This window comes from Ascidiella aspersa, chromosome 4, assembly GCF_963924565.1.
Source record: "Ascidiella aspersa chromosome 4, kaAscAspe10.2, whole genome shotgun sequence".
In the NCBI taxonomy this organism is placed as follows: domain Eukaryota; kingdom Metazoa; phylum Chordata; class Ascidiacea; order Phlebobranchia; family Ascidiidae; genus Ascidiella; species Ascidiella aspersa.
In genome coordinates, this window is record NC_139450.1 from 29,064,182 (window position 1) to 29,352,539 (window position 288,358).

At 36.2% G+C, this 288,358-nt stretch overlaps 13 protein-coding genes, 1 long non-coding RNA gene and 2 pseudogenes across 17 annotated transcripts; 12 read left to right on the forward strand and 4 right to left on the reverse strand.

Annotated features, from left to right (window-relative positions):
* Positions 1-326: 326 nt before the first annotated feature.
* Positions 327-34,827, forward strand: LOC146157354 (DNA-directed RNA polymerase I subunit RPA1-like). The gene is made up of 36 exons (XM_083386349.1): positions 327-444; positions 1,558-1,759; positions 2,382-2,531; positions 2,767-2,884; positions 3,083-3,194; positions 3,369-3,445; positions 3,675-3,819; positions 4,267-4,314; positions 4,774-4,840; positions 5,577-5,696; positions 6,710-6,896; positions 7,814-8,004; positions 9,499-9,660; positions 10,025-10,166; positions 10,800-10,965; positions 11,435-11,555; positions 13,597-13,752; positions 14,672-14,855; positions 15,924-16,052; positions 18,975-19,169; positions 19,959-20,121; positions 20,906-21,013; positions 22,771-22,930; positions 23,580-23,777; positions 24,804-25,030; positions 25,714-25,881; positions 26,875-27,004; positions 27,870-28,024; positions 28,859-28,976; positions 29,545-29,626; positions 30,066-30,167; positions 31,311-31,483; positions 31,907-32,107; positions 33,015-33,132; positions 33,907-34,071; positions 34,701-34,827. The coding sequence occupies exons 1-36, from the start codon at positions 368-370 to the stop codon at positions 34,808-34,810; spliced, it is 5,127 nt and encodes a 1,708-aa protein (XP_083242475.1). The 5' UTR covers positions 327-367; the 3' UTR covers positions 34,811-34,827.
* A 5,860-nt stretch (positions 34,828-40,687) lies between these two features.
* Positions 40,688-43,992, forward strand: LOC146157355 (uncharacterized). 2 transcript variants are annotated; one of them, XR_014494811.1, is made up of 6 exons: positions 40,688-40,960; positions 41,745-41,856; positions 42,217-42,337; positions 42,718-42,861; positions 43,597-43,767; positions 43,798-43,992. XR_014494811.1 is itself a non-coding variant. In XM_083388303.1 (5 exons), the coding sequence occupies exons 1-5, from the start codon at positions 40,738-40,740 to the stop codon at positions 43,675-43,677; spliced, it is 681 nt and encodes a 226-aa protein (XP_083244429.1). In that variant the 5' UTR covers positions 40,688-40,737; the 3' UTR covers positions 43,678-43,992. The 2 variants fall into 2 exon arrangements, 1 of the variants encoding a protein (XP_083244429.1); XM_083388303.1 differs by having other exon boundaries at positions 43,597-43,992.
* A 6,007-nt stretch (positions 43,993-49,999) lies between these two features.
* Positions 50,000-51,345, forward strand: LOC146157356 (uncharacterized). Its single transcript, XM_083388542.1, has 3 exons — positions 50,000-50,169; positions 50,636-50,776; positions 51,115-51,345. The coding sequence occupies exons 1-3, from the start codon at positions 50,054-50,056 to the stop codon at positions 51,272-51,274; spliced, it is 417 nt and encodes a 138-aa protein (XP_083244668.1). The 5' UTR covers positions 50,000-50,053; the 3' UTR covers positions 51,275-51,345.
* Positions 51,346-52,786: 1,441 nt separating this feature from the next.
* On the forward strand, positions 52,787-66,880 carry LOC146157357 (uncharacterized). Its single transcript, XM_083388184.1, has 19 exons — positions 52,787-52,883; positions 53,679-53,749; positions 54,722-54,872; positions 55,673-55,934; positions 56,555-56,633; positions 57,152-57,247; positions 57,683-57,772; positions 58,620-58,751; positions 59,771-59,915; positions 60,034-60,128; positions 60,421-60,434; positions 60,728-60,885; positions 61,860-62,017; positions 62,762-62,813; positions 63,181-63,305; positions 64,065-64,218; positions 65,129-65,280; positions 65,888-65,971; positions 66,710-66,880. The coding sequence occupies exons 1-19, from the start codon at positions 52,787-52,789 to the stop codon at positions 66,878-66,880; spliced, it is 2,286 nt and encodes a 761-aa protein (XP_083244310.1).
* Positions 66,881-78,148: 11,268 nt separating this feature from the next.
* Positions 78,149-82,186, forward strand: LOC146157358 (uncharacterized). Its single transcript, XM_083387481.1, has 3 exons — positions 78,149-78,432; positions 79,722-79,828; positions 81,328-82,186. The coding sequence occupies exons 1-3, from the start codon at positions 78,294-78,296 to the stop codon at positions 81,508-81,510; spliced, it is 429 nt and encodes a 142-aa protein (XP_083243607.1). The 5' UTR covers positions 78,149-78,293; the 3' UTR covers positions 81,511-82,186.
* LOC146157359 (uncharacterized) lies at positions 82,093-104,610 on the reverse strand. The gene is made up of 24 exons (XM_083388185.1): positions 104,095-104,610; positions 103,478-103,593; positions 102,824-102,980; positions 102,097-102,276; positions 101,275-101,393; positions 99,977-100,337; positions 99,147-99,507; positions 98,744-98,830; positions 96,717-97,843; positions 95,334-95,602; positions 94,661-94,733; positions 93,924-93,977; positions 93,295-93,457; positions 92,910-93,022; positions 92,111-92,171; positions 90,903-91,070; positions 90,495-90,536; positions 89,597-89,840; positions 88,887-88,985; positions 88,218-88,478; positions 86,822-87,025; positions 85,385-85,463; positions 84,354-84,487; positions 82,093-82,744 (listed from the first exon to the last, which is right to left on the reverse strand). The coding sequence occupies exons 1-24, from the start codon at positions 104,608-104,610 to the stop codon at positions 82,741-82,743; spliced, it is 4,992 nt and encodes a 1,663-aa protein (XP_083244311.1). The 3' UTR covers positions 82,093-82,740.
* A 1,467-nt stretch (positions 104,611-106,077) lies between these two features.
* LOC146157360 (vacuolar protein sorting-associated protein 41 homolog) lies at positions 106,078-125,674 on the reverse strand. The gene is made up of 24 exons (XM_083386861.1): positions 125,557-125,674; positions 125,325-125,426; positions 124,389-124,472; positions 123,794-123,934; positions 123,222-123,407; positions 122,268-122,432; positions 121,577-121,637; positions 121,296-121,403; positions 120,364-120,516; positions 119,603-119,769; positions 117,730-117,840; positions 117,233-117,358; positions 116,552-116,679; positions 115,890-115,998; positions 115,335-115,412; positions 114,064-114,114; positions 113,748-113,863; positions 111,543-111,619; positions 111,028-111,168; positions 110,017-110,138; positions 108,892-109,006; positions 108,293-108,340; positions 107,860-107,945; positions 106,078-106,376 (listed from the first exon to the last, which is right to left on the reverse strand). Exons 1-24 carry the CDS (start codon positions 125,596-125,598, stop codon positions 106,335-106,337), a joined length of 2,559 nt encoding a protein of 852 aa, XP_083242987.1. The 5' UTR covers positions 125,599-125,674; the 3' UTR covers positions 106,078-106,334.
* A 6,301-nt stretch (positions 125,675-131,975) lies between these two features.
* LOC146157361 (lethal(3)malignant brain tumor-like protein 4) lies at positions 131,976-141,349 on the forward strand. 2 transcript variants are annotated; one of them, XM_083386524.1, is made up of 6 exons: positions 131,976-132,046; positions 135,934-136,030; positions 136,530-136,682; positions 136,996-137,184; positions 137,748-137,850; positions 139,011-141,349. In XM_083386524.1, exons 2-6 carry the CDS (start codon positions 135,953-135,955, stop codon positions 141,170-141,172), a joined length of 2,685 nt encoding a protein of 894 aa, XP_083242650.1. In that variant the 5' UTR covers positions 131,976-132,046; positions 135,934-135,952; the 3' UTR covers positions 141,173-141,349. The 2 variants fall into 2 exon arrangements, with proteins under 2 accessions (XP_083242650.1, XP_083242651.1); XM_083386525.1 differs by lacking the exons at positions 131,976-132,046; positions 135,934-136,030 and having other exon boundaries at positions 136,554-136,682; positions 136,947-137,184.
* Positions 141,350-143,748: 2,399 nt separating this feature from the next.
* LOC146157362 (lethal(3)malignant brain tumor-like protein 4) lies at positions 143,749-156,790 on the reverse strand. Its single transcript, XM_083388186.1, has 6 exons — positions 156,707-156,790; positions 150,417-150,548; positions 149,081-149,224; positions 148,423-148,611; positions 147,996-148,080; positions 143,749-146,054 (listed from the first exon to the last, which is right to left on the reverse strand). Exons 1-6 carry the CDS (start codon positions 156,788-156,790, stop codon positions 143,899-143,901), a joined length of 2,790 nt encoding a protein of 929 aa, XP_083244312.1. The 3' UTR covers positions 143,749-143,898.
* Positions 156,791-165,446: 8,656 nt separating this feature from the next.
* On the forward strand, positions 165,447-179,465 carry LOC146157363 (microcephalin-like). The gene is made up of 21 exons (XM_083388187.1): positions 165,447-165,550; positions 166,351-166,552; positions 167,196-167,320; positions 167,584-167,656; positions 168,005-168,152; positions 168,452-168,510; positions 169,687-169,879; positions 171,121-171,186; positions 171,255-171,350; positions 171,676-171,712; positions 172,137-172,453; positions 173,006-173,079; positions 173,781-173,901; positions 174,709-174,850; positions 175,494-175,606; positions 176,336-176,458; positions 176,539-176,656; positions 177,608-177,773; positions 178,210-178,401; positions 178,847-178,979; positions 179,413-179,465. Exons 1-21 carry the CDS (start codon positions 165,447-165,449, stop codon positions 179,463-179,465), a joined length of 2,655 nt encoding a protein of 884 aa, XP_083244313.1.
* A 6,826-nt stretch (positions 179,466-186,291) lies between these two features.
* On the reverse strand, positions 186,292-194,021 carry LOC146157364 (protein phosphatase 1 regulatory subunit 42-like). Its single transcript, XM_083388445.1, has 8 exons — positions 193,730-194,021; positions 192,321-192,487; positions 191,295-191,433; positions 191,029-191,115; positions 190,620-190,767; positions 190,401-190,520; positions 188,156-188,432; positions 186,292-186,991 (listed from the first exon to the last, which is right to left on the reverse strand). Exons 1-8 carry the CDS (start codon positions 193,859-193,861, stop codon positions 186,517-186,519), a joined length of 1,545 nt encoding a protein of 514 aa, XP_083244571.1. The 5' UTR covers positions 193,862-194,021; the 3' UTR covers positions 186,292-186,516.
* A 760-nt stretch (positions 194,022-194,781) lies between these two features.
* On the forward strand, positions 194,782-213,570 carry LOC146157365 (apoptosis-resistant E3 ubiquitin protein ligase 1-like). The gene is made up of 19 exons (XM_083388444.1): positions 194,782-194,912; positions 196,254-196,362; positions 196,632-196,725; positions 197,187-197,295; positions 197,364-197,489; positions 198,241-198,425; positions 199,226-199,397; positions 200,017-200,120; positions 200,527-200,670; positions 200,959-201,036; positions 201,442-201,580; positions 203,152-203,276; positions 204,753-204,968; positions 205,495-205,674; positions 207,016-207,144; positions 209,276-209,405; positions 210,531-210,667; positions 211,796-211,974; positions 212,437-213,570. Exons 1-19 carry the CDS (start codon positions 194,909-194,911, stop codon positions 212,537-212,539), a joined length of 2,463 nt encoding a protein of 820 aa, XP_083244570.1. The 5' UTR covers positions 194,782-194,908; the 3' UTR covers positions 212,540-213,570.
* Positions 213,349-217,891, forward strand: LOC146157366 (putative 4-coumarate--CoA ligase 1; annotated as a pseudogene).
* Positions 217,892-246,226: 28,335 nt separating this feature from the next.
* LOC146157367 (putative 4-coumarate--CoA ligase 1) lies at positions 246,227-250,612 on the forward strand (annotated as a pseudogene). The gene is made up of 11 exons (XR_014494796.1): positions 246,227-246,358; positions 246,649-246,856; positions 246,970-247,130; positions 247,305-247,450; positions 247,608-247,770; positions 247,861-248,029; positions 248,277-248,375; positions 248,566-248,637; positions 248,935-249,090; positions 249,313-249,475; positions 250,138-250,612. The product of XR_014494796.1 is annotated as a putative 4-coumarate--CoA ligase 1 (transcript).
* Positions 250,613-252,334: 1,722 nt separating this feature from the next.
* On the forward strand, positions 252,335-258,114 carry LOC146157368 (integrin beta-1-binding protein 1-like). The gene is made up of 6 exons (XM_083388315.1): positions 252,335-252,453; positions 252,589-252,694; positions 254,146-254,276; positions 254,656-254,748; positions 256,607-256,762; positions 257,655-258,114. The coding sequence occupies exons 1-6, from the start codon at positions 252,379-252,381 to the stop codon at positions 257,742-257,744; spliced, it is 651 nt and encodes a 216-aa protein (XP_083244441.1). The 5' UTR covers positions 252,335-252,378; the 3' UTR covers positions 257,745-258,114.
* Positions 258,115-265,431: 7,317 nt separating this feature from the next.
* LOC146157369 (uncharacterized) lies at positions 265,432-266,083 on the forward strand. The gene is made up of 3 exons (XR_014494771.1): positions 265,432-265,469; positions 265,620-265,683; positions 266,047-266,083. It is a non-coding gene; the product is annotated as an uncharacterized LOC146157369 (long non-coding RNA).
* The last annotated feature ends 22,275 nt before the right edge of the window (positions 266,084-288,358 follow it).

The following is a 288,358-nucleotide window of genomic DNA, read 5'->3' on the forward strand; positions in this document are numbered from 1 at the left end:
ATTTCGGATGAGTTTAAAATAAAACACACGAAAACGTCTCCGAAGGAAAATATTTTTTGTCAACAACTTTAAAGTTTAACAAACATACATTAGTCAGTTTTTATTTTTAAAGCTACATTTATTCAGCAATTTATAAAACGTGTTATTTTCCAGTAAATTTACTTTATGCTCGACTAAGTCGACTATATATAAGAGTTTGTTACTTTTCCTCATGGGATAAAACTAAAAATTAGTTAAAAATCCCCTAATAACATTTTCTTTAAAGTATCTTTCAGAAAATGTGATTGTCTAATTTAAGGTTACTACAAGGATTTAATGTGTCGCACATAAAACTTAAAGTTAAAAGGCAAGACACAAACCAATCACTATGCTTCGGCGAATGGGAGAAACCGAAAACACAATATCTTCCATGCGATTTACTTGTTTCAATGCAGACGAAATAAGGTATTAAAATGAAGTTAACTTATTGTAGTTTTCTAAATCATGTGGTTGTTCGTTACTAATCACTGCAATTCATTATTGGCGTGTATTGTGTAATAATTATCAAGAATTTCAAACAACGAATAGAATGCTGGGCGCTCTTTTACTTATGTACGTGAAAGTTAATAAAAAAAAAAACTTTCTTCAAATGCCGCATCCCACAACGCATATTGTTTGGGTTAGGGTGCGGGTTAGCGTTTGGTTGAGGGTGGGTCAAGTTATTATTAATAATAAACATAATATTACTTGGCTCACCCAAACGCTAACCCAAACAATATGCGTTGTGGTATGCGGTATTATTTTGTTTGGTTTTTGCGTAACTTTTCACGTACATAAGTAAAATAGCGCCGAATGCTGTGATTTTAATGTTCTTTTTGGCCTTACTGCATTCCTTAAACAGTGCGGCCATCAATAATTCATTCCAAAATAAATTTTGTTGAAAGCCTATGCTAAGGTTATTTAATATATCTCCAAAAAAGGCGTTTCATGGGATATCACTATGCCACTAACATGTAGCGCTACGCCCGATTGGAAGTTCCTTTCCGTCAAATATCTTTGGCATGGAATGCTTGCCCTAACCCCTCCAGATTGCATTCCATAATTTGTGGCCACAAAAAAGATTTACACCAACATTTTTTTGGCTAGAATCCTACGCAATACTAAGACAATACATATACGCCACATACAGCTATTTTTATTTTGTTAATTTACTAAGCTAGCGATATTTTATGCAAATTAATGTCCTTGCCATGGATTTGAACAAGCATTACATGTCAAAGAACTTTAGCGGGAAGGCACTAGAATGCAATCAGGCCGCCAATGATGTCATTTGGCGTGAAATATTGCTGACCTCGTAAATTAAAAAAATACCTTTTTTAGTATGTATAATTGCAAAATTTAGATGTGTATCTTTGGCAGCCACAAATTGTAGAATGCAGTTGGTTAGTAACTTCATGGATGTTTTTTTGACAAGGAAATTGGAATGCAATCTGGAGAATTGTCCAAAACTCTTTTTTTTAATAATGCATTAAAATTGGTGGCTATGCAAATTATAAGAAATTTTGTATTTTTTTTTAGAAATTTGAGCGTGAAGGAAGTGACAAACCCCCACACCCTCGATGCCGCATACAACCCAATGGAAGGGGGTTTATATGACCCTGCTTTCGGGGCAACGAAAGATGAATTCTGCACCACTTGTCAGCAGGGCTCCGTTCAGTGTCCTGGCCACATGGGGCATATTGAACTGCCATTACCTGTTTACCACCCTTTGTTTTTCAAGGTATTTACCTTCTAATAACATAAGTTGTCAATATTTCCCCTATAATAGGTTTTTTCCCTTTGTTTTCAAGTTATTTAATCTTCTAATAACATAAGCTTGTTTATAGTTTTGTATATAATAGATGTCCCCTTTTGTTTTCCAAGGTATTAAACCTTATAATAACATAAGCCTGTTGATATTTCCTATATAATAGGTATCACTATTGTTTTTCAAGGTATATATTTGACCTTTTAATGGCATAAACTTGTTGATAGTTCTATATATATATTAGGCATTTTTCAACTTGCACTGCAATTTGTAAAAAAAACAAAACCATAAAAAACTCCTTGTGCCCGTAAAATACTCCAACAAGATAAATAACAAGGCAAGGAAATAGTTAAAAGTCATATAATAGTTGATAGTTGAATTAAAAGTGTATTTTTGCATATTTTCACTTTTCACATGGATGCTTATTTGTATTACTTTATGCACAGCATAATTTTTCTAAATTACACACACTTGAAAAGCTTCTTCGCGGCTCTGTTTTTTGCAATTGTTTAGATTATTTACTCTTTTGTATGTTATATTCAGCTAGAAGATGAATTCCAATGTTATCACATTTATCATTTATTTGTGATTGCAGACATTGTACTATCTACTGAGAGGTTCATGCATGCAGTGCCAGAAGTTGCTCATACCAAGACACAAACTGGTTTTGCTTGCATTTCAAATCGATGCAGTGCGAAGCGGAATGACTCAGACTGTGTTCGATCTCAAAGACGCAGCTAATGATGTAATGTGTGCTCATTTTTGTAAACCCCAATAAAAATAAACAAAAATATCAATAAACAAAAATAAACAATAATTAGAAAAGTATTGAAGTTTTTAAAACCAATTGATGTTATTTGGTTAAAATTTATTATAAACCTTACATATATATTATCTGAAAAATTAAATAGATAGGTGAGCAAGTTTTCAACTTTTTCATGTTTAGTGTTTGACTAATTTGTTTTATTGCAAAATTTTAGATTAAAGGTTTGAGTGATCTGACAAACAACACAGACGACACAATTACATCACTGGAGCTACAAGATCATTTGCAAGATGTTTTAAAGCAGCACTATGACAAATTTTTAAAAGAAAGTGGTACTGCCAATGTTTTAATTTCTCACATGTAGTGATATTGCTGTGTAAATAAATTCTTTATTCGTTTTAGTAATGTTTGTAAATTCTTTCGACTTTTGAATGTATGTTCTCGAGGGCCTGCATATTTTAAATTGTAAAAATAATTTATTTAAAGTTCAAAACATAAGCTTCGTGGTTTAAAACTTTGAAACAATTTAGAAAAAGTTGAGCACCTTGCTTGGTCTCGGAATGTTGAATCTCTACATCTTGAACTTATTTCTGAATTTGTTCGACTTCTTGCAAAAAATGTTTCAAGGTGCCCTCACTGCAGGTAAGTCCATAACACTTTTTTACTTTTTCTATATGTATAGCTCATATTTATTATTAATACTTGATATACTTTGTTTAGTAGTGTACTATTTTGTAAGACATTTCTGGTGGCTACATTGCTAACAATTAAAGCTGATTTGCACTTACTTAAGCGAATATTTATGATTCATTTTAGTGCATCAGTTGTGAATATACGAACTGAACACAGCAGCAAGATTTACGTGGTTGAACCAAAGGAGAAAACAGGAAAAGGCATGTTAAAAATTCTTGATTTGAGCCTAAATATACTACTGAAAATAGTTTGATATGATTTCCTTCTAATAATAATTTAAAACCCTTTCTTTTTAAAATTGTTTAGAAAACTTTTACCATTTAATTTAAATTGTTTAGAAACTTTTACCATTAACTTGACCCTCTTTTGGTAGATGTGACCGGCCATGTGATATTTTGTTGAAGAATTGTGTTTATTTTTTAGTGACAGAAACCTCTCAGGTTTTCTTGACACCCTCCGATATCCACCAGCACCTTGAAAAGTTGTGGGAAAATGAAAAGAACATTCTTTCCCGGGTTTATGTCGCTATGGGAGATGCAGACCCCAAGCAACCTACAGAACAGTCTGATGGCAAGTAGCAAAAATAAAAATAATACAAATGCCTAATTCCAACATTTAATTGCTTTAGTCTAATATCATAGCAGTGATTGATAACTGTTGTTTTGCATTGAAGATACATGAATGTGATGTGCTTTGACATCTTCATAAACATATTAGGCAAAATAAATAAAAGTCACAATTTAAAAAAAAATACACTTTGACCCTGTGTATAGTGTTCATGGTGCGTTGTCGATTTTGGTACTGCCTGGTTTTTAGTGTTAATTAAAATGATCCAGACTGTTAACGAAGGATGCCTCACTGTGCCCGAAATGCCTTGGTATTTTATTTCCTCTTGGCCAACTTACGACATACACTGTTTGAGTTGCGTTTCACTTGTACGCTTTGTTGCTAGTAATGTGGAACAACAAAATTAATTTGTTCATTTCTCAGGCGACACGGAACCTGCAAAGCCTTCCTCTAGCGCAGTTGACGTTTTGCTGCTCAACCTTCTGCCCGTTCCACCGTCGAGGTAAAAAAACTCACTCGAAAACAGTGCGGCTTAGAAACACGCAGATTAATTGCCGCATGTCGCAAAAAGCGAGGTGCGAATATACGCATAAAATTTACGAGTACAAAGAAAGCCATCGCAAACTTACCGAAACTGTCGATCCATGATGCAAACGGGGCAGGCTAGAAAAACAACTAGCCTGCGATGAGTTTCGAACTTACGACCTCCGGTCAAACCGGGACCGTCGCTCTACCAACTGAGCTGCACAGGCTCAGAGAGGAGCATGTCGAGAAACAACAAATGCACATATGTGTGTTCAACTGTTCATTTTTCGTTCAAGTTTTTACGAGTTAATTTAACGCGACAGGTGTCTGGTTTCGCATTTGTCCAAATCACATTCTTTCAAAGACAACCATATGCTCTTTTTGTTCACATTGTTCATAGAATACCTAACATCCAGTTGCCGAACTGTTTTTTCAGATTTAGGCCAATGGCAAGCATGAACGACAAGTACTTTGAAAGTCCTCAGACAACTGCCTACTCTAAGGTAAGTAAATACACCGGGAGGCCATTTTCCCAACAAAATTTCAAGCGGAATGTAAATTCGCTAAAAAATTGTTGAAAAGGTTTCTGCTATAATCGCGAGCGGATTTCCGCCAACTTTCCGTAACTTTGAAGAGTTCTGATGTTTGTTTAATCATTTGTTCTCTGATTGCTTGAAGTGTCCTCAATGGATAGAAAAATTATTTAAAACGATTTGCAATTTTCTCTAGATATACGTTTCGTATTTTCATTTGTTCGGTTTTCTTAAAAATCAACTTGTTTCACTTTATCCTGGTCAATGCAAACAAAATATTTTTATGGTGGTTCGCGTTCAAAAAGTTTAGGAACCCCTGCAGCTGCATTAGTGTGATGCAAAATTCGCCTATGTGTAGCGTTATGGACAGTAGGACTTCTAATAGTCAAAACACGTTTTATATTGGATTTATGCATAGGTACTAATACTACTACATGTAAAAGTAGAAATTAATTAAGGTTGTAGGTTATGCGTTAAAATTATTGTTTTAGTATATATTTCCTAAGGTGTTTAATGGACCTTTGTTACAATAAACGTCATCTGATGTTGTCTCTTCAGAAACTGATTTCTATCTATCTGTTTGTTTATTCGTTTTAAATAGGTTCTAATACTCCGTTAGAAAGCAATAGTGTGGGTAATTTACAAAAATTCCCAAATTTTTATTATAAAACTTTTTTTACTTCAACCGCTCTATGCTTGCGTTCAGATCCTCAAGGATTGCGTAATTCTTCGCGCGCTTCTCCGCAAACTGAACAAAGGTGAGACGGACGCGACTTTCGAGGAAGAAGAAGAAGACGTGACGCAAATGGGAAGACTCAAGATCAGGGTAAACGCACTGAAAATAACCTCCCACTGTCAGCCGTGCCTGAGGCTTACGCAGCGTAATATAATCCTGCTTTGGCCATAACAGCTATAATTTACTGCATAGGGGTTATTGAACTAGACAAGGTATAGTACTTGTAAACCAACACTTTTCAAGGAGTAAAAAACATGGCTAAGAGTTAGGTCACATTGTGCGAGTGTTCCAATATCACAATAGGCATTACAACGTCATAATGTCCAAAGGTTGCGATATATAACAAAGCCTTTAAATAAAAGTAGCAAACGTTTCGAAAGAGTCATTTTTCTTTTTAAACATTGCATTGCACACCAAAATGTGTTGAACTGCGCGGAAAACAATCTCCCGCTGTAAACAGTGCTTGTGCACATAAATATGAATAATTGTGCAATTGTAAGTGGATTTTATATCAAAAACCGATTGAGGTTCTACGAGGTGTAAAAAGCTTAATGCAATACTTTTCACTACAAAATTAGCGGCGCTTTCTAAATTACTATTTAATTGGCTGTTAACGTTAAACGAGGTTTACTGCCAGTCCTTTTTCAATTAACATGTTTGGTGATTGCTTTAAGTGTGAAAATGAATGGAACTAAAGTACACCGAATGCCATCGCAGACTTACCGAATCTGTCGACCAATGATGCAAGCAAGGCAGGCTAGAAAAGCAATAACCTCCAGTGAGGTTCGAACTCACAACCACCGGCAATACCGCGGACCGTTGCTCTACCAACTGGGCTACATGGGCTCAGAGACGACCCTGAACACGATCTTTATAGTCAGACTCATCAAATGAAAAACAAATGTTATTCCGTATTGTGTTTTATGTATACATAAAGTTCGGGGCTGTTAAGCCCCCCGAAACATGCCCCTTTTCTTCCAACTCGCATATAAAAAAGTGCTCAAAAAAAAAATATATATATAATATAAAAAAAAACGAAAAAAATGCCAGTGGTTAATTTCATATCGTCACCCCACCCTTTAAACGTTTGTTGTCCCGCGCAGATGACTGAAAAGAACGTTGACCTTCTTTCAAGCATTCCGGGTAAGACCCTGGGCGAGAAACTGGAGAACGCGTGGCTCCGACTTCAGCAACACGTCAACTCCCTCTTTGACGCCGACCTCGATCGACTGGCCATGGCCGGCACCGTCAAGACGCCCGGCTTTAAACAGCTGCTCGAGAAAAAAGACGGTCAGCGATTCTTTACTGATTTTTTATGAATTTTGCGTCTCTCTTTATTTAATTATTTATGCGTGGAAGACGGATTTATTTATGTGCGTCGTGTTTTTTTGTGTTTTTTTACCTGGCTGGTGGGAATTGAAAAGTTGCTACCATTAAAGCCGTGATCGTTTTTTAAGCGGATTGCATAACTTTAACATTTTTTTTTTTGTAATAAAACTACGTTTTTTTTGTTTTTTTTTGTAATAAAACTACGTTTATGTCCGAGACGATTTTTATACAATCTCTATGGCCGCTTTTTAAATTTTTATTAGGGTTAAAAAGTCTGCTGTTTTGCTTAAACATTGTTTTATTAGGGCAACAAAATAGAAGTGCATTGAATGTTTGTTTTTGGTTTATAAACCTTGTTGTTTTGAAACAATGTAACCCATTGGATCTGACAATGTGAGGAGATAATAATATCTGGTTTGTAATACCGCAATTTTACAGTTTAGATATGAAACGGAGCCATAATGCCGATATTACTGTTTTGGAGCCATACCGATACCCGATTTTTTACAATTTTGTCAACCGATACCGATTTTTTATATACCTTTTTATTTGATTTAGAGGAAGAATTATATCATATTTTCGTACTAAAATATCGGCCAAAGTATCGATCTACATTTACCGATACCGATATGTCGGTAGAAGCCAAATATCGGCCGATATTACCAGTAAACGGAAATTTTGGTCTATCTCTACCTCTGATGTAATCCATTTTCAAACTTTGCGACCGAAATATATGTGTGTTGCTGCAACATGCCAGTAGTGACGTCACACCCCAGTCCAGACTCAGTATTTTCCAAGATTTAGTATTACGTCACAATCAAAACTCAAATATGACGTCACACTTTTACTGACCTTCGACCTTTTCACCCGTCTCTCAGGTTTGTTCCGAAAGAACATCATGGGCAAGCGAGTGAACTTCGCCGCGCGTTCGGTAATTTCCCCTGACCCCTACATCGCCACCAACGAGGTGGGGGTTCCCCTGGTGTTCGCCACCCGACTCACCTACCCCGCCCCTGTTACACCCTGGAATGTGAAGCTGCTGCGAAAAGCAGTCATCAATGGACCGAAGGTAGGTCTCGGAGCTCATTTGTTGTTTAAATGTTCAATTTTGTTGTTCAAAGGTATTTTTAATTTAAATTGTTTTTTTAATTTAGTGTATACATTTCGTTTTATTCAACATTGCTAATTTGTTGTTTAAATGTTTTTTAAGATTTTTTTTAGTTTACCAACCCTTTTCAGTTCGCGACCCACTTTTAATGCAAGTTTTATTGTGCGACCAACATTGAGATATGACCAAACGAATAAAGCTACACAAAATCTCAATTTTTTCTACTGGCGTACGTACTGAAAATATGCGACACATCTCATCTATTTGTTTTACTTTGTTGCATAAATGTTACGTGATAATGCAATCGTTTTGCCGATCTAATAGAAAACTGTAACATTTAGAAATGCTTCGCGAGCCACTGGTTGGGAAGCACTGGTTTAGTGTGTACATTAAGTGTTATTAAAGCAACTTTAAATGGTATATTTTAGCAAGTTTGAGTTTTAATCATATGCGAAGCACAGTACGATACGAAGAAGTTTTTCTCCTTAAAACATTAAAAAAAAACATTGCACCCCTGCTTTTAGGTCCGTCACACAGGATTTATGAAAGCGTATTTTTTTAGGCGGAATGCATGGTTAAACATTTTATAGAAAGTTACAAAAAATGCCTTGCTGAGCACGTGAATAAGTTTACATTTCATAACCCAAGATATTTAATTTTCTTTTACTATATTTTGCACAAAATCGTTCATTCGTTTTCTAAAGATATTTGACCCTTAAGCTTTTAATTAACGTATGTATATCCCGACCCGGTTAGATTTGCCTGTATGCGAGATTAAGTTTATTAGACTGACAATCAAGTAATTTTAATAGTCATCTATAAGATTACATTAGTTTTTATTGATAGGTCTCCAAATCTTTAAAATTAAGAATGATCAGGTTTTTCGAGTCGAATGGATCTTCCAAAAAAAATTAATTAATTATTTTTTGCATTAACTTATTCGATTTTCTGGGTAATTCTTCGGCCGACATAGCCGCCAAGTCGCCACCATTCTGTCATACTGGTTATCTGTAACATTACATTAATTTTATAGATTGGTCTCCAAATCTTTAAACTTAAGGGCATTTAGGCCTCTTTTTTACTTAAAAGTGCGGAGTCCGCCGAAATAACATTTTAGCATTCTTTAATTGTCCAATAAAAGATGCACACAAATTTGTGTGTACACGACTGCGATATAGGCCTTCTGAAGCTGCTGTGTAAACGACCAACGATTATGGCTTACGTATCATTAGTAAGCCGAAAGCCAGCGCAGACTCACCGAATCTGTCGATCAATGATGCAAGCAAGGCAGGATAGAAAAACAACTAGCCTACAGTGAGGTTCGAACTCACGACCTCCGGCCATACCCGAACCGTCGCTCTACCAACTGAGACTGAGCTACACTGGCTCAGAGGGAAGCTAGTCGACAAAAATTGTCTGCTTAATTTCCCCCCACTTAGCCCGCTTTTATCCCAGGTTCACCCCGGTGCCACCCATGTGGTTTCTGGCAACCGGACAATCCTCCTTCATCCAACCAACGTCGGACAGAGGGAGGCGGTTGCTAGGCAACTGCTCGGATCCGACGACTTCAACAAGGGAACGTTCGAAGAGCCCAAAGTGGTGATGCGACACATACAGGTTAATATCATCGTTTGTGTTACTTTTGACTTATTGTGTGTATTTGTTCTGATTTTAACTAGCCCTTTCTTTGTTTTTTGATTCTATTTCTTGTGAATTCTTTAAACAAAACTTAGATTTCGTTAAATATTGAAATGGATAACTCTTCTACTTTTTAACAATTCGGCCCTTTTACGAATTTGTGTACGCCATCATAAAAGCTTAGTTTGTAAGTGCTTTTTATCCTTTATTGCCTTAGGATGGTGTTTTTTTAAGTCAGTATTTTATGTTAATGTTTTCACGGAATTGGGCCAAATCACACACATATTTTGCTTCTTTTTAAAACCTGTTATATATAATTTATCGAGGCTCTTATTGCCCTTAGACTGGTGACGTGATGCTAGTGAACCGGCAACCGACCCTCCACAAAGGCTCCATAATGGCACACAAGGTTCGTGTGCTACCGGGCGAGAAGACGCTTCGTCTGCATTACGCCAACTGCAAATCGTACAACGCAGACTTCGACGGTAAGCGTTTCTGAATGTTTCAGCCCCGTGGTACTAGGCGTTTTCTGACTGCGTTTACCTGGTGACATTTCACAGCCCAGCTGCATGGTTTCAAAACAAACTGTTTTGCTCAGATTTAGTTAACTCTAATAAATTAAAAGAATAAGTAAAAAAAAAACTTTTTAAATCGTGAGGTCTAAAACGCGGACATGATTTGTGGCCCCTTTTCAAGCCCACGTCACTTGTTTAATCCTGCATCGATGAAGATGAAGTATTTGGATTTTTCTGGTTGTTCGCTATTTCTATGTTAATAAATTCCCGTTGTCAAGATTAAAAGAAGCCAGCAAACTACTGTCGAAGGATAGACGCAACCAATCATGGAATTTCACAAAATAGTCTACGTGGGCAAAATAATTATGACCCCGTATGAGAAACCCTTTTCTAACCTGTGTTTATAGTTGATTTGAAACGAAATGGATTATTTTTTGTCGAATCAAGAAGAAATAGCAATGGGTTGAACCGTAGAAACTAACACCAATTTTCGATTGCTACAGACTGAAATACTAATTTTTATGTATAACTTAAACCAATAACGCAAAAAAAAAAACGCTCCGGCGCAAAGGTCGAAATAAGCAATACCTTACCTCTGCGCAGGGGACGAAATGAACGCCCACTTACCTCAAAGCGAGGCTGGGCGATCGGAGGCTTACCAGCTCATGCTCACCGACAAGCAGTATCTCAGCGGCAAGGACGGAAAACCGCTGAGCTGCCTCATCCAGGACCACATGGTGGCAGGCGTGAGCCTGTCGCTGCGAGGAAGGTTGGTGACGTCATGTTTTTTGGCTCGCTTGCTACTGAAGCACCCGCGAAAGTTCTCGGCGCTTGGATTTTATCAGTCAAACACTTGACTAATAAGGCACAAGCCAAGCACATGAACCAAATGTCGGAATCTGCACGTCTTGTACTTGGTGGAATTGTTACTGCAACAACACACTACACACTATCAGTAGAGTAAAACTGTCTTAACGTTACAGCTATGATAAAAACGCAACAAAAATGTCAATTTCAACTTATTCTGCGTTCGAAATTAGAATTATATCTCCCTTCACGTTGATAAATGTTATGGGGCTTCGCATTCTGCTTTTAAGCATCTATGTTTTTGCGGAAAGCATCTCTACTTTTAAATATGATTCTCTAGCACGGAGGGCAATCATTATTTTGTTAGTTCTCTTCTGAAGAAATTTTTGTGCCGCGGCAGTTAAATTTGTTTTTTTATTTTTTTCTTAAAGGTTCTTCACTCGCGAAGCCTACCAGCAACTTCTCTACAACGCTCTGCTGGGAATTCCCCGCAAGATTAAGCAGATGAAGCCCGCGCTGCTGAAACCGCAAGTCATGTGGTCAGGAAAGCAGGTTGGATTCTAGAGTCTGTGCTTTCGAACCTACTTCGTTAAAACGGATTGCGCGCCCGCCACCTGCAATATACGACAACCACGTTTATTTATCAGCTTTATACACTTGTTAACGCAAAACAAATTGTATCTATTTAACTTGTTGAATACTCACTAAACTGTTATCTCTGATTTGCCTATTTGGATTGAGGCATTTATTTTACGTCATACTGAAATGCACGATTAGAGAAATTTTCGAACTTAGTAAATTTTACCAAAGTTTATTGCTGATTGTGCCCTACATATTTAAAAACTTTTTTAAACGACCAATTTGATTAAGATTCAATTGTATTTTTAATGTTTCGTTCAAACCTATTTTCTTTTCGTTGAGATATTGCTTATAATAATCGGACAAATTTACCAATTTTAACAAATTTTTTTTTTTTTTTTTTTATGTCAATGACTTAAAATTTGCCTTGCTATAATAAGGACTAGGCTTGACTTGAGCAACTGATGACTTGGACTGGGACTTGACTTGTTCTTTTTGCGAAAGACTTTTTACTTGACTCAAGTTATTTTTAAATGACTTTTTTACAACAATGCCATACGACGTATACGCCATATCAAAATACAAGATTGAAGCCGAATTTTCGATCTGGTTATAGCTTGACCATGATTTATCGCGAATTGTGCTCTATAAATGATTACGTTGTATTAACATGTGAAATGTGTTGTGTTTTATTGGGTCCAGTTTGACACGATTCTTCAACTCGACCTGGAACAAAAAACATGTATTTTGGCTCTTAACCACACTTTGAACTTATTTTTGCTCTTTTAACCACACTCAATCCTCTTTTTTCCCTCTTAAACACACTTTATCCTCTTTTTTGCTCTTAACCAGATGTTATACTCTTTTTTGTTCTTAAACACACTTTATCCTCTTTTTTGCTCTTAACCAGATGTTATACTCTTTTTTGTTCTTAAACACACTTTATCCTCTTTTTTTGCTCTTAACCAGATGTTATACTCTTTTTTGTTCTCAAACACACTTTATCCTCTTTTTTGCTCTTAACCAGATGTTATACTCTTTTTTGTTCTTCAACACACTTTATCCTCTTTTTTGCTCTTAACCAGATGTCATACTCTTTTTTGTTCTTAAACACACTTTATCCTCTTTTTTGCTCTTAACCAGATGTTATACTCTTTTTTGTTCTTAAACACACTTTATCCTCTTTTTTGCTCTTAACCAGATGTTATACTCTTTTTTGTTCTTAAACACACTTTATCCTCTTTTTTGCTCTTAACCAGATGTTATACTCTTTTTTGTTCTTAAACACACTTTATCCTCTTTTTTGCTCTTAAACACACTTTATCCTCTTTTTTTCCTCTTAAACACACTTTATCCTCTTTTTTGCTCTTAAACACACTTTATCCTCTTTTTTTCCTCTTAAACACACTTTATCCTCTTTTATGCTCTTAACCACATTTTATACTCTTTTTTGTTCCTAAACACACTTTATCCTCTTTTTTGCTCTTAACCAGATGTTATACTCTTTTTTGTTCTCAAACACACTTTATCCTCTTTTTTGCTCTTAACCAGATGTTATACTCTTTTTTGTTCTTAAACACACTTTATCCTCTTTTTTGCTCTTAACCAGATGTCATACTCTTTTTTGTTCTTAAACACACTTTATCCTCTTTTTTGCTCTTAACCAGATGTTATACTCTTTTTTGTTCTTAAACACACTTTATCCTCTTTTTTGCTCTTAACCAGATGTTATACTCTTTTTTGTTCTTAAACACACTTTATCCTCTTTTTTGCTCTTAACCAGATGTTATACTCTTTTTTGTTCTTAAACATACTTTATCCTCTTTTTTGCTCTTAAACACACTTTATCCTCTTTTTTTCCTCTTAAACACACTTTATCCTCTTTTTTGCTCTTAAACACACTTTATCCTCTTTTTTTCCTCTTAAACACACTTTATCCTCTTTTATGTTCTTAACCGCATTTTATACTCTTTTTAACCTTTTTTTTAACCACGCTCTATTTTTTTTCCTTCAGCTGATGAGCAGTGTCCTGATCAACATCATTCCCGGTGGTCTTCCCAACATCAACTACACCGGGAAGTCGAAGATCGGACAGAAGGAGTGGAAAAAAGGCGGCGAGAGGACCCCAGTGGTCGGGATCCTTGATACACTGGAGATGTGCGAATCGCAGGCGAGTGCATTGCTGGCTGCTGAATAGTTTTTAACGTTGACACCTTATCAACACCGCTGTACCTGTTAAACACCTGAACGTGGTAATTAATGCTTCGACTATAGAAACTGCAAATTATAATAATTGCGTCCCTCCTTTTATAAGTGATGCTTGATTTACTTCTCAGTCACATTAACTGAAGATAATACAAGCTCGGTTTGAGACGTTTTAATCAAGATGGTGTCCATTTCCTCGACCTTTTTGACTTTGCAATTCGTTATCAAGCTATATAGTTTTCCCTTTGCTAAAAATGGTCGAAAGGGATAATACTCATTTAGAAACTATAACCTCGCACCGCTTATACAACACCTTCAATGCATATTTACACTATAGATAATATAATTCTTGTTGTACATAGATTTAGTATATTCTAAGTATTAAGGATGTCTGATAAGAGGATCGGAGCCGAAACACGATGACAAATGTAGTATTGTTACTCTTCGATACCGGTACTACAGTGCTATTGGTGAAAGATTCGATACTAATTGATGATATAGGAACTTCAGTCATGACTGGACATCACTGTAGATTAACTGCGAGATTTTAGGAGGCCCCAGTAATCGACATTAAGCGATACTTCTCAACTGCAACTGTTGCCACTGTCCCTGGCGGGCTTTTGGGCAAACATTCACCTGAACTTTGCCGAAATCGAACAGGAGAAGTGTAAAAACGAACTAAAAACGATACGTATGTCATCTGGTTCACTGGTAAAATTATATCCGGATATCAGATAGCGAATAAAAACCCTCGGTTAATCGGTTAACCGCTATCTGGATAGTACAACCCTAGTCCGCGCCATTGTTATTTGTGGGCAACCTTAGGCACCAAATATAACAGCAAAATTACTTATCAGTTTATTGGTTGTTTCCCCTCATTTCAGGTGATCATAAGCAACGGCGAGCTGTTGTGTGGAGTGCTGGACAAAGCGCACTACGGTGCCACTGAACACGGCCTCGTGCATTCAGTGTACGAGTTGTACGGCGGCGAAGTCAGCGGGAAACTTCTCACCTGCTTTTCCCGGCTCTTCACCGCCTTTCTGCAGCAGTACAAGGGCTTCACGTTGGGTGAGTGTTTGGTTTTAAACCAAAACAAACGCGTTTCGAGCTATTGTGACGTCACAATCGCCTGACGTTCCCGACCCGCCGGTTTATTAAAACTCTAGTACTAATTTCTTCAGGGTTGTCACAATGTTTTTGAAACTTCAGGTGTCGTTGATTGTCTTTGAGTTGGTTTGTTATTGCAAAAGTATTTTAATAGTTTAATATACGCGCAGCTTAAGTGCTCAACTCTTAACAAAATTATTGCGTCGACCATGGTATTTATGCTGTTTTATTTCTAAATTTTGCAATGAATATGTGAAAATAGAAATCTCCTTGACCCTTGCAGGATAAATGTCGACCTTAATTCCTGATCAGTAACACTTCAAAATACTCCAGTACAGCTAGCAATTTAGGTCAGACACAATAGCAGATCTTAATAGAAATATATATATTTCGCCAATCAAGGCATCGTCAGAATATCTGAATAAAAACAAACGCAACAGTATAAGAATGCCTGATATTGTGTCTGACCTAAATTGATAGCTGTGCTAGAGTTTTTGAATTGTTTTTAAATTATATTAAAAACTTGTCGAGCGACCAAATTTTTGGGTTTTAAACCTATAATTTTTTAGTTTTGCGTGTTTGAATGTCTTTGAAATTATTTTATAAAAATGTGTGGCAACCCTGTTTTGTCAGCCTTACATGGACTTCAAATTTAGAAAGGTTTGAAAGTACACAAGTAAATTTTAAACTATAGTGACATCACAATCGTCTACTGCCTGACAATTTAAAGGTCTTGAAAAACACAAGGGATTTAATACTTAATGTTGAATTGAATGAATTTAAACGAAAAATACATAATGGTCTCTATCGTGACATATAACTGGAATTTTACCATTGCCTCTAGTTTTGTGTAAAAACTTTTACCAATCATTTCACCACTATTACAAATCTACATTTTTTTAAAACTTACCCAGTTATATTGTCCCGTGCCCTTAATTTTCATTCACTTAAAAAAGTCGTCATATATACTTCAACCATTGCGCGAACAGTTTACCTGAATACGTCGATTACATCTGCCGTCGCTTTCAGGCGTCGAAGATATCCTTGTGACGTCACCGGCTGACGCAGGCCGCACACACGTCATCGAAGCGACGAAAAATGACGGGATGAGAACTGTGGCCAGGACGCTTAACGTCAAGGACAGGAGTAATGAAAAAGGTAAAATTTATGACACATTTATCGATTTTTGATTTAAATTCATAAGAAAGAGATATTTTAACTATAGTCTGAGAAAGGTAATGATTGATGACACATTCATCGCTTTTTAATTTCAATTTATAAAAATCATATTTTAACTAGTGTTTTGCCGTGAGAAGCGAAATATTTCCTAATTTTTTACTAGTCGGATTTGAAATCTCGAATTTTCTCAAGATTTGGTCGTTTTAATTTATAGGTTTATAACAGAGCATTTTCACCAGCTTATCTTGTCATTATTTTTATGTTGCTATATAATCAATATTTTGGCTTGGCTAACAAAAAACATTACAACCGCTACTTTTAAATGGAGCCAAACACTTAGTTATTCCACCATTACCAAGTAATAATACAGCAGTCCGGTGCGATACAATTCTTTTAATAATATTATTGTTGTCAAAATAAAAATAAGGTAATCCAGGCATGAAAATCACACGTTTTAGCCAAGTGATACGTCACTATAGTTTCAAGTGATACGTCACTATAGTTTCAAGTGATACGTAACTATAGTTTCAAGTGATACGTCACTATAGTTTCAAGTGATACGTCACTATAGTTTCAAGTGATACGTCACTATAGTTTCAAGTGATACGTCACTATAGTTTCAAGTGATACGTCACTATAGTTTCAAGTGATACGTCACTATAGTTTCAAGTGATACGTCACTATAGTTTCAAGTGATACGTCACTATAGTTTCAAGTGATACGTCACTATAGTTTCAAGTGATACGTCACTATAGTTTCAAGTGATACGTCACTATAGTTTCAAGTGATACGTCACTATAGTTTCAAGTGATACGTCACTATAGTTTCAAGTGATACGTCACTATAGTTTCAAGTGATACGTCACTATAGTTTCAAGTGATACGTTCACTATAGTTTCAAGTGATACGTCACTATAGTTTCAAGTGATACGTCACTAATAGTTTCAAGTGATACGTCCTATAGTTTCAAGTGATACGTCACTATAGTTTCAAGTGATACGTCACTATAGTTTTCAAGTGATACGTCACTTATAGTTTCAAGTGATACGTCACTATAGTTTCAAAGTGATACGTCACTATAGTTTCAAGTGATACGTCACTATAGTTTCAAGTGATACGTCACTATAGTTTCAAGTGATACGTCACTATAGTTCAAGTGATACGTCACTATAGTTTCAAGTGATACGTCACTATAGTTTCAAGTGATACGTAACTATAGTTTCAAGTGATACGTCACTATAGTTTCAAGTGGTACGTCACTATAGTTTCAAGTGATACGTCACTATAGTTTCAAGTGATACGTCACTATAGTTTCAAGTGATACGTCACTATAGTTTCAAGTGATACGTCACTATAGTTTCAAGTGATACGTCACTATAGTTTCAAGTGATACGTCACTATAGTTTCAAGTGATACGTCACTATAGTTTAAGTGATACGTCACTATAGTTTCAAGTGATACGTCACTATAGTTTCAAGTGATACGTCACTATAGTTTCAAGTGATACGTCACTATAGTTTCAAGTGATACGTAACTATAGTTTCAAGTGATACGTCACTATAGTTTCAAGTGATACGTCACTATAGTTTCAAGTGATACGTCACTATAGTTTCAAGTGATACGTCACTATAGTTTCAAGTGATACGTCACTATAGTTTCAAGTGATACGTCACTATAGTTTCAAGTGATACGTCACTATAGTTTCAAGTGATACGTCACTATAGTTTCAAGTGATACGTCACTATAGTTTCAAGTGATACGTCACTATAGTTTCAAGTGATACGTCACTATAGTTTCAAGTGATACGTCACTATAGTTTCAAGTGATACGTCACTATAGTTTCAAGTGATACGTCACTATAGTTTCAAGTGATACGTCACTATAGTTTCAAGTGATACGTCACTATAGTTTCAAGTGATACGTCACTATAGTTTCAAGTGATACGTCACTATAGTTTCAAGTGATACGTCACTATAGTTTCAAGTGATACGTCACTATAGTTTCAAGTGATACGTCACTATAGTTTCAAGTGATACGTCACTATAGTTTCAAGTGATACGTCACTATAGTTTCAAGTGATACGTCACTATAGTTTCAAGTGATACGTCACTATAGTTTCAAGTGATACGTCACTATAGTTTCAAGTGATACGTCACTATAGTTTCAAGTGATACGTCACTATAGTTTCAAGTGATACGTAACTATAGTTTCAAGTGATACGTCACTATAGTTTCAAGTGATACGTCACTATAGTTTCAAGTGATACGTCACTATAGTTTCAAGTGATACGTCACTATAGTTTCAAGTGATACGTCACTATAGTTTCAAGTGATACGTCACTATAGTTTCAAGTGATACGTCACTATAGTTTCAAGTGATACGTCACTATAGTTTCAAGTGATACGTCCCTATAGTTTCAAGTGATACGTCACTATAGTTTCAAGTGATACGTCACTATAGTTTCAAGTGATACGTCACTATAGTTTCAAGTGATACGTCACTATAGTTTCAAGTGATACGTCACTATAGTTTCAAGTGATACGTCACTATAGTTTCAAGTGATACGTCACGAAAGTAAGGAATAAACTAGTCACATCGGAAGTGAGCGTAGTATTCTATTATTAACGGACACGTCTTTTGTAAAAAAAAATAATTCCGTTGGATCTCTATTTGTTGCTAAAATTTCTAACTGAGTTAAAAAGCTACATCGAATCCAACCTAGCACAAGTACAAATATTAGGACCTGGTATGGGGCTTCGGCTTTAAACCAATATGATAGGACACTCCTACTGTTGAATATTGTGGTTATCGATTTCCCAGTTTTTCTCCTAGTCAACAAAAACACACACAAAAATTGGCCTTTTCGAGAAGTTTTCTTTTAAACCGCCCTTTTCACTTTCAGAGATCACCGATGCATTGTGGGACGCTCACGTGACGTCACGCCTGAGCACGCGCCGCGGTGAAGACAAGATGGCGGCGGTCGATCACGCCATGAAGTCCGTGAGCAACTCCGTGAACGACGAGATTGCTAAGTGGTGCACGGGCAACGGGCTGCTCAAGACCTTTCCCGAAAACAACCTGCAGCTCATGGTCAAATGTAAGCTAAATGCCTTTGGCGGCTATTTTCTTAGATTATAGTGCTAAATTTAGCCAATGTTTCGCTATAATGTCTATAAAAGTGGTTCTTAACTAACGAGAGGTATGCTCCAAAATGATTCGTAACCGTTTGACACTTGAAGATTGGTGAAAAATGCAAAAATCCTTTCACGGACCCCGGAAATCAGAATATCGAAGACACGACTCTTTACTGAGACAACTGACAAGACATTAATAAACACCTCTTACAAGAAGTAGAATATTATACAGGATTCTTATGTAAACTCGGACATTTTAGGACAAATAATAATTATTTTGGTACAAATTTATCGACACTTAATATACAAACTACCTACACACTAACTGTCAACTGATTTTCTATACTGTTAAAACTCAATACGAAGCATCTGCTACGACTTTAACTTATCAGTTCATAAATTAAAAGATGTTGCGCGGACCCCTTTAAACATCCTCACGGGGAAACCACGGGAATGCAGACGCCATTTTGAAAACCATTGCATAATATAATTGAATCTATGCATATGCAATGCATACATTTATTTGTATACCTAGTCAGACATATACGAATACTAAAAACTATTTGTTCTGGTAAATGAGTAAATGCTTTTCGTGTAATAAAGTTAGCTGGGATTTTACTTTGTAAGTCACATAAAAACAGGCTATATTTTTTTTATATTAACCAAAAACCTGACACAGAATACTATTAACCTAAAGCTTTACGAATAGTTGCACATTATTAAAATACTTACCAAGGGCTTTTTTTAAATAGCTGGAGCGAAGGGTGGCGCGGTGAACTGCATGCAGATCTCCTGTCTTCTCGGCCAGATCGAGTTGGAGGGGCGCAGACCCCCCCTGATGCCCTCCGGTCGTTCGCTCCCTAGCTTCAAGCCCTACGACACTTCGCTCAGGGCGGGAGGCTTCATATCGCAGAGGTGGGGAATAAAACGAGATCTACTTTATATTTTAAGTGGTGGTTCCTAACCAGGATCCATTTGTAATGCACAAGAGCGCCTAGATTTCGAAATCTTTAAGAATCGGATTTTTGCCATCTTTGTACGCCCTTGTAAGATTAGGGCACATTATCAAATTATATTTTCCCACATGTTTTGTTGTTGCAGTTTCGTTTATAGTGACATTACAGTAAAGAATTAACGAAATTTTTATTAGGGGTTTCACAGTATTTTAAATTTTTTCCGTAGTTGCCGTAAACCATAAATGGTTGGGAACCACTGAGCGAGAAATGGGGGCCTACTACTGGGATTTCATTGCGTCTCTAAAAGACGCATGACTTAATATTTTAAACTATGGAACGTTCTGAAATGTCGTATATAAAAGCAGTTCAAAAGCTTTTCAATTCTTTTCTGAAAACTTCAAGAATAATCTGAGTTTTTCTTGTAAGTCAGAAAAAAACATTTGCAGGACGAAAATTCCAATTATCCAATTTCCATTTGACGGTGTTTGCATAAATATTAAACTAGCAAATCTGTAAAACGAGTTATGTTTTGAAAGTTTTTAAGTAAAAACTGAAAACCTTCAATTTAGCGACGCTGAAAAGTGCTATACCCGAACCTACATTGTTTTTGGTCTATACATACTGTTTTATCCTTTACAAAATTTAATACATTATGAAATCGCCCTACTTGCCTAAACAGAGTGCAAAAAACACGCAACGCACGCGATATTCCTGCCAATAATGCATTCCTTTCTTATCTTCAGGTTCTTGACGGGAATTCGTCCACAGGAGTACTTCTTCCACTGTATGGCAGGTCGTGAGGGTTTGATCGATACAGCTGTCAAGACCAGTAGATCGGGTTACCTTCAGAGGTAGGTTGTCAGTTTTACAACCCAAAAGTTCGGCCGAATAGCTAGTATTTGCCTTATTACTCGTCATGTGGTCTATTAGCCTAATTTTCGCGCCGTCATTTATCAACTTCAACTCGTTGTTGTAAACTTATCTTCAAGCAACCACCAATGGGGAGAAGAATCTTGTTGCACACAAGTGCACAGAGTTATATAATTTAATAACAAGTAACTTATTATTATTAACATGAAGCATCCTTAATTCGAATGAATACATGCAGTTAATGATAAGCAAAAATAAATATAAGTAGGAACATACAACAAAGGCTAACACCTGATAACATAAGTACAGCACCAACTAAATAACATAAGGACAGCACTAACATAAATGGCAAGCATGCTGCAACATGTACAAAATCACTCATGCATATAAAATCAGTCATGCATAAGAATCAGTCAAGCATGAAATAAAAGTAAATGACAAATAAAATACAATTAAGGGGAATTAAAGTTAACCGTTGTTATTTCTATATCGATTGTAATTAAGAAAATATGTAGGTGTATTTTTGTAAACCGATGTGCGCTTTTTGCTGCTTCCTAGAAAAGGTTTAGTCGCTAATTCGTACTTCTGAGTTATAAACTCCGTTTTTTACAGTGTATTAGGTTTTATTTTAAGCGTACTGAAATTTGCTAAACTGTTTAGCCCAGGGCTACTCAACTATTCTTAGCAAAGGTCCGTTATAACTCTCATGAAATAATTTAGAGTCATTCAAAATGGAATACGGTATAATTTACATATGTCCTTCGCTTCAACTGAGAATTCTGTAATGTCCATTACTAGAAAGGGGTTTTCAACGAACAAAAGCAATTGTTTGCCAAGAAATAATCATCAAATCGCATTGCTACGTAAATACTAAGACAGATAAGGTCCGGATTCAACAATGAAAAGGTCCGCATTCGGACCGCGGTCCGCCAGTTGAGTATAGCGGTGGTTTAGCCCCTCACAAATATGTGTACTCGTTCGTACTGTATAAAATGCGTGACGTCATCGTTTGTCAGTAGAACTTCAGAAGTGCACGATCACAGAATATACACAATGCGCATATCAATGCTTCAGCTGTTTCCATCCTTATTGTTTAATAGCGGAAATGTTTAACCATCGATCTGCGGCAACCCGAATTTTAAGCGTATACCTATAACAGCGGGGCACTGGGAACTCATTTCTCTTTACTCAACTTTTGGTAAGCGAACACAACATAAGAAATTAGCATTAACAAGTTCGAATGGTATATTCCGTGTCGTCTTTTTGTTTCGCTAACTTAATTTTTTTCAATTAAGAAATCTTTCGCATACAGATTCAATTTCAATAAACCAACCATATATAACTACTCAAGTCGGCGACCCTTTTTTGATCTCGACCCATAGGTTGAGAAACACTGTGGACTAAAATATATAGATATTATTTTAGGAACAAGGAACACCTTGTCCCGATAGATCATTCCATTTTCGGGGCGATACCAAAACGGTACGAAATAAAACAATAGTAAAACCAATAAAATAAGCAGTAAGTCGAACCGGAACTTAACCGGAACTTTATGAACCGGTTTTGGATCAAGTTTTTTCGAACCGTAACCGAACCTGAACCGTTTTTTGTAAGATTTTAAGGAGCCGAACCGGGACTGAACCGGAAAAGTCAATCGGTTCGACTTCCTGAAAATACGTCATGTAAACGGCAAAGAAACAAAACGAAAGCGGCCCTAAATCGTTTTTTTTTCATCCAGGTGCCTGATCAAGCATCTGGAAGGCCTGGTGCTGTCCTACGACATGACGGTGCGAGACAGCGACGGTAGCGTTGTGCAGTTTCTCTACGGGGAAGACGGAATTGACGTTGCCAAGTCTTCCTACCTTCAGCAGGGAGACTTTGTTGTCAACAATTTCAAGGCAAGTTTTACTTGTTTTTCTTTTGTTTGTTTTCAGTTAGATTTATTATCTTTGACCCTTATAATGAAACACATGGGTTAACGTAAACAAGCCTGTCAGTTTTACAGAAGTTTTTTTAAGCAGTAGTGACACCTGGTTTTTAACTTATACGCTGCTTGTTTCTGTTTGTTAGTTAAAACCGCAAATAATTTCTGGTTTTACGTAGAGTTTTAGTTTTTATACCCAAAGCCTTTGCTTATAGTCTTTTCACATGCCGACAAATTTTTAATTTTGTGAAAAATCATAATCTTCGTGACCCCTATTTTTTTAATTTGAGATCAAGTGATATTAGCGGATTTCCGGTTTTCTTGGAACTACGGGATAACTCCACAGTGTCCCCATTTGAAGTTTTGCAAAAACTAATAATTCAACGCAATAAAAGTCGCCAAAATGAATATCAAACGCCCATACAGAAGTAGGTATCATTTTGAACGCTTCGAATAACTCTTTATTCATAGATGTTGAAAATGAATAAGGAGTTATTCGAAATGTTCAAAATGCTACCTATACTTCTTTATGGCGTTTGATATTCATATTAGGTCTTAAACTACAACCTCCAACCATTTCGCTCCAAAACTTACGCCTCACTTCCTATCCTGACCACTTGCAGGCGATCGAGAGCCAGCTCCCGTCTCTCGCGGACATCTCTTCCCTGGTGGACGTGTCCTCCGCTCCCAAGAAGATGCGCAAGTTTGATCGGGCGCGCAAGAAGCGAGACAAGACGCTCCGCAAGAGCGGAGGAGTTGCTCCGCGTTCCTCCCCCTTCCTCAAGTTCTCCGAGAAGTGTGAAGGCGGAGATAAGGCGAAGGTAGGAGACTCTTGTGCAGAAAACTGTAAGAAAAAAGTAGGACGATACAAATACGCAGTGTGATGTTGCGTGCGACAGTGCTTTCTTAAAACCCCTAACATTTCACCCCTTTTGGTTGCTTCACCCCTGCAAATATTTTTTCACCCTGAGGTGAACCATTCACCTGTTTAAGAAACACTGGCCTACGACAAAATAAGGCCTAAATTTGGCGGCGTCGCTGATATCGACTGAATTTTGTTAACTTCTTGAGATATTTTGGAGCTGTGCTATGACAAAGCTCTTCTATTTCTTCTTAGTCTTACTACAAGTTTGACAAAACGTTGATGTGGCATTGAATAAACTCTTAGAGTTAATAAAGATTAATTCAAACATTCACGCAATGTTACCATCTTTTGTATGGCAGCAATATTTCTTCCACATTTTGTATTTATTAAGTACATTGGTTTGAATATGTTAGTATCCGGTGAATCTAAACTTCCCGAAAAAAGAAGTAAAATCGTCAGTAAAAGGCCAAAGCTCAAAATATATTGAAACCAATGCCACAATAAAACTAAATAGGTCTAAACTCGTCGGAATAAGACGATAACTAAGTTATTCGGAATTAGATCTAAATATTTTAGATCCGGATTAGTTTTAGATAGATAACACTTATAACCAAATAAAGGAGTATTGGGTATTTAGGCATGGGGGTGTTGGGTGATTTGCAAAAATGGTGTTCTATAATTATTTCTTACTCATGAAAACAAACTAGAAGCAGAAAAAGTTACTAAAAACAGGTGTTTTTATATATTTTGCCATTTTTTTTCCTTCGGGTAGCAAAAATCGGGTGTGTTTGGTATTGATTACTGATTAGGCATTTTATTTATATTGTTTTTCCGGGCCGCATCAGTTTTTGAAAAATTATCGGCACTCGTTTTTCCTCGTTTCATAAAAGTCAATCTGTAGAAATATCTCTATAGCTAAAACCCTATAATTGACGCAAAAAGCTACACAAAACGTTTTTCAATTTTGACCTTTCGTCCGCAGCTCTTCGCTGATTGGCGCTCGTTGAGCCGTGACGAGCGCGCCAAGCACGTGAAGAAGTGGTCACGCTTGAAACTTCCCGATCCGGTCCAGTGCACACTGCAGCCGGACAGGTATTTCGGATCCACGTCGGAGCGTTTTTACGATGACACCAAAGCCTACCTGGCCAGCAACGATCGACAACTGCCAGCCTCCGAGTCGAAAAAGAACAAGCTACCTTCCATTGAACGGTTTGTGGCAGCCTTGTTGGAGACTTTGTTTTCAGGGAAATGGCATTAGTAGTCTTATCTTACATTGTCTTACCTTAACTTTTTGCGGAAGCGACGACATTTCTTGACTTTAGCGGACATAAATGTGTAGAGCATTCGGGTTTTAATTGACATTTGTTTGTCGCCTCGATGTTGATGGAGTTAAATTATTCAACCTAGTTAATGATAGAAGATCAATGCTGTGGGCGAAACTGATAATGTTGCTAGGAAAGGTATTGGAAAATTTTTACTGACCCAAAAACTTGAGCGGAAAGGGTGTACTGGCATTTGACAAATTTTTTCTTTAATATAACTTTAATAATTTTGAGGAAATGATTATTAATTTTAATCAAAATTTGAATTATAATCGAAATTTTAAGTTTATGTTCCTCTAAAAGCCCATGTTAATTGAAAATATGTACATTAAATTGTCACCTAATAATGTCAATCATTTTGTTACTGGAAACCGTTTTTTATCACCAAATAGTTGCAACTAGTTGATCGCCTAATCAACTTAAATTATTACAATATGATAGTCGCGCGAATTGTTTACCAACTTGCTTAAAACTTACAGTCTCGACAAACACCATTTTATCACTTCAAACCAGTTTATCACCTACTAATACGCTTAATAAATTTGCACTAAATTGCTGCTTTTCATACAGACTCGACAAGTTGCTTAAACTGCGCTACCAGCGCTCTCTGCTGCATCCTGGCGAGGGCGTGGGCCTCCTGGCCGCCCAGAGCATCGGCGAACCTTCGACCCAGATGACCTTGAACACGTTCCACTTCGCTGGGCGTGGCGAGATGAACGTCACGCTTGGAATCCCACGGTAAGAAGAATAGAGAACTTCTCGTCACATGGAAGTGATGGTTGCTTTTGCCTAGGGATGTCCGATATTGTCGAATCGGAGACGAAACCCGGGATTCAATATTAGCTGGTAGTTTCGGTGCCGACCCGATCTAAACCTGACATCGGCGTTTTAACCACGATTTTTAAAGGAATTTGTAGCGGCCGTTACTATTTTATCTACCAATTTATTTTGTCTCCTGTAGTTATAGTAGTTAAAAGGCCATTTCCGTCCAATAAAACACTTGAAAACAACGTTCAGCCATGATTTGCGTTCGAAAACGATCGTTTCTGCCTAAAAAATAAATTCCTAGGATAATAAGGGAATACTCGAACGAATCTAGAAACTTGAAAACCTTTGATTTATCATTTTTGCTTGTTTAAATATAGCAACAACGTCAGTCAGTATCGGATTTGGTCGCTAACTTTGTGTATTATGGCTTTATTGTTTGGTATCTGTATCGAAAGAAAAAACGATGTACCAGATATTCCTACTTCAGGCGATGGTTTATCACATGTCAACCTGTCATGAAGTATAGACAAAATTATAGTGTTGATGATCATAAGATTTCCTAATATTATTTTAGAAATTCCTGATTTGGAAATTATTTCAAAATGCCTGTTGCAACTTTTCCGTTCTATCCCTGAAAAATAAACTACTTTGTTTTAGGAAGCTTTTCTTAACTTTACCTGTAAGTATCAGTGTTGTAATGACTTAATCCAATGACTTGTCACTGTTTTAAAATGACTTGACTTTATCGAAGTCTTTCGGGCAAAATAACTAAACTTCACTTAAAGACTGCTGGACAAATTATCTGACTTGGACAAAAGTTGTTTTTTAAATGACTCTACTGCGACTTGATTCTTTTCGAAATGACTTGTTATTGACTTGACTTAATGAACTATGCTTTGTTGCGTATCTCAGTGTTGAAATATCAATGCAACGTTGTTACAACACACTTTTATTTTCACCCAGATTGCGTGAGATCCTGATGGTGGCGAGCAAACAGATAAAGACGCCCCAGATCACTGTGCCAGTTGTTTGTGGAATGGAAAGGAAAGCCAAGAAGCTTTGCAAAGCGCTCACCAAAGTCATGCTAAGTCAGGTGAGACCGAGAAGTTGTTGTACACAAAAGGAATACATTTGATTTACAGAAATTGACTTGACTTTTCCACAAATAACTTGACTTGGTCCTGTAGTTGTGTCAAATAATAACTTAAGTTCAAATCAAGCGTTTTTATTGATTTTTTTGATTAAAAGTGGCTTATTTATATACATTTTTGCATGTAAAACAGTTTTCTTGCTATATATTACGTTTTTTTTTTTTTTTTTTGGTGGGGCTCAAATCTTGCTCATATCGGACAAGTTTGCCAATGTTTGATACTGGACAATTCAGGGACGATAAAAAATTACGGGAAGGTTAAAGGCACGCGAAGCCAAGTTGTAGTTCCGGCCCCGATCCAATATCAAACTTGGTAAATAGTAAGTTAACAATCAAAGGTATCCAATATCCCTTACGCTAAATCGAATTGTGGCAGTTTTTTATTTGATGTGGCGTAATTTAGTAGCGGATCAGACTGCCATTACGTTTTAGAACCAAGTCCCTTTCTCAGGTTTGCTTCTACATTATCTCCACTTCCAGTGGAAATCCTTCTTTGCCACTAAAAAATATTCTTTTGATGACATTAACTAAATACAATCTTGGCATTATGAAATATATATAATTATATATGTTATATTTATTTTTAAGCTTTTTAGTTTTCCTCCTGCTTTTTCTTGAAAACGATTACGTAGAGTAACGCCAGATTATGTCGAAAATATATACATTTCCTTTCGGGGTCTTTCAAAATCTAAAAATGTTCTTCCTTCGAATTGAATAGTGGCTCATCGACGAAAAAACGAATTATCTAGTCCGTTTTTTCACAAAGGCATAGACAATTATCTCAGTTTTTCCTCGTGATCTTTCCCAGGTCCTCCACAAAGCCTCTCTGGAGGAGCGACTCGTTGTCGGGAAGACGGAGCGTCGCCGGAAGTGCGTCATCGAGATGCGAGTGCTCCCGGAGAAGCAGCTCCTCAAGGACTTCGCACTCTCGCGCGACCACGTGTTGCGTCACATTGAGAAGAGGTGACGAGTCGCGAGCGATTATGTGACGTCAACTTTTTTTCTTTCATAGGTTTTATTTTCGAGTAAAGCTTTGCTTTGCCTTTAGTGTATTGGATAAAGATGTTCACAATGGCGATTTTGATAGGGTTTGATTTACAATATATTCTCTCTATAAAAATACAAAACCATAAAACAGTTGCTAAAATAGATAGACATATCTTTCTTTTTTAAACGTTTCGGCAAAAACTCCTGATTCATCATTGTAATTTTTGTACTTCTTAATTCTAATTACAGCCGACTATTCCCCCTAAGTTTCGAACTCATGACCTCGATTATTCCGCGACGCCAAAACTGTGTTTGGCGTCATGCAATTCAGTGTCCAACTAAAGCATAATTGTCACATCATTTATGAATAATTATCGTTGTGGAGTAGAACTTAACACACGATTAACCCTTTCGTAACTTTTGTCCATAGAAAAAATTACATATAGTTGAAACGTGTACTGTATAATTGTATTGAAAAAATATACAATTGAAGAAGTGTAATTTTTCATAGGTTATTTGCTCAAACTCCTGTTAAGCATCAATAAATTTAGTTAAACCTCTAATGGTAAGCTACTATTTTTTGAAAAAAAATTCTTTTAATTTAGAAATCGCAAGTTATGGCTGAAATCTCTACATTGATTTGATATCAAATCAGCACCGATGGCACCTTAAGTATCGCCGGGTATATTACCACTTGACATCGAATATCGGTCCCGATCCAATATTATCGAACACCCTTATTACAAACACAAAAAAATACATCTTTTGCTGACATAAGGTTACAAAAATTTCTGTTTCCTTTGTTATCAGATTCCTTCGTTCGCTGTTCTTCGCAATAACCAAGCGACTGCTACAAGCAGACGACGGCCTAATCATCGAACAGCGAGCGGATAGGGGGTCACGTGACAGCCACCCGAATGACGAACAGGTAAATAGAAGTTGAATTAATTACAAATATAGTAGAATTCGATATTCTGGACTCGTTTTTCTATATTTCAAACCTACTGTTCTAGAATTCCTTGGGGTTCTACTTTAAACATATCTAGTTTTTGGCTAAAAGAGGTTTTTATTTTAATACATTGTGTTAAACCTACGGCCCTTAACGTAGAAGTGTTGGTATGATTTTACTGTTTTAGGGTTGGTATTAAATTAAAATTCGCTATAGCGATTCAGATGAGTGTTTACCAATCAGCACTCGCCTGGACGAAATAACGCTCACCAAACCAAGTCGGCTAGCCTATAGTTTTCAGATGTCAATCAGTAAATCCAAAAACTATAGGTTTTGTTGTCACACCTACTGCACTTGATATGAGGGAATTTAAAAAAAAGGGCAAAGAGAGCGAATTAAAAAAAAATGAGCAAAAAGAGCGAATTAAAAAAAGCGTTTTATTGCTGTTTTTACCCAGCGTTTTTACTGTCATATTGAAGAGAATCGATTGTTTAATTTCCACTTGGTATCAATTTTGGAAAATATCCCTAACAATTTCTATCTGAAGGATGAATCTGCTCCAGTGGAAGATGTTCCTGAGGAGGACGAAGTTCCGAAGAACGACGAGATGGATTACGAGGATCAGGACAGTAAGTCAATCCACTATATTTGTCTGGTGACCAACATTGCGTTTTTCGTATTTTATTTTTATTTACTTTACTTTTTTTTTTAGTTACTGGATGTGGTAAAAAAATGGGCCCACCTACTTTAAAAAAAATTTTTTTTCAAAACATCACACGTTTTTTTAAATTTATAAATTTGATAACTGCTGTTTTTTGTTTTTATTATTTTATATTTTTTTGTTTACTTTTCTATGTATTTGTTTCCCTGTTCCAGGAGCTGAAGATACCGTTTTAGGCAAAATATACATTCCGAAATCTTGTATTTTACTCAAGTTTTTAAACTTTGAGCCAGGGTTGCCACAAACTCTTTAAATCTAGTTTTTGAAAACTCATCATTTTCAAACGTCTTTGAATAGTCGAATATATTTTCGAATACTAAATGTCATGTTTGACCGTGATCGCGCAGATGTGGAGGAAGAAATGGAAACTCCTGATATCAACGAGACGATCGAACCGACAGCAGAAAATGAAAACTCGAACGAAACTCTTACGCAAGACGACCATTTTGGTATATTTTGATATTCGAAACATTCAAATTGTTACCTACTTCTGTATGCGCTTTGATATTTATACAACAGCTTATATTCCACACAGAAGTAGGTATCTTTTTTTAGCTTATATTCCACACAGAAGTAGGTAGCATTTTTTGGCTTATATTCCACACAGAAGTAGGTAGCATTTTTTTGGCTTATATTCCATACAGAAGTAGGTAGCATTTTTTTAGCTTATATTCCACACAGAAGTAGGTAGCATTTTTTAGCATATATTCCACACATAAGTAGGTAGCATTTTTTGGCTTATATTCCACACAGAAGTAGGTAGCATTTTTTTAGCTTATATTCCACACAGAAGTAGGTAGCATTTTTTAGCATATATTCCACACATAAGTAGGTAGCATTTTTTGGCTTATATTCCACACAGAAGTAGGTAGCATTTTTTGGCTTATATTCCACACAGAAGTAGGTAGCATTTTTTGGCTTATATTCCATACAGAAGTAGGTAGCATTTTTTAGCATATATTCCACACATAAGTAGGTAGCATTTTTTAGCATATATTCCACACATAAGTAGGTAGCATTTTTTGGCTTATATTCCACACAGAAGTAGGTAGCATTTTTTGGCTTATATTCCATACAGAAGTAGGTATCTTTTTTTGGCTTATATTCCATACAGAAGTAGGTAGCATTTTTTGGCTTATATTCCATACAGACGTTCTGTTTGGGTTTGATATTCTTAGTACAGCTTGTATTCTTTCACGTTTAAATTTCGATCTAATCTGGCTTAAATGTGCATTCACGTTGGATCGACAGGCGACCGATTTTCTACCGAGTTGTGCTTTTATGTGCAAATTTCCTTTAGAGTATTTGAATATTTAATTTAAAAATGAGACAAACGCCATCAAACTTAATTTTGAGCAAAGAAACGTACATTTCTTCACGTTATTTTTTTCAGGGATACATGTATTTCTTTACAGATACATTACTTTTCCTCACGAATACATAAATTTTCTTTACTGAAACATAGATTTTACTTAGCGATCTTTGTTTCTCAAGCTTCGTAGGCCGCAAGCTAAATGCCCTAAGGCTAAACGCTATCGACTTCAGCAACGTGAAGCTCTGCCATCCGCGATTTTCAAGCTTCCGGGCTTTAGTTTCAGGAGCAGAAGATGTGGACACGGAAGAGGAGGAGAAGATGGCATCCGGAGAGCGAGGAGTGGATCACGCCGACGCCGAGATGCGAATCCGATCCGTGAAGAACCTGGGCGTCGGACAGGTCACCGTCGAAGACTATCAGTTCGACGTCTACGCAAGCGCCTGGTGCAAGGTTGGTGAAGTTCCGAGGGTACATGCTTCGAACCCTACTCAAGTGACACTTGCGATAAAATTGCTTTTAGAGGCAGCATTGAACACCTTGTACATATACCTCAAAGAAAATTATTTTGTTGAAAAAGTAAATGTTTAGGAAACCTGACTTGGCCGGTAAGAATTTCATACAACTTAGCGTCACTTTAGTTAAAAAATTTCTAAAAATTTCTCATCTTGCGAATGTTTTAATGAAAGAAATAAAAATTGTAAGATCTATTTTTTCCGCCCGGAGCGAACATTTGAGATTACAATACTCATAAAATACCGTTTTCTTTAAATGCTTTCCATTATTTTTTAACTCGACCATGTTAAAGTTGCAAAAAATACGAGTCTTATTTCTTGACTCAGTATCAGCGCCAATAAAAAAATCGTGACGTCACAGGTGACGCTGCTGATGCCTCTGACGTCAGCTCGCATCGATCTGGTGTCGCTGACGCGCGACCAGGCCGAGGCGACGCCGGTGCGCAAGGTCGAGGGGATTTCCCGGTGCATCTTGGCGCCGGTGCAGGGACCCAAGGCCGGCGGGCGGATGAATATGGTGGCGGAGGGAGTGAACTTCTACAAGATGCACGAGAACGAAGAGGTAGCTGTTGAAAATGTTAATTTACTCTTGTGAGACGTAAGAATTTCAAAGTCCATACCGAAGTAGGTATCATTTTGTGAACATTTTAAATAAATCCTATAATAATGACTAGACATTGTAAACTTTAAGATAATGGTTGGAGGTTGTAGTAAGACGTAGTAAGAATGTCGAAGCCCATACAGAAGTAGGTATCGTTTTGAACGTTTCGAATAAATCTTTATTCATTTTCAACATCTATAAAGATTTATACGAAACTAGGTTTTGCATCATGCAGATGTTACATTTTTTATACAATGTTTGAAACGACATTTATGTAATATGATGAATTGTTTTTCGACTTTTCAGAAAAATATTTTTACTGTAACTGGGCTACTCAGCGTTATCAAGGTTCATACCCAGAACTCGATTGTGTGTGTATTTTTATTTGCAATAATTCAATTCGTGAAATACTCTTTGCCATTTGTTATATACAACTTCACGACTGTTTTCAAGGTCTATTTTGTTAAAAAAAGAAATACCTGCTGCATTTAAAACTTGTCCAGATTTCAATGAAACATGAACACACATAAGTGCATGTTGACCACTGAGATCTGGCCCTTCTGAAGCTGCTTTTTGACCAACGATTACGGCTTACGTATCATTAGTGGCTTTCGGTGTACTTGTCCAGATTTGTAAGAACCACTTCTGGACAGGAATATTAAAATGAAAGATACACACACACATATGTGTTCAACAACTGTGATCTAACCCTTCTGAACACCGAAAAGCCATCGCAGACTAACCGAATCTGTCGGTCAATGATACAAGCAAGGCAGGCTAGAACAACAACTAGCTTGTAGTGAGGTTCGAACTCACGACCTCAGAGCGTATCAACTGAGCTACCAAAACCTTAAAATGTTGTTCTCAGATGCTCGAAGTAGACCGTATGTACTGCAACTGCATTCACTCGGTGGCCAACACATTCGGCATTGAGGCGGCGAGAAGGGTAGTCGTCAACGAAATCGCAAACGTTTTCGGAGCTTACGGTTCGTACAAAAATATTTATAATCCGTTTTGTTCGACTGACGCAATTGCTACTTTTGCGTGCAACGTCGTGTTACTTTATTGTTACATTCAAGTGATTTGTAGTAAACAGCCAAGGTAAAATCAAAATTTCCAATCGAAAAATATAGTCAACTATTTTTTTTATATTTCGACCGGCATAATAGTAAATTGGTATACTTAAAAATGTTCGTATAGAGAATATAATAAAAATGTTATGTTTTGTTTGTTTGTTTGATAAAAATAAATATAAAAATATAAATTAGTTATTGTTTTTTTAATATTGCTTTTTTAAAAAGACGATTACTTTTTTTCTATGTTAAATATAAATTTAATAATGCATTTTTTGCTGTGAACTGCTTGGGTTAAATAGTTTGTTGATTTAAAAAGGTAATTGTGACTGGCCCCTGGAGCCAACTAAAATAAATGTGATAAACAATATGAAAAATACTGCCCGCCTTAAGCACGTCGCTTCTTACAATGACGATCGCGTACATAATAATATTTTTTCCTATGTTAAATATAAATGCAACTATGTTTAATTTGATTGTGACCTGTTTGAGTAAAATAGTTCTTCTCTCCAATTTAAAAAGGTAAAAATTATATATAATACCGGGCCTTACAAAGATATATTCAGTCGATTGTTCCCTTTACACCATGTAGTCCATCTGGCCCTTTTATGACGCCCGCGTATATCACCCACCGCCACTTATGACGTAACCATCGTCAATGACGTCACCTCTTACGTTATCGTGCAGGAATCGAGGTGAACCCGCGTCACCTGAGCCTGGTGGCGGACTATATGTGCTATGAGGGATCGTACAAGCCTTTCAACCGAGTGGCGATCGAGTCGTGTACTTCGCCCTTGCAACAGATGAGCTTCGAAAGCACAATGAAGTTTCTCACCAACGCCGCATTGAGAGGTTGGAATGGGCGAGCTGGGGCTACTGGATTGTTATATAGCTCATTTGAAAAACTTTTATGATTCGTCCGATTGACTGAATTTTAGGGGGCAACATTACCCTGTTTTCGAACTTGAAATTGTAAGAAAAGCTAAAGTGTTTTTGTTCAATTACATTTTGATAATGAAGCCCACTTTTTCGGATTGATGGCCTTGGTATTAGTTTTTGGGGTTAACTTTGCAAAGTAAGTCTTGATTAAATGGGTTTACCCGGATAATGATTAAGGTTAGACTACCAATGAATTAGTTAAACTGACGCCTTGGAGTTTTAATAGACTTGCTATTTTATTTAAACAACATGACTTCGACTTTAGCTGTAAAACCCCATAACAGCTACGAGAGTCTTATGACATATTAATGCTTTTGCCACGCTTTTTTGCTGCAATATAAACTGGAAATAAACAGCAAGACTGAAATCTAGGAATGGAATAACTATAAAACACAATATGCCTATTTTGCAACCATTTAATTTCGGAAAAATTCAGATTGTCACCCAATCTACCGTTGCCCTGTTTTCATAACCTTGGCGAATGTCGTTTATTAGGTGCCAATCAATTATTCTAAAGTGACATGAGAACTCTATTGTTTCAGGTACGACCGACCACGTGAGGTCGCCCTCCGCCTGCATAGTAACGGGACAGGTTGCTAAGGGAGGAACCGGACACTTTACCCTCCATTATAACTTGGCCAAGTTCCTTTAGAAAGCCTTTTTTCTGCCTTTTATTTTTCGCGATTTTTTTTTGTATGCTGAACCGTAGCATCGACTTCACGTATTGCGTTCGGCTATTTTACACGAAGTGGTGGTGGAGGTGAATAAATAAGTTGCTGCTCCGTGTTTGATATTGGTGGGAATATTCTGGAACAGTCGAAGCAAAGTTCTAGTTTGGTTTTACCATCAAGATCATCCCATTGACAGAATAATAAAAATTATTATCCCATTCATCATCTCAAGATCATCCCATTGGCGTTTTATAACAAAAATACAGCTGTACTTTTAATGAAGACCGAAAGCCATAGCAGACGCACCGAATCTGTCGATCAATGATGCAATCAGAGCAGGCTAGAAAAACAACCAGTCTGTAAGAAGGTTCGAACTCGCGACCTCCGGTCATACCGGGACCGTCGCTCTACCAACTGAGCTACACAGGCCCAGAGAGGAGCGAAATTTAACCGCCCGCAGAGATCTTCCTGAGTTTGGTTTAGTCCCGCTACTAGAAAAAGTCACCCCTGAACTATAGTATGATAAAACATTATAATAGCTTTTTGTTAATATAGCTTCAAACTACTATTAACTAACGTCTTAAACTGACGTGATAGGCGAGTCGGGATCTCTTCCTGTTTAAAGGTTAAGGAAATACGGCCCACATCCAAACGGTTACAAAACAACCAAAGATAAATAATACAACAGGCATGACTGGCGGACTGACTGTACATCTTTTTATATAACTGGGTTTATTTTACGTGAGACATTATTGCAATCATTAAAGTTGGTGCTATTGATCAAAAACAGGAAATTATGAAAGGAAAATCAAATAGATATCATATCTGGCTAGATATCTATGAAAGAAGTACGTAAGGCATTGCATTCAAGAAGAAATTCCCGTACCCAAAAACTTGCTTGAAGAAAATAAACGAACTGTGTGATGTTCCTAAGGATAGTTCCTTGTGTCCTCACTTTATATGACGTATGAGCTCTTCTCTTAAAAATATTTTCACGCCCCTCTAAATGTTGAAGCTATGGAAGCGCGTCGCCAGCACGCCACTTATAAAAGGTTTTAAACCACTGTCCTAGATCAAATGCTAGTTGTAAGTTTAAGGTTGCTGAGTTAGCACAGGTGTTTGTAACACGAATCTGTATCAGGGTGGCCGTAAGAACCCGAAGTATTTCTTGTTTATAAACCATGATTCTTGTTTTAGAGCATAAAATAGACGAAACTTGTCTTTCAAAATCACCTAAGCCAGTGCTCTTCAACCTCTAAAATTTCCATCCGCACTTTTTTATATCGGAAAATATCCATCCGCACGAAACAAGCACAGTAAGTATGCAACCTTTAGGTTTGTTTGTGAAATAACAATAAGAGAATTTGTGTATTAAAACTGTATAACTAAGTCTTGACCGATATAAAATAGATAGCTTAAGCTACAGTGAACTACTGAGACTATATTACTGTACCTGCAACGCATAAGTGGGGGCAGCAGCTTATTTAATTTCTGTATTACACACAATAAAAATACTAACATTCACCATTTTAATCCGCACATTCGTCCACACTAAAATGTTTTTCAACCGCACAAGTGCCTACCATCCCACGGGTTGAAAAGCACTGACCTAAGCAACTCTCAATGTAATTGTTTGTGGTCTGCCGCACTTAAACACATAAAACGAAAGTGGATTAAACATAGGCCTTATTGCCAGGGTTTCGAAGTCGGAGACGGACTCGGAACCCGGGCCTGGCTTTTGTTTTTCTGGAGTCCGACTCAGGACACAAGTTAGACTATGTAAGCAACCCGAGTCCCGAGTCCGACTTGCGCATGCGCGTTACCAAATTTTTTAACTGATAAGGCAGAAAACTGTAAGTTGTAAAAGAGTAATGGCAAATGGTGGAATATTTTTCAACCTTGTATTGTGGGCTGATGAATTATATAACACCCCCATGACTCTGAGTGGATTTTTGAATATCCACCATATTTTAGTTACCGGTATGTACATGGGTGAACTGCAGGCTGTAGAGTCAGAGTCGGACTCGGGACTCGACGAAATCGCACATTAAGCCGGAGTCGGACTCGGCTTTTTTTTAACCGACTGCGCAGACCTGCTTATAAAACAGCAAAGGTGTTAACAATAAAAATTAGAACTGCAATTTTTCAGTGCTGCTGCGTCAAAGTTATCCGTTATCTTTATGGTTCTGTAATGCTTGTCCCTTAACGTAGAGACGACTTTGTTTTTCTCCATTTTTAAAAATACAATTATTTTCTTATTTAGTTAATTTCGCACTATATAAACCTATAATGACACAGAAAAAGTTTTTCCATAGTTTCTAGACAGTATTTTCAATGCTTAATACTTTCGGATAAAAAAAACAATGCGTACCGCTAAACAAAATAGCTATATTTTGTTAAATAATTTATATATAGGCTACACACTTGTTTTTTGTAAAACAACATAAAAAAAAATTGTGAAGAAAAGACGGTTTATTTGCTGCTTCCTGGTTGAAACCACAATAAGATACTTGCAAAAGTCCATGGCAGTAATTATTTTAGTTTTTTTTTTAATTAATTATGATGCCATGGAAAATGGCTTTAGGCCTACTATACTTAGCATCAAAGGCCTCGAACCTGAATTGATTAGAAGGCCCAGTCACCATGTTACTAAATCAAATCAAACAACGTTAAAAGTAAAAACAATGGTTGCTGACTCTATGTGCAGTTTATGTTGAACATTATCGTGTGACATTTTATTGATTTCCGATCATGACGCTTGTTTATCCTCCGCTGGTAGCCTATCTCGTGATCACGTGCACATTAATTTAATGTTTCGTTCAACAACAAAAAGCATAGTCGCTTCAATAACCAACTATTCTACTTAAAAGTTTGTGCAGTAGGCTATACAGGCTAGATTTAAGCAAAACCAGCTAACTCAGCTCTTTCACCATTTTGCAATGAATTCCTTCATGCAAGTAGCAATGTTGGTGATGAATATGCATTATAGTTTATCATTCGAAGAAGATTAAAACACAATTTGGGTTAAGATTGTGTACGCCTCACCCTGTTGTAATTTATCGGCTATTGATATGCAGGTCATCACTGCTCATTATTAGATGGTTAATATTAATTACATTTTGTAAAGTTTATTAAGTGAGAAGCAGTGTTGTAACGACTTAAGTCATTGACTTGACTTAAGTGCACTTAAGAAGAAAAGGATTTGTGAGTGGGTTTGTTTAGGATTTTTCGGTAACGGTTTTTAATGGAAAATCACTGTGTCTTTAATTTTTCAAAAAAAAAATTGAATAAAATAATGTAAAAAACACTTAACATTTTTGTTGCATTTCCTAATAAGAAACAATGCAAAACTCTTTGAATACAAATTCAACCTATAGTGCTCCATAACAATATTAGCCTAGACTTGCGGTACACTAACACAGCAAAAAAAAAACTTCGACGGCACGCCACAAAATATATGTACTTCGTGAGTAAATATCCGAAGTAGTCCATAGCAAAAGGGACGTTGAATAATGAAAAGCCCTGAAGGTGCCAAAAACAGCCTATATTTTTTATTTATGCACTTTTAAGACCCTCGGATAAGAGGGCTGCTAAGATTTGCGACTTCTTGCTCTAATTTGTGCATCTCGAAGTGAATAACGGCTTTTGGAAACAAACAAGCCATTAAAGAAAAGAAGAAAAAACGTTTTTTGCGATAATGAGGCGCTACAGGGATATTACTTTTATTATTAAAAGGCGCATGAGGTATTTTATGCATCATTGATACTTCTAGTAAATCTGTCGCAGAAGTGCAAACAGATCTAGATGTTCTGACTTTACAGGCTGTATCCCCTGCTAGATTTAATGGATAGGTATCATAGAAATTATGTACGTGGTAAGGTACTGATACATTATGATTACAAGATATTTTTAAATAGCATTCGAAAAACAAAACCGGATAACGTGCTTTGGACTTTTTAGCTAGTTTTTTGTTCCAAACAGCAGCCAAGAGTATTTTTAGCAATGTGAATCAATGAGATTATAATAATGACAAAATATGTAAAATATTCAACAGTGATATTTCGTAGGTTTCAAGCGTAAGGGCGCTGTCTCCCTTTCTGCTTTAGTAATGGTTTATTATTGTATAGGGTTATAACTCCTATATTGAATAACATCGTTCCTGGTAATTTTGCTAGTTATGAAAATGTGCCACAGAAAATTATAAAAAAGGTTTCCCTAAAACCGAAATGTTGCAAGGCTTTTCTTCTCAACCTTTCGAATCAGTAACACCTGAAACTCATTATGTGTCATTTTAATTAGAAAAACACATTATTGCAAATTAGATAGGATGCAGTATTTGTAAAGCAGTTATTTTTCTTGCGAAAACACTAATTCCATGTAAGGTCATATTTTTTTTTCATTTGTCGGTATATTTTTTTTATTTTTATAACTGTGCCAAACCCAGGCTGTGAAGATTTTCTGAACTAATGCAAGGTGAGGTTTAGCTCAATATATTAGAAACAAAAGAATTGTTACAGCAAATAGCGACAAGGACTTGGTCATGTCAAACAGTTAACTTCAACTGATATTTCCTATGAATCATTTCAGTTTTTTTAGTGTTAGATTACACGACCAAACTAAAAGGTTAAAATTTATTCCGAACGATTAAATTGTAATTAAAGCTACATTACAGTGGCTGTAGGAGTGTTCGGATGAGTTAGTTACAGTTAGCCATACCTTTGGCAAGCGTTTTTCCTATTTTTAAACAACAAGATACGTTCTTCGCAATTGAATGATATTGGATAAAATGCATTGGGCTGGGGTTCACCGGCTAAGGTACAGTGAACTCCCTAGGATTTAAAACAGCACACCTACGTTGTTTTCTGTTGAATGATATTGGATAAAATACATTGGGCTGGGTTTTAACGGCTGAGTTACAGTGAAAACAACCTGACCGTTGCTTTTTTAAACAGCACTCATACGTTCTTGGCGCATGAATGGTTTTAGATAGAAATACATAGAAGGGGATTCAACGTAACAATTTGGTAGTCATTGTAGAGTTAGTTAGGCCAACGTGAAGTCTGGAAGTTTTAGCAAAATGTCAAGGTTAACTTGTCAATTGCTTCACTCGTTAATAATACTATAAAAGTAGTTAGCACAGATAACTCATTACTTTAAAACAATTGACTTGTATAGGTGTATCTACGACCAAAGCTGATCTGTGCATATATTACCGTTTGTTTAGGGCAGTGATTTCAAAAATGTGTGCCACGACATTCTAGTTTGCCTCGAGAGATTGTCAAGTGTGCCGCGAAATTTTTGTAATTTTGGAAAAAAAAGTTATTTGTATTACCCAATAGGCATACACGCAAGCATTTTAGACTTAAATACGCACTATCCAATACAAATTAATAATATTGAGATATTTAAATATAGTTTGTCGTATGTTAAGGGCGATTGTAAAATTAATCTGTTGTTGTTCCGTTAAAAATGTGCCGCGGACGATTTTGTTTTTTTAGTGTGCCGCGAGGTAACGAAGTTTGGGAACCACTGGTTTAGGGTGTTGTGATTTATGTTTGCTAAAAGCATAGATTTTATATATATCAAATGTAAAATAAATTCCGCAAACTGGCGACAAACCCATTCAGATTTTGTTGTGTTTCGAGAAAGGGCGTACTCAAAAAAAAAAAAAAATAAAAAAAATAAAAAAAAAAAAATAAAAAAAAAGAAAGAAAGGGCGTACTCAAAAAAAAGAAAGGGCGTACTAAAAAAAAAAAAAAAAAAAAATAAATAAATAAAAAAAAAATAAAAAAAAGAAAGGGCGTACTCCAAACAAAATACAATCCTAATTTGACTTTGACTGCTGTTTTTTTAGATTAGAAAAGGTATTCTTTTTGGCCTTGAAACCTAGAGAGCAATACAGTGTGCCATGGATGTTCACACCGATTCGGACCGCATGCTGCTTACCGACATGTTCCAAAGTCTGACGTCATCTACTGAGGGCAACCTTGAGGTGTACGAACAGCACGCGACCCACTATGACGTGGCGTTTGCCGCCAACGGCTGCACGCTGGCCAATCAGCTGGCCGCGTTTTGCCTCCAAAACTGCAATGGCAGCGGAGAAGAATTACAGGCTTTGGACGTTTGCTCAGGTAAAAAAATCAGGCGATGTTATGATTACCACTGCTGCTTACCGGTTATTCCCTTATTTCTAATGTGGTGTAGCAGAGTGTTGTGCAGCAGATATATATGTTTTTTTGTATTCTATTCGTTTCCGATACCAAATGATGTCACTGCTATGGTCAAATCAACATAATGAATAAACCTAAACAGTCCATTGCAGCCTTTAAATCTCAGTTGTTAACACGCATAGGTGTGTGCATGTTTCAATAAATAAAACCGGTTCTATAGCCAAAATTTGTACCCACTCTGGGAAACCTAGTTAATTTGTTATTGTTTAGATGTTTTTTTGCTAATTAAAACCTTTAAAAGGTAGTACAAACCTAACTAGATGGCAAACCATGACTACAATTAACTGGTTATCCGAACGACACCGACTCTATCTTCGTATAGGATGAGTAGCAATACCACAAATATGTATTACCTTTGAGGTCAAGCAGTCTTAGCGAAATGGCTGACCGTTCAGAACAGGTTTTATTTATTATTCTGAAGAGCCATTGCATTGGACAACTATATTAACTAGAACATAAAGCAAGTATATTTGGCTTCGTTATACTAGGGATGTCCCATATTTGACATTTTCTCCTATAGGCCTACCGATACCCGATATTTTGAACAAAAGTATTGCGATCTGATTCGATACTAAATGACGATATTACTATGCCCAAACAAGCGAAATAGATGAAATTAAACCGTTAAAATGTAGTATTTACAGGCTTTTTTTAAACATTTAGGAATCCTGATTGCAATTAACAGGAACCGGTTTGTCTGGAATTGGTCTTCGCGCCGCGGGATGGAAGGGTGCCATCGATGGTCTGGACGGATGCCAAGCGATGATTGACGTCGCAAAAAGCAAGGATGTTTACCGGTCAGTTTTTTCCTGCTCGTAAACTCGTACCATTGCTACTTTAAGATCAATCAGCTTTTCTTGTGTGGTTACGATTACGCCATCTCAAACCCCCCAGTAAGATTTATTTATCGCTATTTTAATGTCTTTATACTTTTCTTTTTCTTTTTGGAAGATGGTTATAAAGTTGACTGAGTGGTGTTTGGTACCATGGAGGAACGATTTAAAAACTTAATAGGTATTCTTGACTGATCATCTCCTAATGTTCAAACATTGGCCTGATGTGTAAACTTGTTTTTTTTTGCACATGCGCCATTCGTAATTAAAATCGTTTGGTTTTGTAAACGAAACGGTTTGAAAAGGAAAGCAATTTTTCCGCAGAAAGATTTACTTTCATCAAATCTTCAAAGATTCTCCGATGCCCGTGACATCATCCAGCTATGACGTAATCATGTGTTCTGGTGGACTGAGCTTCGGTCATTTGCCATATGACTGCTTGACTGTAAGTTGATAACAGTCCTCACCTTAAAAATCGTCAAAAGTTAAATTTAATCTTGTTGCAATCATCAAACAATAATTTAGCTTATTATCGAAGTACAACTGTGTTGTTAAAAAGGGTTTTAAAAAAAGCTTGCTTCAGTGTTGCTTTATATACGCTAAACTGATTTGATTTTGTCGTCATTTTTTTACCAGCTAAACGACCCTTTATTTTGGATTTTCGTGGCGTGGAGGACCGCATGTTGCCCTACTTGGTAGCAGAGCTTAATAGTGCCATTTACAAAAGTAAACGCTAAACATAAAACACAATTCCATAGAGAACGTACTTTTAACAAGAAATGAAGTAAGCTCGGTGGCATTTTCACATTGGACGCTTCATTGCAGGACATTGTCGACCTTGTAAAACCCGGGGGTATTTTCGTGTTCAACACGGGTAAGTTTCGTGGTACTGACCCGAATGGACTTAACGACGACGCAGTGACGAACCAAATGAAGTCGTTGAGCAACAAATGCAAACTGGTAGATCAGGTATGAAAGCTGGCAAAAAACGACTGATGAAATTTTGGACTAGAACGGGCGTTGTGCTGCTGATAAAAGGCGAATAAATAGAAAAACTGGCGGGTAAAAAAAACTGCATAGACAGAACAGTGAAAAAACGTATCGACTGGCGACTGGTGAGTGAAGAAACGTTTGCCCTAAGAGCGATGTATTTTGACGGTTCGTCTTACCTATTTTCGCTTCAGTGTGAAGTTGCTTCGAGTTTTCTTATTTGCCACACATTCAGTTTTTGTACTTTTCTCGCTTGTCGGATAGTCCAACAGTTGTTTTCAGAGTTGTTGCAGCTTATTCAAACGTAATCAGTTTAAAAGCCTTCCTAGCGATAATAAAGAGGGCAATTTAAAAAAAACACAATGTTTTATTCCAACAACTGCGCATTATTCTTATCAAATTTCGACTGGGTTGGCCTGGCGTACCTTATCAAACACTTAGCCTAATGTAGATGTTGGCAGCAACTGAACGATGCAGTTTGGACAAAAGTCTCGTGTTTTACTCGGGTTTTTTATGTGGGCCTATTTATTTAACTTTTTTATACGTATTTCATAGGCTTATAATCACCTTCGCTATGTTAAAATAAATAAACGCATTTTGTTATTTATACCAGAAATATTTTTGTGAAGCAATACACCATTCTCGATCACTGACCATTCTCTCTTCCGTTCAAATTTATTATTTGTTTTCGATGTATATTCTTGTACGTTGCAGAAAGTCACTCAAACCTGGTCTTCCGACATCAAATTCCACATGGTCGATCACGTGATATTGCACTGTTACAAGAAGACCTAAAAGACAACGATTGCTGATATTTTAGGAGCACATTATGGCACCTAACTATAGTACAAGTAGAAATTAACCACCATCAAAATAGATATCATGATGGGCATAGTTTATTGCCAATAATGAAAAAACGACCGAAGAGTTTGCCATTAAGATAAGTCTATCATCAAATTTCTCTGTTTTTATTTATTTTTATAAATACAGCTTTTCGGTTCATTTGCAATAGGAAATAGTTTTCCTTAAACTTTCAAATTTAATTTTTCGTGACGTTTCTATGCACACAAGTTTCTATGCATCATAAATTATTTGCAAAATAAACCTTATATCTGTTTATAAATGTGGAAAATACTTGTATCTTGTGTTGCACTCTAAAATTTGTCTTCATATGTTTGTGCAAATAAATTCTGGAAAAATTTCGTGGTCGCTTTAGTGTGTAATCCTTATTTCTCGCGTTTTATGCACCGTTCTTGTTAAGGAACTTGACTTTATTTACAAGGAAAGAAAAATCCATTGGCGATTCGCAAATTTGATTAGACCAGCAGGTTTTTAGTACCTTTAGCAAATTCAATGTGTAGCTGTATTTTGCAAAGCAGCATTTCATATCAAACGAAATTGTTCTCTTATTCCGGGTAGATTCGCAAATAAAAACGTGGCAAACTGACTGTGCGATTGGCACGTTCTACTTGATGTGCCAAAAATTCTACTCAGAGTTTTTCCGTCGCAGGCCAAAAAAGCCAGCCACATATTTTTGCGGGCAGTAGATAGAACACCCATAAGGTGTACGGCAAATTCGCTTGCGTATTCCACACAATTAAACACTTTCCGTACCGTCGTCGCCGCCCGATTGATTGCTTTTTGACGGGCCCAAGGCAAACAATAGGTTTACGCGAAGAGTCGTAAATTTGCGGCCCCGGCATTTCCTGTCAGGCCCTTCAGACGCGATCCATCTGTCCTGGTAAACAGCAGTTAGCAGCTTTTCGGCTCGTTTTACTGCTTGGCAAACAACCAAGAACATTGGCGCAAAGGGCTGATGCAAATTCGATGGCCCTTAGGTAAACGAGGCCTTGCTATATTAATCCTTCTGTTCTGGCGTCTTGGATATTGAATTTTAAATTACGTTTTTTGCGAAAAACAAATCTATACGCTTGCCTATACGACGGTGGGTTTAAAACAGGGTTCTTAAACTTTTTTAAAGGCATACCCCTAAAAATTATTTTTGGGGTCCATTTATTTAAATTTTATATTACGTACTCCGTTTTTTAAGAATATATTTAGATTTCAACTATAGGCTTCAAGGACCCTCAAAAACTGGTCCGCTGACCCCTAAGGGGTGAAATATGTGTGGCTTAATTTTGTCTTCAGTCCATATATATAGATATTAAAAAAATAAAAACTTAACCCCAATCAAGATCTCTCCGTTTTTATTACTCACCGAAATTGGCCATTATCATTTCGATGCACGCTACAGTTGTACAATATTATAATAAATAAATTACAGGTGCGATTCTTTTTGTTAACAAATCGTGATCGCCGTATATAAAATCTATTATAAAATATGGAAATAAATGGGCAAATTAGCTCTTTGCTGTCGCATTCGAACCTAATGCTACGGGTATATATATTTTAAAATCGAAATTACGCATATTTTTGAATATGGTGAAAAACGACACGCGAAAAAAATAATTCCATTTAATATTGAATATTTAAATAAAAATAGGCTTATGGAGTAACAGCTATTCTCCAGTTGTTAACTTACTTTTTTTTTATAAATTTCTTTTTAAGGTAGAATCGCTGCGTTGAATCGCAAATGATGGCTGAAATCTCTACATTGATTGTGTACCCGATCGGCACCTATACCACCTTATAGTATCGGACAAGTGTCGATAAAATCGCTTTATATCGGGAATGGCTCCGAGCTGATAATATCGAGCATCCCTATAAGTTGCAAGGTTTGCAGACACTCGAAAGTTCGTATATGCTGCCAACATGATGACCGAAATAATGCCAACATAACGGCCCAAACTTGTTTCGTTAAACAGAATTTTTAAAGTTTTTAATCTTGGATCTTTAAAGCGCGTAATTGTAATGTATACCGAATTACACAGCATTTTATTTTCCATTTTTGTGCAATTTAATATTGGATTTACATCAGGTTTTTCAAAAATAAAATATAAAGTGTTACATTGTATAAAGACTGCCACTTTTTATTGATAAAATTTAAAGCTATTTTATGGGTGTGAAATAATCGTTTACATTTCCACGTAAACGGAATTTGTTTCTCACAACAAACCGTTGTAAAACACGCTGCTGTAAGGTGGTGGTAATTTTTATCAAAAACAAGGAAAAACACAGATCGAAGATGTTCAACACAACTAAAACACGTCACAGCTTTGAATCAGGCAAATTGTCGTTGCCAATCGACCGGCATTTCTTGCTAGGGCGGAAACATGGGATCAACATGAGCTTCACAGCAGCTTTAACGATACACGTAAGCCGGATTTATTCTGGGATAAATGCAAATACGATGATATCATGGCAGCGAATCAGCCCAGGACCCCTCCAAAGTAACTATATATAAATAACAGTAGAACAAGTCAAACACAGCCTACGGTTTCTGCGCTCATCGAAATGAATATAAAAAAAACAGAGCGATAAACAATCGACGTTCGCGCTTCCGTCGCGACAACAAACCAGGCACGCGTGACATCACGAATGACGCAACCGGTCGGCCGTAATTTTTCGCGAGCGTTTTTGCTTTTTGCGTGAATACGTCCGCCGTTATATTGGATCCCGTTTTTTTTTTACTTGTTTGAACGTGTTTTATGGCCGAGGCGACATATGGCATTATTTTTGACAACGGTTGACGCACAGCATCGAGCCGATAACGGCGTCGACATCACGTGACCATAATTTTAGGTAGTTTTTTTAACGATGAGAGAAATGGCTTTAAACTAAGAATGTTGTCGCGCGGGGCGCGATAATTTTTGACTAAACAGTGAAGATTTAACATTTAATTAACATTTGCCGGGAGTTTTCTTTTGTATTGAAAGCATAAGAATACCAAAAAAGAACATTGCAAAATTGAGATTTTTTATTATCTTTCTAAATCTGTATTTTTGTTATTTTTAAAAAACAAAAATTGTCAGGCAAAATGATTTGATAACACAATTTTAGTTAATTGTTTCTGGTTACGTTTTAATCAAAGGTATAAATTACATTTTTTCCGAGAAGATTAAATTAATAAAATGTCCAAAGGTTTGTCCGTAGAAGTAAAACAGTTGTCTGAACAAAAAATCAACTAAAACAACTAGTAAGCTGAAACACTGTAGGCATGCAGACAAATACATAAAACAAAAAAGAAATTTATGGCATTTAACTATATTGGCTTGGGGTGTAGTATAAGTGCAAAGATATAATCAGTGTGTAATGATAAAAGTGTGGTGTTCATTTATTCCTTGCGCCGCAACATTTGAGACAACTGCTCAGGCCGAGCGTTGCCCAGAAGAATCAATTCCAAGGTTGTCTTAATGAGGCATGTGCTATGTTGAGTTCGATTAAATAGTACGAGACTCGGGATAGTAAACCTAGCGTGTATTTAGAACCATCTTGCAAATAAGCACTTGAAATTGAAACTGGAAATTAAATTCCATAATAAGTTGGGCGTATTTTTTAATTTTGTTTATTGAGAACTTGTGAGCCCTGATGTTTACCGTGAGTCGGTAAAGTTGCTTTGTTGGATCGAGGAATTTTCAACGACAGATAAACAGTTCAAAAAACTTTTTTTCGGTGATAGTTCAGTCGCAAAGTGATCTCGGAAACGGCCCGCGGTAACCCGACCGAGGTGCTATACTTCATCAATTTTCTTTATTTTTTATTTATGAATAGAATGACGAAAATGCACAAGGAAAACAAATTACAATAGGAAATCTTTTAGGCAGCTGACGACCATTTACTTTTATACTTTCACTTTTTAAAGCCGAATGTTTCTCGAAAGTTTGCACAGAAGATATCACTGCGAAAAATCGTAACATAGTCGGGGCACTTTCGGCAAACTATACGTCATCAAGAAGCGCCGGAACAGAGGATTGCGCAAGACGAAAATTCTATCGACGGCAGATGGCGTTTCGTCGACGACCTGCGCAGAAATCGGGCCCAAAATAAACCAGCGCCGAGAAAAAGCCATAAATCGCCAGCGCTTCCGCCCCTCGCAGATGCCCGCCGGTTCTGGGGCGATTAAAAAGCAATTGGGGCTTGTGGTGTACCTAGGGGGGGAGGGGGGCTTGGTTCAAGGAAAAAGCTGCGCGCCGTTCCTCGTATAAATATAGTGGAGAGACGGTCAAAAAGGCACAAGACGTTTAGCTACGAGTTGAGATCAGAAACGCCAAGAATGAATAGAAGGGAAAACTCTTTAGAAGACAGGTTAAGTGTTCGCAACTGTATGGGTTCGTAAGGCGCGGCCAGATCAAAACATTTTTTTCATAAGTTAACGCTATAATTGGTAGGATGGGGTATTTTTGTCATCACATCTTGTTATTTGTATAATTTACGTGATTTTGTAACGAGAAAAGTAAATCATGTTGATAACGAAAATAAAAGTATCGATAAAACTGTTTGCTTAAAAGGGAATATTTTTTATTATACATTGTATCTTTTTATAAAATTTACTAAGTTGTAACACTAAATATGTTGATTAGTATTGCCGCTTTCGACTTTTTGGTTCCATCAAAAGAAAACGGACGTGCTTTGCCGGGCGTCATTTTCGTGTAAATATCTCCCAAAAAGGCCCATTTTAATTAGGCTTTATTTGTCGGTTGCGGTAATGCCAACGACAGAAATATTCGCAAACTGCAAGCAACCACTCTCCAACTGTATTTCATGTCAGTGAACATGTATACAGACACTTTTGTAGATACAAATATATATGTGAGTGTGTAAATACAACGAGCTGGATGAATAAATAATCTATGTCTTGACGAAGCAGTTCTATTGCACTTCGCAGGTCACAGGGCGGGCTATTAGAGGTAGGGCAGAATAATGAAGATGTTGGAAAAAAAGAGACGATGTGCCTCGGTTTGTGTTAGATAGGTTCGACACCCAGCCCTTTGTGCGAATGGCGTCACTTTTGCTTGTACAGTTCGGGTCGCGCCGTCCTTTTAAAGACTTTGGTGTTTAGGTGCCGCTGCATTACGGCTGACAGCTCGACGCGATAAGCGATCGCGAGTAACTTCCAATTAAGCAAATTGAAACGGTCGTTTCTGCCGCCTGTCGCACCAAGGAGCAGTCCTGAAAAAAAACGAGCCAAAACGGAGCTATTTAAGTCGGATTAAAAGTATTTTCGCTTATCCGTTCGGTTGTTGGGAATTATTGGATAGTGTCAACTTCGGCGTTCAGGGTAGAATAGCTTTGGAACTTGGCACAAAGTCGGTAGTCCAGTTAACACATTTTGAACAGTTTAACAGCGAGTGTGCCGCTAGGTTGTAAAATCACGAGCTGTAACTTTTACACGAAATTTGAAAAAATGGGGATCAGCAAATTTGACAGTCGCACTGGCTAACCATGTATTTGGGCAATTCAATTCTAGTTTTTTTTCCCTTTCGAGATCGCAAGTCATGCTATTTCAAACAAAACTTCAGATGGTACCTACATATATATTTGATTGTCAGGATGCAACTATATAAAGTTGTAAAGAGGGTATTTTATGATTTAAAAATATCACTTTTAAAGCGAAGGAGGTCATGGTCCACATGAAAAAAAATTATGTTACTATTCTTTAATGAGAGCAACATTCTTACCCGAAGAAAGACACGTGTATAAAAAAATCTATTTCTGTTTGTAAAACTAAACGGCAGATAATAATTGAAAAGGGTTGCGTTTTTTCAGGCAAGTTCTGGTTACACTGAAAAGGCAACAAGATTCAAGTAAAAATAACACGAAAAATTAGGACTCATATGTATTTAAACATGTATATAAAAAATTGCTTTATAATGAGATTCTTCTATTTAAATCACAAACGATAAAAAGTTGACGCCTGGGCAATAACGCTTTGTGTCTAATTATAAATCGGACACTGATTTAAGGATTACGCTATTTTTTTAAGTGTGCATCTTGAAATACCATGTATTTGTCTTTTGGGAACACCAACGAAACTTTTAAAACAATTCCAAACACACCAAGACGCGGAAATGGAAATATACGAATTCTAATGTAAAGCATTTTAAAAACAAAAAACTGTTGCTTTCGCTTTTTTGCTGTTATAAAATGCTTGCCTTCATCTGTGTTTTGTTATTTAAATATAAAATCAATTCTCATTGTTTTACAGCAATTAGTAACAAACACCAACAACTAACCATTTTCTATACAAAAACGAAAAAAAAACATCTGTAATATGAACTTCATGATTTTCGTCGCCCTATTTTTGGTCTGCATGACCTTTGTACATCCGGGCCACACAGCGCCAATGGACCGTGAACTTTCAGAAAATGACCAAGTTCGACTGCTCAGGTAAGACCCCTAGTGGAAGTTGTTGTGAAATTTTTACTACAATTTACTTTGGGAAGAATATCTTTTGTAACATAAGTAATTAGACCCCTTCTAGTTTCCTTTGAGATTTTACAATAAATTGACTTGATTACAGGTCCCATCCAATGACTTTAAAAAGACAAATAAAAACATAATCAACTTTGCAGAAAAGTGTTTCTGTACACAGAAACGTATAATCTACTGCGAGACAATATTTTGCTAGTTGAAAAGAAATATAGTAGGTATATACCGTGATTTAGTAAATTAACTGAAGTCTACTTACGAGGCTATTTCTTTACAGTTGACAAAAAATGCTAAATTTTAACAGGCATTCTGGCAAAAAAAAGTGTGCTCTATTGACGGTTTTTCCATTCTGGACCTAATTCCCAAACACTTTAACCACCAAAACACAAAGACACATCTATAAGCTAAAATTTTGTTGCTACAGTGAACTAGCATCGTTGGAACAACCTGATGGAATTGGGCTGCCTGAAAAGCGCTACTCTCACGCCTCCTTTACTAATTGGAAGACAAAGAACCTTGACAGTGCAGCTATGAAGAACCTGATGAACTACTTTGTCGGCAAAAGGTGAACCGAGAACTTTAAAGCTGCATTTGTTACCACTGACTGTTTGCGATTTTTCTTTTTATTTAACCTAACAAATGTGGTAAACAGTATAAAACCATATTGTACTACCTAATTAGGCGACCTAGGCTTCAAAACGCGTCATTTTATAATGTGTATCTAAAGATCTGCAATACGTTTCTGTTTCACTCCTTACAAAAAGTTAAACCCCTTCGACAAAATTCAAATTCCACAACCGATTTTCACGATATCCAAAAACAGATTTCCACAGTGTTTAAGCAAAAATAAATAAACCCTAACTAAAAACAATCAACTCACACCAATTTATATTTTATCAAAAGAGTGCCAAACAAGAGATCCGACTCCGCCGCCTCGGACAGTGATCTCTTGCCCGACTCTTCCGCCGCGGATCTTTCTGCCTACATTCTGTTCCTGGGAAAAATCGACAACAGTGTACTTTCCAAGGTCATGGGCGACGGCCAAGCGGACGAAATGGACTAGCGAAATCAACAGCCTTGCTGAATATTATGTACATGCATAACTTATACGTACAGTTGCACACGCTTGCTGATTTTGGCGCATGTAGATAGGCGATTTTCCAGTTCTGCGTTATTTTACTTTTCGCTTTGTTGTAAATAAATTGCCTTGCTGAATTTACGCTAAGCGGCGTTTACTGAACTAAACAACGCTGTAAACGTTTTTAAGTATCTGTTACATTGTAGGTAGAGGGAATATAGCTGGCACCTATTAAAACAACCTCCAGTAGCCCCGATTAAAACTTATTTTCCTAACAAGTTTAGCTGGTATTCTGCAACGTAAAAAAAAAAAAGTACTGTCAATTTATAGTTTGTTACGTCATAATAAATCCTTTAGATAAAAAGAGTTCTGATAAAAAATTCAACAAAAACTAATGGTACAATGGTAATTAACTTCTAGTATTAATTGCAAAAATCCTGAAAGTAAAAAAACACACTTTTTTTGTTTCGTTTTAAATATGCTAACCGATAGTTCGTTAAGTAGCTATCTAACTAAATTATAAATTAGCGAGAAATCAACATAGACTACCATTTGGCTTTAAATCAATTTCGAAAACTTTTATTTTAAATGAATCGTCAACAAAGCATAACAATACAAATAAGAGTCGTTGGATATAGCATAGTACAAAATTTGCCAGTTTTACTGAAGTGTTAAACTATATGATCGTGATTGTAGACAAACTGTGTTTGAATTCAACTTTAAGTCCAGGTTTGTTTTTCGATTTCTATATTGCTTTTAATTTACTTGGGTTTTATAGAAGCAAGCGTAGTTTTGCAAAAATGGTACACAGCTCCAAATGGTTCACAGCTTCATAATGGTTTAGAAATATGTTTGCAATCAAAAAATGGTTAGAAACCACTGCTATTTAAAAAAATCATTAAGCAAACGAATGATAGCCAACCAATGCATAAAAAAGACAATTATTTGCAAATTATGTTTTTTGTGTGACGTAATAGAAACTCTTTAGGTTAATTGATGACGATTGCTTTCAATATCTAACATAGTTGCGTTGTATAAAATTGCAAAATGATAAAATGATGTAAAGAAAACCAACGGAATACAAATTCTAGGTATGGGCAATGTTTTGTGATTAAATAATGCCTAAAGCCAATCAGACAGAAAAAAAACGGGGAAAAGAGCTAAAAAAGAAAATTTCCATCGTTGACAGTAAATCTTACGATGGTTTTGCGAGACGAAGCATTTCGAAATCTCGGTAAGTTTTAAATAAAGATAAACAGCGGTGCAGCAGAATGTTAAGAGAAGAAATGCTCCTCAATGATATTGCAAGAATTTAGGGACTTAGCCTACAACAATTAAAAAATAGCTGAATAGCATTTTGATATTATTGACTTGATTTAATCATTTGGCGATTATAATCAAGTAGTTTCAAAATGAATATGTCTTTTTTTTTAATAAAGCAAACAAATAAGGGTAATTTTCCCCTTTACTATCAATAAATCTTTAAAATATGCCTTTATGCCGCTCTGTAGCAACACTTCTAGTTCGAGAGAAAAAGTTGGGGCAAAGTATGTCAGCAGGTCAACCGAAGTAAGTTTGGAAAGTTTGGTTACAGGTTAGTAATAATAAAAACGTTTAAGGAAAGTCGAAATATCGTGTTTTTTGTTAGGATACCAGATAGAATGGCCGTCCGATTCGAAATGTGTTATTAATATGTTCAAACAGAAAAAAAACAAAGGTGTACAATTATAGCATGAAAAGGCAAAGTTTTCCTTATAGAAGCAAATTGTTTTTTACCGTCATTGTATCGGACTAGCAACTATACCACTTGACTTGGGGTATTGGCCTCTATCCGATAGAATGCTAATGTGTAACTACGGCTGCCAGAGAATACTAACAGTTAAAACAGTTAATTTGGCTATGCGTTTATACTGCGATGTTTTGAAGACCTACATCATGGTCGCCTCTAGGGTTACTAAAACCGTATACCAATTGCACGATGTCACGACTAATAAATAGTATCCATCATGAAAGAGCCTTAAGGCAGTTGGGTGCCGACGTTACTGGCAAAAAAATAAGACCACATTCAGCCGCCTAAGGGGGAATCCAATCAACGCAATAACGACTTAGACTTCAAGGGTCTAGTAAAGCTAGATAAATAGTTAAAGTGCGTAAACCGTATATTTTTTTAAAATTGTCAGAAAAGTCATAAATGTGAAACCACCAAATGTTAAAAATTGTACGATACTGGCAGACTGACAGACAAAAAAGTTTTTTGTTTCTTAAATTGTTCTTTTAATTAAATAACAAAAAAAATGATGCTATTTTAATTCCTAACTTGAATTAAATGTATAACTTATGGGTATATCCACCAGCCCAAACTCACCAAATGGCTTTTTTTATCTCGCAGATGCCGTCATATCTGCGTTGGATGAACTTGCGGAAACGAAACCGACAAGACAGCGCAAAAATTCTAAAAAGGTGCCAAAAGAATATTTTTGTAACTTTAATATCACGACAGTTCTATATATAGCAGCTATCTGGCAAGACAAACGGTTTTGCCGGCGACGAACCAATGCTGACAACGCAGTTTGATATAGTGCCTGTTACCTACAGTTATAATGAAATCAGTACATTCATGTGAGATTCGAACTTGCGACTTCATCCAATCGACCTTCTCTGTGTCGTTTTGGCTTTAGTAGTGACCTAATACATGTGAGAGACAACCGCTTCTTTTGTTAAAAAAGTTCATCAAATGTAACTCTACTACTGCCCCCTAAATAGAATTTATTTTATTAGCAGTAAACTTTTAAATGTGCGAAATAAAATTGTGTTGATGTTCATAAACATTACCGACATTATTAGCATTATAAAACTTGGACATAAGGTTACTTCAGAAGTGGCATTTGCCAACAATAAAGTTTGACATATTAGTACTGCTGTAATGACATAAGTGAGACACTTTTTTAAATGACCTAACTTGATTTAAGTCTAGCTTAATAATCCAACCTATTTGTTTTTATAAACTGGATTTTTTTAATTCAATTTTTACACAGAAAACAATTCGCTTGTAATGGTTTTATTTGTTGTATTTGTTTTGTGAAAAAAGCTTTGTTAACAACGAAAAGAAGAATTAAAAAATTGTAGCGGTATAATATGTATTTTTATTTTTACCTGACTTGGACGGGGCCTTGACTTGAGCAAGCAATAACTATAGTACAAGACTTGATTTATCTTTTGTTGAAAATGACTTGACCTGGACTTAAGTCATTTTAAAATACCTGGTTTTGAAAACTGTGCGTCATGAAAACGCCAGAAATCTTTCATACGACTAAAAGTAAACCTTCAGCAGCTAAAAATACTTTTTTAAGCGTTGCTAGAACTTTTGTATAGGCAACACCGCACAGCGTACAGTTCTCGTCCCCTGATACAAACCTCCGCTCTTTTTTCCAGGCGTCGTCCCGTCCGGGCACCTCCACGTCAAGAGAGCAGCGCGAGGTCAAGCCGATAAAAAGCCAAACGTTTGAGCTCACTCCGCAACCCAAGCTGACCCGGAGTCATGTGAAAACCTGCTACTCCACTTCTTCGTTCGACAAGACAGCAGGTACGACTAAAGGGTTGTCTGATAATATCGGATCAGGACCGATACCCCGTGGCGCATGTAGAATCGGTGCACGTCCGATACTCGAATGTGGATCGGTGAGACTTTGATACAAAGTTAATTTTAGCCTTGCAGCAATGATTTTCGGTCTAATTAGGCTTTTTCCTATTAGTGCATTTTTTTAGAGAATGGCATATAATTAAAGGTTTTCAAGAACCAAATCATTTTTTTTCCTTTAATTTTTTTTACCTGGGAAAAAACGGTTTACACATTTAAATTTACTTAATTTGGCGTGTTTGACCATAAAATGACGTCATTTGATATCGGATGTGATCGACAGCATTTTCGGCCTGAAATAGCAAGTATCGCTATCGGAAGAAAATAAGTATCGGCCACGTTCAGGTACGACTGACAAAGTCGGCCGCACATTGACACACTTGTGGTGAAGTTGACACAAATACGGACAATTACATGACCGGGATCAATATTACAAAGTTTAAATGTTTTTTCTAAACATTTCGCAAATCCGGTTTTCGTTATGTTTTTTAGCAATGTTGCCTGCTAAGAAGGCCAGTGTATGCATACAATTATTTTGAAATGGTTGCCGATAAGAGTCTGTATGGGCAAAGTTCAAAACCCTGGTACATGTTTTAAACCTAAAAAAAAAACAGAAAACCTTTCTGGCATTTAGTTACACAAAGCATCGTTGTGAAACTTATGCAACAGCTTTTAGCCAATTTACGGCTGATCTGAAACCAACTGTAGGCCTATGACTATTTAAACGCCCGTTTTTTTTTGCGCAGCGGAGTTTCTGTCTGACGAAAAATACCTGGAGGCCGTGTCCCGGCGTCCGTCACGCATAGACAGCCAAAGCAACTCCAAACCAACATTGGCGTGGCAAAAAAATGATAAAACTGTCAAGATTTTTGATAAGAGCAAAGCAGCAGCCATCAAGAGAACGGGCTCGCTGAGCGAACAGCGCCGCCCGGCGGTGATCAAGCCGAAGCTGCTGCGCCGCACGACGTCGCTAAAGGGTGGCATCGTAGTGAAGGGAAATCAAATAAAGTAAGGCGGATTGGCAAATTACTAGATAGCAACAGATGTTATCGCAACCGAGGGCACTATAAGCACCTGTTTTAAAGTAAAACAACTATTTTAAACTTTAAAAAAAACTTAAAAATAGTGGTTTCCACCCTTTTTGTCCTGTGCACCCTTTAAGGCGATATTCACATCTAATTCCACCCTACAGATTCGGTTTGCTAAAATATAGTTTACATTAATATTGTAATGTAATTCTTAGAACAAAAATTAAATTCTCGATTATCAGCTCTATAACCTCTAATATTCCTCTTTGTGCCTCTTTGTACTATATATCATAAACTTCGCTTAAAACTATTTTATTCAAAATATAAGATTCAATGCTTTTACCAGTGATTGTAGATTTCTGCATTGCTGCTTTATATCACTTATACGAGAACTTTCTTTTTCTCAGCTCATATGTGGAAAATGTAAAAATAACACTTATAGCACAGACAACCAGTAAGAGATTAATACTGTGACACAAATTTCCCCCCGCAAATGACAAAATTCCCCCCTGGCTGGGAACCCTGGTCTAAAGCGTGATACTTAAAAGCGTGCTATGTTTTCTCTCAAATACAAGTAGTTAAAGGTCGCACTTTTTTTAGAAAAGAACAAAAGTCAGTACAGATCAGATCACCCGAACGAAGCGAGTCGATCGCGCAACTGGAAGAAATAATGTTTTTGGTGAGATTTAGCAGCGGCCTTTAGCAGCGGCCTATGCAGGGATTTTGTTGTGGGGTAGCATAAAAATGTTTAGGAAATGTCATTACAACGGTGTACGTCATAACCTGACGTCGTAAAACTGTCCACCTTAAGAAACATCAAACGCTAAGAAATGCATTTAGTGAGTTGACACAGTTTTCATTTTATACTGCCATTCTACATCAAAAGGATTGATATAAAATAAAATCGCAAAAAAAACAAAACGCTTTCCTCGACCCGCTGCTGATGATTAGAACAAGTTCTTTGAGATTTTGTACACACATTAGAAGCCAATGTTGTAATGAAGTCTTTTGGTAAAAATGAATTGACTTGACTTAAGTCTTTCCGACTAATTACTTGGCTTAACTCAAGTCTTTTTGACAAATGTGTTTTCAAATGTGTTTTCCATAGGCATTTTTGTTATGAAATTGATCTATTTGTCCTAAATCTTGGACATAAAATAAATTGCCTGCTAACCAATAACCATAATTACATTTTAGCCTGCTGAAGAAGAATTAGCCCAAAAGCTGCGCAGTACGCCATCTAGGGAGCAAATCGAGGAACACATCACCCCCGGTAACCGGGCACCGCCCCTCGTAAGTCAAGTTAAAAGCAAATAAAACAACAACAATTAGTTTTAAATTTTAACGTATGAATGAGTTGGATTTAAACAAAATACATGTAATGTTTTTTAGTACATAAATGTCACTTTTTATAGGATTAAGCGTTTGATTCCCTGCTGGATTTCTCAGTGACTTCCTGGTGAATTACCGGTGGGGTACATATGTCCCCAAGCGTCTGGCGCCTATATGAGGCTGCTTCTTCTTTAAATACAAAGTTCTACTAAAATTTGAATTGTTTTCCGTGTAAAGCAAGGTATATTATTTTAATGTAATAGAAAATGTGATTAAACATGGAGGAGGGGCGCCAAATCTATAGTTTGTCCCCGGGCGCAAAATACTCTGGCTACGCCTTTGTCGGTAAGTTACATATTTTGGCACTTTTCCAATAATTTGATACAATTTTCCAAGAATGCCATTGCGGCAAACTTCGATCAACTAACGAATGCCGAACAAGAGGCCGCATCGCCGGTTCGAACTGCAAGCGAGATAAACGCTCAGGTACAAATGAGTTTTTTTTTAGAAAACACTACATACGCGCCTGAAAATGAACATTTTACACACTAGGGCGACCGATTTTTATTTTTTTGATTTGTGTAAACCTTACACTAAATATGCTGTTATGTCGAACTACTTCGGTTGTACGAGCAAAGCCTTTTTAAAATCAGTCGTGCAATTAGGCCAAATTGACTGTGAATATTTTATATCCCCTCTAGTTTCCATACTTTGTTTCAGGGGTTACTGTTTTTTCAAAGAAGATTGGTAAGATTTAAAAAGGTCAAAGACAGTGATAGAACTGATTATCGCAGTCATTTTGCTCATCAAAGTTGTCTTTGTGCAATATAAAGCAAGATTTGGGGGCAGAAATCAGGATTGTTTAGGTACATCTTTCAACTAAACTTTCGTTAGCAGAAAGGCGGATGGGAACCACTGCACTAAGCGACAAAGAACTAATAACGTAAAAAACGGTCGGAAAGTAAAAGAGTCGCTTTTTAAGTCGCCACTAGGTTATCAACTCTTTCACAAGGGCGGGTTGCACTATTGAAAAAGTGTCCAAACCACATGTTTTTTAGCCACGCAACTGCGAGAAATCGCTGACAACTGCCATAGTTTCCAAGGGGTAGTTTTGCGTGTTTAATCAACTTTTCGAAATTTATAATAGATTTTACACGAAAACTTTTCAATCTGGCCTAGAAAAAGCCTTGGTGCAGGTGACCTATGTTGAAAAGTTTAGCTTGCGTTTCCAAGTAGCTACAGTCGAAGCCTTGCATTATAAGAAAATCTCTGTGAAATTCATTTAGGTGGGCAAACTTATTTACAAGTAGCGACTTACAACTCATTTCCACAGCTCAAGGGCCAGTCGAAGTTCATGCCTTCCCTCAGCGAATCCCAGCTGGCCGCTTTCCGTCGTCTCTTCTCGCGTTTCGATCAAACCCACAGCGGCGGCATCAGTCCGGCCGAGCTCTACAAGGCTGTCGTGGTGGGTATATGAGCTTGGGCCAGTGTTTATATGTCAATATATTTTTTTTGCTCATCAATGGTCAGGTGAAATTAAATTGTTTTGTGTGCAAAACTTGCCATAGTAGCTCAACTTTATAATAAAAAGTTGAATGAAAACATTTAATTTAAACCTAAGTTATTTGACCCAATGACTTAGTCTATTTTATTTATTTGAAAACAGTGACTTAGGTGCACAACCCTGGATAGGAAGGGGACACACAATAAGACCTAAAAGCAACAATACCTAAAGCAGAAAAATCTACAAAACTATATAGTATTAAGACCTACGACATAATACAGCCAAATACGCACTAATATCCAGTACAGCATAAGATCAAAATCGTCTGAATAAGACCTAAATCTGTCGGAGTAAGGCCTAAATTAATCGGAATAAGGCCTAAATTTATCGGAATTAGTTCTAAATTCATCGGAACAAGGCCTAAATTTATAGAAATTAGTCCTAAATTCATCGGAATAAGGCCTAAATTAATTGGAATAAGGCTAAATTCATTGGAAGGAGGCCTAAATATAATGACACCCGAACCGCTGGGTAGAGGGTATGGTCGATCGGGGGCCATCGGCTGTTATGGTGACAAGGTTTGGACGCCTTAGTCTGACCGGTGCCGTCAAGGCGCCGCTGTTTCGGCACCATATTTATGGTCCTGTTTTGGGGTTATTGGTGGGTAATGGGGTTAGTTAGAAAATGGGTTAGTGTTGAAATTATTAGGAGTGTTAAGTGTTGTACTTGAGGGTGGGGTTTGGGGTTAGTTAAAGTGTTGTTTAGGACTAATTCTGACCTTTTAGGTCTTATTCTTATTCCGACGGATTTAGGGCTTATTCTGATTTAGACGGTACTAATTCCATTAGGTATTAGTCCTATTTGGGCCTTATTCGAAATGTGTTTTATTCTGACGTTTGTGTTGTTCTTATGTCGGTCTTATGGCTGGAGTCCGATAGGAATACTTCTGTGAAGCTGTACATGTTTGTTTCATTCCACAGGAAATGCTACCGGGAAGGGAAGTGACGTTGGAAGAAGTGACGTCACTGCTCAAGGAGTTTGATATAAAGGAGACGGGCGAAATCGAGTTTGACGAGTTCCTCTTTGCCATGATTCACCCTAAAAACTACTTGAAACTTATGAATGGCGAGTCATTTCAATTAAATTTACTTAAAATTTTTAATATTTTGCATTACATCTTTCTTTTTTCTGAATGGGTTTAAATTGTACTCGATAACTAATCTCTGTTTATCTGTGTGCCCAGATGACGACAGGGAACAACTTGGTAAGGAAATCAAGATTTGGGAGAAAATGATTAACCGCAAGATGTCGCAACCGAGCCGAGAGCAATCCAAGAAAGTGGACGAGGTTGACAGGTAAAAAAAAAGAGGTTGACAGGTATTATTCAGATCGAATAACATTTTTAACACATTAAAACAAGATAAATTAGTCGTTTACTTTTGGTTATTGCAGTGTTATCATAGTGTCTCCAAGCTAATTATTTGAAACACTGTAATTCCTAAAGTCGAAATCTTAACTTTTTCAAAGCGTTCTTTAAAAAAAATTACATAAAAGGCAAGAATTTTAGAAGAATATAACTTATTTTTCGTATAAATATGTCCAAGTCAAATCTTTTTCAATAAATCACAAGTCGAGTCCAGTCAAGTCATATTTATAGCAAATCAACTTCAAGTCAAGTCCTTGTCATAAAAAGTAAACGATAAACAACTAAAATGGGTAAATCAAGCACGATAACGAGCAAAAACTCAACTAGAAAATCACAAAACAACCCAACGTATAACAAGGAAATTGTTTTATGCAGAAAATTAAGTTAAATATCCGAATTTTAGAAAAACAATGCTTAATCTTAGTACCTTATTTTAACCAAAGCCGTCATAAACCTCGCGGAATTTTACCTTGTTAAATTAAGACCATTCGTTTTTATTAAAAAACAAAAGTTCAAGAAAACCACTTCGTTTCAGCGGCAACGGGCGAAACATCTTCTTCACGATCCTTAAAACCGCGACGAAGAAAGAGTCGATGAAGGAAATACGTCACTTCTACGTCAACCGAATAAAGAAGCTCAACGATCACGTGATACACGACTGGTCGGCAGGTTTGGCCGGCTGCAGTTTTACTTGAAAATATACCGAACACAGCATGTTCCCGATACTAAGTGACAGGGTGGCGGGTCGGACTCGGGAATCTGGACTCGACGGAGTCGAGTTGTTTCGTTGGAGTCGCACTCGGACTCGGCACTCGGGACTCGAGTAAGACCACGTAAAACTACCCTATAGTCCCCAGTCCGACATGCGCAGTGCGAGATTCTCAAACTTTTAATGCCGCCCACTGCAAATTGTTAAGGAGGAATAGCATTGTCCACCTTAATTTAGTTACGTGAATGGGTGAAACAAAGGCTGTAGAGTCGCAGCGGTATTCGAAACTTTACGAAATCGCACATTTGGCAGGAGTCGAACTCGGGACTCGGGAGTCGGATTAATTTTACCCGATTTCTCAGTCCTGCTAAGTGGTAGTATCCACGGTACCATCCGATTTGGTGGCAAAATTATGTTGCGCATTTTATAGTAATGGTTTGCAATCTAGTGTAGCGTTTTGAACCAAATTCTTTAGAGTTTAGACCAGTGTTTCTCAACCGGGGTGCCATTTCTAATGCCCAAGGGTGCCGAGATATATTTAAGAATATTTGAGAATCTAATATTTGCTCAACTTTAACTCTTTGCAAAGGATTAGAGTGCAATAAATCCGATTAAAACTTCATACTTTGTGCAGTGTTGATGTGTGTTGTTCCAGTTCCGTTTATTGTAACATTCTAGTGTTTTACCTACGGAAAAATCTTGTAGGGGTGCCCCAATTTATTTACTATTTCTGAGGGGTGCCGCAAGCCATAAAAGGTTGAGAACCACTGGTTTAGAGTTTAGACCATTAAAATGTGCATTGTGCAAAAACTCGGATCGCGAATCCCTGTAAGGGCCTCAATCGACGCTTTCGACATCTCCGCCATATTCAGCCGCTAAATCGGCGGCGCCTAAACGTACACAATCCTTATTTACCACGTTGCACTTCCTGCAGGCCAGCGCTGCATCGGGCTCTCCTATCACGAGATGACGAAGCGATACGAGCACATCAGTCGTGAGCTTACAGACGAGAAGTCGCCCTTTGCCAAGCGCCAGGAATACAAGGACTCGCCTTACGCCCAGCCGCTGCGCTGGGGCTTCGACGAGGAAAAGGTTCGCACTTTAGGGATGGCCGATAGCATATGGGGACCGATACATGATGTCATGTGTTGGTATAGACACTGGGGCGATACTATCGTGGTATCGGTGCTATTTCGAAACCAAATGACGACATTCTTATAGCCAAACAGGTAAAATATAAAATTGGAATGTTAGGAGTTGGTTTTGCACGTTTATGGTCACGATTTGTTTAAGCGTTAAAACCTTCAGTTAACACCATTTCCTAACCTACTATTTTAATAAACTTACAAGATGAACCGCCATTTTAGTTTTCAAATCGTAGTTAAAATGCCTATATTAATTTGGTATCTGGTCGACACCAATAACACCTTTATAGTATCGGACAAATACGAAACTAACACTTAGCATTGGGTGTCGGCTTACTGGCAACTTAGCCGTAGTCGACCTGGGTAACTCATATTGCGCACTGTTTACAGTAAAACATACTATTAAAAGTAAAATATAAACAAAAGAGGCACATAAATTAGACGTAAAACCAGCCGCGTGTTGGTTACATCGCCCTAAAGAATCTGGAGAGGAATGAAATAAAATTGTTTATGGGCATACAAAGGCAACAAACGGAACCTAAAAGAGAAATACGATTTATTTACAAGATATAGCGTTTTTTTTTCAATGCTATTAAATACACCGAAGTAAGAACAAAAATACCTGCCTTATAAAAAAAACATAGCTATCTCATGAAACAACTTGTTTTAACGCCGTTACTTACTTTTTTAGGAATTTTCCAGTGGAAAGCGACACAGTAGGTCCGTAAGCAGAAAATCGATCGGTAAGTTTTGTAAGTATTACACGCAGAAGAGCAAACTTTACAAAAACTTAATTTTAACGCTGAAACTTGTTGTTTTTTATTAAAAAGTAGAACTCAATTCTCAATCTTTTCTGTCGTAAGAAATGATCCAAGAAGTATTCACGTTACTAATCACGTTACAAAGACATCATTTTTTAAACGAGAATGATTCTTTAACATTTTATTGTCATACCAAAGTTTTAAAGTACATTACAATTATATTAAATATTTTTAGCGATTTGTAACATGGCTTGCGTTCTACAAATTTACTGGCTAGAATTAAAGCTCTACTAAAGGTTTTAATATTTGCAATTTATTATGATATATGTTTTCTTTTGGGTTTTGACAGCTCGTGTAAAATCTGCTGGTCGTCAGCGCTCTGTCGCCCCCAGCGACGAGAAGGGCACAAAACCGCAAGGTGGCGTGGAGAGATTGTACAACCAAACGCCGGAAACAACAGAAATCCAATTTGCGGTATGGTTAGAGTGAAATGTTCTTTGTGCATAAAATTGGCAATTTCTACCATGTTTCCATTTCCCTGTAAGAGAAAGGGCAAAGTTCAACTACTGTCAGAAGGGTACTCTATTAAACGATGTATAAATATTGTGTTGGCTACTTAGACTGTGAAAAAAACAGCACAATCAGGCCGTATACTACAAACTTACCTGTTAACCACACAAAATTACTGCTAATAGGTTGCAAACCATACACTGCTGACCTGTTATTTTATTCCGTGGCAAATATTGCATAAGTGTATAGGTAGAAGGTGTTTGCATCTACATGTAAATTGGCCAATTGATTTTCGTCATCCAAAAATTTATTTCCCCTATATATATGTATTTAAGTGAAGCTATTTTCGGAAAACAAACGCCAATTGCTGGACCAGACTGCAGGATAAGTGAGTTATTAGATAAACTCGTAAAATACTCCTAAACTAAGAGAAAACGTCCTAAACTTTTGACGTTTGTTTCCCGCTAGCAGTTATTTTTCGGAGATATTTAAGGTCATCGATAATGATATGCAAAGCCAAAAAGGTCGAGTAGATCAACACCATCTTGATTATTAAGACGTTTCGATACGAGCTTGTATCATCTTCAGTTAATCTGACTCAGAAGTATTTTTCTATTGACATTATTAGGCCACATTTTACGCGAATGTCTCACTTTAAACTTGGCGCGAGCGGCCGAGACCCGAAACCCGAAAAGCAACCATCTTTTGTGACGTCACAAACAGGACGAGCAGGAGGACTTGCGTAGGATGCGGTTCGCTCAGAGACGAGCAGGAACAAAAAGGGTGACGGCAAGTAGAAAGGTCCACGAGGAGCTGCAGAGGACTTACTCGACTCCGGCCAAGAAGGTCGACAAGGTTGTCACAGTTGCCAGGAGAGGTGGGTAAACGTTTTTAGAAGGGTATCTCTTTTTAAGGGGTTGATAGTTTTCGAGGAGGTTTTTTATAGGGGGGAGTAGTTTTTTTTTTAAGTTGGACAACATTCTAGGAGTTTGACGTTTTACAGAGAAATGGTTAATTTTAAAGGATAGACAATTTTTTTTAAGGAAGGACCATTCTTTTTAAAGTGGTCAATTTTTTTTAAAGTAGGTCAATTTTATTTAAAAGTGAGCTTCTTTGCCACAAGGGTAAATTTTCTAACAGCTAATTGTACTTAGCTTAATAATGAGTGTTATAGTCAAAATAGGCTAGCAAACCAAATCATCTTTATGAAGACTATCAACATCAGGTAGTGCGACTAAAATATATGCAAATCTCACTTATAAAATGTGGAACATCAACAGCGCTTTACCTGTTCGACAACTAACGGTGCAAATTTATGCTCCAAGTCTAAACGATTAGGAATTAAAAATGACAAGAATTGTGTTCCACCTTTTCTAAGTAAGGCTTAAATGTATTTCAGTCACATTATAGCTGATAATAATGATACAAGTGCGTATCGAAACGTCTTCATCAAGATTATGCGGATTTACCCGACCTTTTTGGCTTTTTTTGACATACATTATTATTATCAAGCTACATTGCAGATTCGTTCATAGTGTGCCTATATTTATACTCAGATTTTTAAAAAAGTTTGTCATCCCGTGTCTCAACCTAAATTTGGATATAGTCGCCTCACCGCCAACGGTAGCCAAGCTATAGGCAAACAGCATCAGATTTTTATTAGGTTGTTTTCAAAGGATAATAAATTTACTCGAATTTGGAATTAAAGTGTTTTTACCTACCTATAGTTAAATTTACAACTTTCCGTATTGCTTGGAAATTTTACTGAACTTGAATCGATTTTTAAGCCGCTTCGGCCAAGAAAAGGAACGCTCCCCTGCGTCGACCCCGGATATCCGAGTTCGTTGTGACCCCCAAGGTGGTTCCCCTGCCAAAGTACCCTCTGCAACTTTATCCCCAGACTTTCGACTACGACGACCTGCCAGAAATAAGGCAGAAGGTAAAACATAAGTAGTAAATACCGGCTTAATATATGCTGTGTCGTAATGAAAAGGCTCTGCACTTCGCCAGTTCATAGCACAAAACAGGGCTGCACAAAGTCGGTTAAAAAAAACGAAATTCAACTCTACCAAAAATGAGCCCGAGTCCCGAGTCCGACCCCGACTAAATGTGCGTTTCGTCGAGTCCCGAGTCTGACTTCGACTCTCTGGCCCGCATTTTTTCAGCAATCTACTCACAGAGGTGTATTATGGTCCATCCACCGACAATCCATGGTTGGAAAATATTCCATTATATTTCACCTTTACAATTTACAGTTTGTAACCTTATCAGTTTTGCAATTTTGTACTGCCCAAGCGCACGTTGGACTCGATTCGTCATACATGGTGTTTCGCGATTCCGACACCAGCAAAGCAACTCCGTCCAGTCTCTAGTCCGGTTATGATTTCGCAGCAGAGACAAAAAAATATAATATTGGCAGTATTACCCATTACCTTGAAATTTTAAATATATGCTAATTTACGGCTGAAAAAGCTAACTTGTGTTTACCCTGGCTCTTTAAAAGTAAAATCCTGTTAATAACAGTGTTATGCTGGTTACTTGCTTAGGCAGCAGTTATATTGGAAGATTATTACTGCGACTTGAAGAAAGTGGCGGCGACGAATTCAAGAGCGATTTACAAACAGCTTCAGGTAAGCGTTTGGTGGCGCTGTTGAGTCAAATGTAAAATAAACTGTTGTCGCTGAATAAAGTGGTTGGCACCTTTGTCGTTTACGTCTCTCACGCAATAGTTTCGTTTACGGATAAATTGTAATTTCATGACAAAACAGTTGGTACCTTTTTCGCTAAACCTCTTTAGCGTATTTACAACATTCAGTTCTGCTGGAAACTTATTACATGAAACCCCTGAATCGTGGTGACGAAGCACCTCACATTAATACGAATGTACAACACCGGTTATTGACCCGAATATTTTAGTAACCCTATGCAGCTTATCTTGACGATCGAGTGTTACTTTGCAATACAAACGCATTTCAAAGAAGCGCATTGAAATTGAAGTTCGCCGCTTGCCCAATAACATTTGATAGACTCTTGATTGTAATTAGACGAAGGCAGGAAGGATTGCTTTCCGCATACCCACTACCCAGTCGTATAATAGACGTTATCCGTGGTTGTTTTCATAATTCACTACCCATGTGTAAAGAGGGTATGACCAAAAAAAAAAAATGTAAATGTTTTGGAAACCATTTCAGTTCCCGCGGTGCAAAATATTAGTAAAAACATGACGTAACGGCATATTTAGCAGTTACCGCGTTAAAATTTTACAAAAAAAGTCGTGACATGTGTAAAAATCACGTATTTGGAACAAATAAATCTTTTGTAATGAATATTAAACTAACACATACAGTTTTCGTAACCATTTTTTAAAGGTGGAACAAATGCGCTCGGTGAGCAGAAAGCATTTCAAGAATTCCTACCTGGCTTATTCCGGCGATTACGAACCCTTCGTCGTGTCGCCATGGATACCCTTCCCCACCCCGTCGCCATGGATACCGTACCCCCCGTTGGGCAAAAGCCAACCCAAGCAGACGTGGACGTGATGACGTCACTGGCCGTTTTACGTGTCATTTTTAATAAATGGATTTTTAGTCTGCGGCGATTTGGCATGGAAGTGACATTATTGGGCAGATTTGTATGGCGTTTTAAAGGAGTAATATATTTTACAATATACTGTGAAAGAAACAAATCTGCAAAAGAGCAGCGCACAACGCAACTTTTGCCCACACGGGTGACACGAAGCTTCGCTGCCATTTTGGCCGTTCGTTGTGACGTATGGCTCTCAAACAGGTGAAACACGATACGTCGCCGTAAAACGAGGTGAAACACGAAACGGCCAATGTATTGCCGTCAATCTTGCGAAACCACTAAACTCAGTGAAGACAGCAGTGAGCCCCAGCAGTGAGCCAGGGTCGGAAAGTTTCCCCCGCGCAGTAGCACTTTCAGCCGCGGTCACAGCCGCGCATTTTATAGAAAATGTGTTCAGCCGCGCAAATCTGACTCGAGCAAACGCGCAAAACTACAGCCGCGCAAACTTCTGTATGAAACTAAACAAGCACAAAAAAATTGCCAGGCCGCATACTGAAGTTGCATAACATTTTTTAACGCTAGTTTATAAGAGGTATATAATATAATGCATCATATAGAATCTCCTGCGAAACGCTGAAAACGCACAGTTCGGCGTTTTGATCACGCATCAGTGGACAACGGTCATGTGTATAGTGACGTCAAATTAAGCAATATCGAGTAATATTGCATATTAAATGCTACAATATCAAACTTTTTAAATATTTAGCTGCGCCCGCACACCAACCAAAAATTTCGCAAAAGTATTCTATGAGTTTAATATAATTTTCGCAATTTACAACTTTCGGTAGCCTGATGGTTTATTTTCAGCCGCGCAAGTTCAAGTCGAAATTTTATTTTCAGCCGCGCATTTTTTCAGCTGCAAAACATCTCCCCCGCGCAATATCCAAAGTTTCCAATCTGGGCAGTGGGCACACAAAGAGCCTGATAAAAAAGGTGTCCGGGGTCTCAATATTTACTTAAACCATATATTTACTATTTGTCTTAAACCTAGCAATCTCTTAATTGTATCAGTATACGTTACACGAAACCAAGTACAATTTTTTTGTTAAATGTATTTGACTTTGTATTATGTTTTAGACTGGTTTTAGGATTTTTGCAAAGTAAATGCATTTACTTGATTTCCTCATTTGAAACTGCTTGATTTCCTCATTTAAAAATATATTAATACAATCGTGAGTAGGCCTATAACTAACCTGCTCAAATTATAATTCTTACCAACCTAAACTAGACAAACGACAGAACTTATCGTGCCCTCCGAAACTGTAGGCTAACGTTGCGTGGGCTTATTAGATTTTCTTCATACAAAGGTTTTGCCCTTGGTGCGAATTTACTATGTCTTAAAATATGGTAATTCTATCGTAACACTTATTCATCTTAAAAATTTTACAAAATACATACACATATGATATTTAGGCATCGTTGGAACTTTTACGTGGTTTATTGCTTGAGCTGTTTGGCCAATGGCTCCGACACTTGTTGGCCAAAATTATTCTATTACATTTACATGCCATAATACAGGGGTGGGCAACCAATCGGAGATCAAGATCCGCATTTGTAACTTGGTTAACCGCTAAGAGCCACACCATACATACGGTCGAAATGAATGGCCTATCAGTCTATCACTCCATTTTCTATTAACTCCCACAAATTTTTTCTATTAACTTCCTAAAAAATTAGATTTCGCTCGAACAATTTTGCGCACATTCGACCGAGAACAGTAGGTTTCTAAACATCTTTTGTTTTATTATGTCACGTTATGACCTAACTTTGTGAAGTCGTCTCGTAAAACTTTAATTGTCCACTCTGCCGAAAAATCTTGGCCCTCGCATTTTGGGGAGAGTCAAGCTTCCAGTTATATTTTCACACAAAGCTGAATTTGTTAGAAAACTTGTGTCTTAGTTAGAATAAGGCCCATTCTTAGAAGATTAACATTGATGTGCCTTAAATATACAGCTGTGAGAGTGTAAGTGTATTAAGTGCATTGAATGCACAAACAAACGAACTCGTAAAGTTTTGATATTTTATGCTTTACATTTATTTTCAACGAGTAATTGGTTGTACAGCATAGAACTTATGAAACAACAATTGTATAATAAGAAACAGGTTTGTAAACAACTATTTTAAAATGACAAATAACCCAGTAAAGATATTTAAAAAAAATAAAGTTCTATTTTTTTTGAGTAAGTCAAGTCCCAATCAAGACATTGAACTAAAAATGAAATATTAAACTATAATAAAATTGGTAAACTCGTCCGATTATTATGAGCAAGAACTCGACTAAAATAACAAAAACGCTATATACAGCATGAAAATTGTTTGCGTGCAAACATTAAAGTAAATAGCCCAAATTTTATTTAAAAATATTTCATGAAAATACCTAATTTCAACCCAAGCTATTTAAAAATAATGATTAAATCATAGTCGAGGCATTTGTCGAAATAACTTAAAGTGAAGTATTTTTGGTCTGAAGACCTAAGTCAAGTCAAGTTATTTGTAAACAGTGTAAAGTGCACTTAAGGAAAACAAATGACTTAAATAATTAAAAAAACTGATAAAAATGTAATAAAATTGAACTTCGGATTTATAAATACAGTCGCAATACGATTATGTTTTCATAATACATTCAACAGTTATCCGATATCCGATGTTGGATGTCGGATAATTCCTCGGTAATCATCCAGAAAAACTCTGCAAACTCTTCTGGCGAAACCTTCCCCATTTTCCAATTCCATTGCGACAAAAAATACGCGACCTCCTTGCATCTCAAAGAACCTCAAAGAGGGCTGAATCATGATGTTAATGGTACGCATACTGAAACATATAACTCAATAAGTATAGTATTACATTTGCAAGTAAGGTTTTAGCAAAACAAGCGAATCATTTAGTTTTTTGACTTTTTTTTTCAAAAGAAAGGTAGCAAGCACGCAATAAATAAAGTGAATCGTTTAAATACTGTTGCACTGAATATGTTAAAAGTGAAAATCACCTTGACCCTTGCAAGATAAATGTCGACTTTAATTCCTGATCAGTAACAGCAGAATAATCTAGCAAAGTTAGCAATTCAGGTCCGACACATTAACCAGATCTTAAAAGATATATATATATTTCGCCAACCAAGGCATCTTCAGTATATCTGAATAAAAACAAACGCAACAGTATAAGAAAGAGTCAGAAACATTAAAGAGTAAATAAAACAAAGTAAAATAACTAAAATATAAAAGCTATTAAATAGTAGTGACATCCAATGTGTACAACCCCTGTACAGAAACAATAAGAACAGGTCGAGAGAAACGGGGCATTGCAAAACAACGGCGGTATAGCATGGCTGCGTGTGGCTATGTGTGACGTTGAGCTCGCGTTGTGTTTGCCGAAGGGGCCACACAAACTCAACGTCCCTGTTTTGTTCCCCGTTTTCTCTCGACCCGTTCTTATTGTTTCTGTACAGGGGTTGTAATCATTGGACGTCACTACTATTTAATAGCTTTTATATTTTAGTTATTTTACTTTGTATTATTTAATCTTTAATGTTTCTGACTCTTTCTTATACTGTTGCGTTTGTTTTTATTCAGATATACTGACGATCTGGTTAATGTGTCTGACCTGAAGTGCTAGCTTTGCTAGATTATTTTGCTGTTGTCGTTTAAATACTATAGGTAGATTAAAACTATAACCACGCCTTTATAAAGTGTAAGCGCCGTGAATGGTAAAAAAGCGCCGTAAATAGTAAAATATAAAAGTCTGTACCTTCCAACCAGTCTCATTGAAACGAAAAAGACTTGGTCGCCTCGCCTTTCCATCAAAGTTGACATTGGTTGTGCCATAACTTGTTAGTAGCGGCTAATAGAAACACCTGATAAAATTTAAACTGTTACAAAAAAAAACATTTTTTAACATTTTATAAGCCTGCGGATTCTTTAATCTTAACTTTTTTTAAATAATTTCTAAGGTGTGGTCTGCAAAATGCACTTGTTGCTACTTTGCACAACCGCAAGCTATGCTGACGAGAGTTGCTATCTGCTCGTCCAATTGCGAAGAACAGGCCATTTTTATAGTCTGAAATGGGAGAGTCCCTTAAAATCCCCTCTTTCCCATTCCCATTTCCGAAACTATTTAATGTACAACATTCATTTGCACACTTTTATAGATGAAATCCTTGCCGTTGCTCGGGTTAAATAGGGTTTTACAAATTTAATACTATGTCGTTATAAATGATAAAAAGTTGGAAACGCAAATTTTAACTGGATTTTGTGTGCTTAGGAAAGTATACTGGCGCTGCCCAGGTTAAAAAGTTTTTTAACAGTTTATTGCTATGTTGTTTCAAATATGGTATGATAACAAAATAGAATGGTTTGCAAAATCCTACTGGCTTTGCATAGTTAATAAAGTATTAGAAGCGTTGTGGCCACATAATCAATGTAACACATGTCCGTGTAGGTTTTCTGAAGTTTAACATGTAACCGTAAACTTTATATGTAATCACCTATATTCCTATGTAATCTCCTTTTCTTAAACCAACAGCACGGATATAACGTAACATCATATTTAGAGTGTTAAATCGGTCGCTTGGTGTGCAATCGAAATAAACACTTGAGTACATACCCGTGTAAAATGAAATTAGTGACGAAGCTGAAACCCGTCGCCAAATCGAAGTACTGCAACTTGTCCGATACTTGGATGCCATCGATGCCGATCCGATACAAAACTTAGCAATTTCAGTCACACTTTGCGTTTAAACGAAGCAATTTATACTTTAAATTAATTATTAACTTATTCAAATCGTTAGGGTAACAATTAAATGAAACTGAACTTTTTACCTCTAATGCAAAATTTGCCTTGAAAACCTAAAAATAATTACTATTGAACGTTTCAGTTTCACTTATTTTAATTGTTTGAGCACGGCAACAATGTCATTCGGTTTCAGATCGGAACGCGATACCTTTATTGAAATATCGGGTATCGGTATCGGAATACCATGTCCAGTATCAGACATTTCTAAATGGCATAATATTTCTTACATTTTCTGCTGTCGTAAACATTGCACGACGTGACGCATAACAATTTTGCAGTTTTACTTTTACCTTTAAACTTTTGGAACAGCATTAATTTAATCTTTGGTAGAGTGTGCATGGTGGTGCATAGGCAAGATAAGCTGATTTTCAGGTGTTTCTGTTGGTCAAAAAATTGTTAAAAAAGGAAAAAGTCACGCTTTATAAGGTCATGCACGCATTGCATGGCAATCTGTATGTTTGCCTATTTTAACTTGTCCATGCAAAAGTTCTGCGAATCTATATTTGCTTTATCATGCGTCTTTACCTGTCATCGAGTTTTAAAAATGTTATTAAAACTATGCAAAATTCGGAAAAATTAATTCTAATACTACCACCACCAAAACGCTAACCCCAACCTTAACCTAAATCAATAAATAATCCGGCGCTAGATTGTAATTTTGATTGCCTTTGCTGATAAGTATAAGAATATAGTTCGGGTATCCTGTTCAACAGATCCTAACATGCCCAGATAACACACAAGTAAACAAATTGTTATTGTTTTTGTTGATTTTCATGCATATTATTAACCTTCGCAAAAATTAGTTTGTTGCATGAAGTGTTCCGTGACTCGAAAATGGTTAAAAAAACACTGACTTACTTCGTCAAAGTCGTCTCAGGACAAGTTACACTGTACACTGTTCACGCGTAAACATACAATAGAGTGAAATATAAACAAAAGGGACGCACAAAACTGGACATAAACCCTGCCGCGGGTTATATATTCACCTTCGCCCTAAACCCAAAGAGCCTCGAGATGAAATGAAATAAAATTATGAAATTTTGCATACAAAGGTAACGAACTAAACCTAATAGAGAAATACGATTTGTTTACAAGGTGTCGCGGAATATATTTTTTTTCAATGCTGTTGAATACATAAGAGTTAGAACAAATATACCTGCCTTATAAAAACATACCTATCGCATGAAACAACTTGTTCTAACGCCGTTACTTACGTTTTAGGGGAAAGCGCCACAGTAGGTCCAGAAGCAGAAAGTCGATCGGTAAGTTTTGTAAGTGTTACACGCCGAAGAGCAAACTTTGCAAAAACTTAATTTGAACACAGAAAACACTTTATTTAAAAAAGAGTATTCTATTCTCAATATTTTCTGTCATAAGAAATGATCCAAGAAGTAATCACGTTACAAGGTCATCATTTGACTCTCCCCAAAATGCGAGGCTTAAGAATCTTTTGGTAGGGTAGACATAAAAGTTTTACGAGACGACTTCACAAAGTTAGGTCATAACGAGACATAATAAAACAAAAGATGTTGGGAAACCTGCTGTTCTCGGTCGAAATACAATCAAAATAATCCGGCCCGTTGCCTATTTTAATTAAAAAGACGTTTCGTTGTTTTTGCGCTAATTTAGACACACGTCTGCTAAAATAATTGAGGTTTTAAAAAGTGTTCACTATGTTGACATTTTTAGGAAAATTTACACAAGGCTGCAAGACACTTAAGTAAACTCAAGCGAGCCTTTTAATTAGTTTGGTTGTAACATATATATAAGCCCCTCTTATACTTATACGATGGTATTTGGTTTCACGATGGTATTGGTATCGTATTCTTCCCACAGCTTTCCTTAAAACACTAAACCACACAGTGCACATACATTCAAACATAAAACGCTGTATTGGTGCCCTTTTTGTATATTGAATACGTAATGTTTGTGCGCCTCATACAATATAAAACGTCACAGTCGGCAAAATATGATAGTTTGGTTAATACTTTGTTATGAGGCAGAGATGGCAATTTTTTTACTACACACCGCAATTTTTTACGGTCCCACTTTTCTTTCTACAAATACCGGAGTGTGTTTTTAGAAATACCGAAATGTTGCTACAAATACAGAAGTGCTGTACTGCTGCGCATTTGGCAAAAACCTGAAATTCAAAACGCATAATAAGACTAATACTTTTTATTTAAAGGTGGAACAAATGCGGTCGGTAAGCCGGAAGCATTTCAAGAACTCCTACCTGGCTTATTCCGGCGATTACGAACCCTTCGTCGTGTCGCCATGGATACCCTTCCCCACCCCGTCGCCATGGATACCGTACACCCCGCTGGGCAAAAGCCAACCGAAGCAGACAGGGACGTGATGACGTCACTGGCTGTATTACTCGACATTTTTAATAAAACGCTTTTTGGTCTGCGGTGATTTGGCCGGGATGTGATATTATTGGGCAGATTTGTATGGCGTTTAAAAGGAGTAATATATTTTACAATATGCGGTGAAAGAAACAAATCTGCAAAAGCAAAGCCGGAGGGCACAAGCAACTTTTGCCCACACAGGTGAAACGAAGCGTCGCTGCAAAACGCCTGTTGTTGCGTCAGTTTAAGCGCCTGAGTGTCACTCGGGCTGGCGCATACTTTCAACAAGCGCCTTTTTTCGCCGTCGCACTTCCTAGATTGTGAGGGCGCGTTAAACTTGTGAAGGCTGCTGTCTTGGCCCTCGCATTTTTGGCATTTACTTAATTTCCTCATTTGAAACTGCTTGATTTCCTCATTTAAAAATATATCAATACTAGCGTGAGTAGGCCAATAACTAACCTACACAAATTATAATTCTTACAAACCTAAACTAGACAAACGACAGAACTTATCGTGCCCTCCGAAACTGTAGGCTAACGTTGCGTGGGCTTATTAGATTTTCTTCATACAAAGGTTTTGCCCTTGATGCGAATTTACTATGTCTTAAAATATGGAAATTCTATCGTAACACTTATTCATCTTGAAAATTTTACAAAATACATACACATATGATATTTTAGGCATCGCTGGAACTTTTTACGTGGTTTATTGCTTGAGCTGTTTGGCCAATGGCTCCGACACTTGTTGGCCAAAATTATTCTATTACATTTACAAGCCATAATACAGGGGTGGGCAACCAATCAGAGACCAAGATCCGCATTTGTAACTTGGTTAACCGCTAAGAGCCACACCATACATACGGTCGAAATGAATGGCCTATCAGTCTATCACTCCATTTTCTATTAACTCCCACAAATTTTTTCTATTAACTTCCTAAAAAATTAGATTTCGCTCGAACAATTTTGCGCACATTCGACCGAGAACAGTAGGTTTCTAAACATCTTTTGTTTTATTATGTCACGTTATGACCTAACTTTGTGAAGTCGTCTCGTAAAACTTTAATTGTCCACTCTGCCGAAAAATCTTGGCCCTCGCATTTTGGGGAGAGTCCAGCTTCCAGTTATATTTTCACACAAAGCTGAATTTGTTAGAAAACTTGTGTCTTAGTTAGAACAAGGCCCATTCTTAGAAGATTAACATTGATGTGCCTTAAATATACAGCTGTGAGAGTGTAAGTGTAGTAAGAGTATTGTATGCACAAACAAACGAACTCGTAAAGTTTTAATATTTTATACTTTACATTTATTTTTAACGAGTAATTGATTGTACAGCATAGAACATATGAAACAACAATTGCATAATAAGAAACAGGTTTGTAAACAAATCATGTGAAAATGACTAATGACGCAGTGAAGCTATTTAAAAAAATAAAGTTCAAGTCAAGTCTTTTTGAATAAATTTTAAGTCAAGTCCCAATCAAGACATTGAACTAAAAATAAAATATTAAACTATAATAAAATTTTTAAACTCGTCCGATTATTATGAGCAAGAACTCGACTAAAATAACAAAAACGCTATATACAGCATGAAAATTGTTTGCGTGCAAAAATTAAGATAAATAGCCCAAATTTTATTTAAAAATATTTCATGAAAATACCTAATTTCAACCCAAGCTATTTAAAAATAATGATTAAATCATAGTCGAGGCATTTGTCGAAATTACTTAAGTGAAGTATTTTTGGTCTGAAGACCTAAGTCAAGTCAAGTTATTTGTAAACAGTGTAAAGTGCACTTAAGGAAAGCAATTGACTTAATTCATTACAAAACTGATAAAAATGTAACAAAATTGAACTTCGGATTTATAAATACAGTCGCAATACGATTATGTTTTCCTAATACATTCAACAGTTAGACGATATCCGATATTGGATGTCGGATAATCCCTCGGTAATCATCCAGAAAAACTCTGCAAACTCTTCTGGCGAAACCTTCCCCATTTTCCAATTCCATTGCGAAAAAAAATACTCGACCTCCTTGCATCTCAAAGAACCTCAAAGGAGGCTGAATCATGATGTTAATGATACGCACACTGAAACATATAACATAATGAGTGTTACATTTAAGTAACGTTCCAAACACATTAGGTTTTTTGCCCATTTTCATAAAATAAATGCATAGTAAGCACGCAATACATAAAGTCAATTGTTTAAGAACTAGTTAAATTTAAACTATAAACACGCCTTTATAAAGTCGTAAGCGATGTAGCCGTGAATGGTGAAATACAAAAGTCTGTACCTTCCAGCCATCCTCATTGTAACAAAGACTTGGTCGCCTCGCCACTCCATCAAAGTTGAGATTGGTTGAGCCATAACTTGTTAGTGGCGACTAATAGAAACACTTAAGAAATCTAAACTGTAACAAGTAAATTGAATTTTTTTAACATTATATAAGCCTGCGAATCCTTTTATCTTTAGAAATTTGTTCGAAATTAGGTTTACACAAAATTAGATTATTTAAATAATTTCTAAGGTACGGTCTGCACAATGTACTTGTTGCTATTTTTACAATCGCAAGTTCTAAAGACGAGACTTGCTATCAGCTCGTCCGATAGAGTTCTATAAAGCGAGAGCCATTGCTGAAACCTTTTTTTCACAATTCTCTCGATCGTCTGATATGGGAGAGCCCCCCTTAAAAATCCCCTACCCTATTCCCAAGTTGATCACACTGCGTATCTACTACTGTCGCTGCTCACTGGCGACACACAACGGCGTGTATTTCTGAAAAAAATACGCAACTATTTTACGTACAACATTTCGTTTGTACACTTCTATAGACGAAATCCTTGCCGTTGCTCGGGTTAAATAGGGTTTTTACAAGTTCAATACTGTGTCGGTTATAAATGATAAAAAATTCGAAATGTTTGCAAATTCTACCTGGATTTTGTGTGCTTAGGAAAGTATACTGGCGCTGCCCAAGTTAAAAGGTTTTTTAACAGTTTATTGCTATGTTGTTTCAAATATGGTATGATAACAAAATAGAATGGTTTGCAAAATCCTACTGGCTTTGCATAGTTTATAAAGTATTAGAAGCGTTGTGGCCACATAATCAATGTAACACATGTCCGTGTAGGTTTTCTGAAGTTTAACATGTAACCGTAAACTTTATACGGATAGTCTCCTATTCCTATGTAATCTTCTTTTCTTAAAGCAACAGCACAGATATAACATAACATCTTCTTTAGAGTGCTAAATCGGTCGCTTGGTGTGCAATCGAAATAAACACTTGAGTACATACCCGTGTAAAATGACATTAGCGACGAAGCTGAAACCCGTCGCCAAATCGAAGTACTGCAACTTGTCCGATACTTGGATGCCATCGATGACGATCCGATACAAAACCAACTTATCAATTTCAGTCACAGTTTGCGTTTAGACGAAACAATTTCTACTTTAAATTAATTATTAACTTATTAAAATAGCTAGTTTAACAATTAAATGCAACTGGACTTTTTACCTCTGAGGCAAATTTGGCCTTGAAAACCTAAAAATAATTACTATTGAACGTTTCAGTTTCACTTATTTTAATTGTTTAAGCACGGCAACAATGTCATTCGGTTTCAGATCGGAAAGCGATACCTTTATCGAAATATCGGGTATCGGTATCGGAATACCATGTCCAGTATCAGACATTTCTAAATGGCATAATATTTGTTACATTTTCTACTGTCATAAACATTGCACGACGTGACGCATAACAATTTTGCAGTTTTACTTTTAACTTTAAACTTTTGGAACAGTATTAATTTAATCTTTGGTAGAGTGTGCATGGGAAAGATAAGTTGATTTTTTCAAGTGTTTCTGTTGGTCAAAAATTGTATAAAAAAAGTCACGCTTTATAAGGTCATGCACGTATTGCACGGCAATCTGTATGTTTTGCCTATTTTAACATGTCCATGCAAAAGTTCTGCGAATCTATATAAAACGACGAATGCCTCTCACATAAACATATTATAATGTGTTTACGGAATTGGTAATTTCCCCAGAAAACTTCATGCAAGTTCGTTTGTCGTTTGTCAACAAAGTTACAACTACTAAGAACGTAAAAACTTTGGTTTGTGTAAATATTGTGTAAAAAAACACCAGTTTGTTAAAATAAACAAAGTTTTTTGAGCAAATAAATCCTCGCGTATTTATTATACTGCGCCAAATAAATTAGCTTTTTGACAAAAATGTTCAAAAAACGCAAGGGAAACAGTGACGCGGTATTACCAATTCGACCGTCGCCACCGACTGACGAAGAAATTGCTCAAGACATACTAAATGCAGATGACAGTGATGTTGTCTTTACCACTGTCCTTAAAGAAGAAGGTGAGTTCTAGTGGAACCTAATTAAATTATGCAAAACTCGGAAAATTAAATCTAATAACTACCACCACCCCAACGCTAACCCTAACCCAGTGGTTTTCAACCAGGGTGCCATTTCTAATGCTTAAGGGTGCCGAGAGATATTTCATAATTAATCTTTAAGAAACTGATTTGTGCTCAACTCTTACAACTTTTTTTCAAACTCTTACAACTTTTTGTAAGATTTTAAATCAAAATATAACATCCTACGCTGTGTAAAGTTGATGTGTGTTGTTCCAGATCCATTTATTGTGACATTCTAGCGAATTACCTACGGAAATATTTTGTAGCTGTGCCACAAGCCATAAAATGTTGATAACCACTACCCTAACCTAAATCAATATATATTCACGTAAATTGATGCAAGCATAAAAGAGGGATTCAAGTTAAAAAGTCGCTTCCAAATACTATAAGGTAGACCGGTGGTTTCAACCTGGGGGTAGCGAAGGTTATCTTGTTGGTCTCCCTGCACTGTTTGTCAAGTGAAAAATTTACCTTTACTCCTCTTTTCAACCAATTAAAGAACAAGAGGGGGTTGCGTAGGTTTTTGAACTCTGACAAGGGGGTTACAACAACAAAAAAGTTTTGAACCACTTCTATAGACCAATGATAGCAATATTGACTTTGAAATCCATATAAAAGTTGTAAACTTATTCCTAATATACTCAGCATACGACTATGTGGTTAATCGTTTATACTGACATTTAAATGTTTATTGTAATTGTTCAGCATAGATTGATTTTGTCCTATTTCATTTACTTAATAAATGATTGGTGTGGTATAACAGTTTTTTTAATTTTATGCAAACAACAAACATCCAGCTATTCCTATTTTTATTTACTTAATCTAAAGGGATTTAAACAAAAAACCTTATAGTAGACAATAGACATTTGTATTGTAAAATATGTAAAGAGCGAAGACTAGCAAACAGTTAGTATTAAACCAGCGCCAAAAGTACAATTTTATATTATGTTGCTGACGGTGCATATTTTGTGTGCCTAATATATTTTCCACTTTTGCCTAAAATTAATTAAACTAAGTTAAAAACTAAAAAAAATTAGGCTTGGAATCCTACTACATTTTTATCTGATATTGCTAACAATATCTTAATTTGGAGCTCGTTAGGGTGGGTCAAGTATTGGTATTATAGTTATTCTCCCAATTTGAGTTTTGACAACTTGTTTTGTTACTGTGACAAAGAAGTGGTGAGATTCTAGACCAGCACCGAAAAATACTGATTTTTATTTATACAGATGAGTTCTACGATGCAGCAGAAGGGGCAGATTTGTGGGATGATGATCTAGAATTTGTTGATGCAGTTGAAGAAACAGAGGAAAACATTCAACAAAAATTTGAAAAGGTAATATTTAATAAGATGATTTTTAAAAGAATTTCAAATGCACTTCTGTAGCCCTGTGTAAAAATGTGCTTTTATGTTGGTCTATAAATAGTATGGCTCACTGTAAGATGCACTCTTTTATTTAAACCTTAAAATCAATCTTTCTTTCTCACATACTAAGCATTTAAGGCCTGGAGGTCTAAACCGGTCATGTTCAAATGGAGGATCGCGATCCGGTTCCTGATCTTTTCAGTCTTTTGTGCGGATCTTCTAATGTAGTCTTGTAAACATAAACATTCTACAGTGTCTTACATGAATACCTATTGTCAGTGTTGATGAATTTTGTAAAATATCAAGCATAGAACGAGACTCCCAAATGCTAATCTTTGTATGGTTTGAGGATATCAGTTAGCGACAGAAAGCCCCAATTCAATGCTATCGTAAGACCTCAAGTCTAAAACAGGGGTCGGCAACCCACGGCCCGGATGCGCTTGCCCATGTAATTCATTCAGTCAGCCGCCTCTTTGACAAACTAGATACGAGTCCATTTCAAATACCTTTTGACTATTTTAACTAAAAAAAGACCCCTGGTCCAAACCAACTCATAATTTTTCTCACTGAAACAATCTTGGTGTTATAGCACACTTCACTTTTGACTCTTGCAAAGTTATCAATATTTTGTAGGGTACATTTACATAAAAAAGCACCATAAAAATTAAAGCATGTATAATATGTTTACTATTCGCATTTGGTGGATCATAATGTTGTCAGGTTTGGCTGTGGTGGATCATGGCAGAAATCATTTGAACACCCCTGGTCTAAACTGTTTAACTTTTGTTGCTTATATTTACTTTAATCGCACATTCTTGCCAAATTTTGAAAAAATCTGTCAGAAATGTGAACGATTAAATGACTAATTTGAACCACTTGACTAATGTTTCTGTATATATAATGCACAAAAATTGGGGGTTTGCAAAACTGTCCTAAACAAATTATTATTGTCCGTATTAGTTTTTGTCAGGTGGACATTTTTACTGACAAAAGATAGTTAGGAGTAAAAATACAAAATTATATTTTTTCAGTTATGTAAAATGTAGCATATTATGTATATTTGCATATATCATGCTGAGCCAGATAAAGATTGGGGTACAAAAAATAAATTGACATCTTGCTCCTAAAACCTAACTAGTTTTTGACGATGTTTGAAAAAATGGTTCAAAAGATGCTTGCTTGCTTAACATTAACCACTTTATGCTACCTAAATCTTCTCCTATATTGGATTTAAAATTAATTTTGTCACACTCTCACCACATTCTCAAACCATTCATATTTTTTCTGCTTTACGTAATAAGAATATCAAAGCCCATACCGAAGTTTGAACATTTCTTTGAAAATAAATAAAGACCTATTCGAAACGTTCAAAATGATACCTATACTTCTGTATGGGCTTTGATATTCTTATTATTACGTCTTTCTACAACCTCCAACCATTATGCTCCAAAGTTTATTTTCTGCTTTAGATTTGCACTTTTCTGCAAATGAACAAGACCCTGATTGCCAAACAAGATCTCATGAGAGTGGCTTGCACTAACCTCCAGGTGACATGTGAGGAAATAAATGACGAAGCTACCAAACTTGAGATGAAATTAAAAGACAAGAAAGAGGCGGTTGAACTTAAAGAAGTGCCGTCAGAACATTTGTGACTGTGTGTAGAATATGCAATAATGCTTAACAAATACTATTTAATGAATGTTGGTGAAAGACTTTGCTATGGAGCACCTGATCAGCGCAAATTTTGGGAGATATTGACTGTTTGTTTCTTTACATAAGCCGAGCTAAGTCAAAAGAGAAAGTAAAAATTTTAAAATATATGTATTCTTTCTATTGCCTCCGGTCAGCCTGTTAAGAAGCACTGGTTTAGGGAAAAGAGTGAAATGAGGCTATTTACCATGTATTTTTCTTAATAACCTGTTATTTATGTTATTGTGCCCTCAGTGTGACAGGGGTCTTCTTATTCAGCAATGTAGGTTATTTTATGGTAAACAAATGTGAGCTAATCCTTTTAACAACAAAAATGTTTTTAAAGCAAATATCAACATAATGTGTGTTGTGTTGCATATATTGCCCTTGTAACAAGCGACGTGAAACTTTCGACTTTGTTCAGAATTTAGCAATCTCATGAGTCTGGCTAGTATTAGTTTTAAGTTTCAACTTTACAATATACTGTTAGTATTAGATAAAACGCTAGTTTTTAATATTTATTAACAAGATACAAGATTGTTTGGAGATATTTGTTGCATTAAATCGTCGGTTTAGTTATCCACGTTGCGTTTTCTGTTTACCGAACACAGAAATGTGCAATACAAACTTTGTTTATTGTGTTAATTAGCAGCTAATATACAGTGCACAAACAACACATAATGTATGGCAGTCAGCTGATTACAATCAATTTATAACATTTATAGATTTGCGAAATAAAACAAAATTAAAACTTCTTGTATCTAACAATTTCTGTAAAAACACCACATTTCCAAACTACAAATTTACAAATACTGGGAATTGAAAAGTAAACAGACTTAACTTCCTGGGTAAAACCTCGATATACACGATTTAAACTTCACAATGCTAATTGTGCGAATTACTTTCTAAAATCCAAAAATAAATTTGTTTTCACAATGACGATTTCATCGATAAAAAAGACGACCATAAAATTGTATAAAAAATATATGAAAGCAACAAGATATCACAATCTAATTAGAAAGTAACACTTAAAAATACAAAATTCGATTAGGGTAGCAAAAGCAGCTAATCTACAAAACAGCTTATTTACATATATCTAAATGTTTGATAACAGCAATACACAGCGGCCAAAAGTGAACTTAAAACAATAGTGACGAATGAGCAGCACTCCAGACTTTAGACAGCATCACAAATCACCTAAAAATATAAAAAAGTTTTTTGTCTTGTGAAATAACGAAACTATTTTTAGAACTTTGATGTGTATCTTTTGTTAGAAAGTAGGATATCGGTTGATTAAGTTGCTAAACTCTATACAAAACAATAGGAATAAAAAAAGTACTAGATGGGAAAAACAGACACCACAGCTAAGCATTAAGGTATATGAATTAAATTACTTAATTTAACAGAAATCTTATTTTTATAGAAATGATGGTCAGTAGTTAGTTAAAGCAAGTGCGTTGAAAGGACTAAACCAGTGGTTCTCAACCTTTTTGCCTTGAAGGGTCTATCCATTTCGATTCTCTTAAACTGTCTATCTAAAATTTTAGTTATGATGTCTCCCAGTGGAATGCTATGTTTAAGTCAAGAAAAAAATAGACAACTATGCAAATAAACCACAAAGCATATTTCAATTTCAAAATTTGTCAATCACCACCTTAAAGCTTCGATAAACCCTTTAGGGTCCACAGACCCCAGTTGAGAACCGGTGGACTAACACTCAAAACTTACAATACGCAATTTATCTTGAAACAACTGGATCTTATTTTATCATACCTGTAATGGTGTTTGCTTGTTTGGGTTAATACAACTAAACTGTTTTCAGGCTTAATGTTGTTATTTTTAACTGCACACACACAAACTCACACAAACAAACACACAAAAGTGATTGAATTAAAAATACCTTGTCAGAAATGACGAAGGTTAAGCGTCTCTTTTATGTGTTGTGTCCGTATCTGTGTTCACAACAAAATAAGTCAGCTGCTAAACTAAAACCAACCACCCATACACTACATGTTAAAATGACATCTACCATGCTTCGAGGTATGTGTTAGTTAGGTAAAAAGGGTTGGTATTTTGTGCTTAAGCTTAGGGTCTTAATTGCAACCTATCACATCAATTGGGTATTTGTTGTGTATTTACAAATTATTTAGGCACAATTTGTGTTTATGATTTGACTACATTGTTTAAGTTGCATTTATTGGGGATTTTTACTCTAATCGTGCAAAATTAAGGTTATAGTTTGTTATATGCAAGTGTTTAAAATGATTTCATTTGTATTGCACCTAACAAAAAGTAATTATTTGAAAAACTTATTTTGTTTAAGGTTTTGGGCCAGATGTACATTTGATTATACAAACAGTGAAGTTTGTAACGATATATACTAAATGTATTAATTAATTTTGAAAGGGTGAGAGGGTTTCACAATATTGTAAAATATGTTGCAAACAAAAAATCACAAGAACTAATATTTGAAGAACTTAATCAGCATTGTAGAATCAAAAGTTGGTGAGCCCTTTGACACCCAAGGAAACATCTTACGCATCCAAATCAAAGTAACGATTAAGTCAGTTAACTTGGTCACTTAAAAATGACTGTTAATATTTTCCATTAGACATTGGAGAATGCCCACAAACCAGTTGACACCTCCACCGGTCACCGAATGCAGATCACTACCGCACAGCAAAGTTTTGTGGCTGTAAATTTAGTGGGCAACACATGCAATGTGATGTTGGGTCATGCATTTCGAAAACTATGTCACACAGATACTAAAAAACGCGTGCAAAGCGATAGGTTTTCGCCAGCTTACCGCCTCTGGTTTGCCCTTTTGTTGTGCTCCTTTAGGTTCTTCATCCAGTCGTTGTTTTGACTGGTAGGCGGTCGCTTCGAAGGCGGGGGATTTTTTGCCATCAGCTTGGACGGAAAAAGCTGCTGGCGTTGCGGCTGAAACGAAGAAATTGCGGAGGTGTAACTGGGTATGACTTTGTTGCTGCTTAACTCACTGTAGTAGGGTTAGTTTGACTATGCGGGAAAGCCACATGATTTTTTCTATGAATAGTTTTTTTCAATAAACTTTATAAAGAAAACCTTAAAAGTATTCTTACACATTTAAATCTGCTGACGTTACGGCTATATCGAAGACACGTGTAACTGAAGCTTTGTCGTGCTATATCGTGATTAGTACCAGAAGTATACGTGGATCGTTCAGCATTGCAGTCAGTGAGACTTGCGTTTTGAGGAATTTTAGCTATATGGCCCATGGTTGTTCAGTTGATATTAATGGCGCTTTAAAATAACAAGGGCGGGGTCAGATGAAAGCCCTACCTAATTTTACTGCATGGGAAGATGCAATATTTGCAAGATGATCAATGTTGGTCCTAAGTGCATTGTCCATGGACGAAGTTCTCAAAAATTAAATTCAATGACATTAAAAGAAAAAATGGAATCACTACAGACACAAAAATTACTCCTGGGTTTTAACTTATTTAAATACGAAACGGTTGAGTGGGTGATAAAGTTCGATGATGTTCTTGCAACTTAAATTTATAGGTTGTAAAAACGGTTAAACAAAGGCTATTCCTAAAAAGCTTATCGCACAATTCAATTAAGAGACATTTATAGATTTAAGGAATTGTGTAAAGTTGTTCCAAATAGCATTAGGATCATATTCAAAAATCAATCGTCAATAAATGGAGAAAGCTTGACCTTCAAAGTTTTTATTTCAAGAGTGACACAAAAAGTTATCCACTATTTGCCGGTAATCATAAAACGGGCATTCCGAAAATGCTTAAACAGATTTGAGGTTAGTACACAATTATTCTTTATTGATTGACTACTTACTTGTTCAAAATCGCTATTGTAGGAGGTTGCTCTTTTGACTACCCGCTCATACTCGTTGATGTCAAACTCCTTTTCTTTTCTGAAGAGAAAAATAAGTGTGAAGAAAAAAAAGAAGTCCTGCGGCCGTCAGGTCAATAGAAAAAAATCAAAGTTTTATGATTTGCCTGATTTGAACAAGATGAGTTGGAAGAAATATATTGTTGTTGTCAGAAATTGTATCGATTGTAAAATTGTTTCGACAAATATATTCTAATAAATGTGGCAACGTTTTGATGACCTATTTATGTAATCTTCTTTAGGGTAATGAACTTGCCACTCAGTCAAAAATAGATAAATCGCTAGCAGTCAAACAATTAAGAAATATACAACGCAATACGGAGGCCACAGGTTTCAAATGGCCGCTGCTGCACAAAAATGTAACGAGAAGGTATGAGAAATGCGTCGTGCTTGTTGATCATTGTATTCCATACGAAAGGTGCGGTAATGGTGTGCTATATACATTAGGGCGGGTCGCGAAATAACTTTCTAACAAATAGGTATAAGGCCATAAAAAATGACATTCACTTGAAAACTATAGATTAACCATAACCTAAAATTCCGCATTTTTACCTGATTTTTCCGATTTTCGGCCAAAATTCAACTCGATTTCCTAACACCAATAAATGTTCAAATGAGCTTAAATGTTGTACAACGGTTTTAGGTGTCTATCTATCAAAATCCAGATGAGGCAGGTGGGCTATAACTTTAATTGTTTGTGTATTGTGACTCGACAGGCATAGCACCATCGCCATTTTTACAATCATGGGCGATACACGATCGTCGATCGTGTTAACGAGGAAAGTAACTTAAGGTTATATAAATAGAAAGTGCGGGCGAAAATAAAAAACAAAACACTTGGGAGCATAATGGTTGGAGGTTTTGTTTAGACGCAGTAGGCAGTGTTGTAATGACATGTAAATGACTTGACTTGACTTAAGTATTTTGGGCACAATAACTCGACTTGACTAAGTCTTTCGGACATATGACTTGAATTGACTTAAGTCGTTTGTAGTAATTACTCGGTTTGAAAAAAAGTGTTGTCATTAAGCATTTTTTTTATACAATTCTGCTATTTATCTCAATATGTGCAAGTAAAAGTATTAGCTACTATATTTCGCTTTTTGTTATATTTTAGTTGAGTTATTGTTCATAATTGAACGAGTTTACCAATTGTATTACTTTAATGTTTAATTTTTATGACACTGACTGGACTTGAAATTGACTTGCTATAATTATGACTTGACTGGGCCTTTTTTAAATGACTTGTTTACAACCATGGTAGCAAGAATATTAATTTTGAACGTTTTGTACATCTTTTAAATCATTTTCAACGTTGAAAAATATAAAGAGTAAAAGACATATTCGAAACGTTTCAAAAACTCTTCTTTTGAAACTCACTTAGGAACCCATCTAGGATCGTTGACCCAAGCTCTCCTGTGCGATGAGGGAGGGTCGTCGTGAGCTCTTCTCCTCCTGTACTCCTCCACCCACTCCGGCTCATCCCCTCTCCCTCCTCCTCCTCTTGGATGTTGATGGGAGGAGCGCGGATAGTTGGGATCTTCCCTTGGATGCTGCTTGTAGGGACTCACTTGGTGGTTGTAGCTGCGTTTATAGGAATGACTTGAAGTGGGCCACAAGACTATTTTCATTGGGCCATAGAGCTATTTGAAAATATTGCAACTAAATATGTTATGTTTTACGAAAATAGCTGTTGGCATATTTAAAACTATAATAGGAGCGAGGCGATTTTTTGGCTATTTGTAAACTATATACGTAAAGGTAAAATCTCACGACATATGTTTGTTTCGCTTCGCAGTTAGTACGACAGTTTACTTTAAATTCAGTTTGTTGTCATCGAGATGTTTAATTCCAATCTAAAAATGAGCCGGAACTAAAAAGGATTATTTGGATGTTGTTAGAATCAATGTATCTATTGAAATTGAAATTGTCCGACTATGTGGGCGTAAATTGGGATTACAAAAAGAAACGGCACATAGTGGGCCACAAACTGTTTTATAAAAAAAAATTAGGCCACGGAATAAAAACGTTTGGAAACCACTGTTTGCTGCATAGTCAAATAAAGTCGAGCTAAACTAAAAAATAAAATCGAGCTTGGTGCTTGTAGGGCTCCGTTGTTGAATGCAGCTGCGTTTAAAGCAGTTGTTCTTAACCTTTTATGGCTTATGGTACCCATCAGAAATAATAAATAGATTGCGGCAACCCTATACGATTTTTCTGTGTGTAATTCACTAGAATGCCACAATAAACGGAACTGGAACCACACACAGTAACTCTTCGCCCCCATGCTCCCGTTTAAAAAAATGGCAGAACATCAAACGGTATCTTAATTTATAAAAAAATATAAACTTAAATAAGACCGCTTTAGTCTCAACAGAGAAACACTTTTCGGGTAAATCTTGCATCTACTTTTCCATAAATGATCATTTTTGTCCTTGATCAAAAGTGTTCTTTAGAATATTAAAAAGAAGAAGTAATTGAATGTAATATGTTTTTTTATATTTACCGAATCTTCGTGAAATGTTAAAACAAAAACCAAACTGTCTGCTATTCAGCTTGTCTTTATATTTCATTCTCAAATCGTCAAACAAGCAATATTGATTTAAATTCACTCACTGTAACAACCCGCTCTGTTCATTATACAATGAAATGCATAATGTGAAACCATAGAGAGCTTATCCCAGTTTTTACGTTCACCTTTTTTAATTTTCAACTTTTTTTATTTAATAGACATCATGGCAACATCATGGCATGCTTAGTGTATATGAATTGTTACCGTTCAGATTTTCTCGCTCGTGAATCGCGATCAATGTCATCTCTGCTTCTTCTCTCCGGACTCATGATCCTTTCACGTGATCGTGAGCGACCTCTTTGAGGGCTGAGATTTCTTTCACGTGATCGTGAGCGACCTCTTCTGCGATCGGGACTCGCCAGTCGATCACGTGACTGCGATCTTCCTCTATCACGACGACCGGGACTCAAATCGCGATCACGTGAGCGTGATCTCGCCCGTGACCGACCTCGATCACGAGAATTTCTTGGTAAAAAATTGATAGATGAACAATATAAAATGCTTGGTTGTATGTATAAAATATAATAAGAGTATTTAAATCCTTTAATATTTGTTAAATCACTGGTGATTAATGTCTATATATTATATTTGCTATGAAAAACTTTAAAAGGAAAAAATACAAAGTTATGCCAATTACAAGTAAAACGGTGCAATGTTGCAATCTTTTATTATTCGTTATTTACTATGAAAAACTCCGGTATTTTCCAATTGAAAGTAAAATGGTGCAATCCTTCATTATTCATTTATTAAAAAATCACAAAAACGTAAAAAAATCTCCCTAATGAAAATCCGTTAACTGCGGCCTACAACAGTAAAACGCAAAAAGGAATCTGTCAAGTGTAGACAGAACTACAAAAACGTTTATATTCTTACCTTCCTCTATCATTTGAATCAGAGTCACTGTTTCTTCGTCCAGTTGCAGTTGAAGATGATTTCAACGAAGTTCGAGTGCTCCTTTCGTCTGGAGATCGCCTTAATAAATGTTGAAAAACAAATGTGTATAATTTTTATTTTGAAACACTTTCAACTTTAAACTGACCCTAAACAAGTTACAAAGTTTGGGATGCAACATAGCGTTTTTTTACCAGTATGTAAGTTTTTTAGCAACTTTACATAAGTCGTTCTCAACCGGTGGTAAATCTTCCTGTTTTGTTTAACAATTTTCCTGGCATTTCAAGTTTTTCTCTTTGTAAAATCGAATCACCTTATTATCTGGAATTGCCTTGTTGTCTCTAGCGTTAGAGCATTTTTTTAAATTTATATTTATGGATAAAAAACTTGCTTAGTTAGAGCAAATGGGATTTTTGAAACCAAGTGTTACGCAACGACACTAGGCTACCAAACGGTTTTACGGCTTTATTTTTCAACAACAGTGGATATGCCACCAAAAAGTTTGATCATTACTTTACATGATGACTTATCCGCACTTTGATGCTTGTAAAGTCATGGAAATCGTAAAAAACAGTCTTACTTTTCTTAACTAAACAAAGAATATTAAGTTTAAGAGCAGCGTAAGTTTTAGTTGTAAGTATAGCAAATCGAGAAAAAACTACCACTTTTTTCACTAAAACTTGGTGACGGACCTGTCAGTGTGTTTTGGCTTGTTCCTGTTGTAAATGTCCGTGTTTTCGTCTTTTCTTGCAGGCTGACTGTGGCTGATCTTGTTCAGGTTTTTGTCGGCCACGGTCTCCGGCTTCCTTGGGGGCGACTTAACGGGTGAGGGGTTGCGCTTTTGAAATCCCGAAAGCGCCTTGAATGCTTTTTCCTGCTTCTTGGCGGCGGTTTTCCAAGCGTTGTCGCGGGCCGATTTAAATTGTCCGAGGAGGTCTGTGAAATATTTTTCGGGTATTTTACGTGGCCGTGTTTTTTTTCGTAAAATATTTAAGATTGTATTACATGAATTTTCAACTTTGGATTGTGATGAGTTAGATGTGCATTGGGTGCAGCTTGATACAAGGTTTTACATAATACAACCTTTGAGTATTATATTATTCAACAAAAAGCAAACACCAGGTGGAACATACTCTATTACCAAATATAGAATTGTTAAATTTCGGTAATTTGGCAGAATGCGAGGCTTGGTTTACAATAAAAAAAAACTTTCAAACAAGAATAAAATTGTTTTTTTTTTTTGTTTTTTTTTAATTTTCTAGAGATATAAAAGTTAAAAAATATTGGCAAAGTAGAAACTTATCTTTCGATACCATTTCGATTATGGCAAAAATGCGTGGTGTAAGATTAAAAAGAAACTTCAACAGCTAAAAGTTACCAGTTCATTACAAAGTATTGAAAGCGAAACCTATTCAAAAAGCACACTGAAGAATACATAATCTTGTTTTCTGCACTATTGATAAAAAATTCCATGCAAAGAGGACAGGGTTTAATGAACGAAAAATTACTTCATTAATTTTCGAAAGCTAATTGTTAGTGCAAAATTAGTCTATCATGCATATAAATTGAGAGCTTATTTTCAAATCGAACCTGATGTTAATTTGTCTTTTTGTTTTCCACTGTTGGCTGAACCTTGTGACAAAAAATGGTGTCAATGTGAATAGTATCGGTCAGTATGCAGGTGTGCACGACAAAGACATAGCCACAGTCCAAAAAAATATATATTCATGAACAGACATCACAACAAAACGTAAGTTTAGCATTCATGGTAATGTACAAGACAAATTTAGCTTCTGCACAACGTAACATGCAAACGTGTATTGACCTGTGAAAATTGACATTTTCAAACAATTGATATTACAAAATTGTTTAAAGTTCAATGTAACAAATTTAATGTGAGCATTACAAAACATTCAAGAGTAGTTCTTTTTAGGATCTAAAAACATCACACCATACATCCATATTCGTGCAAATTAGGTGAAAAGGAATAAGCTCTACCTGTGTACGTCGGCGGTTTCTGCTTATCGCCCTCCACACTTTCCTGGATGTCTGGCAAAGGATGAGCAGTAGGTCGCTTGTTGGCGTCCGGGGCGGGCACTTTAAACACAAGTTTGCTGGAACCTGGGTTTGGTTTATTCTCTGCTGAAACTCTGTGGCGTGGGTCGTCTAAACAAAGAGCAACAATGCGTTGTGTTAAAAAACTGCATAGAGATTAGGATCAAATAAGATTTTAAAGACCTTTGGTTTTTTCTCGACTCGCTCCTCACTGAGCCAATGTAGCTCAGTTGGTCGAGCGACAGTCCCGGTATGACCGGAGGTCGTGAGTTCGAACCTCACTGCAGGCTACTTTTTGCCCTGCTTGTATCATTCATCGACAGAATCGATGAGTCTGCGGTGGCTTTCGGTGTACTAATTATACGTAAGCCGTAATCGTTGGTCAAAAAGCAGCTTCAGAAGGGCTAGAACACAGTTGTAAACACACTATGTGTGCGTATGTTTCATTGAAAAATAATAAAGATGCAGATTATGGGTATCTGGTAATATCCGTACGTATCCTAAACTACACCGAATTCATCGCAGACTAACATAATCTGTCGATCAATTATGCAAACAAAACAGACTAGAAAAACAACTAGCCTGCAGTGAGGTTCGAACTTACGAGGACGGTCGCTTTACCGAGTTCGAGTCGAGAAACAACGTACGCCAATGCTTGCTACATTATGGTAGTACAAGAAATTTTACATTGAAGGACAGTGCCATATCCGGGAAAGATACACACACATATAAGTTCAACAACACGCGCGTCGTTGACAATCTTTAGGTACAAATTGTGCATCGTTAACTTCAGGCGAAAAACTTTAGCAAGACATATGTGTGATTGATTTAGGAAGAATCAAGTTTTGCCTATCAGTAGCGCAGTTTCTTATACTGGACTACGCTAAATTACAAGCACGTCTTTCGCCACCTGCAATACTAAACGAAAATCGTTTTCCAGGGTGTTATTATGCCACGATTAGCGCAACATCTGCACCAAGCAGTTTTCCAAGTAAGCTAAAATACAAGCTGCGGTTGAGACAAAATAAGTTGCTCAATTGCACACTAAACACGTGGTCTTAGAATGCTAATTGTTTTTCTAACAACGACAATAACAATGTTCATATGAAGTTTTTATACATTACACGTTAAACGAAAAAAAATTGTCTTACTTTGCTGAGGCTTGTTGGGCTTAGCTGGATTGTGTGAGGAATGTGTTGGCTTTGATTTTCCCTGCCAAAAAAACAAAACTAATTAATAAATTTAAAACAAGGACAAAATGTAAAAGAAGCAAACTTATGAAAAATCAAAATGTATGACAAGTACAATTGTAGATGCATAATAATTAAAAATGTTTAAAGAAACGTGCTTAGCTCCAAGAAACAATATATATTCATTTAATTTTAGGCAAACTTTAGCAATACAATTGGTACCACTGATAAAAAATTAAAACCTTTCAAACAACGAAATTAAAACCTTTCAAACAACATAAAGGTTTAATTCTTTTTATATGTTGCTTTGATGAATCATTTGTGAGTGAGTTGTAAATAGCATAAACTTCATAGTCAAAGAGCTAGATGCAAATACCCCAAGGGTATATGTGGCCAGAAGATGCTACGTCAATTGGGCACTTAAGCTGGTTCTGAACTTCTGATTATATTGTTTGTCGTGTGTTACAAACCAACACAAGATTATATACTTTATGTGTATTTGTTGCTTTGCCTACATATTTGTTTTTAATTGATTATTGATAGAAAAAATTCTTTTTTATCTAATGTGCATAATGTTCTAAAAACGTAAATCAATTGTTAGATAAGGTAAGAATAATAACGGACAACAATTTAACAATGTTGATTGATTTTTTCTAGCATCTGGGTAAACAACACATAACATGTATGGTGCTTGCCAAACCTTTTTTTTTTGCTTAAATTGCAACAACCGAGCTAATATACCCTATGTTATCTAACAAACCTGGGTTGTTTTTTCTGGAGTGTTGTTCTGTTGAATGGTGATGGGTGAACGTCGGACCTTTCGAAGATCATTCGGGGTCACCGTAATCTCATAATTTTCACTGTCAGCGCCTTCTACAAAATAAAAAAGTGGTTATCACCAACAAGTTAAATGCCAATAGGATAACAACAAACGTTGTGGAATTTTAAGTTTTCAAGGATTGGATATTTTTCCATCTGTAAATTGAACACAATGTACAATGCATTGAAAATATTAATCCCAGTTGAATTTTAATAAACACAATAACTTAAAAAGTAACCATTCTAGATCCACAATAATATCCTAACTTTATGCAGACATTATGCATAGCAAAAAAACTTAAATTCTTAGACAATTTTTTCTTCACCTTCCACTAGTGTGTTAGCACTGGTGGCTCTGCTCGGAGGTTTTCGAGTTGACGCTCTTGCTTTCGCCACTCGGAGGCGGTCTTTAGAGTGGTCATGGCTGAGTGGCTCCTGTTCGTTGTTGTCCCAGTCGTATAGGTCTTGGGCCGTTTCTTCAGGTGGTGGCTAGACACGCATTTAAAAAATTTACATACATCGGCAACTGTAACAACGTTTTAAGCGATACATTACAAATACTGAACAAGTCGCTGTTTCTTAAAAATATTTAGCTGCTGTTTTAAGTTAATTCCACCAGAATATTAAATGTAGTGCCCTTTTTTCGAAAAAGTACCGAAATTTTAGATAAAATAAGCATGCAAATTGTAGTTAAATTTTATAAGCATGCAGGCATTGCATTATGTTACACAAAAAATACTATTTTTTGGCTATATTGTAGTTATTTGTACTTAAAAAATTAAAAACAAATAACATTACACAATTAAAAAATGCATAACATCAACTTTTCATGCAAAACACCAAAATCTCACATTACTAAAACACCAGAAACGAAAATTAAGAAATCTTTTAAAAAGTTATTAAACCAGGTCTTATTAAGTCTTCAAAAAAAATTTAGCTTGTGTGAAAATTGTACCTCGTTTCTCCGTAGAGAATTTCTTTTAGGCTTGTTTGGTGGGATGGACCGTCCCTAGAGGAGAAACATGACTGGTAATTGATTTTGCAGATTTGCCGCAAAAGAAGCATCATTCTATTAGGCCAGAGGTTCCCAACCTGTGGTATGCGTACCACTATAAAGGTTTTTCAGGTGGTACGCAAGTAGTTTCTGTTTTATCAACTAAAACCTGGAATCACCACTTTATATTTTTTTTATCAACTTTTGTTCCCCCAAGCCTAGTCTTATTGTTAAATAACTATCGTTTCCTATCATTACGATCTTCAAAATACAGGGCATTTGTCAACAAGGAGCACAGTTGCTTTAAAAAGACATACAACATTGTGGGACAGTAGGCATTAATTATGTCAAACGATTGCTCTTGATAGATATCCTCTACTGTTTTATAAGTTAAGCTACAAATTGCGTTGAATAATGCTAGTTGTAAGCTATTTTTAGTAGACCAATATTATTATTCTGATTAAAATACAATTCAATCGAATTAGCTGTTCTGCATGAAGTGGTTCGCGTGGCAGTACAGAGCATCCAAGTGGTATGATATCGTAAAAAGTTGGGAACCCCTGTATTAAGCAGCATTTTTTGCAAAATACAACAAATTTTACAACACCATGCAAGCATGCAAATTTTGCATGCCTAATATTTACAAATAATTTGCAGTTTCAAAGCGACAGTCGAGCATTTAGCAAATAGAAACTCACCTGCTGTGTGCGGTTTGGCATGTTTTGGTCGAAACGGTCTTCGTTTAAGCCATCACCAGGCTGGCGACTGTAACTAAACAATTTTGTAAATGTAAAATGACTCAAGTAAACAGGCAGTCATCAAGTGACATATATAACACACATTTTGATAAGTTCCCATGCATGTCGAAGTAGTGCAAATCAAACTGGAGTCAATAGCCAATGTACGTTAAGTAACAGATCTGCTGTTTACACAAAATATTGCTTTAAATTCAACCAACACTCAAGTAAAAAGTTTCTTTTGTTATTAGGGCTTTTTATTTCATCTTTTACTTTTTATCTCAGGTTATTTTTGCAGTTTGTTTTATTTTTAACTTGTAATTTGACAAAAAAAAAACATCTTACTAAACAAATAACAACAGGTTCAATAAACAGCTCAATCAAGAGAATATCCCTGAAATACTATTTTTGAACACTTAAGAAGAAACACAACTAAACCTAAAGCCTTTATTTCCAATTTGTAATGTGACAAGAAAAACATTTTACAAAAAAATACCAACAAAATAATAAACTGCTCAATGAGGAGAATGTCTCTGAAATACTATTTTGAACATTAAAAAACTAAACCTAAAGCTTCTTCCAATTAAACATTAATTAGTTAAACTGAAAAAAAAAATGGAAAACCACCACCAACCTGTTCTCCTGTCTAGCCCCAGCTGGATGTTGCCTCACATGCCCATCTTGTCTTTGGTTCATTTGTTGATTTGAACCCCATTTCTTCGGTGGGTTCTGGGGCTGAGGAGGGGGGGTCGGGGCATCTACGTCGACCCCCTCAGAACTGTCGTCGTCGTCCTCATCAACGGGGTCGAAAGGATGCCGGGGCACTTTGGGGGGCACCAGGCCCCGATTGTTGTCTCGGCCAGGAGGGGGCTGCCTGGTTTGATACTGGGTGCGGTTTTCCTGCTAGTTATAATTAGTTAGTATATTTTGCTGAACAAAAATCAAATTTATTAGCTTTTGTAAGTTATAATATCAAAAACCAAAGACATAGAGATAAAATTCACTCTAAATTGTTTGTTTAAACCAGGGGTGTCAGACAAGCGGCACGAATGCCACATATGGCACGCGACCTAATAAAAAATGGCATGCAATCCCTCCCCAAAAAATACTAAAATTGTTATTTAGCCAATTGCCGAAAAAGCTCAATTTGTTATTCAGCCAATTGCCAGAAAATACCAAGTTTGTTATACAGCCAATTGTCATTGTTTGTTCACAATATAAAACAATCGGCAATCACACAACCAACAATTACTTTTGATATAGTAACATTATACTGTGTGGAGGCTAGCATTCACATAATTATATAGCTTGGTGTGAAGAAACAAAAGTCAGCTCACCGAGAGACACTTTGATGTAGTGATGCGCATTTCTACTAGACAGTTTTTTTGTTTAAATAAACGTTCTTATTTTTGGTAAAAAAGCGCTTTTATGATTAAAAAGAATTGGTTCGGTTACAAAACTTTGGCACGGGAAGAAGTTATAAGATAAAAATTGGCACACCAGCATGTTTGAGTTGGACACCCCTGGTTTAGATCAAAACTTATATGGTACCGCACCTTTCTTTATGTAGAATTGCAATAAAGTAACGCGGTTTATTTAAGCTTTTAACTTTCTGGTGTACTGAAAGTTTAGGTTAGGTAATGTTTCAGAAAAATTCTAACAAAACAACAAGGCCAACCTCATTTAGAAAGACTGAAAAATTTAGGGGTTATTAAGGAATATTTGTAAAACTATAATAAATATTTATGTTTATTAAAATGGTACTCAAATACATATAAATTTAAAATAAAAACAGCATAAAATTTTGAAAAGAGATATAATGTAGATTTCAGTTGATTTCATACTAGGTGTTAATTTCAAGAAAAAACTATTTAAAAGTGATGCCCAGTGTACGCAAAGTACAGAGGGATAATTTTTTTTTAAATTATACAGAATATCATGAATTTATAACAAAAAAATTAAACTTTTAATCCCCAGCATACAGATTAATTTAAGTAAGTATTATTTTTAACTGTACCTGGGAGTATGACTGATGAGCTTGGTTGTCATTGTTGTAACGAGGTTGATTGACAATCTGAGGTGGAGGCTCTGGCCATTCATTTTCATCAGGCTGCACTGGGGGTTTGGGCATTACCGCCTTGCGCCCTCCAACAGCATCTGGAGTTTGTTTGCTGTAGGACTGATAGCTGCGTGAAACTATGCTCGGTACGTAGTTGCTGTTTTCGTCCGAGTCAGGACTTTGTTGTCTCTGAGTTTGAGACTGGTTGAACCTCTCCGATGGCTCTTGCTGTCGCTGTTGAAAGCGAACTTGTCTAGTATCTACCTGCGAAGGGGAGGCATCATGGTGTTGCTGGGGTAAATTGGCTTTGTTACTTGGGGGCTGTAACCTCCGGTCGTCCTGGGCGGGGGGTAAATATGTCACAGAACCACTGATGCTTATCGGTTTTGAGTACGTATCTGGAGGCCGAACATCCCTTGGAGCTGGGGGAGCGTAACTAGGGGAGCGAGTGTCCCTGGCAGGTTCGTTGTAAGTCTGCCGCGACCTTTCCTCATCTTGCTGTCTTACTCTTGCAGGTTCAGCCCGTCTCTGGTCATAGCTCGGTTGCGGGGACCTGGCATCTCTTTGGGGGTATGACATCTCTTTTGGCGGCGGGGGTCTTTGATCAATAGGTGGCTGGTAATAATCCTGTGGGCATTGAGCTTCATCGTTTGGGTAATACCCGTGTTGATTGTCCTGCTGTGTATAGGATTTCCTATCCCTTGGGGGTTGTTCGTATTGTGATTTGGCCTGGGCTGGGTGACGGTCATTTTCAGGGAAATACCCACTATTTCGGTTGTCAGGTCTTTGCATAGGCGGCTTTTGGGGCTCTCTGGCCAATTGGGGTGAACGGGAACCTTGACGAGACTGTGGGGGTGGGTACTCTTGGCCCCTTCTTTCACCCTGGTTGTACAAATGCTGCTCCTGGGACTGATACGGGGGCGATTTTGCCCCATAACTCCGGGGCCCATAGTCGTTGTTGCCATTGGGTGGGTAACTTTGGGGTTTGTTAGGGGTGGTATCTCGGGGTTGCTCGTACTGAGGCTGGTCCTGATTGTAACGTCGGTCCTCTGGTGACCTTCTCTGCGGCTGATGGGAATTATCATCTGAATGGCAAATTCATAGAATAAAAAAAATAATTTTTTTAATACCTATTAAAAAACACAAATATGTTGAAATGCTAAGCAAAAATAAAACACATTATTTAATTACAAAAACACATGACACAATTAAACATGCAACACAATTTAAATAAGGATCCTTAACCATTTCTAGACAAAGCAATCTCTAAAAATGTCAGTTTAAAAGAAACAGTTACTAAAATCTAAGATATTAGATCAATCTTTGGAAAATACATGCATAGTTTATGAAAGACAAACTAATAGCCATTAAAGACAAGGTAATTATCCCAACAGTTAAAAATCTTCTTGCATGCTTACTCATATATATATTTGCAGAACGGTTAGCAAAATAAAAATGATACCAAGATTAATCACTGAGTTCTCCAATTTGTTTTTTGCACTTCATTATACTGTTGTACTGTTCAAAATAGGGCTCAACCAAAATTGTATCAATGTATAAATCACCAACTTACATATATTTTCACAATTATTTAAACATGCAGAAACGGTTTTCTATTTCGGCTGAATATTCTGCAAATGTCTTTTAATTGACCAGTCTTTATCATATTAAATTATTTTTTATCATTTTGGCGGAATCTTTTGCAAATGTCTTTTAATTGACCCATCTTTATAATATTTATTAATTTTCTCTTTTGGCATTTTAGATTTGGTATGACAATCCATTTGTGGTGTGACCATGATCAATCACAAGTACCAAACTGCTATAAAAATAGTGCAAGGCAAAATACCTTGAGAAGTAGTGCTATGTGTGAGTAGTCAGTGTAAGTTTGCAAAACCAACACGCAAACAACCCAGGGTTAATTGCAATGATTGACAAACAAAGTTGCCAACTTAAAACATGCACTGATTGCAAACAGGATTTACATTGCCATGACGGCCGGTAGTTCTCATATCTGGCGTTTGCTTGCGGAGAAAATGGACGCTCGTCGTAATACTCTTGCCGCTGATCGACTTTGGAAAAGAGTGGTACAAACACAGATTAGAATGCTTTTTTGCTTTTTGTATTCTTTTACCACTCTTGTAGCTTTTTGCTTTTAAGTTTTTCTTTTTTGGTGTAAGAATAACAAACTTTAAAATCAAGTATTGATTTGTTTTGAAGCTGGCACCAGAAGAGCATTCACCGTTTATAAATTTTCATTTGAACAATGAAACTTAAGTTTGTCAGATATGCTCTGTTCAAGCAAAACTCACAGTCACAAAACATGTATTACAGCAACAAGCTTCAAAATTAAATCGGGCAAAACACAGATAAAAATCATGCATTTACCTCGGTGAGAGGGGCTGTATGGGGGCTGGTCCCTCTTTTCGCCGTCAAATCGCACACCCACAACCATTGGGGGTTCCCCAGAGTAGCTGTTGCGGTTTTCAGGAAGGGGATTCACCTGTAGTCGATCCAGATTGTTCATACTCCTGCTAACGCCATGTGGGTCGTGGTGAGGCTGCCTGAAGTGCTGTTGCGGGAGCATTGGGGGCTGGCGGTCCCCATCGGAAAGCACCCTCTGCCTTGGGGGTGGGGCATTGTTGTTGATTGGGGTCTTGTACTGGTTTCCTCCATATGAAGCTGTTGGTTTTGGCATAGGTATTGGGGCAGCTGGTTTGTCAAAAAGACTCTTCACCGACTGTACGCTCTATTAAAAAAAGATAGTCTAAATTACAAGGTGAAGGTGGTGTTGATTTTTAACAAATGAAAATTTAGTGTTCAGCTTTGACTTGAGATAGAGTCATGAGAGTTGTACAGATGTAAGGTCAATAAAACAAAGGAGTAAAACGGCTGTGTTTTTCTAATAAACATATTCCATCAGATTTATAGGTAGAGCATTACATTATAGAAACAAAGTAAAAAATATTGTTAAAACTATACAGACTCATTGCAGCAAACCGCCATTGCTGTAACTCAGGACAAATATCAATTTTTCCAAGTTGTTTCTTTCTTTCATTGCTATAACCTTTACTATCTATGTTTTTATATGTCCACTACAGTTAAATATATATATATTTACAATATAAACCAAAACGAAGTTAACACTCTACTTGTCAACAAAGCCGTTTTAGCTGTTCCAATGTTAAAAAGCAGCATCATGATGAAAGACTTAGTACCTTAACATGCGATTGATCCACCCCGGTGTCTCTTTTGTGATCGCTGGGATGGTATCGTTGATCAAACTTAGCCGGAGGCGGCGGCTTTTGAAGGGTCCAGTGTCTTTTGATCTCTTGCTGATGGAAGATCTGTTGCTTTTTATCCCCATGACCCTGGTCCCATCTGTCCCCGCGATCTGGGTAGGACGACTGTTGGTCTGGGTAAGATTGGGGCCCAGGGGGTTGGTAGCCCTGGGGTGGTCGCCCATCGAACGAGGGCTCTGTGTATGTCGAAGCAGAACCGTAGCCACTGCTGTCTTCACGGTAACCGTCATGTCGGTCACGATTATCTTGCTTCCCACGCACTGGTTGTTGTTGTTGCCTGTCAGATATAAGTAAACTCAAAAGGAATGAAAAGTCTATTTAAACTAGTGATGTTTACGAGTTGACTTAATAAATTGACCATGTTATATGATGCTAATATATTGGATAGACCAGCGGTTCTCAACCAGTGGGCCATGGCTCACCGGTGGGTCATAAGAACATTTAAGGTGGATCACAGACCAATTTAAAAAAGCTAGATTTAGTTTCATTTGTGTCACTGTATTTAATTTTACAGCAATAATGGCTTGGGAAGCAATTAAAAAGAAATGTAAATTTATTGTTCAGCCGCAAGTATCTCACTAATGCACGGTTGAATAAATAATCTGTTTTGAAATATGGTGTTTTGTTCTAAATCTATTTTACATTTTTTTCTAAATTTTTTTTGCAACGTAAATGGGCCACTAAAGAAAAAAGGTTGAGAACCACCGATAGACAGTATCAAGAAGTGTTGTGATGACTCAGGTCAATTACTTGCCTAAATGCACTAAGTCACTGTTTGACTTGATTTAAGTCTTTTAGACAAATGATTTAACTTCACTTAAGTATTTTGGACTTGGGTTGCAATGAAGTGTTTTTATTAATATTTTTTTTTTATAAAATTTGGTTATTTATCTTACTTTTCGCACATAAAACAATATGCTTGCTGTATGTTATGTATATTGATCACATTCACGCAAGTTTATTAAATTAATGTTTACTTTCTATAAAAAGGACTTGTCTTGAAATTTATTCAAAAATACTTTACTTTGACTTTAGTATTTCACAAATGACCTAACTGGTACTTATACAAAATTAATTGTTTACAACACTGGTAACAATTAGTATTATGCTTTACATAATAACATATAGAAAAAGTTTTAATAGAGAAACTTAAACAGAAATCATGAATGTCTAAACGTTTAGAGTAGCAAACCCTGAGAGAAGTCACACAATACCTGTCATAAGGCTGTTCAGGATACCTCTGGTTATGGTCAAAGTTCCGAGAGTCCCTCTGTTGTTGATAATGAGGACTCGTGGGTTGAGGAAATGACTGTTCAATAATCGGGGCAAGTGGCTGGGTTTACAAGAAAAAGATACTATTTATACAACAAATATAGTAGATAAATGGTAGCCTGTATTTTATACGTTTACCAGTAAGGGTAGCGTAGATATGTAGATAGTGTAGTGCTTGTTTTTTCAGTTCATTAACTCAGTTTTATGTAGCCAAAGGTTTTTACATTTGTAAAGTTGCTTAAACATATTTTAAACTTAGGTCAGTCGCTGTATTTTAATTAATTGGCAAAGGTTTTAAATTCGATTGAAAGGGCATTGCAAGACTTTTCAACTAAAAAAAAAAATGCAAATGTTTTCAAAAAGAAAAAACGTCTTTTGACAGTTAAAGCTAATATTTTTAAATTAAATGAACTAAATTAACTACAAGTTTTATTTAACTAGAATCTTCATGGAATGCTTTAGATCAGTCAACAGAGCTAGCTGCAGCATAACCCTTCTTTGTTTACCATTTGTACATATGAAACAAAAGCAAATCAAAAATATTGCCTCAGCAAAACTTAATCAAGCCGAAACCTCTTGAGTGTTCCATAGTTGATTTAGGCAGATTTTAATGTGATTCAACAAACCTTTTTGCTCACAGCCTTGACTATCAAAGATAATTGCATTAATAAAAATTCAAACCGCTGTAACTAAAAAAAGGCGCCTAGATTGAAAAACAAAAAGTATTATTCAGGAAAAATGTCAAAAACATGCAACAAACTAACCCTTGTCGGACTTCTTTGTTCCTCTTGCCTGTATTGCATTGGTTGTTGATTACCAGATGCACTCCTTTGGTCTGAGGGGGGTGGAGCAAGTTGCCTGGGTGCGATGTTGTTTACATTGTCAGGTCGGCCAACTTTTGCCACAATGCCAAAAACAGCCGTGTTACCTCCGCGACTCGTTGGCTGCAAATATCGAAAAATTAAAAACATGTGAACTTGTGAATCTACTTAACTGAGGGGATGTCGGATACTTGACATTCTATTTAAAATCAATTCTAAAGTTTTGGAGAAAAAGTATACTGATCCATTCCAAAACCAAATGACATCATGAGTATGCACAAACAAGTAAAATAGATAAAATTAAAACATTTTAAAGCAAATTGTTTTCCAAAGCATTAGGCCAAAGTTTGATTTAGCGTTTAGTATCCACCAGTTGTTATCCTAATTTGATTTTTAATTTATCTTTTTATGACTATGTCATATTATAAGTCATGGCATTGGCCCGATTTTGATGTCAAACATCCCTACTCCACATGTTGCTTTCAAAAAGACAAGCTAAGAATACCACATTGTTCTGCTTATATTTATAGTCTTAAAATAAAAAAGATAAAAATATCCCAGAAAAATAACCGGACATTTTTAAATAAGCACACATCTAAAGCACAGTAGAAATCCAATCACATATATGCAGAACACAAATAATTTAGAAAGTTTAAATTTTTTAACTTACGGCTGATTGTGCGAGGACTTGAGGCCTTGAAGGTTGGTTGTTGTTTTCAAGAGATGGGGCTGGCCGCATTTGGGGTGGAGGGGGGTTATGGCTGTTTACAGGGGGAGGCGGGTGACGTGAGGTGGGGGATGGTGGATTATATTGCTGCCTGTTGTCCCTGCACAAAAGTATTTGTTACATGGTAGTGTAATTCTCGATATAAAACCAGTATGTAAACTATAAGATGCTGTTTGCTTTCAAAATCTGTAGTAAATACCATATTGATGCCTTTTTAAAAGCACTTTTATAGTATTCTGGTAGCGGTACAAAAAAAGACTGGTGGACAGAACAGCATTTAATAACTTCCTGATTACTTCCCCTATTACCAAGATAATACATAGTAGTTAACAAATATTAAAAAACTTACTTATTTATTAGCATATATAGCATAAACCAGCAGTTTTTCAGTTTTATCTATCGTTTAGTTTGACGACAATATACTTATTTAACAAAAAAATGTATAAAACTATTTTTTTTCTAATAAAAAAATGCATTTTATATTTGACTGTTGGTGTATAATAACTACAATTATAGTGTATATATATATATATATATATACAGTTTATTATAGTGCATATTGTCTGTTCTCTTTTAACTACTTAAGAAAATCCTTACCTTTGATATTGATTTCTGTTATAATCTGAATTGCTTCGGGCATAATCATTGTTTGGGCTGGTGGTGTACCTTTGGTCATACTGAGAATCTCTTGGTGGTTCATGATTTAAGTTTTGCTGGAAAAATGCAAATATAAGCAAAGTAAAAAAAACAAACTAAATAGATAGTTGGTATAGGGTACCTTGGAAAGGCTAAACATAACAAACCATTTTACTAAGAAATAACTAACCAAAAATGACTCTTAAGTAAAGGTTTAAGATAAAAAATTTCGAGGCCTGATTACATTCCAGTTGCTTCCTGCCAAAGATGTTTTGTTTGGAATGCTTGGCTAAAACCCCATGTCATATTAAAAATATACCATTTCTGGTGTACTTTTTGCAGAATTTTAGTATAGGCTCACGGCAAAAAAGTTTTAGTCAGAAATGTTTGGTGGCTACGAATTATGGAATGCAGTTGGGTGCCATCATGCCATGGCACTTAAATTATTTAAATACATGCTTTTGTACTGTAAAAGATAATTTAATTCAGAAAGCAAAAAACACAATCTTTTCAAAGTATGGGCATGTTATAGCTTGGACTAGAGTTTTCAGTTATTTTTTATTCGCCTAATATGTCACCTCATAACTTGCTGCATTCCTTTGAGGTAGATTATCTTGAGGATAGGATTGGTAGTCTTTTCTGGGCGGCTGCCCATAAGCATCTCTATGATAGTTGTCTCGTTCCCAGTCAGATTGATGGGGCACCGGCTGATTATCTCTATAACCAGAGTCGTTGCGGTAATCGTTTGACCTTAATTGTTCGTTTGGTCTTGGCTGTTCATATTGTGGCCTTCTTTCGACCGGTTCGTTATAGGAAGGCTGTGGAGGTGCGTTGTACTGATTTCTTCCGTAATCTTGCCTGTAGTTTTCATCCTGGGTAGGAGCGTTATAGTTCTGTCTATTATTCCGATTGTCGTAATGTTGTTGTTCTTGTTCAAAAGGCTGCTGACCATGCTGCTGTGATGGACGCTGGTCACTCCAGGAGCCCCTGTTGTTGTTATCATTGTAAGGTTGCTGACCACGGTATTGCTCGGCCCCGTAGGGCTGCTGCTGATGCTGGGGCGGACCGCCGTAGTATTGCACCTGATTGGCCATTTACACTTTCTTATAAGAGGGTTTACTGGTTTTTAAAACATCTTTGAGAGGGAAATCATCTACAGAAAGTATATTTTAAAACAAAACTACTTTTTCTAAAATTAACAGAATTAAAAAGCGTTTTTTTTTCTTTTATAGTCTGCCTATTGTGTTTGAAATGCTTGTTCACATCAGATAAATACAAAAAATAAATCTTGGTAATTTTCCATTTTTTTAATTAAGCAAAACAGTTTACATAATAAAAAGCGCTGCAGTTTATATTTACACATCTTATAAAAGTACTAATTAATAAATAAAATTAATAATAATGCTTAACCAGTACGCCAACGCAAATCTAAAAAAGAAAGTGTCGTAAAATTAAATTACTAATTACAGTAAACGCGTATCTTTTTTAAACTAAAATTACGTGGAGTGAGTAAATTAACTGAGTTTTGTGGTATTCAAACCCATATTTTTTGGTTGAATAGCTGCTCTTCTTTTAAAAGTTTTTGGCAAACATTTCAAATCTCAAAAATATCTAGAGCGTAAAAAGCAAACAAATATTATTTACAAGGAAAGTAAACGAAAGGTACACTCGAGTATATTCACAACGATTCAAACCATTTTTTTCCCTACTCAGCTTTTGTGGTTTCTAATCGCATCGCTAAACTCTAAATTTAACCGTGGCGCAGTCACAGTTTTTAGAAAAGTTAAATTTTCTCAATCGTATTGTCGGTTAAGACTACTTAAAACGCACTACTGTATTGCCTTTATGTTTAAACATTTTATTTTTACCGCCGAACATTAGCAATTGTCGTGCAATCGTGCATGATGATTATTTATCTCTGATTTCTAAAGATTTGGTCGCACACTTTCGAACCTCCTTATGCAAATAAATAGATCAAACAGTCTTCAGCCAAGCAGCAAGTCAGGTTGAGCAAAGGAAAAGAGTTTGAAAAGACACTAAAAAACTTCGAATTAGAAAATACCTTATATAGGTGTTAAAAAACAATTTTTGTACACTGTCCTTTAGTTGTAGTTATACTAACATGAGGATGGTTAACTCATGGCAATTAGTTTAGTCTGTTTACCGTGAATAAAAAAACTCTTTCAAAAACTTTTAAATATTCACAACACGCAGCGGTTTTGCATTTCACAACGATTTATTGCACTTCAAAACTAAAGTAAACGAAAAATCAAGTTGAAAATCAGAAGCACATACAAATGAAACAGTTTATTAAATGTTGCATGCAAAGCCAGCCGAACTTTCAGGGTTGCAAAAAAAGAACTTTGTTAAATGTAACCAGTATTTGCTACATAGCCACTATTGGAATGGGACATATAGTAGGTTTGTTTATTCTAAAACATTTCCGTTGAAAAAGGCACTAGATACCAATACACGATATAGAGCTGCAAGCTATGTTGGCCGCCACAACTATAATGTTGTCATTTATAGCTGTCACTTATGACCGTGCTTGGTTTATGACAAGGTTGACAAAGCGTAACTATTTCTTAACAAATTAATTGTAGCTTTTAACAATTCTGGCATCTTGTGTTGCGCTAGAGAAATGACAATTAACGGTTGCAACGTATACAGCGGCGGCACAGCATACATCTTGATATATACATCAAGATTTCTGTTCTAGCGTTTCCAAAAAAAAACAGATTTCAAAGAAGTCGACGCGTAATACTGAGGACGATTCTTCCACGTGTTCAATTGCTCAGCTTGAGATCGCGACCTTGAATCACACGTGTCTGACCTTCCCCCGACAAACACTGCAAGTGCTCTGCGAAATATATCTTGTAAGTGAATAAGATGAAGAATTTTTAACTTTATTTTTAAAGAGCTACTACCAAGTGCTAAATAGGTGTTACACCTCTTACAGAAGCTTTAAACACATTTTCAACGGGTTTGAATTGTTGGGATGTAACTTAAATTACCAACTGGTTGGGTCCTTTTATCTGGTACATGGAAATATTCTCTCGATTGTATTCTTTCTTGCTACCACTTCACCACCAATGACAATGATTGATTTGACCCCAGTTGATATTTCAATTGCGAAAATGCCAAAGTGTAACTTATAAACATCAGCATTTTTTGCAGCTCAGAACCCGAGGTTTAGAGTTTCCAGGGTCAATACTTTAGCGCAGTGGTTCTCAACCGGGGTGCCGCGGCGTCCTGATGTGCCATTTCTATTACTCAAGGGCACCGAAAGATATTTAAGAATTTTTTAATCTAATTTTCTTTTTTAACTGGTAGGCTTTTAGATACAACTATTTGTGTACGATTAGAGACCATTATATCAAATGACATTTTCCTGCATGTTTTAGGTTGATTGTGTTATTGTTCCAGTTCCATTTATAGTGATATTACAGTGAAATGCTCAACGAAAATTTCGGTCGGGGCGCCGAAAATCTATTTGTTATTTTTGAGGGGTGCCGTAAGCCATAAAAGGTTTAGAATCACTGCTTTAGCGCAATGATTCTCAAACTTTTTCAGTATGTGGCGCACTAAAATAATATTGTAGTTTGGGGCAAATTTTCTGCAAAACAACGCAGTTATTGCCTGACCTTTGTCCTTCGTTCACGGCAAGACAATATAAGTAAATATCGTAACATTATTAGGTATTTCATGGATAGTGTGCATTCAAGTCTCACAGGTTTGTCTGCATTCTTATTTGCAAATTCAAAAGGTTATTGCACAAAATTACTAAGTTCCGCGCCATCGGAATCTCCCAAGGCGCACTTGTGTGCCTCGTAACACAGTTTGAGAATCACTGCTTTATCGCTAGCGAAATGAATTTAGTATATCGTTTTCAACAACTTTGTTTACTGATAGGAATTGATGCCAGGGTTAAGGTAATTCGAATATCACATTGACAATAACGAAACTTCAATAACCATAACGAAATTTAGCAAATGCCAGTTAAGCGCAAGTTTATCGTTTAACCAGTGCCACAAAACTGGAAAAGGTCCAACCGCAATACACGAAGTAGCATACAGTGGGTAATGGATGCTCTTGGTTTGGAGAAAATGCATTTTTGTCTTCAATTAGCAAACTGAGCATTGGGGATTACTGTTTTGATACCTGAGCATGAAAAACATAACAAGTTACACTTTGGAGCATAATGGTTGGAGGTTGTAGTAATACGTAATAAGAATATCAAAGCCCATACAGAAGTGTAGGTATCATTTCGAACGTTTCGAAAAATCTTTATTCATTTTCAACATCAAGTTACACTTTAATTCTAATTTTTGCAACATACTGACCCTGTCTTGTGAAGGAAGGCAGTCGTCGTGAAACGAATGTTGGCAGAGAAAGCACACGATTACCGGAACGTCCAGTGTATGACGAGCTGGATTAAAACAAATCGATAAAATTATGTCGTAAATATGGATTGGACATTTAAGAAAGTGACCTTACTGAGTACAACATGATTATATATTCTTTAATGAAGTAACATCGATTTAGTTTTTTATTTAAGAACGAAAGTTTAGAAACATTTTTGTATAAAACTGACAGTTATTTTTTTCTTTCGCTTTCTTCTAACAAAAAACAGGAAACAACTATAACACGTTATCTGATGAACATAAATCGTTCTCGGTCTTTGAAAAAACAGTGTGACTACGTATTCACGCTATTGCGGCGAAAATGGCACCAAAAGTAAAAAAAAATTCACGAATAATTACAACAGCAACTGACCGTTTTTTGGAAACAAGGTTCTCCCGCACGCGTCGCAGATTCGTTCGTCTGGAACACAAAAACAAAACACAGTCAGCTATTATTAATTTTATATTTTATTTTCGCGTCACTTGGTCGGTGGTGTTAACTATGAAAGTCAAACTAAGGAAAAGGGAATGTCAAACGGGGGAAAAATAAAATTGGCTGTGTTTTTGTGAAGGGTTATTCACGGAAAGTACATCGTTTCGCTACATGTGTAGTGTTAGGGACGTGTAAAAAATCACTTTTGCAAATAAAAGAGCAATTGAATTTGCACACTCATAAATTTCATGGTTTTACAAATGCAAATAAGACAATAAGGCAAGACTGGGGACTAACTACAGTTGTAAAGAGGATTGTTTTGTGAGAATTTGTACAATTTTTCACGTGACAGGCTACATAAGATGGCGAAACTGCATAACAAAGAGCCTAAGTAAAGTAAAACTTGTAACATTTTTTACCAAATGCAACTTATCTTTTTCTGAGGGTCGCTTTGGCTAATACAGCTATGCAATTGCAATTCAATAGAAAACTCAAATGAACACAATGTAAATTATAAACAAAGACAGAGGTCAGCTTACCGTCGACCTTAAGCGGCCTCGTGCTGACCTTGAGCTGCTTCCGCATGAGCGTAATAACGTCGGATGAGAGCACGCGCTTGCACTCGAACCAGAGGGCCGTCTGCATCGAGTAATCCTGAATAGACGGCCAGATTTAAATACTCGCCTGATTCGAATAACATGTCTAGCGCAACAACACGCTGGAGTACGTTGTAAAGTTATTTGAAAAATTGTTGGCCAAAAAAAAATTAAAAAATACAACGGCAGCCGAAAGACGATAAAAAATAATTTTTTAGAAAAATCTGATTTGTACTTTGTATAACTTTCCGTATTTCGAACAAGTGCAATCCATTTTACTCTAGTATTTTGATCAAGTGCCGGTGGCCATTGTTTTCTTAAAAAGTTTCGTAAATAAATGCGAAACAGATTTACAAAAAAGAAACAGTAGAAATTCAAAGCTTTTAAAACGGGTATATAACGGATTGATGTTTAGCTTTAAAAGTCAGACACAAATAACTCATTTAAAGAACTTTTATCTAAACTTAGTAAAAACAGATTCTAATAAAAATTAATTCTGCGGATAAATGGCGACGTCATCGTTAAATGGAAAATCTTTGCCAAATTTCTGATTTTTGATGTAATGCTGTGATTTGAAATCTACTTGCCTAGGCAATAACTTGAACTAGGACTTGGCGTATTGTTCGTTAAAAGAAATTTCCACTAGTTAAAATGACTTGTTTACAATATCGACTTCTGAATATACTGTTGCTGCCAGGCATTGTATAATTATGAAGGGGTTCTTCTAAAAAATATGTATTCAGCGCCGACGTTTCGATTACCTACACGGCTCATAACCAAATTGCCTAAGACACTTCTTATTACCATCCCTATCCGCAAGTCAATTTTTTGCACAAGCGCATGGAAAATTACCTAAAAATGACCTAAGCACTTTTTCTATGAATGGGGATGGTAACAAGGAGTGACTGAAGCAAAAACTTAAAAATAAAATGTGTAAATTTGATTATGAGCGTGACGAGAAGATTACCCGTATAGGTAATCGAAACTTCGGCGCTGAATACATATTTGTCAAGAGAACCCCTTTATAATAATTAATCGACTCCTGAGTTGTAATTTTCGTTCACTCACCTGTAGGATTTTGACGAGTGCGTCGCGGAGTCCGGGTATCTTCATCCCAGTCGGAATCTTCCGGATAAGGATCACCGGATCCACGTGAGTCCCGATGTTCTCCAGCAATCCGCGGATGAACTCTACGCAAATTTCGTCGAGCGCGCATAAGTGGTTAAAAAGTTTTGCTACCTATTGCATTTTTTTAATTATTTTAGCTGTAGTGTGCCCTTTTGCTGCCCTGAAATAATAATAAGCCAGCGATTTTTTAACAAGTCAAGTTAAAAAATCACGTAAAAGAGTTACTCAACCTTCGAACCAGTGTTCGTACAAACATCCTACTTAACACAAACTGTCAAGTGAACTATTATTATTAAAACTCATGTGGTTCCTGTATTCTCCAATTTATAACTATGTCATAAGACGCATGGTTTGGTGACAATATGTCGACCCTATTATTTAAAGCAAAGTCACAAGAAAAAAAGCAATAAAATAAATTATTAAGTAGTTGCACAAAACGTTAGGCACTTTGTTCGAGGTTGATATTTTAGGTTTAAGCTGTTTTGGCTGACAAGTTTTATTGAAACAACCCAGAACATTTTCAACATTAAAAAAATTACTTCCAACGAGCCTGCTATTTTGTGATTGTAGCAGTGCGCAGAAAAAATATAAAGCATAAGGCCATTGTGTGCCTTTAAAAAACACAAATAATATTAGTTCTTAAAAAATATATTTTAACACGCAATGCATGGATCTGTAATATAGCTTTAAATTTGAATGTTTAAGCCAAATGGATCGAGTAAATCGACATCATCTTAACAAAGTCGTTTTAATACGCACTTTATAGTAATGTCTGATACAAGTGTGTATCGTAACTTCTTTTTTAGGATGATGTCGATTTACTCGACCTTTTTGGCTTTAACATTCATTTCCAAGAGACAAACATCATTTTTACCTAAAAAATAATTAACTATATTTTTAAGAGTTATAAGTCCAAAAATATACGTTTCTAACAATAAATCTTATACGAACCTGGTTTGTGGATTGACTTGTCGATGAGTTCGTCCCACAGGTGAGAGTCGTTCTGCTCCTTGCAGAAGTCAACGGCCCGTGACACGTCGTCCTCGTGTTCAGTGATGAGTGACAGGGCACGTGACGCGTTGCCCATTCGACCTGAACCGACAGCCAATCACAAGTGGGTAGGTTTGTTAAAGAGGTGAGATGAATACCAATGAGGAGTCATGGCGTAAAAAATGACAAGAAAAAAACAGGAAATAATAACATTTAGTCGGATTTTATTTATTTCCATTAGGGGCTTATTTTGCACCACTAATAAACTTATATCATGCGAGTATTATAAGTTAAAAAAAATGTTTTCGGAGGACCAGAGGACTCATTCTACAAAAACCGAAATACTCTAAGCATATCTGTTTATTTTATGAACAACGAACACGTCTAGTCAAGTTTAGGTAGAAATCTCGTTACTCGGTCGACTCGAGTAGCCTGATCATTTTCAAGCGGTTAAAAATGGCCCTCTTGTAACTTACCGAGTAGAAACACTTGTTCTTCAACATAGCCCCGCTCCTCGCATATTCTCAGAGCCTCTTCCAGTTCAATGTAGTTGCTACAAAGGGAGTATAGAGGGGTTACATCTGCGCGATAACAGTTTCGATCGGGACTTTAATGTCACATCAATTGTACACAAGAAAAGCAAAAAAGATTTGGTTGTTTGTCTAAGGCGGAATAAAAATACATATGTGCACTGAACGCTGGTTTTGTAGCCCAATCTTATAAACGAACGAGACCAAAACCAATGAAAACATTTTTTTTTAGTTTCCTATAAACAAAAATAAACGAACCTACAAAATTTACAACTTTAGAAGTGTAAGGAAAATGGCCACCCCCTCCATTTTAGATCACAAACCTACTTGCTGACTCAAGTGTTTAACATACTTACGAGCAACAGAACAAAAAAGTATCGTTAAGTTTGGCCAAAAACAGCACGCCTACCCAGCATATGTTGAGTACATACAGCTTGCTACTTTTGCGAGTGAAGAACAAGAATTATACGAACCATTAGATAGAAATCGCTCTTCAGGTATAAGGGTTAATAATTATAACGAGAATGCATGTGCCAGTTTATATACTAAAAAGTAAAAAATAAAAATACTAAAGATAAAAATAATAATTCTAGACATCGCTGAAGTATTCGGTAAGCTGTGACGCGACGGAGTCATCCGATGACTATAGTTTTTATTTTTATTTTTTATATTTATTAGTATGCAAGCTGGCCAACGCATTCTCGTTTGAATTTTGCCCTGATGAGGTCAGCTGGTACCAGGGGCGTATCCAGAAATTCAAAAAGAGGGGGGGTTACGAATTTTCAACTTAGGGAATTCCCCGTTGTTTTTTCGTCTGACGTTAATGACGTCATAAAATAGTGACGGATAGGACGTCATAAAATAGCGATGGTGATGACGTCATGAACAACAAAAAAATCATCCAAAACAGTCAATTAACGTCCAGCAAAAGCGAACATTTAGACGGAAAGCGAACACGTGCGTTATCGACAATCCTACCAGGCGCCAGCTGCGAAACCGCTTAGTGTGCAATCGTTAACTTCAGGCGAAAAACTAAACCAAGACCGTGAAATATGTGTGATTGATTTTGGTAGATCCATGTACGGGACTAGGCTATATTACAAGCACGTCTTTCGCCATCTGCAATACTAAACGGAGTTTTTCCCGAGCGTTTTTTCGATTAGCGCGACATATAAAACTATTTCGAAAAAACGATGTAACTTTAATAGTTATTTAATTTAGTTCAGCGTTTGATAACCGTTTTAAGTTTGGCGCACCTGGCGAGCGAAGCGAGCGCGATTTTTTTTTTTGGTATAACGGCGTTTCTTTTAAATTTCTTGCAAGTTTTTATTACATTGCCGAAAATGAAAAATGTTAAAAAATATATGTCAAATATGTTTGAATACGTTTTCGGTTTGTCCGCGACGCAATTGGCAGCTTTCCACGGCGCAACGGTAAAGAAGCGCTGATCTAGTTCAAAATACAGAAAACGTTAACAAATGGGACGTAGTAAGATCATTCGCGCGAAGCGCGAAAAATTTTCGCACTTGCGTAGTTAAAATAGTCAAAAAGTATTTGAAATGAACTCGTGTATAGTTTGTCAAAGAGGCGACGGGCCCGATACAGTAGGTTGCCGACCCCTGTCTTACACCAACATCTGATATTAACGCAGACAACAAACAGCGAGAAACGTCAGCACCGTCTAACTCGACGTTTTCAGAGAGAAAAAAGCGGAAACCGCTTGATTTATATTATTAATTGTCGAACACACACTTGCTGATTAGCCAACCCGAACGAATAACGAAAGGCGAAAGAGAAAAAATATCTAGCGTTTACGGTCGACCAAACAAAAGACGAAAAACGGCGTTTTGCGTTTGATTTTGGTTTCGCATTAGCTCAAGACGCGTGACCCAATTACATTTAAAAACACGCAGCTTCGGACTGTGAGTAAAACTTCGACAAAAACGAACAAAAAACAATAATGTCACTTACGAAAAGGGGGGGGGGTCCGAACCCCCAAACCCCCCCCCCCCCCCTGGATACGCCACTGGCTGGTACCTGCTACCGAAACGTCGGTTTATACTTCGTTTGCACCAGAAGACCGATTTCTATCTATTAATAAATTGCCTGGTGGAGCTAAGTCTACACGAACTATTGTACAAGTGCGTTTACCTTGACCTGAGGAAGGGGAGCAAGCGCTTTCGATCGAATTCGGCGTAAAGTCGAATCTGCAGCGAGTGATAATCCCCGCCAAGGTGCGAGTCGCGGAGGAACAACGCGTTAAGGTACTGCGGATGAATATTAAAAAAATTTAGAGCGGGAGAAAGAAAGATAAGAAAAAGGCAAACGACAAGAAAAACGAGTTAGGCGAGAATGCCAAGCGCTAATGGTTCCGCCTTAGCACTAGCAGTCAAGAAGGAGCTTGATTGAATAACAAGATGCTTTTTTATGGTTTAAGATTTCAGGGGGAAAAATCGACTGATCTTACCTTGTGCAGATGACTCGGCTTGTCTTTGAGCTCAGCAACAACTTTGTCGATCTAGAAATGAAATAAACTATGACGTTTATACACAGTACGCAAGTTGTTGTATTTAACTGACGAATGCCCGTTTAAAACACAAAAAATCCGGATAAAATTCAAGCATTAGCAAAAACATCATGCCGAACGAAAACCAAAGGAAAAAACATAAAACGACATAAGTTTGTATTATATACCCCTTTTTCATTGTCAAATATCCCAACGATATATTCCGTAGTGGCTTACAGGTGAAGTTAGGTAATTTGATTACTTTTTAAGACATCTCGGTTAGCCAGTGTAATTGCTTTTCAGTAGCTTTATATTTAAGTCGGTGAAAAGTTTACGAAACAAACAGAAATTACAGAAATTGCTACAAAAGCAAATTCACTGTATGGCAGATTTAAGCAAACTCACATAATCATTACAATTTTAGGTCAAAAGTTTTAAAAGTCAAAAGTGAGAAGATGCCACGCCGAAGCGCCGAAATTTGGGTCGGTCAGTTTTTACGCAAAAAAGTGCCCGCAAGGTTGGTAACGTTGCAAAAAGTGCTTTCCGCTTCATTGACGACCACAACAAAAGAGTACGGAAGGCAAGTCGCAATGCGCAATGATTTACAATTAGCCAAACGACTGTATGTTAATTTCGACCAACTTTACACAGCGGCGTTTAGCTGCGCCATGCTACGATTGATCATAGGGCAGGGGTGTCCAAAATCGCAAGCATTTAGGGCCAAAATATGGTTTGCGTAGTATTTGCGGGACACGCATAGTAAACGATAAACTTCTGTGTTGGAATTTTTTGTTTAGGCTTGTAAAATTTCCTTGGGTTTTAGTGCTTGATTTTGCGTGCCACACATATTAGGCTTTGAACACCCTTTCGAATATTAATTTAATGTCGTGAAACTTTTTTAGAGGTTATTTTTCAATTTTAGGATCTCATGTCCAGGGGTTCTTAGACTGGGGTCCGTGGACCCTTGGGGTACGTGTCTTAATTTAACGGGGTCCATGAAAGCCTAATTAAAATCTTGATGTATAATTTATTAAAATAAACTTTTTAAAATAAAAGAGTTTTATAGAAATAAAGCTTTGGCGAAAAAAAGCTTTTGGCGTTTCTTACGACTACTTGTTGTACGATGTGATATCTGAAAATACAGGCCGACCCTGGTCCAAACGAAATTTAAACTGTTTTTAGAGGGGGTCCGCGTTAAAAAATGCTCAAGAATGTCCAACTGCAATTCTCACCGACACATATTCCATGTGGTCGAGTAGCAGCTCTATAGCTTCGCTGTTGTTCAACTGCATTAGGGGCAAGACGTTTTCCTGAAACGGGAAAGAAAATTTGTATGTTTTTAAGACATAAAGTTTTATTTTTGTTTCGTGCAACTAATAACTTAAATGTGGGTGACATGATTAGGAATATATTTCGAGTATCATTTTTTAAAATGGTTTAATAATTTTAAACATTTCAAGCGAAAGTTTTATTAACTTGATTTTGGTGTGATAAATGTATACTGCAATTACTGCATGTATAGGGAATTAAACTAAAACATAAGAAACTTGTTTTGTGTTGCTCACTGGATGAATACAACTTAAATCGTTTTTCATTCCTTATTAGCACAAAAAACATACTTTTTTAGGAAATTGTTTTATTGTACAGCATAAATTAAATTGTCAATACTAAAAAAAAATTAGGTCTTAGACTTAGACCATGACCAGAATGGGACAGTAAATTAAAACGTTGGTTAGACTTAATGATATTCTATAACTCGTAAGTTGCGCAATTTATTTTTGGCAAACCTGTAGGGCTTTGTAGAGCCTGTGTTTTCTGATGAGCAAAATTGAGTCTTTGTGCTGCTGGCGAAGGTAGATTGAAAGCGCCTGTTCGAACTGCTGGTCGGCAACGTATCTACATTAGAACTTGCAATATATGCCAGGATTTTCCAGGTAGAACACACACTTGTAAATAGAAGGTTCGAAACGAAAACGAAACGTATAGTTTACGTACAGTTGCACAAACGCACAAACAGGATTTTGCGCTGCGATCAAAAGTAAGTAAAACGGGTTGACGCTACAGTTAAAGCAGATTACTGTTTTTTGAAGCACATTTTTTAGTTTTAGTAAAAAAAAGTGCCAAAAATTACACTTTTGTAAAGCAGATAACACTGATTAAGTAATTTGAAAACGTTCAATATTAATTTTGTCGGCTAAAAAAGGCAAATAGTACAGGATAATGTTTAAAGCGTGGATACGACGAAATCCTCTCATACCAAAAATGGCAAACGGTAAAAAAAACTTTAACTGTGTGTGCCAAGCACGAGATCATTATGAGTCTAAACTAATAGGTTAGGTAACAAAAGTAGAACGTAGGGTTCATTCAGGGATTTATTTGTCGGGCGCCACTATATCTGAACTTCAATAAACCTAAATTAAAATGACGAAACGACCCAGGGACAACTCACAACTTAGCGAGCGCTTCAAGCAGTATTTTGTTACGCGGGGTTCGATCCAGGTACTTAAGCACGCTGTTGGCCATCGTGCGGATGTTGTAAACGTCGCTTGGCCACCGCGAGAGGAGCTCAAGAAACCGCTGTTGAAAAAAAAAACGATTAAGGGTTGTAATAACGGTTATGGTATATGATTCGTATGATCACAGAAAACCAAGTCGCCTAATGAAAGGTAAAAAACGCTGCTAGCACTTTTAAAAGGGAAGTTAATTCAGGGTAGCTATATATTTCTGAAAAAAATATTCAAAAACTATAGCTATCAAACACTTTTGAAAGAGTAAAAATTGGATCGCGTAACATTTTTTTTAATAAAAATCAAAAATCTGTTTGAATGGCACGATCAATACATAAAACAAGTTTAAGATATTGGTCTACTTAAATTAAAAGGTTTGTTCAAATATAACCCGAAAAACAAAGGCTAGCTAATAAAAAAAAAATAAAACAACTACTGTATATTATCCCTTTTTAACAAAACAAGTATTTTTAGCTACTTTTTTTCAAAACAAAAATATTTTTAGCCACTTTCTCAGAGAATAACAACCAACTCGCAGTCGAAACCACAGTTCAGCGATCATGCAATATAAATTACAGAAAACTACTTGAAATATTAGACCAACACACTATCAACACATTTACATTGTGGTCGTTCCTCAGAAAATCATTGAGCACCATTTCGTGACACTTTGGCGCCAGCCGGTGGTCACCGATTGGGAGGGAATAGGCGATGATTGACAGCTTACCGACCGCGGCAAATCTGAAGAGCTAAAAGACATGACAGTTTTTTTAATATTATAAGTGATTGTCGTTCATTAATGCTGATAGTACGCGAATTAACAAGTTACTGGCAGGGTATCGGTAATCCGCTAGTATTGTAAGCCGTTATTTTAGTAAAGGAACTTATTTAAAAACTGTAGAGTATATGTAACCGGCAAAGGTATTTCTCGAAAACAAAGGTTACAATCGGGCCTTAATTATCTTCTCATGACTGCCTTTATCTCAATGTATTTCATGTAAGGTTTGTACCTGCACTTTATTAAGTAAAAAGCTTTTCGTCAAGCGGCTAGGAAAAAATGCTCAAAATTATTGGTCAGAAAATAAGCAAGGAACCATTTAAAGTTGTTTTTTCGACTCACAATGTCTTCCCAGAGCGGGATGTTGATTCGGAGTATGTCCTGACAGTTTTTGGCCGCCTCTTCGAACGAGCCGTTGTCTAGGAGATAAGAGAGGTAGGCGAGACCAACTTCCTGTGAAACGTTTTATTTCATTCACGAGAAGGTTAACAAACGCTTTGTCATCGTCATTGCGGACTATTAAAAATCGACGAAATTGCTTCAGGAATTAAAATTCCAACCGTACCTAGCGGTGTTGTTATGACTTAAGTTAATGACTTGACTTTGACTTGAGTCACTGTTTTCAAATTACTTGACTTGACTTAAGTCTTGTGGGCAAAATAACTTTACTTTACTTCAGTCTTTTGCACAAATGACATGACTTGACTTAAGTCTTTTAGACAAATGACCTGAGTGAAATGAGGTATGTTCATAAGGCATTTTTTTATAAATTTTATTTATCCTAATTTTTGCACATAAAAACATTTTTATTGCTGTATATTGCGTTTTTGGTATTTTTTTAGTTGGGTTATTGCTCATAACAATCGGACGAAAACGTGTAATTTGTATGACAAGGACTTGACTTGTTATTTATTAAAAAATACTTGACTTGGACTCAAGTTATTTTACAAATGACTTTACAACACTGGTATCTAGCATCCGCCTACTTTGTTATTGGGATTTACCAGGTTCAGTTACGTCAAAAAAATCTATCCTTTCTTTTGGGGAGCCCCTGAAGGTAGCGATAAAGCAGAAACCAGTAAGAAAATATCGGAACGAGTAAGTCGAACTCACGACCGTCGTTTAGCGCGACCACAGTTCTAGCGACACAGCTATCAAATCAGCTGCTTAGTAAGCTAAGAACGCGCAACTGTGCTACAGTCGCAATCTAATAAAGCGGGCAATTTTTCCTGTGTTGTTGTGAACAAGACCAACTACGAGTAAAGCAGTTAAACTGATTTAAAATTAAAACGTCCTGCACTAAGTTGTTGCCATTTTTATAAGTCAATCCAACTGGAATTGTTAAAAAATAGTTAAACTATTAAAAATTGGTAGCTCATTAACTTCCGAGTTTGTACCACCAAATTTAAAAGTGACACTACCTTGAATCTATTGGGTACAAGTCAAGGCCAACTGATTTTATTTAAGTTAGGTAAAGTCTAAAAAGAGAAAAATGGAAAGGAGAAACTCCGCCTTAAATCAAGTCATTGGAAAACGTGACCACAATAAACTCACGTCCACGCAATTGCAACACTGTTTTCTCAATCTCCGTTAACAGTGTTCGGTAAAAGTTTTCAGGTTCTATGTGAGTCCAACTAAGTATTCGACTTAAACCGCTTAAATTCTAGTCAAGTCATTTCTCCCAAAAGACTTGAGTCTAGTCAAGCGAAAACAACGATATAAATAAAGCATAACTCAATATATTACAACACTAGGTTTTTTTTTAAAAAGTCCGATAAAGTGCGATTCTTTTAATGTTTTTTCTAGTTTCGTTTGAATTTGACAAAACAGTAAACAAACGTTAGAGCAGGGGTTCTTTAACATTTTTTTACCGCGGATCCCTAAATTATTTTTTTGCTTCGCGTAGACCACGTTTGGCAAGAAATTTTCACAGATGACGTCATAAATTCACAATCACAATTTTAATCTCAGAAATCCACTGTTTCAAAAAAAACACGTGAAAGTGAAATGTAGTCTTAATACATTCAGTGCAAAACCGTTTTATTTTTAACTAAACCTTTTTCTTAAAAAAAATTCATTATTTCTTAAATATAGGACCTACAAAAACATTCCAACTAGGCCATCATGGACCCCCTAAAACTTGTTCACGAACCCCAAGGGGTCTATGGACCCCAGTTTACGAATCCCAGAGTTGGAGCTTAACAACATTGCCTACCTGGTAGGTGTGTTTTTTCAGTCGCTTTCCGTTCGCCTTAACGGCCTCTAGCGCCTCCCGGTGGCGGTTAATCTGCATGAGCCAAGTGATTCGGTCGTCCTCGTCCCGCTGTTGGGCGACCACGATGTCTTTGGGCGAGACCACGTACAGTTCATTCGCATCGTAAGCTAAGCAGCAAGTCAAACTGTTTTTTGTGAACTTTTACGACACTTTTTATATATTTTTTTTCCGGTTTTATTTTCGAGCATTTTGTTGTTAGTCTCGACGTTTTTGTAAAATTTGTTTTTCTACACGCTGTTTTCCATTGCAGAACAAGAAGTAGAGAACCTTTGGTAATTTTTTCCGTTATTATATAATGTTTTATGTTTTACTACATATAAAGTTTCAAATATATATATATATACTTTAACAACATGTCATATCCCTTCTGCACGGTGCATCGATTGTCAATAAAAAATAATTTCTTATATAAAACATCCCAAGGTTTTTAGAAGCAGTTTTAGTTCAGTCGACATCTTTGTTTAACGTTGTAAAATAAAAAAATAAACAATACACAAACACTGCTTGCCGACTAAATGATTTCAGTGTGAGACTGCCTATAGTTCACATTAATTGATGGCGTTTCATTGTTTGCATTTTATGAAGTATTCAAGTATTTTTTCAAAGTTTCTACAAAAATAAATTCGATGACCTACAATATTAGTTGGCCAACCTAAGCTTAGCTTCTAATCTTCGTGTAAAAAGGGTTAATCATCACTGACCTAAGCCATAGTCATTACACCTGAAGCTCTGGTATCCCCGGATTGACAAAGCGTCCCTAGACATCTCGACGTAACCGTCTCTGTTTTTGCGATCGGGCTCCAGAATTCGAAGTTCAGGTCGCAGAGCGTGTTTTTCTTCGGGCGAATTTTCGACTGCAGAAAATGGAAAAAGTCTTGGGTATTTCGCGAGACCACTGCGGCTTACTGGCTACAGTAAGAGTTGAGCAATCTGGCGATGTACGTTATACCAGAGATAAGCGATCTTTTTTATGTGATACAGAACATAAGGGTAGAGGCGTTAATTTAGACACCAGCCTTCAGTAAAAACACAAATATTATGTACACGCAATAATCCTAAAATTCGTTCTGTCCTTACAACGCCGCGGCTTTTGTGTTGGCCCGAGGCTTACCTTACAACTTTAACGGGCTAACCTGCATAAACAACGAAAACTTTCATTGTTTTACGCTGAGGTTGTTTAAAGATAATAAAAATTCAAGCGTAATAAACTTATTTGCAAACCTAACACTTTAAACAGACTTCTCAAACGAATGTTAACCGTTTAAATTTCTTTTTTATGGTTTGAATTTATATGGGGGTAATTTTACTATTTTGGGAAAATAAAACAATTGTTTTCCCACTGGTCAGTTATCCATTTTTACGAATTTCTTGTGGACATCCACTGATTAATGATTTTAACACAAAACCATAAAATCAGCTATAAAATAAGAAAAGTGAAACGTTTGTTTACGATGGTAGCTATAAGATTTCTTTGTCATTATCTCAGGTACTGGTAATATAACTCAAAAATAATTTTGTACCTATTGTTATGATAAACAGCCCCATTCATTAATAAATTGTCAAACTTATTCTCTTAAGTAGTTCTATTTTACGTATAATTTAACATTTAAACGATGGAAAAAGCTTTAATTACCTGGTTCCTCGTTTAGTTCTTCGCGTGAAACAACAAAAGCAAGTGCAACAATTTGGTCACCGAGAGGTGCTATACCGCAACATGCAAAGTCAGTTTTAAGCAGGTGCGCTAAAATTTTAAAAAAAAGAAGAGAAAAAGAGGTTAAATTTTGGACACTGTGTTGGAAAACTATGTTGTTTTTCATTATTTAGTTTATTTAGTGATAATAATTTAAAAAGCCGATGACTATGATAGTATTAACTATAGTATGTTTTAAAACAATAACACAAATTTACACTTACTAATGACACAGTACTTTGATCCATCCATATCTTTCCCGGGCTTGTGGCGAATTTCACAAATCTTAATAAAAGTAATAAATCGTATCATGTGCCATCCATAACTGTCCACCACTTAATCCAGGATTAAATTTTAAATTAATTCCTTTGGAGCAGACAGCAGATAATGCATAATTTTTTTCAAAGTAGATTAAACTTTGGCTGGTTACACTATTGTATTACCTAAGTTCAAAAAAATATGATTTAGTTATATACATATTGCATGAAAAATGCATATTGCATGAAATGCAAAACTAATTTAAGTCGCTCTTTGCAACCAGTGGGCTATGAAGATATTTAAGGTTGGCCTCTTAATCATTTTAGGCATTGCATACGAGATATAGCGAAGGCGTTAAAGAAGTAAATTACACTTTTTAATTGTCTGCCAAACCTTTTTAGATTCAAAACAAATTCACTGTAATCGTGGGTCATAAGGAAAACAACTTTGAGAAACTTTGAAATGGTTTGCTTTGATCAACTGATTGCGGCTGCCCCTCTAAAGGCTTCCGGTGTACTATGATGTGTGTGCCGTTATTAATGGTCAATACGACATCTGAAAGGGCCATATCACAATTGTACACACTTGCATATGGTGAATACTTTAGTGTTCAAGAAGCACTGTTATAATTCTACATATAATCATCGACTTGCTAACCTTTATATCATTAAACCATCCCACAAGGAGGTGGTCATCGTCCTTCCACGTAATATGGGCAGGGTAAATTTCGGGTCGGACATTGATCTCCGAGGAATTGGCGCCACTCGATCTAGGAATGTGGGAGATCCGACGCTTCTGCTTGGTGTCGTAAATTTTCACGCCCTATACAGAAGGGACCTCACGATAATGCACTAGGCCAGGGGTTCTTAAACTAGGGTCCATGGAACCCTTTGGGGTCCGTGAACTAGATTTAAGAGGTCCATCAGACCTAATTGAAATATTAGTGTATATTGATAAAGTAATCAAATTTTTATAGAAAACAGTTTAATTAAAAATAAAACGGTTTTGCAGTGAATGTATTTAGACTTTATTTCACTTTCATGTCTTTGGACCGAAATCAACAGATTTATGAAGTCTGTTTGTATTGTGACGTCAATTTATGACATCTTTCTTGAAATTTCCTTGGATACTGTGGTTCACGCAAAGCAAAAAAATTTGGGGTCTCTGGTAAAAAAAGTTTAACAACCCCTGCACAAGGCTTATGTTTGATGTGAGAACCACAGTTCAATTAACCATATGTCAAATCAGTTAAATTTTAATGGACTTGAGCAACAAATGAACTTAATGACACTTAATAAGAAAAATTGTTCTGTAATGCTGTTTTATTACTTCTACTATGTATACAACAAATCTAGCCTTTTCTGAAATCGCTTTTTGAGCATTGATAAGGCTTATGTAATGTAGCAAGCATTGGCATTATGATTGTTCCTCGTCTGTGCCAACAGCTCTGTTGGTTGAGCGACCGGTATGGCTTGAGGTTGTGAGTTCAAACCTCACCACAGGATAGTTGTTTTTTTTTAGCCTGCCTTGCTTGCACACATTTGATTAACGGATTCAGTTAGTGTGTATAAGTCATAACTGATATGTAACATATTGTATAAACTGAAATACCAGGTCATTTGCCCAGGCAATTAGATTGGCCCGCCATTTGATGTTGCGAATCAAACCCTCCCCAGCGTGCAGTTGTGATTGCTGGGTTCTGCGAAGCCAACTTCTTTCACTGAGCAGAAGGCGGTCGGTCCCAAACACTATCTGCTTGGACGAACTTTTCATGTAGTTTGGCTCCAAGGCAACCGACTAAAAACAAGAGGTTTGAAATTGAGCAAAACGATTTATAGGATTTAGAAAGATTTAAATCGTTATTGTATAACAAATTTTGTTTAAACTTCTTTATAATAAAAGGCAATAGGCACATGTATCAAAACAATATTTTATGCTAATAAAATTAACAATACTAGTAGAAAAGCACACTATTTCTCTTCATATGATTCCTTGCATTTCTTATACACCTAGAATCAACTAGCTTAATAACCCCTTATATTTTATATTTTAACACTCTTATCTCTCTTATATGTTTTCTTTTCTATAGTTGTTGATTTATGACAACACATAAACAGTATGTCATTCTAAGATACTCAAAACTTCAAATATGAGGAAGTTTTTTTTCCTTCAGGAGTAAATACCTTTACAGGAGTATCAACGGTGATAAGCTGATTGTATTCGTCAGAGTACAAGCCGGATACACAAACAACACCATCATCTGAGCAACTGGCCACATAGTCACCTGTCTGATCCAGAGCAATTCCTGTAATGGTCGTAGTGTGCTGCAAGGCGAAGTACAAGAAGCAATTATAAACCAAGAGGAAATTAAAAAAAAAGTGAATCTTTGTTAGAAATAAAATAAAATTTAATCTAAATAGTGCTGTCTAAGTTGACTGTGTGGTAGTGATTTCCAGCCTTTTTTAGTCATGGGCCCCTTCCAAAACTTTGCCTCAAATTCTTTAGACTAAACTTCAGAAATAATTTTGCATAGTATGCATCTGTTTATAAATACTGACAAACTTTACAAGCAATATTCTAATCAAATTTAAATAAAAAACACCAACAGTTAAACTTAACAACTGCTGCCTTACATTTTGAAAATATATTTCAATTTACGTCTTTGTATGGACCCTTTGGTTGGTGAGAACCAATATGACAAGGAATAAAAAAGATACACATTTCAATAAAAACTATGGATTTTTTGGTATACTATATGGCTGAAAATGTTATGCTTACTGATGTAAACTGTTTATTGGTTATGTTGTTTCCTTGATGGTCAAGAATGTGGATGGTTCCCCAATGAGTGCCAAGAGCAACAAACTATTAAAAACAAAACAATCTATTCACATAAAGTGTCTGTCAGCCAAACAATAATATATTTTTAGCTCATATTTCAACAAATAAACAAATTAATAACATTTTAAAACAAAGTGATAAAGCACAGCAAGTTCAATAGTCATTAAAAAAAAACTATTTATATGTAGCCTTTTCAGGCATTACTTCACAACTTAACACAATAAACGTGATCGGTGTCCACTGACATGTAAACAACGCCCAGGCGAGTAGGTTTGTCGTTTCATGATTTATTCTACTTTATGTTATTCTATTTGAATAAGATTTTTCTTATGGCTTGAATCTTCGTGTTACAGTACAGTGTGTACCGAGATTTGCCATTATACTTAACGAACAATGTTAACTGAGTGAAGTGACTCTGTCGAGTTCATAAAGTTAAGGACAGGTAGTTTAGCGGCCTCCTCCTTGAAGTCAGGTGTAACAAGGAACACGTAAGAGACTTAGGCAGCCGTTGGCCCTCGCCTTAAGGGCCAGTGCCTAATTTACCCGAAGCAACCCTCAACGATAAATATATATTATATATGGGATAGCATACAGTCTTCAGTACGTGGCAGGTGCAGACGCCAGATTTTTCCCAGCAATTTATGTCAACATCTGAATTAGTATATGGCACAAGTATAGTTCGAAAAAAGGAAGTAAAGGTTGAGTTGTAGTAGGATTTCCAGCCTCGTGTGTCCCAAAAAAACAAGATTGCACACCTGAAAACTTTAACATGTGTCATTGAACCTCTGAGACAAAAAGTTCTATGAAAAGCAGACTGGTGTGGCGTTACACAAAAGTAGCAAAAATATTTTAATTTAAAAACACTTAAAATCAAACCTTGGTATGTAGAGCAATACAGGCGGCTGCATCCTTTTTAAGTATCTCTAAAAGGTCATTTCCCATCCGTTCGTACTTCAGCTGCGGCTCTTCCCAATCATCCTAATAAAAGTTCAAAATTAAAAAATTGACATCTTGTGTTTTTAGGCCTACAATAACTTATATTTTTCGATTTGCTGTAGTGTACATGAGGTTATAAACAACATTGTTTGGCATGTGTTTTTTCTTGTACCTCTGATTCTTCGCTGCTGCTCGATGACATGGCGTCCATCATAAAATACAAAGAATAAACAAACAAGAGAGGCTTCAGTTAGTTAAAAATATGATATATAACCAACTTTATATTCTCTAATAAAAGAAAAACATCAGTTAAAATTAGAGCGTTAACAAAGTAAGATTATTAACATACCATAGAAATCGTAAAATAACTTGGATATAACAAAAATACGCACAAAACTTGTAACAAAACAATTTCAAAGAATAAATATCTAATAGAATTAAGAAAAAAAACAATAAGTAATTCGAAAATTACTTACGTTTGGATTAAACACCTTTTATACTAAGTAACTAGGCAGCATATGTGTAGGTAAGATTTCTACATGCATCGTTTTGCATAGCCGTATTTTCCGTTAGAGACCATTTATAAAAACAGCTGACTTTTAAGTTTTAACGGATGATGAAGTTTCAGTTCCAGTTCAAAAACTAAATTGAAAAAATAGTGCTGAAAAGAATCAATTTTGATTTGATAAATAAAATTTAGTTTGTAGCAGTTTGGCAATGTGATCGGGCCATCCTTGAAAACAGCAAGGTCGGCTGTATCGGTCAAGCTGTCATTTGACGCCTCTGTTGTAAATTCGTTCGTCGAATGCCCGATTTACAAGTTGTTTATTTCTCGCGTATGCTAACGAAATTATAACCACCAACATCTGGCCAATGTGAGCTGTTTACGAGCAAAAATTGTTAAAGTGAGCCGTCGAATTCTAGTCATTTGTGGATTTATTGTGCTATTATTCGAAGTCCAATTTATTGAATACTGCAAAAGTCCCGCTCTATAAGTACTGATTTCCCGATTTTTTACCGTAATAAAAAATTGTTTATTAGTGGAAACTCCGCAGGTTTGATAATAAATATATCCGGCATTCTTAATTGATGTGCTTGCTTTTCGAAAGACAAGCTTAGTAATTTTGCCGTATTGTCGTTGTTCACCAATTTGACGTTGTTTTGCAATCCAACCTATAATCTTGTGCTTAAAAAGATATTGCAAAATTAGAAAAAAATAACATCCATTTACGCCAATAGACAATCCATACCATTGACCTCTGATCACTTTGGGGAATTTAGCTTCTTTCACTATAGACATAACGGATGGGATTGCAGTATTTTGTTCTAAAAAAATATTGAAATAGAATACAAATATTCGGATATTCCTAGTTGTGAAAGACCAGTGCGGCCTGCCTTTCGGAGAGAGAAATCATATAATACTTGCAATTAATGTAATACATTCGGTTTGGAAGATATACCTACCGCAAGGTGGCGTCAAAGGTGTACGGTACTCTACTTTGCTAGGCTTAAACCGGGGGTCGGCAACCGACGGCCCGCGGGCCGGCCCGCCGATGTAATTCATCCGGTCCGCCACCTCTTTGAAAAATTAGACAAGAGTTCATTTCAAATACTTTTTGACTATTTTGAATACTTATGACGCCGTCTTTTCAACTTAACCAGCAATTCTTTACTGTGGCGCCATGGAAAGCTGCCAAGTACGTCGCGGAAAATTGGAAAACGTATTGAAAACATTTTTTATTTTTATTTTCGGCAATGTAATAAAAACCAAGAATTTAAAAGAAATACCGGTATCCAAAAAAAAATCGCGCTCGCTTCGCTCGCCAGGTCCGCCTTGACTTAAAACTGATAACCAACACTCAGCTAGATTATCTTTAAATTTTATCGCGTTCCCCACAAAGTAGTTTATTACACTTTTCATTAGTAGTATGAATGACGACGTGTAAACTCCAATTTTAAACCAAACCTTTTTTCGCGCTTTGCCCCAACACTTTACTGCCTCTGTAAATGTAATTAAACACGTTTTTAAGTGAAAAAAATATTCGAGGCCCGCTTGATTCACAGTTGTTCTAACATTTTAAAAACACAATTCTTAGTTAGCATTTTGTGCGGCCCGCAGGGACCTTTCTGAGTTTGGTTTTGGCCCGCGACTAGAAAAAGGTTGCCGACCCATGGTATAAAGCGTTGGTTGTGAATCTGAACTTCCCTAGTGACTTTTCATCCATAAAAGAGAAAACAATCCATAAAAGGGCTAACAATGTCCCACTAAAGGGTTTACCAGACTGGTCCCGACAATTAATAAATACATGCTATCTGGTAACGAATCCGATCGGACATCATGAGATATCCGTTTACCAATCAAAATAATTGCGACTTAAATAGAAGCGTAGATGTCGAAAAATATCACGTGAAATAACAACCTTTTTCAGGATTTCATTTAACTTAATCACTTTATTATTCTATGAAAATTCCTGTGTTGTCCACTGAAGTATTTATGTTTAAACCTAACAATGTTTAACATTTTTTATGTTCACCTATTAGCAAATATATATATAAAAACTAAATTCTATCCATGAAGAAATAGCGCTTGGTTTTATTTCATGGTCTACGTTAAAAACCTTTTTTTTTTTGGAATATTTTTCGAACTTGTTTTATTTTTATTTTAACGGCAGTTCTAATTTTATATTCAAAATCATTTTGCCTCTCTCGCAAAAACAACTTGTAGCGAGACTGGCGAAATTGTTTGCTTGTTTCACAAATGACCTTTGCGGCTAAACGCAATTGCTGCGCCAACATTTGCAATCTCTCGATAACCTCGTTTGACCTGAGTAAGCAAAACAGGTTCAGCCTGAACTGTTAAGCTGTCTCGCTCTCTAAGTGTCCTATACGAAAAAACACAGATGTACGATTGCATATATATTTTTTCTCTTAAATAGTTTTTCGTTAAGGATTTTATTTAAAAAAAACTTGAAATGTACCATCTCTATAATAAACGCGAATGGTGCAATGATACACATCGATTTTTACAAAAAAGCATAACTTTAAATGTGAGTTGATAAGAATATTAAGGGGTAGCAACTTAGCACACAGTGTTTAATAAAAAGGCATTATCCGTCGATTAACGTTCTTGATTAGGACCGATATTGAAACATTAAACGAAATTAGAAACCTGTTTGCCAACTAACTGATCCGCTTATATTACTGTTCCTTTATTAACCTTGAATTACATTCACGTTTCCATACATTATGTCATTGTATGCATCTGTCATTATACTCCAGTGTTGTAAACAACTTATTTTAAGTTAAGTCCCAGATAAGTCTTTTGTGAAATAACCTGTTCAAAGCAAGCCTTTTAAAAAAATGACAAGTCCCAGTCCAAATCATCATTTGCCCAAGTCGAGTTAACGTCAAGTCAAGTAATCGAAAAATAAATAAAACCTCAAACTATTAAAAGTTGTAAACTTGTTCGATTATGAGCAACACTCAACTTAAAAATACCAAAAATCAAACATATAACAAGCTAATTGTTTTACGTGCAAAAATTATATATAAATAACCCAAATTTATAGACAAATATGTGCAATGCAACACCTAATTTCAACCCAAATCCCTACACCTAAGTCCAGGTATTTGTTTAAAAAGGAAAGTCATTTTATCAAACGACTTAAGTCAAGTCAAGTTATTCAGAAACAGTAACTTAGTCAAATCATTGACTTAAGTCACTACAACATTAAACCTCAAGCACAAATGTACTAAATAAGAACTAACAAATTATGATAACTTAGGGATATTCATATAGACAGCATGGAATATCGTAACTCAATGCATTATATAAAATAACGGTCGAGGTCTATTAAAATTCGAGTGAGGCGTAGCGTTACACGTTAAGGATATGGTGCAATTAAAGTTTGTGATGTATAAGTTGATTTTTACAATAGTCAACACGAGGTTTAGACGTTTATTCTTCAAACGAGTGACATGCTAGAAATTATTCCACAAAATTGAAATTTATGTAGCCTCATCAATAATTTAATGCTTGTTTCCTTAATTAAATTTAACAAAAAAGATCGAAAATTTAAAATTGTCTTAGTTAACAAAATGATTGTTAAATATCTTGAAGATATATAAAAAATATAACTAACTGTACGCTTTTTAGCCTATACAAAAAAAATTACGCAATTATGAGTTTACACAATTAAAATCGGCGGTTAATTCATATCAACAACTTTTTTGCCGGCAATCAATATAGGTACATCATATATTTAATGTTGCCACTGCTCACGAAACATTTTTTAAGTTTATCTAAATAACAGATCTAGTTACGAGGAAGATTTTATTTATCCTTTAGGATCAACTGAATAATTATAGTACTTTATTAGAATTAATACATCAGGTCATTACTGAAAAAGACTCAATAGCAGTGCTTTCCCAACCAGTGGGTCGCTGGGTCGTGAAGCTATTTCAGGTGGGTAGCTAAGTATTTCTCTTTTTGATCTGATGATATCCAATATGCAAGGTCAAGTTTCGCATTAATAGTAAATTGCATGTGTATACATTGTTTCTTTTCTAATTAATTTGTTTTTCATTCGTTTGGTCGTATTTCATTGTGGGTGGCACAATAAAATTGCATTAAAAGTGGATCGCAAACTGAAAAAAGTTGGGAAGCACTGTTCTGTTTAGGGAAGTACTGATCGATTCATTTGTCTACTGTTTAGAAATAGCTCAACAAATCCTCTGCTGCGTTTTTTCTCGTTACATAACTTTTCGAAATACCGGTTAGGTAGGTTTTAGGTTTGGATGACCAAAATAGCTCGATGTTATAATTCCTGGCCAGGTGTTTGTTTTGTCAAACGCTGCTTTTCTCTGGGTAAAAGGTCGCACTTAGGTAAATCCGATAAGCTGAACTACTTTTGACAGAATGGCTGCTATAAATTAAAATTTTGTGATATATCTACAAAAGGGTCCGCTCTTACTTACCTCAACATTAAATTCAAATGCAATAAAATTACATTAGGAGAAAAAACAATGAAAAAGCTTTACTTTATAAACTGCTTTTACTTCGATAAACTGTTTTATTTTCCCAAACTTACAAATGTCACTTTATTAAAATTTAACGTTCCTTTTTCGCAACTTTGATTATACATGAAATTTCAAATGCAAAAGCGAGTTGTTTGTGGCAGAACCTCGATCTGTTATATATCCTGGTCGTATTTGACAGTGTTAGTGACGTAATAAAAGAGATCTTTGAAAAATGCCGCGCGGACAACGGTGCGTGACCGTAGGCATACAAAAGGGCTTGGTTTGAAATTAATCTTCACTGTAGTACCAATGCCTTTGTAACTTGGTCCTTGACATTTCCCTACAATTCAAGTTATAGCTATTGAAATAAACTGGAAATATCGCAATTGTATAAGCGACGGTAAATTTGTTCTGTCGATTTTTTGGCACTTTTGTGTTGACGAACCACACTTTCTTTATGTTGATAAATATGTAGCACTACTACCTCAATAACTTTTATTGTGCTGAAATGGTTAGCACGACTTTTTGGGCCAAAAATTGATTGTTTAAGTTTATTATTACGGTACTTTTCTCAAGTTTGTATCTTCTGTTCTGATGTTTTATTGATATGTTTTAGTTTTGTACTTCGAAATAATGCGCAGAATGAAAATAATTATTTTTAAAAGGTAAAACATAGTTTTGATTCAATATCAACGTTGCCTTGAGAAGCTATTTGTTAAAAACGATTTAACTAAGACTAAAGTATGTTGCAAATGATTTCATACCTTAGACAAGATCAGTAAAAAGTGACTTGTTGAGAACTGTTTTAAACCCACCTTTATGTTGTTGTTGTTGTTGTTGTTGTTGTTTAATTTTGCGATGCCAAATTGGCCTCACAGACTGAGGTGGGCAATTAAGAAAGACGACTTAAATTTAAAGCGGGCAGCGACAAGCCACAGAATTACATGGCTGGCTTGATTATGACGGCCACAAGACGACGTTAATTAAATTGTTTTGATGACTGAAAATGCTCTCGGCATGGGAATTCAGACTTTATAAAGACCTTCTTTTTACCAGTAGTTTTGACGTTTATTTTAATTTCCGCTAAATATCAGCCTAGGATGTAAAAAAACGTCCCTAGGGTAGAGAAATACAAAAATGACTTTGAAAATAACCTTGCTAAACATAAATAGTTTATTTTCTTTTAACTCTGTTTTAAAATAATTCAGTTTCAAAAGAAAATTAAACTCGTAAAAGGAAAATGAAATATTTATTAAATAATCATTTCGTTATAGTTATTTAAGTTTTTTGAAGCGTTATTGTCACATGATAATACACAAAATTCGGTTGTTTTTCAAATGGGTATAAAATCATTTTAATAGTGCTGAATTAGATAAAAGGTTTTATTATTACTCGGAAATTCGGTCACACAACCTCTGTTAAAGCCATTGTGTGTCTCTACAAAAGGGCTGTTTTGCCTTTTTCTCTTCCCACTCAATTTTCCGCTCCTCTCCTAGTTTGTTTCTTCTTTTCTCCTGAAGGAGCCTGTCGGTTTGTTATCGAGACTCACCGTGAACATAATGTCAGAAGCAACTTGTGTGTACTCAACCGTCAAGCAGCAAGCCTTTAACGTTATTGCTGGAAATTGGAAACACAATTTGAAGGTTAGTGTGAACTTATATTTTATTATTTAAAAAAAAACAATTAACAACTACTCCATAGTTGCCATATTTCAATTAGAAAGAACAGCTTGTGTGAACGAAAGTTCAACTTGCAAAATCGAAAGAATCGCGACAAAAAACCTTTGTTAGTAAAACATGTTGATAATATTTTGTTGTTCATGAAAAGCTTTTGTTTGCAAAAAACATTTTTACATTTTTTGTAAACAGTTTTCTATTTTTTTTGAGTAAAAAATTGAAATTCACGAGTTTAAAAATAAATACAAACATTAAAAAAATAGTTAACTATTTTGGTCTTTTCGGCCTTAGTTTTGTTAGCGCACGAAAGCCTTGAATAGTATCAAAAGTGTTTTTAACTGAGTTTTCAAAAGGCATAGAACAGCGCAGAGCACTAGACACGAGGTGGTATTAGCCTTGCAAGCAAGCACACACACTCGCCTGCCCGTTTCAAGCCTAGCGGAAGCCTAGATTCGCGCGTGTGTAAGTGTGTGTGCGCGCACTTCTCATTAATACTCTTGAGCTTATGGGTTTTTCTTTTGGTTACGGGATAATCTTTGCAACTGAGATGTTTAGTGAACTTTTTTTCTTTCCAATTAAAGCTGGCGCCATGACGTTTTTACAGTACCCGCGAGACACGGAAAGTTTACAAAAGACCTGGTAAAATTCCCCTTATTTTCGCTTTGCCTCTTTTGGGACAGGATCAAATGTCAACAGCATTTCTTTCTACTCAAAAAGTCCCAAAATTAAAAGTACAACTTTCCAAGGTAATTTTATTTAATTTGCTGTTAGCCATTGGTATTTATTTATGTTATGAAATTGTAGTTCAAGTAATAATGAAAGGTAAAAGCTAAAGTTTTAAAGAATAATTTTCTACAGTCGTATTTTTGTATCACAAGCAAATGATAATTTTTCAGTAAATTTTAAAGCCATTTAATATAGCCAATCGATGGTATTTCTCTAACGAAATCGATTGGACATACGAAACCTGTTTTGTTTTGCATAATATTTTCTTTTAAATCCGGCTTAGGGATAATAACCGTCGATTAAAACTAGTATTTTTGGCATTTTAAAAACCCAAAGTAGACAATTCCATAGTGTTTTGTTTCTAGTATGCAAATAGGGTACCGCACACACAAAACAATTAAAATAGGCAACGGCAGTTATTTCTTCTAAAATAACAGTGTACTTTTCCATTTGCTGATGACAACTCAAGAAAAGTTCAACGGTTTAGCGGAAACTTGGTGCGTTTGCCAGGTCACATGACTTTGAATGGCTTCCCTATTTGACTTTTACACTGTTTCACTTAACATTAGTTGTTCATTTGTCAACACCGCCTGGCATGTTTCTTAACTCTGCAAGGTTGCCAGCTAAACCGTTGTTTGATATAAAAAGTGGTTTAAAAAATAATAGCTGAGCAAAATTATTCCAAATACTATAAAATAGGTTAATTATAAAGCAACAAATGACTACTGCCAGTATTTAAATCGTTTTTAGTTTCATTGAAAAATAAAAAGCATAGCATTCACGCTAGCGTTGGAAAAAAGCGCAATCACAACTATGGCGTAATAAAGATAGGTAGCAAAATTGGTAAACCATCAGTTGTTAGAATTTAGAGGTGAGAATTATGACAGCTGAGTAAAGTCAAGGTTGATCAACTGTAATATTGTTTAAATTGTATGTTTGATTAAAACTATTGTGACAGTACAAACAGCAAATGTATTTGGAGTTAGGCATGTGTATAACAAATATTCAAATAGACTCAGTCAAATTTTCGTTTACGATAACTTCGATAAAGGTTCTACCAAGCAAAAAGTTTATATACTATTTCTACCAAGACAATAGATACAATTCAAATCAAAATTTGACATTGCGAGTGCTGGCTTCAACGTCGCAGAAGCGATGTTGATAAAAGGCATTATTTCCTGCCTTCTAAAGGATCTAGGCAGGAAATAATGGCTTTTAAAGTTGAGATGCCAGACAAGCAGTAAAAAAATGGCTGGCAGTGGGTGTAGTGATCATGTAGTGATGGCAGTATGGGTGTAATGAAAGCAAAGAAACTATAAGTTGCGTTTATTGACCACTATTATCTATTTCTGAGGTTTGGTAAAAAAAGTTGAATATTCAACGGATCTATGTATTTATAAAAGGTAACTTTAACATATTACAGCGCAAGTCATAGTTTAATTTATTGTTGTTCAAAGTAAGTCATGTTTGAGGACTCCACCCCTTCGACTTAACTGGTTCATATTCGGTTTAGGTTCAAGGAATTTTGTAGAATCCGGTAAAATTCTAGTTTAAGTTCAAAACAATTTAAAGCACCTAGATTTTAGTTAACATCACGACGCAGTATCTGTATTCAAACCGCGAAATATCATTAATGCCGCCTTTATAATTTGTTTTAAATAAAAAAACACAATTATTTTATTTGTAAGAAGATACCAACGGTGAGACCATTTTACTGGAGGTTTGTTTTGCCTAAAAAGGCTAAAAAGTTAAAAAAAATCTGATGGATATCTTGAAATAAATCCCCTGTGGCTGTGGCAGCCAATAAAGAATAAAGGATATGTTTGTCATACCAAAACATATTTCTGTGCGATGTATAGCAAAAAAGTGCGCTTTTTTTCACGGTATTCAAAAAGTCGAGTCGAAACGTAATTAAAAAACAAATGGCAGGAGTTTAAACAACTATTTCTTTAAGTATAGGGATGTCTGACGTTTAAAACGTAACATGCCATTTATAACCTTTACATAGGTGCTAAAAATAGCACAAAAACTGACGTTTTTTGGCGGTCATGTAGAATTAATGGCTAGAGCAGTGGTTCATAACCAGGGTTAGATTGAACCCTTTGGGCTAAATTCGAATCTCTTTTATGTGCCAAGGTGTCATGTAGCCTGTTAATTTTAAAGATTGCCAATTTAACTTATATAAATGCAAGTTTAAAATTTCATTTTGCCCAGTTTTATCTGCTTATTTGCGCACGGGTTCGCTAGAAAACAACAGAGGTTTTAAGATTAAATGTTTTTATGACGTTATGTTTAAGTCAGTCCTAAAAACTTTCATGTTCGCCGAAACAAATATCCAGGATCGAGCGATTTTGATGGTAAACATGGGAGAAAGAAACGAATCCCGGGCAAAAGTTTGAGGTTCGACGAAAGATTGCAGCATAACATAGGGGTTCGACAGGTTGCCAAAGGTAAAGAACCACTGGGATAAGGGATAGGTTGAAAGACACAAAATAAAGTTGAATATATAGTACTTCTTGAATAGGCGTCAAGAAGCTTGTAATTTCACCGTTGTGTATTTTGGCCCCATACTAGCGCCTTATTTTTGAAAGTTAATAATTCACCTCGGTCTGTCAAGTTTAATTTGTTCTTGGAATAAAAAACACGCCAACGTCGAAGCATCGATAAAATCCATGACGCGAGACCGCTATAAGAGATGTTAAACCTCCCAGGGATAGCATGAGCATTGAGCTTATTAAGTCGCACTGGAGATAAAGTCACTGTCCAGGCCACAAGTAGACGGTACCAGGGCGCCTTAGCCAATGTGTAAAAAACCTTTGCGTTTTTCCGAGTTGCTAGTGCTGTTAAATTTGTTTTCAAAATTTGAAAATTTTTATTTACGAGCGCGGCTCACAGGCCGACCAAACGTTATTTGCGCAGATTACGATGAAGGCCTTTACAAATGCCGATCAAAGTGTGATTGATATCCATAAGGCATCATTTCGACAGGAATATAGATTTCAAAGTGTACCTGGCTTCGAACGCCAACTCTAGCGATTTCACTAAAATTATGACATAACAAAAATATATTCGAGTTGAACAGCTTTAAAAAACTATAAAGTAAGCTTATGTTGTTCGTCATTTTTCAGGTAAAGTTTAGCAACTAACATGTCTGTCGATTCGACAACTTCGAGCGCAGGAGCTCAGCACCTACTTTCAGAACAACGTGAAAGTTGGCGAAAATGCGTAAGTAACCACCATTGTTGCTTTTTATAATTTGGCCAGGCTATAGCCTATGTCTTTTTCTAAAGCATTAAAGTAAAAAGTGTGCAAATGTAACATATTTAGGTTGTGAAGCAAAAAAATACTTTAGCGACGAATAAGACATCAGCATTTTTTCAGGAATTTATATTTCTATCTTAAAACGGTGCGTTCTATCGCAAAACGTGGCTGAAACACACAAATTAATGGAATAGGATCGTAACCGATATCCCACTTGGTATCAGATGTTGGCTGCAAACCGATGTTATGGCACATGACAAGTGGAATGTGACGTAGAGCTTGCGTTAGAAGAAGGGCGAATATGCGCAACTAGTACGCCCACAAAACGCCTGCCATGACAAGGCGGAATGCTAAGTCAGCTGACACGCCACGTGACATTAACGGCAAGCACCAATTGATGTATTTTCTGAGTGAACAAAAAAAGATAACTGGTCAATATTTAACAAGAATTTTCTCGTCGCAGACAACCACCACTGATGACGTCGACCTTCTGGAGGAGGAAGCAAGTTCTCCCGATGACGTAGTCGACGGTAATGACGTCACGGGACGCGGTAACAAGATGGAGGGCCTTGAGTGGAGCGACGGCGTTGGAGTTCTGCCCGGGACAGACTTGAAGGTTGGGAAACCTTTTTTTAATACCTAATTCAACTTTGGAACGATCAGTACTTGGAATCAGTGTTTCAGCTATATTTTCTCCAACGTTCTTTTAAAATATAGTCTATACTTTTGAAACTACAGCAGGTTGTGTAACGGTCTCTTAGTTTTTTTTAGCGGCCACCAAAGATTAGGCTTATATAGACCTGTGAACAATGGAGAATGCATTAAAGTTAAAATGTAGGCCATAAACTTTGACATTTATTTTTATATTTTTTTTAACAAGAACGACCTGCAGCCAAACCTATTTATACTAAGACCACGTTGCGATTTAGTTCCGCGTCAACGAGGAAGGCGACTTGGAAATGATCGGAAGCGAAAACAACAGCCACAGTGGCAGTGACGTCACGCATGCCGAAGGGGAAGAACCAGACCTGATCATCGACGAGGGTTTGGAAGGCGCGGACAATCCAGTCGGAAAGATGAGTCAGCGTTTGTCGAGTCACCCCACGGCCGAAGCAAAGGTGAGTCATCGTTTTTTTAGAAAGCGACGAAACACTTTTTTTTAAGAGAAGTATACTTAGTTTTAGCCAGTGATTCCCAAACTGTGTGCCGCGGCACACTAGTGTGCCTCGAAAGATTGTCAACTGTGCCGCGAAACTTTTTGTAACTTTGAAAACTAAGTTATTTGAATTACCGTTAGGCATATGCATGCATTTTAGACATAAATACGCACTTTCCGTTAGAAATTATTATTGTTAAGACATTTACATGAAGTTTGTTGTGTGTTAGAGGCGATTGTAAATTACTATATTGTTGTTCTGTTAAAGGGTGCCGCGAAAAATTTAAGAGTTTTTAGTGTGACGCATGCAGAAAAGTTTGAGAACCACTGGTTTTAACAGTTCATATATTACTTGCTTGTCCGCTATTAGTTTTTAAACCCAATAGTGTTTTTTGGTTTTAATAAGGCTGTTTAAAAAGGAAGAATTGAATTTGCTTACTTTTTATTCACAGAACCTTTAAACTTGTTATGCTGTAATTTATACGCCTTGTTCATAAAACTGTTGCGTTTATCTTTGTTCCTCAGGGGCGCATTGCGGAAGTAAACATAGAGGCCAGTAAAAACAACAGCATAGTGGAAACCGAAAGTTTTCAAAACGAAACCTCGATGAGCGTCGCCAACACAAAAGGTTTGTTATGAGCGATAAAATAGCTTAAGAGCCGATTTGAGTCTCCTGGAAAATTGGAACTTAACTTATCCTAAGCTGTATTATTATAGCGATTTTATAAAAAATGATCTATGATTCCAAAAAAAGCAATGTTTTATTTTATAGGTTTTTTGAATTATTGCAGTTAGGAGAACTAAAATTCGCTGGGGCAAAATTTCTTCTTTATTTTTCTTATTTAAGCATTTTTGTGAGATTTGCTGTTAGACAGACGACATTTGTATTCAAATCAATCATATTTAATTCGTTTAGGGAAAGTATATACGCTTCTTTTAGAATTTTTAACCCAACAGTGAAAAGGGCCCAGTAAAGCTAAGTGGGTCGTTTAACTGGTCACTTTAAATGTTAATTTTACAAAAGCGAAAATGTTATTTTAACGAATTAGTTTACTCTAGGATCGAAACCGACTCTTTTGACTGGCGTAATAATTTGTCTCATAATATAACTCGTAAACTCACCCGATCCACTAGATTGTACCATATATAGACTATGAATAATATTATAAGCATAAAACTAGCATTTCACGATGGTTATAAGGGATTGAACAAGTCAACAGTAGTTCCTAAACAATAAGGTCACTCGTTGAGCAATAAAAATCCGAAATTGAATAGGAAAGAACGAATTCCTTTGGGAAACAACCTCTTGGGGCAAGAGTTAAGATAACTAAGAGTTTCTGTATTATTAAACTGTTTATCAGTTTAGATGGAATGAAATGCGAAATAGTTATACTTCGCAAAAGCGATTCTCTAAAGAAGTATTTCCTTCGATACGGACAACCAAGGGTTTATATCAGTTTACCGAAGATGTAATTGCTGTACTTCATGTTATTTTGCATCTAAAAATCCAAAGATGCATAATATTGTTTCTAAATCACAAACCAGGTCAATCTGTTTTCGCTACGCCACATTGTTTAATCAAGCTTAAAACAAACTTATTTAAAACACACAATGAAAAAGTAGTATCAAATATACCAATAAACAAATTGCAGACTTCTTTAAATCTGCATTTACATTAGGATCCATTTGCCATAAATTATTATTAATTGAACTTAAGTGAAATTTAACAAAATAACAAGACTGCCATTTCGATAGTTGTAAACTCCTAATGATGCCTTTTGTTTACAGACTATTCGATGAAGGTTACCGGCTCCTTTTATGGCATCACGAATGACGACACTCATCAAATGACGTCATCAATCGACGGGGGCCCCTCTGGCCCCACCGAGTGTCTGTTCTGCGGCAGCCTAGGCGATTCGTCTAATTTCTTCGGGCGCTACTGCAGCAAGAAGTGCATCGCCAAAAACGCGGGTCGGCACAGGAAGTCGCTGAAGAACGTGCACGGGGGCGGAGGGGTGCGGGGGAAGTACCGCAGGGGGGCTTCTTTCGACGAGGGGGAATACCCAGGTGAAGCGGGGAACCACCGGCAACATCCCAAGGAAGCCGGTGACTTGAAAATCAAGATACGACTGCCCTCTAGTGGCGGACCGTTGGAAAAGCGCCGCAAAGCGTCAATCGTTTCCGATGACGTGGAATCCCTGCACGGCAAGCATCGACGTCATATTACCGTGACGTCACAGCGCAAAGAGTACCGGAGGAAGTTTTCGTGGAGCGCGCACCTGGAGAAAGAAGAAGGGTGTCCCGCTCCGGAAGAGATCTTCAGGAACCTTACGATGAGGAATCCGATCCCGGAGTACAAGAATCCCTTCCTGGTGGGTCATCTGCTGGAAGCTGTCGACCCAATGCACCAATCCCTCATCTGCCTCGTGTCCGTGGTGGCAGTGGCTGGTTACAGACTGCGCTTGCATTTCGAGGGATTCCCGCTCTGCTTCAGCTTTTGGGCCAACGCCGACTCGCCTCTCATCTTTCCCTGTGGATTCTGCGAGGAGAGCGGTCGCACCCTGACGCCACCTTGCGGCTACGAAAACGACAAGGATTTCCACTGGAGGGCGTACGCCGAGAGCGCCAACCTGGTCGCAGCCCCCGAGGAGATCTTCGCCAACACTGAGTTCCAGAATAAGACCGAGTTTAGGGTGAACGACAAACTGGAGGCGGTGGACCGCAAGCATCCCACGCTGACGTGTGTTGCCACGGTGATTGACGTCATCAGTCATTACGTGCTGATCCACTTCGACGGCTGGAACAGCGACTACGACTACTGGGCCATTTCGTCGTCCAACTACCTGCGGCCTGTGGGATGGTGCAAGGCGAACGGGAAACAACTCTCGCCGCCGCTCGGCTTCGCTGAGAAGCAGCACTTTGATTGGAGCGAGTACCTGAAAGAACATCGAGCGGCCGACGACGGCGCGTTCCAGTGCAAGGGTCACGGGTTCGAAGCCGGCATGAGCTTGGAAGTGATTGACAGGCGGAACCCGGTGCTTTTGCGAGTGGCCACGATCGTCGAGTGCGACGACTACAGGGTCGAAGTTCACTTTGACGGCTGGAGCGATTTGTACGACGACTGGTTCGACGCCGACTCGCCCGACCTTCACCCGCCCAACTGGGGCTTCAACACCGAGCACCCGCTCCAGCCCCCGCCCAGAGCCGACCAGATGAGCCAGGAATCGGGTTGCCCCATACCCGGGTGCACTGGGGCGGGTCACGTGAGGCAAGATCGCTTCGTGACCCATCACAGCGAGTTCGGATGCCCCTACTCGCCCCAAAACTTGAACAGAGACCCGCTGCCCGACCGCCTTACGTTCCAACACGAGCAAAAGAACGGATTAGTTGATTCGAGGATCGAGGTTTTGTCGGAGGTGCCCAAGGGAGCCAAGTCCTTGCATTTTCCCAAGCGCAAGCGCGGAAGGCCGAGGCTGTCTAGCGCGAGTGCGACCAAAGCGCTGAGTGAATCCCGCCGAATATCGAAGGACACTGGCGACTTAAGGGACGATCACGAGCTTCCGTCCAAATACCGACTGCGCACAGCCAGGTATCCCAGTTACAACGACTCGCCTTTATGTCGAGCCGCTTTCATGCTCAACCAGTCGATCCACCCCGACGACACGCCCACCTACTGGCACCAGCACGTCAAGACCCTCCCGGGCGTCGAGGGCACCCGGGCCAGTGACGTCAGGCGTTGGTCGGCGGCGCGGGTGTGTGAGTTCGTGCGTGACGTCACAGGCAAGCGCGAGTACGGTGACGTGTTCGTGACGCAGGAGATCGACGGCGAGGCGCTGCTGATGCTGACGCAGTCGGACATCTCAAAGGTTCTCAAACTGAAACTCGGGCCGAGCGTGAAAATCTACAACGCGGTGCTCATGTTTAAAGTCGCCGATAAAATAAGGACTTGAATTGTCATTTTTGCGGCTGTTGTCCAGTTTTGTTTTTTGCAGGTTCTTCTTCACATTCGATATAAAGTTTTCCAGTTGTGACTTCCGAACTCACAGTTTCATTTTCTATTTCTCACACTGTATTGAGTGATTACTCTGTGTTTTCCAAGTAGTCGAAAATACAACCCTTTTTTCTTACGAAAATTTATTTTTTTATCTATGTTAAGTAGATTTAGGTCGATGGTCATTTCCTTGCTTAGGTAGGATATGTTTAAGGAAAATTTTAGATAAATTAAATGTTTGGGCTTAATTCCATTTCACTTCAATGTTGAAGTACGTAGTTGAAAGTTATACAAAGATAGAAGATCTATTAAAGCCCACATAAATGTGGGTAACAATATGTAAAGTTTCCAATAAATGTCGAACACTGCAAACCTTAGTTTTCTGGTGCAATTCTTTTTTTTCAAAAAGGGTAATTTTAACTTGACGGTAGATTACCGCATTTGAGCGTTCCCTTGAAACAAATTGTGCCATCCAGCAAATGTTTATAAACATCGAGCTTATCAGCGACTGACTGACAAGCACGAATCGGCTGCTAACGGTGTTGGATCACGTTTTATCATTTATGTGTGTTTTTATGCTACATTGAAGATAGAATTCACATTATTATACGCAACACAGTTGATCGATAAAGCAAATCGATTAATGTCCAGCACTCGCCGGGAGCCATCCGGGTTTGCAGCGCAGCATGTTGTACGGTAATATAATACAAGGCAGGAAAGCGCCCATATTGGTCGATTAGCATTAGCCCGGTCAAATAAGGTCAAACCAACCCATTGGACAATCGTGGATTGAAACAATAAAATACAAAGCGAAGGGTTAACAGTGTTAGCCGAAAGCGGTGACTGAAATATTTAAGTATAAAAAAAACATTCAAAAGTCCTTGTACTGTAGTTTATACCTCATTTTTGCGATACTGTTTGTGTTTTTATTAGAACTTCCTATTTATACTCCCTGTATCCACTTCGAGATTGTAATATTAAAACTTTTCTATATACGAGCACATTGATCGCACTTCAATAATGAACAACTTTTATTATTTCATATAAGATCAACTTACAAAACGACAAGTTCTACATCCGTTAAAATCAATCTTTTGAAACTAAGTGTTTTTATCAAAGTTGACTGTGAGAAAGTGGGTTGGTAATGTTTTGTGTCAATGGCTTAGTTCTTGAAAAAGGACATGTGAATGTTATAAAATACAGAAGTACCATAGCCACGACAAGAAGTTTTTAAAGAAATGCATTAGATTTGTCCGATACTTAGTATTATATTTCGATACTAAATATTTTGGATAAAAAGTACGGGGGCACAACCTGATACCATACGACTACATAACTATGGTTAAATTGAAAAATATAATAGTAGTAGTAAAGCTTTTCAGGATATTAGGTCGAAACTTGCCTATTTATTTGTAAGTAGAAAATTTAAGGCTTCAATGCCAACATTTATTTATAGCATCAAAACCGATGCCACAAGAGCAGTGGTTCTCAAACTTTTTTGAGCGCGACCCAAATTTGAGTTTTATGAGCATCTCACGACCCAAGCCTCAAACATCAAAAAATGTATTTTTTCTGATAGAAATGAAATAGAAAAAGACACAGACAACCAGATGTAGAAACAATGATGATTACAAACAACTGTAACATGGCTTGTTTGGTAACTAAAGGCTTACACAGTCTTAGCAGCTACTGTAGTTGGCTATGGCTATACTGCAGCTGGCTGCCATAAAAACGTTCAGAAAAACACTTAAAATGCAATAATCCAGGCTACAGAGTTGAAGCCACGTGAAAAGCTTATGATGCAATAATTCAGCCATGATTAAATTGAAAATATTTGAAAAATGAGATAAAAAAGTTCGTTTGCGCAGGATTGAATCACCATAGAGTGACCCATTTTTTTACCTTGTGCGACCCATGTTTGGGTCGCGACCCATACTTTGAGAACCACTGCACCAGAGCATTGTACAGGAAGCAACGAAACTATTACTTGGGTATCGCTTCGATTACTAGTTTTCGAATTCCTTGTTCTACAGAAATGTTCGCATCCCGAGAAAACGAGGAAATGTTGGCACAATGTGACAAAGTCCATAAAAATTAACAAGCATTGTAGGCTCAGCAGAGAGAAATTATTTAGGGCCAAGGACTCACGCTTTTACTTGATCGTTCGTGGCATGATTAGTTTGGCACGTCGCACATTAAATCAGAGCTGACTGGTTTGTCTGTTGTAATAGATAAAACACACTCAGGTGAAACTCGTTTTTTCATGGATTACCAGGGCTCAATGAGGTGACAAAGAAAAACAGCTACCCTATACCACGAGTAGACGAACGCCTCGATCTTTTATCGAACTCCAACTATTTTAGTACACTAGATTTAAAATCTGGGTATTGGCCAATTCCCATGGATAGGAGTTCCCAGGAAATAACCGCTTTCGCGTGCCATGATTAGTTTGGCACGTTAAATCTGAGCTGACTGTTTTTTCTGTTGTAATAGATAAAATACACCGCTGGTCAAAATTAACGTGAAAGGTAAGCATAGCCTTAAACTTTATTTCGCAACATTTGCGACCAAAGCAACTAAAAAAGCAACAATTCCGCCAAGTCATTTTAAAGGCGCTTTAAACAAAATATAGAAAAACAATGAGCGATTTTTAATCGATGCAACTTTTCCAAAACAAAAACAATTTCAAGTCCTTATTTTATCGGCGACTTTAAACATGAGCACCGCGTTGTAGATTTTCACGCTCGGCCCGAGTTTCAGTTTGAGAACCTTGGAGATGTCCGACTGCGTCAGCATCAGCAGCGCCTCACCGTCGATCTCCTGCGTCACGAACACGTCACCGTACTCGCGCTTGCCGGTGACGTCACGCACGAACTCGCACACCCGCGCCGCCGACCAACGCCTGACGTCACTGGCCCGGGTGCCCTCGACGCCCGGTAGGGTCTTGACGTGCTGGTGCCAGTAGGTGGGCGTGTCGTCGGGGTGGATCGACTGGTTGAGCATGAAAGCGGCTCGACATAAAGGCGAGTCGTTGTGACTGGGATACCTGGCTGTGCGCAGTCGGTATTTGGACGGAAGCTCGTGATCATCCCTCAAGTCGCCAGCGTCCTTCGATATTCGGCGGGATTCACTCAGCGCTTTGGTCGCACTCGCGCTAGACAGTCTCGGCCTTCCGCGCTTGCGCTTGGGAAAATGCAAGGACTTGGCTCCCTTGGGCACCTCCGATAAAACCTCGATCCTCGAATCCACCAATCCGTTCTTTTGCTCGTGTTGGAACGTAAGGCGGTCGGGCAGCGGGTCTCTGTTCAAGTTTTGGGGCGAGTAGGGGCATCCGAACTCGCTGTGATGCGTCACGAAGCGATCTTGCCTCACGTGACCCGCCCCCGTGCACCCGGGTATGGGGCAACCCGATTCCTGGCTCATCTGGTCGGCTCTGGGCGGGGGCTGGAGCGGGTGCTCGGTGTTGAAGCCCCAGTTGGGCGGGTGAAGGTCGGGCGAGTCGGCGTCGAACCAGTCGTCGTACAAATCGCTCCAGCCGTCGAAGTGAACTTTGACCCTGTAGTCGTCGCACTCGACGATCGTGGCCACTCGCAAAAGCACCGGGTTCCGCCTGTCGATCACCTCCAGGCTCATGCCGGCTTCGAAGCCGTGACCCTTGCACTGGAACGCGCCGTCGTCGGCCGCTCGATGTTCTTTCAGGTACTCGCTCCAATCAAAGTGCTTCTTCTCAGCGAAGCCGAGCGGCGGCGAGAGTTGTTTCCCGTTCGCCTTGCACCATCCCACAGGCCGCAGGTAGTTGGACGACGAAATGGCCCAGTAGTCGTAGTCGCTGTTCCAGCCGTCGAAGTGGATCAGCACGTAATGACTGATGACGTCAAGCACCGTGGCAACGCACGTCAGCGTGGGATGCTTGCGGTCCACCGCCTCCAGTTTGTCGTTCACCCTAAACTCGGTCTTGTTTTGGAACTCAGTGTTGGCGAAGATCTCCTCGGGCGCCGCTACCAGGTTGGCGCTCTCGGCGTACGCCCTCCAGTGAAAATCCTTGTCGTTTTCGTAGCCGCAAGGTGGCGTCAGGGTGCGACCGCTCTCCTCGCAGAATCCGCAGGGAAAGATGAGAGGCGAGTCGGCGTTGGCCCAAAAGCTGAAGCAGAGCGGGAATCCCTCGAAATGCAAGCGCAGTCTGTAACCGGCCACTGCCACCACAGACACGAGGCAGATGAGGGATTGGTGCATTGGGTCGACAGCTTCCAGCAGATGACCCACCAGGAAGGGATTCTTGTACTCCGGGATCGGATTCCTCTTCGTCAAGTTTCTGAAGATCTCTTCCGGAGCGGGACACCCTTCTTCTTTCTCCAGGTGCGCGCTCCACGAAAACTTCCTCCGATACTCTTTGCGCTGTGACGTCACGCTGATATGACGTCGATGCTTGCCGTGTAGGGATTCCACGTCATCGGAAACGATCGACGCTTTGCGGCGTTTCTCCAACGGCCCGCCACTAGAGGGCAGTCGTATCTTGATTTTTAGCTCACCGGCTTCCTTGGAATGTTGCCGGTGGTTCCCCGCTTCACCCGGGTATTCACCCTCGTCGAAGGAAACTCCCCTGCGGTACTTCCCCCGCCCTCCTCCGACCCCGTGCACGTTCTTCAGCGCCCTCTTGTGCCGACTCGCGTTCTTGGCAATGCACTTCTTGCTGCAGTAGCGCCCGAAGAACTTGGACGAATCGCCCAGGCTGCCGCAGAACAGACACTCGGTGGGGTAAGAGGGGCCCACGTGAAGTGATGACGTCATGGCGTCGTCATTGATGATGCCGTAGAAGGAACCGGTGACTTTAGTACCGAAATCTGCGAAACGAATATAGATAAAATAGATCGTAAAAGGAAAACAATTATTGATTAGGAAGCTTGTTCCATTATATTTCTTAGAATGGCTTAATTCATTGATCTTGTCATTTGTTTTAAAAGCTATTAAGTTCAGAATGTTGTGAAACGTTGAATCGTACGGATAAGCAAGGGGGTTGTAAAAAAGGGGGGTGTTCCAACTTTTCATGTGCTCTTTTTAAAGTCTCGTTCAGCAAAGTCAATACTTCAAGTCGGAAATTTCACAATCAACCCTGAGTTACATGTAACGCCAGTGTTGCAAACGCCAGTTTGTAAAGTCCGGTCAAATCGTTTGCAAAACAACTTAAATCCATGTCCAAGTCATGGTCATAGCAAGTAAAGTCCTAATCAAGTTATTTTCATAAAAACAAATTTATAAATGATTAAAATTCGTTAACACGTTCAATTAAGATAGATTGATTTGCAAACAACAAAAACGTAACATATAAACCGTTTCACAAGCAAAACTTAAGGTAAAAAACTGACCAAATTTTATAAAATTTCTCTAAAAACAAATAATTCAAGTCCAAGTCTAGTCATTTGTCCAAAAGGTTCAAGCCAAGTGAAGCCCAAGTAAGGTCATTTAATAATCATTGCAAAACTGCGTAACGCTCGATTTGGTTTGGTTGCATACGCCGCATTTGTTTTTGAAGTACCCCTAATAATAAATTAGAGACAATATAGACAGAATAATTTAAGGGCCTAAGAAAGCTTGTGGGTTGATGAAGTCGGGTCATGCAAATTCCCTGGGGGTCGTGAGAAAACCAAGTCAAAAGTTTGGCCATGAATATCGAATGCTACGTAAGCGGAAACTTTACAAGGCACAAAAACTTCACGCTTTGCTGCGCGTATAGGGGGAGGGGGATCGATATACACGTGCTATTTTATTCACAAGCGGGTTTCCTGGGGTTCCCAAAACAGTGCGTGTGAAAGCAAGAGGTTGCCCTGGTTGGAATGCGTAAACTTCCAAAAACCCTGCTTTCAATATAATCTAAAGGACAGTTTGTGTCGAATCGAAACACTAGAAAATGCAATTCTTTATACGACCATTTATTTACGAAACCATGTTTTTTTTGTAATGAATTGCAAAGCCAAAATGGTCGAGTAGATCGACATCATCTTGGTTAGGACGTTTCGATACGAGCTTGTGTCATTTTCAGTTAATGCGACTTTTTTGAGAAGCAATTCAAGCATCTATTCGAAATTTTTGGCTTTGCAACTTATTGTTATTAAGCTACATTACAGATCCGTGAACAGCTTATACCCATTTTTATTAATTCCTATTAACATTGAGCGCATGTTTTTGCGAGTAAGAAAGTGTGTGCGTTTAGCGTGTGTGCGTTTATTTTATGTTCATATATGCTGTGGCTGTTGCAGTATGGACTATTGAGAAAAAGAGTAGGTAAACGCGAGTTGTCGTACACTTAACTACATTTTGTAAGTCTGAAATCTAACTCTACCTGAAAAAGTATTAGGAGTTCACTAAAGTTCGATGGGCGGCACACTGTCGCGGTTTACACTGAGGTGATACATTTTTTAGGAATGTTACTGAGATAACAAATTAAAGATACAACTTACAGGGCGCGGTTTTGAAAAAACACCGAACGTCTTTCGCAGCCGCCTGCCAATTTTAAAAGTTTGTAATTCAAACGTTGTTTTTACTTTATACAGTATTTTATATTGGAATGTTCGCTGCTTTCATACACTTTCTAGCCCAACCGATTTGAACATTGTTCTTTTCGTTATCCATTTTTATAACTAAATTATCAATTTATTAGTTTAATATTACTGAACGTATTCTTTCGAGTTGTACAATGGTGTATAAATCTGAAATGGAATTAAACTTGTAATAGGTGTCTTAACGCTCGCTCTAAGATGCTTAAACACTTATTTTTTAAAACAAACCTTTTGTTTCGACTTTCACCGGTTTTTCGTCTTTAAACTGCGCAACTTCGAGCAAGTTTGCATCATCGAGTCCAGTCACAGGCTTCTAAAACCACACGAGTTGAGTTTGAAGAGAGAATAGGCAATATATAACGTATTTCACCAAATATTGTTTCAACAATAGCGCGCTACATTCGGAGTTGTACTATTGGGGAAAAACACAGTACGAAAAATTAGACTCTCCTTTCTCTTTAAATTAGATATCTGTGGTGCTTTATTTCTTATACAAGGTATTCTCTTTATCGTCTTCAGATGCACACGCATTACAATTTATTAACCGCGAAGAAAATATCGTACTACTAGAGTTCCCAATTCTATCATTATTTATCGATAATATTTGTGCATAATAAAAACCAACAATCCTATTTAAACCAGAAAGCTTACTTACGTTCTCAGGAAAATCGTTCGTCGACAATTCACGACTCGTCTTATGGGTCGGACTTTCTTCGCTTTCCGAAGCTTCATCGATAACTAGATCGGGTGCTTCCCCTGCGGCGTTTGTGACGTCATCAATGACGTAATCATTATCGGTTTCGGCCTCGATCATTTCCAGGTTGCCGTCGTCGGTCATGCGAAACTGAGGGGACAGGTTTTTAGTCAAGTAAGGAAAAATGAACATTGAAACTTGTAAACAAAGCGGCCGGAGACATTTTCACAAAAAGCGTAAAAATAGTAAAATCTTGCTCATAATAAGTAAACACAAAAAACAAACTTGATATCGAAAAGGATAAATAGGGTTTACAATGTTGTAGAAAAACCACGAATGTTATTTTACACAATCTACTGCAAATTGTTTATAAAAAAACAAGAAACATATATTAGATAAACCTTTAAATGGTAAAGCTAAATTTCTTTAATAACCATCAAGTCTGTTCCTGGCTTATTCCTACAAACCAACACGGGCAAAACAGTAAGTATTAAAGCGTCTACAATTTTTCAAGACAGCCACGAATATAATATTACAAAACCTACTGCATAGTTTATTTTAACAAAACAAGATTTATTTGTAATAGGTAAACTTTTAGGAGCCAAATTTCAGCAATAACCTTCAAGTCTGTCCCTGGCAGTACTCCAACGCCATCACTCCATTCCAGGCCCTCCATTGTGTCGTTGTTCCGCGTTATGACGTCATCACCATCGCCTACGTCACTAGAAGGATCCTCCCCTGGATGGTCGCCGTTGACGGAGGCCTGTGTGGCGTTAAAGAAAGGGAGGTTTTGCTTTGATTGATCAGCGTTTCCTTTCGGATTCTCTTTGCGCAAATGCGACGCGCTGATTGGTGGCGTGAGTCACGTGGTCAGAATAGAATACTCACTTTTACCGGTAAGTGACTTGTTAATTTAGGTTAAACGCAAAACGTATACCGAGTAAAATATTTTTAGGCCAAATTGGACAACACAACCCAGTGTATTTTGTGGCTGGAACTACATTCGAAACTAAATTTATTTTGTAATCTTCAAGTTCACTGAATACACCTACTTAACCTCCCATAACCTAGTCCCGGTCTCTTTTAATCAGTAAGTTACAGGTTAAGGCGGAATATTTCGGCCCACATTTCTCGTTGCTTACAGAAACACGAAGGAGAAAAGTAGTAGGCCCTAAACATCATTAATATGGAGCCTATACCAACAAACACAAGGTCGCATTTATAATAATAAATATAATTAAAATCATAAATAAACAACCCTTTCCGTAAAAGGCCCACAGGTAAATGCTATGCTTTTTAACGTACTGAAAAAGGTTAATCCCTTACAAAACGTACAACAACCGCGAACCCGTCTAGTTGCTGTTTTTGTGCACTTTCACACATAATTGCCAAATACCCCACTCAAGTCAATTCACTTTTTAAATTAGAATGGGAATTAAGTGCACTCTAGTCGCTACCTCAATACAGCAGTAAATAAAGCCAATCAGAAAAAGTGGAAAAATAAAGAAATGTAGCGGTCCCCGGCAAACAAATAAATCGGTATATTTCCCTGCCACAAAAAACGTTATTGTTGCGTATGTTAAGATCGAAAGTTTTATTTTATTTAAACTTGGAAAATGAATTTCTACATCAACCGTAATGCCAGGTCATATAGTTTGGTTGTCTCTGTCCAAAGCCAATTCCATATTCTTATCAAACGTGTTTACCTTGCGAATAGATGGCGACTGGTAATTATATTACGTCATCTGAACACATATACGTCACACCGCATCTTAGACACACGCCTAATTTCCAGCGACATGCCAACGCACACAGGCAGGTAAGATGCAGGTCACGGTTGTCGTATAAGCGCCAACCACTGGCAAAGTCAATACCAAAAATAGCCTGTCTATAGCAAAGGTTGCTCGGTCAATATCGACCGACAGAAATCGCAAGAAACGCTCCGCCATACTTACGTCATTCTGCATGCTTTCGCCTTGGACTGTGAGCGAAGAGTTGTGATGCATTGTGGGTAGGCCGTCGCGTTGCACTGTGGGTAGGCCGACGGTCGTCGAGTCGACAGACATGCTTGACGGTTCTGCGTTGCTCTGGAAACGAAGCAAAGGGAAAAGTTTGTTTATGAAAGGCTGGTAAACATAGGAAGTCTGTTTGTGCGCCACCGACCGGAACATATTTACGTTGGAATTGAGGTAAAGCTGTGGGGCGTGTATACGAAATAACAATCACATTAGACTGTGGCGTGAAACTTTGGACAACTTTAAATTAAAAAAAAAAACGGCTTCATTTGGTCTTACTCGGCGATGGAAAAATTGCACTTGAAAATTACAAAGAAAATTGACTGACGCGCGGCTTCTAATTGAAGTAGTTTTCGAAGTGTTCGTCCAAACTTGTCAAGGAAAGAGAAAAATTATAAAAGCGTAGTTTGTTAAGGGCTTTTGATGCTTTTTTACATAGAATTTTTGGTGTTTATTTAGTGGCCAAATAACTTCACGATTTTGGGAATTAATTTTTTCGGACACTATTTTAAAAAAAATAATTTCTCTGGTATTTCTCTACGTAACAAATAAAATCTGTTTTGGGATGCAACAATTTGTTCTTACCTAACATCGATATTTGATTATAATTTCTAGCAGTTAAAAATTCTATACCCAGGATGAATTTTTTTACGCGTTTTTTTTAATCAAATTCTGTCAACACACTGGTAACACTTGCTCTGTGTTTGACTTTGCTATCGTCATGTGTTGTTTGTTGCCACTTGAAATCGCGCGGCGCTCTATTGTTACAAAATTGGGCCCGAAACTTGCTGACGTATTAAAATCAATACTCCAGGTCGATTTGTGCACAAACTTGACGTAGAACACGCGATGGACAATGCCTTTTTCCCGTAACTCTTGGTCGTCTCATTTGCTTTCCATATACGAGAAACAAGGCGACGAACTGACAAAACTGTACAATTTCTAAGAATCACAACCGAAATTGGTAGACTTGGGTTAATTATTTACTTTGTTGCGGTATCTCAGTTGGAGGATGTGATCCTAACGATAAAAGCACATAAAATGACGTATCTTCGAATCGAGTTACGTAATCGCTAGATATTTGCGTTCAAGTTCTTTTGCCTGCTACAAAATACTCGAATTAAACATCGTCGTTATATACGTATCGATAAATAGTTTCAAGTTAATTGTTTTTCGCAACTATTTAAGGATGTGTTGCAGGAAGTGCTCTGTTTGGTATCGCAAACAAAATACAATGTATATGTAAATGTTGATGATCGGTTATGTTTTTCCGTAAACAGTTCTTTAATTTAACATGCGCTTCTCGTTTTAATGGTTTTGCGGATTTCGTTGGGCAATCCGTTGTTTTGCTGATTTCATCTTGTGAAAATTCCCGCCAGAACTAACTGAAACATCTTTGTTTCGGGCGAAGTGTGCTTGGAAAGAAAAAGTTCCCGCCGAAAACTTGGGATTTTTTGGCCGCTTTAATTTTTCAAAATTTGCATGCGATGTTTGGGTTCGGCGTAAATTACCGGAGATAGCGCCATGACAGCATTTTCACAGTATTCTATTTTAGGGAAATTATATCAATTGAGAAACCGTCGCCCGACTAAATTATATATATGAAATGAAATATAGATCCGACTTATTTCTTTTCGTTCAAGTGATAGAAAATTTCCTCAAATTTTTAGGTTATAGCAATTTTCCCAAAAAAAGTAATAGAAATTTTCCTAAAGTCTAAGCATATCTTAATTTCCCTAAAACTTAGTTTGAATAAAAATGTGTATAAATATAATTCCGTGTTGTACATGGGCGATTTATTAACCTAATTAAAAAAGCTGGCTTGGCATACAAGATAACAAAACCTTATATTGAATTTTGTCTCCGCCCTAACTTTAATAAAACTAATCCCCAGTCGGTCTACACGTTTGATGCTAAGTACTTAGTAATTTTGTCATTCACAAATCTTTTTTAATACTTGCAACTTTGTCGGTTCAGAATCCCTCTGTAATGCTTATACTACCGCAATCCGCCAAGGATTTACACCACAGGCAATAAGCAAACTACAGAGGGAGTTGTAAAACGATCGTGAAACACCGGTCGATAAAATTAATTGAGGAAAAGTGGAATGGTTCTAACGGTAAAGGTGACTGAGATTACTTTTTCCTGCGATAGTATTTACTGGGTTTAAATGGTTCCGACTAACCTATATGAGAATTTAAGTTGAGGTTTCTCTGAATCCACTGTTGACACCTATGCAAATGAAAAATGTTTCAATTTAGGAGTTTTGTTGCATTAGAAATGCAGAAAATGCGCCCCAAACGATTAGAAACTTCAAATTGAAAATTTCACAACAATTGCGTTTCACCCTCTATAAGTGATGTGAAAAAGATTTCAGTCGCATGAACTCATGATGATACCAGTGCGTATGAAAACGTCTGGTACTCGATCAAATTAAGTTTGACATTCATTTTCAAAAAACGAAGAAGGCCTTGGCTTTGTTAAACACAAAAAAATAGTTACTTTAGTGTCTCTATGCTTCTGTTCAAAAATCTATCCGAAGTAAAAGTTTGGCCTTAAGTACATCCCTTGAGGGTATTTAGTTCGATGATTTTCAGACTATCTAATGAAATTGTAGCCTAATGTATATATATATATATACACATTAATATTATGAACCTGTTTGCACTCCTGCCTTTTTTTCTAGTTATTGTTGCTAAAAAAATGTTAATGAATTTCTAAGCTAAGATACTTAATACATACCCTACCAAAAGTTTGCGATTATTAGCAACTGTAACACGGGCTAATTATAACAACTATAACTCGGGGTAATAAAATATAAACCCGTTACTGAAACGCCTCAATAATTCCTGTTGTCAAAAGTAACCGTTAGCACTGACTATTATGTGTAGAGTTTATAAATAATGCATACGTCACTCTCACAAAACCTTTTCTAAAGGTAATATCAAAATGTACAAGCGAATTTTGTGAACTATTGCAAGTTAAAGTTTCGATCATACTGAAAAAGCAATCGTTTTCTGCAGTGAAAAACGGAAAGTTATGAGGGTTGAAGACTTTTTAAATTGCCCTCTTGGCAAACCAAAAATGGTTGTTATTAAAAATATGCCCCTTTCTGAAGCACCTGGATGCGCAAAGGGCATTTATAAAAAAACCTCTTCGCTAGCTTTAACAAAGGAAGCTTTTAAAGTGGTTTATTCACCAAATCGATCTTTATTTTCTTCCACTTCGGCCCATTTACAGTTTATTATTAAACGTACGTTTTCGCAAAGTCGCAAAGTGTTGTAATACTCAACGTTTAAGTCTTTACTGTTGACAGGTTTTATTATTAACTTCGCCAATTCACCATCACTATACAGAACAAATTTACATTTTAATAAAGCTCTTAAGGCGTTAAACCGTACTTAAGTATATGTCGAAATGTAAGACGGTAATATAAGCAACCTTATTTGCACATTAAAAGCGAAATTTCGTTAGGTGGCTAGTGAGAAACATCAATATACAGATAACAGGTGGTATTCACCAGACTTGGACAACTAAGATTTATTTTAGCTTTTTTAAATTAGATTAGAAATAAAATTAGAGCAATTCAGTTTATCCAAATTAGATTAGAATTAGAATTACCGAATTAAAAAAAACAATTTTGAAGTAGAAATTGAACTAGAATTACATTTGATTATTCACAATCAATTTCATTTAAATTTAGAAGTATTCTAATAAGAATGTGAATGGTTAACATATGTCTGCTAATTTTGATGCCTTTAGCATAGCATATGCTTTTCAGACTGTTAAAATTATGTTCCAACCAAAGAGTTTGAAATCAAATTCTTTATTTTGACCTCCTAGTCTAAAAATGCCGTTGGACCAAGTAGCATTTTTGGTAAAATCCGGATTAGATTAGAACTATAATTAGAGCAAACAAGCAATTCACAAAGTAGATTAGAATTAGAATTAGCCGCATTTTGCTCTAATTGATTGATTTAGAAAACTAAAATGATCTAATTGCCCAAGTCTGGTATCCACACGTTTAGTTTAAGCCCTAAATTGAATTGAATTGACAGGTGGTAAGTCAAGACAAAGTTTGAAGCTGTTTATGCAACTTGACGCCAAATGTAGCAAGTCAAAACGGGAAGCCATCCAAAGTCACGTGATCCGACGTTCGCGCCAAATTTCCGTTTAACCGTTGATGCTTCATCGCTCCATTTGTAACAGAAGAAGGCTCCAACAAAACTAACGCCACTATGCAAAAACTAAACGGCGAAAATTTGCAACTAGAACGGCAGAACGCCTATTCTAAATGACAGCGGTTGAAAAAGGAACTTTTCCGATTAGCTAAAAGTTCGTAAGATATCGCCAATTAACATTTGACGCATCACAAACTTTGGCAAAAAATATAACATCACAACCAAACTTATATGTACATTTTCACAAGAAACGAGTACGCTTTTGATGGTAAATAGGTTGTTTTTGACGAGATGAATTACGTCACTGATACTGTTAATATAATTTCTTTTTTTTTCGATTATAAACTTTAGTAATGTTAATGACAAGTTGTTTCAAAAATATTTTCCAAAAAAAATTAAATTTCTAACCATTAATATTTCACATATACATGTGATTCGACTTTTTTGTTTCAAGCTAACTAATAAATTTGAATATTTTAATGCGTCATAGTTTCAAGTTACGCTATAATGTTTGGCACCAAAAAGTTAAATAGAGCACCGCGAACTTTAATAGCCGATTTACACATGTTGTCACGCAAATGACCTTAATTTCGGTTTTAATTTGAAACGTATTGAGATTTTACGCTGGTCACCTCTTTGCGAAATTGATTTAAATCATAATAAATAATAGAATTTTTTTACATAGGTGCTTGTGAAAAGCAAGGTTTAATTTTTAATAAAATTTTTGCCGAGTTAAAAAAAAACGTTTATTCTTAAAATTCTAATTGTTTTACTATTTAAGTTAAATTAGAAGAGCAACTAAATCCAAATAGGTTTCGGCATGATTTTAAATTGAAATTGTGTATTTCGTAAAAAAAGAAGATTTGCGCATTGACTGAGAATCAATACTTTGTTCGTCTAACAAGACAAAAAAGTTTCAATCGCTTGCAAGAAGACCTTGAATTTATTTTTGGCACAATAATCCGTCAACGACGAAAACAATTTATTTTATTTCCATTAGCGTTTCTCCTCAACTATCATAAAGGTGTGACGTATTTCTTTAGTTGTACACTTCCTTCGAAGGTTTTCAAGATTCAAAAAGGTTTAAAAGGAGCATTGAATAAGGTTTAGTAAGAAACTTTTTATAAAAAAATTCATAAATAGGAAACAAAAACTTGGATATTTCAAGCGACTTTATTTGAGATGCGAAACTTTTATTCGTCTTTCTCTTTCAGGTTTTCCGAAAGTTTTTGAAACAAAGCCTAAATGACATGTTGCAAATTAAAGTTCCAAGGTGAAAGCGAAACCTTTATCGAGAGAAACGAGGCGAGCGACCAGTTAAAAGTTCGATATTTCCTTTTGAGTCGCCTTACGAATATCTATAGCGGGTGTCGCCCAAAGTGCACAAAGCGAATCCAATAAAAAAGGCGAAGAAGTTTATTGAGGCTCGGCGCTGGAGAGTTCTCGTTTGGAAAAGCGAATATCCCGTTACAATAAGTAAAACCCGTTAAGCCCAAGAGTCGTATTGCTGAGAAGTGCACGCACACACACGCACACACGCGCGAATCTAGGCTTCCGCTAGGCTTGAAACGGGCAGGCGAGTGTGTGTGCTTGCTTGCAAGGCTAAAAGCGCCTCGTGTCTAGTGCTCTGCGCTGTTCTACGCCTTTTCAAAACACAGTTAAAAATCACTTTTGATGTTATTTAAGGCCTTTGCGAGCAAGCAAAATCCAAGACCAGAAAGACAGAAACGGTTAACTATTTTTTTCTAGTTGACTTTCCATTTTGTTTAAAAAAAAATTTCGAAAAAATTATTTAAAAAAAAATTTATAACCTTTTAAAAAACTGCACTTTTGTTAATTTTTTTAAAGAAATGTAGCTGCTTAAAAATTAACCATGTTTAGTGTTTGCTTTATGTTTAAAATTTGTTTTCACTTGGCTTTAAATAAAACAGCTTTCCTAGCAAAATATTACTTTTCAAATTGAAAGATTCCTGTTTTATTTTTAAACAAAAGAGTAAAGAAAATAGGGTAGTTTAGCTTTTTTAAAACAGAATATAAGTTGGCACCAACCTTCAAATTGTGTTTCCAATTTCCAGCAATAACGTTAAAGGCTTGCTGCTTGTCGGTTGAGTACACACAAGTTGCTTCTGACATTATGTTCACGGTGAGTCTCGATAACAAACCGACAGGCTCCTTTAGGAGAAAAGAAGAAACAAACCAGAAGAGGAGCGGAGAATTGAGTGGGAAGAGAAAAAGGCAAAATAGCCCTTTTGTAGAAACACACAATAACAATGGCTTCAGTAAAGCTTGATGTGGTTAATTTTCTGAGTAATATTGAATCTTTTTGGCCTAAGTTAACAATACTGCACAACATATGCCCGCTGTTTTACCATTTAGAAAACAATATGTTTCAAACGTCAAAAAACGTCATCCTGTTATGTTTAACATAGAAACGGCGACAGACAACAGATATAGTTTAAAACTTTAAAAAGTAACTCTCTGTTTTGCTTCGAAACTTTCATTTTTTTTATTAGAACAAGTTGTCTGTTTTTTTCAAATATAATATATACTACATTATGTCTTTTCACCTTAAATTTCCAGCACCTAAAAGTTTAACTTTTTATATTTTTGTACAACCAAGTAACTGTGTGTTACTCAATAAAAATCAACATATATAATAGAAGTGTTTGTATAAGTTTTGTTTGAATATTTTTCTTTTTAAATCCAAAAATATGCAAAAACAAACTTTATTCGGTGTTTGAAAATTATCAAAAGATTTTGAAACATTTCTTTTTCTTACAAGTTAATAAAACTATAGAACTCATTATTAAAAAAATGAAAGTTTTGTAAAGATTGTTTAATTACATACAGAATGGCAATTTCAAAATATATATTCATGTGTATAATTTTAAACATTTTTTGGTAATATTTTTTAAATAGCTTCACAATTTTCCGCAGGTTTTCATCTTGAGCTTTTAGGAAATGACCAAACCGTTTCTAATCTTGTCGATAAAATGGAAAATTAATAGCAGCGATGTCACAATTGTTGTTTTCAATTCAACCACGCCACTGGCATTTCATCTCAAGGCCGTTTGTGTGCCCACAGTTACGCATCGTCGATCGCGCGGAATGTTTCTAATTTTCTTCGCAAGGCATGCTCGGATTCCTTTGTGACGTCACTGGCTTTGTCAAGCTCGTCTATGCGGGCATTTCCGGATCGTATCCATGCTTTGAAGCGCGTTAATGTATTACGGTTTGTTTTCTGGCCGTTTATAAAAAAAGTTGCCAACTGATTTAACGACTCGGTAAAGATTGTCTATAATTTGCACGGGATGATGCGAAAACTCCTGCTTAGTTTTGCCATAAAACTTGTTCATTTTTTAACTTTTTAGCCTTGAATTTTTATTTTTATTTTTTGCTGTATGAATCGGAATTGGAGTGGTAACCTTAATTTCGCCAATGTTCACCTTAAATGTAGCCTTAACGCCTTTGTATGTGACGACAAGTATTTCGACAAGTATTTCGACAAGTATATATTCGTTCACCTTCCGTCATTTTAATAAGATCTATAAATTTCAATTAAAAAGAATGTACAGTAAATATAGAAATCGCCTTTAAAGCTAGCATTGGTTAAAAGTAAAGATAAATTCTTTATTTTAAGTCTTCCGATGTGAGTACACTCCAATTTCCATTTTATTATCACCTGGTTTAATGGTTAACCCAGAAGCCTGTCACAATTACTTGCCAAATATCAACTGTTATGTGTGTTTCATTTATCCATTCGTCTTTACCAAATAAAATTGCTTTCTGGCAATATATACTTAATAGCATAAAGATTTTAAATATTTTTTTTTTAATTTTGAAAGGTTGAAATAGACTTATTTATATTTGCAACACCTAATAAAAGAGTAAAGCTAAGAATAATATAAGCTGCTTTTAATATGATTTGTGCGTCAATGGCATTTTCAATATGTTTACCCTAAAATGCTTGGTAAATTAAACTGCCAGAAATGTTTTTAATTTAAAAAATAACACAAAATTCAATTAACCTGGTGTTAACTCTTTTCCGTTCTATTGCAACAGTGGCTATCACTGTACGTTTTAGCCTTATTTTGCTTGTATTGAATAAATTAAATATTGCGACCCACGTAACATCCTCTGACGTCAAGCATTGAAAAAGCAGTTAGTTCTGTAGTGCTTTGGTTTCATACAAGCCAATCTCAACCAATGTTTTTTTAATTAATTGAAACGATTTTTGGTACATTTGGTTTGTAATAAACAAAAACTACTTCGCCTATATATTAAATTTTTAATTTTAATAATAAAAGCACAGCAACGCGGCTAAATGTCACGTCAAACGTTTATGGGTTGATAACTACCGAGGGAGTGGCTATTAATATAACTCTGATTGATAAGTATTTTACAGCTACGGGTCGTTAAGCTTTTATACTAGCCAAGCAAGGCGTTTGGCACTTATGCAAAACAGCTATTTTTTGCTTTTACACAAAGGGCTTTATATAAGTTATGTTGTGTCTTACCAATTGAACATATATGTCTGTTCACGCATTTCAGCCAAAGCGTCTACTTCTAAACTTTGTTTTATAAAACCTTGACCAAACAAAGGCACTTTATCAAGTACTAAGTGGTTGGCAAACGTGAAGGGTATCTACAATTGATAAGTGTCTGCCACATTATTTTCAATCATTCTTTTTGTTTTACCCTTTTGTAGGTTAGCAGAAAGTTTCCTTTTAAAATGTATAAAGGCAAAAGTGTCAACCACTTGGTAAAAAGGACTGCCATCCATTCTGATAGCAACATATTTACTCTTAAGGTAAAATAAACAAGACAACTTTTGAACATATTATAGATCATGTTAAACACGGCAAAGAGTCGTAAATGGTTTTACCTATAAAATATTATATTCCGTGCTCAAAACTTTTGGCAGAATATCTTGTCAGGCGATCGCAGCATAGAATTGCTTATCATGGCAAAAAACTACTTTAATTATCGTCTAAGCACCAAGGCATAGAACGACTTTTCTTGAGACTGTCTGTTCATGTTTATCACGTTGTCTGAAGGCAGGGGTTATTTCACCCGGTCTTAATAAGCTAATTAAAAATTAGTTGAAACAAAATTAGAATATTGAACACTAATGAAGCAACTTGGAAATAATAATTAGCAACACTAAAAATTAAAGCTAAAATATTGTCATGTTGTTCTTTTGAACCTTTTTGATTGTGGTTTGACTTAAAAAAAAATAAGATTGAGAAATCCCATACCTATACAGTTTTAAATGTGTTGATTGGTTAAATTATTTATTGTTTTAATTATTGTCATAAGTTATATTTTAATTTTTAATTCATAGCTCAATATATAAATGTGTAACTTTTTTAAGGTTATTTTTGATTTTTAAATTTTATTTTGTAAACCCGAGCTATTTTTAATTATAACCTTTTCCGAATGTGCTTAATATTGTGTTAAATATTTTTAATATTTCGATTGGTTCTGATAGTAAACTAAATAAATAAGTAAAAACGACCGTATTTCTATACATTTCCAAAAACGTTACTTATGGTCGATTTTAAATTACTTTATATGTTCACAAATGTTGAATTATTATTTCTTATAGGTTATAACTATGTTACGCAAAGCTGGTAGAATGCAAACAAGTTTCTTGTGACTTTAACGAATACTTTTTTTTAAAGCTTGGCAAAAAGTTTTGCAGAAAAAAAAAACATTCCATAAATGTTTTTTACTTTCACTCACTCGAAGCCGAAACAACCTACGCGCAGCATTACAAGCACGACTCGCGAAATTCAATCACATGATAGGAAGAATTCGTGACGTCAGCAATCCGCCCGCGCTGTTATTGAGCGATTCTGACGGACAAATAAACCGCGCCGGCCAATAAAGCAACGCTTGTAATGGCATACAAGCTCATTTAAGCGCTTATCTTGTATTCAACCACGGGCCGATACACGAGTATTTGTGTATCACATCGTCTCCTATTGGGCAATAACACAGTATTTTGGCTTGTCATTGTGCTGTATTCTTTTAATTGTGTCTGACCTGTATTGCTATAGCTTTGCTAGAGTATTCTGCTGTTACTGACCAGGAATTAAGGTCGAAATTTATCTTAGAAGGGTCGAGGTGATTTCCATTATCGCATATTCAGTGCACCAACTGAAGTAAAACCTCTTTACTTGATAAACTCACTGACTTTGATTAAAACACAAAGTAGCCGAAAGTATACAAACATGTGCTTTGCTGTTAATTGCGCTCTGCTAAGCTACAAGGCCGCAGTTTTGTTTCAAAATTTATTTTTTTCCAAATAAAAGTTAGTTGGACGTATAAAGAATATCAAAGCCCATATAGAGGTAGGTATCATTTTGAACGTTTTGAATAACTATTTTTCCATTTTCATTGACGAATAAAGAGTTATTAGAAACGTTCAAAATGATACCTACTTCTGTATGCTGGGCTTTGATATTCTTATTACGACTTATTACAACCTCCAACCATGATAAGACTCCAAAAAATTAGTTAAGAATTCAATATTGTCTTAAAAGAGTAATTTTTGCTCAATATAAGCCAGTGTCTCTATTCCAACAGGTGCACATAAGTGCGTTTTTATTTTTAGCAAAACATTGCTGTTTTAAAGACGATTTATTATAAACGGCACTGGATTTCTTTATTTTGTGATAAAAACTTTACAATCACAAGGTGACATCGATCAATTAGCTGATGGGATTTTTGTTGTTACAAGTTCCCATTTTATTTCAAAGATCTTGAAAAAAATACTTACCCGCTTTTTAAAGCATTCTTCGTTGGATTTCATACATATTTTGGTTGTTTAGCAATCAGGGGCAGGAAATAGAATACAAGAGCAATATCGTTCGTTTTTTTTAATCGTTTTATTTAAGAATAATTTAATGCCAGAGGCGTTTGTAATACTTTGGCGAACGGCATCACTTAAACAGGCTTAAAACGTAGTCAAAGATCGAAATTGCGTTTTATTAAGGAATCATAAAACTACACTTGGAAGGGTGACATGCTCCTAATAGAAAATGTTGACACAGATAAACCCAAAAAATACCTAACAAAATTTAACAGTCCAGCTGAGGCATACAGTAAGATTTTTAGTTTAAACAATAAAACAATTTTATTTTCGCATAAATTTGCAATTTTCGACTGAAAGTTGTCAATAGAAATAATTTCAGGAGAGCCCAACAATAGCATTTTTTTCACTTCACGATACTTTTTAACTACATTTATTGTTACGTGTTAAAAGTCCAGCAGTAGGGTATTATATAAAGTATTCGTGTCCGATTTTCGTGTAACTAGATCACGAGCATCAAAATCGACGACCGCCGTGTTGTAAGGACTCGCCAAAACACGTTTTCGAAGATTGTACACACATTTATAGAGCCAATTAAAAGGTCACTTAAAACACTCCCGTTTTCGAACACGCTTTTGTGCTATTATCCGTCTCCTCAATGCCATAAGTGGCTCCAATGGCGATTTTGCCAACATTGTAGGTTTGCCGCGCTAAATATATTTTTCCTTTCTTTTTTAGTGAAAAAATGGGGATTTAAAAATAGAGTTACACTTGGCTAATGTTGGCCGAAATGTGTACGATTAATGGTTTTAAATTGGCTGTGTAAATAGCTCAGCAAATGTTCTTTGTCACAATAGAAGTTTGTGTCAAAACTAAAGTACCCTTAGTAAAATACCCCTAATTTGTAACGATTTTATATATATGAAACAACCTGATTTTTGTCAAACGGTTGTTTATTTCTCAAATAAATATATCAGCATATAAAGCTCATTTATTAATAGAACAAATTCAGAAAAAATGAGTCATTTCGTGTTCGCGAAACAATGTTTGAATATATAACGGTTCAAGTGTTTATTGTCATTGTACACTGATTTATCTTTCAATCCCTATAATTATATCCATGTGTCTTCGCCGTAAACCTTGGGTTTATATTTAAAACCATGATACGTGTTCCATTTTAACTCGGATCTAACCTTTCACAATTAAATCATCACAGCCACAATTCTAAGTAATATTATGTACAAATATTACAACGTAGCTAAAAAATACTGACGTTACAGGATCGACTTGTTTTGCATAATTCGATCTAACGAGGTTATCCAGCTATCGCAAATGTCAACGCAGCAAAAAGCGTCGTCATAAAGGTCAGCTATGGGATAAGCAATCAATTGCACCACACTCGATCTGAGCTCTGCCCAAGTGCGAGAGAGACAAAAAGAGAAAAAGGAAGAAAATAGTGAAACCCAGCGAGAGAATAAAAGTGAAAGGGAGTAGGTAAGAGAAAGAGGTGGGATGTTTTTCACTTTGACATCAGGTAAAATCTGCTGAATTGAATTTTTTTTTATCTGTGTTGTCAATCTAAACTCGGCTCAAAACGCCTATTGTTGTATTGCGATGTCACGATTACCGTATAGCACCAGTACTTAATAAACAAACGATTGTAAACAGACTTGCTCAATCAATGTCTTGCAGAGTAATGAAGATTTTTATATTTTAACGTTCTTAGTCAAAATAAATAGAGTGAATAATCAGAAAAATTATACATATGCCAACAATACTGTGTAATTCAAACAATCAACATTTTGTTAACCTATTTACTACTAGTAAGATTATTTTTGAGCAGTAAAAATAGAATAGGTAAAGAAACATGACAGGATTAGTCATTATTTTATATTTTAAGGTTTTAAAATCACTAGTTTGACTTCGTGCTAAAAAATAATCGACATTAAACAAACATTGGTAACTTGGGAATAGGATATCTTGGCCATACTGGATATGCTTTGCCAAATTTTAAATAATACAAACGGTTGACAATTGATAAGGTATCAGGTTACTGCAGTTGTATAGAGTAAGCCGGATCAGCGTTCCGGTAAAAGCGGTTATATGTAAACAAGTGTTATTTTCCAACAATCCATGTCTCGTTTTTACCTGACCGACACGCCATCTTCTTGAATGTATTTAAATTTAAAGTCAAATCTGAATGTTTGATGCATCTCGGTAAGATTTTTTTGTTGGCAATAATGACCTTTGTAGTTAATTAAAATGGCAATCGGTTGTTTTAATTCGTACATGTAGTTTGATGAAAGCTGACTTTTGATTTATTTTTAAATATATACCCTTAGTGTAACACTAGGCTGCATCTTTGTAACAAAAAGCAGCTTTCATAAAACAATTTTGTTGTTTTTGTCTTCAAATAAACCATCATTTAATAGGTATGAACACTTAAACAGAACTAAAATTCAACAAAAGGTGAATGTAGAAAGTAGTTCGTTAAAAAGTTCACATAATCCGTAAAAATCTTGTAGAGTGCTATACCCATTTTTAATATAATCTAAAAAAATTAACAGACGGCAATTTTTAAAGATTTCACATATGTCCGTGTTAGGTTATGTAAAGGCCTGTTCCTTTTACTGCGATGGCTCCATAATTATGTAAGTATTGATTTAAATAGCATAAATGAAATACAATATTGGTTTACTTTTTATCGCCATCTATCGGTAGCATTTTTTACACATTTATACCTTTTTTGATTAAAGACGAATTATACAATTCCCTTTTATGGATGTATGGCTTTTAAAATGTTCTTAACGCTCTTGGAATCATTAGGTCTTACCAGCACGTCTGGATATTCAACTAACCTGCAAAGCGTATCACCCCAACCCTGGGCCATGGAATAAAAATAAACAAACACCAATGCGCATTATAAACTGAGCAAGAGGTCTACATGTAGTAAAAATATAATATTCTATTTATTCTTTTACATTAATGGCTTTTGGATGTCAATTAAAAAGCTAAAACAAACGTTTTTTTTGCAATCAGGCAAATTTTCGGTTTCCAGTAGCTTTTACTATCACTTAACCAAAGTAGTACGTATTGCTTGTTTGTCTTTTTGCGCATCTTACAACCTTAGATATACAACCTAATCGCTTTTTAAAACCCACTTTTAAGTCATAATCAGAATGGCCGAAATTGCAATTCTCGCATAACTATTCTATGTGCATTGTGCAACCTACAACAAAAGGCGCGAAAAACAAAAAAATCCCCTAATTGTCTTGCAAGTTGCAACAAGATTAACGTTTATATACTTCTTCTGGTAAAGTTTTGCCACTTTTTGTTGTAGAAACTGTTTTTCACCGTACGTCGCAGTATGTTCTGGTAAAGAAAAATAATAGTGCTGGTCCTACCACATTTTCGTCCAGGGTTATTTTGCTAACATTTTCTGGGTTAATTGAGTGCGAGTTAGCGTTAGGGTTTGATTGCATTCCAGTGCCTTCCCGCCAGAGATCTTTGGCGTGGAATGCTTGCCAAAATCACGCCAGTGACGTCATTTGGCGTGAAATATGGCCGGACAAGCGCATTTACCCAAAAAATAGTCGTTTTTTGGCGTATATATCGTCCTATTTTGGCGTAAGATTTCAGCCGAAAAAACATTTGGCGTAAATCTTTGGCTGCCACAATTTATGGAATGCAGTCAGGTTTGGGTGGGTCAAGTATTATTATTATATTTATTCATTCTTATATATTTATGCCTTCCTTACAATTTTAACTTTCACAGCTTGTTTCGTTAGTGGTAAATTAAATGCAGTAGAATTATACACCATCGCCCCAAAATCTTTTAAACAAAAGCCCATGTACGTTTTTAGATTCAACCTAATATTGTTTTTTCAGAATTAACACAGTAGGGCCGACAAACTGAATATTTCTATGTTTTCTGTTTATAAATTGTAAATATTCCAAACAAGCTTTTCCATCATGGAGAGTGGATCTAAAACTTCAACTCCTGTAGCAACTCCCGTCAACGCAAAGATGAAAAAGTTCAAAGGTCATCTAACTGAAAAGTCTGGTCAACGTTCCAAGTATGAATGGTTCTCAAAAAATATTGTGTAATGGTATAAAATGGTTTGTAGTTTAACTATCATATATTATATTAAATTAAAGCTCAGTAGTGACCAGTCTGCATTCCATGCAAATTTCATAGAGATCTTGTGTGTGCAGTGCCATATTTTTAGGTGTGCTTTAACAATTAATAGCTGTATTGGTGAGGGTCTGTTATAGCCATGAGAGCTGATAGCTGCCTATGGGCTCTGACACGTTCCTTGTCACTAGTTTATAAGAGTCATCACGTTGAATCCTTATGAAAAACAATGCACATTAATAAAGTTTATTAAAGGTTATAGTACAGGGGTGCAATCTTGTTTTTTGCACACCTGAGGTTGTTAACACACCACAATTGAACTTATTTAAAAAAAATATTAAATATGCAATTTGCTAATTGAGAAGTGGTATCTTGGTAAATTAAAAACATTAACTAAATGCTTTTTTATTTGTGGTAATATAGTGTTATTATCTAATGACAAGGGAACAGTTAAGGAATAAGTAGTAAACCAATAACTGTTTATTCCAATCCATCTTAATTTAGGTAGCTAAGCTAAAAAGTACATATTACATTTCACACCCTGCATAATATTTTTTGTTGTTTATTATTTGGAGCAGATTTGCCATAGCCCTTTGCAGGTAATTGTTCTTCAATGTTTTTAAAGGACTTCTTCTTTTTTGTTCAACCAGCACTCTAATTAAATTTTTTAATTTAAAAAAACACTAAAATCCAAGAACATTCCTTACTTAAACCATCACTGAAATTTTTTATGCTGTTCAGTCAAAGCACACCAGCACAATCTCCAATGCTCACGCCACTGGCTCATCGCTTTAGATGTGAGTCGCCGAGCCCTTTTATACAGAGCATCCCGATATCGCACATTCTGTCGGATTGCGTAATATTTTGTGATGTTTGGTCGCATGATGGCACCGACAACTCCTCTTCTCTCTATGCAAGGATTTTGGACCGAATGGGTGCTACAGTGAGTTGTTTGTTGTTGTTTGTTTTGCAGAATTATCTGAAAAATATTTTCGAATCATAACAAAAAATATATCTATATATATTTTATTGACCAGGGGTCACCAAACTATGGCCCACTGGCCAAATCAGCCGACAGGTTTATTATTATCAGCCCACAGGACATTTTCCAAATTAGGGTTGTTATTAACAGGAATGTTTGTCAGATGCAAACACTAGGAAAATTTTGGTGAAATTTCAAACTAACCCACAATTTCATAAAATTTACTATATGTTTTGGTAAATATTATTAAGTTCACTTTGTTCCATAATAATAAATCAAATAAGGTCAACACAAAATTTTAAATCGTATCCGCGACCACCAATCCTGACAGATCTTAACCCGGCCCTTTATGCAAAAAGTTCAGTGACTCCTCAGTTAAAATATGGAACATTGTAAGTGCAGTACTGTACATTTTAGGAAGTTATCCTTGGCACTATTACATAAATAACATATGGATTTTTGATGTGATGTTATTGCTGCACAGCATATTAGAAATAGTGATACCTTCGCTGCAAAAGTTTGTAATACTAAAAATAATTGTTTGGAGTTTCATGTTTTTCATACTATTTTCAAAGTAAATTCTAAACAGAATTGTGCATTTTAGGTTACCACAAAGTTCACCAAGTTTGACCCAATCACTCACATGGTGTTTAAAAGTGGCCACAAGTCGTATGCTGAAAAAGCTGTGAAACGAGGAATTAAAATTGTCAGCTGTATATGGGTAGAGAGGTCAGTACTTGGTTACTTGAGATTTTTAACACAGTTGGAGTCTAACAGATATTTTCTGCTATATATTGTAAATTAATCTCCATTAAAATGAAGGTTGTCAGAAAGAAAAACTGTTTTTTCAGGGTGTGACGAAAACATGGTAATTAGGCATAGGACTAATTTTTTTTTGTGTTTTATAAAACTGCAGAATTATTGATACTTAAAAGTGTTCTTGAAACTAAAATATTATTGAAGGCATAATTATATTTTTGTTGATATGGTAGGTGCCGGGTAACACAAAGTAAAGTGGATGAAACTAATTTTCTCATTGATGTTTCCAACTATAAGCCTCCAAAGGTGAGTATGAAATGAATCAATGCTAACCAAACAAATATATTGATTCCAATAGAATAATAATATTATGTCAGCATTTTTTTGTAGTATTCAGCTTAGTAAGGAGCAGGGGATACTGGTTCTCTTGGTTAAATTTTGTCGTAACAGCACACTTTATTTATGTTCCTTGTATACCAAAAAATAGTTTTTTCGTAATAAGTCAATCAGAAAACTGAAATGTCAAACTTGCAACGTTACAGGATTTGCGATTTAGAATTCATTGGGCCCGCTTAACAGATTAAAAACAAAATGGACCACATCCTAAAAAGTTTACCAGGCCATTATCTAACTACTTTATTACCCGGCCTCCAGAAATTTAAGGAGCAGCAACCGGTCTATCCTGAAGAGGAGGAGGAATGGCTTCGGAAGAAAGAGAAGAGGAAGAAGCAAAGGGAAGAAAGGTTGTATGCCAAGCGAGTCCAGTTCCTGTCGCCTCTTCTCTCGGGAAGCACAAAGAGAGGTTAGAGGTCAACCCGCACTGTATTGTCAAGTGAATTTTAAAACAGCATGTTTGTTTTGTCCTTTTTTTAACAGTATAAAAGCTTCTAGGACTCTAAGTTGCTTGTGGTTAAGTTTTTTTTTATGTTGGTTCCTTTTGTTTTAGGCCTGGGGCATCCCTTCTCATACTTTTCAAGCGGTGGATTGCCATTACTTTTGTAAAAAAAAATAAGTTAGTGTAAAACTACTCTCAAACGTGACCCACATGGGTGAAAAACCTTATGTTACGTATTTAAAGTTTTAATTTTCTGTTTTTTGCAGGAAATGTGGATTGGGAAAAGATTCTGCTTGCACCAGATACACCCTATGTCCCAGTATCAGTAAGTTTACAATCTTATACACATACATTGGTTACCGTATATGGTTATTGGTTACTGACTTTAAAAAGATTTAATTTCCTGCTGTTATTTTCGTACAAGTTTGTTTGTAATAGTTTATTGTGTAATACCACAGCAATGCTTTGTTATCGCTTTTGCAATTGTGCTTACTAAAAAAAGACTAAGCTTGACCAAGGGCGCTAAACACGTCATGTAACTTTTGTGTATTTCTATCCGGCATCTTATTCACCAAGAAAGATGTTACATTGTTACCAGCATACGTAATCAGTTCAAAATTGTTAGACTGGTCTTAGAAAAGCTTTTTAATTAAGAACCCTCCTAAGGTTCATACATGGTTTGAACATTAATAAAGGTAGGTAAGAATGTTGGTTCACCACCAAAAGGAATAAACTAAATGCATATTCATTTTATATGGAGACGTTTTTTTCCGAGCAGCATTTCTTGTTTAAGGGCCAAGGTTTCTTGATAAAGGGTCCATGCCTCGTGACCTTTTAATAAGTCCAGTAAACTTGAAAAAAAAGACAGGTGATTTTTTCAAGCCGCGACAATGTTCATGTATCAAACTAAGAGTTATTCATTTTGTTGTTGGTCAATGTAGCAAGTGGCAGTTAGCAACAGTTGGTATTTTTCCTTTATATCAGGTGGCACTATGTAAAGAGAAATTGTATTGCATTCTCGACAAGCTTTCGCACAACCGTGCTTTATCAGGCCAAAGTCCACTTTTGGTCTTTACATTGTGCCACCTGATCCCTCTATTTAGCATTAGACAAATACGGTAATTTACAGAAATTCCATAAATGGCGTTGAATAGGCTTAACCCATTAATGCAGTGTTTCTTAACCGGGGTGCCGCCGCACCCTAGAGTGACATTTCTAATGCTCATTTAAGAGTGCCTCGACATATTTGGGAATCTTTAGGGATCTGATTTTGCTCAACTCTCAGAACTTTTTGTGTAAGATTAAAGTGGAATAAATCCAATTATAACTTCCTACGTTGTGTAGAGTTGGATGAATGTTGTTCCAGTTCCGTTTATGGTGACATTCTAGCGAACTGCCTAATGAAAAATCACATAGGGGTGCTGCAATCTATTTATTATTTCTGAAGTGTGCCGCTAGCCATAAAAGGATGACACTACATTAATGTAACCACAACCTTCAGCCCGTGTTTGTCCACCCCAACTTCATCGCTGAAACTCCGGACGCCAACATCGCCAAGAAGATCCAGCGGATGAAGGAGGGAAAGCCGATCTTCTCTCCTCCCTCTTCGCCATGTTCCTCTTCCCACTCCCAATCGCAAATCATCCTGGATGTTGCAGAAGATCACAACGAAACGACCCTGAGCAGGAGAACTGGTGAGCGTTAGCTTAATATGAATTTTTGATGAAATTTCCAACTGAAAGCTTCCCTTTTTTCTGCAAAAGCACAGAGGGCGTAAATCAATCAGTGCCGCCCAACTAGCAAGTTCTAGGCTCGCTTTTTCGGCGCCTTTCTTTTTACTCAAGAAGTTTCCCCGAAAGCCTTGGAGCCGTAACAAGAGCGAGATTTGTTTTTTAGGTTAAACCAGTAGTTTCTTAACCTTTTTTATGCCTCTAGCTAGATATTTCTTGCTTTCTTGTCGTACCTCCGACTTTAAGCCAACTTACATGTAGAGATGCCCAATACTTTATATTTCATTGCGCCACCGTTACCCGACGTTTTTGGGAAAAAGAACTGCTGTCTCACCCGATACAAAGTGGTGTCATAGCAGAACTGGTTAGTTGTGATTCTTGAGGTTACTCCAGAAGCTTCTTAACCTTTTTAGGCCGACTAGAGTTGTATTACTTTCCGCTTGTTTGCCGACCAGGAAGAGCGGGCAAATAGCTAAAGTGCACTTAACTTAGGCTATTTATCCGGCTAATCAAGGAATACATATTAGAATATAAATCGCGAAAATATACAAAACTCGGGAATTACACTTAATAATCCACCACCCCACCCCAACAACCAAAACCAAATCAATGTATAATCAGCCGCTGGTCTACAATCCCACCACGTTTCGTCTCAATGTGTATACTGCTTGGGTTAGGGCGTATTTTTGGTTTCGGTGAATCAACGATTGGCTTTTTAGGTGTTAAATAAAATATAGAGATGCCTGATACTTTTAATTTCATTGCGCTACCGTTACCGGACTTTTTTGCGAAAAAGAACTGCTGTCTGATGCGATACAGAACGATGTCATAAGGATGAACGAATAATTGCTAAAATTTAAACTTTTTAAGTTACATCTTTTCAGGTTATTACGACAAATGGTGCTTTTTTAAGAGAATAGGAAGTTTGATTTACCTCATTTCATTTGTTCATTTGCTATTTTCAAAACTTACCTAGTATTAGAAACCGTTGTGTGGGATCTATAAAATGCACAAATCGATTTGGCATCGAATCTGCACCACTACAACCCAAGCGTTGGGCTAGTGCCAATTCTAGCACTTTGTATCAGGTATTGGCTCATAGCCAATATTCTCGGTCATCATGAGTTTAACTCGATATCATGAGACAGTAGACACCAAACACCCGTCGTCGGCATAATTTCTTAAAATGTCATTTTTGTTCGCAGAGGCGGTCTCCATGGATCTGACTGCCGTCTCGCCAACAAAGTGCTTGTCCTTTTCAGACAACGAAGGTGCGTTTACCATTGAAATGTTTGTCACTAACTGAAAATTTTAAAATAACGACGCTCGTTATTCACAGAAAACCCGAACAATGATCCCAGACCCGACCCTGCTGTGCCCACCGCTACTTCGGGATCTCAAAAGTCGGACATGGATCTCACTTGCATCAACCACGGTAAATGCGGCGACGACACGTAAATACGCTAAAATAAAATTCGCAGTGGTTTTTGACTTCGTTGTGCGTAATGATATTTTTCATTTTTTGTAAGACAAGATTTTTTTTCTTGTACGCTTTTGTCTTCGACTATGATTAAACTTTAAACCAACAGCAAAGTTAGAATTGGAAATATTTAATGTAACCTAAAATTTTTATCCAGTGTGTAGACTTTGTCAAACCAACGTTTGTTTGGAATGCTGGTATAAAGGTTTTTCTAAAAAGGAAACTTGTATCAAGTTTGCTCTTTAAATGCTCATAGGTGTGTTTTTTGTTTTTGGTTTAGATGCACAGATTGTTAACCGGAATTCTTCAGTGAGAAGGTTAGTTGTTTTCTATGTCATGATTTTTATGTAGTGTAAATCAGTGGTTCTCAAACTTTTCCAACTTGTGGCACACTAATAAAATAGTAAAACAAATTTGGCTACTTTGTACATCCTATAAATACAATAAAAACCTAACCATCCTTACTTCACGACACAGTAATAGATAAATACCATTATTTTTATTTCAAATTTATTAAATATCAAGTACTTTTTATAGGTTCCTAACTTGCTTATTAGTAAAACGAAAAGTTGACGTAAAATCTACTGGTCAGACGTTTTACTACCTCTTTATCCTGAGCACAGCACGTTTGTGCTAAAAGCTTGTCATTTTTAAATACATTTAGTCAACACTGCCAACCGATTTCCTGCAAGTAAAAACCTCCGCCTTTATCTTACCGTTTAACTATATTTTCCCTCGCAGCTCGCTCGACCATGACCAATCCTCGTCAATCCGTTTACGCTTAAGCGGCTGCTCGAGCGCGCTCGACCAATCAGAGTCGTCGATTCGGCTACGCCTGAGTGGTTCCGGTCTCCAACACGAATCTTCGTCGACAACGAGCTCCTTTAACTTGAGGCTGGACGACAGTGACAAGCGCCAGTCAACTGACGTCATAGCCAGCTCGCAGGACAGTGACGTCACCGTTGATGACCTCGTGGCTGAGGAGGAGCAGCAACCCGTCGTTGTGGCCGAACCAGATATTTCGGCAGAAACGAAAACGAACGCTTCAAAAAATAAACGTAAGTACTATTCATATGTAAATAGGGTTTTCTTGCTTGCCGAGCTATCAAAAATAAATTGTGATGATTTTACTGTAAAACTGTTGAGGAACACACAAAATAAGATCTATAGAGCAACAATATTCCTAGTCTGTTAACAGTAATGACTTAGTATAAGTAATATCCTTCTAAACTCGTCGAAATAACCAACACGTATGAATAATGGTGACCCCTGGTCTGCTATATAGAAGACAACTTAACTGATTAGGATTATGTTTGTTCAACACTTGAAGTTTTGCTTGCTTTGCCTTACCTTTGAGGTAGTCAATCTTTTAAGTATATTGACCCGTAGGTGAAATTTCCGTAAAGGCAAGATGCTGTGGTTCGGAAACGTTGCAAAATTCACATTTTGCCTTGTAGTTAAATCTATACGCTCTGAGAAAATATATAAGCAACCTGGATTCGCCCATGAATTGAAACATAATTTTAGTAGCAGTGGTTGGTTCTGCGTAATTTTGAAGTCACGTTAAATGGTAAAAATTATAATCATTATCGCCTTTAATATGGTTTCAGCTCGTCGTCGAATGTTGTGCGACGAAGACGTGCTCAAACCTGCTTCCTTCCTGCTCAGTCCAAGTCAACACAAAGTAAGGAAATTAGCTTGTTTGGCTCAACGCAAAACCTTTAACTTGTGTAGCTCAACGCAAAATGTTGGGCGCGTCTTTCAAAATGCTTTTCAGATCTAGACAAATCCTGAGTTATCGTACAGTCTTAACTAGACGCGTAATTTTTTTTTGCAGGGAGAAGGGATTGTACATAATACTTCTGCAACTACACAGTTATCGTATTTCAAAACGTTTGAATTTATTTAACATTAGTAAAACAAGCCTGCATTGTATCGCTCGGTACAGGGCTGAATCTTTTCTAGTTTAAATATGTTTTTCTACAAAATACGAAGCCGTTGTAATGTTCGACCGAGGTTGTGCATAATGTGCGATTAAGGTAAAATTGACAATAAAACTTGAAAGTAGTGCCACCTTAGTAAGGTTTGAACAGATTTCAGTCACATTACCTGATAATAATGATACAATAGTGCGTGTCTAAACGTCTTTATCCAGATCATGTCAATTTACTCGACTTATTTGGCTTCGAAATTTATGCGATATAAATCTCATGCTTGTTGTCCACAAAGTAATGATATGCTTTTGTAGGTATACAGCTGCTTGTAACCAATGTTGGCGTCTGCAAACTTACCCGCCGAGCCAAAATTTTTGTACAGTTATACCCTTTTTTTAAAGTCAACGAGCCTGCAAAACATCAACTTTCTTTCTTTCTTTCCACTCTGCAGACGCCGCGCCGTTCCAACAGACGGTCGAGCATCCACGCTTCCGTTGCGATCATTGCCGCCTCCAGTGGCAGAAAGCGCAGGAAGTCGGTCGTTCGTCACATCGACTTGGAAGCTCCCAGCGGTAAAAGCCTGACTTTCCCGTAGTTTACCGACCCCATAGACACCGCACACCGAGAGCGCGTTTATTTGTTATATTTTTATCGAAGTGATTCTGAACCTTTTATCTCCTATACGGCACCTCCCTGGAAATAAGAAATAGATTACGGCACGTCTGCTAGAATTTTAAGGTGTTTATTTAGTGCAATGTTACAATAAACGCAACAAAAGTATCATTGAATTTATTGTGGCACTATAATCGTACGTGAATAATTTCCAGGAGGCTTACCAATCGAGAAAAATCAGATTCTCACACAATAGTTAATATCTTTAGGCCTTAAGCATTAAAAAATTGCACCCCAGTGCCCCACATGGGAACTACTGACTTAAGTTGTTACAAGGCAGGCTTTGAAATGTGCTTATTCTGTTTTTAAATAAATATGAGAATTTTTATACAAATGTATTGCATTGAAATGTGCTTACTCTATCGTAACTGCCTTAAACAGTACTATTTATTTAAACTTGTATATCCTGAACGTTGACCAATGTTAGAAGGTTGCCAAAGAGTCTTTAAATCTTTAAAAGTGTTTGATTATGTGTTAGAATTAATTTGCATATATTAAGATGCTTTTAAAAAACCATACATTTTACCATAAGTCTTTAAATTGAGATTATGTGCAGATTTTAAACTATTTGTTATTGTGTTGTACATTCATACTGTTTTGTTTGCAAATTGTATTAAAAGAAACTTAAAGTTTTTCAATTTTAGGTGTATTAATTTCTTTGTAATGCTTTAAATGTCAACTTTACAAATGCATAAATCACATCTCAGATGGAGATTCCAGCGTCTCGAGCTCCGTGCTGCCACCTGTCGGCGCCCAGGCGGCGAAAACATTTACCGCTGGGTCGCGCTATTTCGATCCCATCGTTGAACCGCCAACGTCTGCGTCAAGCGAGGACGAACAACAGACAAGGTTAGGAAAATCGACGAGCAAAAAGAAACATAACATAATTTGAACGGCAACTAAGTCTTTATGGCAATGTGTTTGCTTTGTTTTGAATTATTTTTCCTGGACTGATGTTTTTCTAGAAACTGGTACCATTGTAGGCGAACTGTGTATTTCCTTATAGTTTATACATCTTAGAAAAATGATTATCATTTTGCCGAAACCGTTGAAAAAATCTTGTTAAAAAGTTGTTTTAACTTTCGCAGCGGCACAAAATCTACTAAACTAGTTTTACTCGCTAATTAGTTACATATGGCTAAAACTGTCAATGATCGAATAAAATATAGGCAAAGATATACTAGGTATGAAGTGCGTACAACCTGCAAATCCCAGCCATTTCGGCCAATCAAGAATAAAAAATAACAGAAGGATAAATGCGATATTTAAAAGGCCATAAACAAATTCCTAAAAGGTTATAAACTGTAATGTCTCTCATTTTTCGCGTCAGCTGGATACAGGATACAAAACGTTTGTCTCAAACCTTAAGTTTATATGAAACGTTTGTCTCAAACCTTAAGTTTATATGAAACAGGCTTGCAACTAAATACTCTCATTGTTAAGGCTTCTACCTCTCATTGTTAAAGCTTTTTTTTTTATTTCTTTCTACCAGTTCTCGAGCCCGTAGCAAGTCTCTAAGCACTTCTTATGACGAGAAGGAAAACCGATCCAGCGTGGCCAAAAAGAACGTGAAACGGTCCATTAAAAAGCGAACACGTGAATCCAGTAAGTATATTCGCTGGTTTAAAAAAGAAACTGTTTTCTTATTTTTAGTTGGGTGATTTTTAATTAACAACAGAAAAAAAGATAGATTTTTAATTAAAAAAAAAGAAAAAAAAAAAACGAAGTTAGTATCATCTTGCTCTAAATATGGTTCTGTTGTGTTAGATTATAAAAACATCCTCTGAAGTAGTATATATATTTTTTTTGTTTGAATTAAGTTTCATTACAGTTACGACAGTTGGAAATGAAAGAGCGAAGTATATGTTTGCTGTTTATTTGGCTGCATTTATCTTTGAGTGAACATTTAACATTATAATTGCTATGTTGCATTTGGTCCTACATGTGTTTTCATTTTAGAGTGCTTAAACTTTTTCCAAAAAAATAAGTTACTCAATTATAAATTGTCAAACATTGATAAAATTTGTAAAACAGCAAAAAGATGAAATAAAAAAACTTACTACCTTCTTGGTCAACGGCAAACTGAATGTGCTATATGAGGCTATCTCCTCGCCACTATTCTTTAAACTTTCCTGTCTCGGTCAAAGTCAGTCATTTATAAATTCCAGTTATTTATAAGAGAAATATATTACACATCAAAATTTAGGAATCGTCAGTCTCTTAACTCGAATGAATTTAAGATTGACTTTGATCAAGACAGGAAAGTCTAAACTCTAAAGAATATTTACCTCCTTGGTCCTTCTACTATACTAACCGTTATTTTAAATTCTAAAGCGACGTCATCGTCTTCGTCAACGGGCGAAAACGTGACGTCATCGGCCAATAACAACAACAAAGTGACGTCACAACAGCGTCGATCGCGTCCGGCATCCAAAAAGCGCGTTCAGCCCTTGTCAAGTAAGGCCTCTCGTACATTGTTATGATTTGAACCGCGCGCCAGCTGTGACGTAACTTACGCCTTTGTTGTGTCACAACAGATCTGACTAACGAGGTGCGGCCGCGACGCAGCACCGACGAGTTCACAACAGCCATGTTACCAAAAGCGAAGAGCAGGGCAAAGAGAGAAGTCATTGTGCTGACCAGCTTGCATCGCGAGTGAGTCCTTAACTCGAGAAAAAATAACTTTTGCATTTTTTTTTTTTTTTTTTTTTTTTTTTATTATAACGCTCAGAAATTTTAATTTTGTCAACTGTTGACTTATATAGGTTATGGTGGAATTTGCGTAGTATATTATTTTTTTGCTTTTGCAAGACCCTTTCTTTTTACAAATTTATGTTTTAAATGCGGTTTTCCACCTTTCCTTGGGTTAAGTTCTTCTCTTTACTTGGTTATCCCTGAAAAAAGTTTTTTCCTGAAAAAAATAACACTGGTCAACACACATTTTGGTCCCAAAAAACTTTTTCCGGTTTTGAGCGGTTTTGGCGCCGCTGAATCCGAAAATGACCTTGTGTTTTTACGAATAAGCTCTATTATTTTTATGAAACATGAGTTAGTTGACAATCGTTATCGCAAAGAGACTTCTACAGACAAATCATGTTTTATGTAAAAATCATGCAATATTAAAAGAAATAGACCATATTAGCAGTAAACAACAAAAAATTGTTTGAAAAAACTGGTGGCGTTAAAGCAAAAATGCTTCTTTTAGCAACAATCGAAGTATGTTTCGTAAATTATTGAAGCACATTTTCGCTTCAAAACATTAGTTGTGAATATTTTTTCCAGACTTTTTAGAAGAAACTGTGGTTTAACAAATTACGAACACGTTAGTGCTTCAACCTTTTCGTCTAACATGAAGTTTTCTCACTTCTGTCAATGTTTTTTAAATCTGAATATTTATCGAAGTTCGCACAGAAATACCATTGCGGAAAAGCGTAACATAGTCTGGTCACGGCATATTTACATTGATAAATGACATACCTTACACATGGAAGGACACAATTTACAAATGTTTTGCACAGTTCATCGTTATGCACTCCGAAGAGTAATTTCTCGAGGAAAAAATACACGATAGTCGTAGTTTTATCACTTATCTCAATGTTTTCGCAGAGAACGCGCCCTGGCCGAAAGCGCCATCAAGCAATTGGGCAGATTCCGTGTTCACCAGAGCGTGAAGGACGAACGCACCAGTCACGTGGTGTGCGGCGCTGCTCGACGGACCGTGAACGTTTTGAGGGCAATTTCGCGCGGTCTCTGGCTCGTATCCAAACAGTGGGTAAGTCGGAAAACTATTTTTTAGAGTATTTTTTTGACTTTTAAAGTATAAAAGATTGTTTTACTCCTGTTTTCACGAAAAAAAAAGTATTTCCTTAAATCTCTGTGTAAAACAACACACAATTGACTCATAAATCAAAAAACAACAGCAAGCCAACCGACAAATAAAAGCTTTTCGGGATAATTTAAATTTACTATATCATGGTAATTTATTACTCTAACATTCTAATCACTACTGCACACTTATTTCTTGCTATGCATGACTTGTGTCTTATTCCCACAGTTTTTGTAAACCATAAATATCTTGTTCTGTGCCGATCTCAGTAAATCTAACCATGTGTTAAATGCTACAGTTGGCAACCCACCTAAATATACGGCGAACCATTTTTTTTCATCGCAAGTTAGAAAACAACTGACTTAAGTCTATTTCCTCACAGATATTTGACTCAGCTGAGGCCGGCCATTGGCTGGACGAGGTCGAGTACGAGGTGGTCGGGTACTTTCCCGTTGCCAGGGAAACCAGGCTGCAGCGCGAGTGCGCGACCAAGGGCGCCGCCACGTGGACGATACCGCTCTTCGCTCAGCTGGAAGGCCGTGTGTTCGTGGCTCACGACACGAAACCAGCCAAGGTAGATAACTTAAGAGACTTTATGCATAATAGGGCAGGGGTGACCAAACCGGGGCTCACGGGAGGCACGTGTCTTTTAACCAGGGCTGCGGAGTCGAACCCGGAGAAGTCGGTTTGTTTTGCTGAAGTCGGACTCGGGACTCGAGTAAGACCACATAAACTACCCGAGTCCGACATGCGCATGCGCAGTACCACATTTTAAAACTGATATAGCCGCCAACTGGAAATCGTGAAGGCGAAATAGCACATGGTTTCCAACCATGTACTGTGAGTCAATGAATAATATGACACCTCTATAAGAGGATTGCTGAATATCCGCCTAAAGTAAGTTATTTAAATTGGCGGAATACAGGCTGTAGAGTCAGGGCCGGACTCGGGACTCAGGAGTCGAGTTTATTTTTTTGACCGTAATTTGCGAAACTAAGCCATTTGTTTCTTTTGCTCAGGCCGAACTTCGCGAATTGGTGACCTTGTGCGGAGGTCAGGTGACCAACAGCCCGCGTCGAGCCGCGATTCGCGTCGGTCAATTGTCAACGTCACTGCACGAGTTCGACTCCGTAAAGGAAACTTGGATTTTAGGTGAGCCAAATCAAATGTGATCGAAAAAACGCTTTTGAAAAAAAAAATTGGTGAAAATGCGAAAGAAAATTTAAAATAAAAAAAAATCAATAAAAAAAATTCGAAAGAAGAATCGATAAATTCTGCCAAATATTATAGTAAGTAAGTAAGTAATGTTTATTTTCCGTTGTCGCTGAAATTAAAAAACACAAAATATATGAAGAAACAAATTCATGCGCGTTACGGCCGAAGCAGCGATGGGTCCAAGTGACCTTCCAGTCAGCTGCACGGTGTTTTTTATAGGAATTGTTTAATTTTTTTTTGTTTTTGTTTAAAACCTAACATTTATAAAAGTAATGAATAGATTTTTTATGTTTATTTGCAAATGGTTCCGTTTTAACCGAAAAACTTTTTAAATAAATATATCCAAACTTTTTTTTACGATACTTTTAAGATTCCATTTCGGAAAATTGTATCCAGCCGAGAGAGGATTATTTGATCACGTGACGGCGCCCATTTTGAACCCGACGCCGTATATGTGACGTCACAATTAACCTACCCCCTACCTCGCAGTGTGACCCCTTTACTTACTTTTCTTAAATTGTTTTATACATGTTCGGTTGAGTTGTTTTGTGTAATTTATAAAATAATAAAGTTTTATTGCCGTTATTGATTTCAATTTTGGGTTTTCGAAATAAGGAATAACTTCTTGACCATGCAGCTCAATCCAGCTCCGATTTTCAACGGGGATTTAATAATTTTAGAGAACTAGTGTTTTACGAAGTGTTTGGGAAAAAACAGTGCAACCCGAACGATATATAAAAATGTACAAAACTGCAGGACTTTCGAATACCTGTTTTGGAGGCCAGGTAATGGTCTTCTTGGCTTTGCTTTGAATCTGTTATTTTGTTTTCGTGTTCAGATTAAACAAAACAAAAAAAAATGTAAAACTTTCTTTGGCCACCAATCCTTATTCTAGTAGTAACAAATAACTTTACTCCAAGTAAAGTCAATTTCAATTACAAATCTAAGTCATTGTCAGACCACATCAATTCAAAGCGAAGTTATTGTCACCAAAAATATATCTTAAACTAGGAAAATTAGTAAAATTATTCCATTTCAAGCAATATATCGCAAAACGAAAAAAGCAAGAAATCAGTGTAAAAGAACCCTCTTTTTAAAACAAACCGCGACTAATTTATTTTATGGAGTTCGGTCATTAGAACACTGCATGCAACGACCTTAATAAAATGTTATACCAATCTTCCTGTTTTAAAAAGGCTTGATTTGGACTTTAAGAAATGATTTAAATTAACAAAAAATATTTTAACAGTTCACTTCACTTAACTTGGAAAGTGGCTTTAGATATACATATATTTCGCTGTGTGCACCCCAATCCAATGCCAAGCTACTGATTTACCGACGTCCGCCCACACAGGGCAATACTTCAGCGACCGTACACGTTAATTTCGGACAAGTTCCAGCTTATCAAAACGACGTTGTTCGTTCGACAAACTCGCGACGACTTCTTTGTTTTCACCGACCGCCCTGTCCTTGATTGACGGCTGATCAAACATCATGTTGTTTGTCGGACGTAAATATTCGTCTGACCGGCCCAGCTTGTGTCGCCATTCGCCATCAAACTTCGTCTCCGCCCAAATCTGCGACCACTCCGAACCGCGAATGCGCGGTTTAAAGTGATTGTTCCTTCCCCGAATGGCAAATATTGAATCAAAGGTTGGACACATGTTGCAACGCGTTTTATTTGGTCGTATCATGGGACTTAATATTCTCCGTGGTCGCTCTGGCACTTAGTGGCTGTCGCGCATTCTCACTCAATTAAGGTAAACCGCTGATAAAAATCGTTAACCAAGGCAGTGTTAATGGTTTCAGAAAGCATGCTATAGATAGGCGAGATAGATTGTTGCATTTGCTGAAAGGTAAATATTAGACAATAGGAGATAGTTATTGTTCATATGGAGTCCACCTTTAAGTGGTTTTGCTACGGTATGTCGAAAATCAAGAATATAAAATTTAAAAACTTTCCATGAGGTGACCCATTGCAGTAACATTAAAAACCAATATTATCACAAAGCTTGAGTCATATTTCCATTAGCCACTGGCGAAGTGTGGCGAACCACGTGCTAAGAACAGGACAAGGTTGTGTAGGCTCTACGAATAGTGAAGCTCCACAAGGCCCCGAAATGGACCCGTTGAACAGTCTTACAAATGCGCGTCAGGTAGTTTTACAGCATTTTTAACAGCGTACGTGGCGACGCGAAAAGGAATCGAAAAAGATGCGACGTCTAATAAGGGGATATATGCAAGAGGGCGGGCGCGTCGCTAAATCGGCCCCGAAAGGCGCTTCGGCAAACAACAATCTTCCGACATCAGCAAATAAATGTGGTCTAAGCGATCATGTAACGACGAAGGAACGCGGCTGTTTGCCTTTCCATCCAAGTCAATAACCAGTCATTTCGAATCTCGTCGCCGCGCCGAAAGGACACGATTTATTTTAGTTACATCCGCTGCTTTGTTCAAGGGAAGGAAAGGTTTTTATTTTATGCCAATCGTCATGCTGGAATGGAAATGCAGGATGTCTTGCCCTTTTTAAGCTGCTTTCGTTTAGCGCCACATAAATTTACGGCATCCCATGATTTGTGGGCATATATAAGGGCGCCCGGGCCTGATAGAAACCACGTTTTTGCCCCAGTGTTCTTAGGATGACGTTGCCTTGTTTTCCGGAGATACAGTCGATGCGAAACCAAACGCAAAACTGTAATTTGTTTGTAAATCGTAGCCTGCTCGATGTTCGATGTAATTTAGTTTGCGTGTTTACGAAAAAGTATTTTTTCAGATAATCCCCAATTTACTAAAAAGACGGCAAAGTTCTGTTTAAAAAAATCGCCTATAGTATATTGAAAAGCTTTTTAGACAAAGTAAACTTCAGTACCTCTTTAGACTCTCGTTTATTAAAACCGTTTGGATTTTTCAAGCATTTGATTATGTCGACCGTTCAAAAATGTATGGTCGAAATAGCTCTTTTGATTTATTTTACCAGTTTGTTTAGTTTGACCCGTTTGTGAATTGCAGGACGGAAGATCTATACCTACGGAACTATACCTACTTTATTCGCTAAATTTCAACATTGTTTCGTTTCTGCTCTAACTCGTCACGAAAGTGGCGCCAATTTTTTAACGGTTTGGCGTTAAAGCTATTTCTATTTCGAGACAAAAATAATTGATATTGCGAACTGGTATAAAGTGTATACGCGAGATTTGTCAACTTAATGGAATCATCTCGTAAGTGTAAGTATGTAGAGTTGTAGACCTATACTTGACAGGCGTGAACCGGGCTTTGATCAGCAAAACAGAAGAAGGCTGAACCATGTCACTTTACTTAATCGTCTGGGAGCTTTTCGTAAAAGAGTTAGTTCCTTTTTAAAGTGGGCTCCTCTTAGGGTTTGATTGGCAAATCTTGTGTTACAACTCTCCTGTTTTTGAAAGATCTTTCCAGATACTAATGCCACTAGTGAGCTGTTTATTGGTTGATAAAATGGTGATTTAACTGAGAACTAACCCCGGGCGTCGCTAAACATTTTTACTTTGGATCCTGCTAATCGAAAACAAAGAAATAAAATGCAAATTTTCGTTCTCGCTTTCCCCCAGATAAATTTTTGTCCACATGGTCAGACATATTTTCGCTATGATTTACGCTGTAACAAGTTAATGATTAGATACTTGTCAGGCTTTCACTGTCGTTGCGTTGGCAAGAAATGTCGCGGACTTGTTCGGACGTGTTGGCAAAGATAAGCCGATGGTGTTAGACACGACTTAATTATTTGCTTCTCGAATATAGGATTGCTTAAAGTGTTCGACTGTGTCCAGTGTTTCACCAAAACTTTTTGCCAATGACACCTTTTTTTTGTGCCCACTTGCATAAATCAAAAAAAAAAAAAAAAAAAAAAAAAAACGTGGACCAAGTGTAGAAACATTGGAAACGTGCGAAGACAGAAGAAAGCTATGTGAAGTAAAAGTGTGTTTGTATTCTGGCGATAAAACTATGCTATGCTGTGTTTGCATTCTGGCGATAAAATTGTGCTAATCTATTTACAAGTCCGTAATTTATTCAAGACAGGCCTGCTCTGATAATGCAGCCTTGACATGTTCATGGCCGTAAAAAAAATGTTTTGCAGAAGGGTCCGTCTGTTTTGCCCTAGATAAGGGTTTCTCAAACTGGGGTTCATGGACACCTTGGGGGTCCGTGAACTAGTTTTAAGGCATCTATGAAGGCCTAAATGAAATGTTAGTGTATATTTAGGAAGTTATCACTTTTTCAAACAAAATGTTTAATTCAAAATAAAACGTTTTATTACTTAATGTATTTAGACTTCATTTCACTGACACACTTTTTGAACCGAAGTCCGTAGATTTCTGTAGTGTTTTTGAATTTTACGTCAATTTATGTAGTCATCTCTGACGATATCTTGCCTAGTGTGGTCCACGCAAAAAAAAAAATTCGCGGTAAAAAAGTTTAAGAACCTCTGCCCTAGATAAACATTACTTATTAGTTTTTGTGGGTCGTATAAAAGTGACAATACCAGGAAAAAATAATAAAAACACTTTGCCAGCTGCTTAATGTCACGTAACCCTCCCTGGTTATATTTGCGAAAGCTGACTTAATGTTCGGCGCATGCCTTTTGACGCCGTAAAATGCACAGGCCTTGTTTGGCGACACCTCGTTACATGTACACGGCGCAGTCTTACTGTGAATTGTAAATGTGAAACTAGTTTGAAACAAGTCGTTAACAACATGCACGCCACAGCGAATATCCAGGGATTAATATTTGACCGCTTTATTACCGAACAACTTTTAAGCAGGCTTGCATGACTTTAACATTGGGCCGAATAACGCACCAGCAATAGTTGATAGAGACGCGATTGCTTTAGGTGTAGCAAACGAAAACAGCGTAAAAGATAAAGATCGTTTTTGTTGTACAGCTTTCGTTAAAGGAAGAGCCATCTCAGATTCGCCTGGTATAGCCTAAAACATCTTCTAAAATCTAAATCATGATCACAGCATATTTTTTGCAAAAGCAGACTTGCTTTTCTTATGAGTTCAAAGACATAGCAAGCATTTTATTCCAAGCGGAAGACTGGAAAAAAAATGTAGTCCTATCTATGCAAATTGATAGATAAATGGGTGTCATGTCTGACAGACCTTTCTATTTAAATATACCTTCCCAAAAGCATTCTGTGCCCTAGTCGTGAGCCCCAAGGAACATGTTTTAGCTCGTCGGAAGAATTAATTTGGGACCTGGTGTGTATTGTAACATTAGTGAATGCTGCAATCTTGCCAAATCCTTAATCCACTTTGCGCCCCTTAAACAAGCTACAGGGAGCTTGATATATACAACGTTTATTTTCCGATAAACTTAAAATTCACTCTAGGTAAGCCTCCGTCGCCATTTTCTGCCCACAGTTGTCCCAAAAAAAGGCCATTGTCACCCGCCTCGGTCATCCAGGATCGTTAGGTTTCGCACTCCAGAACAACCCGTGAAAGTTGACAACGAGTCCCTGAAATTTCCCGCCTCTTTTTGCTCCTTGCGGGAGTTTCCTTGACGCGTTATAAATTGAGCGGGGCTTTCACCGGAGTTTAATTTGCATCTAGGAAAAAAATTACACAACAAACTTGGTTAGGACTCGGGGCCAGAGTTTCCATCTCAGGTTAGTACGATAACCAACTGTAACGGTATCCATAGCGCATTTTGATGATATTTTCGTCGTTTTTGCCGCCCTGATATTAGTTGATACCCGATACCACTATAAAAAGAAAAATATTTCCTGGGCAAAACTTTGAAAACAAAATTACGGTGGCGTGTGGTACAAATTCGGTGTGTGTTTACTTTAGTATACTGGTACAGGAGGGGCAGAAATATCTGAAAAGTTTGGCTTTGGGTAAGGAAGAAATGGAGAATAGTTTTACTAATTAGCCGAATGTTAAAAGAAGGCTACTTTTTTATCGCAGTGCTCAGCAAAACTGAAATTCTTAAACCACTCAAACTGCTCTCATAGATTTAGATTCCTTTTAAGGTTCCGACTCCAATTTTTTCCTATTAGTTTCCAGTGCGTGATATAGAATATTTTCCACCCCATACCTTTGCTTCATTTTACCAACGGGCTGGACAGCCTTTGTCGGTATATGTGAAGCTTTTAGTCTCGAAAAAACAATGTGGAGCAAAACAAATTTTAAACAGTATACCTAGTTGTCCAAGGTAAAATTAGCGACATGTTCGGTCAACTGTTTTCGTTCAATTGGAAAATTACTGATGACCTGACACCAGTGTTGTAAACAAGTCATTCTATAACGACTTAAGTCCCAGTCAAGTCATTTGCAAAATAACTTAAGTCCAAGCCTTTTTGAGCAAATACCAAGTCAAGTTCCAGTCCAAGTCATAATTAGAGCAAGTCAACTGTAAGTCACGTCCTTGTCATAAAAATAAACGTTAAACTATCAGAATGATTAAACTAGTACGATTATGAACAATAACTGAACTAAAAAATAAGAAAAACGCAACATATAGCAAGTAATTTGTTTTATGTGCAAACATTTGGACAAATAGCTCAATTTTATAAAATAATACTTAAATAAAACACTTCATTATAACCCTAGTAACTTGTCCAAAAGACTCAAGTCAAGTCATTTGTCCGAAAGACTTAAGTCAAGTCAATGACTTAAGTCATTACAACACTGCCTGGCACCATATACAACAAAAGTTGTATGTAAACTTTATATATTTTCTTCTAAAGATAGAAGACGAAGCAGCGAACAGGGCCATAAATCGACACTTGGTCACAAGATCTAAAAAGGTGCCTCGATTTGCAGGTAACAGAATACAAAAGGAACTTAAAAGTTGGCAACGCTACAGCCGGGTAACTCAAATGTGACGGTTCATGGCTTTAAAATGTACATTATGTAAATAGGATTGCTCGCAAAATAGGCCTACAAGTATTTAAAAATAAATGGAATCTATTTAAAGGAAATAGTAAATCGATGATAAAACTAAACGTCTGATCCTCTCCGCATTAATTTTCCATTATGGAGAGAAACAGGACAGCAATAAAAGGCACATATCCATTTTCGCAATATATATAGTGTCTATATAAGCCATAATACATTTTATGGCAACGTTCCCGCCCATACGTCTTTGCTCCACAAGAGAAACCATCGATTTCAAATGAAATGCTTTGATAACAAAGGATCCCAACCAGGGCCGGATTAAGGGTATTGTAGGCCTAAGGCTGTTTACTATAGAAGTTTACTATAGTTTTCCAGGGCACAAGGCTATACCTAGTAGCATAATGGTTAATCCCTTAGTAGCATAATGGTTAATCCGAAACTGAATCCAGCATCCATGCGACGAAACTGTTTTCTTCTTTTATATCAAAATAGAGAAAAGTAACGAAAGCGGGAATTTCTGCCAAAAGAGCAGCAAAACGGGAGCAGAGAATGATAACTTAACAACAACAACAACAGCGTTGGGAGTCGGATGCGAGAATCACTCTCCCTCCTTGGAAAGACCGTTGCCGTTCTGCTGCTGCTGCTGGTGGTGTCCGTTGGCAACCAGAAGCGACAGGTCTTTTGGGCTTCTGGCGTCGCCGTCGAGCCTTATTCGTCCGGAGGCGTCGCCGTTCACGATGGCCGACTTGACGGCCGAGTCGGATAAAATGGCGCCATTAAAGGATGACTTCATCTTCTTCAAACCCCTCAGCGACGGGTAATTCCCTCGCAGCCCCAACTCCGTATTGCTGCGGCTTGTTCGCTTCGCCTTGGGTCCGATCCCATTCAGGTCCCCGCCTCCCCCGGGCTGCTGGGGCTCCGGTGACGTCACTGGGGCCACGGGGGGCTGCTCGGAGCCTGGGTGAGCGACGGCGTGCGGGAAAGTCTCCCCGTTGGCGTGAGCGGCCCTGCTGGGGCCGACTTTGCCGGGCCGGATCGTGTTGGGGTGAGGGGTCATTTGTCGGTCGGAGCGCCTGCAAAGGATAATACATTTTTAGGCGTACTATCGTTTGGGAGTCAATAAATGTAAAAGCAGTCAGAAGATCTCTTTAGAATGAAATTTCTAAAATAAGACGAAATAATCTTAGACGTAAGCAGCTTCAGAAGGGCTAGATCACAGTTGTTGAACACAGATGTGTGTGTATCTTTTAGCTAATCTTAGGCGTGTAAGAGCAGTAAAGTAAAAGCCCGAACGGTGGACAGCTAAGAACTGAATTAAAGCAATAACAGATATCGTTTATTTTATTTCGCTATAGTGCAACCCAATCGTATTGTGCCAGGCAACGGTGACCTATCAGGAAGGTAACAACACTAGCAAGTCTTTTTTTTCTGCCTGTTTTTGCATATGTTATAGTTGGTTTGGGGGGAATCAAGTGTAGTTTCATATTTTTTTACCGTGTGCACAAAAATAGTAGTCAGTAATTGTACTTTACACGAGTGAAGTCCATTAGATAAACTTGTTCTTCCAAAACGGTTGTTTAACATATTCAATAACTTAATAATCCAATATGATGGGGGTCAATACAAAGAACTAAAATATATTTTCGGTTTGCGTGGACTAAGGAGTGACGTCATAAAATAAATAGACTTAAGAAGCGTGGTGTTTTTGGTCGTATTGCGACAGCTAGAGTTGAGTCATTACTTCATTGAACGAGAAGGCGTCAAAGCGTTTTTTCACATAAACGCTTTTCTTTTAGGAAATAATTTAAGATTTAAAATTACACACCAAGATTTAAATTAGGCCTTCAGAGACCTCCTTTAACCCAAGGGTTCGATGGACCCAAGTTTTATAACCATTTGTTGAGTGCAGTGGTTCTCAAACGGGGTGCCGCGAAACCCTTGGGTGCCAATTCTAATGCTTAAGGGTGCCGAGGGATATTTGAGAATCTTTAAGAATCTGATTTTTGCTCAACTCTTACAACTTTTTGTGTAAGATCAGAGTGGAATAAATCAAATTTTAGTTTCCTGCGTTGTGAAGAGTTAATGTGTCTTGTTCTAGTTACGTTATTTCTGACATTCTAGTGAATTACCTACGAAAAAATCTTGTAGGGGTACCGCTAGCCATAAGGGGCTAAGAAACAGTGGTTCAAGGGAAAATAAATGATAACGGTCATCGTAACAACTTAACATTAACATACCTTCTAATATCCGTTAAATCACTGATGCTCTTCTGTCCCATCGTAATCCCCGAATCCGCATAGATGAGAGTCGAGTTACTGGGGGGAGCCGGAGTGGTGTGGGGTGATCCTCGGCCCCTAACGCCCTTCACAGGAGCGAGAGCGGAGTTGGGAAGACTCCTGGACTTTGCAAGGATGGCCTCGAACCTCTTCCTGCCTCCTGGAAGTCCTCCCATCATGTAGTGAGGAGGCGGAGTGGGAACAATCGAGTGATGGTTGTGATGAAGAGGAGGAAGATCTAAGTTTATTTTACTTAGCTTTATTTTTGCACATTTAAACGGGCTTAAATTTGTCATACACTGCTAAAATTACGCACCATCTTGCAAAGCATGTAGGACACTGTATTTAATCAGCATAAGTTTCACAGTTACTTTTAACAGGCTGAACTTTTTTATACAATGATAAAATTATGAACCATATATTGCAAAGCATGTAGGACACTATATGTCAACAGCATAAAATTGAGTTAAACTAGTTTTAGGGGCACAACACTTATACTCTTACAAGTGGGATCAGGCCCTACAGAGGGTCATACTAATCAACAACAACTTGTGTATTAATGGTTTAGTGCAGTGTTTCTCAACCAGTGGGCCTTTGAAACTTTTTAGATGGGCCACAGACCAATTTAAAAAAGCTAGATTTATTAAAGAATTTAGTTTCATTTGTGTCACTATACATACTTTCACAGGAATAATGGCTTGGGGAGGAATTGAGAAGGAATGTAAATGACCGTAAATTTATTGTTTGGAAGCAAGTATCTTACTAATACACGGTTGAATAAATAATCTGTATTAACATATGCTCCGCTATTTTTTTGTTCTAAACCTTTTTTATAGTTTGTTCTTTCATAAAAATTTATTGGGCCACAGAATTTCTGTGCAATGAAAATGGGCCAAGAAAAAAAAAAGGTTGAGAACCACTGGTTTAATGACTTGATTTTTGTATCATCTGGGCCGCCTTTAATATGAAGTCATGGACGGACGAACAGGAGGTGACGGGCAATGGTGCTACTGCTATGGTTGTTTCTCGATTTACCTACATGCATGAGTTAATTAGCCCAGGGGTCGGCAACCTTTTTTGCACTGCGGACCGGTTTACAACTAAATTTTTTTTCGCGGACCGGCCTTAAAAAAATACAGATGTTCAGTAAAGGTAATACTTTTTTTCAATGAACGAATTAAAATGTATAAGTTGTTTCGAAAACTTTCCAGCCTAAACATCAAAATAATGAATCATTTTGCAATACAACTCATATGGCCACAGCACACTGGTTGTTTTGATACTCACGAGTGCTTAATACTAATAGAGATTTTTTATCAAACCAATCAACCATGGAGTATGTTTAAACGAAAGTTAATGTATTTTGAATAGAAAATTCATTTATTTTTTACTTTATTCTGTTTTTTCCGCATTTTACGTACGGTTTGGGTTTATATTAATTTTTTTATTTGGCAACCCTGCTACGGACCGGCAACGAACTCCTCGCGGACCGGTGGTTGCCGACCACTGAATTAGCCTATTAACTATTTGGCACATTTAAACGGCCTAAAATTTGTCATACAGTGCTAAAATTATGCACAGTCTTACAAACCCATGTAAGGTAATGTATTTAGACAGCATAAGTTTCAGAGTTAGTTTTAAACTCGGTCTGAAACTGAGACATTAATAAACAAGTGTGTACAACTGCGACCAGGCCCTACAGAAGTCGTACTGACCAACGATAACTTGTGTATGAATGGTTGAGTGACTTGATATATTAGTCTAAAAATCTGGATGTAGCAGGCAATGGTGCTATGGTTGTTTGTCGATTTGGAATCTCCAAACATGAGTAGTTTAGTCGGTAGAGAGGCGGTCCCAGTTAGGCTGGAAGTCGTAAGTTCGAACCTCGCCATGACTTTTCTGATCTTGGTAAGCCCCTTTTAAAGGCTTCCGGTATGGTTTTAAAGGCAGTTGAGATTAGTTAGGATTTTTGTATTTTAAATAATCAATGGGAAACATTCTGTTTTGTATTCACTGTACATTTTTGCGATGGCTGTGTCGTTAATATGAGATGAAACTAGCAGTAATTAGTAAATCTATACTCAACCATTTATTGCTTAATCAAACTTAATGGACTGTTCAAACAAATCAAGATGCAGCAAAAAAATCCTTTTAATAATTTAAATCTAAGTAAAGGGTATGTTTGGTATGGCTGCAAAGCAAATACCGGCATCATCCCCGAAGCCATTGCGTTCTGCCCTTTGTCGTCTTCTAGCTTCTCTGGACGCTTTCCAACTCACAAGAAATTGACGTTCCAGGCGACTTATCTCTTTACCGTCAAGGAGTTCTAAAAACCAAACAAAAAAGCGTTACCTAAGGACCACAGAAATTTCGACCAGTAAAATAAACGAGCTATCGACACTTTAAGATATAAAAAGTGGTTTACCTAAGGACTGAGACATAACAATGATCCTATCTCTGTACTTTGCCTTGTGGCAAATGGGATTTCCGGTAAGGTCAAGTTTTGACAGTGCCCTCCAAGGCGTTAAGACAACCCTTAAAGCTTCAAAGTCAGATATTTCATTGTCACATGCCTGAAAATAAATTGAGGTTAAATAGCACGAAAAAATACAGCTTTAGAAAAAATAGTAAATACCTTGTTTATTTTTTATTTGACTTATCTATAATTTAAATATGTAAATAACAGTCATAATGTACTAAAACATACTGCTGTACTTATTTAATACTACATCATAATAAAGCTATTGGTTGACTTTCGTTATAAATATATTCCTACGCCTCTTTAAAATTTGTGGGTTTTACAATTTACTATATGTTAAGTTTAGCTGTAGTACCTGTAGCAGAGAAAGTTCAGAAAGGGGTAACAGATCTGTTAATGTGTCGATGTGATTGCCTGATATGTTCAGAACTGACAGGCATTTCTGAAACACAAAATTAGTTTTAAAGATTAATATAATAAAAATTTATTACACATAGTAAGCAATCATTGCAAAATTAAATTTGAAAAAAAATTTAGGTGTTTGGGCAGTATTTATCAAAAAATGCAAAATATAAATTAAAAAAAATAAGTTGTTTTATTAAAACACACAAAAAAAATCACCCCAAGAGCGGCAAGGGTCCTCGGATCAAAAAGCAACTTCTCTCCCGGAGGTAATTTTTGATACTCAACATGTAGTTCTCGTAAGTTTGATGCTCCTTGCAAACCTTCTATCACGGATAAGTTGTTGTATCCAAGATACCTTCGTTTAAATTAAAAAACATATATATAAATAGTGGTCAGTGCAAAATAAGTTGTGGAAGTTTCGTTATTCTATGAAGTAAAATTTATTGTATCCATTAAAGATACCTGCATTTAAATTGCAATAATATATAAAAACTGCTAAACCACCAACTAAGACTTAGCTTTTTAGTTATTTTATTGCAGATAAGTTATTGTATGTAAATTGTCCTGTTGAAATTGTAAAACAATCTAAAAAAAGCTATTGCTTCCTAAGCTTTAGTGTTTTGGTTTAAAAGGAAAATAACATAATGTGCACTTTTTATAAATATCTGTTTTGCTTCACATAACAATGAGTGGTAGTATACCTTGATGAACGCGAAAATAATTATATCAGCCTGTTGTATTTATCATATTTAGATTTTTTTAATTCTTTTATTGTCATCATAACAATTTCACTATCAGTTTGCAATAAAACAAGGTATTTGTAAAATACCATTTAAACTGACTAAAATTTGAGTTTATAAACACATGGAGTATATCTATATATGAAAATGTGCATTGTGGCTAAATAAATAGGTTGATAAAGAATAATTAGGTGAGTTATAAGATGGGATAAGCTGTTGTTAAGATATATCTTTTTAGTTTAAACGTTATATACCTTATTAACTTACACAATGAGTTCTTGTTTACCCGAATGATTCAGAAAGCATTAACTAACTGTTCTTATATTGAACAATTTTATATAGCATTTTAACACAAACTAAACACTAATTTAGCAACTTAGCCAGTCTTCTTACATCAAAGTGTTTGATGATAAAGTGAGGCTGTAGATGTATGATTGATACATAGATGACTAAATGCAAATAAAACAAACACCCATCTTCCAAACACGTCATTTTGACTTACAGTTTTGTTAATCGTTGAAGATATTTTAATCCTTCAATTTTGCTAATATTGTTGTTTTGCAAGTAGAGATGTGTTAGGTTAGGAGCAGTTCCAAGATTCATTGTTTTGTGCAGTTTATTGTCATACAGGTAGAGGACGGTCAGATTTCGGCAAAGACCCAAGTTATCCTGAAACACAACTGGCATTACTAAAGGCATAAAAAAATCAGCCGAATAGTTACATTATTTTGAAAGTTCTGGTAGTTGCAAGTTATCAGAAAATGTGCGAACAAAGTTACCTAACTATTATTTTTACTGGTATTTTGAAATTATTTTAGAGTAATAAATGATCACAACAGATATATAATGCTAAATATTACTGTCCTCTGACCCCAAAAAATGCTGATAACTGTTTGAAGCAATTTTGAATCGCTTATAACGCACTTGTCTTTTTTTTATATTTAAGTTTTGTTTTTGGAATTACTTGAAAAATAAAATTCAGAACAAGACAATTTTGGACAGTTTAAACTTCATAAAATACACTAGCTTGGCCTCAAGTAAATATAAACTACTGATGGAAATGATTCGCATTACAATTACATTAAGATAAAAATAAAAAACGCTAATTACCAATAAAAAATATCCTAAATTAATGACTTGTCTTAAGTGCACTGTAGTCACTGCTTTTTAAATGACTGATTTGACTCAAGTCATTGACTTGCGCAACTGATAACTTAGACTGGGACTTGACTTGTTATTTATTCAAAAAGACCTAACTGGGACTTTTTTAAAATGACTTGTTTACAACAGTGGACCCAGGAAAATAGTAGGCACTTCCTAAGGCATGTGAATCGGCTAACAAAGTAATTTGTATGGATTGGGAAAAAACAGGGTAATTAAATTTTATATAGGCACCACACCAAACCAAACGGTAACCCAAATTAATGTATATTCACTAATTGGTGTGTATGGCACCCCAGCGACTCCAGCGACTGGGTAAATAATCACCAGGGCATGTATAAGTTTTGTTCTGTGTAAATGGAGTTAACCCAGCACAATATTCTATTCTGTTGGGCTTTAGTTGTAGTTCGCGGCAGTTGCTTAAATTAATTGTAGAAATTGCTTTATTGATGTAGTGTCTTTATTTTAATCTAATTTCTGATCAACAAGTGTGTGGTGCAACAATTTGTAACAATTCTATCAGAGAAAAAAAGGTAAAACAATATTAGTTAGTCTTGGTTCTTCTGTTATGGATTATATGTTAGTGTTGTAAACAAGTCATTTTGCTATGAATCAGACCAAGTTAAGTCATTCGCCAAAAATGACAGGTGAATTCCCTGTTCAAGACATCGGTTGTTCAAGTCAAAAAAGCGCAAAATTGGGTATACACGTCAATTCATTACAACATTGACATATATAGCTAAGACTTACGATGTCTTCAATGTTTCGTTCAGCCATGTAAAGATGCGTTAATCTTTTAAGGTAGTGATTCGTCGGTTCATCGCGTTTCCGTTTGGTATGTCTATTGTAACGGGCAATATAGTCCGCCGTTAACTTGACCATAATGCTTGAAAGTTGTAAAATCGAATTCCGCAAACGTTGATACCAATCTATGCTAGCTCCTCCGTTTATCAGTCGAAATAAAAACCCTACTTTATGCTACTAACGAACAGCACAGCCATTTTAATTGCCTCTCCCCTATAAACACTGATTACAAGGGATAATTTGTCATCAAAACAAACCTTTGACATCACTTGCTTTCCGAGTAGCTTAGCAACCCATCGTACCACCAGTAGCGCTGTAAAGCTCAAAGTATTACAAAAAGGTTGACTGTTAGTCCCGTTTAGAAATTTTCAAGGAACTCGTTCTCAACATAGTAGCAGATTTTTTTAATTTAGCAATTTTTATCAATTCTTAGTTAAACTCTTAGGTAATCAGTGACTGAGGCCATCAAAACGCTTTACAAACTTGCGAAAGCTCAGGGATTCCCCTGGGAAGTTGTGTTCTGCGTACATCAGTGGGTTTTGTTATGATTAAGCGATTATATTAACTCGCAAGCCGTGATGTTTTCGTTGTGTTTGCGGAACTATTGTTGCATTGCGGTCTTTATCGACGAATTTCCATTAGGCATTAACTGTTAACTTTTTCTAAGCCGTTTCGTAATAGCGACTGGTCGTTACTTGTATAACAATATTGTAAAACTTGAACGAATGTTATGTATTTCATGATTGTTCTATAAATATGTGTGACGTGTGACGCAACGGTCTAACTGCATGGAAGTCCATTGTATAACAGTTGCAATCTCTAATTGACTTTGATTATGTTATAATTGATCATATAATATTGTTTTTTGTAAAAAATAGTTGCAGATAAATGTTTATGTTCTGTTTGATGTCTTTGTATTGCTGAGTTAACACACTTAATATTACCATTTCCAATCTTAGTTCAGTAATGATGTTCCTACTTCTGTTAACTTTTATTTCAAGTGCCAGCATTTGAGTTAAGCTTAGGTAAACAATAAAAATTGCTGTGCTTTTACGCAATGTTATAAGGGATATTTCCACTTCCCACCATAGGAAATATTTATTTGGTACATCTGATGCCGTAAATATGGGTAAGTAATTAAGCCTATAATGGTTTTAATGCCCAAAACAAACATTTTATTATATTTGTTCCACTTTGTTGAAGCTAAGCAACTAAAGATAGGTCTAGATCAGTGGTTTTTAAACTGGGGGACGCGCCCCCCTTGGGGGCGTGTTAGGTTCACAAGGGGGGCACAATAAATTTACAAACTCTGAATGAAATATGAGTAAACATTAAGGCAAAGTGATATGTACCTGCTACTAACCTCGAATTAAACATTTGGTATCCAAAAAACAGTTATATATCCTTCGCATTAATGCAGTGGTCGGCAAACTTTGGGCCGCAGAGGCATTTTTAGTGGACCGCGAGTTAATAGTTTAGTATTATCATGTAGTTGTGGGCCGTGTGATAGCCGTACTTTCATTGCACTTTATTTTAAGTTCGCGTGGCCTAGAATTTTTATGTCTTAGCGTGTTTGTTTTTATATGTCTCCCACATGCCAAATGTGGGCCTGAAAGCCTATAGAAATTTTTTCCAACTTTCTGTTAGCGCAAAATTTTTCGCTCTTCGCGCGTATATTCTTGGTTTTAAACTAGTATGTTTTACATTATGGCATGGCAGTGTTTTGGGCATCAAGGCACCCTTTAATTAATAACAAATATCCTGAATCCGCCACTTTTTTGTAGTTGTTTTACATAGAGGGCCTTCAATAGCACTGAAAGAGTACTTTGGGCAGCGACAAAAAAAGTTTGCCGACCACTGCAATAATGCAACTTACCTGGAAATAAATTGCTGTTCTGCCTTAAGTTTTTTTATTTTGAAACAAGGTGGAGCGCAAGTTTTGTTAAAATTGTAAAAGGGGGCGTGTCTCAAAAAGTTTAAGAACCACTGGTCTAGATCATGATTGCACTCCATTGCCTTCCCGCCAAATATAATTTGGGTAAAATTCTTGCCCAAAACCTTGCCAGTGAGCAGTGACATTATTTGGCGTGAAATGTTTCCATGTGAAAAAAAATTTGCACTTCTGTTGTATATACTGCAGAGTTTTGGCGTGGGATTTCAGAAATAAAAATCGGCTTGAAACTTTTGCAGCCGGGCCTAGACTTGAACTCTCTAATAGACATAGTTAGGATAACGTCCCTGCTGTGATATCCAAAACATACTGTCAGAGCGGTATCGCTACATTTTAGGTGTTCACTACATTTTTGCTGAACCAAGCAACCTCATGTAGCGCAAGACTTTTCAAATTGTCATGGACTTGAGTTAAAAAATTCTTCCTGTTGTTAAATCACAGTACTAGTGTAATAAAATACTGTTATTTGTGTGGCAAATAAGGAGTTTTACTTAGTGCTAATTTATGTTTTGTTTATAGGTTTGCTTGTGGCTTTCGGAGCTGTGGCAGTCTATTGTTTTTTCCGCTGGGTAGTCCTTCGGCATAGAAATCACAATGCAAACAGTGGGGAGCCAAGAAATTTCTATCAGTAAGCGTTGCAATTTTTATTTTATTGATGAATACAACAGTTAAATTGGATGTTTAAGCAAATTCATATATATTTATGTTTCCTGAATTAAGGTAAAAAATGTCTTTTATCAGATTCATGTTTTATTAATATTTAAAATGCAGACAATTGATTGAATATTGAAAAATGTATTATAAATAATTAATGACAGAATTTGGTAAAATTTGCATTTAGCCAAGTTATGTTGAGGTTTTGTTCTTCTTTGACCTGACTTTTATCTTATTTTAAAGATATATCCGAGGGCAGTACTTGGATACCGAAAAGTGTGTAATTCAATGGGGCAACTGTGATACCGTTGGTGGCACCTTTACGTTTACAACAAAGGTGAAATTTTTTATTAAACTAAAACTCCTATAACCATTTGCTTATGTATCTATACGGGTTTTAATGCAGCATCAGAATTCAAATCAAGTAAATTTCTGTTGCATAATTTTTAAATTTCTCCTTGTTATCCGATAATGGATTTTTACAAATATCGAAGGGTTGATTTGATTCAGTGTCTGGTTGAATATGATGGCTGCCAAAGTCTTCTATATATTTTTGTAAGACGTGTATATATCTTTTATGTCCAACGATAGATGTTTGCAATTAAAATTGCTTTTAATTTCAAATTACTGATATGAGTAAATAAAGTAACATTTAAAATTGCTTTATCTGTTAATATCAAAGATGTAAGGAAATCGCTTTTCCCAATTTTTTGTTTTAACTATAGAGATATGCTTACAATATGTTTCTCATACTAAGAAAATTACATGATTACCAGAGAAATGATGTTTCCATTTTAGTTTTATTTCAACAATGGTGAACCCTACCCAATCACAGAAGAGGAACTTGGTATTAATATTCAAGTTGGAACAACCACTATCATGCACATCACAGAAATTCGGCAGGCAGGTCAGAATTTCCTCAATAGTTATTTGTATATTTTATGTTGATTGGTTAAGCGTAATTTTTGTATCCAGATATAGATTGCTACAATGAAGTAAAGGTATCCTTTGCAGTTCGACGCAGTGGCACTTACAAAATATCACTTCTCTGTGGTACGCGTCCCATTTTAAACAGTCCTTTTACAAGGGAATTTTATCCAGGTAAACTTAGCAATTATTTTAAACCGACGGTGTTCAAATGGCTGATCGCGATTCGGTTCTGGATCTTTTAAACTTTTTGTGTGGATCTTCCAATGTAGTCTTGAAAAAAAAATTAACAGTATTTTCATGTGGATACCAATTGTCAGTGTTGAAATTAATTTTTTGAATTTCTATTTGCATAAAAGTATATGCGTTCTTATACTTTTAGTATAAATAAATATTGAACAGAAAAAAAGTTTTTGAGGATGCTATTCTGTTCCTTTCTCACATCATTAGAGCTGTTACCAACATCCATTGCATCATCCACCAAACTCATAATTTTTCGCACTGAAACAATCTTGCAGCTGTAGCACACTTCACTTTTGACTTTTACAAAGTTATTAATATGGTGTAAATAGGGTACATGTACATAAATAAAGCACAATGGAAATTAAAGCATGTGTAATATGTACAATATGTTTACTATTCAAATTTAGTGGATCATCATGTTGTCAGGTTTGGCCGTGGTGAATCATGGCAAAATGATTTTTATAGTCTTAATAAAATTCTGACAAGAAATTGTTTGCTGTATTTCAAACAAAAAAAAGGTTAATGGTTTAATGTTTGATAATGGCTTGAATTAATATTCCCGAAATGTTTAAAAAATTATTAAAAAAATTTGATTTTTATAGTCTTATTAAAATTCCGACAAAAAATTGTTTGCTGTGTTTCAAATAAAACAGTTTAATGTGTTATTGTCGTTTTATATAAGGAACCTTGGCCCATGAGCAAACGGTTCTGCTGCGTACAACCCATTCCATGCTGTCGGTGGTAACGCTGGTGGAAGAGAAAACCCACCAAATGGAAATCATACCTCGCGATTCCTTTGACAACAATTGCAGCAACAATCTCTCAAAACTTGACCTTGAAGAAAACTTTGGGTTACAGTTAGTTGAGGTAATGTGTTTGGAAAACTACCTATTGTTTTTGGTTGGTTGAACTGTGACAAACAATACTTTACCTATAACTCAACCGGACTTTACAAGAAGAGTTGAAACCAAAGATTTTTTTGTTTGTGACAAATTATGGCAAATATTTTTTGTTTGTGACAAATTATGGCACAAAACAGTAGAATGACAAACAAATTGTTTATATTATCATTATGAGTATGCAGTAATCTTTGGTTAGTATTTCTTTAGCAGGGAGAATCACAGTACTTATGCATAGCTTGTATTCCATGGTTCAATAAAAAATTTGTTTCGTATTTGTAAAAACTCCTAACTATAATGTAATAAAAAAAAAGTTAAAAGTTGATGGAAATGTTCTTTTTTTAAAGTGTTTAAACAGTGCACACAAAAAAAAGTATTACCATCTATGTGCTTTGTTTTTATCTCTTAGTATTAAATATCTCTTGAGTAATTAGTAATTTTCAATTACTAATCCGAATTTGTAGCACTTGTCTAGCTTTAGTAAACCTTGCGAGTCACGTTTCTGTGTGATGAATCGACGACACATCACTAATGGTAAGGCAGAGTATGCATGGCTTGCATTTCTCTACTGTGGTGAAACTTTTATTTCTGTCTTATGTGTTGACATATTTATGTCAGCAAAATCAAATCGGGTTAGCTCCACTACTAATGCAAAATCCAATCGTAAATTTAACCATAAACTTTCTAGGACCCATCATCAATTAAAATTCCTAATCTTTTCTTGTTTAACTAGCCAAAAACGCATTTTTTGTCTTGTGCTTTCTGTAGATTAATTCTTTAGACTACAATCCGCCCTTTGTATGGAACATTGAGAAGAAATACTTGTCACAGCGCCTGGTGCTAAATTTTACTGTGTTTAATGCTGGTTGTTACAAAGCCGAATTGACATACAAGCAACAACCAATTAAAAATGGATCTTTTGATGTTATTGTTCTAACAGGTAAGTGGTATAAGTTTTTTCCTAATCTTTGCTATTCTTTGGGTGACTGAAAATCACCCATTTGTTGTTTTTTATTTAACAAAAAAATATATTGTGAAAAAAATAGATGACGGGCAAAACAAATTATAATTATCAGTTGTTAGTGGCTGGCAATTTTAACTTTGAAATATCTTGTCTTTTCTTAACTCAAACTCATAACAACTCATAACCTAAATTTAGATTTCATTTAGGTCAATGTGAAACAATTAATACATGTATGTTGGAAAGGTTGCCTAAAATGTTAGTAAGGCTTTTCTAGAAAAATGCAATGCTAAATGAATGTAGAGTAGAGGTTGATGGTTATTAGCATGTATTAACATAGATGGGTATTCTAAATACAAGCTAGTGGGTTTAAACTCACTAATGCAAACTAACAAGCTACTGCCAAATAAAAATTGATTGGCGAACTGAAGAGTGAAAACTTGTGTTTAATGTGTATTTGGTGAACATCTTAACACACAATTGTATCTTAGAATTTATGCAATTTAATAAATCATTCTATAGTGTCCAACAAATAATGTATTAAAATGAGGGAGTTTTACCAAATTATTGTTATTTATTTGTCATTTATTTTTTTTAGACCATGAACATTCTGAAGTAGATCAGAATGTCCACAAGAAAAACCTCTCGGTGTGGTTTGAATGCAGACTTTTGTCAAATAATTCTCTGGCACAAATGGAAGATGTAAGATTTTTATTTTTGTTTATTTAAATTTTAAATATATCTGCACCACCAAGCATCGCAGACTCACAGAATCTGTCGATCAATGATGCAAGCAGGACAGGCTAGAAAACAACTGTCCTGCGGTGAGGTTCGAACTCACAACCGCCCGTCATTTAAATATATCTATGTTGATATATTTCTGTATAAATCAACATTATCGTATTCTAACAACATTATTATTTTAAACTTCCTATATGCATTGGTCTACTTTTCTTATTGAGTGTGCAACAGTTGCTTTGTTTTCAGGCCATATATTTAATGTATATACTTTTTGTTAGTTTACAAATCTATCTGACACAAGTGCATTCATTTCTATTAAACTTCAATCAGGTGCTGTAAAATTTATACTGAAAATGTTCTTTTTTAGGATGTGTCACATCGGCGTGCACGTGGGTTATCACTCAGTGACGTTTCACCCACTAAAAACTCAACGACTCGCAAAAGGCTTAAATCTATGGGCACTTCTTCAACAAACAAAGCAAAGAAGGTTTTCTGCTATATAACTGCCAAGGTAATTCAAAATTAGTAGGAAAGGATTTCAGAAAAAAAAAACATTTTTTTAAATACAGTTTTTAAATGCTTGATGCAAGAAACCGTTTTAGGTGCTTTTACCATTTGTTGTAATTGATTTAATCAAATAACCCTAATGTGGAACTATCATAAATAAACTAAGAGTTTGCATGTTTTTAAATGATAAAAAATACAATTTATAGGTGTCACATAAAAAACCTACAACAATTAAGTTCGTACACCTAAATAATTTTTCGAGCTATTTCATTGTTTTTTTCTTTTTATCCAGCAACTAATCATCCGCGAATATTTTCTGAAAATCTTTTTTCGCCGCATCTTTACTTTCCGGCTCAGTCCAAGTACAAAGGTAAGTTATATTCGATATGTTTTTCTTCATAATACATTAACTACAATAAAAGCAATTTTAACGGAACAACGAATAGAGTAATATTACAATTACCATCGCTCTTAACACACGACAAGCTTTATGTAAATGCCTCAAGATTATTAATTCGTAATAAATAGTGCGTATTTAAGTCTAAAATGCTTGCGTGAATGCCTGTAAGTAATACAACTACTCTTTTCTGAAATTACAAAAAGTTTCGCGGCACCCTTGACAATCTCTCCAGGCACGCTAGTGTGCCGTGGCACACAGTTTGGGAATCACTCATTTAACCTCAATGATTATTACGCGTTTATACGTTTTCGACTTGTTTGGGAATCACTGGTTTAAAGAGTTCAAAATTCCTATGCAAGTTATTGTGTTTTGCAGTTGATTTGTAGAGAAAACGACGACGAAAGTGGCCTTCCTGTTTTGCTGCTCGACGACGGCTTCCAAAGGGTCGGTCTAACTTGCCCAAGAAGGAATATACTCGCCGCTACGTTTGTTGGCATTCTGTTCAATAATATGGGTAAATTAATGATTTAATATTTTTTAGTACTATTATGCCCGGATCTAGAAGTTGAATATCTTAATATAGCTTTAAATTTATTACGTAACTCGTGAAAGCTTTTTTTGCCAGTGTACTGAGTAACACAATTTTTTCACCGTCAGTTTGAATGTAGTTTGAGTTTATATAACGTTAGATGCTACTCTATAATTAATTTAAAAAAATAGGTCGATAGGTTGACATCATCTTGATTAAGACGTTTCGATACATTAACTGAAGATTATACAAGTGCGTATGGAAACGTCTTAATCAGATGCTGTCGATCTACTCGACCTTTTCTACTTTGAAATTTATTATCCAGCTACCTCACACATCCAATCCATGCATAGTAGGGTTGTTCAAAAAAACACTTTTTTGTTAACTTTCAGTGGGGACCCCCTGGAATTGTTAGGTTGTGTCTAAAAACCCCACAAACCAAATCTGAGCACGTTTGGTTCAGTATTGACCGTGCTACGTCAAATCTGAATTTTCAAATTGACGTAGCACGGTCAATACTGAACCAAACGTGCTCAGATTTTGTTTGTGGGGTTTTTAGACGCAACCTAACAATTCCAGGGGGTCCCCACTGAAATTTGACAAAAAGGTGTTTTTTTGAACAACCCTAATGCATAGTGTAGCCAAGTGTATATATTTTTTTAATCTTTTGGCGACCACAAATAATGGAATGCTACTTTCTAGGCAGTTAGATTCACTATAAACAAAAAGCAGTTAACTTACATTTATTTAGTTATGTTAAAATTGGTACTTTGGCTGGAATATAACAGTACTAAAGCCCATCATAGGCGTCAGGTTTTTTTTTTAATATTGCTGGGCCGGTCAATTTCTTTACGAACGAGAAAAATTACGTAACTTTATTTGTTACACTCGCTTTATATAATCTTTAGTGGCTTTGTTAAACAAAATCGCAGTAAGAATTTGAGCCCATACAAAAGAAGGTATCATTTTGAACGTTTCGAATACTTTATGTTGAAAATGAAAAAAGAGATATTCGAAACGTTCAAAATGATATTTACATCTGTATGGGCATTGTATTATGAGTACGCTTTACTTCAACCTCCAAACATTATGCTCCAAAGTTGAAACTAAATCGTTCCACAGTGGAAACATTGCCCTACTTACTGTCCAACTTTCTGTTTGATATTTGTTTTTATGACCCTATCATGCTATATCTTGTTTTTATTTAAGCTTGTGTTTGAAATTTCGAGCTTAAGATAGCTATAATAACCATATTTATGAATGCCTGTTACAGATAGATCCGCCGGCAAAATTTATATTCTGTTAGTGTCAAGGGGCAAAATTTATATTCTGTTTCTTATAAAAACAAAAAGGCAAAAAATATATTTTGTTGGTGTCAACAGCTCCTATATTAGCGATGGGAATACTGTTTAAAACGAGTAACCTCTTATTTCAAGAGTCAAAGTTAAATAACCTTTTCTGAACCGATTTGTTGCCAAATAAATATTCCCTGAGTTAAATAATTAAAAAATATTTCCCTACTTCTCTTTTTAAGCAACAAGAAATGCATTTTTCAGGCCGCTCTGAGTGCTATGACGAAAAGGTGAACTACTTCCACCAACAGTTGCTCTCCCATCACCAGCTATCCTCGGGGAGGGACAAAGTCGAGTTTGTGATTGATCGGAACGACATCCTTAACTCGGTGAGTAGAATTTCTGAACTCAGTGAGTAAAGATTCTTAACTCAATGAGTTAATATGCTTTGCTCGAATAGTAGAGATTCTTAAGTTGGTGAGTAGGCACTATTAACTCGGTGAGTAGGCATTATTAATTCAATGAGTAGGCATTTTTTCTTAACTCACGGCGTATATTTGCTCAACTTAATGACTAGATATGATTAACTTGATAACTAGACATTCTTAACTCTGTGAGTAGGGATCCTTAAGTTTGTGAGTAGATATTCCTAACTCGGTGATTATTCATTCTTAACTCAATGAGTAGACATTCTTAACTCAGTGCGTAGATTTGCTGAACTTAGTCTCGGTGTGTATGGGTCCTTAAGTCGGTTTAAGGCATCCTTAACCGAATGAGTAGATACGCCTTACTAGGTGAGTATAATATGCTTAACCAAGTGAGTATTAAGTGGTTCTGTGCAGCGAAACTTTTTGGAAAGTAACCTATTTGATTTACAAAAAGTGATTCATACAACCATGCAAGGCTCCAAATATTTCATGAGCTTTTCGTATTGCCTAGCCAATGTTGGAAAACCAGCGATTTAGCTTTTCACACACCTTAAGATGGCGAGTTGTCTTTATGATAGCGCAGATAAAAGTTTTACCAGAAATAGACAATCTCTCATTACTTATTTATCCAATTTGCCACCTTGTTGTAATTTTGAAACATAGTACCGATAACTAGTCAGTCTAAAGTAACTGATGCCTGACTTTTTTTGTAATTGAATCGTTTTTATGTAAATCATTATTGTAAAATATTCTAATATAAATTTTATTAGGATCATGATTTATATCATTTAATAGTTGCCATGTACTAATAGTTTGAATGTTTGATGCTGCACTAACTAGCAAAGGCAGTATAGTTGTGACCAATTCTCGAGCAAAACCGCCCGTTATAAATATTTTAACTCGGCGCGTCTTGCTTGTTCGCACAATAACTGAAAAAGCTTAACAAAGTTGTGTGACAATACATTGGTTTGCTCTTAAAAATACGTTTATATGCTGTAAAATCGCTTCCTTGTGTAATTTTGATTGGTTGGAATTGGCAAACGTAGTAGAGTAACTTTGTTTTCGATGGTTTATAGCTGGTAGATTAGTCATTACTGTACAGTCACGAAAACAACAGAACACACAAACAAATCATTATGCTGTGCGTACTAAGATCAAATTATCCTAGTTCAGTCCAATCCTAACTTAACGGCATAGCTCAGTTCTGATCCTTTTAAACAAGCTTCAAAGTAACATACTATGGACCTAACCCGAAAGTGCTACATAAATAGTATTAGATTTCTATTTGATTCTCTGCACTTAGAAATCAAGAAATCAGTTTTATAATGCTCTCATAGGAATGAAATGTTATTATCTTAAAATCTCTACGTTTTATAATCGATTTAAACTTACCATTACTGGAGAAATAAATTTAAACTTCTGTCTCAATTTGTTTAGTCTTATCGCCACCTAAAAGACCTTAGCACCTCCAACTGGCTTAAGCAGTTCGTCATCCAGTTCAGACATGAAACCGGCCTCGACTGGGGCGGCCTGAACCGGGAGTGGATTCACCTGCTTTGCAAAGCCTTCTTCCAGCCGAGGGAGGTGGAAAGCGGTGACGGAACAGCGGCCAGTGGCATGTTTCGAAAATTCAAAGACGACCCGCAGGCGCTGGTAATACACGTTGCTGTGTTTCTTAGTACAACTAATTAAACCGTTTTAATTCAGTGTGCTGTAATTTCTAATTGTCTTAAAACGTTTTTAATGCCTTATATTTGCCCAGGTTTGTTAAGATCCAGTGGTCTCAGATATTTTCATTAACAAACGAATTGCTCTAATATACCAAAATTAAAATGAGAGTAAACACTTTTTTATATGGTGTAATTTAAAAAAGAGCAAATTTAGAACAGCATTTTATAATGCAAGGATTTGTGTTAGTGTTTGGATTATACGGCAACGCTTTCTAGAAATATTATTACCGAATGCCAAAAATCTCCATTTGCGACAACTATAGCTTTTTGGTTGATTTTCAACGCCAAACTAAGATCTAGAAACGTTTGTGGCCTTAAACCATCTACATTGGCCCTGATTCCAATCTCCTTTTGGGTGATCATACACTTCTGAAAACGACCCAGTTTCTAAAACAATAATAAAATAAATCGAAAAATGTCCAACAGCTTAACGTCAAACTACTATCCAGGTGCTTCCCTGCGCTTCGAGCGTGTCTGGATACAAGCTTAAGTACTACGAAGTGGCGGGTAAGCTTGTGGGCAAATGCTTGCTGGAGACAGCCCTGGGAGGTTCCAACGCTCGCCAAGTAACCGCTCGCTTTGCCCGTTCCTTCCTCTGCCAACTGGTCGGTCTTCCTGTCACTTTCGCGGTAAGCTTGCTTGCTGCGAAATTCGAAGTTTACGAATGTTGTACATAGGGATGATTACCGATAATATCGGATCGGAGCCGATACCCGAGATGGTAGTATCGGTACTCGTCCGATACTAGGATGGTATCGGTGCCGATCCGATACCAAATTAATTTGTGTCTAACTGGAATGTTTTGCCATCCCACGGAGAGTTTTCTACCTTTAAAGGCAAATTTCCGACAAATTTAGCGCAAAAGCAAAAATTTCGGCATAATACCTTATGAAAAATGATTACGATTGTATTTTCAGTTTGACCTAGTTTGCTTATTTGGCCAAAATACGCTATTTGGTTGATTTAGATACTTTTTGCTCTTTCGGTATCGGAAATAAATATCAAGAAAAGGACATTCCTAGTCGTACACTATAGTATATTTTTGATACATAATAACAACTGTTGTTTTGGGCTAAACGGCTTTGAAACCCAAAGTATTTCGTTGCCTGTGGCAAATTGACAAAATGGATTGAATTGAGATTGAGTCATTATATATTTTATGTAGTGGTCCATGTCCATTGTCTAGTTACCTTGTTTTGAGAATTATACAATTTGAATATGGCTTAAATATGAGGACGACTCCAAAAATGCATAGCTCGCTAATATTCTGTTTAAACTAGATTGAAATGATAAAAAATGCCCCTTGTTCCCCGATATGCCGAGCTTATAGTGAATCTACCTAAAACCCTCATTATTAAGCACCAGTTCAAAAACTTAACGTCTTAACACATAAGTTCCCAAAAAAATATTGTTGAGCATTCTCGAGCCGTATACATTAAAGCTGTGATTTTTTGTGTGTTATCCTGTTAACCAGTGTTCTAATGATTTAAGTCCATGACTTGACTTATAAAGTACTTCAAGTCACTGTTTTCAATGACTTGACTTGACTTGACTTAAGTCTTTAGGGCAAATGACAGATGACATATGACTTGGATGAAATTAACTTTTTACATTCGGCCTTTTTTTCGTAAAATTGAGTTATTCAATATTCATCCTAATTTTTGCACATAAAACAATTTTTTTTTGCACATAAAACAATTTTTTTTTTGCACATAAACATATTTTTTTTGGTATTTTGTAAAGGTATTGCTCCTAGTCAGACGAGTAACCCAATTTTAATAGCTTAACGTGTAATTTTTATGATAAGGACTTAACTTGGAATTAACTTTTTTGACTTAAGTTATTTTACATATGACTTGACTGGGACTTAAGTCATTTCAAAATGACTTGTTGACAACACAACTCTGTTGTTAACGTACCTAGAGAAATTTGTTGCATATCGCTTCACAACCAATCGTATTTCACTGCAGCACTTTGAAAGCGACGACCCCGACCTGTTCACCAACAAGGTGCGCTACATACTCGACAATGACGTCACCGATGATGACGAAATCACGTTCAGCGAGGAGGAATACTCGAACGAAGGAAAGCTCCTTAAGGTTGGCCACCATTAGAGTGAAACATCTTTTAAGCCAGGGGTTCGTAAACCATTTTTACAGCTGACCCCTAATTTTTTTTGCTTTGCGTGGACCGCGATAGGCAAGATTTTCTCAAAAAAGTACGTCATAGATTAACGTCACAATAAAAATCATGTGAATCTGCTGATTTCGGTCAAAAAATGTGAAAGTCAAATGCAGCCGTAAGTACATTCAGTGCAAAAATGTTTTATTTTTAATAAACTGTTTACTTGAAAAATTGATTAATATTCGCTAATATTTCAATTAAGGCATTCATGGACCCCCTACAACTAGTTCACGGACTCCCAAGGGGTGTATGGACCCCAGTTTAAGAATCCCTGTCTTAAGCACAGACCGTGTGTTTCTAAACGCAGTTTAAAGCGGAAAAATCACACCGTGTCCTTTTCAACTCGTATCGGAAAAATCAAACCGTGTCCCTTTTCACCTCGTATTCAGAAATGGGTTGAACCGACGAAGCCCTCGCATTGTTCTACCCTATGCGATTAAGAAGCCGTTATATTGAACCTTTAACCACAATTGAATTGTCGCCATTTGTACCGCATATGCTTTGTTTCGATTTTGTTGTACATCGTGAAACGGTGAAGCACCAATACGTATATTTTATTACAAAATTTGTAGGACAATGAAACATGCACAGTACACACACATATGTGTGGCAAGCACTGTGATCATCTAGCCCAGCGGTTCTCAACCAGTGGGCCATGGCTCACTGGTGGGCCATGAGAACATTTTAGGTGGGCCACAGACCAATTTAAAAAAACTAGATTTGGTTTCATTTGTGTCACTATATTTAATTTTACAGGAATAATGGCTTGGGGAGGAATTAAAAAGGAATGTAAATTTATTGTTCAGCCGCAAGTATCTAACTAATGCACGGTTGAATAAATCATCATTTTTGAAATATGTTCTGCTCGGTTTTGTTCTAAACCTATTTTAAAGGTTTTTCTTTCATAAAAATTCTATTGGGCCACAGAATTTTTTTGCAACGTAATTTTGCCACGAAAGAAAAAAGGTTGAGAACCACTGATCTAGCCCTTCTCAAGCAGCTTTTTGACGAACGATTTTATGAAGTTGCTTGTACTAATAGAATGTGGCAAGCATTGGCGTATGGTTGTTTCCCGATTCGCTCCCCATTAGCTTATGTAGCTTAGTTGGTGTAGTGACGGTCCCGGGATGGCCGGAGGTCGTGAGTTCAAACCTCACTGCAGGTTGGTTGTTTTTCTAGGCTGCCCTGCTTGCATCATTGATCGTTAGACTACGTGAGTCTGCGATGACTTTTGGTGTACTAGAGTTCAGTTGTCCGTTATGCGATTGTTTTACACTCGCCCAGAATAGGGCCAAGATAAAAGGCCATTATGTTGTTTTTAAATCCAAGCCCATAAACATTTCTCTACACAGTAGGAAACAAGGTAAACGTAAAAGCTAAAAAAACGAGCTATTTTTTATGGCTGTGCAACCTTAAGAAAATGTATGACTAGAACAACGTTGCTCCAAAAAGCAGTGGTCGCATACATCAATGCACGTTTGCCTTTGAATTAAGCACAGTGCAATCATCTGTTAAGATGAAATCATAAGCTCCCTGTTTTGTGGTGAGGTAGTAAGTTGCCACTTCGCATAGTGTGCCATATTTGTTTGATGTAAGCGTTTATGAAATGCTTCTAAATTCTTGGATTAACGCAATTCGAACTGCTTTAGTTTTTAATAACATCGTATATTGGTACTTTGTTATGCTAAGCATCTAGATAAGTATTGGTTTTTAGTATTTTGTGAGAAAAATAGATTACCTAAAAAAATACCAAGTGCTAAATTTAATTGAATGGTCGTTAATTAAGGTTATTCACTCCACAGCCAAAGTGTCCTAATTATGGAAACACATTCTTAGAAATAAAATATTACAAACGGAACTCAAAAACAATCACGTAAAGCACGTTAGTATTTTCTACGACAGTGTACTGTAAAACTAAGCACAAATCTTAAAAATAAGCCCGAAACGGTAACCCTGCTTGGGCTATTTTTTCCCAAAGCTGTCGTTCGTCATATACATCTAACGACATACGAGGTCTCATTTACACAACGCTTTAAACGTTTTTAGGTCCACGAGCTGGTACCTAACGGCGCCGACATTCTCGTCAACAACGAAAACAAGCACAAGTACCTGGACAGGATGGCTCAGTACAGACTGAGGGAGTCAGTCAAGTCAGAAATCGAAAGCTTCGTCAAAGGTAGGGTTACGTTTATTTAGTTGGGTTTCCGACTGGAGGAATTTACATGATTAAATTATTGGCCTGGTTCAAACATAAACTAGGTTTTTTTTAATGTAAGAAAATTGCGGAAGCATTACGATTTCATGACTTGTATTAATCAAATTTTAACTTATTTATGATAATAGTTGTTTTGTTTACTTTTGAATGGAATTTAAATCGCGAAATGTCTATGTTATAGGCTTACTTATGCCTGATGTTACTGCCCCGCGAAAAAAGCTTGAGAAGCCCTGGTTTAACGAATGCTTTTCCAGCCTTTTCCCCAACAATGCATTTACTTAATTTTCGATGATTCATGAGAAATATTAAGCTGGATCCAAATTGGCTGTAGTTGTGTGTGTTATTTGTTAGCAAATCCCTTAAATTGCAATGCGGGAAATCGTAAAAGTCTCTAAAAAGGATGTATCTTTCTTCATTTTTTTTTATTTCAATTGTTTTGAAATGTAGATGCGGGAAATTGCAAAATAAAAAACGCGAATTCACCTCGACATGAACATGCCCTTCTTCTAATAAGGTGTTTTTAAAATTCCTTAAATGGGTAAAACACAAGGCCGAATGTTTTTAGCTTTTAAGTCATTTTTTTTACCATCAATGTCGTATGTTTTAAGCAGAAATAATGGTGTTAAACGTTTGCTTAATGTGTTCTTGGCCGTCCCCTTTTGCGAATGAAGGAAACTATAAAATGTTCTGAACGTCAAAGGACCTTCATAAAAACACATCCTGCTTTTTGATCTAGTTGTTTTTTAGACTACTCAATTTTGGCAAAACACGTATCTGAATGTATTTTAGTACAATCGCATGTTCTTGCTAATCTATATTTAAACGTTTAGCTAAAATTGGACTTTATGTCGTAGTTTTTTAAGTTGAGGTAGACTTTTTTACTCCAGTCTTATAGTTAACGCTATTCGGAGAAAAGTATCTAATAACTTTGACGAAAGTGCACAACAATGCCACTGTATAATATGTGCGCCCAAATTTTTTCTAAACTTAGTGTCGTCAATACCAAAAATCAAAATTATTCCGACGTTTATGTTATTCTTATTCCAATCTTATGGCTGGAATCCAAATAAACTTCTCGACTTTTAGGTTTAAACGCAATCGTACCCGACGAGATGCTGGGAGCATTCGACGAGAACGAAGTCGAGCTGCTTCTCTGCGGTTCGAGCAAGATCAACGTGGACGACATGAAGGCACACTGCGTTGTGTCCGGTCACCACGGCAAGGTACCTTTTCGATCAATAACCGTGAACTTTCAACGGCGTTTCGCATGATTTCAATTATCTTATGTTGTTTCTACGGATATAAACTTGTCTTCGCGAAGGCTATTACCGCTTTTGGCTGACCTTATCTGGATGGGCTTTTAAGCGCGGCTAGAAAAAATCTAGCCTATGGTAAGATTCGAAATCACGACCTAGGGCCTAGGCCAAACCCGGGCTGTCGCTCTTCATCTAGAGATGTGGCCTTAGCACTGATACCTCTTGAATTCTCGTTGTATGTAGAATACCTTACCACAGTCTGTAGCTAGATTTTTCTAACCCTGCCTTGCAATACAATCTTCATTGGCGAACTAACTTTTGCAATACATCCAGCGGTACTTTCTTAAATTTTGTAGCGTTCACTAAAGCCTAACCATAAAAAAATCTTGAGACTTGGCCTAACAAAGTTGTTGTTACATTGTCAAAACTTTAAAAATTTATTTTTTGTTTATTTTTTGTAAATAAGAAATTAGTTTTTGTAACTTTATTCCATCTCTACTTTTTGTAATGCGCTGTGATTGATTTTAAAGTATTTTTAAAACGGATCGGTGGTATTCGCTAGGTACAATCACATTCTTGTCCAATGGCCAAAGAGTATACTCTACTGCAGTGGTCGGCAAACTTTTTTCGTCGCGGCCCAAAATACTCTTTTCAGGGCTATTGAAGGCCCACTATGTAAAACCACTACGAAACAGTGGCGGATTCAGGATATTTGATTTAAGATGAAATATTAGGCGGCGTCTTGATGCCCAAAACACTAATTTATTTCTTCGTTTACATAAAGTTAAAGTTGGCAAAAAATATAGCTCGACAGGCACTCTTAGGGTCAGATTGGCACGTGGGCCTTTACAAGCTGAGCCAATTTAACATTTTGCCACACCAAACTGTTAAAGGTACATCGAATGTACGGCAATTACACGGCCCACATCTAAATGATAACACTAAGCTATTCAAAAGTAACTCGCGGCCCACTAAAAATGGCTCTGCGGCCCACATTTGGGCCGCGGCACACAGTTTGCCGACCAATGCTCTACTGCATAAATAGGGGCTGTTACGCCGTCGGCTTATCTCATTAGTACCATGTCAAAATTTTAGGTTATTGAATGGTTCTGGGCTCTTGCCGCCAGCTTCACTCAAGCGGAACTGGCGAGGTTACTTCAGTTCACAACCGGCTGCTCACATCTGCCACCTGACGGATTCAAGTCGTTGGAGCCGCCGTTCAAAGTGTCTTACTCGTCGTATAACGACGGGGCCCTGCCCACAGCACACACCTGGTAAGTACGTATTATAATATTTGCCCTATTCACATGCGATAAACAATGAATGTTTCATTAAGTGGTAAAGGGTGAAGGTGGTTGTATATGTGGTGAAGATGGGTTAATGGGTGAAGTTGGGTAAATGGATAAAGGTGGGTAAATGGATGAAGGTGGGTAAATGGATAAAGGTGGGTAAATGGATAAAGGTGGGTTAATGGGTGCAGGTGGGATAAGGGTTGAGCGTACAGCAAATATGACCATCGTTAAAAATTGTTGAATAAATCCCCCTCCCCCCAAAAAATATGTTTTTATAAACAATTAACCAGGATAAAAGGCAAGTTTTTATTCTAATATTTATTTAGGACAAACGCCACTTCAATGTAAATTAGTACAGTAGCTGAGTAACATAAACTGAAATGGCCGCAATGTTGTAGTCTACAGTTGTAAATTAACGCTCGATTTTTCGAATTGTGTTTTTAGCTTCAATGAGCTTTGTCTGCCGCATTACGACTCCTACGAGGAAATGCATCGCATGTTGAAGATCGCAATTACCGAGGGCGCTACCGGTTTCGGTCTTGTGTGAATTTCGCGCTCAACCCTTGTTATAAAGTTCCATTTTCATGCTCTCCTATTTCTATGCATCTGTAAATAGCTTTGTACGACAATATTGAACATCCTGAAAAAAATATTCAGGGTATAGGAAAAAAGTTAAGAACATTCTAAAATTAAAATGCGTTATAGTCTTATGAGTGTTATTTTTTTGTACCTACAGAAATACCTATTCTTAGTATTTCACGTTCGAAATGTTATCTATCTTTTATTTCTAAAATCGAAATGAGTAAAATTTGCGGAAATGTGCGAAATTTCTCCATAATTTGCGATTTATGGAATGGCACGTACATGCGTGTTGAACTTTTACGATTTTGTTTTGGCAAGTAAAGAGGGTAAAATAATTCAACTTGCACGTCTTTTTGTTTCATGCCATTTTTTTAATTTATGGCCATATTTAAATTTGAAATGCAGCGTTGTTTTGTGTTCAAATATTATTTGTCTGAATGTATAAACGATAAATTTATTGTAAAAATTTAAAGGTGCAAAACCTTTAAGGTTTTTAACATTTGGGTTGTATTTGACTAAATTTATGCCTTTGAATTTTTGTTTAGGAAATCTTGTCTATTGAGTACAACTGAATACGTGCACATAGTTGTACAAATGTGACATATATTTTTCTTTCTGACAAACAAGAAGGGCACGCCTATTATGGTACACATTTTCACTTGTTGCCACCATGTGCAAATTTATATGTAAAAATTATAAATAACTTGTCCTCTGTTAATTATGTCAAAATTGCAATTTCTGGGGTGGCTGGTGACCTGTCAATAAATATACAAAATGGGAGTACGTCCAACTACACAACAAATGATCGTTTATATTTAACTCTACTGAAAGTAGCTAACTGATTGTGATTGCTTTCCTTATATTTCTTGTTATCTTGAGCATATCTTGAATACCGAATACCTTGTGCTTCGAACAGTAATCTTTTTTTTGCTTCGTATTTCTTCATTATATTTCAGTCAATTGTGGCTGCTTATGATTAAAATTCATTTGAAGGCTTCCTACAGAGTGATTTTGCAAATAAGGTTTGTTAAAAAATAATACTTAAGGTCAAGAAGTTAATTTACTAAAAACTCAAATCTTCATCATTAAAAATATATATTTATGTTGTTTTTTTTAATGTAAGAATGCAATGTTCAGCAAACTTCGTTTTGTTTTATGGTGGAAAATACCAACTTTAATAGGGGTTGGCAATATTGGTAAGTTAAAGGACAGCCGTATTTGCCCGGTCAGCAAATAGTTCAACAAATTGTGGCTGTTAAAAAGTTGTCAGATTCCTGCTGGTTAATGAGTAACGAATATATCTAGCAAAATGTTTTTTTCTGTTTTTTAAAGTTTGCAGCTCATGTGAGCAAGTGACAGACTATGTGTTGTTCGTGTCAGTAAATTTAAAGTGAAATAAAATGGTATTCAGTAGTTTATTTCCACCATTAGACATTCCAAAAGTAAACTTTGCAAGATGCTACTTCGAAACCCTAAGACGATTCAGAGACAAGAAAGTGCTTGTAAGTGTAAACAACTTAAAGTAAAATCCAGTTGTGACTGATCAATGATCATTTAAGCATATATACCACACTGACAAAGTAGGCCTGCAAATAATTATACATTTAAGGTAAATTAACAGAGACCAACTTTATCATTTTTCTGTAAGAATTAAGAGTTTTTTGGTTCAATTTAACAACACACGCTCACTCTTACGTTTTTAAAATAGAAACATACAACTAAAAATATTTTCAGTTTTGTTCAAGACCTCAAACAAAGTTTAAAAGTTGGATTTTTTGATCCTTTGGATGCACTAATTGCCGTAGACCTTTTTGCTTAAAAATGCACTAATTTCTGACGAATCAGGTGAACATTTTATTTTAGATTGATGCAGGAACAAACCGTGAACTTACAGGGGATGACATCCTAAAATTTGCATTCAAGTTTGCAAGTTTCATCACTAGAAATTCAGTTTATAAACAGGATGTGGTCGCATTGGCTTGTTCAAACTGTGTTGAGTATCCAGTTGTCTTTCTTGGAAATGCTCTGTGCAACGTGATAACCACAACTTGCAATCCAAGATATACATATGGTGAGCAAATTTTTAGGCATTTAAGCATTTATGAAACCAGCTTATTCTTCAGTTTATAAGATATACATCTTGGCAAAAATTCAAAAAATGTGTGTTGACTGTTGTTTTTTACATTGTTTGTAGACGAAATTGTAAAGCAATTCAAACTCTGCACCCCAAAGTGTGTAGTAACTGACTTTTCACAACTTGCCAAAATGCAAAGAATTGCTAAAGCCATTCCATCAATTCAGGTCCATGCAGCTTTATTATTTAGCATTTGCTACTTAATATTTCCTAAAATTAAATGTTTTGTTTAGAAAATATGGACAATAGATGGAAATCAGCAGACTCTATTTGAAATACTCAGAAATGAAGATGGAACCTGTAAGCTTTAAAAAATTATTTACTTGTGACAAAAAGTTGTTCTAAGGTGGATCAAAAATATTACTTTTAGGCTTTCCAAATGATGTTGAGACAGACCCTCTTGAAGATATTGTGCTTCTTCCCTTTTCAAGCGGAACCACTGGGGTACCCAAAGGAGTAATGCTTACCCACTATAACTTCACAGCAATACACTACACACAAAAGTACAATAGATTTATTTAAGTTCAGCAAAGAAATGAAAATAATTTAATTACTATTACCGTGTTTCAACAAAAAAATAGTAATGTAATTGTTGTGCCTTCCTTGTTTTAGAACAGGAGGTGGAAACTATCTTGGTTCTATTTCTTACAATGTTCTTCCCATGTTTCATATTTACGGATTTTCTCAATTATTGGGAACTATGATGGGTGGCCAACTGATTACAGACAAGAGGTTTGGTGTGATATCAACTTTAGAAGCAATTCAAAAATACAAGGTATACCTGAAGTACAAGCAAACATTTTATTGCCAAACAAATAATTTTACATTTTAAAAGTCTCCTATTTTTTGTGGTTTTAAATAATATTTGTATTAAGTTGCTTACAGATTTCCTTTTAATCCATGTTGCATTTGCAAGTTTTACAGACTACCTGTATAATTTATACTCAAGGTCACATATTTAAGCGTTGTTCCATCAATGCTGAAATCTCTGGCGCAGAGTGAAAAACTGAAAGATTATGATCTTTCTTCATTGATGGCAGTTGGATCAGGGGGTTCTGCCTTATCAATTAGTGATGGCATTTCAATGATGCAAAAAGCACAAGCATTGGTCTTGCAGGGTAAATTCCATTTTAGGCATATATTTACTTACTGCTAGTTGGTCTGCCAGTGGTAAATGTTAAGTGACACTAATGAGGCAAGAAAATGTGAAACTAGCTACAAGCATCAACTTTATCAGCAATAATAATATTTGTTAGAAAAAGCTATGTTAAAAGTTGGCTATTGTCATTTTGTTCAGTAAAACTATATCTTAAAATAATGCTTATCATTGTATAAGATTACATTTTAGTGTGGCAAATATTAACCGAAAGACCATTATGATAGTTGAGATAAACTCCTACTTGCCAAACAGTACTAAATAAAGTATAATGCCCTGTTATAGTTTTAACTAAATTATAATGTTGAAAAGGCTATTGATACAATTTCACTACTAACTGGATTATACAATTATAGTTAATGGCAATAATTCAATGCCTGAAATATTAGATATAACTCTGTTTGTTGTTAATTTATCAGTAAAAATTAAAATGTGATACACATCAAACTAGCAATTACAAAATGAAGATTATACGCCCAAACAATTACTTAATCTGATTTAAAAAAACCTGATATAAATTTCAACATCTAAACAAAAAGAGATAGGAAAAATGTGTAAAACAAAATTTGAACAAATATGTATTTTGTCTGTTTATTTTACATATTACTACTTCTACATTGTTTTTTTTTTATCTCGAGGTAATTTTTTATTTTAATACTACTTTTATGTTTTATAATATCACAGGATATGGATTAACAGAGGCCTATATTATTTCTGTACATGTGAAACCGGGAATGCCACTGAACAGTTCAGGATTTTTATGTTACAATACAAGAATAAAGGTAGACACGACTCCATTTAAAAAAAAAACTTTTACCCAAAATAACCAATTTTTGTTTAGATTGTTGATCCACAAACAAAAAAAGAACTTTCTGTTAATCAAAGCGGAGAAGTACTAGTTAAAGGCCCATTTGTAAGTTTTTTTTGGCTTAATCTGTATTGACAGCTTTATATTAAACTAAAAAAAGGTCAGAATACTTATTGCAGGACAGAATACTTTTATAGAGCATAGTGTGATCCAAACTCAAGCTGTTTCCCACTGTAACCCACAATTATTGCCTTATTTAGGATTGATTACTTCTTTAAATATTTTATCGTACACAAAACATATTAAAATTTGTTTTTAGGTGACAAAAGGGTATTACAAGAACCCTAAAGCAACTCGGGAAGCTTTTGATGAAGAAGGCTGGTTTAAAACAGGAGATATTGGTCACCTAAATAAAGATGGAATGCTTTTTCTTGTAGATCGCATGAAAGAACTTATCAAATACAAAAGTTTCCAGGTAATTGTACTTTAGCTTTTACCATGGCAAATGGCAGGATAAATGTGTTTAATTATATATTTTTTTGACATTATTATGCAAAATATACTTATTCCAAAAATATAATGTTGCTCACAAAATAAATATCAATAGACATATTTTACAAAAAAGCTAATCCCCACATCCTTAATTTTAAATATTTTAATTCAATGTTGTTCAACAAAGGTTGCACCAAACGAATTAGAAGAGGTCATTACATCACATCCCAAGGTCAAAGATGTTGCTGTAATTGGGATAAAAGATTCATCATCTGGGGAGGTCCCTAAAGCTTTTGTGGTTAGGGGTAGTTCCAATTTAACTTCTGAAGAGCTTCATAAATTTGTTGAAAGTGAGTCTTTTTAAACAAGGTTATTTGGTTGAAAGGCTGTTTTCTAGAATTCTGCCTAAAAAACCCAGATGCAGTCGAATTTGATAAAATCAGGTCTGGCAAATCCTTTTATTGCTTTAAAGTATAAAAATTGTTTGTTGGTTGTGATTCATATATATTGATTTTTGTATATGATTCTTATATTTTTTGTTTATCTCAACAATTTTTTTTTTATCTCCTAACACTTCAATTTTTTTAATGATTTTTTAGGCAAAGTTTCAAAATACAAATTTCTCAGAGGCGGAATAGAGTTTGTTGCTGAAATTCCAAAAGGAGCAACTGGAAAAATTTTGCGCAGAAATTTGAGAGATAGGGAAGAAGCAAAGGCTAAGCTTTAGTTTGTTAATTTGTGATACAAACTCAGCAAAAAATAATCGTTGATTGGGTAATGCAATGTGTGTTTTAGCATTTGCATCGTGCTTTATATTGTCATTCCAATTTTCATGGAAATTTATATTTTGTAATTTTTTTTTGATTTTTTTTGTGTGACTAAGTTTTATGTTTGAGTTGCTTAACAGATGTAGCCTACTCATATCAGGCTCTGCTGATATTTGATAGAACAAATCGTCGCATTTAGCATAGATTTTTACCATAAAAAAACAAAATAGTTTGAGCTTAAGCCTTCAAATCCCAAATTAAAATTTAACAACTAAATGATACTTTGTTGTTTAAAATCAAATATATAGTAGATTAGTGGTTCTCAACCAGGGTTCTGCTGAGGTCTGCAAAAACTTTTCAATATACCTTTATTAAATTAACTATTGCTTGGAAATATTTAACGCCTGCTGACAACATGCCTAATCACAATCGTGCTAAGTGATAAGATCACATTTCAACATGTTGTAAATCGCATTAAGTGTGACAGCACTTCCCTTGGTACAATAATAGATTTTAAAATGGAAGGCAACATTGCAACAACTCACATGTGCTATCATTATCAAAGATGAAATGTGTCTAGCATTGAACAACACATCCACGCATTTTAAGACTTGCTTCAGCGATGCAGCTGCAGAAATCGCTTTAAAATAAACGTGTCATAAGGTAACTTGGTGTTGTGTGTTTTGTTACTCAACATAAGGTTTTAATAAAAACACAAGACTTAGACAGGTCAAGTAATTGTCCAAAAGACTTGCATTTTTAAATCTTATATCGATGGCCACAAAAGTCCTTAATTTACTAAATAAAATAGATTTATAGTAGTGTAGAATAAAACTGGTTAGTTTTTGCATAATATGAACAGACTTGGGGATAAAGCTGACGAGATAATCAGATCAGATCTTCCCAGCAAGTAAGGAAAATCGTGGTAAAATATTTAACACTTTGTCATCAAGCAAACATGCTACACAAAAATACATGTGCCTCTGTTACACATGCAACTATTGGTTATTGGTAAGTTACGTAATGTTTCTTTGGGCTTCATCGTATGACATACCTGCACTGGTGTAACAGACGCCGTTTCAACTGTTGTCTGTGTTAAGCTAAATTGGTTTTAAGCCAACCTCTTGACATAATCCGAACCAATTTCTCACAATCACAAAATACATTTTTGACAAGCACGCAGGGCTGAGGCGTATCCAGGGGTGCCATCAGGCCATGCAAAACTATTTGTTTGCCAATTTACTTTCTGTGGTGGAAAAAAAACAAGTTAAATGTACAATTAGTAGTGTGATTTGTAGATTGGGGTACCTATTTTATGACGTCAAGATATTCTGATTTTTATGAGGCAAACGCTATTATATTTTGTTGTTGACAAAGAACAAAATTGATGTGTGGTATTTTTGCAAAGTTTTATTGAGATAAGTTTACAAAAATGTTTTGAACAAAAACCTCATATCTACAGTATACCCACAACAGTGAACACCTTGTCTGTAGTGCGCTGTTATGACCGGAACTTATCGTTGTAAATATCCTGGCGAGAAGCTAAACACTTTTACGTGTCTATACTGGGAAAACGTGAGTGCGTGGTTAAGTACTAAACTACGAAATGCGAGGCCAAAACGTCGACATAACTTGCACCAATAGACAAAATGTTTTGGAACTTTACACAAAGCTATGCGCAGCAGAATCAGTAAAATTTGTTAAACTCTACGAAAATGACAAGATTAACATCGCAGTTGGCTGGGTGCCTATCCCTTTCCCCAGTGAACTCATAGCAGAGGAAATATTGGCAAAATATGGAAAAGTTGAAAAGGTGACACACAGGAAGGACAAGGTTGGGTTGCTAACCGGAATGAGAATCTTGACAATGAATTCAACGACAATGAATTCAACGTCCCAAACGTTAAAAAGATTTTCCTCGGCTAGTAAAAAGAGCACTAGCAAGCCAAAGCACACGGAGAGACAAACGATAACGCAGATGCCCCCCAATCTAGCGCTGGCGTCAACAACGCTGATAACAATCCACACTCTACAACAGCCGTAAGCAGCATTCTAAACGATGCTGATAAGAACTCCCCGGACTTCAACTCTGAAAACAACGCCAACATCAAGTCGAGCACACCGAAGCTTTGAAACAACTGGTCAAGAAAAAGGCTGCAACGAAGCACAGACGAGCTTCCTAACAGCAAAAAAAAAAGTACTAAACTACGAATATCGTGTATTTTTTCCCGCGATCAATTACTTTTTGGAGTGCACAAAAACGAACCGTGCAAAACATTTGTGAATTGTGTCCTTTTATGCGCACGATTTGTTATTTATCAATGTAAATATGCCGACACTGTCCCGACTATGTTACGCTTTTTACTGTTGCTATCTTCTGTGCGAACTTCCGAGCGATATTCGACTTTAAAAAGAGGAAGTATGACAATACACAAAAAGAGAAGCTAAACACTTGGTCACTGCATTGACTGCAGATAGATTTGCTTGGTATTAGTTACTTACATTGCAGTGTGAAGTTGAATTTGCTGCGTTAAGCGGAGCTTGCAACTCGTTTAAATAAACTGAAGTCAGGTTATTCCGCTTCCACAAAAATTAGGGCTATCGTTTTTTTCATATCCGCAAAGGTACAACAGTTTCAAAGTACTAATAAACAATCTGGCGTAATTTCTAATCTTTTTTTAATTGTTTATTTGTGCTACAGTACCTATATGAATGAACAGTGCATGTAATGTTTATTTTTCGTTACTGTTTGTACTAAAAGGTATAAATTAACTAAAAATAATGTGGTATTTACGAGTATTGCTACTGTTATAGCTAATTAGAACATACCTTAAAAAACAAGGTATTGCTTAACTAGTAATAAACCCAGCAGACCAATACACTATCTAAGATGTATATTTCTTAAAACTTTAATATTTAATACTTTACATTAAATTTGCTTCAAATCAATATAGTGCAGTTAATTTTTAAGTTGCCATATGATAGAAAATTAAAATACAACTTTTTATCATAGTTTAAATTTAGATGGATGTTGGAACTTCCCAAGAGCTCACAGGAAATGATATCTTGAAGTATGCATACAGGTTTGCAAGTTTAATTACTCAAAATTCAGTTCATAAACAAAATGTGGTTGCATTGGCATGTTCAAATTGTGTTGAGTATCCAGTTATTTTTCTTGGAAATGCTTTGTGCAATGTTATAACAACAACTTGCAATCCGAAATATACATATGGTGAGAGCATGTCATGTTGATTAGAAAGATATGTGGTAAGGTATATTTTTACATCTGGCAAGTTATTTTTAATTATATTTTACCGTTGTGCAGAGGAAACTTTAAGGCAATTCCAACTTTGCACCCCAAAGTGTGTCATTACAGACTTGTCAGAATTGGAAAAAATACAAAAAATTGCCAAAGCCATTCCATCAATCCAGGTTGTTATTTACATTGATAAGATTTTTATTCAAATTGTGAACACTTGTGAAAAGTTTTTTTATTCACACCCACATAGAAAATATGGACAGTAGATGGAGTCCAAGCAATCCTGTTTGAATTACTCAGAAATGAAGATGGAACATGTAAGCTAGTGATTTTAAAATAAGATCTTGAAGATTTTGCCATAACTATCTATTACAGTAGTGTGTATCACTATTTAAAACTCTTTTTTACAGACTTTCCACATGATGTGGATACAGATCCAATAGAAGATGTCGTGTTTCTTCCCTTTTCAAGTGGAACCACTATGGTCCACAAGGGTGTCATGCTAACACATTATAACATGACATCCATACATTATACTGATCGGTTGGTTTAACTAGTGTTGGTGTATTAATAAAGTTAATAAAAAATATTTCGGAGCTTCTTAAATTATATTATTTTTACAAATGTCCGAACTTGTGTTGATATCTTTTTTCTTTACACATAACAATGTAGAAGACTAAATGCTATATGTAACAACAACAGGTTGTTCTGTTGATATTCCAAAGTTTTATAAATTTGGAGTTATATTTTTTAAGGTTTTTATAAGTATAACAGTGATATTTGTTAAATCTTTGCAGAACATCCGGTGGAGTCAATGTTTGCACTGTTTGTTACAATATTCTTCCCATGTTCAATATTTATGGATTTAGCATTCTACTCTTATTTGATGGGCAGTAAACAGGTCATAGACAAAAGATTTAATGTAAAGTCAACTCTAGAAACGATACAAAAATACAAGGTATATTTACCATGTTTCAATTAAATTAAATTTTTTAAATACCACAGCTTTGGTATCCATATTACAAAGCAATAAATACTTAACACTTTCTTATAGGTATCTTATTTGCCTGTTGTTCCAGCAAAGTTAAAATCATTGATTCAGAGCAATAAATTAAAAGATTATGCTATTTCTTTATTGACAAAAATTTCATGTGCTGGCTCTGCATTGTCATCCAGTGTTGGAACATCCATGAAGAAACAAACACGGGCAACAGAAGTGACTGGTATATTGTATTTCCTAAATTACATCGCCACTATTTAAAGTAACATTTAGTTTACTAGCAGGTACTTTCTTGCCTAATTAAAGCTTCATACTTAAGCCTCTTACAGCCTTCTTGGGTTTTATACAAAGGGTTTTTCAATGCTGATGTGCATTATTTTTTATGTGTTACATTGCTTTAAAATCATTAACTTCATTATTATAACATACATATAGTTAGTTTTATTAAACTACTTTCTACACAGCATATGGAATGACTGAATCTCTTAAGATTACATCTCAGATAAAACCAGAGCTACCACTTAATTGCGTTGGATTTTTACGACCAAATGCAAGAATAAAGGTATTAGAAAGATTTTTTTATGTGTCATACTTATATAAATCTGCAAAATTTGTTTTTAACTAACAATATTATAGTGTGAATTGATGTAAACTAATAAAAACTTTACATGGCCTTATTACAGTAAAATAGATTCTAAAATTCACTTGTTAAACAGATTGTTGATCCAAACACAAGGCTTAAGAAAATGAAAAAGAAGAAATATTACTAAATCAACTTTATTAGGTCAAAGTAGCCTAAATTCACTAGTCCATGGACTCCAGTTTAAGAACCATTTGAGTCTGAACAGGTCAAAGTAGAAGGCTACTTTAAAATTGGAATCATATATTGTGTAAACTGTTAGGTAGGGGTTCTAAAACTTGGGTCCATGGACTAGTTGTAGGCAGCTTTGATGAATCACTATTGTGCTTAGAACTCAATACAATTAGTGCTACTAGGAAAACTGGCTCGCTAGCTCATACTTTTTTACAGTAAGCCCGGAAACTGAATGTTAGAACATTGAACTAATAATAAGACAAATTTTATTTGACTATGACAAATTTTGACATGGGCCGCATAAAAATCAAAAAATGTTGTGGCTAGCCAGATTAAAAAGGGACACTGAAATACACACAATATCCTAGTTTTTTTAAATTTATGCAAAAAACGTAATGGCTTATTTTCACTTTAAGAAGTTTTATAGAAAGTGAGCCTCAAGCCAATTTAATTGTTATTCGGGCCAGATATGGACCGCAGGCCATAGCTTAATACAGTGTTTCTCAAGGCGCACCGGTGCGCCGTGGAAGGTGGCCAGGTGCGCCGTGAGAAAATGGGGGAAAGATGTTACAAATTCTGTATTATTTGTAGAATTTGCGAATAATTTTAGAATAAACTCTAGTCACTATTTTCTATGAATAAACACTAAGCAACATGACTGGATTCGTAGCCCTTATTGAAGTCTCAATGGTTAATGTTGGCTCTTCGCTAACAAAGAAAGAGGAACTATTGCAACATATCTAGTGGGGCTTCCGCCATATTACCGCAATTAAAACAACAGCAACTTCGGCATAAAAATCAGTTCGGAGTAAGACCAAAATAGGATTAATACCTAATACTCGTAATAGCGTTTAAATCAAAATAAGACCTAAATTCGTCCGAATAAGGCCTAAATGGCAAGAATAAGGCCTTTGCTACCTTTTACTTAACCCCAAACCCCACACATAACTTCAACACAAACTACCCTAATAATTTTAACCATACCGGTAACCCAAATTCTACTTCTACCCATTACTCGCGCCTAACCCCAAACAGAGGTAAACAATCCTGTTCCAAAACACTATGGCACCCAAACGTCGACACCAAAACGGCCGATACCAAGAAGATGTCCCTTAACCGCCACATACCCTGTTTTTTACAGTTTTGGGCGTTATTTTGTCCATTTAGGTTTACCGTTACATTTTGGATTTAGTTCGAGTTAGGTGTCGTTGCTTCTGGGACTTATTCTATGTTTCCATCAAACTTTAACTAACATACCGTGTGGTTTCATAATTTACAACATGAAAGGCCTATTTCATTTATTTTCTTTCTCTTTACCCGAGTCCCGAGTTTTTACCCAAGTCCCGAGTCCGACGTGCGCAGTACCAATTTTAAAACTAATAATGCCGCCAAATGCAAATTAAAAAGGCGAAATAGCATATGGTGGATATTTTCCAGCAATGTATTGTGGTTGGATGAGATATATGACACCCCTATGAGGGGATTGTTGAAAATCCACCTTAATATAGTTACGTAAATGGGAAAAATAAATGCTGCAGGGTTGCAGACGGACCTGGAATTTGACGAAATCACACATATAAAATCACACATATATATAACAAGAGATAGCAATGCAGCACTTTTTGCAATATATATACCTAAAATAAATACACACATTTAAAAAAAAACATTATTGTTTCAAATTAACACTAACAAACAGCTGACATTTTAAGGACCATACACCTTTATTCACTTTAAATAACTATTAAGAAACACAATTGCATCAAACTATCAAGATGAAGTCTGCTTCTCCGCTTTATTTATACACACACAGGACAAGAAAAAATCTCTAAAAATTTTGAAAATATTATTTAGGGTGTCAGCTACGAGTCTACTCTTCAAAATGAGATGTGACTTAACCGCCAATTATTTAGCGATAACTTTTTAATATTTGTTCAAAAATTTACAAATGTCGAATATTTCAAATTTGGCTAAAAAGAAAAAGTCCCATAACTCGCGAAATATTCAAGATTTTCAGTCAAATTTTCACACATTACTTAATGCCACATATCTTATCCAATAATCAGACTTTTATCAACATGGCTGTCAAACAAGCATTCGTTTCAAGCAGTAAACGGCATTTTATTCACAGCACATTGGGACTTTGTTTCAGCTACTACCCCCATGTCCTGCCATATGTTTAACTTGCCATACTTGGGCAAAACAAACAACTGCCCTGCCTTTAGCTTATTTTCCATAGATTTGGTGTCCCTCTTTAAATTTAAACACTCCGTATTACTGCATTTTTTATTTAGTGAAGTTAAATTTAAGTTCTAAATTTTTTTAAACTTTTTTAGCTGCCCATTACCATATTTCATAAAATATTGATGTATGATAAAATAGTCATGTTAGTTTGAAAAAAGAATTTTTATATCTAAAAAACACTTTTTAAAATAAAAAAAAATTACTATGGCTTTCAATTTCGTTTCTTACTCTACTATTTCACAAAAAATAAAATATAAAGCTCTGCAATCCATCACATGGTATACGGCGCGACAAAGTGTTTACATTTATTTACGCGGCGCTGCGCGGCAATTTGACCACGCTGCGCGATTTACATCTAAACTGGAGAAGGTGTGAATATAAAATTGTGTTCGCTGCCCGCTGTAGTCCGCACCGTAGGCCGTACTAATAAGTTATTAAGTTGTTTGCAAGCTGCGCTGCAGCGCAAATTACTTTCGCCAGCTGGAAAATTAGTCTGTGTTCTTTTGTAATTTTAGGTTTATGAGTTTATGCTTTTTGCTTAAAAACTGCAATTTTCGTAAAACGTAGGCACTGTATGCAACAACACTTTATGAAAAAACACAACAAACACTTCAAAGAAAGCTAGTTCATACATTAAAGTTCGGACAACATCTTACTTTTTTTAAATGAAACATCCATGTGTAAACTGCTTGCTATTATATTTTCAAGACAACTTAGTCAAGCCACGCGCGGCATGCGGCACGGCGCGCCAAAATGTTTAGATTTGTTTATTCTCAGAGAGGAGCATGTCGAGAAACGACCATAGCACCATTGCCTGCTGCACCCTGTTCGTGAAACTTACGACTAGGGGAGTACAATATCTAATGCTTTGATTCGTCTTCAATTTTGTCGTTTATTTCGGGAAATTGAAACAGGTTTAATTTCTTCGTTTTACCGCGAACGGTTGCGCCTAATTGTACATACGCCAGTGGCAAGTTTGGGGGAGCCTGTAGCGGTGGCGAAACAATTACTGATAGCTTTAAATTACTCTCGCGTCTTGCGATAAACTTCGCCTAATAATTAAGTGTCAATCAAGCGGTATTGGGCGAGCGACTAATGTGTAATGCAAGGAGCAGAGTTCGCAATTTCCTTGACTGCGTTAAGTTGCAAAAGTAACACCCCTCTTGGTTAGCACAGTGTAATTGTCAATTATTAGATACGCATGGCTGGCAATAGTAACTTTGTATTCTTTGAAGTTGAGATCACGTTTGTAGTAAAGTAGAACTGACACACAACAATGTTTTATAAAACGCGACTAAACTGCTAAAAGTGTTTTGTGTTGCATTTGTACTCACTATATGGGAAAAATGTCAAGTTTTGACAACAACGTGGTATTTGTTTTATGTTTATATTTTTGTTTTTATATAGTTAAGTATACATCAGTTTACTTATTCGCTTCAAATGACAGTAGTTGAGAAAGTTAATCATTTGGGAAATTAGTTTTTTTTACAATATATAAACACATGTTAGCAAATGTTGTGCAAATAATTGCTGTCACCGTAGGCCGTAAGGCATATTATGAGGTTAGCGGCCGAAACAGCGAATTTTAACAGAAAATATTGTTTCTCAACCCATGGGTCGCGACCCAAACTTGGGCGGCCGTGTAAATTGGTTTGGTCGCCGACTGCAGTAGTTGCACATGGTTAGATTGATTAAGATTAGTTCTAAGCAAGATTTTTCCAAAATTTGGAAGAATTGCAGAAGCAATACGAACACATGACCCAAATTTTACGAAGGCCAGAACCACCTTATATGGTCTCCCTTGCTTCCCCTCTACTCGACCTTCTGTGATGGAATAAACGATACAAGCTAACAGCAAGCTAAATAGTCAGTAATATACGGTACCTTGTATGATATACCCTACGCAGTGTATATTATGATTAATTTTGACTGCTCATAGGTGAAGGAATAGATGAAAAAGATCATCGGACCCGATCAAACCAGGGTTGCAGTTGTTTAGTATTTTTTTTTTTTTGGTGCAACAAATTTACCATTTTATTTTAAATTTTAATTTGTAAAACTTCCTGTTAGTTTTTTTTACTTCCGAGAATAGTACACGTTGAGATTTCGATCTAGCTCCTTTCCTTTGGTGTAAATTTACATTCCAACAAGCTGCAGTAACTTTTTCCATAGACGTTAAAACCTTAACATTTATTTTTAATTAAACTTTCCATCCAACAGACGTTTTCGAACCCAACAAACGCCATCTTATCGCCCTCGCCAAACTACCCACCCACATCCCTGCAGTTGTTTAGTACAGCACTAATGTACAGGAGGAGTTCAAGTGAGACATCTGGTGTTGATTTAGATCAGTGGTTCTCAACCTGTGGTACGCGTACCACTAGTGGTACGCGAAGTCATTTTGGGTGGTACGCTGGACGCATTATGTTTTTAAGTAAAATTACAGTTTTACTAAAAGGTTAAGCATTTTTTTTATTGTAAACTATACATTCATCGTAATGATTGGTTAGTTAAATTTTGAATGCTTCTTTAACGATAGGAACTATTATCTTTCCGGAACATCTATGCATATTTATTTTATGACATCATAGCAAAACAACTAAGAATCACAAAACTTGACTATCAGACTCTTGCAAGTTAAAAAAGAGAAACTTTTTTGAAGTGGGCCGCAGTTGTTTTGAAATTTCAGGGCTAACTAATTGTTAGCTAATCCACCCCTGTTAAAAAAATCCTATATACATTTTGAGTAAAGTTGAGTTTTTCGACATTTTGTTGGTACGCAACAAGATCATAGAAGCTCGAGGTGGTACGCAGTGAAAAAAGGTTGAGAACCACTTATTTAGATAATATAAATTAACCGCTAGGTGGGGATGGATAGTTGATTTTCACCCAACAAAAGGAGTGACTATAAGCAGTTGGGTGTCTAGTAAAAATGGTCCGACTTCTTAACAAATATGCAATTTTAAATCCCGAGTCCGTTTACAATTCTACAGCCTGTTTTCCGCCAACTAACCAAACTGAAATAAGTTGGGTATTCAGCAATCCTTTTAAAGGGGTGTCTTATAATTCACGTCACCATAATACGTCGTTGGAAAATAATTATTCCACCATATGCTATTAAACCTTTGCAATTTACAGTTTTGAAATTTAGTATTACGCATGCGCACTCTTACTCGAGTCCAGAGTCTTACTTCAGAAAATTTAACCGGGTTTCGAGTCTGACTCCGACTCCGCAGACCTGCTTAAAAGTAAACTTTTTTCATGATTTGAATTTAAATCCTGATCAATGTTCGATGATTGTGTTACCCTGATTAAATCGGGGTCGTTCTTCAAACAAAGTATTTGTTTTTGGTAACACGTTTTACATTTGTTATCATAAATAGAACTTAGTTGATGAGAAGTGTGGCAATTTTTAAACGTGAGGGGCTGAGTAAGCCTTTTATAAAGTGCTTTTGTTAACAAAATTAATAGCGGTATATATATATTAAGTAATTTTATTGCTTTTTGAGGTCCATGACTGTACAAAATAAAATATAACCTTCATTTTAAGGCAAATTAATACTTGTAGTGTTTCCATAAGACAAGTTTGACCGGACCTGGCCTAAAATGTGTTTTTGCAACTTGTTTAGCTTTGGCGAGCTACTCACAAAGGATGTACTCACAAAGGATGAAGTGTTGTCGGCTATCGACCAAAGGAACTACATCATGGGTGACACCCATACTGGAGACGCCCTTATGAACATGTTGGTGAGTTATCGTAAAACATTAGCCGAGAATGATTTATTAAAATAACAAACGAGAATGTCTTTGTAGTGGATATAAACCTTTTTTTTTTGAGTGAAAAAATGCCGTTTAATAGGCATAAGCTTGTTACAAACTGTGAAGCAGCGCAGTTTTAAATATTGCTTTATTAGGGCAATATATTCAGCATAAAAATTTAAAAAACAAAACTTATACAAAAAGCAACGTGTCGGCCTGCAGATATTTTTTAGACTTTTATTTCGTAATCAAAGTCAGTCATTTTATAAGTTGTAAAGAAAAATATGTTTCGCCAAACAATGCACCTTCAGTTTCTTAATGCCAATGATTCTGCCTTAATTTATATCTTGTCGCCATTTACTTTGATGATGAGATATCTTGTATAAAAACATTTGTTTTCTCTTGTCGACTTATTCATAACTTTCATCAAAGTTTTATAATTTAATAAACTAATGATCTTAAATAAATTAGATCACCGTTGATGTATCCCTGAATTTATTGTTAAATTCTAACATCAGTGGCTTTTGTTTTGTGGCGTTAATGCTTCATTGATATTATGTTTTTTTTTCAAGTCATTATACGTAGTTTAACCACAAATGGTAAATAATCGATATGTAATGAATGATTAACTGATAATAATAATCCAATTGCCTTATTTATACTTTTATTCTTTTTTAATTGTTGAACTAGTAAGTTAAATTATTTTGACGGCATAATTAAAATTGCTAGGCATCATGAAATTGCTCAATTAACCATGAAGACATCATTGTAGCATTGTTATAGTGACGTAAGCATTGTTATAGTGACGTTAGCATTGTTAGAGTGACGCTAATTTTTCATTGTGACGTCATACAGAACTCGATACACTGAGTCGAACGGAGAGCGTCCAAACGTCCCTGATGTAGCAATCGTGATAACTGACGGAAAGGCTCAAGAGCGACTCCTGGCGGAGAAAGCTGCTCAGAAAGCTCACGAGGTCAGTTGGGGATTGCCCTCAGTAAATTTAGGGTGTGGAGTCGGTTAAAAAAACCTGATTCCGACCAAAAAAATAAACCCGAGTCCCGAGACCGACTTCTGCCAAATGTGCGATTTCGCCGAGTCCGGTGTCAACTCTTCAGTTCTATTTTACCCATCAACTGAAATAAGGTCGATATTCAGCAATCGACTTAAAGGGGCGTCAATGCGTTGTTGGAAATATCCACAATATGTTATCCCACCTTCACAATTTACAATTGACGGCAGTATCAGTTATAAAATTTGCTACTGCGCATGCGCACGTCGGACTCCGGGCTCTTGTAGTCTTGCGTAATCTTGCTCGAGTCCCTTGTCCGATTCCAGCAAAACAATTACCTGTATTTCAAATTCCTTCGCGGATTTAACTAAAGTTAAATCATAGCTTTCGAAATATCTGTTGTTTCCCACTTGTTTAACTGACTATAATAAAAAGCCTTAAAACAAACTTTTAGGTTATTTTTAGTGACTTTTGAAATCTGTAGTTTATAATTTGCTCAAACACACTTTTTTAGCAACTTTCTTTAATAGTAAAGTATCTTTAAACTTTATAAATTAGTTTTTGGCAACATTAAGCGACAATTCTCGATATTTGTTTAACTTAGTTTTCTTCGAAAAGGTTGTCATAGAATTTTTCATAGAATTTCCTACTAAAATGTATTGTTTGCTTGATTTTAGTGGTTTATAGCCCACCAATATTAACCTATTGAATTTCTAAGTTGTTATTTCACCTGGCGGGTATAACAGTTTATTCTGTTGGAGTAGCCGACTATAGTATCGAGGAGGTCCGGATTATCGCTAGTGACCCGGACGAAAAGTTTGTTATTGAAGCTCTTAATTTCAACTTGATTGAAATGGAAAGGGTATGGTTGATCAAGGTTTGTTAGGTCATAATGGCTTCCTACAAAATTAACTGCATACAATTTTTTAAATACTAATTTAAAGTTATTATGGTTTCATGCAAGTAATAAGAAGTTTTTTTTTTAATCAAATGTTTTAAATTAAATGTCAGAAATTGTTTTTTTTTAATATACAATTTTAGGATTTTGTGAATATTTAAAAAATGTTAAAACAAGTTTTTAAACTAAATAAATTTTTGTATCATCTCTATTGATTAACCTATTTTTTGTTAAAGTAAATTTGTCTCCGAATTACTTTTACTCATGGTATGGACATAATATCCATAGTAGCGTGTCCCATACGCTTTCTACCATATTTAGGGTATTAAAAAAAAGGTTAAAAAATATCTAAACTTCAAAAAAAAACAGAATACTACAGTTAAAAACGGCATCATCAGTTCTGCTTAAAACTGAAAACACCAAGAAAATACGAAAATACGAAAAAGCTTTACAAAATAAAAAATACAAATATTAAAATGAAACCAGAATACTAAACAGTCCAGCTGAAACTCGATGTTGTGGTAAATGTAACGAATAAGAGAAACAACTATTAAGAGTATAAGTTATGTCTGAAGCAAGAACACACCGCTTATGAATAAACAGATCGCGCAAAACATAAAAAATGTAATATTTTGAAAACCATTTTGTGCAGAGTATTTGCCAAGAAAGTGAGCAGACTTGTCCGACAGCTTCGGCCGAACTCGTGTTTCTCATTGACGGATCAAATTCCATCGGTTACAACAACTTTGAAAAAAATCAAGCTCTGGCTCGAATTTTGTTCCGATTCCGATAGCAGATAATTTGGACTGAAATACTGCAATCGATCAGAATCCGAAATATGTCATTACTATGCTCAAACATGGAAAACAGATGAAAGCTAAAATTTGCCTTAACGTTTCGAAATTTAGTTAACTCCAGTTGCAATTCTACCATTTTGCGCTGCATTTAATCTCAAATCATGACTGAAATTGCTATATTAATCTGGTATCGGATCGGCACCGATACCACCCTAGTATCGGACGAGTACCGATACTACAACTTGGCATCAATCCGATGTTTTCGACATTCTTATTCTTATTATTTTTTTTTAATTTCAATAATTTTTAATTGTCGCTTAGCGATAGCGTAATTTTCCCATGGCTCATAACAAAAGTTGATAATCTCAAGGTTTTATCCTTGTCTTTTTAGAGCCCTTATTTGACTTTTCCTACTTATTTTTAGTTACAATTTTGACCACAGTTTCACCACTGATGGCTGCAAAGCATATTTCTCCGTGTCTTATGCGATAAATGTTTTTATGTATCTTCCTTAATATAACGGATGACTGTCCAAATAACTACATAATACAAAGTAAAATTTTCTGCGTTTAAATAAGAATAGTCGTTAATTACAATGCTACTTACTTTCCTCCAGATTGGCCCTTACTACACACGCATTGGTGTGGTTCAATTTACTGGGACGCCCTACTTGGAGATAGCCTTTGGGGATCACAGTAACACTCAGTCTGCACTAAAAGCAATTCAAAACATAAGGTAAGTCGATGAAAGATACAAACACGTACGTAGACATACGTGTTCAACAAAAGTACACCGAAAGCCATCACAGACTCACCGAATCTGTTGATATATGGTGCAAGCAGGGCAGGCAAGAAAAACAATTAGCCTGCAGTGAGGTTCGAACTCACGACCTCCGGTCAAGCCGGGACCGTCGCTCTACCAACTGAGCTCCTCACGTGCTTAACCAATGTGTCCTTGTTGTTCTAAAGTCGCTTATTGGCCAACGATTACAGCTTACGCGTCATTCGTATGCCAAAAGCATATTAAATAAATCAGTCGCGATTTGCTTGTATCATCATTGATTGGCTGGGTCGGTTAGTCTGTCAGAGGCTTCCGAAAGCGGTTGATTGTAGCGAAATAAAAATTGAAACTTTTGATGACAAATTCATGCTACGATAATTAAGGGTATTACTATTCCTTAAGTGCACAGCTTTGTAACCCGTTCCCAACTTTATTTCAATATCGGTTTAAATATTTTCAATTTTATTTATAAAGTCGTAATTTGGAAGTCGTTGAACATTGAGATGTTAACATTTATCCATTTTCATTTTTTTTCGTACAAACGATTTAAAATATATTTTACAAAGTATAGACTTTCTATAATGATTATTATTAATAAAACTGACGTAAAACGATACTGAATATAGCACCACAACTCATGACGTCACTTTTTCCATTTCTGCTACAAATTCTAGGCAGACAATCGCCGACATTCTAGAATGCGCTTCGTTCATTCTGACGTCACACACGCTTTCATTGTCCCCCCTGTTACGTCACAGGTACCAGCATGGCAGCACGAATATCGGGCGCGCGTTCGACTTCACAATAAAGCAGGTGTTTGGCGCCGCACGGAAGGTACCCAAGATAGGATTTTGTACTAATAATCCTCGAAGTGGCATTTTTTTTCGTTTAATTTTCAAAAAATGGTTATTTGATCACAATTATTAAAGGCAGATAATTTGAATAGCTTACAGATTTAGCTATAGGGTATTTTTTCGATAAATGTTCAGTTTGTTGATCTTCAGTAGAAAAAGAATTGCCCAAATAAATGATAAAAGATTCATTATTTTATTTGCATATGTTTCGGTAAGTGCTTATGTGCTTATACCACACTAAAGATGGCATAAGCACTTGCCGAAACGTATGCAAATAAAATAATGAATCTTTTATCATTTATTTTGGCCACTCTTTCTACTGAAGATTATGAACAGATCCGTGTTTAGTGTTCCTTCAGTTGGTTGTTTTTTGAAAACTTAACAAAAAGTTGTTTGAACTTGTTTGCAAATTGAATTCACGCAAATGTTTTTTAGAATTTTTCTAACTACCTTTTAAAAAGAACATTTCCAATCATGTCAAGAAACTCACGGACTTGCTGTTGCTGTGGAATAAAAACTGAGGCAAAAGTCGTGGCAGCTTTCTTTGTGGTGAGTTTAATTGTTTGTAAAAATGTTTTGTAACCACATTTTGTGATTGTATTAATTAATTATCTTTGTTTTAACAGTTATTTGAAAAATAGGCACTTGAATCCTACCCTTTTTTATGAAAGGAATAGATATTTAGGAAAAAATATAATATTAATTTTTAACCCACCCAAATAACTGAAACAATGTGCAACACTGAAAAAATATTTTATGCCCACCCGAGTTTGGGCTTATTCCCCAGCGCATTGTTAAATTTGTCAAATCAAAACAACGTATAATATTTGGTGGTATGGTGTGACTTCGGGTTCGGATGGGTAAAGTATTATTATTTTATTCTCCCAATATGTAAATTAAATCTTAACAACTCGTTTAGTTACTGAAAATAAAATAAAATAAACTGTGGTAGGATTGTAGACCAGCACCAAAAAGTGATTTTAAGTAGGGGGTCTGGGATTTTTTTTTTTTTTGAGGGTAATTTAACTCAGTATTTTTTTATGTTTGCATAAAAATGGTTTACTGCATCATTGAAATTTTTAATAAAAAGTTTCTAATCTTTCACTTATTTTTGCAGATTATTAGTATTTCGGGCATCATTAATGGTTTTCCTGGCTTGGCAATGAGAAATGGAGGAACTTCTAAAAACATTTTTTCCGCTTGTAAGTTACATTTAACATTGTAGTCGGTTCATCTCATTTACAAGAATTACAACAATAATAACTAGGAATCTTGAAATAGTAAATCCCTAAAACATCTAGTTTAGTCTCCAATAGTCAAATTGCATTAGTCTTTCAGGAAATATTGCTCTAGCTATTTTTCAATAAAAGTAAAACTTATTAATTCTGTTATACCAGCATTCTCATTTAGTTTGGCTTTCTTGAAAGATTTAAAGTAGGGGTGTTTCTAATATAAAAGCGTTTTTTTACAAATAATAAAAACGTGTAGTACCGTAACAGTGCGCATTACTGCATCTAAATGTCCGTCGGTGAGCTGACTTTTGCTCTTTGTTTCTTCACACCAAACTTTATAGCTATGTGAATGCTAGCCTCCACTACAATATAATGTTGTAGTATTAGAAGTAATTGTTAGTTGTCATGATTGCAGCGATTGTTTTATATTGTTAATAAACAATGGCAATTTACTGTATAAAACATTAAGTATATTTTTACAATTGGCTGAATAGCGAATTAAGTAATTTAGAGGGGCTTGCGTGCCATTTTTTTTTTGGTCGCGTACCACATTTGGCACGCGTGCTGCTTGTTGGACACCCCTGATTTAAAGCAATAAATATGTGTTTTATTGAATATTTCTTTAAAGATTTAATATTTTCTCTAAGATTTTACCTTTTAAGGTAGAAAAAGTGTACATTGGTTTGCTAACCATGCTTGTAAACTTGTAATGCTAAAACTTTTTTGGCATTAGATCAGCACCAATATCGGCATAGTGTATTTCATCATGCTTTCAGAATAGTAAGATCACGGTTACACTTGTATGCATGATACATAATTCATCATGCATTTTATTCATTGGAACATAATGCCTAAAGGTTGTAGTAAGTCATAAAGAATACCGAAGCCCATATAGAAGTAGGCAGCATTTTGAAAGTTTCAAATTTCTCTTTATTTATTTTCAACCTCTTTTTCAACACAAAAAATTGACATAGAGCCGTCGTTCCACAATTTCTTTGTTATGTCGCTAAGAAAATGTTAGTTTTATATGTTGTTTGAGATTCCCTTTTCAAATAAGATGAATCCATACCTGTCACTAATTTATCAATTTGTATTGTAAGATTTTGTGTCCGGTGTTTTGGACCTCATCTTTACATCTTTGGCTATTCATGGAATCAGAAAGGTTTGTATGTAAATAAAGATACTATATTTTTAAAATATTTTTGTGCCTAAAATTTTTTGCTTAAAAATTTTGTTTTAATGATGCTGTTGTGATACAAGTTTTAAGCAGCCGACTTCAAAGCTAATGATAATTTTTTTTAAGTTAGCTAAAACAAAAGTTATTTGAATTAACTTTGCTTATTATTCTAAACTACTAATTTTAAATTTTAAATAGTGTTAACCTTACCTGTATTTTCACCAATAGTATTTTTTTACCCCTAATCCCCTTATAAATGATATATATTTCTTTCTAACCAGAACCTACATTGGTTGCTACTCCCCATTTTGATTGGAACAGGTCTTGGATTACTTGGCATCCTTGTCTTGATAATTGTGCTAGCAGCTGGCTGGAGTCATCATAAACAATTTATCATCTATATTGTAAGTCTATATCAGTAGTTTTATTACTTAGATTTTTTCCCCTTAATTTTTGTAAAATTTCAATCGTTTTATACCTTAATTTCTGCTCCCACAAAATTCTGTGTTTTAACGTTTACTGATGATGAATCAACTACAGTAATTTAGGACAATCTACCCAGAACATTACCCTTTTGTGATCTCCTTTGTAACGACACATATTATGTGGTTCAAAATGTTTTAAAGACATCTGTTAACCTGCAGTCAAAAACACAGTATAATTAATCAAAACTGACCACGTCAAAAATATCCTGAATTAATACCTGGCGCCACCAAAAAAAATTTAGTTAGAAAAATCCATGTTACTCTGGCTGTGAAACGTTACTGGACTTTATTAGATTTATATGCAGTATGTATTATAATTTTGCAAATCTGAAGTGTCAGTTGTATTTGCATGTAATTTTGTAGAATAGACAGAAGTTTAGCTGAGCAGAACAACTAACGTCAGACCTTACGATAATCAAAATAAATATTTAATAAGACTAAAATAATAAAATAAAACATTATAGCGTCTTGCATCATAAGATGCAAACTATAATATGCCTAAATCTTTTAGATTCGTGCCAACAGTGGTTATATGGATGAAGCGAACGTTTCTGCCCTTTTCTTTGTTACTTTGACTTTTGTGTTGTTGTTACAAGCCTACTTCTTCTCAGTCTTCTACAGATGCTTCAAGTACATCAAAGAAGAGGTTGGCGGATTTTTTATGCAAAGTGTCCAGTAAATCACTTATTAGGCTTTCCAATGTTAGTAAACTGTGCAAGCATTTATGAAAATACAGTTAAAACATCGATTTTTTACCCTGAGTTGTCGCAACTTGATAAATACTAGTGATTGTCAATGATATCGGATTGGTGCCGGTATAGGGTTGTAAAGGGGTGGAAAGTTTCCGGGAATTTTGAAGGACCCAGGAATAATGGGAATATTGGGGAATTTTCAAATTTGGCATTTATTATGTTTAAAACATTGGTTAAATATTTTATTAACCAGAAAAAAATATTAAAAACCTGTCTTGCACATTTCTAGACGAGCAGGAGGACATGCTATCCGGCAGCAACTAGTACAGGGGTCGACAACCTTTTTCTAGTCGCGGGCCTAAACCAAACTAGAAAGATCTCTGCGGACCGCACAATAAGTTAACTAAGAATTGTGTTATTAAAATGTTAGAACAACTTTAAATCAGGCGGGTTTCGTTTTTTGCTCTTAAAGACGTATTTAATTACATTTAAGGAGACAGTAAAGTGTTGGCGCAAAGCGCGTAAAAAAGCGTTTGTTTGGTTAAAATTGGAGTCCACATGTCGTCATCCATACTACTTATGAAAAGTGTAATGAAATTACTTTGAAGAAACGAGATAACTTTATTGGTTAGTCTAATTTCATAATTGCTGTAAACTTGTAATGTTTTTAAAAGTCTGGGCCTGGCGAGCCAAGTGAGCACATTTTTTTGGTATACCGGTATTTCTTTTAAATTTCTTTCCAGTTTTTATTACGCTGCCGAAAAAAAAAATGTTTTAAAAAAGAAAAAAAAAAATTAAATACGTTTTCTGTTTGTCCGTGACGCACTTGTCAGCTTTCCACGCCGCAACGGTAAAGAAGCTTTAATCTTTTGAAAAGACATTACAAAACGTAAACCAACCGGATGTATGAAGATCATTCGCGCATAGCGGGAAAATTTTTTGAACTCACGTAGTTAAAATAGTCAAAAAGTATGTGAAATGGACTCGTGTCTATTTTGTCAAATAGGCGGCGGGCCGGATAAATTACTTTGACGGGCCGTAGGTTGCCGACCCCTGAACTAGTAACGACTTTGTAACTCACAAAACAACAAATGTTAAAGATTTAGCTAGCTGTAAGCTGGGGATATTTTGGCCCAGACCGGTCAGTGCTGTTCTCACAGTATAAGGCCATTATTTTCCTGTTTCGATATCAAACTAAGATTGTTTTAAAAGTTTCCGAAAATTTCCGAAAATTCCCCAAAATTCCCGTTAATTCCAAAATTTCCATGGAAAGTTTCCGCTATGAAAATTCCCGGGAATTTTGCAACCCTATGCCGGTATCCGAGCCAAGTTTCTACAAGAATTTTTGAGCCGTGATTTGCGATTCCATTGTAAAAATAATCCTTTTTTGAAAACAGTAGGTTAGCAACTGGAGAACTTAACATCCTTGAGCAAGTTTTGGCCTACTAAATTAGAAAAATGACCTTTGGTTTTAAACATTTTGATTTTGTCTATTTAGATTGTTTTAAAATTTTTGGTATTAGATTGGTTCTCAAAACTTTTTGTCCAAAATATTGTTATCAGTATCGGAATTAAAGGGTCAAGTATTGGACATCCCTAGTCCCTAGGGAATGAAATACCATAAACCCCTTTCGGCACTATTTAATTATGTGAATTTCTCGCAACCATACAGTAATTTGTTTTGATAAATTACCAACAAAATGGATTTTAGATAGCACTTTTAGTCAGTTAAAGAGAAGTGTATATATCCTTGAATATGAGCATAGGCGCCAAATTTTAAAATTCCTTGGCGTTTTACTCCCTTTTGGCAGGGCGTCTAACAAAAAAATTCTGCACACCCATTTTCTATGCCTATGAATATGAGGTTTGTTGGTAATAACAGGATACAACAAACAACAATTCTATGGTTAGCTGCAGGAAAAATATCAAAACCCATAAGTAAGTAGCATTTTCAATATTTCAAATTTCTCTTCATCCATTTTTAACATCATCTCGAAATGTTCACAATGCTACCTACTTCTTTGGGCTTTGTTATTTCTATTACATCTAACTACATACATATTCGAGTTCGCGTTACATATACATCACAATACAATGCACGCGTCTATTATTATTAACTTGATCGCGACTTGCGCTCTCTGCTTGATCTTCGAGCTACGGTATTCAGGTGCTCAGCCCACAAGCACCGCGCGTGAAGTGCTCAGCCGGGAGTTAAGCCCCGGATCAGAGGATTGCTGGTAAGTGGCGCTAACCACTTCGCCAACGCGCATTACATCTAACTGAAACCTGGTTGTTCACTTTTTTTTCTGAGCCTGTGTAGCTTAGTTGAAAGAATGACAGTCCTGGCATGTTCAGATTACAGTTATTAATATTATTTCAGGCTCCTGGTAACCAGAACTAACAACTGCTTGAAAATTTTGACAACGAAAATCCACCTGCATACGCTGCCTAAATCCTAAGCTTCAAAAACGAAAAAGAATTCAAATGACATTTGAGGTTTTAAGGCATGGTGTTCTTCACAATTCTAAATGTAAGACGATGTTTGATTTTTTTCTTGATGTTCAGTTATTTAATATTGGGATAAAATAATGTTTGCATGTGTCAATAGTTGTTATACTTGTTACCTTAAGTATGGCGATCACACTTGGTTGAAGTTTTAAAGCCTCAGCCTATTCTTGCCCACATTTTAACATCTATAAAAAATGGGTGCACTTTTTTTCTGCCACAACCTCAACGATACACACATATTAAAACACACTTCTAACCACAAACTCAAGTATAAAATGATTTTAAAATTTTTTTGGAAAGCTATATTGTTATTAACAAATTTATAGCGTTTAACTTTTTATTTTGGTTTGCGCAATAATGTTCCGGAGTGGGCTAATGAATTGTCCACTTATATTTTTAATCATGCAAATGTCCCTTGGTACAGCGTTTTGTGGGGGTTAAGTTACGTGATTATTCTGGACTTACAGCAACATACTTCTGTATGGGCTTTGATATTCGTACTACATATTTTTAAATTGTTTACTCTGATTTTTTAACCCGCCGTAACTCACATATTTTTGATGTAAATCACTAATTGTTTTTAAGCAATTTCATTTTTCAAACTAAAATTAAAAACTCTGCTTAACCCTTGTGCTTTCGCTATAAATTACTAAAAAAGTCTCACATAAACAAGTTTACCATAAATATTACCCTCAGGGATGTTTAGTTTAAAGCCTCACTTTGCCTAATTGACCAGTCTCACAAAAGCTAAAGCTTTTAAGTTATAATGGTGACCTTTAAGCTAATGTACATTGGAAATAATTCAGGGCAACAAAGTAGTTTATATACTTACCTTCATCACAGTATTTATATACCTTGGAATGTTGAAGTAAACAATTTTGTTGTTGTTTTTGTATTTTACAGTCGTGTGTTTTTCATTGAACACAATGTCCAGTGTTTCTCAACCTTTTAAGAGTGCTAGCCCCCCTTTATTGGTTCTCACTTCTCTGTATTTAGTTTCAATGACTGTTTTATTATTTTGTTTTAATTTGTTCTAGTCTGTTAGCTGGTGGTTCTCAAACATTTCAGCTCGCGGCTCACTAAAACCATTATAAAAAATCGTATAAAAAAACTATGAGGTATCAATATTGAAAAAGTGTCAAATATCAGACATCAGTAGAAAATAATACTAGAATATTGTGAGTTAACTAACTTACAGTGCATATACATGCCTCGCATGTTTTGCATGTACGTGCAAAACTGGGGTGCTTTTTTGTCAAATTGCTATACATGAATACGCGGTACAAAAAAAGATACATGTAGCCTACAACAATCTAGCCCTTTTTGACCAACGATAACGGCCTACGTATCATACTTAGTTTTTGAACACGTTTATGTGTATATGTTAATATTTGTAATATTTGAAATTACTTACTTCCGTCTTTTTGCCTGTACGTGTAAAACTGATAAGGTGTTTTTTTGTAAAATTGAAGATTTCGCGGCACAGTGAAAAATACACACATACGTGTTTAACAACTATATTCTATATTACTGAAGTCGAGTTTTGACCAACGATAACGGCTTATGTACCATACGTAGATCACAGTTGTTGAACATGTCTGTGTGTTTATCTTCGATAATGTTTGAAGTAACATGCTTACAGTTTAAATTCGTGTGTCGCATTTGTGCCTCAACGGGTATAACTGATGGGTGCTTTTGATCAAATTACCAAATATTACGCGGCACAATAAAAGATACTCACATACGTGTTCAACAACAGTGACCTAGCGGTCTAGCCTTGCTGAAGTCCCTGTTTGACCAAAGATAACAGCTTACCTATCATACGTGAGCTGATGGGTGCTTTTTTATCAAATTACAAACGATCACTCGGCCCACTTGGGAATTTCTCGCGACCAGCAGTTTGAGAACCACTGCTGTAAACTAACAACAAAAATGGAACCTTTGACATTCACAATTACCGACCATATTTAGGCCAATGACACAGTTTTCCAACTTGCATGACAATAATACTTCACTGCGTGTATGAACTACGAAGCACAACTTTTTTAATTGTACTATTTCGAGCGTTTTGGTTCTACCACCTAAAGCGTTTGCTTTTTATCATTATGTGTGCTGTTCGTCGTGGTTTGATCGCGGAATAAATGTGTGCTGTTAACCTATGAGGGGATACTGTTGATTTCAGTCATTAATTCAAACACAATAGCGAAGGAATAAAATAAAACACAAATGGTTATCGAGTCAGTTCGCATAATGTATGCAAATTTAAACACAATAGCGAAAGTATAAAATAAAACACAAATGGTTATCGAGTCAGTTCGCATAATGTATGCAAATTCAAACACAATAGCGCAAGTATAAAATAAAACACAAATGGTTTTCGAGTCAGTTCGCATAATGTGTGCAAATTCAAACACAATAGCGAAAGTATAAATAAAACACAAATGGTTTTCGAGTCAGTTCGCATAATGTGTGCAAATTCAAACACAATAGCGAAAGTATAAATAAAACACAAATGGTTTTCGAGTCAGTTCGCATAATGTATGCAAATTCAAACACAATAGCGCAAGTATAAAATAAAACACAAATGGTTTTCGAGTCAGTTCGCATATTGTGTGCAAATTCAAACACAATAGCGCAAGTATAAAATAAAACACAAATGGTTTTCGAGTCAGTTCGCATAATGTGTGCAAATTCAAACACAATAGCGAAAGTATAAATAAAACACAAATGGTTTTCTAGTCAGTTCGCAAATTCAAGTTACAACTAGACGCGTGCGACTTGCCTTTTAGAAAGAGGCTTCTCTTAAGAAATTACTTATTGCTCTTACAAAACAACATATTTTACCGCCGCTAATTTAAGTGAAAATTCTGGCAGGCAGTGTACACCACTCTGTTTGCAATTTTTATTTTATCAGAAAATCACTGTAATTTCTATATTTTTGGTTAATTATTTTTCCCCATGGGTTAATTATTTTGAGTTGAAGGTCAAAATTTTTTTCTGTGAAGCAACCTACAATTTGTCTTTATAATTGAAAACTATTCAACAATGTTTTCTTTATTTTTTTAGACACCTCCAAACACAAAAACGGCTGAATTTTATTTTTTGCCCCCTAAAATACCTCCTTTTTTTCAAGAGATAAAATGTTTATTTTAACAACAGCTTTAAATGGTTTTCTAACATTTGTAAAATTTTCAGATTTTTATGTCATTTCCTTCTAGTATAAAAATATCATTGAAAAGTGTTTTGCATTTTGACCCCCAGGATGAACAGTTCAGGGATAAGTTTTAAAATGTTGTTACTTAGCATTGTATATGTCATGTATCCATCATCCATAAATATATCATTTTTTTACGTTTTTTTATCACTGAAAAGTGCTCAAAACCAAAATTAACAAAAAATTACAGTTTTACCCCCCTTAAAACCACCCCTTAGAACCTAGAAAATTATTTTTATTAAAGTTAGCCAAATATTGTTTTTGTCCAAATTATCAAATTGTAGGTTGCTTCACAGCAAAATTTTGACCTTTAGCTAAAAATAATTAACCACAAATATATGAATTAAAGTGATTTACTAATAAAATAAAAATTTCAAACAGAGTGGTGTACACTGCCTGCCAGAATTTTCATTTAAATTTTTTTTGGGAAAAGGCCCTTTTTTTGGAAAGACCTCTTTTTTATTAGATAAAACGACCAATGAAGAAATAAACACGAAAAAGATGTTAGAGAACGAACAAAGGAAGATACAGTAGACTTAAACCATGCCAAGCCGGCATGGGGCGGCAAAATGCGAAATTATTATGTATACATTGCAGGAAGGGTGACAGAAAAAGTACAAAAAGGTAAGGGATAACTGCAAATTTAAATAATATAAAGTAAGTCTTTAAATTTGCGACCGTAAAATTTGTTATTTTCTAAGAGCAATAAGTAACTAGATGGGGGTGCAGTTGTTGTATATTTTGTCATGGGGTATATTTTCAGGGCTTAGTGTTTATTTTCAATTTTTACTTTATTTTATTTTTTTTATTTTATTTTTTAATATTTTGTATTGTATATTTTGTTTTTTATTTTCCTCAACTTGTTTCTGCAAGCAAAAACAGATATGGGCCGAAAACTTCCCCACTTAACTTATAACTTTGATGCGAAAGGGGTTCAAATATGGCGTAGAATTTGGGGAATGATCGAAACATATATTTGATAAATAGAATTTACGTAGATAATGCGTATGATCATTTTATTAAATTTTGACCAGCTTACGTGTTTGAAAAGCAAATATTATTATTCTCTTAAAGACTAAAAATGGTTTAACGCCTATGGTTTGCTATACTTTTGCAAACTTTTACTCGGTAATTTTTTACCATGGCTTGGGCCGAGCAATCACTGTTAAAACAGGCTTTAAATCTGTAGTTTTAAACAATATGAAAAACACTATTATGTTCTCAATACGCAAACTATTAAATCGAAAGTTTTGCTAGATGTTTAGGCCTGATGTTGGTAGTATGCTGGTTGGAGCAAGATGCACGACAGGTGCTAACAGAGAGGCGAGACTGCCTTAAGATTTCGTATTTAAACTTGCGGCGGTAAATACACCCTATTGACACTTAATTATTAGGCGAAGATTATCGCGAAGTAATTGGTCGCCCGAAAAAAACTAACGCCGCATTGAAAGCAAGCATTATAAATGAGTCGCCGATATTCTGCTTTGAACATCTCTACTCGAAATGCTTCCCTCCGTTAATTGTACGGTGGGTGAAACTTTATTCACGGCCTTACCTCTTGGTGTATTACCGCGACAGTACAATGAAATACGATTTGGAGAATATTTGAAAAAATCGTATTTGGAGAATATTTGCTATTTGCACCTGTTCTGTATGTTACTCCAATCCAACATATCAACACACAATTATAAGTTGTGTATAATAATATAATAACTTATGGCTTTGAAGCGAAAGTGGTTCAAATATGGCGTAGATTTTGGGAAATGATCGAAACATATATTTGATCAATAAAAATTTACGTAGATAATGCTTTCGGCCATGTTATTACATTTTGGTCAGCTAACATGTTTAAAAAGCCAATATTTTCATTCTCTCGAAATGATTTAACGTCTATGGTTTGCTATACTTTTTCCAACTTTTACTGGGTAAATTTTTACCATGCCTTGGTCTGAGCAATCACTGTTGAAACAGAGTTTAAATCTGTAGTTTTGAGCAATATGCAAACACGTTTATGTGCCTAATAAGCCACGTTTATATAGAAAGTTTTGCCAGGTTAAATCCAATACACGCAAGATTTATTTATTTATGACGCCATGTTATGACGTAGCTTTGTAACGTCGTCGTTAAGAATGCGATAAACTTAAGCTTTTTGTTGTTGCGGCCCTTGTATAATTATATTTGTTTAGGCCTGGTGTTGATATGTTTGAATGGTGCAACAATTACAGCAGGTGCTAACAGAGATGTGTCCACTGCCTCAAGGATTCGCATTTAAATTTGCGGTGGTAAAACACTTTGTGTTGTAAGAGCAATAGGTTTTTTTTACTTAGATAGGCCTCTTTATGAAAGGTAAGTCGCATGCGCCTAGTTTTACTAGGCAAGCCACTTCAAACAAAAACGTTGCACGCGTAGAACAATGAGGCACAGCAGGGATGCCAGCAGCCGCCTCGTCGCGATGCGAGCTGAATAAAGCAAGTGAATGAAAGCATTCTGTATTAAAGTTTTTCTGCCGCTAGATAGTAGTAGATAGCTGTTATGAACTAAAACGATGACGTAACGCTTTTGTTTTTTGTCCCCCAATTGGAGGTGCCTAGGGGTGCAGCCTCATAAACCTCTACATAGCACCTTCATACCACTCTACGCCATGTCTGAAAATTTGAAAGTTCTAAAAAAACATGCCACAGCAAACCATAGCAAACCATAGCAAACCCCCCAAAAACAACGGCAAAAACAAGATATGTCCCGAAAATAAATTTTCGGCCCATATAATAACGGCAAAAACAAGATATGTCCCGAAAATAAATTTTCGGCCCATATGATTTACTAAGAGAAGCCTCTTTCTAAAAGGCAAGCCGCACGCACCTAGTTTCACTAAGGCGAGACACTTTGCACAATGAATGTTGCACAGCAGGGAGACAACCGATTCGCGGCCAGAATAAAGCAAGCGATGTGAACGAATTCTGTATTGAAGGTTTTCTGCCGCTAGATTGGAGTAGATAGCTGTAAAGAGCTAAAACGATTACGTCGCACTATTGACTTTTGTCCCCAATTAGAGGCGCATAGGGTTGCAAGAAAAAACTTTTTAAATATTTCTTAATTATAAAGACAAATTATAGATTTTCTTCTCGGCAAACTTTTGACAAAGACCACTGGCAATTTATCTTGTACAACTTTGTAGAGCGCACGACTATAATACCACATCCGCTTTTGTCTGCTAAAGCACCGAAACGAAAAACACAACATTGGGAGAATATGGACACTAACAAATAAGACCAGTTGAAAGAATATAAAATCACTAGGGAATAACCCCCTGGTAAAATATAGTAGAACCGCGCTATACCCCCTGATATAATATAGTAAAACCGTGCTATACCCCCTGATATAATATAGTAAAACCGCGCTAAACCCCTGATGTAATATAGTAGAACCACGTTATACCCCCAGGCCTGGCAAAATATCCAATAACCGCACACCCTGTCTAGTTTTTAATTGTTTATTTGTGCTGCAATACAGTCCTATATGAATTAACAGTGCATGTAATGTTTATTTTTTCGACGCTGTTTCACAGTTTGTACGAAAAGGTTTAAATTAATTAGAAACAAAATGGTATTTACGAGTTTACATCCACCATTAGACATTCCAAAAGTAAATTTTGCAAAATGCTACTTGGAAACCTTAAAAAGGTTTTGGGACAGGAAAGTTCTGGTAAGTGTAACTATATTAAAAATTCCAATTTTTGATTTGAAGAACCCTGTTTTACCTACTGGTTAATTGTTTAAAAACAGAACCTCGCCATTAAGATGGCATTGCTAGTGTTATAACTTATTGCGACATGCCTTGACAACGAAGTATTGCATAACTAGTATATTTCTTTGAATTTCAGTAATAAATACTGTCCACTTTTTGTTTCAAAACAGAAATATAGTGCAGTTAGTTTCAAAGTTGCCATGTGATAAAAATTTAAAATTCAACTTTTTATCATAGTTTAAATTTAGATTGATGTTGGAACTTCCCAAGAGCTCACAGGAAATGATGTTCAAAAGTATGCGTACAAGTTTGCAAGTTTAATCACTCGAAATGCAGTTCATAAACAGGATGTAGTTGCATTGGCATGTTCAAACTGTGTGGAATATCCAGTTGTCTTTCTTGGAAATGCTTTGTGCAATGTTATAACAACAACTTGCAATCCGAGATATACATATGGTGAGAGCATGCTGTGTTGATTAGAAAGAAATGTGGTAAAGTATATTATTGCATCTGGCAATTTATCTTTTTCAAATTGCCGTTTTATTTAATTTTATGTTACTGTTGTGCAGAGGAAACTTTAAGGCAATTCCAACTTTGCACCCCGAAGTGTGTCATTACTGACTTGTCAGAATTGGAAAAAATACAAAAAGTTGCCAAAGCCGTTCCATCAATCCAGGTTGTTATTTACATTGATAAGATTTCTAATTCAATTATGACCACTTGTGAAAAGTTTTTTTATTCACACCCACATAGAAAATATGGACAGTAGATGGAATACAGACAACTCTTTTTGAATTACTCAGAAATGAAGATGGGACATGTAAGCTAGTGATTTTTGAAAATAAGATCTTGATAATTTTACATTAATTATTTATTACTGTGGTGTGTACCAACTTCCCAAAACTCTTCTTTTACAGACTTTCCACATGATGTTGATACAGATCCAATAGAAGACGTTGTGTTTCTCCCCTTTTCAAGTGGAACCACTGGGGTCCCCAAAGGTGTCATGTTAACACATTATAACATGACATCAATACATTATACTGATCGGTTGGTTCAACTTTTAGTGTTTGTGTATTAATAAAATCAATTATACTATTTATATAAGTGTCAAACATATTAAAGTTGTTTTTTTTTTATAAATTTTTAGTGATATTTTTGAAGGTTTTTATAAGTATAACAGTAATATTTGTTAAATATTTTGCAGAACATCCGGTGGAGTCAATGTTGGCACTGTTTGTTACAATATTCTTCCCATGTTCAATATTTATGGATTTAGCATTCTACTATCTTATTTGATGGGCAGTAAACAGGTCATAGACAAAAGATTTAATGTAAAGTCAACTCTTGAAACAATACAAAAATACAAGGTATGTTTACCACGTTTTTAATAAAATTTTGGAAATACCACATATTTGATATCCATATTGCAAAGCAATAAATACAACACTTTATTTTAGGTATCTTATATGCCTGTTGTTCCAGCAATATTAAAATTATTGATTCAGAGCGATAAACTAAAAGACTACGATGTTTCTTCATTGACAAAAATTTCATGTGCTGGGTCTGCATTGTCATCCAGTGTTGGAACAACCATGATGAAACAAACAATGGCAACAGTAGTGACCGGTATTTTGTATTTCTTAAATTACATCAGAACTATTTAAAACAACATTTAGTTTAGTAACAAATACTATCTTGCCTAATTATAGATTTAGACTTTTGCTACAGGCTTCTCTTGTTAAATTTTATAAACCGGGTTTTTTAATGCTAAATTGCATTCCTTGTTATGCGTTACATTGCTCAAAAATCATTAATTTTATTATTATAACATCCAGATAAAAAAGATGGTTTATTAAAATACTTTTTTGCACAGCATATGGAATGACTGAATCTCTTAAGATTACATCTCAAATGAAACCAGGACTGCCACTTGACAGCGTTGGATTTTTTTTGACCAAATGCAAGAGTAAAGGTATTAGACAGATTTTTGATAAGAGAGAAGTTTTTATGGGTTATTATATTAATATAAATCTGCAAAGTTTGTTTTTAAATAACAATATTATAGTGCGAATTGATGTAAATTAATAAAAACATTACAGAACCTTATTAAATAAATAAATAAAATATAATAAAATAGATTCTAAAATTTGCATTTTGAACAGATTGTTGATCCAAACACAAGGCAAGAGCTTAAAGAAAATGAAAATGGAGAAATATTAGTGAAATCGCCTCGGGTAAGTTCAACTTTTTAAGTATAACTTTCTTGTGAGGATAAATTTGTTTTTAGGATGGAAGAGTAGTGATTTTGTTTTGTTAATGTTCATCAAAATACACAAAATACTGGATATGTCCATTAACATTGATGATATCCTGAATATCTTCAAGGTTACAAAAATATATTACAACAGTATACTGGATATGTCCATAAATATTTAAGACATCCTGCATATCTTTATAGGTTGCAAAAAGATATTACAACAGTATACTGGATATGTCCATAAATATTGAAGACATCCTGCATATCTTTATAGGTTACAAAAGGATATTACAAGAGTCCAGAAGCAACCAGAGATGCTTTTGATGAAGAAGGCTGGTTTAAAACAGGAGATTTGGGGCATATCAACAAAGATGGACTACTATTTCTTGTTGATCGCTTAAAACAACTTATTAAGTACAAAGGTTTTCAGGTATATATATAATGTTTAAAAGCTTTAAATTGAAATTTTCGTTGGGCCATTTTAAACTTTTTTGAACTTTTAAACTATTGTTATTTGATCAAACGCATTTTGTTTGCTTTATTCGTACAATTTTATTTATTAGTAATTGATTTATCCAAAAATTTTCTCAAAATTTAACACATAAATTTTAAAAAACAGTAATTGCACATAAAAAATACATTCTTGCCAAAGGTGGCACCGAGTGAACTAGAAGAAGTTCTTTCATCACATCCAATGGTCAAAGATGTTGCTGTAATAGGGATAAAAGACCCAACATCTGGAGAAGTACCCAAAGCTTTTGTGGTCAAAGCTGATTCAAACCTAATAGCTAAAGACCTTCATGAGTATGTTGAAGGTAAGTCATCAGTGATGGTTGGTCAAATAATTCATCTTCACATATGGGTTGCGACCCAAAATCTCTGTTCTATTTGGTTGGGTCGCGGCCGCAGTAGTCACATGTTCAAACTTATTGAGATTGGTTCAAATCGAAATTTTTCACTTCAAGGAAAGCAATGCAAATAATGTCTTATAATATTTATTAAAATTTGAAATTATTTTTGCTAATGCTAATGTCTATTTTTTGTTCGCCTACAAGAAGTTAGTTTGTATTTCGCTTACAAGAAAAAAAATTGGGTCGCCAAAGCTTAGTCGTCATATACTTACGCTTAATATTTGGGTCGCCATGAAAGAAGGTTGAGAAGCACTGACATAGGGTATTGCCAACCATTCACCAGTAGCCATTGTTTTAAAACGAAAAATGTCATAAAGTTGGAAAATGTTTTACTTATTTTAATCAATTTAAAACTTGGCATGGACCTCAAAATCGTGCCAGTTTGCCAAACTTGGTTAATTTAAAAATTAGCATTAAGAGTATATTTTAACATCCAAAACTTACTTGTGTCTCATTGCATCATAGTTGGATCATAATTAAAGTTGTCAAATATTTATTTAAACTTGTCTGGGCCATTTTTATGTGACAAACAATTCGTTTTAAAACGTTTTTCCTCTGTTTTACAGCCAGAGTATCAAAATACAAGTATCTGCGGGGTGGAATTGAATTTGTTCAAAACATACCAAAAGGATCAACTGGGAAAATTTTGCATAGAGAACTGAAGGAAAGCAAACAGAAAAAGTCGAACCTTTAATTTGTCATTTCCTATAAAAAATCAATTAACTTCAATTATGATTAATATTAGCCTATCTATATACTGTTTTATTTTGCTTTAATTTTAAGTTCACATTTATGTTTTTTTATTCTACTTTGAATTGTGCAGTATTTTTTTTAATATTTACCTGCAATTTGTTCTATATGTAGTATGATTTATCGTATTTCACTTTTAAAGTTGAGATTATATTATGCAAAATTGTTATCCGTCATTATATAGATATTGAGTCATGTATATGAGAATATTCGCACACAAATTAACAAAAAAACGAGCTGATAAAGTATTGGAAAACATGTTATTATTAAATTATAAAAAGCCACTTTACGTAATAATTATCTCACTTATCTTTAAAACTGTATAGCTGACAAATGTTTGTTGGTCGTTATTATTTTAAATTTAAGATACGTCAGCCAAATAAAGTATTGGTGAAAGTCGTCTGCCCGATGATTGTTCCATGTATGTTGGTTTAAAAAAACCTAGGCTTGCATATGTTTTGCAGTTAGCAGAGCAAGGTAGTGATTTTTTTCTGAATATTTTATTTAGTCAAAATCTGCATTAAGAAGTTTCAAGTATGTATTAAGTTTATGCACAAATATATTATTTTTCATGAGGATATGCTTTTTTTAAACAAAAGAATACAGTTAAAAAAAAATACGTTTATATATTTTCATAGTATTTGTAAGCAGGTTGTTCTTGCGGTCGTTTTGCAATAAAATATAGTTTAGATAGCTAACTTTTAACAAAATAAAAAAATTTAACCCAATTGGGCGGTTACCACTAAATTAACAAAAAGTCCCGTGGGGAACTCCCGTTGTCGTATAGGTTTCTATTTATAGTAACCAAAAAATATTTTTTGTTTTCTTTTAGGCTTACTTTAATTTACAGCACTAAGGCTGAATCCCCACCAGTTAGACAAAAACGCTTTAAAGCAGTCTGATCGCGACTAATGAGATGGAACGCTGTTTTTTTTTTGGTTGCCGCGTCTCCACCGACCAGACTTGACGCAAATCTTACGCACAGCAGACAGACACTACTAAACGCGTTTTTAGCGAGATAGCGCGTGCACTACTTTTTTACCGTGTCTGAAGAGGCTCTTTTCGATAGAAACCTTTAGTTTTTTACGGGTTTTTGTAGGTTTTATATTAGGAATGTTATTTTAAAAGGTTAAGCAGGTTATTTTTTTTAATTTTAATAAAAATATATTTCTGGAAATGTCGAAAAGCCTTTTAATTCGTATCTTTCTTTTCCATGTATGATTTTACCAGCTTGACTAGTTAAAAACAATTTTGAAGACACCCTTGCATACTTTTGAAACTTATCTTCATGTTTTAATAAAGTGCGAGAAAGTACATGGAAAGAAAACTCTCTATACCTTTTTTTCACAAATAGAGTATACCCACTACTTGTGTTGTTGTATAAACTGCTGGTTACGTTTCCAAATACATATTTCTTCCAAAATTTACATGTTATTTGCCTCCGCTATGATCACAACTGGATTATATTGCCTAGCTTTGACCAGATGAAGTTTAGCGCACTTTGTCGGTGGGGATTGGACAGAGTCGCTTTCAGGCACGACGCGACCAGTCAACAGACAGACATGTTTCGTCGTGTTTGAGGTCCGGTGGGGATCCAGCCTAAATAAGACGTGTGTAACCCTCAACAGTTGTTTATGTTATTTTTAGATGTTATTATTAAATAATATTCTAGTTCTAAGTGTACTACAAAAGAGTTTTAATTGTAGACTTTACTTTTTACTATGTTTTTCCAAATCTAGATAACTTGGTGAAGTTTCGGTAGAATATTATGCTAATTTGTTGTTATTATATCAAATTGATCCCATCTTAGTCTACATAAAACATACAACTATTTAACTATTAACAGGTTTGAGAAATGTACTGTTTTTTCTGAAAATATCCTTCACAAAGTATTTTGAACCAATGGCGTTTTGTACTCCACTCCACTAGTGTTTCTCTGCAATGGCTTTAACTGTATACTTGGATGATCAAGTTTCTGTGTTAAAGCATCCCAGACCTAGTAAAGATAAATTATTCCTCCTTGTTCCTTTAATAGGTTTCCACTGGTAATATATACAATGCTTCATAGACCAAGTAAATCAAGTGTAAATGATAGTGAACTATCTGCTAGCCGGGGAAGCTCCCATAGCAAAGTAGGTGGATTGGCATACTTTTTTTTATTATAATACAAAACTATGGATAAGCGATCTTCAGATATCTCTTTTCTATACCAAGCTAACCAAATGCTATAGCCTCTAGTGGATTTTTTTCTTTTTGTTGTGTTTCAGTCGCTGGGTTCCAGTGACGAACTTTCACAATCCCAATCCGGCAGCCTTTCGAGTCCAGGCTTAGATACAAAACAAAGTGGAAGCCTTTCATCTGCTAGAAGCTCAGGTTTGTATCAACCGTCATAAATGCGGGATCCATTTGTAATCAAAAACTCATTTTAATTAACAATTATATTTAAGTCAAGGGGCTATGTGGTAAAATTTATCCAAACTTGCATTATCATCTTTTAGGGAGTATTGCAATGTTTTAAACAAGTCATTTAAAAAAAAACTTAAGTCCTAGTTCAAGTCATCGATTGCCCAAGTCAAGTCATTATAAGTCAATTTAAAACCATGTCATTGACATAAAAGTAAACTGTTAAACTATTAAAATTGGTAAGCTCGTCCGATTATACGCAACAATTTAACTAAAAAAATGGCACAAACGTGATATACAGCAATAAAAGTGTTTAATGTACAAAACTTGCGATAAATTTTAATGAAAAACACCTAATTTAATCCCAAGTTATTTGACAAAAAGCAGGGAACATTTTTTTCACAAAACATTAATTGACGATATAAACAGATGTTAGCGTTTTGGCTCGGAGAGATAGGTTTGTTGTTGTTCCATTGATTTTGTGATAAAGTAAATTGTGTTAAGTTAAGTCGTCAAAGCAAGATTCACAGAACGAAGGATAGTTGAATTGCACATACTTTCACAGAAGTTTACTATGGAAAGTACGTTTTTACACAAGGATTAAACAAGGTTTTGTGTTATTAAATTGGCAAATGGTGTGAGAGTTACGCCTTGTTTGGCTTTACAAAAGTATGAGACCTCAGTGATTGTGCGCAGTGTCTGCACTGCTCGGTGGTGATGTCAAATGCGTCATTACAACCCTCCGAACTTAAAAATCATTGTGACAAAAAGCAACCCCAATAAAAGAATGATACCGTTGATTATTATTTCTGTTCTAGCAATTTTTTTATAATCGGGGGGCAACAGGGAATAAAAGCCTTTCAAGGGGGCCACGAGGCATAAAAGGTTGAGAACCACTGACAAAAAGACTTAAGTCCAAGTAAAGTCATTTGTCCAAAAGAATCAAGTCAAGTCATTTAAAAACAGTGACTTCGGTGCACTTTAGTCAAGTCAATGACTTCAGTCATTACAACACTGGAGTATTGTCACATTTTATTATATGGAGGTGATGCATCATAAATTGTAACTTTAATCAATTAATTATTATCAACACCTACTGTGGATTATTTTCTGTACAAAATGTAAAATAAAAAAAAATGTAATCTCAGTCATAAACAAATTCGTAATCACAGTCATTTAACAGTTTGTATATTTAAAACATTAAAAGTACCACATTGCTCCGATTATTTAGTAAGAATAAATAGACCGCAACAAGTCCTTTCATTAACCTCTTAAACAGTTATATATTTTAAAAATGGCAAAATACATAGTTGCTTGACTATAAATTTATTATTAATTTTTTTAGCATTGATCTGACATGTGGGGTACTTTTTTGTATAGTGATTATTCTTCTTTATTAAAAAATTCGGTCTGTTCATTAGTTACAGATTCACCAGGTTTTCATGTCGCCTCTCCCACTGAATTTCTGCTGAAAACATTAGGTATGCTGACCAGGCTGCAAGGATTGGCCGATGGACCATTGGAAGTGATCAATGCAATTGATTGTGCACAGGTACAACTTTGTTTTTATTAAAATTTTTATCAATTATGGTTTTATGCTGTATACAAAATCCTAATAACACAACCGAAAAGTGCATTACGTTAGTTTTTTAACTCTTTACCATTAGTTTTTTTAAGTCCACGTTATGCTATCTAAAATAGGTGGGTGCTATGTTGTGTTTCAATGTCACAGATGTGCCTTAAAAACGTTTTAAACCATATGTACAATGGTTATGCTAGATATTGTATATACTTTTTATATAGGATGAGTTATTATGGAAAATTTCACTTAATTCTCATCAAAAATGATTTACCACAGTAAATGTATGTAATTTTATATGTTATGTCACCTATCTCGTATAAATCATTAAACCCTAGTATTTGTGTTATAGCAAGAAGAGGATCTACCATTTACTGCTGAGGGTGAAGAAGTTTATCTGTCAGTCTCTGCTCAAGGAATCAAAATAACCTCAAGCAACCAAAGGGTAAATATCTGAATAAAGTACTGCTAAATTTATTTTTTCATTTAGCTGCAAATCAAATGAAATGGTTGCTTTAGTCCAGGGGTGTCCAACAAGCGGCACGCGTGCCAAATGTGGCACGCGACCTAATAAAAAATGGCACGCAAGCCCTCCCCAAAAAATGCTAAAATTGTTATTCAGCCAATTGTCAAAAAAGCTCAATTTGTTATTCAGCCAATTGTCAGAAAATACTAAGTTTGTTATACAGCCAATTGCCATTGTTTGTTCACAATATAAAACAATCGCGGCAATCACGACAACCAACAATTACTTTTGATATAGTAACATTATACTGTGTGGAGGCTAGCATTCACACAATATTATATAGCTTGGTGTGAACAAACAAAAGTCAGCTCAACGAGAGACACTTTGATGTAGTGATGCGCATTTCTACTAGACAGTTTTTTTTTCGTTTAGATAAACGTTCTTATTTTTGGTAAAAAAGCGCTTTTATGATTAAAACGAATTGGTTCGGTTACGAAACTTTGGCACGGGAAGAAGTTATAAGATAAAAATTGGCACGTCGCCATGTTTGAGTTGGACACCCCTGGTTTAGTTTTCATATTAAAAACAAATGATAACATTTGATGTGAAATTATTCCTTACTTTTAATAGCAAAAGTTACAGCCTATTTACATTAGGGCAATGTCAATATTATGGTATAAGTGTACAACGAGTTTTTTTTTCAAAAGGAAGGGTCAAAATCGATTGCCTTAAGAGAGTTTAATACGGTTTAGAATCAGTTAAAAACAACCGCACCAAGCTGCTAATTCCATGTCCACCTTTAACTGCTTTGGAATCGCACACAATCAAGAAACTCTATTTGTGTTTTCGAAATATTGCATACCGCGATCTGACCCATCTAATTCAAGACTAGACTTTTATTTTTGTGCTCGCAGGACAAAGGCACTTCAGCTGCCACGTCCATTTGCATCCTTACCATGTAGTTTAACCAGAATCCATTTTTGTGGCTAAATACTAGCGATGTCTACTAATATCGGATCAGGGCCGTTGTCCGATGCCAAAGTGATAGTATGGTACTCCTTGGATGTTTTGTGGTATCTGTGCCTATCTGATCCAAATTAATGTTGGAATTTAGCTTTCGTTTTTTCGATTCAACACAGAGGTTTCTACCTTAAAAGTGCAATTCCGTAGAAAATAATATTGAGTGACAATCGAACTGTGCTCAACACTAAAACAATTGAATACGTTAATAACAAGAAAAACATAACCTTTGCAAGTTTTTAATGACAACAATTCTGCTTATTTGCCCGTAGTAATAACATCATTAGGTATCGGATCGAATCGCGATACTTTTTGCCTAAAATATCGGGAATCGGTATCGGAACAAAATCCGTAGTATAGGACAATCCCCTATAAAAAAACATGGTTAATGCGACTCTTGAATTAGTCAGGTTCGATTTGGTAGCAGAACAAAGAGACTGGACCGCCTTCCTTACACCAAATACCAAGGCAATGGAATAAAAAACGCGGCTAACTGTCGCACGTCTTAAACCAGTGATTACCAAACTGTGTTCCACGGCATACTAGTGTGCCTCGAGAGATTGTCAATTGTGCCGCGAAACGCGAAACTTTTTGTAATTTCAGAAAAGAGTATTTGTATTACTTAATGAGCATACACGCAAGCATTTTAGACTTAAATACGCAGTATTAATTACGAATTAATAATCTTGAGACATTTACAAATCGTTTGTCGTTTGGTAAGAGCGATTTTAAAATTACTCTATTAGTTGTTCTGTTAAAATTGCGCCGCAAAATAATCGGGATCAAAAAAGTTTGGGAACCACTGTCTTAAACGCAGGACGTGGTCCGTCGAATCCCGCTGTTTATGATCGAGAGACTTGTAACGTACGACGGTGGAGTGGCCGGCAACACGATCCTCGCTATCAAGGTGGTCGTTCACATGCTGGAGGGAGACGAAGACTACGTTATCTACGCCTACCAGTGCCCTAACAAGGTATGCTTTGAAACGCAGTATTTCGGACTTGAAACAATTGGAAAGCCGTAATACGTAAGAGGTAATCGTTGGTTAAATACAGCTTTAGAAGGGCTAGACTACAGTTTTTGGACATGTATGTTTCATTGAATGATATAGTACTGTAGATCCCCTTCAAAATGAAGTTGTTTGTACTAACTCCAATAGGTTAACAAACAGTGAATAATATTCTTGAAATTTATATAAAGAAATTCTTTTTGTCGTTTTCGTAAATAACGCCACGTAAAATACAGGGCAAGACTTTTTACCACGTTTCATGATTTAGTATTTTTCGTTTTTTAAGTTGTCCTCAACCCAGCTTTATCGCTTGACAAACGTCACACTCTCATAATTGTCAAATGTAGATTTGTTTTACAGCTGTCTTCAGTAATGACAAACCATGTAAATCTAATAAACGCGTACCACTTTTTTAACAGAAAATAAACACAAACTTAAGACCTCGCTTAGAGTTTACAGAGAATTTTTTTTTAATTTAATTGTGAAATTGTTTTTAAATTTTATTAGAGGGCCAACGTTTCGGTCACCTATTCGGGCATATTTCTTCAGGGCAATATAATTGCAACTATAGGCAAGAAAATGTTGATGTATACAAGACAAACAATAGAAAGAAAGAAGGCCGTACTTTGCGATGTATATGTATTTTACTTACAGGAACTGAAGATGCCAGTATATTAAGGCGAAATATATAAATCCAACAAAATTTCTGATCCTGGTTTACTCAGGTTTTTAAACTTTAAGTTTTTTTTGTCTAAGTTATGACTTTGGCTGGTCGCATGACAAGCTTAACGCTGATTTCGTTGTATCACGTTGACTGACATCCCGCTTGAGCATTTAAATTGTTTCTGCTTTGCAGGAAGTCGGCCAGAAGATCACGAGCGGCTTCAGTCACGTGCTCTCTGACGTCATATCGTCGCCAAAGAGGGGCGAGGAGGAAATAAGCTGAGGAGAAGGAGGAGAAAAATCGAGGAGAGGAAAAAAATGATCTCTTGTTAGATCGCTGAAATGTGGAAGAAAAACAAATAATTCGAAACGCAAAGTTGATCGTTTTGGCGCATTCAGTGTTAAATATTTCTTCAAGCACGTTTTCTTTGCCAAATGTTTTTTTTTGCTGCTTCAAAATCCACCTATAACCTGATAATGAATTGCAAAGCCAAAATGGTCGAGTAGATCAACATCATCTTGATTAAGACGATTCGTTACGGAGTTCTATCATCTTCAGTTAATGCAACATTAAACTCCTATCGAAACGTTTTAATCAAGATGATGTCAATCTACACGACCTTTTTGGCTTTGCAATTCAATACCAAGCTACTTACAGAGTGTATCCACCTACAACCTTCTCACAGTTTTTCAAGGATCTGTGGTGAGGAGGCCTATACCTGAACTGGGCTTCTTAACAATATTTACACTTGGTTAGAGATAGATGACATTTTAAATTAACAAAAATTTTTTGTGAATACTGCGCTTAGAAGCCATCCCAAGTCTGTTATATATTCTTAATTTCATTATATGTGAAAGCAGTTTTGTGACGTCATCTGCGGGCGTTGTCACGTCACATTTAAAAAAAAAATTTTGGTTTCAAAATTTTGACCCGCTTATGTGGAGCCGATGATTGTTAGGCGAGAAGTCTGCTTGTCACGAGTTTCATCGCCAATCGTCTAGTCTGCTTGTGTTGCTTATAGTTTCGCGAACATGGCGTTTTCAAATCTTTATAAATCCAAGTGAACAAATTCTAGTTCAGGGATTCCCAACCTTTTTACGATGTCGTACCACTTGGACGCTCTAGTGTCACGCGTACCACTTCTTGCAGAAAACTAAATTGATCGAATCATATGGTTATGTATTTTTAGCTTACAACTAGCATTATTCAACGCTATTTGTAGCTTTTGCTATAAAACAGTAGATTATATCTATCAAGAGAAATCATTTGACACAATTAAGGGCCACTGTCCCGCAGCGTTGTGAATTTTACAAAGCAACTATTCTCCTTGGCGACAATCGACATAGCCTGTGTTTTGTAGATCGCATTGTTTCCAAACAACAGGAATAGTTACGTAACAATAAGAATGGGCTTCGGGGAAATTTTTTTACGCAAACAAAACCAGATTAACAAAATAATAAAGTTGTAAATCCAAGGTTTTGAAGTTACTCGCGTACCGACTGAAAACCCTTCGCGTACCACAGGTCGGGAACCCCTGTTCTAGTTGTAACTGTCTACCAGAGGCGCAGCCTGCGGAAAACCCTTAATTGATCCCCAACTCACTTTATCTGTTTACCGATAATATTGCTTTGCTTCAAAGTGGTTTGATGCTTTATATGCTTTGGTAAATTACAAAAGAATACATTGTACTATTTTTGCCAATGATATGCGCAGTGATTCTTTTAATCGAATAGCCTGTTCACCAAAACGCGTTGTGGAAACGACATTTCAGTTTTGCGTGAATTATATTTTTCAACTTGTGTTGTATTTTCATCGTGACTGTTCTTTTTTAATTTTTTTCACCAAAAGGTGTTTTTTTATTCAAACGTTTTCGCCTTTTGTGCAACTGCTACATCGCTTTGTAACGTCAAACACGTTGCTTAACATACATCTTATTATTCTCATTGGAGTGCACCGTGTGAAATTTTCAAGTTTTTTTTGCTTGGCAGTTGTTCTGGTCGCTTGAATTATTGTGCTACGTATTCTTCAATCGCCCTTGTTCCGTTCCGTGTTAAACATTGCTGGATTGTAACGTTAATTGCAATAAATTTGCACTTTATTAAGTAATGAAAGATTTTTTTTACCTTAATCAGGTTTGGACAAATATATTTATATTGGCGCAGTATAGTATTGTAAATAAGTCCGTTTGAAATAGTCCCAGTCTAGTCATTCGTAAAATAACTTAAGTCCAAGTCAAGTCTTTTCGAATAAATAACAAGTCAAGTCCGGTCCAAGTCATCAGTTATGTCAAGTCACAGTCAAATCATAATTATAGCAAGTCAACTTTAACTCAAGTCAGGTCCTTGTCATAAAACTAAATAAACTTGCCGATATGAGAAATAACTCAAGTGGAAGACATCATAAACGCAACTTATAGCAATCAAAATGCTTTATGTGCAAATATTAAGATCAATAACCCAATAAAAAAGATGAAAAAACTTAATTTCAACTCAAGTCTGATATGAGAATTCAAGTAATTTTACCCAAAAGACTTAAGTCAAGTAATGTTATTTAAAAAGATTTTAAGTTGAGTCGTTACAACACTGGAAACACAGAATGTTGTTAAGTGCCTGGTCAACAAAGAACTCAAACACTCAAAATATTCGTTGTAAATGATTAAAAAACGACGCAAATGACTGTTGTGCCAACCACCGTATAGTACAGCCTAGCAACGTTCACATATGGTTTTATCAAACAATAGAAAGTAAATTTGCCTTCCAAAATAAATCTGCTAAAAGTTCTTAAAAGCATAATAAACATTACCTTTACTTTTGTGCCTTACTTATATTTAAGATTACTATTTGTAAAATAATGCTAAAATTCGTTTTTACTGCATCAACACTGCTTAGCAGAAAATGTCAACAGAAGCTGTCGGAAAGTCATTGTTTTTAAATGCCGTGACTTGACTTTCTTTGGCCGCATAATGAGTTAAACCTAAATAATTGAAATAATGTAAAATATTTATCGCAATTTGTCATGTAGAAAGCTATATGTTTCGGCTTTGTTGTTTTCGAAAAAAAAAACTTTTAATAGATTTGATTTCAATTACTTTTCAATTTTTGGAACAACAACAGCCGCTTAATCGAATTAGACCAAAACGCGTTGTGGAAACGAAATTTCTGTTTTGTGTGAATTATATTTTTCAACTTGTGTTGTATTTTCATCGTGACTGTTCGTTTTTTTCACCAAAAGGTGTTTTTTTTTCAAAATGTTTTCGCCTTTTGTGCAACTGCTACATAGCTTTTTGTAACGTCAAACACGTTGCAAAACTTGCGTCTTATTATTCTCATTGGAGTGCACCGTGTGAAATTTTCAAGTTTTTTTTGCTTGGCAGTTGTTCTGGTCGCTGGAATTATCGTGCTACGTATTCTTCAATTGCCCTTGTTCCGTTCCGTGTTAAAACATTGCTGGGTTGTACCGTTAATTGCAATAAATTTGCACTTTATTAAGTAATGAAAGATTTTTGTTTACCTTAATCAGGGTTGGACAAATATATTTATATTGGCGCAGTATAGTAAATAGTCCGTTTGAAATAGTCCAAGTCAAGTCTTTTCGAATAAATAACAAGTCAAGTCCCAGTCAAGTCATAATTAGAGCAAGTCAACTTCAAGTCAGGTCCTTGCCATAAAAAGAAAACGTTACCTCATAAACTCGCCTATATGAGAAATAACTCAAGTAGAAGACATCACAAACGCAACTTATAGCAGCAATCAAAATGTTTTATGTGCAAAAATTAAGATAAATAACCCAATAAAAAAGCCTAATGAAAAATTTAATTTCAACTCAAGTCTGATATGAGAATTCAAGTAATTTTACCCAAAAGACTTAAGTCAAGTAATGTTATTTAAAAAGATTGAGTTGAGTCGTTACAACACTGGAAACACAGAATGTTGTTGAGTGCCTGGTAAACAAAGAACTCAAACACTCAAAATTTTCGATGTAAATGATTAAAAAACGACGGAAATGACTGTTGTGCCAACCACCGTATAGTACAGCCTAGCAGTGTTGACATATGGTTTTATCAAACAATAGAAAGTAAACAATAGCAGCCGGAATGTCGCAAATAAATCAGCTCTAGATTTGTTGGCTAGCGATTCGTTTAAATTTTGGTTAAAAATTTCAAGGCAGAAGATAATTTCCTTCAATGGAGTTTACGCCGAACAATTATCCCAGCTTCTCCAAATATGAGGCGAAGAAAATCAAGCGAGTCACCGGCCAATTGGGGGACCTGGGGTCTGGGGCTTTCGGGATCGTTTTCTTGGCGTTTATCGAGCAGATCGGTTACGCTGCAATCAAGAGTTACACGGTGACCGGTGGATTTCAGGAAAAGCTTATACTTGGAAATAAGTAAGTTTACCAAGTTGTATAGTCATTTGGAAACATTTAATTTGCAAAAAAATACAAATCGTAGCCTGGCACGGATCCCGGGTTGTTTTTGTTTTGGGAAACATGAAAACAATTTTAGTGATGACGCCACAAAATTACGCAACAATGTGACGTAGGATTTATTTTGTTAAAAAAGCTGTATGGCGATTTTAAGCTTTAGATTGTACAGGTTTCAATGCAAAAGCTACGTTTTTGTTTAAGCGAAAAGACAAAACGCATTTATGTGGTTAAATTAGTGAAAACGTCAGATTTGCCTAATTAAATATGAATTTATTTAAATTTAAATTTGAAATATTATTTCAATGTCGTCTTTCAATAAATTTCCAATGTTGTCTTGCCATTTATTCCAATGCCGTCTTCCAATAAAGTCCGTTTTCCTGTTGTAACAGTATAGAAAAGGAACTGAAAGTCCTTCATCTCTCCAAGCACGAAAACATCGTACACGTCTACGGCTACACCAATTGGCAGAATCAGATCGGGATCATAACTGATTACATGCGAGCCGGAAATCTCAAGTGTATTCTGTTCAACGAAAGCGTTCCTCTGGCTGTGGAGCTTATTCTTCGCTTTGCGGCTGACGTCGCGTCAGGTTGGTTGGTAGCTAGCTCCCAGATCATGTCACCCTGCCATTTTTCGAGGAAAGCCTGGTTTTATTTTTGGGAAAGCAAAACTAAAACTAAAATAAGTGAAACAACCTACTACTTACCCACCACCACAAACGAAATGTTAAGTTCGGTCTTACGCAGTTTTGACTCGGGCCATACCTCCGTGGCGGCACCTGATCCATAGTGGCATTAGGTTGCCAAGAGGACTGAGCTCAGAACCCTACCGATTAAGACAGATGTTCAATAATTTAAAGTCAGGTTTGCTTTGAGTTTGGAATATGAATCAGAAACAAAAAAGATTATCAGAAGCAGAAACCCAAACTTTTGTCAACTTTGCCATATAGGCTACCACTAGAAAATCATATAAATACAACTTCAATCCGAACAAAAATCAAGAGTAATTTACAACCAAGTTTCTGAACAAGTAATGAGAACTACTACTCTTTGTTATTATTTTAATTCATTTTCTTGTGGGACGACGCGTTCTTGTGGCCCCTAGTGGCCAAACGTTGTAGATATACGCTAAAGCCGAAAATTATTTTTGAGCTCAAATTAAACCTAAAAATAACAATCTTTGCTATTTCGCTTTAACGAAGCGCTTTGTGGCTGACGTCGCGTCAGGTCGGTTGGTGTCTGGCTCCCTGTGGATCCCTGCCTGTTTTCGAGGAAAAGCCAGGGTTATTTGGGGGAGAAGCATAACTAAAACTAAAATAAGTAAAACAGCCTACTACTTAATATCTACTTACCCACCACCACAAACAAAATGTTAAAATGTTGAAGTTCTGTCTTGCGCAGTTTTAACTCGGGCCTTCTCCGTGGCGGCATCTGCTCCCTAATAGCGCCAGATTGCCAACTGGGCTCAGACCTCTACTGATTAAGTCAGATATTCCGGACAACATTTATAAGTCAGTTTTGTTTCGAGTTAGGGAGATGAATCTTTTTTAGAAACAAACAAGACTTTTAGAAGCAGAATACCAAACTTTTGTCAGCTTTACCAAATTAAATTACGGAAGGGGTGTCCGACACGCGATCTAATAAAAAAATAATGCGCAATAAAAAAAAATAACACGCCAGCGAACTAATCAAAATAGCACGATTATCGCTACTTAACATTGGCCTGACGGCTTTCTCATTCAAAGAATCATGTTAAGATTTGTGTTTATACAAACAAAACTAAATTGGCCACCAGGTTTATTTGTTTCAGGGAAATTTGAAGAGAAATTGAAATTGCCCTACGATTAAGCCATTTGATTTTTAGGATTGGCTTACATACACAATCTCGAAGGGATGGAAAACGTGACCCACGGCGATTTAAAGCCCGACAACATTCTGTTGAACGAGAATCTCATTTGCAAGATCGCCGACTTCGGCAGCGCCAAGCTGACAAAATACGCAAGCACCACAACTGGGTCAGGTGACCCAGTCTATCACCAGTTTACTACAATCTACGCAGCTCCAGAACGACTGAACTGGGAACGCTCTGCCATGAAGAAGCATTCTGACACCTACAGCTACGGGATGGTGCTTCACACGATGCTGTCAAGAAGCATGCCGTTTTTAGACGTCGCCGACTCGGTCCAAGCCGTGAGAGACAGCCAGAGGCCGTCAACCGATCAGATTGACGAGCTCAAATCCCGATCAAGTGAATCTTGCAAGGCGATGATCGCAGTGATGGAGAGCGAAATGCGAAAATGCTGGAAGCAGGATCAGAAGCAGCGTCCGGACATGATAAACGTGCGCGGAAACCTGCAGACGGCTTTGAGGGATGTCAAGCAGACGGAGATGCTGAAATTCGTCCACGACGCACTGGAGTTCATCTTTATTCGAGATTTGCCCAGCGACCATTTGTCTGTTAACAACTATCCGCTATTGACGGATGATTTCCACGGATACGGTATGAACTAAGGCAAATTGTTATTCAAAGCTAGCTTTAAACTACTTGGTCCCTACACAGTACGGCCAGCCGGATAAAAAGCGAGCAAAATTGAATAGGCCTATCTATGTGATAACTGTTTTTGTTTGTCGTATTAGAGCTATCGAAAATCCTTCTTTAAATTACAACAAAATCGAAAATCGACTAAAAAAATTTAATCTCCGCAGAGACGATTGGGCAAGAACGAGGAGTAACAGGTCATGCCACACAGGGCGGAGCAGACACGCTCCCTCCGAACACAGACGCGAGCGTCATACCCACCGAAACGGATCCTCGACACGAACCAATGGTGACAGAGCAAGCTCGTATTCAACAACAGCCAGTTGCACCCATACCTATACCAAGAATGCGTTTTCCAACGACATCACGTGATCATCCGCAACCAAGCGTTTCAACGACATCACGCGACGAACCAAGGTAAACAAAGTGCTGTGCATTGCGTTATGGGGCTGCTACAGATGTTTTTCGTTTGCGATTCTCAAGGGCGTCGCACAATGATTAAGTATCGTATCTAAACCGAATCGCGATAATAAACTGGTTACAGAGATCATTGTTCCCTGACATGTGAATTCGAACTTAATATTACTAAACAAAATGCAGAGATTGAAGTGATTTTTAACAAACAAATAAACATATTTGATTTGAAATCAGTTTTTAGTGAAAAATAGTGAAATTGCTATTACTTGGTGCGTCGCAAGTTCGACCAACTTTTAAAAGTGCATCGCAAGATATTTTATTAACAACTGCGTTTTAATTTTTTTAAATATTTTTTTATTTTGTTATGTTGATGTTTTCTAATGGGGTCTTTTATAGTTGGCTGAGAATGTTACTGAACCTCTACTGCGTATACCCCATGTAATGTAGGCTACATCGTTATTCCAGGACACATATCCTTCCTGGACTATCTAATATATTGCAACAGACAATTAGTTAATTAATGAGATGTAAACAATTTTTGTTGCTGTTTATCACAGAGTTTTATCAAAACATAAAGCGACGGAGATTTCGCAGACCAGAGACTTGCCATCAATCCCACTGAAAAGGGTAAATAACGAAGCCTTAATTGTAACTCAAAAATCTAATTTCGTCATATTGTTTATACAGCTTATTCAATGTTTTTTTTAATTGAAAAAAAAATTGTATAAATTTTTGCACTTGGTGGTAAATAATATTTTCTTATTTGTACACATACAGTCTAATGAACAGGAAACAACGGGTCGGCAGGCAGTGACAAGTGATAGCAGCTACGTTAACACAGGTAAGGCCCCGATATTTATAACACTTGCAAGTAGGTGAAAATTAAAATATCCCCCAGAGAGGAGTTTAGTTTAGCAAATGAACTTGAATTGAATAATCACGAGAAAGGGCGGTTGTTTGCCGGTAATCGTTTTTCTTTGTGTAATTAGCTTTGAATTGTAATGTGCTTCTCTTATCGAAGTCTTAGTAAAACTAAAAAACAAAAATTTGTCCACTTATGTGGATTCCAACTTTTACAAGTTAAAGTAGGTCTACTCTCTGTTTTAAATGTTAAACAACTCTAAATTGGAAAGGGGGTATAGAATTAGATTTGCCTAACTTTGTAATTTGCATTCTAATGGCTAAAAAGCTACAAATGTTGCAGGTTTCAGTTCCACCGGGCAAAGTTCTGGCTATTCAAGGTAAAGTGGTTTGCATTTTTTTTAAAACAGAGATATACCAGATAAAGTATAGGCCTATATATTGTTCTCCTAGTACAAAGTGTTTTATAAGCCAAGGGTAAAGATTTATGTACCGACGTTAGCGCAACATTGGTAGCTTATTGTAGATCAGTTTGCATTGTAAATCGTATTCACTAATATTTTGTGCAGAATATCTCAGAGGTTTTCGACGCGACGAGAAGGTTTTGCACATGTGGTCCCAGGTGACATTCAGCCAATATCTGTGGCGAAGGTGAATTGGGGTTTTTACAAGTGAATAATAAAGTTTTTATTGAATCCCATCAATACACCAATCTATGACGGGAAAAATATATTTTGTTCGTTCGATCACTAGCTGAAAAACACTTATGAGATAGTGCAACAGTTATTTTAATTATTTGTGTCAATGCTTAACAGTGTGGACAGGCGAGGATGAAATAAAATAGTACAATAATGCTAAAGTTCTAGAATCTAGATTATATATATATATATAAAGATCCAGTGTTTTTGTGTTTGTTAACAGGCACTTTCAGATTATAAAGCGGATAAACAGAATGAGCTGTCTTTCAAGAAAGGAGATGAAATCGAAATCCTTAATAAAGGTATTTAAATTTGTTTTTTGCGACTTGATTAGCAAAGACGTTAAATTACTCTTTTATCTAAAAACAAGTTAGAGAACTTCTGTCAATCAGTTTCGTGATGCAATTTTCTTATACTTATTATATTCAAAGGTGGGGAAGGGCGATGTACAGGACGGATTAATGGAAAGGAGGGAATTGTACATCTCGCGCATCTCAGGATTCTAAAAAATGCAGGTTCGGCATCTTGTAGGATTTATATTTAATCGTAGCCCGGGTCGACCAAATCGAACAAGGTGAAGGTTTAGATTTAAGATGGTCAGTATAATAAAAGCTTTTCTGGGCGTAAATCTATTAAAAGTGGAACTGTTGTAGTTTTAAAACACTAAAGGTTTTTAAATCAGGTAATTTGTCAGAAAGTACATGTATTGACACAATCAACATAAAGGCTTTTCTATTGAAATTTGTCAAAAATAATTGGTGATAAAACAACTCTATATAGTCATTATTAACAAAGGCAGTTTTCGGCTCATTTAACCCTTTACCGGTCTTTGATGAAAAACCAAAAGGTGTATTTTATATTGTTTCAGTGGAAAAGGATAACGTGTACGAAGACCTAGCGTAAGTATCGTTAAAAAATTTAGTTTCTTCTTAAAGACAGAGGTTTATATCGTGTTTTCTATTGTTTTTTGGAACGTAAAATCACTGGGTGGCTTTGCATAAGTCGAATGGGTCCTTTGCAAAAACAGAACTTGTTATCGATTTTTGAGCTTACCCAACTGGTCAAGGGACAACAGAGCAAAAGTATGGTTAAAGATATAAAAAAATTATATTTTGAAAGGACTTATGTAGAGTATTATGCTAACAAGTATCTTTTTCAAATAACTTATAAATATTAATTCCGTAAAAGGGATTGGAGTGAAGCAAACGGCGTTTCTTTGTCAGAAGAAAAATCGAAATGGAAGAAATCTCACAACATCAAAATAAGACTGGTAAGGCGTTAGTTGCGTAAGTTTCTTTCAACACAGCTTAAGTGAAAAGCAATTTATATAAGGTAATGGGGGTCACAACAATTATCCTTGTTCGCATAGCCGAAATAAAACGACACACAACTGACAAAAAATAGTTACTAATGAGTTCCTTTTTTGCCCCATTTTTTATTGATGTAAATTCAACCAGACTAAAGTGCTGTGACTAAGAAATAATATTTGTCGTGACAAAGTTTGCAGTGAGTGAAGTTGTTAAGAACAACAAAATAACGATATCCAAGTGTAAAAGATAACTTTATGGAAGATCTGAATTTTACATTAAAAGTCCCAAAAGTTCTTTTTAAAAACCTTGTGTGACAAAAATCTGCTTGTAACTCAGTACAAACGCCCGGTTCTTCGCTCCTGGTAATATTTGTATTGCACTTCAGATATTTCAAGGCCTGTGGTACAGACTGACGAAGAGGAAATAAAGTATGCCATATGCTGCTGCTGTCGAATTCTACGCTGTTGCTGGATTCAAAAAAGCTCATTGACGTATAAGACAAGCAATTAAAACGTGTGAGACAAACATTTAAAGAAAATAACACAAACATTAAAACCCTTTCCTGGCAATTTATTTCGGTTAGGTTAAAACAGAAGCTGCGTTTCACCACGAAATATTTCTGACTAACTTAAATTTGTAATAACATGCAAATGTCCGTTTTCACCAACCAACAAGTGAGCAAGTAAAGAAACATAATGTGACAAATATCGTGTATAACAAGGTGTTCTATGAAGAATCGATTTTCGCGCTTCACAAGACAGTTCATTTTTTTCCATGTTCGTGTTTTTTAGTTTTTAGGAAAACTAAAAAGTTTTGCCATACAACATGAGCGTGTTTTGTTTGATATACTGGATTTTTGGTATGGAATAGTCAGTGTTACCCCCTACTACGCGTTAAAAAGAAAGGCTTTAAAATACAAAATATTACACAATAAGGTGAATAGATGTCCTTGTTTATACAAGACTGTTTGAGCATTTTTTGACATGATGTCTTTTACGGGTCGCAGAACAAATTAAAAAAACACTGGTTGAGAAGCATCCACAAAAAGTGCGTAAAAGTTTATAAACATTTGTTACATCGTATTTGCCAGTAATTAGCGATTTCTGTGAGACAATGGTGCTGTAATCGTTGTGAACTAACTTGCTGAGACATGCGTCTTTCCTTTTTACCCAATTTTCGTGTTGCAAGATGTATTCCTGTTTTTTGTGTAAAAAGGAAATATTTGTTACTGTACACGGAAGATTATTCTTGCTAAGTTTTGTTGTGTACAATATGTCAATTTGTAAAAAGTAATCTTTGCTATTTTTTTACGTTCACATAAGTACCGGTAGTCAGTTCGCCTAGCATTAATGGCCTTGTGTATATGATAACGTCTTCTTATGTAGAATTTACACTGCTCTTGTTTTGTAGTGCCTTGCCCTTTGACTCGTAGAGCAGTGGTTCCCAACCTTTGTGTGTTTCACACCCCCTTTCAAGTTTCTGATGCCTTGCGCGACCATTATAGTGTATGATACATAAACTAGAGTCAACAAAAAACACATTTCAAAATTAGAAAAGTTCAAATTGGGAAAAATCTAGACGGATTGTGTAAAAATTTGGATAAAATGTCTGGATTTAAGTATGCACAACAAGCTTACGTTCCGGTTTGAGCGTCCATAGATTTTTATTAGACATTGTTTGACTGAAGCTACGATTGATTCATAAATTGAAAAGTGTTATTGTAGCATCATAAACACGACTGGTTCACTGTAGGAAAAAAACAAAAAAAAACAAATGTAAGACTGGTGGTTGCTTTTGCGCATTCTATACTGTTAAACTTTTAGTTCATATTGCTTATTTCTGATGAAATTATTTATCAAATTCCACACGGCGACCCCCAGGCATCCTCTTTGGACCCCCTTGGGGGCCGCGACCCCAGTTTGGCAACCACTGTCTCAGAGCGTGTAAATATTGATCTTTCTTAACTACATTTGAACTCTGGGTAACTTTACGTTTATGCGTGTGACGTCATAATGATCCGTTGTTAGTTGAATTGCTTGGGTTATTTGGGAGTTTGGAAAGGACGCTATAATTGCCCCAAGATTCTTCCGGTTTCCAAAATGGTTGGTGGGCGCATAATACTTGAAATTGTACGACGAGTTATTTGTGTTTGACACATTGCCTTTTGTGTAGAAACCGCCTCCTTTGTGTACTGTCATATTTGATCTTTTTTTGATTTCCGCAACAAGCTTCTAATTCACACTACATGTGTGACTGTTTTGTGGCTGAAATAGGAGACGCGTTTCGCTACAAGAATTTAGTCTCATATGGCGTTCCGCGCAAAGACAGGGCGAGTACAATTAACATTATATAAAGTTTCAACTATTGGTCGCAAAAGTCAGCTCTTGATTGATCCCAATAAACAGTTTTTGTTTGAAATAATTTCTGGGACGATGTTTCGGGAAAAAACGGAAAACGTGACGGTCAAGGAAGATTCTGGAGAAAGCCTTTACGTCATTACCGAAGCAACCGCTCGAGGAGCAGCGTCGCGTCTTGTTCATTTCACCACCTGTCACGTCCAGTAGAAGCCCCTAGGATCAACGGTATGTGGTTGACTGTGTAACTCCATCTAAGCCACCGTCGCGATATATCCCTAACGCAGGGCTTCCCCTTGACGAACGAGATTACCTTACATCAGATCCCCGAATTTTCTACCCGTTTATACAAATGGAACGGCCAAGATACCGATCATGTATTATTATAGTGAACTCGCCTCGCATGTGAAGCATATAAAAAGACCCAAGTAATTTTATTCGCCCAAATTCAAACCCAATGGACTATTAGAGATTTATTTGCATTTTTGAATGTAGTATCGACAACAAAGTCGATGACGAAGGAGCCAAATTATCGTAGAATTTAAAACCCGGCCGTGCTGTGACCACGTGCGCGGTGTCTGAAGCAGCAGGTTGTGCGACAACTGCTCTCGATACGGACATTTCGCTGTTAGTGTTATAGCCAAAAGCATGCTTCGCAAAGGACTGTAACGCCGTAACGGCCATCACGATTTACTGCACCCTCCAAAGAGAGAAGACGACCTCCCCCCTACTAAAGTCAGCGCCGGAACGGACAGTATGCTAGGTCGTGTCGTCGAGAAAAGAAGATCGTTATGCTTCATCTGGTCGCCAGACCGTAAAATTGATGATGGTTGCGGTACTGGTCAGTGTCAATGGCAAATCTGTAAACACATATGCCCTTTTGGATGCTGGCTCTGGCGTCACTTTGTGTAACAAGAAGCTGACGGATAAGCTCGGCGACTAAGAGGAAGCAATTAAAGAAGTCTGATGAGACAAATATCTTGTTTAACAATTAGGTTGTTCTATGCAGAACCGCATTTCGGGCTTCACGCGACATTTTATGCAATGTTTTTTTCGTGTTGTTTTTAGTTCTTGTTGAATTTTTACAATAAAACATGAGCGTGATTTGTTTGCTATATTGAGTTTTGGGTTTGAAGAGTAGTTTGTCATTGCAGCTCGCGGCATGGACAGCAGGCTACTTGGATTTTTAAACGACCAGAGAAACGTCAAAAGTTGCAAGTGGTCTGACAAGTAATTTATGTTAAAAAGTTTAAAAGCTTCGTCCTCACTGTTGTTAGACACGTAATGCACCATGCTGAAGTCCAAAAAGTCCCAACTGCAAATTTTTGAAATGATCCTGACGATTAACAATTTTCCTTACACCATATAATTTTCTAAGAGTTTAAAAGTATGATTGTTTTATGTGGTTCAAACATATTTTTTGCAAAAAAATGTGAATATCGCGTTCGTTTTTCGGATGCGGTTATTCATTTAATTTGTAACCCGAGTGAACTTCGTATTGGACTTGAGTTTGTGGGGGTATGGGTCAGGATTAATGAGTCTTCATTATATAATTGCCAAGATGAATCGACCACACTCCTACAAGATTTGAGATGGCCTGTCTTCGTGAGGCCATTCAGGTCCAATTCTTTCCTTTAGTTCAGATACATGAACAGTCAATTTTGCTCTCTTAGTAAAAGCTGTAAAAGCCTCTCCGCACTAGGCAGTACTGGGTGGTACTGGTTGATACTGGTTGATACTGGTTGATACTGGTTGATACTATTTTTTATTCGATTGAGCGACTATACTTATAGGCGAAAATATTTCTAAAATGCACAGGAAATATTGACGTAGATATTCTTACGATTTTCAATAATAAATCACGTGACAACAAGGCGTGGTCTAAACCTTTTTCTCTCGACTCTTATAGACGGAAATAATATTTTTGTCCAAATATGGCTTGAACAAAAGCGCTTCGATCTACATTGCGACGTAACTGGCGACGATTCTAAAAATAATGGATTGTTGACAATAAGGCGAATTTCAAAACAAAGCGCTCACATTAAACGGATATACGTCACCTCACATACAGCTCTGACGCATAAAAATTGGTGTAACAAGGCATTCGTTGCAAACTCTAGCAAGAGATATCGGCAATGGAATTTAAACAAAAACTTTCATGACGCAACATTAAGGCGATAAAACAAAGAATTAATTTGATGTGCTGACGTGTTGCGACAAATACTCCCTTTGCAAAGGTTTTGCAGTCATTTCGAATATATAGGAATGACATTCTTTTCCAATTGTTTTCGTGTGTTGTGTTTCAGCTGTTGAAATGCTTATGGAGCATTGGACGCGAAATTGTCCGATCATTCAACGCATTTGCGCAATTGTTTTTGGTTCGATTCCTGATTCCTCGAGAAAATTTTCGTTTGTGCCTGAACTGGCAAGGAGGATTTTGATATCAGCGTTCGCTGGTTGCTTGAAATGTGTTTCATCGACACGCCAGAGCAGTTTGCTGTGGCTTTTTTTTTTTTTTTTAGGAAATCTGTGCGGCTTGCAGGAGAAAATCCCTGCACGGTGCGTTGCAATTCTGACGTCACCAGGAAGCCGTTGTTTTGCGCGTTGCATCTCGATCTATCGCTTTGTCCAACGCTTGTTGTGTTTGTTTTCTGAAATTTCAAAATATTTTTCCGGCAGATGTGTGTTCGAAATTATCTGTAGCAACACTCAGTATTCAAGTTATTTATATTTTGGTTATAGACACACATATTTTCTATACTTATATATATACATAGGCGCGACAGGTTACACTTAAAGTTTGAGACAATTAATTACTGCAATTTGTAATTACTCACGTTACATCTTTTGCGATTCAATACAAAATTAAATTCTTTTGATTTTTAACATTGAGCAACATTTCCTTAAAAATTTGCATTTTTTTTTTTAGTTTGCACAATTCGTTCAATGTAAGTTTTAAAATAACGACGCATCACAAGAAAATACGCTTTGAAGTTGCTGCTTATTCACTATTGCTTTCAACAAAAGGCAGGAAATGGGGTGTTCCTAAAGTTGTGATTTGAAAGCTAATGTTTCGCGTGTGGATAAATCATTATGCTTTTTGATACGAGGTATTTAAACTCGTGTGTAAACGCGGCTGCGTGATGAGAGAAAAACAGACAAAAACCCAAAACGTACCAAATGTTTAAAAGAATTCGGAAATTTAACACAAAATTATTTCGTGCACAACAAAATTAAATCGTGATTGACAAGTTTAACGCGTTGATTTCAAACTATTGAGCTCCAAGCACAAAAATTAAGCTCTTTTAACATTTATCAAAATATCGTGCGATCGATGTTTAAGCTTAGACTTCATAGATATAGACTATACATAATTTGCGAAATGCGATACATAATGGTTTAATAAAAAGTCGCACTAAAACAATTTACAGACCTTTCGGTCGGTATTTTAATAATTATACATATATATATTAAAAGTATAATAGATTTTCACCTGATAAACTAGGCAGAATCAGTTATTGTGAAATCCATATTTCCGTTTCGTTTTCCATGATTCCAAACAGTGGTGATGTCTTTATCGGCAACGCTTGTTTGTATTTCGTGTTTCGAATTCCAAGCAAATGCTTTGCTGACGCTATGGAGCGTCTCTTCACGTATCTTTCGATGAGATTATTTTCTTCTAAAGCTGGCTTCTTGCAAGTTCCAAACATGACAGTTTTTAGGCGGTCGCTTGTAGGTGGTCCATACAGATTAAGGCACATATTTTTTTTTTTTTTTTTTGAGCTTCGTTTCTTCAGTCTTCTTGGGAAAGTAGTTTGCAGGTGGTTCGTTCGGATTTAGATTCAACTTTTCTTGAGCTTCGTTGCTCACTCGGGTCGCGCCAATTTTGAGAAGGTATGGGTCCGGATTAAATGAGTCTTCATTATATAATTGCCAAGATGAATCGACCACACTCCTACAAGATTTGAGATGGCCTGTCTTCGTGAGGCCATTCAGGTCCAATTCTTTCCTTTAGTTCAGATACATGAACAGTCAATTTTGCTCTCTTAGTAAAAGCTGTAAAAGCCTCTCCGCACTAGGCAGTACTGGGTGATACTGGTTGATACTGGTTGATACTGGTTGATACTGGTTGATACTATTTTTTATTCGATTGAGCGACTATACTTATAGGCGAAAATATTTCTAAAATGCACAGGAAATATTGACGTAGATATTCTTACGATTTTCAATAATAAATCACGTGACAACAAGGCGTGGTCTAAACCTTTTTCTCTCGACTCTTATAGACGGAAATAATATTTTTGTCCAAATATGGCTTGAACAAAAGCGCTTCGATCTACATTGCGACGTAACTGGCGACGATTCTAAAAATAATGGATTGTTGACAATAAGGCGAATTTCAAAACAAAGCGCTCACATTAAACGGATATACGTCACCTCACATACAGCTCTGACGCATAAAAATTGGTGTAACAAGGCATTCGTTGCAAACTCTAGCAAGAGATATCGGCAATGGAATTTAAACAAAACTTTCATGACGCAACATTAAGGCGATAAAACAAAGAATTAATTTGATGTGCTGACGTGTTGCGACAAGTTAACTTTGGATGCAGTAGCTTAACCATTTAAGGTGTTTCAATCGGTATTTATTTCACTGATTAGGGATATTTTAAGCGACATTTAAGAGGCTTTTAAAGACTGTTTGAAATTTATATCACTAACCTGTGGAAAAACAATAATATATAGTGAAGCAACGATGGTGACACAGGAGTTCCAGACAAGGAAATAATTAGCATAAAAGTGCACAATAAAATCACCCGAACGAAAAGTGGGTCATTGTTCGGTTGTTGCATTGTGCGAATGATAGAGGCAATGAGCGAAGGGAGAGACAGCCGTAACAGCAAACTGTATTTGACCAAGTATAAGGTATCTCGTTCAAAGCGAATTGCTGATTGACACCTGATTCGTTAGTAAAAAGTGTTCGACAATTAGGGCATCCAAAGGCAGAAAAGTCTGACTTTTAGACCTTGGGGTCGTTAATTTAATAATTTTTGAAACTGGGTAAAAAAAGCCCAAACTCGGGTGGGCATAAAATAGTTTCTCGTCGATTGTACATAGAATTGATAGGTCACAAATTAAGGTATTGCAACCTGAAGAGTTTATAATTATTAAATTAACGCACATTATTTGGGTTAGGGTGCTGGTTAGTATTTGGGTTCGGGTGGGTCAAGTATACGTATTATTAAACTTAATCTTCTTATGCACATTCGTTAGGTCGAATTAGTGCGTTGTCAAATACCTCAAAGTCTAAAAGATAGACTTTTTGATCCTTTGGATGCACTAATTGTCGTAGAACTTTTTTCTTAGAACTGCACTAATTTCTGACGGATCAGGTGGGAATAACAACCCGAAAAATAAGTTATTAGCTTTGGTTAATTATAAAAAGGCAACAAAATAAAACCAAACATTATTATTTTTGTTGTTTTTTATTATAGCTGATAAACTATATTTTTTGAAATGTTTCTGTGAACATTATATGGAAAAATCGCTGCTAAATTCATAATGGAAAACAAATGGAAGGTAATCGACTAGAATACTAGATTGTACTACTTACATAACTTGTAAATAATTTGTAGATGGTACTTGCATGATCGCCCACGTTGATCGGAGTCACACACAAAACCAAGTCATTAAGTTAAGAACCACGGTCCTTGACCAGTCAGAGATATACTTTTAAGGACTATCCGTATACTTTAGCCCTGGGTTTTCAACCTTTTTTTGCTCATGGCCCGCTAAATTAGTAAAAAATGGCGTTGGCTCATTACCGTTGAATGAAAACACCAAGTTTCAAAAACACAATAAATTATTTAGTTAAACATTAAGAGTGCGTAGCGTATGCCAGCTACAACATACATCATTCGAAACTACGTCAACGTTATTTCACAGAGTTTATAATTACTCTAGGCTACTTAGCTACGTCCAAAATGGCCATCGTTTAACCACCGTTTCATAGCTTTACAACAAAGCATTAAACAAGTTCTTACCGGCAATGTCAACCAAGCAGTTCAACGTTGTCGTCAATTAAATTTCGGCTTTTACTTCCGAGAACATAAAAGCTATTTTTTTACTTTTTCGTTTACAGAGCAAAGCAAACCATTCGTTACAAAACACTGTCTTGAACCATTTTAGTTTTTCCCAATTAGATTAGAATTAGAGTTAGTTCGTTTTTAGTTTTCTTAAATTAGAGTAGAATTAGAATTACCAATTGCTAAATAATCAAATTTCAATTAGAATTTAAATTAGAATCACATTTAATTATTTACAACCAATTTAGTTTAATCGTAATTTATTTTTATAAAACCTGAATGGTAAATATGTGTGTGCTAATTTTTTATGCCTTTTTTATGCCCCAACTTCCCGGCATTCGTACCACTCGTTGGGAGGCGAGAAATCGAGCACATTGTAAAAAGAAATGATGTCACAAACACAACATTAAGTCGAGGGGTTTGCTATTTATTTGTTGGACTCGTATGTGTTCGTAATGACATGACTTCTGATATCGCTGCCCACTGGAAATAAGGTCAAGGCCCACTACTGGGCCATGGCCCATGGTTAAACTCTGCTGAAATTATGCAATAAGTTAATTAAAAGGTTGTCTGGTTCCTTTTCGCCTTGTTTTATTACGATCAATGCATGTAATCGCAAACGAGAGTTGGCGTTGCTTCACCTTGGTTTTAATTTGAAAATAAGTAAACCGATGTGGGCGCCTTTCGGCAGTTTTCCAAATATGATGAGCGCAAAATCAAGTTCGTGCCGGGCGACGTTGGGGAGTTGGGAGAGGGTGCATTCGGCAACGTTATATTGGCGTTTATCAAAAAGATCGGATATGTCGCCATTAAAAGCTTTTTGGTCACCGGTGGTTATCAGGAGCAGTGCAACCTGTTATCGAGGTAAGTTCATTGTATTGCTAGTCTGTTTTCGCACGTGATTATTAGGTGAGTAACTTGAACCAAAAAGTTTTCAACAAACCGTTTTCAAAAGTGTGTTTGAAGCGAAATTTTCACAAAGACCCGATTTTTGAAACACAGTTCGCAAATGGGACATGGGTACTCTATGTTTTCTTTTAACTTTGCGATTTTATATTATTTGCTTTACCAACTTGAGTCTGCTTTTAATGGCAACCATATTTCGCCATGAAATATTTCGCTCTAATGTTCATAGCCCTTTCGTGGAGCACCCTAAAGCTAAACTCTACTCTATCACCAAGCAATTTTTAGGGGGGCGCAAGCTCGACTTTAATATTTAAAGTTTTTGCTGTGACTTTTATGGCTTCGTTTGGATTAGGTAACTCCTACATATAAACTCTGTGTTTAACTTTAACATTGAAATATTTTATATATGATAACAGGCTATAGCAACAGGGGGACTCCAATATTTGCGCGAATCTGTAATGTTTTTGCAATATGGCTGTTTTATTGTGTCGTCACATCTTTTGAAACACTGTAACGAAATGTTAAATTTTTGCGCTCGTCATCACAGCCTTACGACTGTGGAGCCAATGCCCTCACAACACGTTTGTGAAAATCAGCTCGATAAAATAAATGTGTCGAGCACCAGCAATTTGGTGTGTGCCCAATGCGAAAAGCCTCTTGATTTAAAATTTAGCCAATTCGACTAAATAAAACTCATTTTTTTCGCGCGTCCAACAAATACCCTTAACTATTTTTGTGTATAGTCTCAAATTTAATTCTAAAATGCCGAATTGCTTTTCATTGGGGGGCGCAAGGCATAGGAAACTTATCAAAGGAGGCGCGGCTGAAAAAAGGTTAAGAACCACTGCTCTATCAGAAAAGTGATAAGAGCGTTTTTCGCTTTTTTGAGAGGAGGAATGCTATCTTACTTTTTTATGTATGAATCGAATTAACATTTAAAAAAAGCCTTAACATTTGATACAGTTTTTTTATTTTTTTATTTTGTCGATATCTTATATCATTAATGGTGAGTATATTATTTTAAAGGGTTTGTGAAAATGGAACAATTTTGTGGAAAGTTCTTACTTTATGAAAAGTTCTGGCTTAGACGTTTCTAAAATCAGAAAAGTAGTTGGAAAAATAAATTCAAATCAAAACGCAGTGTTTCTAACCAAGAAAAAAACACTTATATAGCTTAGTTATCTTACAGGACTCTTTGTTCAACATTACCCGTGCCGTTTACAGCATAGAAAAGGAACTGAAAGTCCTTCACCTCTCCAAGCACGAAAACATCGTACACGTCTACGGTTACACAAAGTGGCAGAACCTTATCGGGATCATAACCGATTACATGCCGGCTGGAAATCTCAAGTGTGTTTTGTTGAACGAAGACGTTCCTCTGGCTGTGGATCTTATTCTTCGCTTTGCAGCTGACGTCGCGTCAGGTTGGTTGCGAGTTTTTCTTGCAGAATTGTGCGGAAAGTTTTCTTGCGTCATCGATACTGGAGATTAATGGACCGTATTGGGCGCGAAGGGTTTTTCCGTTAGTTCTGAAATGTCAGCACTTTTCAATGCGTAAAGTCGTTGGTGCGGTACTAGAGAACAATACAGTGCGATTGATCACGTGGTTACTTCTAATATCTCACCACTTTGTTTTTTTCAAGAGCGTTTTACAAAAAGCTTAATATTGAAAGACCACGTTTACGTGGTGTGTTAAATGCGCAGGTGATAACTTGTATAGCTGAATATATTGCACCAACCGCTATTGACAGAATATTCCACAAAACCACCGATCAATGCTTTCCAATAACCTTTCTCAATAACACCTCATCAGATCAGCATAAACGGCATTAACTTTTACCCAAATTCCTTGAAGTAAACATGTTTAACATTTTTCGTGTTGAAAGATCAGGTGTTTAACCATTAACACGTTTAAAATTGTCAAATTTGCTTCAAATCTTGCGACAACCGTTAGACACGGCAAAATGTCAGATGTTTAGCATAAAATTTTTCGTTGTTTATAATTTAAACATCACAATAAGTAAACACGAATGTGTTTCATTTTAGAGGTTTAGGTGTTTAGATTTGAAATGAGTTTAGAGCGTTTTTGGTGCTTAAATTTAAACACCGTTTTGACAGTGTAACCATGACAAACCCCACTGATTAGATTGCGTATCTTGTTCAAATGTTAACATAGTTTTCTCTCACTAGCATTTCTTAACGTGTTTTAGTCATCTGAATTTCCATCACATTCGAATTCTAATGTTCCCCATTCGCATTGACAATTAGAAATTAAGTCACAGGTATTTTCAATGTTTCTTGTTACACACGAAAATTGTTTGACACGTTTTTACCACGGACCACTATATATCCATCTTTAATAATCTTTTTTGATATTTTAGTACCTCGCTTGCGCTTGTTCAACATTTAAGGCTACACAAAATAATTTTTAAGATACAGCCCATAGCAATGCACAAAACGTTTCACTGTTTGAAAACTTGTTTTAAATATTGCAAGAAAATTAATCTGCATTTGTACCGTATTCGCTCAAAAAAAGCGTTAATTTTTATCCAACGTTTGTGGCCAACAATTTTCCTACAGCTTTACTAATGCTTCCACGCAATACACATCGCAACTCCATAGATCAAAATTGTGTCCATAATACAATTTTAGTGAGTAACATTTACACAACCTTTCGTTTTTCGTTCAGGATTGTCTTACATCCACAATCTCGAAGGGATTGAAAACGTGACCCACGGCGACTTAAAGCCCGACAACATTCTCTTGAACGAGAATCTCATTTGCAAAATCGCCGACTTCGGCAGCGCCAAGCTGACAAAGTACGCAAGCACCACAACTGGGTCAGGCGACCAAGACTATCACAAGTTTACTACAATCTACGCAGCTCCAGAACGACTTAAATGGGAAAGATCTGCCATGAAGAAGCATTCTGACACCTACAGCTTCGGGATGGTGCTTCACATGATGCTGTCACGATCCATGCCGTTTCAAAACAACATTGACTTCGCCCAAGCCGTGAAAGACGGCCAGAGACCGGCGACCAACCAAATTGACGAGCTCAAATCCCGATCGAGCGAGTCTTGCAAGTCAATGATCACAGTGATGGAAAACGAAATGCGAAGGTGCTGGAAGCAGGATCAGAAGCAGCGTCCGGACATGATCAGCGTGCGCGAAAATCTGCAGACGGCTTTGAGGAATGTTAAGAACACGAAGATGCTGAAATTCGTGCAGGACGCCCTGGAGTTCATCGTAATTCGAAATTTGCCTAGCGACCATTTGTCCTGCGACAAATACATGCCGCTGACGAAGTTTTCTAAAGAACGCGGTAAGGAAATGTTATTAAAAATGTGGCTTTGCTTGCATTAATAGTACCTTATTAACATTTACAAATCACGACGACCACGTCGCTATTTCTAATTACGCCCGGGCCGGTATTTGCAGCATTTTGACTTTTAAAATCTTTGCAGGACAAATTACCAGTTCGTCTACAGTCGAGACCAATGAAACCGATCCCTACACGAGCGTTTCCTGCAGCGACTTTCATTATGATGAATGCCAACAGCACGAAGAAGAAACGACTCCCAAGAAAGGTTTTTATAACTATTGCAAAAGCTTTCTGTGATTCGTACAGAGTTTCTCACTGGGCGGTTCGCAGAACAGTATGACACTCTGTTAAAATCAAAAATATTCTTTTAGTTTTTAAGAGAGGACGTTATCATGTACGTGGTAATAGTGTGGCAAAATGACGAGAGGGTACAAATAAATAATAATACATTTGTACTTATAGGGTACGTTATGTATCCAGGAATAGCTTAATGAAATCAGTCGGCTTAATCAGGATAATGATTCAAGAAAAACCAAACTAGATATATAGGAGCGAACGTTTAGGCAAGTGCTTTAAACCAAGAGGTTCAAAAAATACAAGCATCAAATGGCAATCCAACGCAAACAGGAAAAAAACAATTAAACCCGGTTTACTTCTTAACCCAACCTCTCGCCGCAGAAATGATGCCATCCTCGGTAAACGTCTCTCAACAAGCAGCGAGCAAAAGGGAAAAACGAAGACCAATGACCCCCCCCCATTTGCAGCCGCAGCTACGAATTGAGAGCTCATGGCTGAGAGCTAATCAACATGTTGTCAGGCGACCGCAATCCGAACTCCTGCAGACGGAGGACGTACTTTTGCATCAAGAAGCACCGCCCCCGCCCCCTATGCCTCGGCCCTGGGTAGGTGAAGCTTTCTTCGAACCGCTTGCCCAGCCATCATGTGGCGCCACCCGTCCAGAAGTTCCCATTCCACTGCAACAGCCCTATCTTGCAAAAGAACCACCCAGCATTGCAAGCGATGAGCGGCCAAACGATCCTGATTATGACTATATCAGGTTGTCCAGTGACTTCCATACGCCACAAGGACAGAGGTTGGTGTTATATCGTATCATTTACACCAGATGTGTTTATAAACTTAATATTTTTTCTGTGAAAATAGACAAAGGGTAAAATTACAAAGGCTCCTAATCATTTGCTGCTTGCCCAGTACTTCCGCGTTGTAAAAGGCCGAGCGATAGATATCAACTTTCGTTTAAAGAAGAGCGAATGAGGCCACAATGGGGTCTACCTCACTCCTAAAGGCAAACGATAGGATTCTCCCACTTCTTAATGAGAGTTTATTTTCCTATTGACGGTTGGAGTTTAACAACGCTTGAAAAACGCATAAAACACTGCCTAAAAATAATACGCCTTCACGGGAGAATAAAGAAAGTAAAATTTCACACAAAATTTGGCATTACAAAAATAATTAAAAAATTGAATTTAGCTTGGAACCAATGTGAACAAATAATTGGAAAAGAAAGATGAATAAATGCCCATATTTAAATAACAAATGCTAGTGATATGTCACCTAGTTTAACTGATCTGCACGCATTTCTAATGTCGCATTTTGACCTACAGGAGTGGAAGTTATTTTAAAGTTAAAGGGAATCCTCCGATCAAAAACTTGCCAGCACTCCCTTTGGAATCGGTAAGCAATTTTGGGACTGAAAAGAAACTTTTTCCGAAATCATTAGGAATATATAACATTGACGATTTTGAAATCACTTAACATTTCGTACACTAACTTAATAACGTGATGCAAAGAAGCCAGATGGTAAAATATTTTTTTCTACTTTTTGTAGCATTACGAAGTGCCGCTAAAGGTTGAATCTCAAGTTACATCAAAGCCGCCAAACTTAAATGCAGGTAATGTTAGATGTATAAGGTAAGTGGCCATTTGGTTGGATTAAAGCAAACGTACGACTTAACATTACAAGTTTACATTTACGGGAAGATCCCAGAAGTGCCTGGAACATGCAAACAACTAATGGTTAAGCCAAACTCTTTGTTAGCCTATGCTAACTTTTTAAAAGTCCGGTTTACAATTATTTGATGCAGAAGTTGAATAAAAAACTACCACCGACTGACAGGAACCCCGAATCGAAACGGGCACAACAACCATTAATGCAACAAAAAAATTAGATTTCAAAACATCGTAAAAACTTTACCAACGCTGTTTAATAGGTGTTTAAACATTTGTAAAAATCAAATTTTAAAAGTGACTGCTAAAAGAGTGTTTATAAACCAAACCGTTTTTATACCGCAAAGTGAATTTTCATTTTTTTTAATGTAAAAGTGCTTTTCACATACTTTGATGAGAATGTAAGTGTTGGATATTAGTTAAAAGCAGACCTGAAAAAATACGTCTCGTTTGGCCCAAAACGATTTAATCTGACCCGCGACTAATTTCAATAAATAATTTTTTGTAATTTTACGCCAATTTGAACGCATCGTCGACACTTTCGTAGCATGATTTAAGAAAACATGTTACTTAATAATAACGTTAGTAAAGCACACATATAGCCTATAATCAAATACGTTTTATTTACCTTTATTTGCCAGTGGTGGATCCAGATATACACCCCTAAATATTTTGCATATTTTAAAAGGCGTCAATGTTTGTTTTACCTATTATATTAAAGAACTTTTCATGCCATGGACGCCAAGCCTATTTAGCATGGTGGCTTCTTAAATAAAGTTTTGCAAGATTTTTTGAGCTTCGAGAAAACTATGCCGCCTTATTTTAGGTAAAACATTTGCGATCATAACGTCTGTATTAAAGGTTTTTACAACCGAACTTAGTTAAAGCAATTTCCTTTGCGCGATTTTTTACAACTCTCTTTGAATATAACGCGAATACCATATATGACAAACGAATGTATTTATTCTTGTGCTTCTGCCATCTTTTTATTTGGTATCTGTAAAGCCAAACGCGACAATAGGCGCCAAAACTTATTGTTTTGTTAAATTTATCTTAAAAATCTGATTACTTTAAGATATTTGCGAGTATTTTTTGTGAGTGTCCAATTCACCAAGTGTCCTAAAATTAGAAGTTTTCTTTTGTCGGCGATTATTTTTCAAGCTATGTGCGAGCCCTTTCCAACATTTTGAGCGTTAATTGCATTCCAAGCCAGCGATAGAGGTTAATTTGTTACGCCAAAGAACACTTTATTAGGCTTGTCCAGACAACAATTGGTCATTTTAATGTTCCGCTCGTGTGCGACAGCTACTGTAATGACGTACCACATATTCGACGCGATCTACCAGATGAAATGTGGCGATCCGATTATTAAGTCCTGATGATTATGACATGTTATTTTTAAGCCATTATGTTGAATATGTTAATGCTGACTCTATGCTCTATTTTGTATTACTTATAAACTGTCTAGCTGATGCAAGCTTCATTTTAGAAAAAAGAATCTGGGAAACCACCTCGCACTTTGTCCGAAGGTTGGTGATTTGAAATGTATTATAGGAATTTATTTATATTGTAGGCGATAGTCGCCAATCACAATCGTTTGCTATTTTCATGTGAATACCAGACTCCTGCTGCCATGCAATATTCTTAAACATCGATTAGCTGTTTGTTTTCAGGGGTTCTCCACACAATTCACTGCGAAAAAATAGAGGGACTTCAACTGCTGACGATGTCCAGCCTATTCAGTACGCCCAGGTAAACCTTAAATTTATAATATGGTCATTGGCCATTGGTATACTCTTGCTGCCATGCATAGTTTCAATTGTAAAATTGTTCTGCATTGTCCGGTTATAGGGTGTTAATCTCGTCTCGTGGTTTAGAACGTGATCCTTTGTGTTTTTTACTTCCTTTGATTGTTCAGTTAGTTTGAAAACCACTGGTCTAGTAGTTATTTTTTTTCGCCTGTAGTTGCAATTATATTGGCCTGAAGAAGATTGCCCGAGTAGGTGGTCGAAACGTTGGTACTTAAATAAGTGTTTAAAAGTCCAAGTTAAGTCGTTTTCCAAATTCAACACTAGTTTAAATCAAGTCAACACTAGTGTAAATCATCAGCAGCCCAAGACAATTGATTGACATAAAATCAAAAAGGATTAAATTTGTATTAAAAACGAACAACAACAACAAAACACCTATAGAGCAAGTTGTTTATAAGTTAGCCTCAGCAATCATTAAAAAGTATGATTTTTATTAAAACTATGCTTGAATGTACCAATCCAAGGGCAGCACGTTTTATACTAAACTGACCTAGAATGGGATTTGGGTGATGGGCAATTAGATGTCTTAGAATTTATAGCTTTTATATGTCTTTTACACCAATTTTTGCCATGTTTTTCTATTTTATATGTTACGTATCGACCAGATCAGTTAAGTCCTTCAAACTTTGAACAAGTTTGCTATTGTCATTTAAAAAAATGCAATTCACCATAAAAAATAGGTGTTATTTTGCTATAAACAGGCACTTATAGATTTCAAAGGAAAAAAGAAATGTGAGCTTACGTTCAAGAAAGGAGACCAAATCGAAATCCTTAATCAAGGTAAATTATTTTATAAATGCTTTGAGAAAGCTAGTTCTTCATTTCCTGCTATTTCAGCGTTGATCTGCAACTATTCGCTTTAAAAATGTGCATAAGTAACATTAGTAGGCTTGCTTTTTGTCACGACAATTGATCTCTTTAAGTTACCTTTTATATTTCCATATTGTTACCAAAAGGTGGCGAAGGGAAGTGCACCGGACGCCTAAATGGAAAGCAAGGACTTGTACAACTTGCATATGTAAAGTTTGAAGAAAAGGAAGGTATAATTTTTATTTGTTTTGCGCTTTGAGTAAAGGAGAATGACTGATGTTCGTTGAAACTGCAGAACCTGCAGATTGACCCTATTATATTAGGTAAAACTTTGTACATAACAGGAATAGTATTGATATTTTTACGCTGTTAAAATAATTCTGTTAAGTCATGCGAAAATCAGTTGTTTTTAATTACTTTCTGAACCAAAACTGTCTTTAGTTTACCTATTTTTCAGTCATTGAGGAAGACGTTGGATACGAACATCTACCATATCAGGAAGCCGGGTAAGACTTCAGTACGCCTGATTTTATTTTATTTTTTATGCCAATGACGTGAATTGGATTCGGCTTAACGTAGCTAATTTCTTGGACTGGGACTTTTTTATTTGTTAAAAGTGGCATGATTTTTTAATAAAACATATTGAAGAGGCTATACCTCGTCAGGAGTGCAAGCTGTGCAAGTTACTCTCTTTTTCCGCGGGGAATTTGGCGGTGAATCACTGAAAACGTATAGCTAATTGGAATTGGATATTCAACATAAATTTTAAAGTCTAGTCTAAAACTTCAGTTTTGTCTGTTTGGCGTAAAAGTAAAGCATAATTTATCCCAGGTTAAGAACGACTTATCTAATAAATATTAAATGTCAACGGATGTACAAGTAAACTAGAGTATAATTTTGTTTTTCTGTCACATTTAAATGCCTTAAAATGCCAGCACGGGCATACACTCAGCAATGCTATAAACAGCTTAACAGGGTAGAGTCACGTTTTGTAATCAAAAACTAAACCTTGCGTCAAAACATGATATAGAGGGGACGAGAAAAAACAACTTCGACGAGCTGTGACAGAGATACGTTACATCACACATGACAGTTCGAAGCACCAGAACGTCGTGCGAACTCGCCAGGTGCCGACTGCTCTACCAAAGTACAAGGTACGTTAGTTTAAACATAACTTGACTTGGAAGCATAATGGTTAGAGCAGTGATTCTCAAACTGAGGTCCGCGAGACAATTTTCTGGGACCTCGAAGCATCTAACAAATCAGCACGACCGTCCTGAAGGAGAAAAATTTTTGTGTAATAAAATTTTTAAGCAACTTACTTTTCCAAACCAAGCTTAACAAACACAATATTAGTACCTATGCCGTATATAGGCCTGATTGTGGGACAAAAGAAAGACAGCCAAACTCAGGCTTGACCTATACGCGTAAAGGTACAATTAGTTGTTCGTTCACGTGATTGCATGCTTTGAGTTGAATTGTACATTTTGGCGTCATGGTTTTACGTTGTGCTGAAGAGAATTAAGTTTTTACAGCTTGCTGCGCTGACACTTTTTTGGGCTGTACGGCAACGGTTTTAAAACTGTTCGTGATTGCTTCACTTAAATGAAAAGTGATTTCGTAGCGTTACAATACTAAAAACTGTATCAACAAAACCAAACATAGCCGAGCTGATAGCAAAGAAGCAAGTGCACCCGTCCCTTTGATAGCATTAAAAACAACATGTTATGTTGTGTTTATTTGTGCATATTTTTTAATTAAAAGAGGGCCGTTGCGTAACTTTGTAAAAAAAAGTTTGAGAACCACTGGGTTAAAGGTTGTAGTTGGACGAAGCAAGAATAACAAAGCCCATAACATTTTGAACGTTTCTGGTATCTTTTTATTTATGTTGAAAATGAATAAGGTCTAACTTGACTTTGGCTTCGGGTGTTTTTAAAAGACTTGACGTCACTTGTCTTAGACTGTTTTTTAAGTGACTTGTTTACAAAAGCGATGATTAGTATCAGATATGACCCGTACCTGACATGTTATTCTGATACCGATAACCGATTTTTGGACGTAAAATATCCCGATATGATCCTATACAAAAATACATCATTATTATGCTCAAATAAAAAAAAATAGACGAAATTAATACGTTCAAATTTTCTTTTAGGTTGTTAGGTAATTTTTTTCTTTAGCGTTACGAAGTTAAATAGATTTCGTAGATTTGCAAATTTAAGCTGAAATTTGCGATAAATTTGTAATCAAATCGGCACTAATGTCACCCTAGAATCGGACGAGTGCCGATACTACCACTTGGCATGGGATAACGGCTCCGATCAGATTTCATCAGACATCCCTATTTACTATTTACTGAACAATATGCGTGGAAGTTTTACCCAGCGATATGATTCATGTTTTATGTGGGAATGTGAATAGACAAAATTGATTTAATGTTGAATAATATTACCATGTTGCTGGTAATACTTCGCTTCTTTAAGGTGCTAGCTCGTCTATACCACAAGCGAACGTTTTCCCGGTTTACAGCATTTTTTATTAAGTGTTTTATAGTTTTAATAAGTTCAGTACAAATTTTGTTTCTAGGCTCTTTTCTCATATGATGTTGGAGGCCCTAGTGAGATTGCGTTTGAAGTTAACGATATCATCGAAATCGTAAAAGAGTGTAAGTATACAACGTAAACGAATACGTTAATACATTGCCGGTTTAAAATAAGCCTAAAAAATTGTTGTTTGAAAGTTTTGGCTTTGCGGCAGAGACCCGCGGATCTATGATTTGTGTTTGGGGGGGACATAATTTTTCAGGCGTGACGTCACGAATTAACTTTGAGATCACCTCGTAGTGCGTTTATTATTTTAATTTTTTTGGTTGAAAATGTGTTACTTACAACAGCTACATTATAAAGATGTTTTTGAAGCGAATAAACGCCTTTGAACATTTTAAGTTGCCAAAAGTTTCATTTTCGAGGGGGCGCTGAGACACACGACGCGTTTCAAAACATTTTTTGCATCTACGTAGTTAAAATAGGCAGAAAATCCGCAGTTTCGATGGGCATACCCATGTCACCCAATACCCCCTTCGGATTTGCCTATGCTTATCACGTAGATAGTATCAATAAGAGGAGATCACTTTTCAACTAAATATTGCAAAATCTGCAAATAAATTAATTTAAAAAATCTTCGATTTAGATCCTTCTGGCTGGTGGATCGGTCGCCTTCCTAATGGACGAGAAGGTTTCGTTCATTCCAGCTACGTTAAAAAAATCTAAACAGAACATTATGTATGATATGCATAATTTGGCCATTGTATTACTGACTAAATTCTTGACAATACCAGCTAAAAGCACAGAGGCTTTAATAGAGTCTATAATAATTCAATTTTCACGTAGG

Bases quoted from the DNA above. Each gene is read 5' to 3' on its own strand.
- LOC146157365 (XM_083388444.1), top strand. The intron at 200,671-200,958 runs GTAATTCAAAAT...CTTTTTATCCAG, and splicing joins TCTGCTATATAACTGCCAAG to CAACTAATCATCCGCGAATA. The intron at 210,668-211,795 runs GTACCTTTTCGA...TCAAAATTTTAG, and splicing joins TGTCCGGTCACCACGGCAAG to GTTATTGAATGGTTCTGGGC.
- LOC146157356 (XM_083388542.1), top strand. From the start codon at position 50,054: ATGAACTTCATGATTTTCGTCGCCCTATTTTTGGTCTGCATGACCTTT. The intron at 50,170-50,635 runs GTAAGACCCCTA...TTGTTGCTACAG, and splicing joins GACCAAGTTCGACTGCTCAG to TGAACTAGCATCGTTGGAAC. The intron at 50,777-51,114 runs GTGAACCGAGAA...TTTTATCAAAAG, and splicing joins AACTACTTTGTCGGCAAAAG to AGTGCCAAACAAGAGATCCG.
- LOC146157358 (XM_083387481.1), top strand. From the start codon at position 78,294: ATGTTCAAAAAACGCAAGGGAAACAGTGACGCGGTATTACCAATTCGA. The intron at 78,433-79,721 runs GTGAGTTCTAGT...TTATTTATACAG, and splicing joins CACTGTCCTTAAAGAAGAAG to ATGAGTTCTACGATGCAGCA. The intron at 79,829-81,327 runs GTAATATTTAAT...TTTCTGCTTTAG, and splicing joins TTCAACAAAAATTTGAAAAG to ATTTGCACTTTTCTGCAAAT.
- LOC146157361 (XM_083386524.1), top strand. From the start codon at position 135,953: ATGTCTGTCGATTCGACAACTTCGAGCGCAGGAGCTCAGCACCTACTT. The intron at 136,031-136,529 runs GTAAGTAACCAC...TTCTCGTCGCAG, and splicing joins GTGAAAGTTGGCGAAAATGC to ACAACCACCACTGATGACGT. The intron at 137,185-137,747 runs GTGAGTCATCGT...TTTGTTCCTCAG, and splicing joins ACCCCACGGCCGAAGCAAAG to GGGCGCATTGCGGAAGTAAA.
- LOC146157364 (XM_083388445.1), bottom strand. From the start codon at position 193,861: ATGGTCAAGTTAACGGCGGACTATATTGCCCGTTACAATAGACATACC. The intron at 191,434-192,320 runs GTAAGTCAAAAT...ATTTAAACGAAG, and splicing joins CTTCAACGATTAACAAAACT to GTATCTTGGATACAACAACT. The intron at 186,992-188,155 runs GTATGTTAATGT...TATCCTTTGCAG, and splicing joins GATTTAACGGATATTAGAAG to GCGCTCCGACCGACAAATGA.
- LOC146157355 (XM_083388303.1), top strand. From the start codon at position 40,738: ATGGATGTTCACACCGATTCGGACCGCATGCTGCTTACCGACATGTTC. The intron at 41,857-42,216 runs GTCAGTTTTTTC...ATTTTTCCGCAG, and splicing joins AAAAGCAAGGATGTTTACCG to AAAGATTTACTTTCATCAAA. The intron at 42,338-42,717 runs GTAAGTTGATAA...GCTTCATTGCAG, and splicing joins TGCCATATGACTGCTTGACT to GACATTGTCGACCTTGTAAA.
- LOC146157359 (XM_083388185.1), bottom strand. From the start codon at position 104,610: ATGGCCAATCAGGTGCAATACTACGGCGGTCCGCCCCAGCATCAGCAG. The intron at 101,394-102,096 runs GTTAGTTTGTTG...TTGTAAACCCAG, and splicing joins AACAAAGAAGTCCGACAAGG to CCACTTGCCCCGATTATTGA. The intron at 90,537-90,902 runs GTAGAGCTTATT...TTTTGTCACAAG, and splicing joins GAAACCGCCGACGTACACAG to GTTCAGCCAACAGTGGAAAA.
- LOC146157368 (XM_083388315.1), top strand. From the start codon at position 252,379: ATGCTTCATAGACCAAGTAAATCAAGTGTAAATGATAGTGAACTATCT. The intron at 254,277-254,655 runs GTACAACTTTGT...TTTGTGTTATAG, and splicing joins ATGCAATTGATTGTGCACAG to CAAGAAGAGGATCTACCATT. The intron at 254,749-256,606 runs GTAAATATCTGA...TCTTAAACGCAG, and splicing joins TAACCTCAAGCAACCAAAGG to GACGTGGTCCGTCGAATCCC.
- LOC146157360 (XM_083386861.1), bottom strand. From the start codon at position 125,598: ATGATGGACGCCATGTCATCGAGCAGCAGCGAAGAATCAGAG. The intron at 110,139-111,027 runs GTTCGTATAAGA...AAATTTGCGTAG, and splicing joins CAAGTCAATCCACAAACCAG to AGTTCATCCGCGGATTGCTG. The intron at 107,946-108,292 runs GTCAGTTGCTGT...GTTTTAATCCAG, and splicing joins AACCTTGTTTCCAAAAAACG to CTCGTCATACACTGGACGTT.
- LOC146157363 (XM_083388187.1), top strand. From the start codon at position 165,447: ATGGAGAGTGGATCTAAAACTTCAACTCCTGTAGCAACTCCCGTCAAC. The intron at 176,459-176,538 runs GTAAGGCCTCTC...GTGTCACAACAG, and splicing joins GCGCGTTCAGCCCTTGTCAA to ATCTGACTAACGAGGTGCGG. The intron at 177,774-178,209 runs GTAAGTCGGAAA...ATTTCCTCACAG, and splicing joins GGCTCGTATCCAAACAGTGG to ATATTTGACTCAGCTGAGGC.
- LOC146157354 (XM_083386349.1), top strand. From the start codon at position 368: ATGCTTCGGCGAATGGGAGAAACCGAAAACACAATATCTTCCATGCGA. The intron at 2,885-3,082 runs GTACTGCCAATG...GAAACAATTTAG, and splicing joins CAAATTTTTAAAAGAAAGTG to AAAAAGTTGAGCACCTTGCT. The intron at 19,170-19,958 runs GTAAGCTAAATG...TTTTTTAAATAG, and splicing joins CCTGCAGCTCATGGTCAAAT to CTGGAGCGAAGGGTGGCGCG.
- LOC146157362 (XM_083388186.1), bottom strand. From the start codon at position 156,790: ATGTCAGAAGCAACTTGTGTGTACTCAACCGACAAGCAGCAAGCCTTT. The intron at 149,225-150,416 runs GTAAGTATGGCG...AACGCCACACAG, and splicing joins GCGAAAGCATGCAGAATGAC to GCCTCCGTCAACGGCGACCA. The intron at 148,081-148,422 runs GTAAGTAAGCTT...GTGTGGTTTTAG, and splicing joins CGAACGATTTTCCTGAGAAC to AAGCCTGTGACTGGACTCGA.
- LOC146157357 (XM_083388184.1), top strand. From the start codon at position 52,787: ATGCCGCTCTGTAGCAACACTTCTAGTTCGAGAGAAAAAGTTGGGGCA. The intron at 58,752-59,770 runs GTGGGTATATGA...TTCATTCCACAG, and splicing joins AGCTCTACAAGGCTGTCGTG to GAAATGCTACCGGGAAGGGA. The intron at 60,886-61,859 runs GTTTGGCCGGCT...CACTTCCTGCAG, and splicing joins GATACACGACTGGTCGGCAG to GCCAGCGCTGCATCGGGCTC.